The sequence below is a fragment of the Glandiceps talaboti genome, chromosome 8, assembly GCF_964340395.1.
Source record: "Glandiceps talaboti chromosome 8, keGlaTala1.1, whole genome shotgun sequence".
In the NCBI taxonomy this organism is placed as follows: domain Eukaryota; kingdom Metazoa; phylum Hemichordata; class Enteropneusta; family Spengelidae; genus Glandiceps; species Glandiceps talaboti.
Window position 1 is genome coordinate 14,235,851 of NC_135556.1, and position 216,601 is coordinate 14,452,451.

Consider the following 216,601-nt stretch of genomic DNA (forward strand, 5'->3'; position numbering starts at 1 on the left):
TAAAAGTTTGCCCTAACGGAAGGCATTCAGTTTACATTTGGTATGTTTTGCTTTAAATAAGGTAGAATGCACCTTAGGACCACTTTCCTTGAAAATCAAAGTTCTTGAAAAAAAAAATTAAAACTTTGCTGTATGAAAGCTTGTTCCTCGTCCTTTTGAAATGATACAATAAACAAATAGGCCATTGCAGACTGCAAACAGGAAGTTGAGAATACAGCGCCCTCGCTCAGATTGGGGGTATGATCACCTCATAGTACCATTTGTCCCTTGGTATTCTGTAGAAGTGTAAATCAGGGATGTTTTTTTGTATTGTTCAGACATCTAGGAAAGCAGCAGTGCTCTATGATTAATGAAGTAACCTATACCATGTATACCCCCAAGGTACACACAGACAGGAAGTAGAGTGCCACCATGGCAAATTTTGGAAAGGCCTATTGGCGTTCACTATCTTGTGTTCAATAGAAGTGTCAATCCTTTACTTTGCCAGAGTTGACACAGTATTCAATGGTCACATAGGACTCTAAAATGACTAAATTTTGATATCACTTTCACCTCTAAAGTTTGCATGGTGTCATTGATTTGAACTGAGAATGAGTTTGAGTTGTTTTCAACAAAGTACCAGAAACAGTTTCAAGTTTATTTCCAGGACATATTCATCGTTATCTGAACACTGGCAATCTCCTAAAGACAGTCACACTCTGTAGAGTATTATATATAAACAGCCGACAATGTCATTCAAATCTTGTGTAGCATGTATTAAAAACAATAAATATGTACACATCAAACCACACTGACTAATTTCACTACATTACTTTCAATATCAATCTTTATTTCAATAAAATGATAATAGAAACATAAATTTGAATACTCTGTGTTTTTTGATACACAAATAAATGGCATGTCGAGATGAACATGTTTTCTGCCTAATAATTATATCATATCACTAAATGAAACGGAAAGAAAAGTGGAATAACTTGCATGTAATACTAGTGGCCTAACTGAGCAGCAAAAATGTTAAACTCTTCTCAGTAAAATTTGTGATATATGGTGGTGACAAACCTAGAACATGTAGAACACACTGTTTTCATTACACTTCTGACATAGTTACAAAGTGGGAAGTTTGAAATATTATCATCTGAAGGCAGCTACATCGCACCTTACTTCACACACTCACTCGCTAACAGCATGTTTGCAAAAATATAGAACTTTGCCAGACGTATTTACATGAATCTAATACAAATAAATTGCCAAAAACAGGAATAAGTTTGTTTAATTTCATCTTTATGTAGTTTCAATACTAGTAAGATACCTATGTCATACAAAGACAGTGTCATAATTCAATGGTTAGTTTATAAGATAACAGAATCAAATCAAGTTTAGAACAGACATGACTTCCTCAAACACACATGACGCCCCTCCCCCCCCCCCCCACCCCCATCACTCACACACTGACCACACCAATATATTTTCTTATGATGAGAGTGCTTTCAATCACAGAATGAAAGATGAGGTGTACATCAAAACATCCAACTCATAAACACACCATACGGTAATGTTCTTTACAGTGCTGTTCCATACTGTAATGTACTGCACTGCACTGCACTGCACTGTACTGTACCATAATGTACTGCACTGAACTGCACAGCACACCACTGTACTGTACTGAACTGCACAGCACTGAACTCACATCACAGCACTGTACCGTATTGTATTGTACTGTACTCACATCACAGCACTGTACTGTACTGTACTGCACTGAACTCACATCACAGCACTGTACTGTACTGTATTGTACTGTACTCACATCACAGCACTGTACTGTACTGTATTGTATTGTACTGTACTCACATCACAGCACTGTACTCTACTGTACTGTACTGCACTGAACTCACATCACAGCACTGTACTGTACTGTATTGTACTGTACTCACATCACAGCACTGTACTGTACTGTACTGTATTGTACTGTACTGTAACAACAGGAAGGGTCATACTTGTAAATTATCCTTCCAAATCATTGTAACTTATTACTGACAAAATAACTGAATAATACCATACATGTATAAGTTTACTTTAGATACAAAAATATGTGATAAAGTCAAATTAAAGTTTTCTTTTCTTAAAATTCAATTAATACAGAGTCATTTTAATATGTATCTGTTTCACCTCAGTTACAAGGACTCGTCTCTAGTCATTTCAAAGTGCTTCCATATTTCAAGAAATTAGATTTTGAGTACTTCCACCTGGCATAACTCAGCCCATAATAATGACTGTCAATTTTTGCACTCTAGGGTTGAACAATAGTTACAGAAATGGTATCACAACCTGCGATATTGTTATTATTTTTACAATGCAAGTTCACCATGGCAGTGAAAGTTCAAGACCATAGATTGTAATCATTCAAATTCTAATGTACAAATTTGTTACAGCTGAGTATAAAATGAAAACATTTGTACTTCACATGATGGGTTCTCTGAATGTGCTCCAGGTAGCAAAAATCAACTCTTAATGTTAATCATCTCAAATTGCCAATTTGTTTCATGACAATGCCATTATGTAGCTACAAAAACCACATCTTGGATATTCTGAACACGCTGCTAGTGCACCTAAATGTACTCCAAGCAGCAAGATTGAAACTCAACAACTTCAAACACAATCCTTTGATTGTTTGTTTGTTTGTGTGATGACATCATTATCAAAGTGACAAATCAACCATGCAATGAGTGTCATTCAAATTAATCTTCTTACATCATGTCCTTCTTCAGCTACAAAGTCATGTGACTTAAATATTCATCATGTCATGTGACTGGTGTGCATCATGCCATCATTTCAACCATATAGCTTAAAGTAATGTGTCTGTGGTGCGCATCATGCCACCATTTCACCTATAAAGTCATGTGTCTGTGGTGTGCATCATGCCGTCATTTAACCATGTGCTAAGGTACAAAGTCATGTGTCTGTGGTTTGCATCATGCCACCATTTCACCTACAAAGTCTTGAGTCTGTGGTTTTCACCATGCCATCATTTCCACCATGTAGCTATTAAGTCCTTTGCCTGTGGTGTACAGCACACCATTACGTCACCTAGGACAAAGTCATGTGTCTGTGGTGTTCCCTCATGCTGTCATTTCTACCATATAGCTACGTGTCAGCTGTCTAAGTTCCTGCAGGGCATAGTCTTCCGGCATGGGTAGTGAACTGATGTGTGGTGCCAACAGACGAGATGGGATGACAGACTCCATTCCAGGGTGTAATGACTGGTACTACAAGGGAAATGAAAATAAAATGACCTTTATGAATAGAACTATACAGCTGTCTATTTTTATTGATGCTGACTGTAACATCCTTTGATATATGATCTATAGTACAGTAACACACAATGAGTCTGTGTATCTCTAACTCTGAAATGATAAACTTTATGACAAGGTTTATATTACAGTAAAAAGTCATGCCAAAATTACAATCTGTGCATAATGAATCAATGTTATTATACAAATGTAAGACTTTACATTCTCACTCAAGTAACAAACAGTATGCCAGAATTAATACTCATAGACTCTGGATTCATTATTACAAATGAAAATTTCAACTCCAAGTCAAAAATTCTTGGAATTGATTCCAAATTTTCACCTGACATCTTATCAGTCCATTGTAGTACACCCCTGATGATGCTGACAAGACATCAGCAAAACTTTGCAATTCGTTAATACTAAATAAATACATATATCAGTCATCTAATGCATATGCATGTATACAAACTCCCATGAGGCAACACTAGACAACTGCTAGGACAAAGAATACGAAGCAAGTTTCAATTTGACATTTCTTGGCAATCACATGAAATGACTCCAGAACCCACAGTTTACTAAAAATGAGCTCCACTTCCCGAAGTGGTGTTCCCCCTTAACTTAACTACAACTGACCTGTAGACTTAACACAGCTTTCATAAGATTAGCCGTCTTCTTTGCCATCTCTGACTGACAAAGTCTATCTTTGGCAGTCCTACCCTCTAGATAACCAATCCTACTACACAGTGATGTTATCTCTGGATGTAATCTCTCCACATCATACATGCTAGGGTTGCTGTCTTTCTGTAAATCCATCAGTCGTTGGGATACAAGGATGTAATCTAGGAAAACTTTGCCACCAGTGTTCCAATCCTGTATGCTTGAACTGCGATCACCTGGGGCCAACTCATTCAGGAATTCCTCCAAGTAGGCGTAATTTTCTGCATTCAAAGTGAGACGAACAGACATCATTATTATTTGGAATGGCTGTCACCATTTGAGCTGTATCACAATTTGAGAACACGACTATTCCCTGTATAATTATCCATAATTTAATAATAAGTACATACTCCTTGCACAAAATTCTGAACACAGAATTCTGATCATCACACACATAAATTAAGTTTTACACAATCATACAAACACAAGTCTGCATAGTTTTGCATTAAGACCTCAGACCTGCATTTTGGGAGGTTGCCAAACAAAGCTGAAAGGTGACCTCTGATGACTTTTATAATGGAAAGTAAACAGCTGGATTATTCTGACTTACATTGTAAGGGTGTGTACCTACCATTAATAATAGCATCTGATGCTAGATGTTTGATAATTATACAATGGCTGTCATTCCAATGTCCTGCTTTCAGTAAATGTACAGCTTGGTCATGGTAGTTACCTTCATACTTGGCTCTCAATGCCTACAGATATGAACACAAGTACATGGTTAGCTTGTAATATGATGGTGGTGTTATAGTGCTGTTCTTCAAAACAATAGGGTGAAACCAATATGGTGTTATGGGGGGGGGGGGGGGGTGTCATTAAAACAGGGTCAAACCAATATGATGGTGGTCTTATAGGGCTGTTCTTCAAAACAATACAGTGAAACCAATATGGTGTTATAGGGATGTTCTTCAAAACAATAGGGTGAAACCAATATGATAGTGTTATAGGGATGTCCTCAAAACAATAGGGTGAAACCAACATGATGATGTTATAGGGGTGTTCTTACCTTAGCTTCATGAATCCATTCTATTGGTATTGATAGTCTACCAACTAACAAGGCTTCTTTCTTCTGGTTCTCTTCACTCTCTGACAGTGTACAGTAACGACATAGTAAACTCCGTATGGAATGTTCTCTCCTACAAAAAATTAGAGGACCACAAAATATTTTCATTCAATCATTTTGAGAGATTACAAAATTACAAAATTCAGGGCTAGATTACAGTCATTTGCCATGCTGCATAAGAGTAATATTCAGCCAAGTAGAATCAATCAAAATTGTGACAAGTACCTATGACCTGTGTTCACACTGACAACTGTGAGAATACATTTTATGTGTCTTTGGATTTTACGCTCACTGTTGTCAGTGTTAACCAGGGGGTGCCAACCTTTCAAGCTTCAGATGTGTACTTTACTATGAACATTTAGATATTATTCCCCAATACTTTTCTTCATTCAGCCAAAGAAAATACGAGTGACCTAAGGGGCCTTGTCACTACGAGTTGCTAGACGAGTAGTGACAAATGCATAAGTCACGAGTATTTTCTGGCTGAATGAAGACAAATATTGGGGAATATTATAATTATACCTCCTCAAGCATAATTTATGAAAAATTGGGAAAAATAATGGTGATTTGGACCGTTTTGACTCATATTTCAAGTACTACATAACTAGTGACATACACACGGGTTGTTGTGACATAGCACAACCAGGGTATATAATCCATATTTTCTGTTCAAAGACAATATCTTGGCTTGTGAATGGTATAAGTTACCTTATCACATACGTGTTGATGATATGGCCACGGTAGACACTATAACTATCAAACAGTAACATCTTTCTAACAGCTATATCATGTATTTTTGTTTTCAGTTCTAGGCAACGATATTAAGGACTGGGTAAATTTTTCCTAAAATATATCATTTTGCCCTGGTAAAAATACACCCTTCAGCTTCAATTCTAGCATCACACTTGAAAACTTTCTTTGAAAGGGAACTTAAAATTCCTCTCTGATCTCATGCACCAATTTGAAATGTACACTGGAGTCAACTTGGCAACACACAAAGTTGTTTGACAGTATAAAAAGTCAACAGTCTCACCTCTTATTGTCCTGTATGTGTAGAAGTACAAAGACTGACCATTCCCATAGACCAATGGACTCTAAATGAGATGCAAAGTTACAGTGTATCATGGCTGCTTGCTGTTCTGAGATGTGTAGGTAATCTAATGCTTGTAATACTTGGAATACATGCCAACTGAAATACAATGATAAACAGACAATATGAGACTCACAACAAAGTGTACATAATAAGAAAGAACATACAAACATATATTTTCCTGCCTTTTTATGCAGACACGCGCACACACACACACACACACACACACGCACATGCACACAATTCTACAGAGTTCCATTCAGGTTTGGGACTACACGAAAGGACTGCAATACATGCTCTATATCATGTTACTCGGAACTGTCAAGGCTTTCCCAGTCAGTCCACAGTCTATCCCGGAGTCACCCAGGCCCAGCAAACATAACACCTATGAGTTTTGTTCCAGCTTTAATACCTCGACTTTATGAAATGTGGTGATAGTGTTGATTTGATCACATTTTAAGATATTCGGGAATAAACTGTCAAAAAATTTAATTGATTTTAATATATGAGTGGTAGTCTATAAGGTACGCCATGATGGGGCGCCCTCACACATCAAAGGCCGGCGAGGGTGGAACAAAACAACGTATATTAGACTATATGTATGTGTGCCTACAACAAAAATTTGTTTCTGGACAAACAAAGCTACTATGTTACATTACTTATGCAAGAATGGATGTCCATACACTCTGTGTTTATACTTAGTTCTGAAAATTTCTCCTCAGAGTCAATTTCTTGAAGGAAGCCATATGTATTCACCAAAAGAAGCCCACTTTAAACCAGGAAGCAGGCATGGAGATCCTAGATGTTTCGATCAACCTCATTTCACATGTCTTTTCTGAGACACATGACAAAAGCCCACTGTAGTACACCCCTGACGATACCGACGAGACATCAACAAAAATTTGGAATTCGTTTCCAAGAAATTTTTGACTCTGTGAGTAGAAATTTTGTGTTATATTATGAGCATAGTACTATCACCTTCAGTCTGAAAACCAGTGTCCACCAAATATGACATTCCCTTACCTCAATCTGTAATCCAGTTGAAAACATGTCGATGTAGTGGGTGCTAGAATCCTTTCCATCCTGTGTGCATGTTGACTGTATAGTTTAAGTAAATGATAACACATATCTCTTATCACATACTGTTTATCCCCATCTTCATCATCCTCTGTGTATAGAGCTGGATGATTCTCAAGGTACGGTGGCAGTGGTGAACGGGCATACTTATCAAAGTTCCCTCTTCCCTGTATGCAAAAGATATGAGAATGTTATGTGCTATACTGTCACTGTGTGCTATGTCTATTTTCAAAGAATTTCATTTTTGCTGCAGACAGGAATCAGCTTGGGTTATATTTTCATTGAAGGAACTATAAAAATCATGACACATAGAAGGAACTTTGAGAGATAGTGTTTTCCAGGGTGAAAAGGGGAAACACATGCAAATGACTTGTTGCAAGAACTACATACACATAGAGAGATATGTTCAAATACAAATCTCACCTTGAATGCATTTTCATATTCTTTCAGAGCATCAGCCACTGAAGCCGTCTTACTACACATGTACCTATGTACACAAAAAATAAAATAATAGTTTATACTACCCTGGTATTTGAGCCTTCAGTTTTCTAAGATATACACAAACTAAAACTATTGTCACAACAGGTTGACACAACAGTGATAAGCTATGGAATGGATGTTGGTTTAATTATAGTCTTAGTAGGGAGGCGTCTCAGAAAACTAGTTTATTTAGAGTTCCATGAACTTGCAGTGCTGTTTTGGGACTTCCATTGTTTACACTATGTTGATCACAGGGTGATTACAATCACACAACAGAGTAATCGCTATCACCCACTTGTGCAATCTACCACATTGAAGCTTTAGTTTGTGTCTATCTTAGTAAACCAAAGGCTGGATTACTTATGTCTTTACTGTAAAAGGATAGAGTTCAGCCAAAACACACATGTTATCTTTGACAATATGTGATTTTACAAAACACAATAAACAAGAAGTACATGGCATTGTATATAACACTGAAATCATGTATGACAAGGGAAATTTTTACAACTTATTTCATAGACTTCTGCTATTGAAAAAGAAGTGTCAGCATGGTGAGGTCTCTTTCTTCCTAATACATGGCAGATGGCAGCTTTAAGAAATCTATATCTGATTTATGCAATTTATCCTGACAAAATGTCAGAAATTTCTTTACACCAATAACAGCATTACTATTCTGATTTAAAACAGTGTCAATAACACACACTTATGTACACTACTACAGTCACCATAAATACCATTTACATGTCTATGTCTCTTATTTGTAAATTCATCAATAGCCGACAACTATCCTTACCAAAGATGAACTGCGAGGGCTCTCTTCCAGTCTAGAGTTTCACATGTGTTTATAAAGCCTTGAGACGATATCCAGACAGGACAGCCTGCCAGTAACGCACTCACACGGATCCTTGAGTTCTCGAGGAATGTGATAGCCTATAAAGAAATAACAACCAACATTACAGTCTTTATATAAACAGAATGACAATTTAGAAAATGAGATTTGAAAATTATTATATGAATAACTTTGAAAGAAAGTCATTATTTTTATCTGTGCTTCTGAAGCTGTCTCTTTTTCTCTTCTTTTTCTTGAATAAACTACACGTGAGTATCAATCTTATTGTAAATGAAATTGAATTCAAAGGTTATTTCACACTAGAGGTTATTTATAGGTATCATAATAATAAACACTTGGACCGTAGATCTTTTCATGACACTTCAGTAAAACATAAAATTACATGCCAGTCTAATTTCTATGAAACCAAAATCAATTGCAATGTTTTTCTAAGTTTTCCTATTAAATAAAACATGTACAATGTTGAAGTGTACACTTACTTTATTTTCTTCCCAATCACTGAGTTGTTTTTGTAGACTATACCTAACATCATGACAACCTTCACACTGTGATAACAACATGGCTAGTCGATGATCTTTGGCTTTCTGGGCTACTTGGCAGGCTGTACTTATCTGATTACCACTCAGTAAACTAAATATGGCATTCACATGGCAATCCTGGATGGTGAAGAAAATAAATCAGTAAGAGTGTTGGAAGTTATATCAATGTTGAAAATGATCAATTACAACTACTTGTATGCACAATTCAGTACATGCACACACACACACACACACACACACACACACACACACACACACACACACACACACACACACACACACACACACACACACACACACACACACACACACACACACACACACACACACAACACAACACAACACAACACAACACAACACAACACAACACATGAAGAAAACTGGGCTAACCTATCTAGGTGATAATAATTTTTGTTTTTGTGAACATATCTCAAGTGATCAAGACTGTCCACTGTCATAGCTATTTCATGCTCACCTTGGCATTGGCTTCCTGTACCTCTGATTGGATACTTTCTCTGGCAGCTTTTTCCAACCACTTGGAGAAGGCATCTCTTCTGGCTTTCTGGTACAAGTAAGTACCTCTTTCTACAGGTTGTTCAAATTTGACAATTCAACAATAACTAAAGTTTGTAATTTACAAAATGACTACAGCCTCAAAGTGTTCTGGTTCACTGTCAGTTTATACCATCCATCTCATTTCTTTGTTAAAACTTCATCCATCTACATTTACACCTCTATCATTCTATACACTCACAATCACTCAGACAGAGTTATTGATTAATTAATGTATCTACTTAAAATATTTCGCATTCTACTATGAAACTACTGAAATCATAAATAGCTGGTCACACGTTAGTCCTGTAACCAAACAGCACCATGATTGGTTCATTATTTTCAGCCTCTATGTACATATGTACATTACATTACCACTAACCTGCAATACTCATCATTTCGTAACACCCCCACCCCCCCACCCCCCCACCCCCCCACCCCAGGTATATTCCCTACAATACTAAAATGTTAATGTAAATCTATTACTCACCTGCTTCTTCATTATCTGGTAATTTACCCCACAAAGCTTCACACAGACTAAACACCAGACTGGTATGTTGTAAACTTTCTCTATCGCAACTATCTGTATTGTCTTCTTTGTCCTTCTCAGCTGTTCTGGCGTACTCATGTAGTGCCTCTACACCAGGTCTAGGTACAAACACAGGACATCCATCCTGAACTGAACTTATACTGTGATTTAGCTGTACTTGTAGTGATCTCTCATGCTGAATCTGTAATACAACACATTATTTAGAGTTAGTGCAATGGAAACAGAAAACACCCTTCACTTTTGATATCTGTTCATCTCGAGTCAGGCTTACTTCTGCCCAATCTGACAAAAATCCGATGTAGTGTACATGTGCACGGAGCGATTTCATTTTGGCTGTTATGTTTACTGTCATTCATTCTTTTGTGAGTGCCCGTTACATACATCTGACACAATACCACAGGTTATCCCAAGCCACACGAGAGCACCGAGTGAATTCACTCAATGAATGAGAATGTGTAAGGTGCCAAAATATACGGGTAGAGTTTATTGTATATGTTCATATGACTGAAGTTTGGAATAAAGTTATTATTTTATCTAGTCATGCTTTCCCGAGATCCATGTAAAGATTACAATATTAAAGGTATGTTCCATCCACTTACCTGTATTTTCTCATCTTTTGAAGTAACATGTGGAGCAACATGAATTCTTTCTATTGTAACATGGAATGGTGTATTTTCAAGTGGAAATTTCTGACTGGATTTAGGAGGGAATATTGAAAATGGAATGGTATCTGTCTGCTCTGAACCTGAAGGAAAATTACAAATTTTTATGTTAATTTTTATTCATACGCATTTTTTGTTTTTTTTTGCTTCATCTACAGAATAGATTGAATATTCACAGGTATCTTGTCGTTTATTAAAATTGACAGACCACCTCACTTTGTCAACAACACTGAATATGCAAATTTTGACACTTGAAACACTTCAGTTGATTGGTCAAAAGTCAACCAATTCTGTAGTTAGATATAATTTGAATCTGTAAGATGATATTTCGTGATCTCTACTGTGAATATCGAACCTCCTAATACTTTCTGTAGAAACAAGTGAGAAAATTGGGAAAGGTGTCCACAAATGATTTGTGACAAAATTGCATTTGAGTTATTATTTATCTGATCTTGATGGCTTTAATGATAAGACTTTGCTAATGCAAACATGTAGGATTGAACCTATGTACTTTAATGAAACAATAAATTCTAATAATGACATACCTTTATCTTCTGTCTGTTTACAAATAGCTTTACCAAAATGAGCCAGTGTAAAGTTTGGCCCCCAACCTACACGGCTGGATCGACCCATCATTAACCCAGCATCAGCGATTCTATTGTGTTTATCTTTAATTACAGATTCTTCTAGTGGTAAGAGTACACATTGCCGTCTAGAACCAACTAACTTAGGTCCCTTTTCTGTATATGTGATGCCACTAGGTAGCAACATTGGCTTTGGTGCTGTGATAGGTACACTAGTACGCTTCGGTGGTCTGGCACTTGCAAAGAGTCCTAATAAAATGAAAATCTGATTTGTACTTCACATAACATAACAATTTTGCCTTGTTCAAATGATGACAGTGTATATCAGATGACTAATAGACAACTGTTCCTATGGAAACAAGGTTGAACTCTGCATCATCACAATATGAAATAGGCAACAGGATATTGGACAATGATCACCATCAGTTCTAGAAATCATTATGACTTAGAAATTTGGATATGTGATTTTGATGCTGTTACAATACTAAAAATCAATATGTATCAAGTTGCAACACAGGCAGAAATAAAAAACAAACATACTTTTTATGTCAGACAGACAGACAGACAGACAGACAGACAGACAGACAGACAGACAGACAGACAGACATACAGACAGACAGACAGACAGACAGACAGACAGACAGGTGAACAGATGGATGGACAGACAGATGGACAGATGGATGGATGGATGGATGTAAATATGGCTAGACAGACATGAATCAAGTTTCAACACAGGCAGAGATAAAGAAATACAGATAATTATACAGTGTAATTCTCTATACAACCTACCAGTAGCGAAATGTTCAGGTTTAGGTAGGAGATCTCCACTTGGTAGTTTAGCCCTAACACTAGGTTCTCTAGCTGGTGACAAACCTAAGAATTTCATAGGACTTCCTAGTGGTCTTGGCTGCAGGGCTGGTCCTAACCCACTCCTGTCAAGTCCTGTTAGCAAGGAATTAGATCAATATTAGATTACCATAGCAACAATTCCTTCAAAGTGAAACAGATGAAAGTGTCGTACACAGACATTGTACCCAATCAAATCAGTGTGAAATTCAAGTTTATTATCAAACTAACAGTAACAGTGAAACACACTCCTATGGTACCACTGTTAAAAATTACACTACATTTGGAGAGAAATATAAACATGATAGCCTGGTTTTAACAGGTATAACTTTAAAGAGTAAATTACTCTTCAAAAATAATTCTTATGCAGTCTAAGTGATCATCATTTCAAAACAGATTCGATTTCATTTCATCAAACAAGTGTGCATATTGGTACTGATAGAGGGCGTTCTAACTCAATATGAGTGAGGATCAGAGGTGTTACAATTTCCCTCTCCTATTCTCTCCCTTACTAGGAAATGTCCTGAGAATTTCCACCTTTTGAATTCACTTTCCCAAATAACATCGACCAGTACACATAGTACTGCTTGTTTACCTCATTTTTGTCTGACAATGACAACTGTATCTTTACTAAAACATTTGCTATGGAGACTTTAGTCAAAGGGAGTTACGTAGAATGTGCCATATGCAGTAGTACATAACATGGGCCAAGAGCATCCATAACTTACCATTACTTTGCACTTGTTCCATGCCTTCTTCTTCATCCCCAAAGAATGATGCTTTCATAACCTGCATACGTTGTGAACTCATACCAAGTGATGTAGCAAATCTATGTGAGTGTGCCACTGGTTCCTCCACCCCAGTGGCTTCATCCATATCAACTTCTGTATACAGTGCAGAATTCCATAAAGTTACACAAAAAGTCATTCAAACACACACACAAAAAAAACCATTATGATTCTCTCTAATGTATCTTCTAAGCAGACTTAACACTCTGTATCTCTTTCTAAGTGGTGTATTGCCACTGGATTGTGTCATTCAATTAGGGGTGGGGTACAGCACTACATTCTGGCTTACATGACTGTTGACAATATACATGTATCATACTAAAGGGAACTTATGCTGTTAAAAACACTGGAGAAGAGAAGATTTTCTATCTATATGCCAGTTCTCATGACTTCTGGCCCTCACTTCAAACCAAAACTCTGCTTTCAAGCAGTGCCCTTGTGGCAAAATGAGACAAATACAAAGAGTAACACTTAAGTACAGCACTTTCTCTATGTGCTACACTCATTTATAGCATTCACATCAAGTGTAAAAAAAGTATACTGTTTCAATCGGTTTATCTACAAGCCCAGCATGTGGCCTTTCTAATGTGGTCGATTAGCAAATGAAACAGTATACTTTTACACATGATATGGATGCTAGAAACAATTGTGGTACATACAGAAAATGCTTTACTTTGATGTTATGGGTTGTACATTAATGAATGCCTCTTATACAAACTTGACATTCAACTGTGGTGACATTGGTGTTGACAAGCAGACATTACCGTAACAATAACATGTTAACCCTTTCAGGACTAGAAACTTTCCCGCCAAAATTTTTTAAACAAAAATTCTTGTTTCTCTGTAATTTTTGGAAAAAGATCAACTTTATTTTAGATCAGAATTCAAGAAATATTACTTCCCAATGAAGTAATATTCTTAAATTTTAGAAAATGTTCTTACAATCAAGTTTCTATTTATTCCAATGTCGTCTCTAGGAATGAAAGGGTTAAACAACATATTCCATCACTGGATGATACCCCTCACAGTAGTTACACTCTCTGATAGCTCATCAGATTTAAACCTGCACAATTTCTAGATTTACAAACCAAGAAAAAATGGTTCAGTCTACGGGCCACAGAGTCTTTTATTTGTGTAGACTTCCAGTGCTGCTATCGCAACTCTCAGTGCATGTAATAGCATTTCACCTCATGCTAGAGGATCAAAATAAAACAAGAAAGTCAACTTATTCTCACATTTGCCTATAATAACACACATGCAGTCATCATGTTGACCATGAAATTGACTTACTGTTATTTTTATGACACACCTGAATAGTAAAATTTTATTTCAGGTAACAAGAATTGGTGTGATTACATTCACATCATCACTATCCACCACCACCACCCCCTACCCCCACCCCGACACTGAGAAAGAGGATTTTAATCTACTTCATGCCACAATGATAGTGTTAGTTTTCCTCTATATTAGCTTGTCAACACTATCGTCACCAATGTTGCACTTATTCTTCAAAGTGTTCAAGCTCTAACCTGACAACGGTTCCCGGGTCATATCAGCCATGTCACTATCAGTGTCTCTGTCATCTCTCATTGGTTCCTCTTGAGGAAGGCTGTCCCCCTATACAAAAAACAGAGCAGTGCAGAAAAAAACAACTCATTTCTCCTGTCTCCAGATAGCAATCAAATATGTACATGTACATTTACTGTTGTATGGATTTCTAACCTTTTCATTTTTTTTCGCATTTTGTGCTCATCTGGATCTGAATATGGTATTTCCTTTGAAATCCTAACTTGGTTCACCCACAGTATAATGGCAATTTGTGTCATAATTTCTTTACTTTGATAATAAGTACATCATGATTTTGTTACTACCCGTCTCACACACTGACATGATGTCTTGCAACTAAACATACACATTACACATACATTTACAATATTGCCATACATATACAAATCTAGCTCCACTGTGTCTATCATCTCCTGTTCAACATCATTTATTGTTTATTACATTTCTTATAAAATTCATAATTTGACATAGCAGTTAGATGAAAAAAGGCAAAACTTTGTCAAAATTTTGTTCTATTAAAAAATACAGAATAAAAACACTGAAGATTACCACTGAAACTGTGATATATACTATAGACATATATACATAATAGCAGTGATCTATCTTTAAAATTCATGGTCTCACAGAAAGCCTATTGTAATGTTATATGCATGATCTATCACTACATTTATAATACATGAAATTTGAAAAGCCAAGAAGTCTGTCTTCATAAACCAAAAATTCACTAGTAAATAATAATGATCAAGTAAAGGAAAAAGATAACAACATTACGCCATAATTAAATTTATGAGTTCTTGTGTTCACAAGTTCTTATGTCAAAAAGTATAACCCCCCCCCCCCCATCAAGTAACAGAATACAGGTCAATATTTAGTAAGTCATCAAAATGTTTGGAAGATAAGACAAGACAAGACAAGACAAAACAAAACAAAACAAAACAAAACAAAACAAATACAAAAATAATGGTTACTGTAATACTTCTCAACTATACTGTAAATTGAAATACTGCATATATTATTTGATGGCTCATGTTTCCTTCTCTTTCCAAATTACTGAGTTGCACTAACTAGGTTTTTACATAACAATTTTTTTAACACATGATTTGCCGGTATACACATGAACAGTAAACCATCACCGCGAATTTTGTAAATAAAACAATCTTCTCATATACTCAGAAAAAACATAATTTGAAAAAATACAAGACATCCTTCCTTCAAATGCAAACTGCATGATTCCATTTCAAAGTCAGTTGTCAAAGTCAGCCATTTCATTTTGAAGTCAGTTTCTAGCGAAGTCTTCATATGGCAAGAAACATTACGGAGACTAAGAGATGGTGGCAACCCTAGTGATTTTTGCGTCCACTATTTTAATTTTACTAAATGTTCATTACATACTCCAGTATATGTTTAAAATGGTAAATTTGTGATTTTTATTTAAAAAATCAGCTGCAAAGATATTTCAAACTTAAATTTCAAAAAACAGCTTTGTCGTATCTATTTCATCACAGTGCAACTTGAAAATTTTCAAGATTTTGAGAAAAAGAGGATTGTCACTTCACACCCCATTTATTTCCATGGGGGGTTGTTGCCAGTGTCACTCAAATTCAGTAACAGTAAATAACCTACTTGGAAGGTCTCGCAATTCATTGTTAGCAATTTGTCATCATTATCGTCACGAGTATGGCAATACAAAATACAATGGTGCCACTACATGGCTAGATGGCACTTTTTTCGCAGAACCACTACAAATGTCATTGTACGAATACAAATAACAATAAAGTATTATTATTATTATTATTTTTTTCAAAACTAAATGTAGTTTATATGCTATCCCATATATTGCACTTTAACTCTCTGTAGACACAACATACTTTCCATATACACAACAGAATGACAGATGAGTAGCACGCAACATATTCTGCTACTTTCAGCTCAGTACATAGAATAACCCCACTGTTATCTGGGACTTCTACTTCTGTACAAAGAGCTTGTAAGTGTCACAGTCACAGCCACAACCATTTCACAATACCTTCAACTGTTGTTGCTGCTGCTGCTGTAACCTCTGTTGTTGCAACTGCTGCTGTTGCTGCAGACTGCTTCCTTTCTGCTGCTGTTTTTGCAGCATTGCAGCCTCTTCCTCTTCATCGCTGTCTTCGAGAGCATATTTTGAAAAATGTGGAACCTACAGAATAAAGAGTAGATTACAATGATTGAGAAAAGAGAAATCTAAAAGAACACAAATTCTAAGAAGAGTAACCCTAAATGAGTGTTTGCATACTTTAGAGTGTTGTTTCCTGATAGATGCCATGGTTTATGTTGGGACATCTATCATTTACTCGACGAGACATGAATAGTCTTTTGTACAATCGACGGTGAGGGCGCTGTTCTTCCTGTCTGTGTGTCCCTGGGGGTATTACCTTTGCTATGTTACTACTAGTGCATGAAGCACTGCTGTGTCCTACACTGGAAATGATGGGTATAGCAGGTCCACACATACATATTACTATATATTGCATAGGCCTGCTTTGCGTTATAATGTGTGTGTTACTGTATATGTATACATTATCACCAGCTTCAAGAACTTTTACTAAACACAAATCAAGTCCGCCAGTGTATACCATGAGGTCATATACAGAATTCAGCTGTGATCAGCTCAAAACGTCAATGCAGCCTTTGACAGAATAGTATGGCATTTTCAAAATTTGTGGAGATGCAGCCATGGGCATATTTCTCTAAAATCTGACTCAGCTTTTATTGGGGTATCAACTTCTCCAGGAAATTTACTGCACTATGGGTAAAATATTTTCACCTTGATCATTCTTCTCTGCATTACTACAGTATGGTGTAATTTTGCTACTCAATAAAGTTATAAACTCTCGTTTACCCCTTCTATATATTCAACAGGCATAATTATTTGTATCAAGAAATTTGCATTTCATGCATATGCTTTGTTTGTGGTTGTTTTTTGTTGGTTTTTTTAGTTTTTTTTGTTTTTGTTTTTTTTGCTTTTTTTTTCGCCTTTGTTTAGTTGTTATACAGTAGACCCTCGCTAACTCGCGGGTGTCCGGGTCCATCAAGAAACCCGCGACTTAGCGAGGGCCGCGACTTAGCGAGGTGCTCATTATATATTCATAACCACACATTAACACACGTCACACCTCAGCTTTTCTTCATTCTTCAGTAATGTGCAGATGAAACTAGTACTGTACATGTTTTTATTAGTGCAAGTTCATGGGCGATATTCATAAAAAACCAATAAGATACGCATGAAATCAAAGTTTCAATATTCAGTAAATCCAGGGTAAATCTTTTCAGTTCACGAACATGACGGTATGTATTCGAAATTTATTGTGATGGACGCATGGACGTTATATTGTAACAGTCCCGGGTTAACTAAATCTTCGAGGAAGATTATTGTGTGACTCTCAAAGCATCAATCGCGGCTAGACTTTCTTTTTTGTTTTGTGCACGGTCGACAAACTAACAGTACAACTTACAAGCTCACGCCTGGTGGCCATGGTAGGGCCAAGAAATGCTGTTGAATTTCCGGGTTGCGGAAGTGCAGTTGTGACTTTTATATCATCGAATAACGGGATTTGTTTTATATATTCTAAAACAACAACTAATTTTTTATGTTTCTCAGTACAGTAACATTCCTAAATGATGGGGTTGAGTTGAGAAATCGCAAGGTTCGGCAACACGTGGCGAGATGTATGATGTCGGTAGATATATAAACATAGAGACGCAAGTGATGAACGTATTCAGTTATTCGTAGACCGAAATTTCGTTATATAAATGACGTTTTCCTCAAAATTTTGAAGAAACAAAACGTTTTTAGGTGACTTCTAAATCAATCAAATCAAACGATATATTAATGCGAGACAATCTTTAGTTTTTAATTTGTTTTTTTTTGACAATGTTCGAATTCGACTGACGTATCCTGCAACTCGAATCTAACACGATCAATGCACCGTTCACCAGCCAGACGAAAATGGTCGACGTGCTTGTTGACTAGCCGAGAAGTGCATAAGGAACTTGTGAATGTGAGGCAGTCCGAATAAATAGAAGGCGATTGCTAACATCAAAGTCGAACCGCGACACCTCTTCATCGAAACACCAACGAGTTTGAAATTGGCAGGCGTGCCATTTGTTTAAAAAAATACACAGAGAGGAGTTCCGAAAACAATAGGAAAACTAAAGAAAAAATGGGATCCAAGGTGACATCCGCGACTTAGCCGAATCCGCGACTTACCGAGGCGCGAGTTAGCGAGGGCCCACTGTATGTATATATTACTGTTTATATTTTCCTTGGGCCACAAACCTGACTAGTTTGAACAAACTGTTTTTGTGGTCTAGCCAGAAGTTTAAATTTATTATTTATTTACTTTTCATGTGTTTACTTAACTAATTCCTTTTCCTCACTTGATATGTACGTTTTGTTTTCTTTTCGGTCTCTGGCAAAGGGAAGTAAATATCTAATAACGTGTGTCTACCAGTTTCTTACCTGGAACACCCAAGATCCTGTGTCTGGTCTGTATTCTTTAAACTTGGCGCCAAGTTTAATTGTGGCTAACTCTAACTTATCAGCATATCCAATTGTTTGTAACCTGTCTGGACTCCTGATTGGTCGACGTGTTGATTTATCGTTGGGCCAGGTACAATCCAACGTAACCTCAGCTCTCTTGTTCAGTCCTTCTCCAACAACTGGCTTGGCTGTTTCGTCCGGGTAGAGTGTGATCTCCTTACGACGAATATGAACTGTAAAAGTGAAATGCGAGTATGTAAATCTACTTTGTGTTTGAATACACGTTTGAAAATCAATAGAAAAGAAGAAACTTACCAAAATATAAATCCCTGGCATATATTCTGACACATTTTGAATCAGTTTCTTTTCTCTGAGTTTGTCAATATTTACAAAATAAATTACTTGTCTAATTTTCAGAATGACAAGTTGGGGGACGGAAAAGTCTCCACTATACACTGGGGAACTACTTTTTACAATGTAATGATCTGAAAAATCTCTCAAAATGTGTCCTATAGCTGCACGATACATGATGTAGCAATGGATGTTAGTATAAATTGACAAACATACAGACTGAAATAATGTGCCGAACTACATAAATATTATGTACAGCCATAACTATGAAAATTAAGATCTATACTTTAAAATACCAAAGATTACATTATGTCAAACTCTTCTCAAATCATTCATTGATGTTTAAATAAAATATATTCACTTACCTATTTCATCCAGATTTAAATTCGCTACATTCGTTACTCCTGGGAAGAAAACACTTCCATATTTTTCTCTCCCGATGGCAAAGTCTTCCACAAAACAATCTCCATTTTCATCTATCATATCTGCGAGTTCATCCATGGATGGAATGGTGAAATACCCGGATCTTCGAAGTACAATACCAGCTGGATGAGGTTCTGTGTCAAGATCATCGTCATCATCATCATTGTCTTCAGTAGGTTGTGATTCTATCGTCTCATCAAGGCTTGAATCAATGTCAGTTTGCTTTGGTTGTGGCTTTTGACTATTTTTAGCATTTAGTTCTCCGATGGTACAATCAAGATCGGTCTGCCCTCCAGTCCTAAGACAAAGGGGAGAATTGAATATATATATTGGTAAGTTTTGATCTCTAGTTCTAAGAAAAAGTCGATGAATATTGGTGAGTACGATAGCAGTGTGATAGTAATCTATATTTATACTGGATAGTTCTTTAAGTATATAAACACCTGTCTCGCAAGAAGTCAAGTTACAAAATGTAGGGCCATCCCTCGTGGGTTCAGAGTTTGTGGCCATAGGACCCTACTCACTTGTACTGGGTCCTATCGCACAGTCTCTTGTAAGACTCACCTTAGGAAAGACTGCATATGTACAAAAGATTACACAAGCAACACATGTTCATACAACAAACAAGTTCTGGAAGATTTTACTACTATTTAGGGACTATATTATCAACAACTTTCACACACCAAGTTCTGAATACTCTTTTGCTAAGATGTTCAAAGTGGAAACAATTTCAATATTGACTCAGGATGTGTAAGATTTCATAATTACCATTTATGGAATTCACATTGTACAGTGGGAGTCATTTGCTTTTAAAATACACACCATTAGTCTTCAATTTCAGTATCAGTTATATTACTCTATGTCATACTAAACATGTACAAAGTGTATACAGTACTTCCAAATTACATGTAACATTATTAAACTCTTCAGTTTGTATTAACAGTTACAAGTAGACTTTTTACTCTTTTTTTTCGTTATTCCACACACACACATGCATGGATGTAATCAATTACCGGTATATGTCAGTTTTGTTACCGTAAATAGTACGTAAAAAATGATCTTACTTGGATGGAATTTCAACTGGTTTGGATCCTTTGAGGAAATCTCCCGGCGTCTCACCTCTATCACTGTCTTCAGAAACTGGTATTCTGTCAACGAAAATATCATCAATGAAAAGCTGGAATTTCTAAGTTTAATTTTTTGTGTACTAATATACAGATGTATACTTCTAATGGCATGTTTGATTAATACTGTGGAAAACTTAGTGTGTACGCACAAACTTTCATCATCGAGTGATGGCGTCTGTTCTGTGGAAAACTTAGTGTGTACGCACAAACTTTCATCATTGAGTGATGGCGTCTGTTCTGTGGAAAACTTAGTGTGTACGCACAAACTTTCATCATTGAGTGATGGCGTCTGTTCTGTGGAAAAATTAGTGTGTACGCACAAACTTTCATCATCGAGTGATGGCGTCTGTACTGTGGAAAACTTAGTGTGTACGCACAAACTTTGATCACTATAAAGTGATGGCGTCCATTCACAATAGAACTAAATGTATACATACCCAATTTTATCACTAAGGGATGATGTAGGTTCAGGATAGATGGATGGAGGAGCGTTTAAATCTTCGTCATTTTGACTGGGAGACCGTAGTGGTGAATCTCTTTGTGGTGATCTATTCTTGATGATAAGTTTCTTGATGTTTTTCCTTGGGATAAATGTGTCGGCATTGAGGGCGGTGTCTTCATCGTCTATTCCATCAAATAACTGTTGCTGCAGAGACAAAATTTCAGATAAAGTTTTTCGTTCTAGTTGAAGTCAGGAAGACTGGTGAATTTTGCTTTAACCAGGCTTGTTTCTATTATATTCAAAAACAATATCAACTTAAAGCCCATAATTGGATCGTGAAATTTGAAAATATTTGTAGAAATTTGTAGTCATAGAAACCACATGGGAGGTGACAGGGTGTGTGTGGTCAATGGATATCTGGGTAATCATAACATCTGTTTATTTCAATGCTGAAAAATTCTAGGTTAATTCTTCAAATAACTTGAGCTAATTACACAGGAAAATCTAGTCGCTGAGAGAGAGAGTTCAGAACCGGGACAATATTTACCTTTCCAGCTAGAGAGTAGAGTGGTTTTGGTTTGATTTTGGCACTGGGTCTGACAGACACTTTGTAATGTGATGGTGTTAACATGGCTTTCTGTGCTGCTGTACTGGTAGGCTTCAATAACTCATCTTTCTTGGCAGAGTCCTATAAGCAGAGAAAAGATAAGACAATCAATGAAATTTTAGTAGTGTGGTAAAAATTCTAATAGTTCAAAATGTAATACATAAACTCATATATCTTAGCATGTACCTCTAGGATCCCAAAGCTGATACTAAATGTGTATGTACATATGTATTCGTTGGGCACATGGCCAACTATTTTTTTGCCTATGTCAGAGATCTGGTGGGGCATGGACAGACAGACAGACAGACAGACAGACAGACAGACAGACAGAGACAGACAGACAGACAGATAGACAGACACAGAAACAGACACAGAAACAGACAGACAGACAGACAGACAGACAGACAGACAGACAGACAGACAGACAGACAGACAGACAGACAGACAGACAGACAGACAATTTTACTATATATTTCTTACCTGTGTTGTGTTTCTAAACAGAGGAGAATCTCCAAATGGTGAACTTGCTAATGCTAAAAGCTGTTGTTGTAGCTGGGCTTGCTGGGCCACTGCAGTACCGGGGTCTCTGGAAAATACAATATACACTAGGGAATGAGTATAGGACACTAAATCATAACATGCCATTAGGTGGGGAATAATACACAGGTCTATATTCAGAAGATTGAATACGCCAAAGCTAAATACACAGTTATTGAACTGAACTGAATTGACATTCATTTCCACAAAAGAGATAAACATACAGATAACAAGTTAACATTAACATCCAAAAAAGAAAAATGATTTAAGTTGTAGTTGTGGGTGAAATACTAGAAAATAGTTTTGAGTAAACTGATCGACCCTAGCCACTCAATTTTAAGAGCGCGAATTGCATATCAAACTGCAGTTGTTCAAAATTAAATAACCCTACTTACAAAATCAGAAATCAGTAACATAAGATTACTACAAAATTCAAGGAGAAACCATCTTGTTTGACAAATGGGAAAATCTCTCATTGATGAAAAATGAAAAGGATAATTTCATATTAAACAAGTCCATTGTATACTTACGTTCCTAGACTGCTAGCAGGTGTGGCACTAACACCAAGTCCTGTTCCAGCACCAAGACCAAGTCCAGCTAGTAGAAAGACATAAGCAATGTTTATTGGTAACAACAAACACATTTATACATATTCTGTAAACTTAGATATTTTCGCCACCAAAAGATTTGACAATTTTACACTTTTAAGCTAGTTTTCAAAGACCAATTTTTAAATATTTATCAGACTGGTACATTGTGTTCATGTACAAGAAAGCTTTTTACTCGCGTTTTTGTTTTCCAGCGACATAAGCAAAATTAAGTCTTCAGCAAAATAGCCTAGTATCAGAATTTACCTACATACCTATATTTAAAATACTACAACGCTGTATTCACCTCTTTTCTTTACGATGCATTAATGGAATCACCTACAGTTACTACATGCATACAACCTCTAGCAGGACATACTGTCACAGTTGTCAGTCCATATCTATATATGTAAGCATTAAAAATGTACTGGACATGTTCATTATGAATGAGTTACTGGCTTGTATGGTTTGATGAAAACACTACTTACTGGTTCCACCAAATGTTCCTAGTCCTGTATTCAGCTTGCCAGTATTACCAAATAAGGATCCAGTTGTTCCAGTAGACAGTCCGGTACCAAGGCCTGTACTCAGACCACTCGTTGCTAGTCCTGTTGTCGTACCAAAACCAGTGGCAGGTTTGTTACCAAACAGACTAGTAGCCTGAGTTCCTGTACCAAAACCTGACGCTGTTCAAATAAAGAGATAGTATTTCAATCAATCAATAGTAACCAAGGTAAACGAACCCCTAGTTTGGTCAGATCTTGAATATTAACTGAAAACATACATATCACTATGGCAATCGTCAAGATAGGAGAAGCCCTACCGATAGTCTGATCTGAACATCTACTGAAAATATACATATCACTATGGCAACTGTAAAGGTAGAGATAAAAGACACCCTACCGACAGTCTGATTTGAACGTCAACTGAAAACATACATATCACTATGGAACCTGTCAAGGTAGAAGACGCCCTAGCCTACTCTTGAACATTTACTGAAAACATACATGTCACTATGGCAACTGTCTAGGTAAAAGACCTATTTCTACAACAAGACTTTTGCTTGATTCTGTTTTTTACTCATGTTTCTGTGCTTTGGAAAGCGCATTGTGATAGCTTTATGGAATAGCTATATAAGAAAATTAGATTAGACTAGATTAGATTAGATTAGATTAGATTAAAAGACACCTTACTTGAACATCTACATTACTGAAAGCATGCCTATCATTATGGCAACTGTCAAAACACGACATTCTACAACATTCATATCATTTGGTGCATTCTAAGACAACAGCAATTTGATAAACTTGACACACATACACAACAGATCTGAATTTCTTTATATTTACTAAGGCCAGTAGCATCCTCAAGACTTCTAAACGTATCTGTACTTACTAAGACCAGTTGTACCACCAAGACTGAGTCCAACACCTGGTTTGCTTGTACCACCAAACAGTCCACCTGTTGTACTACCAAACGTCAGCCCACTTGATGTGGTGGTTGTACCAAAACCACCAGTTTTATTGCCAAATAGACCACCCTAGAAGACAAAAGCGATAAACATTGTTTTTATTATCACGTTCTACCACTATACTATAAATTTACTGAGACATACTGAATTATACTTTAGATGCTTCTTGGTAAACTAAGTAAATGGGACAGATTGACCATTTTTTTTTGGTTACTTTACATAATAACTTTGTCAAACAAGATGAGTGGATGTTGACGAGAACCAAGTTTGTTTACAAATGACACTGAATTTTCTCTTGCTTGATGTTTTGACATGGAAACAATCACAAACTCAAAGAGAATGGACAAATTAACCACAAACACAATAAATATCATACATAGTTAAAATCAAAGGTATATTCTGATCAATTCCATACCAAATTTTTCTGATGACTTCCACACTAAGATTTTTTTTTTTTTTTTTTTTTTTTTGGGGGGGGATAAACTTGAAAGTAAGTTGTTCACCACATGGCTAACATGCACATGTACACACTTTGATTGCTAACATGCACATGTACACACTTTGATTGCTAACATGTACATGTACACACTTTGATTGCTAACATGTACATGTACACACTTTGATTGCTAACATGTACATGTACACACTTTGATTGCTAACATGTACATGTACACACTTTGATTGCTAACATGTACATGTACACACTTTGATTGCTAACATGTACATGTACACACTTTGATTGTTATTCTGGAACAAGATACAAATCACACAATTCCGAATAATGAAAGTTTAAATTATGTTCAACACTTGCTGGAATATAATAATGAAACAACTCGACTTACTGTAGCTGTTGGTTGTCCAAACCCTGGTGTTGCACCAAAAGGTGCTGGTGTGTTGGTACCGAAGCCAGTGGTTGCAGTGGGTTGTGCTGTTCCAAATATACCACCAGTTTGGGTTGGATTTGTAGGCTGCCCAAATAAACTCTGTCAGGGGAAAAAAATGTACCAAAATTTGTGAAAGTCATTCAGCACTGCTAAGTCATGTACAATTGAAGTGTTTTGAATGAAGTCCTGGTGAAAGTAATGAGGACAACATTGGAATCACTCGCTGTATGGTGAACAATCAGCTCTTGTTTTGTTTTGTTTTTGTTGGGTTGGGTTGGGTTGGGTTGGGTTGGGTTGGGTTGGGTTGAGTTGGGTTGGGGTGGGGTGGGGTGGGGTGGGTTGTGTTGGTTTGGTTGGGTTGGGTTGGGTTGAGTTGGGTTGGGGTTGGGTTGGGTTGGAGGACTAACATTGTTCTTTGAGAAACACAATGTGTTTCACTGTAAACTTCTACTTCTACTTCAGATCTACACTAATTCTTGTCAAAGCCTATTCAGCAACTGGATGAGTGTCTAGAGCTCTAGCAGCATGATTGTTGAAAAGATGGTTAAAAATATGAATCTCATTTGATGTACTCAACCACAATTTTCGACAGTAATCTATAACAAAATCCTGTGGAAATCAAATAGATCTAATTTAACATCCCCCAAAGATCCGGAGATGAAAAACTGGCACATACCTTCTGTTGTGTTTGACCTCCAAACCCTGTGGTACTTGTGCCACCAAACAATGAGGTACCAGTACCTGTACCAAAACCAGTTGGCTTAGCACCAAATAATCCCCCAGCTGTTTGTTGTTGTTGTTGTTGCTGCTGCTGTTGTTGTTGTTGTTGTTGCTGCTGTTGGTTGGCTGCTCCAAATAAACTGGTTGTAGCTGGGTTTTGTCCAAATGATGTTGTACCTCCTACCATAAACAATGGAATGAACCATGCTTATTATTTATCAACCGGTGTAAAAAATCTATATTCTAAGATATGGACAGAATGTAGAAGAGTGGACCAACTATACAATACACATTTTTGTTCTAGCTAGGGAGTTCAGGTTATGAATAGGAATATGGTTAGACTCCCTAGCATACATTCGATGTGTATCATTTACAAGTGAGTGGACTCTTCTACATGAGGTCCCAAGATGTAAAGCAGAATGATTTTGAACTCATGAAATTACATATTACATACATGGCACCATGTTATAGACCTTATGAAACTCAACCCATCCCAATGATGTCTCAACCAAAATACTGGCCCTATCTATGCAGCAGTTTTCAAGTTTCAGTCTTGTGACCAAAACTACATACCTACAGACCTGATTTACATATCGTCTACTCAATCATATTGCATTGAACAACTTTTATGCCAAAGAACGACACAAAATATCATACCAACATGACCAGTAAAGTAACTGAAGCACTTTGGCAAAAAAAGTAATAACATTTTTCAAACCAAATAAGTATATCTATGATTTGTTTATTGAGTTTTAATTTTTATTCCTTAGTTTTAGTGCCTTTCTTTACTGCTGTTTTAGTCTACATATTCAAGATTAGGCTCCAAGGATTAAATAGTTTGTTTGCCGTCCTTGAATTTCCCCAAAACCTACCAGGCAGACAGACAGGCAAATAAACAAACACAGAAAAAAAATAATGCTAGCAAGTCATGTAAAATTCACTTTTCTGTTGACTAATTTTCTGTTTGTAAATTGTACCTAAATTAACTACACTGGTGAAATGCAAATGTCAAAGTTTGATTGTCTTAAACAACTATTTAGAAATATGTGTAGTTATTCTGAAAACAGTCTTTCCATTTACAATTGTATGAAATACGGCCTTGTGCAGAAATTTTGAGCAAAATGAAATCTGTTTGTTTTTTCTAAATCTACCGACAAACCTACCTGCACACCGACGACAAACAAAGAATTTAACTGATAGTGCCTTATTATATTAATTCAGCCAAGAGAGTTTCAAGATGTGAAAGTTAGAAATACAAAAGAATATTATTAGACAGAAGTTAATAGAGGTTTTAGTTGATGTCAGTGAGGGTCTGTATCTGATGTAAACATCTGTTGTCATGGAGACAATGTGATTATAACAATCAAGATTGTTGCCTCTTGGTATCACAATGAGGTGTGCTCTTAATTTATGCACGAAAGGAAACTATTTGCTAGTTTACTTCACAGTGAAAGAATCAACATTTAACAGAACTAAATGCCTTTTTTGTTTATGGTGGAAATTTCAGGCAATATTTCCTTTGCAATTGTGATGATGCTCTCTCCTAGTAACACCAAATTATGGCTACAAAGCAATATTTTGGTCAAACAGAATTCATAGACTTTCTGAGACCCTATGAAAGCTGTCAACATTTGCCATAGCATCTCCCCGGTTCACTCATTAACTTTATACCCTTTGATCAACCAGGATTCATAGACTTACCTAGAGTCTATGAAACCAGACAACATTTCCTACAGCATTTTCAACTTCACTCATTTATCACACATCTGACACTGGTGGCGCTATTCATGTATGTTTGTTTGTTTGTTTGGAGAATGCTGGTGTATGCTTTGCAAGTAAATATGAGTATGCATCTATTTAGAATTTTAAACTTTGTGTAACAATCACATAAAAGATAACAGAAAGGAAAGGAAAGGATAGAAATAATCCAGTGCTAGAGTACGAAACAAATAGTCACAAAATATTCTATCCCTTGCCTGTTCCAAATGGCTTATTTTGTCCAAATAGACTACTAGATGCAGTACTTTGGCCAAACAAACCACCAGCTTTACTACTATCTGTCTGTGTCAAACCCCCTGCACCAAGGAGACCAGTTCCTGTACCTGGACCTTTACGATTGGCTCCATAGTCTTCTAATCTCAGTTCCTACAAGTAGAAGGAAAAACACAAAAAACTGATTACGTAATACTCTTTTAAAAGTCATCATGAAGTGTTACTTTCCGCAAAATGGTTGGCAATGAGACACAAAAATGATTTGAGTGAACAAGAATTATCTTTGAAAAGTTTATATTGTGAAATTAATTTTACATTCACAAAGTCACAAGTTAAGTTGTGAGATGGTGGTGATTGATTGATTGCTATACAGCATTGAATTCAACACTAATGGATTTCGATCTTACCTCCAAGCTCTGGCTTTCATATTCTTTCATAGCAGTGATACACTGGTGTTTAGTACTAATACTCTGTGACACGCCATTTTTCATCATTGTATCATTCCCTTGAGGAGCCTGTAGGTGAAAGAAATCAAACATTACCACTGCGTACTTTTAGGTACATATGATTTGACTTAATGGAACAATCTTCCTTCAATCTCCAGCCAGTCTAAGTCTTTTACATCCTTCTGCCATTCTCTCAAGACCTATCTCTTCAGGTATCACCAGAGTCGTATCATACCACTGAACTATATATTACTTACATTGAATTTAATTGTAGTTCCATTTGGGGCATTAGTACCAAATGCACTGCCAGTACCAGCACCAAATAAGCCCCCAGTGGTAGCACCAGCGGTAGCACCAAACGGTGTAGCAGCTCCTGTAGGCTGACTGAATAATGATGTAGTACCTATAAATTGACAAGAACAGTGAAAGTATAAGTATCAAGAAAACTAGTGACTTAAATTAAAGTGGCCATATGGATGAGGATTGGGTATTTATTTTGGAATTTTCATTGATAAAACACTTTCATCATGGCGTCCTACTTGAAAAATCAATGTGAATCAACATAGACCAAGCCTGTGCTTGTAACTCAATACATTGCAAATAGCTAAAAAATGTGTGATTCTGTTTACACATTTATCAATGTTGTGCAATTTATTGTTACACACAATGACTTGGCATATGTTGTTTCACATTAATTTTTCAAGGAGCTTCCTCCTGATAAAATTGTTTTATAAATTAAAAATCCACATGGCCATTTTAATATGCTTTTCAGATGTTAGTACAAATTACAACTTGTCTCTAGATGTATGGTTTTTTTTATTATAGCACATTGCAATATATTAGAGGCAAGAACATTAAATAATAATTAATATGGCTTATACATGGAAAAACTAGCTCATACACACACTGTCAATCAATCAATCAATCAATCAATCAATCAATCAATCAGTGAATTTACAAAGTGCCATGTTCTACTACGATGTAGAGTTCAGAGGCGCTGTACAGTTAGAATGCTCTGGAGAACAGATATGTCTTTAAGTTCTTTTTGAAGGTGTTAGCTGTTGGTTTTGTAACTTGTATGTATTCATGCATACATATATGTGTATGGTCGTTTTGTTCCATTACATTCAGATATGTTCAGGTTTTAACCTAACATTTCTGTATCTCGCCAAGTTTTCCTTTGAAAAAGAATATTTATTCGAAACGACAGATTTTACATCTATCTAGACGGACTGATTTATAAATTCCATAAGCATTTTTTTGTGTGTACACACATACACACACATACACACACACACATGCACATGCACGCACGCGCGTGTGCACACACACACACACACACACACACACACACACACACACACACACACACACACACACACTCTCTCACACACACACACACACACACACACATACATACACAAAGCCTGATATAACCAATACAAAGTTAACCAACCTGTTGCAGCCCCACCAAAGGCAGATCCAAATCCAGCTGAAGAGGTTGGTGTTGCAAAGAGACCACTTGGTGCACCTGTGCTTGCACTGCCACCAAACAGACCTCCAGCAGTACTAGGTTGCCCAAAGTTAAAACCTCCACCTGAAAAATGAAATAAACAATGTGAGTTTTCGAGACACTGAACCTTCCATTTTAGAATAGACAGTTTCCCCTACACTGTCTATGATTTTAGTAACCCTGTTAGGTATGCTTTCACCTCTACTGAATAGACCTATCTCAGTGACAGGGCCCTCTGGTGTCTTGGCTGGCAGGTCTCCAGCCCCGCTGAATAGACCTTGTATGTGACAGTCTCCTCTTATGTTTTATGTCACTAGTTACAAAATCATCAACAGAAGACGACAAATATGTTTTGTTATGAGCTGTAACTATTGACAGTCATCACACTGATGAGGATTGTCAACCAGGACAGATCGAAGGCTCAATGCTATGTACGTGAGAGACGCATTATATAAGCGGAAGGAACACCTGGATCTTTCAGACTATGTACTAATCTGATGAACATTTCACTGACTACCACTAGAGGGCTCCCTTCACTTTACAGGTCTACTGCAATTCATTACTAGCAATTGGTATTATCAAAGCAAAGCATTGGTTTGAGACATGGTTTAAATGCATACAAATCAAGAATGCTAACACAAAACAGCTTCCCCAATGTTATAAATGATCATTAGATTCCTCTATCCTGTAATATGTAGCAAAACAGAAAAGATTACATTCAAATTATGAAGCATTTATTATGTCATGCAAATTTTTTTCTGGGGAACACTGAGAAAGCAGTTAAGTTTGTTGACCTGATAATGTTTACTGCGAGTGGTAAATAAACAAAGTCATGAAATGGTGTGTGGCTGACATACACTGCAGGCTGCTTGCTTGCTTGCTTTCTTAGCAATGCAAAGTTATACCTTAATTCACCACTTTACACAGAACGTTTAGGGACTAAACATAAATCTAGGTCTCTGACAGGGTATTATTTGGGTGCTTGTTTGTATAGAGTTGAAAACCAATAGTTTGTACTGCTTTCTCCTGGTTTCAGAGTGACTTTACATTGCACCCTTTTGGGGGTCACTGACTTCTTTCTTACTTGGTTGGGTGGGTTTGCCTCCTAAGGCACTACCTGGATTGCTAAACAGGCCTCCTGACCCTGCTGAGGTAGTAGTTGTAGAGGTACCAAACAGACTGCCGGCTGGGGTTTGAGTACCACCAAATGCATTCGGTGTTCCAAAGCTGTTGGTTGCGGCGGGTGTCTTGCTTCCAAAGAGGCTTGTACCGGTAGCTATGTTCAAATAAAAGAAAATAACAATAATAATATTAGTTTACTTGTTCCAAGCAACGATCATGTCATCTCCTTCTAGCCCATGGTATGACTGGTTAGTGGTATTCTGTACACAGTACTACGGGATATCTCAAGTTATTGCAGCACTATAATAAGATACGATGAGATATAACTTTATTAAAACCTACAGAAAATTGACAATTCTATTTGGGTACATAAGTGTAATAAATATATTAAAGAACATTTAATGAAATAAGCTAATATTATAAGTATATAGGTAAAGCAATTTTCTTGATTAAACATTTCTGACTTTTTGTTTTTGTAAATTGCATAGGCATATCCTCGATTTAGGGAGATCACTGAAAACATATAAGAAGTGACACAGCATAGGTTTCATTACTAAACGCACAAAACTATCCTTACTTTGTCCAAAGGGAGTTGTAGCCCCAGCACCAAATCCACCTGTTAATTTTAAAAGGAGAGAAATATATTTGTAAATATTGTGGTGAATAAGTGATGGGCAAAGGAAGAATAACAAACATGTCTGCTCAAAGGTTATATTTAGTTCTATAACTGTACAGAGGGTATATGAATAGATAAGATATGATACTAATCTATAAAACATTATATAGTCATACGTCTACATGTAGTAGATGTCTACATTTGGTCAAACCTGTTTGCTCAACTTGAGGTATTTTGAGTACAAACTAAATTTGCCTGATATTCTCCCCTCTGTTAAAGGGGTTCCCAAATCTTAGCAAAAACACTGTTTCACATGTACTATTACATATGTGTGCAGTGATTTTTTTTTTTGCTAAGGTTTGAGAATCCCTATAACAGATGAGGAGGCAGGGGGGGGGGGGGGGTGTTAAAACTTGTTGCATAGATTTCATGATCATAAAAGATATTTAAAATTTAAAATGTTACGATTGGGAGAGATTTGAACTTCTCATAAATAAATCAATGAATTATAATATTCCTAGACATTGTTTTGGTTTTATTGGCATTGCTATCAAAGTTTAGTACACTTCATAATGACTCTGAAGACACATGCAAAGACAGTATACATCTTCACCACTTACCTCCTCCAAAGGAACTTCCAAACGGTGTCTTCGTTTGTTGCGTTCCAAACATTTTTATTATTCTCACAAACTATCACGTACAGTTGCAGTTTCTGTTCAAAGGGAAAGAAACGACCAATTATAAAACTGTAGATAGTACAGTCCAACTCCATGACCATGAGTAGTAAAATCATCAATATTTTGAGTTAATCATCTTTGTAATACATGTATGTGGAGATAAACAGCCATATACCATTAGACTGTAAGATACGTCATGTCACTGTGCCCTCACTCAAGTCACTGGCCTCCTATCTGAGAGGGGTTGACTCATGAGTGAGGGCGCCAGTGTGCCCTCTAACAATAGCCAAATTTTGTTGCGAGTCAAAATGAGAAAAACTGGGATTTCTTGTGAGTCACCACATAGTAAGAGATGGGGGAACACCAAATTTTGGTGCGTCACTAGAAATTGTGTGGGTCAGTGGCGCGTCATATCGGCTTAGAGGGCACACTGGAGGGCGCCTACAGATTAATAATAGAGAAATGCCTCCATACTAAATTTCCCAAATTCATCACTTGAAAATATCAAAGTCACATGTCTTGGAAGTGTTGCCTAATCTATTTTGCCAAGAACTAGATGCTGATGAACTATTTCTCATTTGTCATCTCGTCCTCATAAGCTCTACTTAATTTCTCTATTACATCAATGACGTGATCATCATAATATTTCTTTCCTTGTACGATTCATGAACTGCACACCTTCACACTGTCAAACCTACATTCGAGACATACAATGTACTGAATTTTTATCATAAAAACTATACTAACACGAAGTGAAAGTAAACTATGAAATGATCTATACTAATACGAAGTGAAAGTAAACTATGAAATGATCTATACTAACACGAAGTGAAAATAAACTATGAAATGAACTATACTAATACGAAGTGAAAGTAAACTATGAAATGATCTATACTAATACAAAGTGAAAGTAAACTATGAAATGAACTATACTAATACGAAGTGAAAGTAAACTATGAAATGATCTATACTAATACGAAGAGAAAGTAAACTATGAAATGATCTATACTAACACGAAGTGAAAGTAAACTATGAAATGATCTATACTAATACGAAGAGAAAAGTAAACTATGAAATGATCTATACTAATATGAAGTGAAAGTAAACTATGAAATATAAATGAACTATACTAACACAAAGTGAAAGTAAACTGAAATGAACTATACTATACTAACATGAAGTGAAAATAACCTATAGTGAAAATAAACTATGAAATGAACAATACCAACTCAAAGTCTACACTATCTATAGTCTAGCTGCTAGACCTCGGATGTTCTTCTGATACAATACGACACATGACCGAACATCACTGTCGTTCGGGCAAGCCCTCACTGCTAACTTCATTCGTTTTCGTAACGGAAAAAAGCCTGAACTAGCAGCAAGACTACATTATCTACTGCAAAAACTAACTATAATGACCTTCTACACTATCTACGTGAAGTAGCAAAGGCACTGTATACAAGTACACAATAATCTTGAATCTTGGCAGAAAATCTTAAGTGTTTACTTCAGGTAGCAAAGACGACTGGTTTTTTACAACCTCCTGCAGTCTCCTTGGGCAGAAAATATTAGACAGCAATTTCTAGTAACCCATGGATGTAATCACAGGCACTCAAATCAATGTGTATGATGTTTAAAAAATATACATATGTGATTATGTATGTAAATAAGACTTATTTACATACATATTTTTTTTTTATCATACACATTGATTTGAGTGCCTGTGGATGTAATGTGTATGTGCAAATCCTAGGAAACGCTCAGTACCCTTGCCGAGTTGATAATCAGTGTTTCACTGATTAAAATAGAAGTTATACTGACAATATTTTAAATGACATTCTTGATATCCGTTTGTCTGTTTTAGCGTTACTCTGATACTACATAAGTACTAGTCCTGCTTGTTGACGCGTGCGCCGTCTGCAACCAGGACTACATACACATTTGTAACCGTCATCATAAATACATACACTGGCCCTGAAAACAACGTGCACTTGTTAACTCGCTGTCAATACGTTCCGATGAAAAATGTTTGTGCTGGCAATTTAAAGATATTAATGATAATTTATAAAAACATAATATGGTAAAGTTATGTTTCTATTCTACTAGATAGGGCTTGTTAATATAACAAATGTAAAAACACCAAAGCCTGGCAAAGGTCGATAGCATATCGTACGTACACTTCCGACATTGACATGCTATTGCTAGTTTGACAAAGATCATGGCCGACCAGGTGGACTAACACATACCTCGTAGTTCGTATAGAAATTGGTGACGGCTGTGGCTTATATGAGATCAGAGTTTGTTGGTACTGAATGTATATTACATGAAAAGTGACGTATTTATACATCAACTCACCGAGTTTTCATCGGGTTTTATCCGGTTGCAACCACCATTGATGATCTAACTCGCTGCGTTTATATTTAGCCCAAATGAAAACCCCTTAGTATAATGGTAATTCTTTAATCCTGAAATAATGGATGACATAGAAATGTACACATGCAATGTTCAATAAAATATCAAATGAGCGTGGATGATTTCGATTCTATCAAAATGCAAAAGATTCTACTGCGTCCTGAAATTACGAGTTCTAAAGTGAACATTGTTGGCGTGAATACTGGGGCAAAGTACTTTTTAAAACAAAGTTAGAGAGTTAGAGTGCTTATTTGACGCCTGCGTACAACCGTTCCCGCGTTTCGCAAACTCTTTCCTGGGGGCGCCCTTCTTGAATCTCTTCCGATCTATATCTCTGATCAGGCCATCCATAGCCGGATCGATCGATCGCTCAGGCTTTGCCGCTGGCTTAGTCGCAGGGAACCCAGGGACCGTGTGACAAACAAAACAAAACAAATAAATAAATAAATAAATAAACTATCAAATAAATGACAAATGAACAAGCAAACGAACGACAAGTATAGGGACAAATAAAATAATTAAATAAACCAGTAAATAAACAGATACTCATGGGGGTATACTAAATATGTTTTTTTTTTCTATACCCATCACTATGGGTATATATATATATATATATATATATATATATATATATATATATATATATATATATATATATATATATATATATATATATATATATATATATATATATATATATATAAAACATATTTAGTATAATGATCAAGACATTTTTTTGGAATGGTATGGCATGCAATATTATACTTTGAGGAAATTTTTCTCGGTGTTATTAGTTTTCTGAATTCAAATTTAAGTTGTGATCTGGAGAGGACATTGTTATCACCTTGACTAACACTGGGTAGCACGATCAATTGAAATACGTTGAAATTTCATCGCGGACTTGGTTATATGGTTGTACTTGGGAAGGAAAAAAACGTCTGTTTGGAAATTTACCTTCACCTTTACCGCTATATTACTCTTCGGTGGTCATTTCGGAACTAAGATTATTTTATCACAAAATTACCTAAACAAGCAACTAGAGGTAAAGACGGTTTGGAGTTTTCCTTTTTTATTAAAATAATACAAAATTACGGATAGTTTATGCGAAATACTGCTGGTTTGGAGTTCGCTTACTATGGCGACAGTCAGTGACCGTTTTGTGTTTGCAAAAGGATTCAAAGTATCATGTTCTTTCCATAGAGACACCAAGAAACGAACGAATATAATCATCCATTCATTATTCAAGATGGGCAAAGAGAAAAAAATATAGATATCAAAAGTAATAAATTAGTTTTGGAGTTAAATTTTTTTTAACCCAAATCACATACCTGTGAAGCGATCATTTTCATTTGAACCATTTCCCAACCAGACACCAAAAGTAATCTCCCCACCAAATACCAAGGCAATCGGTCTGGAGGTTTTTGAGTTAAGGTCGTCCACGCACGCACGCACACACACACACACACACACACACACACACACACACACACACACACACACACACACAGACAGACGGACAGACACCGCACCATGCCAATAGCACTACTGAACCTTATCAGTTCAATTGTGCTAAAAGATTATTGTGGCAAAGCCACAAGAAATGTTGCACAATTGTATTTGGTAAATGACCGCTCCTGAGGCATAATTGTGGCGCAAATCATGAGCACCATTTTCGTGCCCCCCCCCCCTTCAGCCCACTGGAATTTACATAGCCACCTTCGCATCCTTATTTTTTGTGATCCCCATTTTCTCCTCAGCCCCCCCCCCACCCCCACCCCCACCCGTATATTCTGCTCGTTCCCTAAATGTTTTATTCCCGGTGCTTGTTTTCAAAGAGTGCACAAAGTTGTAATATGATAGCCTCACCCCACACGCCATCTTCTACAAACATTCACCTTGTCTAGCTTTATCATGATTATCGAATATTTACAGAGGTAGAAGTTGTGAACACCTCTTTGTGTACTCATACTTAATTTGCTGTTAAAACGAAAGACATCTTAATTGAACATAACAGGAGTCAAAGATGTGTGTAAATCTTCGTGTATATACGTTTCTTGTCCCCTGTGGTAAGGCCATAGAAATAAACAACCCTGTGATGTATATTGCCAATAGTCTAGAGTTCGAAACTGGTACAGTATTACGTGTTAAAAACTTCACTAATACCATATTAGTAATGGCATTAGTAATGAAGTTTAGAACTCTAGACTAATTGCCAATGGTATTACTAGTAAAGTCTTCCTCCACGGAGTGAATACATTGCAGACGTCACTTTTATTTACATTCTAAACAGGTATGTACCTGTGTTGTTCACAGTGACGATGATTCATATTCTATTTTTAGACACAGTACGTACACCTCCACTTTTAACATGGAGGACTTTAGCCATTTGCCTGACATCGTCTTGGTCAAGATACTCAGATATTTGAACCTGAGCGAGAGAGCAAATGCCGCAGTCGTTTGCAGATCCTGGGCAGACGCCTTTGATCACCCATCTCTGTGGTCGTCAGCACAGATCGTCGTAAAAACGCTCCTACCTCCACCACAACCCAGGCCACCACCACCCAGGCCACCACTCATGGATGGCCCACCACGCACGCTGTCACCGCCATCGCCCTGTCCACCGCCGCCGCCGCCACCACCACCACCACCACCACCACCACCACCACAAGATCAGCGAAAGTCCTTGCTTATTCACAAAGGTCGATTTTTCCGTGATTTGTGTTTAACAGTTCTGTATACACAAACTGATCGATTCCCAGGGTCAGAGGCGGAAGTCATCGACGCCGTGACCGAAAACTGCAGCGAACTCGATTCCCTGTCACTGGGAGTGGAAAGGGTCAAACAGTCCTTTAAATTTGCATGGTATCAACCTTTTGAACCACAGTTCGATGCCACTAGCCTGTTGCCCGTTGAGAAATACGTCCGTTCTTTACGCCGACTGAAGAAGTTAACGGTACTGATGTGGCCACGTATTGGAGATGACAATGCAAATGAAACCACTATGACATTGTTGCATGCACTTGTGGAAAACAGAAACATTCACAACCTGAAAGAACTCAACTTGCTGTGGGTGGTAGCGAACCATGCATGGGCCGCATCGCGTAGTGCAATTCCAAACGAGGATGAGTTGGTGACCTTATTGAGAAAGCTTGTATCTTTAACATCATTGTCTCTGCTGATGACCCAACTCACCGAAAACGTACTGGAGACGTTTGCCCACCCAAGAACGTCTCAACTCCGGGAACTAAAACTTCTAGTTGCCTACCAGAATCGTCAACAGAGGCACTGGCCATATGACAACGAACGAATACCATTTAGGGAAACAGAAATTTCATTCACTGTTTGGAAAGCCGTGAGAGAAAAGAACCCTAATTTGGCCGTTTCTATGACCATCACTTCTCTAATACAACCTGTTGACTTCTCAGCTATTCTGAAGCCTTGCTTACCACTTGTTTCGATCGAGTTTATGAAATATTCGAAGTCTACCCCACAGTGTGTCACATTGCTTGCTGAGCGGTATCAAGGCAGCCTTGAAGTTTACAAAAACTTCTCTGATAATAGTAATGACGTTGACAACGAACTGATTGAACTTGCGCTAACGTGTAAACGCCTTTCATGTTTGGTTCACCATGGGAGTATTTGCTATGACACGGTTTTGTACATAGCTGAAGCTAGGAAACAAACCTTGGAGTGTTTCGATGTAATAGAAAGTAAGATATGCTTAGAGGAAGATAATGTTGACCAAAACGATGATGATGATACCAGGAATGAAGACGGAGAATATGTGTTTCTATGGCAACAGAGAGCCAAGAAAGAACGCGAAGCTAAAGAGAAGAGGGAAACGATGTTGCCAATACTCTATGAAAAAGTTTCAGCTCACCTGGGTCGGACTTGGAAGGCTTCGTCAAGTCAAGAGGAGTGAATCACCATAAATCATAATAATGGCAAGAAGTGATGTAGCTAATCAATGTCTTAAAAACGACAACAACAATAACAATCAAATCACATATTAGACTAGAAAAAGTAACAAGTCAGGTCGAGTCGGGTCTTATACGTACACAGACATCTTTATCTAGCCCGGATTACATTAATGATAAATGTATTCCTTTTTGCTCAAATTATTATTTGAAAATTTACCAAGTTATTTTACAAGGCCAGGACTCTGTTATTTTGGTGGGGTTGTTACTTACACGATGTCTTACTTATACGATGTCTAGTTTAGAGAAGATTATACCAAAGATGTGTGCTTTACAGAATGTTGACCTGTTCAGCGATGTACATGTAATGTTTTTTTAAGAACGTTTTATAGAATTTTTTATTTGCAGATTGTGTTTTTATTTAAATAGTTAAATTAATATTACAGATTAATTATTATGAAACTGTAGTGGGCAACCTGTTGATTAATGAATAAAATAAATAAATACATATTTAATAATTCTTGTGATATTAAACTCAACCACCACTGAATGATATGATTAATAAATGAATCTGAATACATAATATATATGTCTATTATCACATTTTATTATGAAGTTTGTGTTCAACCTTTAAGATATATACAACCCATAACGTTAAAGCAAAGCGTTTTTTGTGTGTATCACAATAATTTATAGTATCGATCCATATCAACAAGTTTTCTGTTTCATTTGTAATTTGACCACATTAGAAAGGCCACATGCAAGGCTACTAAATGAAACAATTTAAACAGTATATATACTTTTACACTTGATATGAATGCTATAAATGGTCATGAGTGTAGCACATAGAGAAAGTGCTTTACTTCAGTGTTACCCGTTGTATCTCTGCCTGGGGAACTCGGCCTGTAAGAGAACTCGGCCAGCAGAGCTTGACCTGTAAGAGAACCCGGCATGACTGAGAACTCGGCCTATAAGAGAACTCGCGATCAGAAGTGTATACATGGTAATAAGCATTACTTTAATAATGTAACTAGTCCTGCTTGAAAATGATGTACAGAACTCGATTCTGACGTTGTCCTTAAGAGGGACATTTTCAGCATCGAGTCCCGACTTACTCTTGCTAGGACTATTCAATAACCAGCTACAAACTAAATGCTCGATCGTATGGGTGCATAATAGTTCAATAATTCATAAGCAAACGTTATTTAAGTTACCTGTAACCACAATTATATATGACTGCATGCACCAAGTATGACCTTGGAGATAACAGTTAACGTCGATTCTAAAATGAAAGTTCTACTTTGATGTTGTGGATGTGTATATTTTGTAAACTTTAAGAATTGTAAATTCTCTGACAAATATACACGGCTGTCGTTCTGCTGTTTTTGAGAAAATGATACCGTATCTGAGGTAAGTTGAAATGAGCTATGATCGCCTAAGGATAGTGTGAATGTAAAATTAAGTTTGGCTAATATCTATTATAATGCCCTGAGTTCAAAATCGAAGTGAAGGTAAAGGTGAAGGTATTTATTAGATAGTTGTAAATATTTTGTGAGCTACGTCTTCTAGTTCAATATGTCCTCTTCTTTCGAGTGAGGTAGTATGGTGTATTGATTGGTGTTTTGTATCTTACAGGGGTTAGCCACTTCTATGAATTGTAACGTACTAATATAATATTACCAATATGTAAAGTACAACCTGCCAACTGAATTATTAATGATTTGAAGCGCCGAACATCTTTCCCAAGACTGTCTTGTTCACGTTTATCAAACCAAACCAAACCAAACCAAACCAAACCAGTGCTATTTGTCCATTTATGAGATAAAGTTATTAGCAGGACGTCAATTTTAACCAATGCATGCGATGTCGGTTGTTGTGTTGCAATGATACATTTTATACACACCTTTGACTCACTAGCCCCGTCTACACGGCACTAAAAATCCTACCTCAGGTAGGACGACCTACGTGTAGATGGGGCTACTGTTCATACATACAATTTTCCAGCTTCGACAAAGGGAGGGGGTTTAAAAATCTATATATCTTTATTACATGCATTATTTCTTACAAACTACGCCATGGAGCAATTAATCGGTACCGTTTGATACACGAGTTTTGATATTCGGTATTGTATTAGCAATACGTACAAGGAGAAATACTTTGATGGTGAACAATTAAAACAACCGAGCTCGTCTAATGTCTTACATGTACATAACTTATTTTCAGTGTGTCTCATTGTCAAGTTTAGTGATGCAACAAAATATGCTATCCGGGGATACTATTTGGGCTCAGACCTTGTTTGGTGGGCTAGATTTGGGGAAACATGGTTGGTCGTCTTGCTGATATTTTTGTAACCATCAATATATCAACATAAGAATTTACATGACATGATTTATTAATTCATCTCATTTGAAAAATAGATATAGATTATTTATTTGTGGTGAAGCACAGGTCTTCTAGCTGGAGACAGGGTATGTTGCAAGGCATGTGGCAATTTTTTAAATACAGTGCACCACTAGAGGGCGCTATTACTAAAGTACTGTTGTAACGCATGTTGTAACGCTTGTTGTCACTTCGTAATGCTACAAGGTACACATGTTGGCGATTTTTAAAAAATAGATCTTGCTTGTTTTAAAGAATGATTTTTGAATACTTTGGCTATGTTACTGTCACAAGTATACTTCTCTAAACTCACAACTGTTGTACATTATGATGTGTACATACTAGTACTTGGATTCAGTCACTTTGGGCATGGTACATGCATTCCTTGAAGGAAAATAAATTGTTTTACAAACAATAACAAGTAACCATGACAACCTTGGGTTGTATGAATATTTATTGTCAAGCATTAACACCATTCTTATATGTGAAAATGATCACAATTTACATCTGAAAAAATGTTTTCAGGGTGAAAATAGTATAAGGGTGAAATGAAAAAGGTAACAGAACTAGTGTACACAAATATATTAACTTCACGTTGTTCATTGTTCTTACAAATGCTTGATAATTTCACCCAACTTTTTCCCCCGGTTCTTTTCATTGAACCAAATCTACACTTCTTGATCCATACTGTATACCATGGGAAGTTTTTTGTTGTCTAGATGACCTTAGGAACATTAAAGGGGTAAAAGCTGGTTTTTGTTTGTTTGTTTGTTTGTTTGTTGTTGTTGTTGTGGGGGGGGGGGGCACAATTGTTGATGCACATTGATATGGTACCTGCAGTAAGCATTCTACATACTGAAGCATAGTTAACCATCACATTCAATTGACGGAACTGAAACCTGTTATGATATAAATTATAAATGATCCAAGGATGTAATTCACTATACCCATACAAATATGTTGATGAAACTCCGCCTATGCAACCACCTGTTCCCACAATGCCAGAAGGCAATTGTAATGCTATAGACGACGTGTACTGACATTGACAATATACAGTACTACAGTGGTTTAGGTATTATGAAGTCACATTGATTTTCACTCATATAAAACACTTGCACAGTCAGCTTGTACCATTTTCACCATAGGACCAATCTCACTTTGTGTTATTGGCCAACGACTTGATATATTTTATCACATATGTGTCAGTAATTACCAAACTGTAAGATATATCTTGTCCTCCTGCTCTCACTGACCTCCTCTCACCGACTGTATTAATCTGAAGTACCGTGATGCCAACTTCAAAAGATTTAGGCCCCACCCTGAACTAGTGATTAGAAGGGCATACAGAGGTCCTCATGTAGATTAGAAGTCAAATATGTATAACAGCTACTACATCTGAAGACTGTAAGATATGTCACGTTGTTCTGACCTCACTGGCCTCCTCTCAAGGGGTTGACCGTTGTGTGAGGGCGCCCCCAGCATGACTGAAAACAAACCTGTACATAATTAAGCATGCACAATACATGAAATCACACGAATGCGGTTGTACTTTTTATGAAATGTGCTGTTTGAATAAATATATGTAATAATACCAAAAAAACCATGACTTGTGAGTGCCAGTGTAGGTAGTCTGGGTATTATCTCTCATGTTTGCGAAGTTTTTTGCTGCAATTTCACTTGTTATGCTTGTGAAAGTATGACAAAAGACAACACCACAAACACTAGAGCAAATACCCTTAATACACCAAAATGGCACTAGCATGTTATGGGCTTTATGTTGATTCATAGTACATTCACAAATATTATGCTATAGTTTTAGTGGTATCATTGGTCAGAAAGTAGGCTGTTTGTTGTCATACTTCCTGTCAAACTAAAGCTATAGCTTCAATGGTATCGTTGGCCAAAGTTTAGGTTGTTTCTTGTCGTAGTTCCTGTCAAACTGAAGCTGTATCGCAGTCTCCATACCATGAATCATTGCTGCATCATTACCATACAATATCTGAATACAGAGACACAAGATGGGGTACAAGTAATTATACATATGCAAATTAAAGCTTCAGATTTTTGCAAACAATGAATACTGGTACAAAAGTGGCTTGAATTTCAGATTTTTGAAAATCAAATCCTCAGATTTTGATCTCTTACTGTGGGAGAATAAAACTCAGTACCAAACACAATGAATTCACATATAACATTCTCGCAAACCAGAGCTGTTGTTTCTTACACCTCGAAAGAAACCAGTGGGATGGCTTGTTGAGAACGGTGCCGTAAAACAGGCCATGGTTTGCGACGTTGACAAATAAGTACAGTCCTACCTTCATTTCTTGGCGACGACGTTCACCTGGTTTTTCTGACGGTGCAAGGTGTGACGTTGAAGCAGATGCCTTGTAAACTGAAATACAAATTACAATTATTTCTGGTGGAATTGGAAGAACACTAATTCTCTATTGTGATTTTACAAAATATACTTTATTTACAACAACAACAACAACACAGAAAATATGACAAATAAAAGTCCATTTTTTTGTTGTGGGTCAAAATGATAAAGATTGTTTTCTGTAACATTACCACACCGTGAGGGATAGCAGAACATCAAATGTTGGTGTGCTACAAGGTGATCTACAAGGTGATGTTTGTCACTGCCACATAACATTTCTTCAAAGGGCACATTGAGTATGACATAGCAGAGTGTGAATGAATAAACTATACAGTAAGTCTTCAAGACATATTTCCCAGATATTTTAATACTACGATGCCTACATCCTGGATAACAGAATGATCACCCCCCACCCCTGTACCTGACATTCAACAACAATAACAAGAGTGCCATATGAGGAATAAGTGATAACACCATAATTTAATGTTCAAATTCAGTTTCAAATTCAAGATTTTGCAAGAGAACTTTTTGTGGGATGTTAGAGAAAGGAACCATTGAGAATTGAGCCTCATTTTATTTAGAACAGAACAGCATGAATTTGGCCTCAAGGCTGAGATGAACTATGTTAACCTCGTTCCCTCCCCCTCCCCCAGTAAATGCCCAGGACTAATATCTAGATGTGAAAAACAGTCGTCTAGCTGATCTCTATGGAAACTGGTCTACAACAACACAATAATCTTGAATAATGCCTATGGCTTCACTGATAAGATAACACTAATTTGAGAACCTGGCATTGAAACCTTGGCCTTTAAAAGGTCAATTCAGAAGTTGTAGGATGATGTTACTCTTAAACTCAGACCACTATAGAGATACTTTACAGTGATCTGAGCTCTAAAGGAGAAGTGTGGGTTATACAGGAGATTATTCTATCATTTTATGCATGTTAATTGAATATCTCTACCAGCCATCACATCTATCACATCTCAAACTAATCCCTAGTCTGACTTGCCCCTTTAAGAAATCATAACTTACTGTCTTCAGCATTGATGTAATCTTGCTCTGTGCCTGCAAATATCTTTTGTTTCAAGACTTCAATCTCTTTTCCTGGTTAGTATAAATATGAAAAAAAAACATTGGTTATCTTATACGTATGTTATATGACCTGTGACCTGTGTATCTCGAATATATATTTGCAATGATCACAGATAAGTGATGGTATGTTTCTGTAAATAGAAGTGTGTTCAAACACAAAAAAGATGTCGACAATAACTCCCTCTTTTTTTTTCCTTTTTTTTTTTTGGGGGGGGGGGTTAATTATTAATATTATAACAATCACTAGATGAGGGCCCATAGGCTAGTCGCCATGGTCACACACCATAATTTTTCATGGTTAACCATGTTTGGCAATGAAAAACCATGATGGCATGGTTCTCCTGATGACAAGGTAGAAAGTCTTCAACATTTCCAGTGGATAGTACTGTAGACTAGTAATCTAATACAGATGTTGTCTTTTCCGTGCTCAAAAGATAAAAAGTCAGAAGATGGTGTTTAGAATCTGTATATGGATATCAGTGAAGTAACATTCTCCCTGTAACATAGACTGTAAGATACATCATGTTGATTAGCCCTCGGCAGCATGGTCCTATGTGACAGGTGTTTCACAGCCTGCCATGGTTTACCTTACAGACTGTGTGCAAGAGATGATTGCACTTAGTCCTGCTTGCAGACAGTGCATGGGTCAAGATTACTGACATGACCCTCAACAACTGTCAGAATTGAGTCCTGAATGACTCTGGACTAGATTGCACAATATCATACAATCTCAATAAACGAACTTTGTTCATTTCCACTCCCCCCTCCCCCTAAACTAGCCTTCACAAATGTGACATTTTCAAACCATACACATTATTAAAAGCCATGATATAATACTTGGAAGATTGTCTTCAATACCCTTCGGCATACACAAACACATTATCTGGCAGTCATCAACCTCATGATCATTCAATATACGCTGAAGAACTTATTGCAGTGAATCCACAAGAATTTTGCAAATGCACTTGGGAATTTTGCAAATAACACCAAAGTAAAGCGTTTTCTGTATGTGTTACAATCGCTTATACCATCCATATCAAGTGTAAAAGTATACTGTTTCATTTGCTAATTGACCACATTAGAAAGGCCACATGCTAGGCTTGTAAATAAACCAATTGAAACAGTATACTTTTACACTTGCTATGAATGTTAAACAAGTGTAGCACATAGAGAAAAAGTGCTTTACTTCAGTGTTACTCATTGTAGATGACTGCTCCTGGGGTTAAAGTTGGTTCAAATCATGAGGAAACCATTTCATGATCCCTCTCTTCTCGTGGCTGTGCTGCTCGGCATACAGCTTAGGGACGATAGTCACGAGTCTGGCAGTGAGACTACCACCCCCCTGTGAACCCCAATTTGTTTTGTGAATCCCTCCCCCATTTTCTCCTCAGGCCCCTGCTGTAAATTCTGCTCGTTCTTTAAAAGCAGGTTGAACTTATTACATGGTTAATTTGCATGATGTGGTAGTTGTCTTTGTGCAAAGTATCGTAATTTGGGCTAAAAAGGGAATTTAATATGAGACTAGTGGGGTCTCATAATTGTGCTTTATTTTGCACTCACTTCGTTCTTCTCTATGTTTTTCTGACAGTGCAAAGAATGCTTTCATCTGTTGACTGACTTCCATTACTTGTCCATCTTCGTTGTCACCTGAATCACTAACTTCTTGGTTGTCATGACAATCCATCTCTTCCTCCTCCTCCTCCTCCTCCTCCTCATCATCATCATAGTTTCTATGTTCCTCCTTTTGGAAATTGTGCACACGCCTATCATCGGATTGTCTTTCATCATAATTCTGATAATGATAAAAAGATTCAGCATCGAAGTTTGCTCCCCAGGCCATCGCGTTGTCATGGTAACAGTTGAATGGATGATGCTGGAGAGGAATGTGGGAAGGATAGACTGGTTGTTGCATCATGCTGACACTTGGAAACCAGTGATTGTAATACCAAGCACGTACATCGGAATAATGTTTCCAGTATCTACGGAAACAGGAATCCTGATGCCATGGTTGCCCAGGTGAGGAGGCTAATTGGTGATGATGATCAAATGTAGCTTCGTTTGTAGATGTGCTCCTCGAGGGTGTCGGTTCTTCGTTCCCCGTTATGACGTTCATCTTGTACAACGTATTATTTTTGTAAGTTACAACTCCCGGTAGCTGCGGTGTCTATGAGAGCGAATAGTAATTGGGGTTATTCAGATGGAGTTTATTTTACAGTGTAGACGAGTGGCGTTAGTTCTTACTCCAGGCAAATCATACCCCAAGATGATACCGTTGTGAAACAAAACGTAACGTACACGATCTGATCCGATGAGAGAGTTACAGCACCGCACCGGTGTCATTCAGCTGATAAAAATGAAGTACGCCACCAACGTCGAGTTTGGTAATCAGTACTTTTATTTGGTTCTGTCCATTAGTTTACGGGTGGGTACTACTACGATTTGTAGCTGATTTTTAGCGATTGTTGTAAATTATTCAACAATTTCACCTTCAATTGCTAAATGCTGTTTTTGAAATTTCACTTGGAAGTCACATTTTTCTAGTAGTATAGTTTGTCATCTCCAGACGCGTTTCTTGCATGGAGCTGACTGTGTGTTTACAACAGCGATAATCTTATCTGCCTGTCTCAATCTACTCACAAATTCAAATTGCAAGATGGCAGCCAAGTGGATTTGACTTACTCTGGGAATGATACACAGGTAAGACTCCAGTTAGCTTTCTCGATAAATTCGATTTGGTATAGTAGCTCTTGTATGGCATTGATCTGACATTATATCTAGGAAGTCATTCTCTCTGAGATGCACCCGCGGCATCGCATTTGAACATCGCATAGCAGCGTACATAGTTCGCTGATACTGTGATAGTAACACAACAGGCATACAGCGCTTCCAGACTCATATATTTAGAACCTTACGTACATTCGCCTATCCATGATTTACAAAAAAAAAAAAAAAAAAATTCCCGCCAAAGTGACTCTATGTCATTTTCACTGACAGAATGGACACTGACTGCTAAAACATAGCTATTTCATGATTGAGCAATTTTACAACAAACCGCTACACTTTCTTTGCAGTTTGCAGTTCACAGCTCAAGTCTTGACAGTTGACTGCGACTTTGAATTTTACATGTATTAATTAATAATAGTCTGTGACCTGAAGAAAGGTGTAAACAGAAGAAAAAAACATCATCAAATATAACTCGAGAAAAAAAGAAGTGAATGAAAATGTATGACGACAAGAATTTGTTGTTGTTGAGGTTTTGTCAATATATATGCAAAAGTAGGTGATTGTTATTAGTAATGCTACATGTTACTAAAATGCTATGATTTATTATACTAATTTGCATATGATACGGTTTGGTGATCATGAATAGAACCTGTAGCGCTAGCCATGTATAATCATCCCTCATAATATCAAAATGGACTTAAATATTTTTATTTTTTGTGTGTGTATTTTCTGTTTGGCTGCGATGCCTAAATTCAAATATGGACTCTAGACAAATTAATGGTTTTCTGTAGCACTAAACCTAGCCATAGCTGCAATAATTGTAGCTTTGTTTTCATTTACATACCTTTTAAATTTTATTTGTATATTTTATTTTGTGTGACTCAACATTGTTTGTTTTACTGTTTGTTTTCTTACCGGATTTGCAAAGAAAAACAAAGCTACAATAATTAATTAAGGAACTTGGCCAATCTAAAATCTCTCGGCAATTATTCTTGTGGTTTTATCATAAAATTTATCCAAAAATTCACTACGTAAGTACTTGAATCAGTTCATTTTCTGTTCAAAACGGCAATAAATACTCTGAACCGCTACATTGGAGTCCTACTCGTCAGCCATTACGATGTCGTAAAAAAGTTATTGAGAATATAGTACGATTTCTTCGTTGAGGAAGCATTACAATCCGATTGAGAGCAACACATTTAATAGACAATGACATAGAATATGCTCAATTTTCAAAGAGGTGAGGGATATTTTATACAAAAACACAGTGTGAATATGTGTTCAGGATCCTGAACACATTTTTGGTAGTCCTGAGCCTACACACGATAGATCTGTAGTGGTTCTAGCGGAGGACCGAGAGTGACGTAGTGAAATCGCTACAGTGCTGCATCTAACCTAGGCTTTACAAATGTAATGTCATCAATGTTGCACCCACCATATTAATTTTAAAGGAAGTGATTTACACACAATGACATTTTATTTATTACGAAGAAAAAAAGTGCAGTGTGTAAACTATAAAGTAATTATTTTTGAAGTAGCATGAATTGTTATGTATGATCTCTGTTTAGTAGTAATCAATCATATAAAAGTAAAGGAGTCAAATTTATTGGATGATTTTTCACGAAAGTATTAAAGGGGTACATTCTGTAATCATAAATTTACGGGGTAGGGGTCCATTTGTTTCAAATTAATTAATTTTATGTTATACTAATTACCGAACAATGTTGAATTATGTTTCGCAACTGATATAGCGCTCACCAGGAAATCAGATATAATAATGGCCTAATTTATTAGTTACCAGAAACTAAAAAATTGTTAGTCTCAGTTACCCTTTCACTGTGATGTAGCTAATTTAAAAAGTAGCTGGCAAAATTGTAAAAGTACAGGTAGGTGTAGGTAAGATACATCGTGTTGTTCAGCCCTATCAGGCTTCTTAACAACGACGATGAGTGCTGGCTGTGCATGGCACATATGTCTGTATCTTACAGAGTAAGGTAGGTGGTAATATGTATTAGGAAGACCCATGAATGTGTCCAACATTGAATACATATCATAGTTGAAACAAGAATTTCTAAACACAAATTCTTGAAAAAGTAGCTGGCTAAAAATTGTTGGGTAGCCAGTTGATTTTGCCGGCTACCGCCCCTTGTTTACTTTGGTTTCAGCTGGAAATGGGGCCTCAGTTACAGACAGTGCTACTTTAATTTAGACGAGCTACAGCTAACTACCTTTGATCATGTATGTAGAATGGTCCTTCCACTGCAGGCATGTGTTCTCATGAATTTGTCTTCACCTGCTGAGAACTTTGGATGTGTCAGTGGGCCGGGGTGGTGAGGTACTACCCCCTAATTGACTATACAAATATTACATTTATTCTTTATATCTCCTATAAACTGTCCAAGACATAGGACAGTACAATATACAATATATTCTCCATTGTCCAAGATACATGTATATTATATTCTTAGCTCCATAAACTGTCCAAGATATGTTATAAATATTCTGAGCTCCTATAAACTGTCCAAGATATCTTATATTCATAGCTCCATAAACTGTCCAAGATATCTTATATTCGTAGCTCCTATAAACTGTCCAAGATATGTTATATTCATAGCTCATTAAACTGTCCAAGATATGTTATATTCATCGCTCCATAAACTGTCCAAGATATCTTATATTCGTAGTTCCACAAACTGTCCAAGATATCTTATATTCTTAGCTCCGTAAACTGTCCAAGGCATGATATATTCATAGCTCCTGTAATTTGTCCAAGATATGTTATATTCTTAGCTCCTGTAATTTGGCCAAGATATGTTATATTCTTAGCTCCGTAAACTGTCCAAGATATGTTATATTCTTAGCTCTGGTAATATGGCCAAGATATGTTATATATTCTTCATTGCTATTATATATATACTTTCAAAAATAAATGACAGTAGTTACTAGTTCATACCAAGTTGTATAATTTCAAATGGAAATGTTTGGCAATACTAGTAAATACACAGTGACAACTACCGATATAATAGTTGACATATCATGTTATAGCAAAGACTTAGATAATGATATTTCCCCATAATTGTGTGTAGAATACAGGCAACTGTGCAGTCTGGTTAATATCTGATGTCAAGTAATACTAATAGAAATGCCTTATGACCTTCAGTTTATCAAAGGAGGATTGCCATTCTGTAATTTCTCCTAATACTATAGTTCAATTTGACATTGATTTTTATAGAGCTCTACTGAGTGTAACAAACTATCCTAGTGAGACCTAAGTACTGCTGAGAATTTTGTAAGCCTTTTAAAGTCAGTTAATAAATCAACGTCTCTCATTTATAAAAAAACAACAAAAAAACCAAGAAGACTCCAAGTCTTTCAATTTAATTAACAACGTTCAGGATATCTTGACACTATCAAGATAATAGCTACCATCACATTAGTTGATTACCAAGTGAAAAGCATTCTATGATATTGTAAGTCATTGTACATAGTAAATGCAGCTCAACACTATAACGTAGCAATGGACACACAGATGATTACAGTGCATGCAGTCATGGTAACTGCCGTTTATGCTCACTCTGTATTCTCTTCCTTGTATGGCTTCAATTGATGACAAATGACATATTTCCACATCTATGTTTCCATGCAATTGTTGCTAACATTATTAGCATATATCTTTGTTATAAAGATGTTGAATAGATCCTTTATTTTAAGATAATTAGATAAATACTAAACCATAATTATCGGTTTAGTACATTGTGTTTCTGAACTCTAAAGATATGAATTAAGAAACTGCAGAAAATACATTGGTAAGTCATATTTTCTGGTACCTATTAATTCTGATTGTAATTATCATCTTGATTACAGGGTATTGATATCAGACGGATACTTCTAGATTTAATACTATAGGTGTTTTCTATCAAGGGCTAGTCATGTAGCTACATCAGCAGCTGGATGGTTTACTTTCAAGTTGGCAAGTTTCTCTCCATACAGCCCCCCCCCCCCCTCCACTCCTGCAGAGCCTACCATTCTTAAGATGATTATTAAAATCCTATCAAAACCATGTCAGAAATATCAACGTTACATTTATAGTTCCCAATAGGGAACTTGCAAACCTGCCATGTTGAATGTTGCATCATGGGAAATGTGATAATAAATGCTAATCAATTTGTATTGTAAACAAGAATGTTACATTGTTTTTAACCACAAATAATCAATTCATAGTTACCCTGACCATTGTGGGAGGTTTTTTTTTTATCGATAGCTTCAGATTAGGTATTATGATAACCACAGATAATCCTATAGTCCTTTGCGTCTGAGCATGCTCAGTTTGGATTGCAAGTTCCCTATTCCCATAGCCCGAAGACTCGTGATTGGCTTTCTAATCTAGGGGTCCTTTGTTGGTTCTTTGTTGATGTAGGATTGGTAGATTAAAATGCCAACGACAAGTCTCTGGACTACCATTCCCACAACTTGCTAATAAAAGTACTATAGTTGAACCTTGCTTGTACAAACTCGCTTATAACACAAACCTGGTTGTACAACAAACACTAGGTGAAGGTACCGATCTCATACCATTGTTTGCTGTGTCAATCACAATGTTTAGAACGAACTAAATATAGTGAAAATCTGTTTACAATGAACTGATTTTCTGTCAGAGAACCCTGTACCCTGTTTACTATCCTGAGGAAGAAAGCCAACGTTCTGAAGAACACAACAAAATCGAGCCGAGTCATAATCGTTTCCATTTCTCTGCCACGTTGAATAGCGCCCTATGTATGTCATGTTGAATAGCGCTCCCAGTGTCAGTATGGTTGTAACGAAATACAGATATAATGGACTGAATTCCCTAGTCCCAAGTTATTCGTACCAATGAGGTTAGACTGTATATTATGTCCAAATCCAATTAAAAGTCAGTCAGAAATATCTCAATGGTACATGCACAGTTCCAGTTCATAGTTCTATCTTGCTTTAAAAAATCACTGTTATTTAGTAAGTCTGTTAGAAGTATGATGTTGGTTGGGTAAGATATATCTCATGAATTATCACAGTTCTGTCACCTTGCTAATGCATGTAATGCAAAGAAAACAAAGAAAATAAAGAAACAACAACAAATGTCAATATAGTATGGTATGTGAAATTCAATGAAAACAAATTCAGAAATTTCAAAACAAAAATTAATTTTATCAACCAGCTATTACGGTAGGCAGATAACAAAATTAAATCTGGTAAAAACATCCTGAGATACAATACATCAACCTATCAGAATGGAAGTAGAAATAAATCAATTTATTGCAATATAGTAAAATGTTATCAGAAATACCAAGTTTTATTCAGCTGCACTTTCATCAATATTTCCACCAGCCTTCTAACAAAACAAGTATGAAACAGTGTTTGCATACAAAACAAGAATGTTATTATGCTATCAGGATTTAGACAGAAATCTGAAATCTGAAAAATAATGCGTATCGTGAATTGCATAGAAATGAGATGTATTACACTATAGGCTCCTCAGTAGATTATCGAGAGAAAGGTGTACACAAAGGAATATAAACCTGTGCAGCATATTAAACTTGGCACATGCAGAGTTTATAAGCTCAAGTGAAAATACTTACATAAACCCTTGATTAAATTGTATCTAGTATACAGTTAATGTCAATGCATACCCTTATAAGTTGTCTTCTGGAATTTATAGAACAGTTAATTGTATAGTACAGTACTATTAATCGCGATTTCATCAACATTTTTAATATGTATGATAAATTACGTCATCGGATAGTGTATTAGTTAGTTATATCTGAATACCGGGATTGAGTTCACTCATTTGTAATGATGGTTAAGTTATTATTATTATTATTATTATAATTGTTAGGTGTAAAAAAAATAATTGCTTGGTTCCAGTTACCCGACCCTAAGCTTTTTTTTACATATTCAAGAAAAAAAAAATCGCAAAATTTGGGAAGTCTCACGGGAAATAGTGGATGCGGAAACTGACATCAACTTAAAAGAGAATATAAAACTGTTCTTCAAATCTGTAATGGCTGTACATCTGATAGGATGAAATAAATAACACAGAGACCATTTGGAAAACAATGGAAAACCTGAACTAGACATTCACACATGAAAAATATCTATAATGAAATAGAATAAAAAATCTACCTACCCCACCTATTCTAAAATTGAGTGTAACCAGAACCACACAATTTTTTTTAGTAGGCCTTATTAGACTTTTAAATTTGATACACTGTTAAGCCAAAGGCCCTTCTCACACAATGTCGAGATAAAAATATACAAATATATTCATTAAAAATACTAAGAAGTAAAAATACAAACCAATACACGAACACAAAGTAGTATAAGTAGAATACTACTGTATGAGTAGCTTGTAAACGTGCAGCAAAAATTACGCTCTGAAAAATGTTTTTTTGAGCTCAGCTTATGTCACTTTAATTAAAGCTGATATATATAAGCTAAATTTGTAAGCTCCCTGGTAGACTATCTATAGAAGTTATGATGAAGATTCATCTGTATTTATAGAAGGTATACAAAAGAAATTTATGAACCTGTGCATTGAATGAGTAGTAGTTGGATTACACAGGGATGTTATTTAATAGACTAGATTTGATGTATATGTCCCAGATAATACAATTGGCTGGTGTTTAAATGGAGTTTATAGAAAGCCTAGCTTGAATTACCCTTCTAGTAGCAATTTAATGAACTTTCCAATTTTGAGAGGCAATATTCTTAATCACTAGTGGTACGATAATAAGTACATGTAGTTGTAGGCCAAGATGTAATAAATGTTAAAATGTAATAAAAAGTTGGATAATGGTTTCACTAAACCTATGTGTAATGATTAATACTTGCATAGAATCCATGCTACTGTTAGTAACATTGAAAGATGTGAAGGTGTCTTGGTTATGTTGGTTTATTGCTGAGTTAAATTCTAAAGGGGAACGCCACTCCAGGATAACGGTATTTTCATAAACTTTCAGTTTTGGTGAGTCATTTCATGATTTAACATCACATAAATTTTGTGCGATTGCCAATCAACTTCAAATTGAAACTCTGATTCAACTTAATCCACTTATACCTCATGGCTAATTGTCTGAAGATAATAAGCAGTTAGGATTCATGAATATTCAGTGTTCATCTAATGCGTATACAATTGTATATGTCTGCTAAGTCCCATATGTTGAGGCAACAGTGAATCACTGCTAGTCCACTGCTAGCACAAGGAAGGTGAAATAGATAGAGTTTCAATTTGGTGTTTCTTGGAAATCACATGGTGTGAAATCCTGATATGACTCCAAAGTTTGTGAAAACACCTTTATTTCCTGGAGTGCTAGTGGCATTCCTCTCTAGAATGAACTTTTTTTTCAGAACTATTGTTATGTCATAAGAAGAATTACTTTAGGGCATTCTATTACTGAAACATAATTATAACTAGTAATCAGGAGATCACCACATGCATAAAATACGTCAACATTAAAGGATTTATTTTACCATCACTTCAAGGCACAAACATGAGTTTGATAATGGATGAGCCTTCGAGATGAGAAAATAGTGTCTGAAGTAAGACTCTATCACTACAATGCTGTGATGATTTGTATCCAAACTGTATGAATAGCAGTCTGTAGACATAATCGCCAACTCCAATATTGAACTAGAGCTCTTTAAGTTAAAAATAGACTTACAGTGGTCAATATGAAAGTGCTAACAGCTACAGTGTATGTAGAGCAGTGTGTACTAACCGTAGTACTATTGATTGATTCATCACCCTCCATCGGCATCAATGATTGGTTTGTGTAACATTATTTATTCATGTATACTCTGTGGATTTACTAGTAACTACATTTATTCACAAAATCACCAAATTTGTCAAGACCTGCAACCACTCTGCCCTCTAATAAAAGACGGAATATTTTGAGTCAAAAATGCTAAAAACTGGAGTTTCCTATGAGTGTGAGTTACCACATAGTAAGGGATAGGGAACACCAAATTGCATGTGTCAGAAGATATTGTTGTACATTTAGTGATGCATGAAATTGGCTTAGAGCATGGCTGACAGACAATGCTAGTGATGAAGAATATGTAATTACTTATTAGTATTTTCATAACATATTTATTATCTATAAAATAAAAGATGTCAACTTTTTCATATTGGTCATTGCTTGAAGATTAATTATTTAGGGTATTCTATTTAGGTTAATTTGTCACATGTTATTGGTGTACAGATAAGTGATGCATGAAATTGGTATAGAGTATGTCTGTAGACAGTGCTAGTGATTCTGTGTAAATTGAACACCATCTAGCGCCTTTGAACAATTTGACTTTTTGGAATTTGGCGCTATATAAATTTTTATGATGATGATGAAAAATTTTTTTTTTTATGATGATGAACAATATAATCACTTAAAAGTATTTGTACAATATATTTAGTAACGATAAAAATAAAATGTATACTTTTTATATCGGTTGTTGTTTGAAGAATAACTTTGCAAGCCATGTGCTGTAATGCCATTGGCATTTATGCATCGATGTTGCCAACCATCCTTGTTGAACATGATGCAGAAAACAAACAATTAAGATATTATTACCCAATATTTTTCTTCATTCAGCCAAGGAAAATATGAGTGACCTAAGGGGCCCTTGTCACTATGAGTTGCTGGACGTGTTGTGACAACCCTTAGGTCATGAGTATTTTCCTACTGAATTAAGAAAAATATTGGGGAATAATATAATTATACCATTGCCAGTAATATAAAAAAAATTTGGCAATTTTGAATGTTTTGACTCAAACACAGCAGAACCAATGACATAGAGACGCATTATTGTGACATAGACACAAGTTGTCATGATGTAGAACGACCAGTATTCTATATTTTTGGCTTTAATGCATTGTGTAATATATTCTATAACAATCATGTTTGTTTATTGTCTATTTTGCTAACATGGGAGACAGTTTAGATATTGATCATATGCTTTGCCTGTTTGTTACTATCCTGAGTGTATGAGTGATGGCAATGTATTCTGTACACATTAGTCCAAAGAACGCATAGTAACAAAATGACTGTCAACTAAATTAGTTCAAAATGCGTTTTAGTGTATGTTGGAACAGTACAAGTTCAACCGACTTCAAACCAATTTTGAACTGCTGATTTCTAAATCTTTCATTGTGTGAGCACACATTTCTAATATACTATGGGCTGGATGTGGCAACTACTTAATTTATATGCAGTGTTTTATTTAAGGGCGGTAAGTAGGTAAAATCTACCGGAGTTCCCACATCATTTTACCGGGGTTCCCCACCTAAACTGTGATACATTGCATGGGAAGCACTACCAGTTTTACCGCTTTCCCCCTTTCTGTTACCGGGGTTCCCAAACCTTAGCAAAAACACTGATATGGTACACATATTTGTATGGAACGAAATGTTCATTTGGTAAGCCCACATAGGACACATAAATAAAACAAACAAACAAACAAACAAACAAACAAACTAATGTTCCTAACCTCTGTCTACATGTTCTGTACTTTTAAGTGTGAACAGAGCTGAATATACTTGATGGTTATAAACTTACAGTTTATACTTGGCTGCATCAATGTAGTACTAGTAGTGATCAATTGATTCTACGGCTGTAACTAGGATTATAAGCAAACATTTTGTATTAATAATATATCTCTAGCCTTTTGGCATTATAAGACCCCAGGCATAAGACCTCCTAAATCTATACCAGGTAAATTATTTATGGTTATGAGTTTAGTTTGCAATCCTAGCATCATGCTGGGGTTTATGATAGAGTGAAATGTTTAGTTCTACCCCCAGTATTAGTTTGGAAGGTGAGGTGTTGGATTGAGAGTTTAGTGCTGTGTAGCATTTAGTTTACAATAAGGACAGTCCTAGTACATGTAGTATTGTACTCTAAATCATGGAGGTACCAAACTCCAGTATATGCAACTATAGAACAACATTTTCAGCATTTGTTCTAGACTTCTTATTTTAACATTGTATTTAATGAAAAATGTATGATCCCCAAGTGATCACGTCATTTCAACATCTCACAAGTTAAAAAGTTGTTGACAAATAGTGAGTCTGTGTGTGATTCATGATTATTTACATACATACATCAAGCCAGTTTATACAGAATCATCAAGAAAGAGGCAGCTTGGTGACTAACCTCTTCAAGGACTGAACATTTCTACAATGGGTAACACTGAAGCAAAGCACTTTCTCTATGTGCTACACCCATTCATAGCATTCGTATCAAGTGTAAAAATATACTGTTTCAATTGGTTTATTTAATACAAGTGTAGCATGTAGCCTTTCTAATGTGGTAAATTAGCAAATGAAACAGTGTACTTTAACACTTGATATGGATGCTATAAACGACTGTGTCACATACATATAATGCTTTACTTTGGTGTTATGGGTTGTAGTAAGGGTTTGGAGCATATTTAAAACGAGCAGAAATTAACAATTAGAATGAGAAGTTATCAGTAATCACTGAGTAATGGGACTTTATATGTAACTACATGTTCATTAGTGTATATGTAGTCTCTATTACTGTTTCAGCTGTTCTAACTGCCATTTAGATTTTTTTGAATTTCGTTCATCTCCAGCAGTCTGGATAAGCAAAATACAAAAAATCAAAATGGCAGGCTGGATTGCTGAAATATAGTCAAAGTAGCATCAGTCTTTCCAATCTGATTAAAATCTGATGTGGTAAAAGCAGCTAGATGTCATTATTTACCTCTGTTTCCATCGTGTTGTGACATTTGTTTTGTTCGGATGATCACCGCCTTCCCACATCTGACCCTGTGTATTATAGAAAATCTTGTTTAAATCTCAAGGATCTTGAAAGGTTTCTTCAACCAATCAGCCACCAACAGGTCATGTCATCAACACAATCCTCTGTGTGTACATTTGCTTGTTTGTTTTTTCAATTTCTCCAGTGTGTGCAGCTGCCAATGCAATGCTCATCCTGATTGGCTACTCAAAGGTGTGAGATTCAAATGAGATTTTCTATTACACAGGGTGAGATGTAGGAAGGCAGGAACAAAACATAGATACAAAATGATGGAAATAGAGGTACTAAAGATATATAGGGGCTTTCACCACATCAGATTTTAATCAAATTACAGTCCTTCAAGACTACTCTGGATGAACAAAATTTAGAAAATTGAAATCATGCAGTTAGGAAAGTAGAAATAGTAGTAGTAGTGTCAGTCCTTCAAGACTACAGGTACACATCAGTGTAGGCTAGTGTTTGATGACTGTAATACACAGTATACATGTATTCGTGCGTAGTAATAGTATTGAGTGTTTTCCAGTCTATATTGGTATATTCTGAAATACATAATGCAAACTATGTACAACTGCTTACATCAGACCGTTCATCCCGAACCTGTTACAAACAGGAAAGTAAACAAATGAATTGGATTAATAACACTTGGCTGAGCATGTTGGAACAGTAGAGACTTGTATTACATTCCATGGGTTGATAACAACAGTTTTATGGCCTCTTTATGTGTACATGAAATGCCAGGGGAACTGAAAATTTATGTAAAGTGACCATAAAACTGTTCTAATCAAATGATGGAATGTATTAATACAAGTCTCTGTTCTTCCAACATGCCAAGTGTTATTAATCCAGTGTTTACTTTCATGGTTTGTAACAGGTTCCGTTCGTCCATGGTCTAATGTTTGAAGTTGTATACCTAGTCTGCACCTAAGATTCTTTATTCCTGGCACCAGGGATGGGGATAGACTGTAAGATACATTGTGTCATTCTGCCCTCACCCGCTTCCCCTCACCAGGTGTGGGAGGGGTTGACTGATGTGTGAGGGTGCCCCATCATGACATACCTTACAGACAACGGGGACAACATTTTCCATATTACGTTACTATGATTTTAATATGTAACCTCCATAAAATAATAATTTTGCCAACTTACATCATCTGAACAACCCTATTTATTGTGACTGCATGGATGTATTAATATTTAATTCTCTAAGGATAGTATCTTTCCGAAGTAGGGCAATTTGTGATGTCTATATAACATGTAATATGTACAGTATCTCAACAGTATCGTATTTACTCTGTAACATAATTGAAAAATAAAAAATGTCAAAAAGAATTTCAGTGTTTGTACTTTCTATATGTGCATATTTGTTGTTACTACTACATGTATGTATATTTCATGTTTTCATAATATCCAAAGTTGACACATGGGCAGTAATGTGTATTTCACTTTGTATGACCTGTGAATACGTAGGTTGAATATTCTGAAGTGAACTACTTGTTTATTGTGTGTGTTGCACTGTTTTGATACGCTGAACAAGGATTCTTGGGATATCGGAATACCCTCAAACCACTTCGTTTTATGCAAACATGATATCAAAGCAGTCGCTATGGCCCCCAGAAGCTCATTACTTGATCTCTAACTGACAACTACAGAAGCTCAACAACATTAGAAGAGATGCAAAGCTGAAGATAGAGTTGAAGCCATGGATTATTAGATAGCGTGGTTGTTACCGATCACCGATCATATCTTGTTAAAATGCGTTAAGGAGACTAATTGCGTATAGCCAATGCAAGTGAAATATATACATTTTTTTTACAATGCACTCTTGATCAGTAAGCTAGGGTGTATGGTTTAACGATGCATTGATTCCCTCAGTAAAAGGAATTTCTTCTTCTACTTGTAATATCATATGTAATACTTCGGTTATCTTAGGAAATAGGGTAGAAAGTTCTGACAACTAGGGAACCTGTGTAGTTAACAATTAAGCTATGTCTCTATTGAATGCATTTCTGTACAAGTACATGCATATTAACAACTTTCTCTATCGTTTGTCTGTAGGTTCTTTTTGGAGAAGGAAGAAGTCAAGAAACTAAATTCCTGTTTTTCTTCCTCTACCATCGGTTAACCTACGTGTTCCTAGCAAAGACACAGTAACTTCTACAGTATCTACAGCAACTCGTAATTCAGTACATTGTAGTCATGACGACTGGAGGGATGAAGCAAGTAGGATTGTTAGCTGCAGGTTGCCAGCCATGGAACAGTGATGTATGTGCAGCTAGTGGGGACAGATTTGCCTACTGTGCTACCCTGGCCATATATATCTATCAGGTAAGAATATTGTACAGTTTATGAGTGAGTACTTTGGAACACATGCAGCTTTATATAGTAGGTCACCAGAGTATAAGACAAGCCCTTCCAAATTGCAAGATGTGTTTTATTGTAGATTGGAACATATGTAGCTTGATACGGTAGGTCACCAGTAAAAAGGAGGATAAGACCAGCCCTTCTATGGAAAGATCTGTGTAGCGTGATGGTGTAGCACTCTCATAAACAGACCCTCTTTATTGGTAGTCCTGTGGAAAGACTTTGCAATGAATAGGGGTCTGGGATAATAACACCTGTAGATGGTACAGTCCAAAACAGGGACATCACTTGTATTCCACAATCATGTTGTGTTAAATGTGGGATTACAGCAAATTATTATGCCCCACCTATATAAATAGTTGAATCTTTTAGTAGCTGTATATTACTGCCCCAGTAGGATATGGGTGTTTATGTCTCTGAGGATAAGATGGTTAACTGTCTAACAGGAGGAGGATTGATATAAATCTCCTGATCTGAAGGCTCAAATGCTTGTAAACTTCCTACTCTATCTTGTTCTGATTGTGTGGCTGCCTAGAAAGTTAATTTTTTGAGCAAGATTTCTGAGGATCAATTTGCTCCTAAATTTGAAATGTTGGGAACAAAATGCTCCTAAAATTTAAAACTTAGGAGGGAAGTAAAATAATATCATATGTTAAACTCTAATTCTTATCAACATTCGTTGTGACAAATGACATATTTATCTGTTGAATGCAAATAACCATCAATGTTGTTGAATCATGAAGGACAGTGTTCATATTACAGGCTGTAATGCAAATAAAATGATTCCTCATTATATGAAAATAGACAATTTGCAAGTGGGCTTCAAAATTTGTCTGTGGAATGCAGCTTAAAGTTGAAATTTTACCTTTCAAATGCTAGTAAATTTAAACTGTAACCTGCTTAATGCAGGTATTTACTGAAATTCACCTGCATTGGACCATTTATCACCTGCAAATGCCAGTAATTACCGGTAACTTCCAAGGCATGAGGATGTAAAGTTAAGGCATCAGTACCACTACTTGAAAGTTAATTTGTACTGTCACAGTTTAATTCGTGAAACTTTTTTTCAATAACTAATATCAATTGTTTCTAGCAAAAGTATCCATCATATAGTGCTGTTAATTGTCCTTTGCACAATTGACTGTGTGTCCCATGGGGGTATAACCTTTAAGTTTGCAATGTTACTACTACTGCATGAAGCACTGCTGTGTCCTACATTGGAGATTAATATATAGTGGCTATACAACACCTTTCCACCATCAATCATGGTTATACGAAAGTACCTTCAGAGTAACAGCTTTATAAAGGTACAGCAAGTGACAAATGATATGTGAAGTTAAAAGTGAAGTGTGTGGAGTGAAAAGACTGAATGCCTTCAAGCTGTGATACTAGTACTTCGTTCAAGCCCATCTATTATTTAATACCTGGATTGCATGTCTCACGGTCATGATACAGGGACTTGATTCACCTACCTGAAGTGTAATATAGCATAAGGTTGAACTCAGTTGGTATACAAAATCAGATTACATTTGATGATATTATAATAGTTTGAATTATGAATTTTATGAAAAGTTAGTGTTAACTTGTTCATTGCATTCATAGATTCTGCTGGTGTCTGTTACTTCTGCATAAAAATGAGATTTTTTTGTGCAATATTTGATTTATTATATAAAAGATAGACCTCACATGGCATTATAGAAAAGAGATATCGTAATCTCTAAAAACATGACAAAGGCGTCATGAATACTAAAAGCACAAAACAACACTGTTTAGTATTTTTGACTCATGCATAAGATAGCATTGGCATTTTAACTAAATGCAGAAAGTGCAAAATGAAATGGTGTATATATTATTGTCTTTGTGTACAAAATTATATTGACATTTAGTGCATTGCATTGTATTGCATTGTATTGTATTGTATTGTATTGTATTGCATTGCATTGTATTGCATTGCTTCATTTTCACTAATGTATGAATAATAAATGTACACTTACAGACACTAAAGTTACAATAGTGAAGGACGTGATAAATAGGTCTAACAGAGCTAATGAGACGTTATGTCCCGCCACTTGATTAAACATTGCCTCAATAAAGTATTAAGTGAATACTGCTATTACACTCAGCAAGAATGTATTGTGTAATAATGTTCAAATTGAGGACTTTCCCACACTATACTTAAAAGTGTTATTTTTATTACTTCAGACACCCATCTTTTTTATGTCCTAAACTCCAGGATACAATCCCTGTATTTTTCTAAAAAACACACCATAGGATTACATCCTTGACATAGTAACCTCTATCCTACCAGGTCCCTAATTATACAGCTTGGTAGACTGAGTCGGTCACATTCATGGCTTGAATCATGGCCAAGAAACCATTCAGAAACAATAACAGTGCCAAGGCTCAAAAACTGACAACTTGGACGTTCTTAGCCATCCACTCTGAGTGCAACCATTCAACCATCATGTACTCCATGATGTATTTCAACCATTCAACCATAAATGACTCCATAATTTATTTTATTGGACAGGTTATTGTATAATATGTGGGTTTTTATGTGATAATAAATCAAAATATTTTGTAGCCAAAGCTTAGAGAAATTTATCATCTAATCCTGGGTTGTATAAAGTTGGTAAGACTAACATATGATGTATACTTTTATACAATATGTATATAATATAATTCATTTAATTGTACTAGATTGTGGAGTGGAAATTATTTCCTGACATTGTATTCAATTTATTATAGAAAGAAAATTGGACTTGGGACTTTTGTTAAATGTTAATTATGTTATATTGATATATTTATTGAAATTGAAACGGAGTGGTGAAATTAGGTTCTTTATGTTGATCTAATAGATGAAAAGAACAATTTGTATGTAAATTGTACACATAATATGAATGTATTTGTAACCTTAGAATCTGGGTCGTCATAATTATGGTAAATATTTGTATGAAGATTTGTAACATAGCAAAGCAATGTATTGGTGTAATCAGAGAGAATGTGGCTGAGATGTGTGAAGTTGTAGGACAGTTTGGTACAGTTTATTCATACATGTTTTTGTTATGTCTGTGTATAGATTCAGGTAAACTTCACTGTCATAATGGAAAGAATCCAATTCAAGATGTCGGTTTCCCTCCGGGTCTCTGCAGATACATTCGGGTGTCTGAAAACACCCGTGATTACCCTCATTCGGGTGATAATCAGTCTGTAATGAGCACACCTCGTCAGCCCAACCACAGGTTTTCGTGCCTAGTGTTTAATGTTCTATTGCTATGCAAATAAGTAATTGCTACACCAGACTGGCCAGCATGTTCTTTGTCAGATATATAAACATATTATTGAAACAGGAAAGAAGTGTGCAAAACATAGTACCATATTTGCTATCCCCAACTAGTACATGTCACTTAGAAAATGTAACTACATGTATTACTATACTATCATTCACGACACTGCGTACGGCATTGCGTAAAGTCATCGTCAGCCCGATCATGTGCACAGTTCATGTACTCATTTATGTACAATGACCCCACTTGATTCTTTCTCGAACATTTTCCTAACTTTTTGCCGGCATAAGTTCTATCATATCTCACAGACTTCTCCATAATGAAAGTGCCTAAGTGATTGTTACAGTACAAAAAGTAAGGCCTTTATATATTAATGCATTGATAACAAGTCATTACAAAATGAATTTGAATACCTGATCAATGTATAAATGAATATTAAATATTATTGCATATGTTACATTATTATACATTACTTACTTGCACAGGTGCATGTGCATACAAGTATGGTATTTTCACTGCATGCAAATGAGTGTACATTCATTCTTTGTACATGAAATTTTATTTGTTATTTTATTTATTTATTTACTTCGAGTACATGCTCATAAAAATAAGATATAAAACACATACAAAAAACAAAGTGAAATATGACAAAAAACGCAAGAGACAGTCAAGGTAACATGAACAAATGAAAGGAAAGGTTTATATACTGAAAGAAGCCTAAAATTCCAAACACTGTCAATTACAAGTCAAAAACAATCTCTAAGGACAACAGCCATATATTTGCTATCCCTGCTGATTACAGTCGGTGATAAACTGGCTTCAATTAAAGTATTCTGACTGTTCAATAATCTCAAATAGAACTTCGATTGATCTGCTGCTTACATGAAAACGTCAGTATGTTATTACTCACAAAGGTTTCAGAAATACTGAAATTGTGTGATTGAATGATTTTTATGGAAATTTGATATTTTCAATGGATAAACATAGAAATTATGTAATAATTACAAAAAATCTCATTACAAAAAATCTCATGCCTCATGAGTATCAGTTTGGGTATTATACTCAGGGGTCTCAAGCTGCACTCATGCTTGTGGTGTTTTATGCTGCACTTTTACCAGCCAGTGCACACATGAAAGTACTGCCAGAGAGAGCACTGCAAGTAATAGCCATGCAAATGGATTGATGGTGGAAGTACATATAGTCATACAGTTGATGACCACATTGTCTCAAAGCATTGTCACAACTGAGAAATGTACTCTCCCAGGAAACGAAAGTAGAAAAAATGACACTATAGTTTTGCAAAATGTGAGAACCAAGCCTTGTAGACGAGCAATTGTACTGTAACATGAAACAGTGCGGATTATCTTAGAAAAATGTGAGATTTATTTCACAAAATTGTTTGACAGTGAGTTGAAAGTTTTAGTCATTTAGCTGTAGGAACCCAGATTTCATGAAGATTCACTCTGGCAACATGTACAACACTACTGGAATGTTGATAAATATTTAATTCAATTTGATCAAAAATTACATTACCTGACGATTTAACCTGTGTAACATAAGTAAATAATCTGTTAGCTCACGTTTATAAATGAGATTGAAATGTTCATTTTTAGTCTGACAGCTGTGTAATTGGGAAACAGGCCGCCTTAAGGTAAAATTGAAAAAATGTAATGATGTATTTCATGAGATGAACTCCAGGGGATGAGATCTTTTTTTACGACTTCTCTGTTTATGACATGATAAAGGGGGATTTGGATATATCTCATGAATAATTTGTGTGTTTTTGTATTCTGGACAGTTACCATGGTGATGCACAGTTTGTACACTTATACTGACAACATATGTTGGTTGCCCCCTAGTTGAACTGGTGACTATTTTAACAAATGTTGTCAGGCAAATTTGGAGCGAGAAATCTCTGTGTTTAGTATGAATGTGTATTATTGTGATGGAATGTTTTTGTCACATGTTGTTCCACTCATTGTAGTCTACATCATTGAAGTGACTATTAAAAGTAGCTGCCTCTAGTTATTATAAGGATTTACAACTTGTTATCAAAGATTTGGGGTCTGCCAGTAGCAAGTGATCGTTAAGTATGTTTCAATAAATACACTTCAAGTACTTACAGTGTATTAATATTTTTATACCATGCACCAGCCAAGTTGAAGAAAAATATGGCATATATATATTCTTATTGTTCTATGTCAGGACAACACACGTCTGTGTGTCTATGTCACTGGTTCTGCTGTGTTCGAAATATGAGTTAAAATTTCCCAAATTGCCATTACTTTCCCCAATTTTTCTTTGATATCACTGGCGTTGGTATAATTATGTTATTCTCCAATATCTTTCTTCATTCAACTGGAAAATATTCATGACCTAAGGGTTGTCACTACGAGTCGCTAGATGAGTAGTGACAAACGCCCCTTAGGTCACTCGTATTTTCCTTCGCTGAACGAAGAAAAATATTGGGGAATAACATCTCTAAGTATGCAGCAAAACATTACTCCCAAAAGATATAAACACAGCTTATTGTACCATAGAATAATGTTTTAATTTTGAAGTTATGCATTCATAATATCGTGCTTTTACAGTGTGCATGTATGAAGAAGACCTGTGGATTTATTCAACCATTTGGCATGGTGCTCTTCGTTTATATGAGCGTAATTGATAAATGGTGTTAGTCTAATTACTGTCATAGATTCCTTCAACTCTGAAACTTTGAATTTTCAGCTCCGACATCAAAATGAAAAATATATTTTATTTTCGCCCACCCTTAATATTTCGTGAAACAACGCCCTCTGTAGCAAGAATAAGCAAGTGTCTGGACTGTTGATGTCATGGACATTCTTGGTGGTGACAATGACACTTGTTCACGAATAGAGCATTTCTTTCATGACAGAAGTTATTCAAGTAGGTGGCGGAGAACATGCCAATTGTGTAGAGAAGCTGGGAAAGGGTTTGTTACCAGGAATCCAATAAAAAGAAGATAGAGAGGAAGAAACAGAGGAACATGAACATACATGTATTTTCTATTTTTTCACTTTTTTTTTTAAATTGACCGATCGACCAAAATAAGGTCACCCTTATCACTAATTCAAAAGATTACTAGCATTCCAATATGAAAACATGTGTTGTCATGGCAACACACATGAATCATTGAAAACAATAACATGCTTGCATGTTTGTGTTCCTGACCATGTGTGTCTGTGAGATGCATCAGCAGAATTAAAGTTAACATTTAATGCTATTAATAATGCTATCAATAACATTGATGTTTATTTTAGCCTAAGAACAAAGGTAAAGTAGTTTTATGATTATAAAAAAAAAACCTGACATGCGAAATTTAGCGAAAAAAAGTGATTTGTATTAGGTCAATAAAATAATGTGTGTTTCCAATAACCTGACCGACCCAAGTTTAAGCCTCCAACCTAAACATTTTTAAAAACATTTCAAACAAAAAGATAAGAAATTCGTTGTCTTCATGCACGTCTGTTTTCTTTCTCCAGCGATGTTTATACATATTTCATTAAACTGTCATGGAAGGGGTATTCCAACTGACAATTTGTTTGTTTTTAGGTTGAAGCAATATTTTTCAAAAATAAAACCCTATTTTCTTAAGCCATGATAATCGGAAACACAATTTTTTTTTCCTTACTACCATGTATAAAAGTTATGTCTCATGCAATGAGACTGAAATGACACTCATGTCAGAACAAGGATGATTGAAAATTATAGAAAACTTGACAGGTTTCATGATGACCTAAACGCTGATAATGACTTGGCTATGATTGATAGTTGGTATTCTTTGCACAGTCCATACAGCCTTACATTGTCATAAACCTGTTATCTAATTCATAGATACTAGCTTAGGGTTAATTTGATTTCAGGCGCGAGGACATCTCCATCAGTATTTTCAAAAAGGAGCTTTAATGAATGTGCATCTGATGAAAGACTGATGTTACCATAGAAACAGCAGCCATTAAAGGATACTGTGAGCATTGACACTTTTAAACACTGCAGCTGTATACTAACCTTATACTCAAGGTGTTCTAAGGAAGACATGTTATGGAGATAAGCTAGTTGCGTTCTTTGCTGCAAGATAGTATGAAACATTCAGAATATTAGGATGTGAGTCACGTAGTATTACTACTATTGTAGGTATTCAATACTTTTGTTGATTAAGAAATGCAGTATACACATTAGAAAAGAAACATCAAATGATTAACATTTACAGCCAGGTCTTCATAATTATCTCTGACCACAGAATCTATTAAATGTTTTGGTCACTGATGTATAAACTCAAACACATACTCTAAACCTAGTTATTTTTTTCACAAGAGATTTTGCGATTTTACATTCTTCAGCTAATTCTCAAAAAATCTAATTTTCACTAATTACCAGATTGGTACATTGCCTTTATGTACAAGAAGGCATTTCAGTCACTACTTATTTTTGCATTTTTGTTTTCCAGCGAAATAAGCAAAACATAAATCTTACGTGAAAATTTCCAGGTTTACAGTATACAGCAAGAAATGTTTTGTAACTGTATATATACCACTACTGTAACAATGTATAATGCAACAGATCCACAAATATTTGGATTCTTGCTCACTCCTGCGTTTCCTCCTCCCACTAGAAACCTTCCTTTGACTTGCTGTACTTAAATAAACTTATGTATGTGTACATGGTATCTGGCATTAAAAATACAAAATAGTTAAGGGCCAGATTGTGTTTAGAATCTTTCAAAATTCCAGATTAGCTGATGAAAGACGTACTTGTGTTATAGTGTAGTGTAGTGGTAGTGTAGTGTAGTGTAGTGTAGTGTAGTGTAGTGTAGTGTAGTGTAGTGTAGTGTAGTGTAGTGCACTACAGTACAGTGCAGTACAGTACAGTACAGTGCAGTGCAGTGCAGTGCAGTGCAGTACAGTACAGTGCAGTGCAGTGCAGTGCAGTATAGTACAGTACATTACAGTACAGTATAGTATAGTACAGTACATTACAGTACAGCATAGTACAGTGCTGTACATTACAGTACAGTACATTACAGTACATTGCAGTACATTACAGTACAGTGCAGTACAGTACATTACAGTACAGTACAGTACAGTACAGTACAGTACAGTACAGTACAGTACAGTACAGTACAGTGCAGTACAGTACAGTACATTACAGTACAGTATATTTTATTTGACTCAAAATTACATTTTACAGAACATAATTTATGGTCAAGGATATACTAAAATATATCTAACTATAAAACAAGCAAACAATAGTAAACTAACGAGGAATACAACTGATTAAATATAACTTTTTTATATTTTGAATTTGTGGAAGTATTTTGCTAACAAACTTCCCTAGGCTGTTGGCAATAAACCCATCTTTACTCCTCAACTATATATATTGAATATCTCAATATTTGTTAATCTAGTAATGGTTTCATTGTATATGGATATTTCATCAAAAAATAGAATTTGCATCATTTATTAATTTACTTTTGCATCCAAGCAAATCATGGATTTCACTGGCGACAAACTGATTTATGTGCACATATTGCAAAATCTTTGCTCCAGGGTATTCCAGTATATCTTAATTTTTCAACAGGTAGGTTGTGTGCTGATATTGTGAATTTGGTAATGCCAATTCTATGACTAATATTATGTACTAATTCTAGATATGGTTCAAAACCATAGGTTAGTTTAAATTTGTTGTATGTACGTAGTTTATTATTATCCAACTTTTGAAGAATGGGCAGTCAAATTTTATTCAGGTAGATTTGTAGTTTCTGCAGCTTTTATATCCAGACGTTTACCACTCATAATTTGAATGCACATTGAGAAATAAATAAATACCAACATTAAATATGCAGTGTTATACATTATGTTTATTTGTGTCAGTTCCCCTACATTGTTGTAGACCACAAATAATGTAATCCAAGAGGTATTTAACAATGTCGCAGAAGAAATATCAGCTCTAGTTCATGAGAATGGTTCGCGGCTTTGAAAACAACATGATTGATCAACTATTGTTATATTAAATTTAGTACGATGTGTAATAAACTTATTTCTAATATCAAAAATGAAGCAACAATAAAAATACTGGCACATGTATATTTCAATCTTCCATCATATTTACATATTGGTTGTTGGTGGCCGAGTGGTTAAAATCACTTGCCTCTTACCACTGCAGTCGGGGTTCAAACCCATTTAGGGTTTAATTAAATTTACCACGCTGTAAGTAAGCTGTTTGACTCTACCAAACAACACAGGTTTTCCCCGGGTACTCAGGTTTCCTCCTGCATTAACACTGAACCCATGAGGGATGGCTCTCACTGGACTTTTTGGGAGATAAGTTTTTATATACTAAAGATATTTATAAAGTGGTCTTTATTTCATATAATTCAAGGCCATCAGCCCATAATACAATATACAGAAGATTTACACACATGACAGGAAAAAAAGAAGAAAAATACGTACAAGCCTTCAAGAATAAATATACTGGTACATGTATATCTCAATCTTCCATCATATTCAAACTGTACATGTCAACATAAAATGTAAAATCATATAGACTAGTGATATTTCAGCTCTCTACTGTTACATGTGTATGACTTTCAAAATGATACCGTGATCCTTTGGTATAGCACTTGATAAATGTTGTTGTTGTTGTTTTGTTGTTTTTTTATTATTTTTTTTAATTTTTTTTTTTAATTTCATAACCAAAAAGAAAGAACAATTACATTGATAAATGTTGTTTACTATAAGTAAATCTTCTATCATAATAGGAATTTCAATATATATTGATATGGAATGTGAAACCAATCAATATAACCACAGAGTTTGGGTTTATTACTTCGTTATTATATATATATAAATAAATGTTACCATCCATTGTGGTGTATTTGATGAATATTGCCAAATATAAGTTAATCAGAGCTGTAAGCATACACGTATATATGTTATAAAAAATTACAATGCATTTATGACATCATAAAATATAGTCAAACCCTGTTAGATTGATTTTCTATAATACAAATTCCAAAAATGATATTACAATCTATTTTTGTGATGTTTTTGATGAATACCATTCAGTATAACCAAATCATGATAAAAATGATTAATCCCCAAGATAGCCTGGTACTGATTAGTCTGAAGTCAAACTCCATATCAAGACTCTGACTCTTAGATATTCTTTCCCAATATTTTTCTTCATTCAGCCTAGGATATATGAGTGACCTGAGGGGCCTTGTCACTTTGAGTTGAGGACGATTGAAATCATGCCTGCTCCAGCGTAATTTATGCAATATTGAGGAGAGTAATGGCAACTTTGAACGTTCTGACTCATATTTCAAGCCCCCCAAAATGAATAATGAAAACGCATGCTGTCCAAACATAGAATGACAGGGTATAAATTCCACATTTCTGTTTTGAATGTGTACAACTTGGCTTGCACATATAGGACCCATTTACAAGAGTGTTTTTTTCCAAAAAGTTAGTTAATGTTTTGTCAAATTGATCAGTATAACATAGGCACACAGTAGTATTAGGGATAATCGCACAATATCGCACAAGTTCAGTTTGTTCATTTAGGCCGACCCCCCCCCCAAAAAAAAACGAACGTTCACAAGTGCGACATTGACACTTTATATATGATGTAAATCCATGATTAAAATAGTAACTCACACCATTACAATCAATGCAATGTAAAGACACAGTAAACACATTTAATTTATTATATTAATGGAACTCCAGTACTGTATATATTACATTAGAAGTAAATTTTAATAAACTTTATCTACATCTCAATAGTAAATACAGAAACTGTTATCAATGAAGACGTGAAGTTTTCTAAATTTAGTCAAAAGTGAGAAAATGAAGTTCAACAATTGCACTGATGCCAAACCCACTCTCTCCCTAAATGAACAAAGTTTGTTTATTGTGCTCAGTGTCAGATTGTGCGATCGTCCCTAATGTGAGCCAAGGATTAAAGTGTCAGTGAAACACTGTTGGCACTTTAATAAGATTTCAGTGAAATGCTGTTGGCACTTTATAGACAGATAATGAGAAAGGCACTGAGTGCTCAGATTAGCAGTGACTGAAAAACAAATCTGTGGGTTTTTTTGTGAAATCACCTCTAGGCCCGGTAATGGACAAATTCTACAGATTTCTACCCTTTTTGTATAATAGTCAATGGTTATGAACAAACAATACTTTTTGAGTTTCTAAAGATGTAAAATCTCTTGAGGTTTGGTATTTCCTGTGTTTCTGTATCCCTGGAGAACATAACTTGGAATTAACACTCAGCTAATATAAAGACTGAAATGTAAATGAAGACATGGTGTATGCAATAAAGTGATATTGGATTTGGGAGAATTGGGTGTTTCATTTTACTAGGTTATTGCCTGCTTCAAAAGCTTTGGTCATGTATGTGATGACATACCAGCTAATTCTACCCATAGAAACTTTGCAAAGGAATACAGATGCATTTAAATACCAACTGAATGACTGTTCAGTAGAGTTATCATAGCTGCAAATTAATAGTTGCAGACCATCTTAGCTACAAACAGGTTACAATTAATAGTTGCAGTCCATCTTAGCTACAAACTGGTTATTATTAATAGTTGCAGACCATCTTAGCTACAAACTGGTTATTATTAATAGTTGCAGACCATCTTAGCTACAAACTGGTTATTATTAATAGTTGCAGACCATCTTAGCTACAAACAGGTAATAGTTGCATGCATCTTAGTTACAAACTGGTTATTATTAATAGTTGCAGACCATCTTAGCTACAAACTGGTTATTATTAATAGTTGCAGACCATCTTAGCTACAAACAGGTTATTATTAATAGTTGCAGTCCATCTTAGCTACAAACTGGTTATTATTAATAGTTGCAGACCATCTTAGCTACAAACAGGTTACAATTAATAGTTGCAGACCATCTTAGCTACAAACAGGTTATTAAATTGGCTGACCATCTTAGCTACAAATGGGTTATTATTACATTTAGAGACCATTTTAGCTACAAACAGGTTATTATTAAATTGGCAGACCATCTTAGCTACAAACTGGTCATTATTAATAGTTGCAGACCATTTTAGCTACAAATGGGTTACCATTACCTTTGCAGACTATCTTAGCTTCAAACAGGTCATGATTAGATACAGTATTGAAAGACAAGGACAGCTATAATAAATCCATATCTTTCCTCCATCAGTACACGTCAATCTTAACACATTTTACCAGTTTCCTGTCAATTTATGTTTTCTACTGAAAGCAATTTCCCATTACTTTGATACAACAGCTGTACGCAAGTCAGCTCAACGTATTACAGAAGGTGTGTAAGAGCATTTGAAGTAGTCTGACCTTATTACCAATAATATTGCCACGTCATAGCACTGCCACGGGCAATTAGTTCAATCTATGGAGTGTAGAAATACTGGTGAAATCTACATTGAAATCACGTCAGCTTGTCTTTAGTAATATTTGGAACATGTTGTAGGCATCAAAGTAAGCCAACAAACCCCTTCTGTTGTCAACTGTGTGTAATGTTCACTATTGTAAAAAAAAAATAGTATACTGATCTCGATCGTTGCAGTGACGTGGGAAGTCATTAAATCAAACTGAGTTTATCTTTATTGTGGGATATTTGTCTGTACTGTATATGAAAATGTACTTGCAGTATTCCACTCACTGATGCATATCATTAACCATCAGTTACTTGTGGCAGAACTCAAACCTGTTATTTAGGCATAAACGATTTGATAACATAACTTAGATTATTACAATTTACATACAATTACATATAGTAATACAAGTATAATATTAGTATTACTTAATATATACAATTACATATATCCGGTATATTAATTATATTAGTATTACTTAATACATACAATTACATATATCCATAATATATTAATACAAGCACAATATTAGTATTACTTAATACATACAATTACATATATCCAGTATATTAATTATATTAGTATTACTTAATACATACAATTACATATATCCATAATATATTAATACAAGCACAATATTAGTATTACTTAATACATACAATTACATATATCCATAATATATTAATTATATTAGTATTACTTAATATATACAATTACATATATCCAGTATATTAATTATATTAGTATTACTCAAAACATACAATTACATATATCCATAATATATTAATACTTAATACAATTACATATACTCAATTATTGTTTTTAATCTTAAGGACTTCTTTAAAGGCGACTGGCTTTAACAGACAGACTGCTTTGTTTTGTGCTAGGCTGAATGCATAGCAGTGATATGATTAGATGTGGTTTAGTTGATACTCCAGCCTTGCTGCCAAACAGTACACAGCAAGAAAATAGATAGTTTCGCAAAGTCCGTTGAACTGAGAAATCCTAGTAGGATACAATGTAGTAGACATATGGGATGTCTCAGCAGATTCAGTGACTTTTGCTTGTAACATATTTTATATCTTGTTCTCGATTGCGTCTGTCTATCAAATGATAGGGACAGACAATCTTGGTGATTGTATCTGTCTATCAGATGGCAGGGCACAGACCTTTAGACCTGATGGTCAGTAAGCTGTGCTGTACATGATGTGAGCAATTATCTGTAACATGCACAGGGGAGTCGTTACACTTTCAATCAGTTGTGTAATTACTGATACTATCTGCCTCATTGGTATGCAGTCATCATTCAAAGTGATAAGCGAAGAATATCGCTAGAAACGAGAAGTGGAGATTGTATATTATGTTGAAAGCATGAAAGGTTTGGCTGAGAGACAAAGTGATAAAGCCTCAAAACGTGACAAACATTTATATTTTAAATGGACATTTTTTCTAACATGGACAGAAGAATCGACAAAACCTACAAAATTGTAGCTAGATATGTGTGACTGAGACAGTCACGAATTTGATTTCTGGCTCACGTCACATGTGAAAAACCAATTTGAAATACACATACAAGGGGTTTAAATATTAAACTTTACATGTCACAGTCATTTTAAATTCAGTTAAATATATTGCAATTATGAAACACCTGCTTGCCCAACCATATTATTCAAACTCAAAATTGTTTTTGCAAATTATCGGCTTAAGTTATAGTGATGGTTGCCATGGCAAGTACAGCAACCATATAAATCTTTGATTGAAATACCAAATATATCATAGTTTTCATTATTTTGCTAAGCTTGAGTTGTATCTCGATTAAAAAAAAAGTGTCAAGGGTTAGTAAGGATTTTAAAAAAAAATGCTTTCATTTACCTAAATTGAAATCTGAATTTTGTCAAGAAAGACAACGAATATCAAGAACAATGTGAGGTATTTGAATATCATGAACATTAATTTGTAAAACAAACAGAAACTTGAAAAAAGCACATGAGTGGTAAAAAAGAGATAGGTAGAAAGTCTTTGCCACAAGAATGATTGGAATGACAAAGAGGTGCCAGTGAAAAGACCAAAACTAACTATAGAGTGAAAATATAGGATTCTACTTCAAATAGTAAGAAAACTTTAATATTATTTGCTGAAATATTTGCATGGATGGAAACTGAATTGGAAATAGTGAGAGTGATAACATACAGTAGTTCAATTGATGGTGAGAATTAACCTTGGGTTATTCCAGATGTAATTACATTGTACTAGTGTTAAACAACTCTTCTAACCACATACAGTAGTTCAACTGATGGTGAGAAACCTGCTGTTTTCAAAGTGTAATATATTAAATTGTACTAGACTAAGTGTTAAATACCTCTATTGACCACATCCAAACAGTAGTTGAAATTATGGTGAGAAACTAGACTGTCAACAGTCTTCGTGCCTATTTTGCTACGTTTCATCTAAAAGAAAATTGCTGCCTCGCTCTGTAGCACTGAATACTAACGCATACTGATAGGAAACCGTGAGTGCCTCTGGCACTCGCTGTGATCTTGCTAAATAATCAGTACGTTAGTACGCGGTTATAATATTGCTCTGGATCGGAGTGAGGCAATGACTTTAGTTTTAGATAAAACGTAGCAAAAAAGGTACGAACGACTGTCGATAGTCTAGTGAGAAACCTGCCATGTATGACATATTACATTGTACTAGTATTAAATGCTCCTCCTGCCTGAGAGCATTGACAACGATCAACGGTGGAAGTGTCCATATGTTTATACTATGTTTGTCTAGATCTACCCGTGGTGGCAAATCATCTCTTCATACTAGCTGAGATCTTGAGATTCAATGCCACAGATAGCAGCACTATTACTATTACTACACAGACTGGACCATTTATAACATTTTATCACAGAGAATATCTGATGTATTTGTAAATCATGCTGTCTGACTATTGTTATCAACTTACCCTCTATTATAGATTATTGATGTACCAGATGTAGATAAGAACCAGTCAATAGCAAGTGTAATAGCTATAGACTAGCTTCCATATTGTCTGTATTTCACCATGTTTCAAGGCTACTTTCAACCTTTTCCTATTGATTTGTATTTTGCACCTTATTATATTAGTTCTCAACAGGAAAAGCCTGAGGAGTTATAGGAATTATATCCATGTTTACATCATCTGTACATGTATATGTATGTGTGAGTGTGTGTGTGTGTGTGTGTGTGTGTGCGTGCATGTATGTGTGTCTATATATGTGTGTGTCTATGTATGTGTGTGTGTGTGTGTGTGTGTGTGTGCGTGCGTGCATGTATGTGTGTCTATATATGTGTGTGTCTATGTATGTGTGTGTGTGTGTGTGTCTGCATGTCTGTGTGTGTCTTGGTGACTGTGTCTATGTCTGTACATGTATATCTGTGTGTCACTGTCCACATCTGTCTATATATGTATGTATGTATGTATGTATGTATGTATGTATGTACATGTATGTATGTACGTATATGTGTGTCGGGGGGAGGGGGGCATCTGTCGGTTGACAGCCATAACAGACACCTATGTTTAGCCATTTATAATATGCTGTTTGTTGTTGTCACCTTGGTTCTAGGCCCATTGTCCCCAACTTTTGCCCCCTCCCCCAGCCTGTTGCCCCTAAATTCCTGGAAAAGGAGCTAGAATAAACATTACTGAGTAGCCGCTTGCTTGTTTGTTACCGACTATACTGGTCCTACATCTCTTGGATATGATAACTATATAAGCAGCTATGGCATATTTCTATGTTGGCAGAAAATAAGAACAAAGCTATTGAAAATAAGTTGAAATTACATTTCCTTGGGTGTAAATTCTAATTTTTTGACATTTTGTACGTGTAGAATGTTATAATGACTCACATCAGGGCATGTTATGATCTTTACAATCCTCATCTCTGTTTTAGATCACGCCTAGACTGGTAATTTTTCTTAAGGGGGAAAACTCTTAGTCTTACACTTCCAACATAAGCACTCAATGTGTCTGAGTATAGAACTACATTGTAATGTGAGTGGTTTACATTATGGCAAGATTTGGATTATAAGTCCTATGGTTTTATTTTGACTTGGTTACTTGTTTTAAGCTGTGTTGGTTCAGATAATGGTACTGTTGCCTATGGCTATGGTTCTGAGCAATGCAAGTGAGGAGTTGATAACCATCGTCGTAAACCACAGCCTCTTTTACGGTGCTGTCCAAGACGTCGTTATAGGTCATTATTTCACAGTGTCGTGGAAGAAATAACAGCTCTGGTTTGCGAGAATGTTGATAACAAACATTACCTCTATGGAGGTGGGTTTTTGATCCATTTCAGAAGAGCTTTCACAGTGTAGTTGTGTTAAAATTTATTTTTAAAGAGTTTTTCGGGATAGAAAAAACATGAAATAGTATGTCACCTTTGAACCTCAAAGATGCATACTGTCCTTGTATGTTTTTAATTAACCCTTTCATTCCTAGAGACGACATTGGAATAAATAGAAACTTGATTGTAAGAACATTTTCCAAAATTTAAGAATATTACTTCATTGGGAAGTAATATTTCTTGAATTCTGATCTAAAATAAAGTTGATCTTTTTCCAAAAATTACAGAGAAACAAGAATTTTTGTTCAAAAATTTTGGAGGGAAAGTTTCTAGTCCTGAAAGGGTTAAGCTCTGGATTTATACTAGCTGAATATACCCATAAATTTCCTCTTTATTCTAATAAAAAACTCTTTATTACACCAAATAAAACATGCATTCCATACTGATTATACCTAATTGAAAAAAGGGCATAGTGTCTTTAATCTTGAAGAAAAGGATACATCAAATGAAAAACTTATTAAAACTCAAATCAAATCAAATGAAATCAAATCATCACTAACATGATCACTGTGCCATGTGTACTAAAAATAGAAAAAGTACATTAAATGCATATATTAAGAACAGGGGACAGTTTGTGAAATTGGTAACGTAAGAACAGTTTCCGAATACAAAATATAAAAATGTCCAAGAAAAGTTTCTGAATACAAAATTTAAAATTATCCATATTAAGACATGGGGACAGTTTTCATTCATGAAACAAGCTGTGTCTTTTTAATAAGCTCAATAAAAATGTTAGTAAATATGAAAACAAAACAAAAACCTTATGTGGTTAGACCATATGATATATGAAAATTCATGTCAGTTTTCATTGTCTTGCTTTTTGTGTAAAGGTATTGAAGTAGAGTTGTGGTACAGTGCAAGCACCTAAAGTTACACAAAATAGTAATGTCACATGTCTTTTCACATCATTAGATAAGTTTCTTTTGATGAGCCACTACAAAGCCTAGTTGCCTATTAGGCATGAATCATCATACAGGTTATAAAATTTGGCAAGTACAATTTTCAAAGCAATAAATTGAGTGAAATAGTCTGATTTCCCAGTTGAGTGATTACTTAGTTTAACTGTGATATGGAATAACACCATTATAGAGATGTTACATATGGTGATGCATGATGAGCTGTGAAACATTTCCAATGTTCATCTAAGTTTTAGCCCAGAGACTTGGTTATCTGGCTTGAAAATGTTGTTAGATAGCCACATCTCTGGGCTATACTGTCAGGCCAGTATGTCAAGTCAGATAGCCAAGTCTCTGGGCTATACTGTCAAGTATGTCAAGTCAGATAGCCAAGTCTCTGGGCTATACTGTCAAGCCAGTATGCCAAGTCAGATAGCTAAGTCTCTGGGCTATACTGTCAAGCCAGTATATCAAGTCAGATAGCTAAGTCTCTGGGCTATACTGTCAAGCCAGTATGTCAAGTCAGATATCCAAGTCTCTGGGCTATACTGTCAAGCCAGTATGTCAAGTCAGATAGCCAAGTCTCTGGGCTATACTGTCACGCCAGTATGTCAAGTCAGATAGCCAAGTCTCCGGGTTATACTGTCAAGTCAGATAGCCAAGTCTGTGGGCTATACTGTCAAACCAGTATGTCAAGTCAGATAGCCAAGTCTCTGGGCTATACTGTCAAGCCAGTATGTCAAGTCAGATAGCCAAGTCTCTGGGCTATACTGTCAAGCCAGTATGTCAAGTCAGATAGCCAAGTCTCCGGGTTATACTGTCAAGTCAGATAGCCAAGTCTGTGGGCTATACTGTCAAGCCAGTATGTCAAGTCAGATAGCCAAGTCTCTGGGCTATACTGTCATGCCAGAATGTCAAGTCAGATAGCCAAGTCTCTGGGTTATACTGTCAAGTCAGTATGTCAAGTCAGATAGCCAAGTCTGTGGACTATACTGTCAAGCCAGTATGTCAAGTCAGATAGCCAAGTCTGTGGGCTATACTGTCAAGCTAGTATGTCAAGTCAGATAGCCAAGTCTCTGGGCTATACTGTCAAGCCAGTATGTCAAATCAGATAGCTAAGTCTCTGGGCTATACTGTCAAGCCAGTAATAGTATGTCAAGTCAGATAGCCAAGTCTCTGGGTTATACTGTCAAGCCAGTATTGTCAAGTCAGATAGCCAAGTCTGTGGGCTATACTGTCAAGCCAGTATGTCAAGTCAGATAGCCAAGTCTCTGGGCTATACTGTCATGCCAGAATGTCAAGTCAGATAGCCAAGTCTCTGGGCTATACTGTGTGTATAAAATAAGTTATAAAACGGTTGTTTGCCAGAGCTATAGAAAAAGCTAGTAAAGAACAAAGAATAATCCTATGTAATCCTTATGGCTTCACAGAATGCAAGAAACTGGAATTGAATCCCTGGCCTCAACATTTTCTCTAAAAATTGTAAACTGTTGATGCCCATCATTAGTTTTTCACAGATTTCTGCAAGTCCATTACTGTCCTGTGTCTCATGTGAATACTCGTAATAGCTGAGTAACTTGGAGTCTGAGACAGTAATGTGATAAATCCAGGGTTTCAAAATGATTCCCTAGCCAGGCTATGCCTTTAAGGATTTATGATATCATTTGATACATCAGCATCTGAATTCAAGAGTAAATCTTCTATAACCTGGGAATGAAGCATAAAGTCGAACACAACATACGTGAATACTTGACTTTTATGCTGTTTTCAAATTCATACCCAGTTAATGTCAAAAAACTCAAGTGAATGGAAAGAGCTTAAGATTCTCAAGTGTTGGATGACAATGCTGAAATGGATATGACTGTATTTGTTGCCTAGCAACCAGCATCTTGTTGGCATAGCAACATTCATTACATTGGAAAGTTGCTTCCTGCAAGAAATACAGACATTACTTATCATGTCAGTTGACTTTATAATAATGAATTCTTTATTTTGGAACAGTGATTACAAATTATGTTTCAAATTTTATTTAAATATAACAGGAATAAAATAATTTTCTGGCAAGATTTTTTATATCAAAGTGAAAGACGTGTGCTGTGTTGTACATTCTGGATATATGGCATTATTCATTACTATGCCCTCCGTCCAATTTTTAACTCTTTAAAAAAGTGATATTTCTCCCACTGAATTTTTGTCTTTGTAAGCTTGGTTGTACTTACCCGTTTGTTGCCAATTAATCTTCAAGAATTGAGAATAGTATACATGATTGTATGTTTATCTACAAAGTCCTTAGCATGGAGGTTGGGTGCAAGTGGGTGTGCAAATGTTATATGAAATAAGAATAGACAAACAATTGTCATGGTATTTTTGTATCAGGTGACTTTTATTTTTATTGCATGAATTGGAAGTAAAAAGAAGAAGACTTCTTCAGTGTAATGGAATTAAAAACTTAAAAAAGTAAAAGTAAAAAAGTAAAAAAATAAATACTACCTGTATCAATTCAATACTAATATGGGTGTATCTCATATGGTATTATAATATTAAATGAGAAAAGACTTGAATGTGGTACTGCTACCTGTTGAGAATATTTTTTATCAATTGTTATCTACTGGTCTTGCGTCATCAGAGAAACAGTATTGAAAAGTTATTTTGTTTTCTTGTGGTGTGAGCTGTGTTTTATTTGTGCATATTTTGGTATGTAATACATGTATAATGAATCTAGCTCTCAAAAGTGAGATGATTATTTAATGACAGTATCTATCGCATAGGTTGTTATCTATATGTGACAGATGACTGATTTGTCGCGCTAAGCGGCTTCTTCCTCTTGTTCGCCCTCATCCTCATCTAATCCATCATCGTCTTCAACAGTGGCATCCTGGTACTGTTGGTATTCAGACACCAAATCATTCATGTTGGACTCGGCTTCAGTGAATTCCATTTCATCCATGCCTTCACCAGTGTACCAATGCAAGAAAGCCTTACGACGGAACATAGCTGTGAACTGCTCAGACACACGCCTGAAGAGCTCTTGGATGGATGTGCTGTTACCAATGAATGTAACAGACATCTTCAGACCACGTGGTGGGATGTCACAGACAGCGGTCTTGACATTGTTTGGGATCCACTCGACAAAGTAGTTGCTGTTCTTGTTCTGGACATTCAGCATTTGCTCATCGACTTCCTTCATGGACATACGACCACGGAACATAGCAGCAACGGTAAGGTAACGACCATGGCGGGGATCACAGGCAGCCATCATGTTCTTGGCATCGAACATTTGTTGGGTCAGCTCTGGTACACTCAGGGCTCGGTATTGCTGGCAACCACGACTGGTCAGAGGAGCAAAACCAGGCATGAAGAAGTGGAGACGTGGGAAGGGTACCATGTTGACAGCAAGTTTACGCAGATCAGCATTGAGTTGACCTGGGTAACGCAGGCAGGTTGTGATACCACTCATGGTAGCAGACACCAGGTGGTTCAAGTCACCGTAGGTTGGTGTGGTCAATTTCAGTGTACGGAAGCAGATATCATATAAGGCTTCGTTGTCGATACAGAATGTCTCATCTGTATTTTCCACCAGTTGATGTACTGACAAAGTGGCATTGTAGGGTTCAACCACAGTATCAGACACTTTGGGGGATGGTACAACACTGAATGTAGTCATAATTCTGTCTGGGTATTCTTCACGGATTTTACTGATCAACAGTGTACCCATACCAGATCCAGTACCACCACCGAGGGAGTGGGTCAGTTGGAAGCCCTACCAAAAAAAATTATTAATATTAGAAAGTGAGAACAATTATTAGTAATCCATTCTTTGAAATGATAATTTGGAGGGGGGGGGGGGGGGGGGGAGGCATTGAAGATATCTGATTTATCCTGCGGATGGATTTTGTTTGGTCACAGACAGTTCATAAAGAAAGATTAAAAGGGGGTTGAGAATGTACGTTTGATAATTTGGAGGGGGAGGAGAAGTGGGAAGGGAAGGGATGCATTTTGCACATTAACAATTCACACATCATGGGTAATGCAGGTATTTAAAGACTCATAAAGATATTAAAAGGAATAAACAATCTATGTTTCAATATTTCTGAGGATGTGCATTTTGTGTAGTACATTGCGTCAGTTGCAACTCATAGATTCTGGTGAAATACAGCCATTCAAGAATCAGAAAAGGTTACAAAGGTGTTCGGTTGAAAATGATGTGCTTGTAAATTGGATTAATTCTGATTAGCGTGCATTAGTAAATATGAAGGGTACATGTACCTGGAGACAGTCACAAGTCTCGGATTCTTTCCTCACGACATCTAAGACTGTGTCAACCAGCTCAGCTCCTTCCGTGTAGTGACCTTTAGCCCAGTTGTTGCCAGCACCACTCTGACCTAAAATAAAATGGGAAAGGATAAACATGAGATTTAGTGGTATTGTTTCTGTGTATTAGGGAAGGGAAGGGAAGGTGTAGTCTGTGTTGGGTATTAACACATGGTTGCAGTGTGACCAAACTTGTCAGTGGTTTATATTTTGTGAAGCCCATGAGTGTAAACAGAATGTGGTCCATGCTTTGGTCTAGAATGAAATTGTTGGTAAGAGCATTGTATAAATATCAAAAAAAAAATAATGATAATATCCACGAGTTGTGACATATTGTGGTTGTCCTAGTTGAAATGATGACGACGAGAGTTACCATGGTAACATAACCTTTCACAATTCTGGGGTAATAATTGTGACTTGATGATTGATGTCTGATAGTATATCTACAGAGCAGGCAGTTTGTCATTCATACTATAATTGTTTTTTTTACCCAGATATGTTCTGTGAAGTAATAGTATACCATTTAGAGAAACCAGATAAGGGCTACATACACGTAGATCAAAATATCAATTTCCTACCATTTACAAAATGCAATTTACAATGGGTATGATATCTCTGATATTATCGAATAAGCCATAGAAAAACTACAACTGCCGACATTAGACTGTGGATGAAAGGAGCCTGTTACAAACAGGGGAAAGTAAACAACTGAATTGAAGTAATAACACTTGGCACAGCATGTTGGAAGTACAGAGACTTGTATTGCATTCCATCATTTGATAAGAACAGTTTTATGGCCACTTTACATAACAGTTCATGTTCACAAACACATTTCTAGTTCTCCTGGCATTTGGTGTAGACATAAAGAGGCCAGAAAGCTGTTTCTTATCAAAACATGGTGTGTAATACAAGTCTCTGCAGTTCCAACATGTTGATGCAAGTGTTATTAATTCATTTGTTTACTTTCCCTGCTTAATTGTGACAGGTTCTGTTCGTCCACGGTCTGATGTCGGCAGTTGTAGTACAATTTGACAGTCAAGCATTGATAAGCAGAACTTGTTACAAACATAGAAAGTAAACAACTGAATTGGATTAGGCAATAACACGACGTAGACCTTGCTCAAGTACATAGCATGCAAATAAGTCTTAGCGGGAACACTGGAAGGAAATTTTGATTTTCATGTTTGATTTAACCAGATAGAGTTGAATAGAAGAAAAAACTCACCAAAAATAAAATTGTCTGGTCTGAAGAGCTGGCCAAATGGTCCAGAACGCACAGAGTCCATGGTTCCCGGCTCCAAATCTATCAAGACAGCACGGGGTACATATTTTCCACCGACGGCTTCATTGTAGTACACGTTGATTCTTTCTAACTGTTGATCAGAATCACCATTGTAGGTACCGGTTGGGTCAATACCATGTTCATCAGAGATGACTTCCCAGAACTAGTCAAGAAAAATTCAAAAACTGTATGCAGTATATTACCCTGGTAGTTGAGCCTTTGGTTTTCTAAGATAGACACAAACTAAAACTATTGTCACAACAGGTTGATACAACAGTGATAAGCTATCGGATGGATGTTGGTTTAATTATAGTCTACATAGGGACTGAAAACTAGTTTATTTAGAGTTCCATGAACTTGCAGTGCTGTTTTGGGACTTCCAATATTTACACAATATTGATCACAGGGTGATTAGAATCGTACAACAGAGGAGCTGCTGCTATCACCCACTTGTGTAATCAACCACATTGGAGAACAATAGATTTAGTTTGCGTCTATATTAGTAAACCAAAGTCTGAATTACCAGTGTTGTACCTTTGCATCAAAAATGTACATCATGATGTACCTGTTTACAGTCTTCCTGTGGTAGCCCCTTTGGCATATTGCCTCGGGTCTGTGCACCAGAGATACTATCATCCTCAGCTTTTATTTTGCAACCTCCTGAGTGCAGACCGCAGTCTTTTCACAAGGCTAACCTGATTTGGATATATGCAGGTGTGATAAGAAACTGTCAGGCATCTGAAGGTTATGTATAGGTTTTTCTCCCTAAACTTGGATTGTAGTACGGTATATGCTAATTGTGATGGAATGTGGTAGTCAGTTGTGGTGACAGAAACAATACCATTGAACATGTCAGTGTTGTACTATACAAGAAAGGATTGGATAAACAATTCTCTTAGTTCAGTATAACTAAATTGTAATATGCAAAAATAACACATTAGATTTTCGTTTGAAAATAATGATAAATTTATTAATATACATAAAATGATTATCAAGTTTTTATATAGTGCTTTCTCACACTGTACTCAAAGTGCTGTACTACAATTACTACCCTTGGTCCGGAGCTATAATGGCACAGACCTATAGTGGCACAGCAACCATTTAAACTTCACTTAAGGCCTAAAAAAATTGTTTGGTTCCAGTTACCTGACCCCCACCTAGTTTTTCATTGACAACCCTAAACTTTCGTTTACATATTCGAGAAAAAAATAATGAAATTGCGAAAATTGTGAAGTCTTGTGAGAAATAGTGGATGTGGAAAATGATATCAATTTAAAAAGACAATATAAAACTGTTCTTCCAATCTGTAATGGCTGTACATCTGATTAGAAGAAACCAATAACACAGAGACCATATGGAAAACAACGGAAAACATAACTACCTGAACTACACTAGACACTCACATATGTAAAAAAAAATATAATAAAATAAGATACAAATGTAAATAATCTTCCTACCCCACCAGTTCTAAAATTGAGCATAATCTGAACTGCACAATATTTTTTTTGAGGCCTAAGTACCTGAGGAGTAGTTACTGTACTTGGTCTTTGTCATAACCTGCTGTAAGATGTTATCATATGTAAAATGGAATGTGGGACTATTTATAAATAGTTAGTAAAAGATATACGAGGTGCCTAAGTACTGAGTTGTATATCCTACTAATACCACTGCTCCTTTTGTGGTGATATTCATTATATAACTGCATTTCTAACTCTTATTTTTACATATACACCCCTATTCACACTCAAACCAGGTTACATTCATTGGTTATCCAGGGCAACGTGGTATTATATATACGTACTCTCAAGTGATTGAAAAGGTAATGCTTCTACAAAGGTGTTGGTAACCAAGACTAGATTATTTGTGGTTACCACAATGTGGTAGATTGTTTACAACATTGACTGATTCATTATGTCAATTGAATGATACCACATTTCCCACAATACACCTTTCATGATCTTCAAGATGGCGCACTTGCAATTTGGTCCGGTATTGTGTCCAAATATTGCCTTAGCGATGAATTTTTTCACCAGTTTGTTGTGCATTACAGTGAATTGTAAAATGGTTATGTTTTCAAGTGCTGGGTTTGATTTGAATACCTGCATTCTGTAGATTTTAGATGTAGAAGTACCTGCAGAATATATATAGTTCACTTGTTATATCTGAATACCGACTGAGATGAATGCCATAAATGCACACAAAGGTCATTTTGTATGACGTAATGGAGTTCTGATTATTTTAGAAATGTTGTTTGGAAAGATGGTTCCTTGGTCCTAATGATTCAGAATGTTGTTATTAAGACGAAATGCTTTCAGAATTCTACTAACAGTGAATTTGAATATTAGCTAACTGGTACTGAATGTGAATCTGAATATGAGCTAACTAAAACTGAATCTGAATCTGAATATTCTCCAACTAGAATTGAATGTGAATCTGATAAAAGCTAACCGGCACTGAACGTGAATCTTAATAAAAGCTAACTGGCACTGAATGTGAATCTGAATAAACGCTAACTGGCACTGAATGTGAATCTGAATAAACGCTAACTGGCACTGAATGTGAATCTGAATAAACGCTAACTGGCACTGAATGTGAATCTGAATAAACGCTCACTGGCACTGAATGTGAATCTGAATAAATGCTCACTGGCACTGAATGTGAATCTGAATAAATGCTCACTGGCACCGAATGTGAATCTGAATAAACGCTAACTGGCACTGAATGTGAATCTGAATAAACGCTAACTGGCACTGAATGTGAATCTGAATAAATGCTCACTGGCACTGAATGTGAATCTGAATAAATGCTCACTGGCACTGAATGTGAATCTGAATAAACGCTAACTGGCACTGAATGTGAATCTGAATAAACGCTAACTGGCACTGAATGTGAATCTGAATAAACGCTAACTGGCACTGAATGTGAATCTGAATAAACGCTAACTGGCACTGAATGTGAATCTGAATAAATGCTCACTGGCACTGAATGTGAATCTGAATAAATGCTCACTGGCACTGAATGTGAATCTGAATAAATGCTCACTGGCACTGAATGTGAATCTGAATAAATGCTCACTGGCACTGAATGTGAATCTGAATAAATGCTCACTGGCACTGAATGTGAATCTGAATAAATGCTCACTGGCACTGAATGTGAATCTGAAAAAATGATCAGGATGGATTCTAAAGGTACAAGGTAGTCCATAATGGCTTACACTTACAGGTTTACATATTGTACATGTGTATCGGAATGAATGAAATGCACAGTTTAGGATGAGCAAATGTACCTATGTTTGTTTGCGGTTACATTTTGTTCTGTGTATAGTTCCTTTATCAGCTTTTGAATTTTAGTTTGAAGGATTCAATGAAATTAGGAAAAATACATCTCTATGTTTTGTATTTGACGTAGACTAGACACATCTTTAATACCTTATTAGTAAAATAAATTTAAGTTTGCTCAAACTTTCAGGAGTCTCATTCCTATGCAATGCATTACGATTACTACAATCATCTCCACTCACATATTGGGAAAGTCATTATTCTAGCACAGAAAACTGTGCTACTCTCACTGGACGAAGGGTAAATGATGCATGTCAGTTGTAATCCATCGCAAATTGACAGGCAGTTGCAATTGGTTAGTTTCTTTAGACAATTGCTCATTAAGTGAACACAATTCTGAATCTGAAATCACGTGGGGACGCGTTAATGTCATCATGTTTATATGAACGCAGTCAGGGGTAGCACAGATTTCTGTGCTAGAATAACGACTTTCTGTATAAGTGAGTGGAGATGATCGTAGTAATCGTAGTAATCGTAACCTGTCCTATAGGAACTTAGATGCATTCTTTATAGTAGTACAGTAACTAGATTATACAGACTCTCAATGTAATATGTATTATGTGTTCCTGGTAGATACACACTCCCGATTTAATATATATTGTGCTCCTGGTAGATGTTCACTCTTGATTTATTTTGTTCCTGGCAGAGAGAATTGTTTATTTTGACGGATTGCTACACGTGTCATGCTTCATCTGTATTTTATATCCTCAAGGCTATCACAGTTGTGATATTTCAGTGGTAGTTCACCATGGCAACGTCATGCATCGTTTCCTTATTGCCAGTTTGATTTCCTGTGAAAACTTTTACTTTCAACATAATATATCTCAGCACAGCCTTGCCAGTCATTGACCCGTATAGCTAACAGTCAGCAGTAATGCTGTGAGTAGTCCTACCCTATGTATGCTACCGGTAGTATGTATCTGTAAAGTGTGAAATCATCACACCTCAGAGTCTGTATTAGAGTATTTTGACCTTGCACAAGAACAAACATATATTGCTGCAGTAGACAGTCTCCATAAAACATGTACATGTAAAGTGCAATACAAAATACATGTTTAGCCAGGTCATCAAACAACATGTCACCAAAGGCATTAATAATCAGAAAATTCACTATTAAAAACTGTATCATGAAGAACCAGACAATGTACTGCTCATCTTTTAGGCCTAAAAAAATTGTTTGGTTCCGGCTACCCGACCCCACCTAGTTTTTCACACCAACCCTAAACTTTTTTATTACGTATTCAAGAAAAAAATAATAAAATCACGAAAATTGCAAAGTCTTGTAAGAAATAGTGGATACAGATTAAAAAAGACAATACAAAACTATTCTTCCAATCTGTAATACATCTGATGAGAAAAAACCAGTAACACAGAGACTATATGGAAAACAGCGTAAAACATAACTACCTGAACTAGACACTCACATATGAAAAAAATATATTTTTTTTTTAAATTAGAGAAAATCTACCTACCCCACCTATTCTAAAATTGAGTGTAATTGTAACCACACAATTTTTTTTGTTAGGCCTTATTAAACCATAACAAAACTTTCTTGTTTTTAAAAATTCATGCTGCAATATATTAATGATCATCTTATCTTTTTAACCTTTTTTTTGTGTGTACCATTCTTACCTTTGCACCTATCTGGTTGCCACATTGGCCAGCCTGCAGATGAACAATTTCACGCATTTTTGTCACTGACCAGCTTTTGAATGATACATGCGGTGTATTTGACTCCAAATGAAGAGGTTATCAGAAAAACTGGTGAATTTAAATGACCATACTATCAACCCCCAAACATGTTATGAATACATCCACTCAAAGTAATATAGTGCAGTTATGAATATGAACTATAAAAGTCAATTTACAAAATTTCCAGTTTATTTATAATGTTTTTGGAATTTTTTTTTGAAATCTGTCTCTGTTTTGATAAATTTCTTTCACAGGGTAATTTGTAAAGGATTGCATATATGGAGTGATCAGTAATTAGTAACACTTCATCAGTGAAAGGGTAAATAGTAATTAGGGTGCCTGGAAAATATACACAGTCACTGTGAATTGATTCATGCGCTAGACAAATATTCAAATGAACTATCTGTCATGTATACAGGTATAAACAGAAAAAGGAGGAATGGATGAATACTGACCAATGTCTTGTCCTGTAAGATCTACGCAAACCTTGGACACTGCTAAGGTGTATGTAAATATATTGTTTACAAAACAAAACAAAACAAAACAAAACAGATAAAAATCAATAGGACAAAGAGACTGCACAGTTGTATATACACATGATGTCATGTTTGGTTAGTGCAGACGTGCGTACATGTATATTGTGAAATGCAAATCATCTCATAGTCTGGCAGTCAGTTAAAAGTATATTGAAAGTCAGGGTTAGTTTTGAGGACTTTTGTAAATTATTGTATTCAAACTAGTAGAAAGGTGATAGAAAGAAGGTGGAGGATTTTTATAATAGTTTATATTCCGATTCTTGGTAGGTTTTTAGGATAGACGAGGCAGTGGAAGTTGATGGCAGTGGGAAGCGGGGGGGAGGGGGTGCTTGACTTTTTTATATTTCAACACTAATTCACTGATTAGGAGCTGGGGCCATGGTGGTCGCATATTATGTGTATTTAAGAAGGGTGAGTTGTAGTATTTGGGGTAGAGGGATGGGGCAGGCGATAGAATGGGAGCTTTGGGATGGAGGGATGGGGCCAGAAATTGGGAAGTGAGTGTGTGTGTGTGTGTGTGGGAGGGGGGGAATCATGATGGGAGTTAGTTTTGGAATAGAGGGTGATGCAGGAGATCGACTATTATGGGATTGTTGTACTTCGTTATATTGAAATATTTTAGAGAAGTGAGGAAATCTGGTAAAAATTCATTGCATAATGATAGATTCTCATATCTTATACATAACATTTTAGGGGAACCCTTTAATAAAAACATTGGGATGACATAAATTTTACCAACACCCCTGACACTGATACAATAACATAGGAAAACACAACATAGCGATATCTGACATACATATACATGTAGTAGTTGCCATGTCTACATAAAAATAGACCATCACCTCTATTGACCTTTGTACATACTTGAATACAGTGGTATGATATTACTTATACTTATCCTGTTATATTGTGCTGGTCTGTAGTATGTACACCAAATATAAAATATTTCCAACGATGGAAAAGAGTTGTTTATGGTCTAACATCATGTAATACAGAGATAACCTTTGATCCTACCTGAAAATATGTAAATCTAACCATAGGACCATAATTTGGAATTATTGGTAGACATTTTTCTTTTTTCTCCATTTTTTTTTACTTTTTTTTTTTTTTAGAGAAATAGTAATATGTTTCAAGGTATTATTAACAGTCATTGCAACATGAATTGGGATATTTCAAAATCATCGTTAGCGATACACAGGTGGGGAAGTACAATTAAATCCACCTGTTGCAAAAATCCAAAAATCCAATCTGTTCACACATGCCTGGTTTGTAAACTGAAAGTGTGTTACTGCACTTGACCATATACCTGGGGCACGTTCAGTAGAGGACACATTCCCACTGCTTTGAATGGTATTGAGCTATATGTATTCAACAACAACAAATAGGTGACATTACAAAACGTTCTTTCACCTGTCCAGCAGATAGAAGAAAGACCAGAAGTACAAATATTAGTATTAATATATTATATTGATGAGAGCTACTTTTACAGTGATATTATTCTTCAAATCCGGCTTTCTGTTTGGAAAAATCCAAGTGACATAGGGGGCCTTGTCACTATGAGTCAAAGATGGGTATTGAGAATACCTTCATGTCAGCAGTATTTTCAGGCAAAACGAAGAAAAATATTGGAGAATGTTATAATAGTTATTCTTACACACATTCAATTTTAGAAAAAGTGGCGATTTTAAATGTTTGACTCCTATTTTGAGTATCAGAGAATCATTACATACTTTAGATGTTTGTTGTCGTCATGTAGAATGACCATGGCATAAATCATGCATTTTCTTTTTGAACATATACTACTACTTGTTTTGATCATGGTATAATAAAATGTGTGAAATTTTTGTCAAAATATGGTTGTGTGCAAGTCTGAGCAACAGCCAACTGGTTTTTCCAGAGCCCTGGATAATGACTGTAATATTAACATTTAATAGTCCGTTTACTAGTTAGATTATCCCAGTATGTATTATAATATAATGATGTATAGCCCAAGGACTTAAATTTGTCATTCTCATCAAATTATATTTGTGCTATATGATATATATATATTTATAATATACCTAGTGTTAATGCTGTGCCATGATTCGCTAGAATCAGTCATGTGATAGGAAAATAGAATGACTAGGGAAATTGTTCCATCAACTTTTACATGGTCACGTGACCATCGTGCGTTCACAGCAGGTCAAAATGGCGGCTTCTGACGATGTCGTCTGCCACCGCGAGTTCACAGCATGAGGTATATTATAAAACACATATTGCCTGGCCTATATTCAGGCTATAGCACCCGTTCATTACCCCCTCGTGACTGTGAGTTACCACAATCACATGCTATTTCCCTCGGCCTTTGGCCTCGGGAAATAGCATGTGAATCTGGTAACTCACAGTCCCTCGGGTGTAATAAACGGGTGCTATAGCCCTCATGGCCAGGCAATATGTGTTCAATATGATATATATATAAACACACACATACATTGTTGTATACTGACCTTTAGTGACCTAATGATGCTCTGTTAATAGGGTGAAAGCTAGTCAGAACATTTGGAAACTCTTTGAGTTTAGTTTTGTTGATATCATCCAGTTTTCTTTTGTGAATTATATACATTTGTAATGTATAATGATATGTATATTATATATATAATATATATATAATATATATTATATATATGTATATCGGCGTGCAAAGGTAACAAGTATATTATATATAATATATAATATACATGTTACCTTTGCACGCCTATATACATACATATATATATATATATATATATATATATATATATATATATATATATATATATATATATATATATATATATATATATATATATATATATATATATATATAAACTCAGTTTTTGTAAAATGTCTATGCTGGAGTAAACAATGCTCAGTGCATATGTATGTAAAGCGGTGTAAATAACACAATAGCAAGCAAGATACACAGGAACCGTTACACAGTGTTTCATTTTTACTACATCATATGACTTGAATTCTTACATTTATACCAGGGAGCAGAATCCTTGTTATGTTAGCATTTACACATTTTTATTACTAATGGAACTCTGAAGTAGTGAATGTAAAATGCCTAAGGTGTTTTACATGTTCTTTGAAAAGGAAGACTCCTAAAATAGATGTCTGTAGAAGTCTAATTCATTCAGTAATGTCAAATTTTATTTCTCCCAGAAAAATAAAACAAACTCCTGTGTTTGGTATAAAAGAACAAGATCTTTGTTCCTGATGTGATTGAATTAAATTCTTTTATTCAATGGTCTGGCCCTACATATGTACACAGCTAATGTTTCAGCTTAGTTAAAGTGGCCATATGGGTTATATATTGGATTTTTTAGTTTATAAAACAACTTTAACATGTTTTCCTATTTGACAAAAAATGGGAAACAACATCAACAAAGTCTGTGTTTATAATTCAGGAAGTTGAAAAAAGCTAAAAAAAAAAAAAAAAAGTGAGGAAATTTTTGTTTTGTTTGAGCTTGGTATATATTGTTTTTCGTAATTTTTTTCATAGAAAAATATCGTAAATAAAAGCCAAAAGCTACAATAGACAAACCAAGGAAAATGGTTGAGATGTAGGTACATTTCACCTGTCTTGCTCCTGTGACAAATAAAACCCTGATATAAACAACATTCATTGTAAAGGAAAGCACAACATAGACTTGCTGAAGTCATCACAATTTATCTAAATTTGTTTCCAGTTCAGAATAATGTGTGTTCATTTGTCTTTTGAAAGATAGCAATGACTATGGTGGTGAATGCTAGTACATGGGGTGAATGTAAAATCCATCCTTGATGTTTACAGAAATTTAAACAAAAGACAACCTGCAATGAAGAATGCATAATTTATGTTCCAATCTCATCCAAATCCCCTAAACCCCCCCCCCCTCCCCCCAAGAAAAAATTGGTTCAGGGACTGGTGCAGCCTGAAAGAAGCAGGTATTCTTTCCACTTACCGTTATATACTAAGCAGACCTACTGTTGGACATTTCAGGCTAGGACTGGTACGAAATTCAGTTTGTCACATTTCTGAAAATTAATCCAACTCTTTCGTTTCTATTTCAGCTTGACAGAAGGTTCAATGAATTCAAACTACACTCCATTATGTCAGAACATAAGAAGACAATCACAGCCATTGCATGGAATCCACGGAGTCTGGACATCTTTGCCAGCGCTAGTGCTGATAATCGCGTTATCATCTGGAATGTTGCTGAACAAAAAGTGCTTGCCAATCTAGAGAACACAAAACAGACACCTAGTTGTCTTGGTTGGTGTCTACATGAAAGAGATGCAATTGCATTTATTTATGCACGAGGACCTTTGTGCATATGGAACTTTAGTCAAAGTGGGGGACTGACCACACATAAGGAGGCCTGTAGTTTCATGTCAGATGTGTGCCAATTTAGATGGCATCATAGAAAGATAGGTAAAATGGCCTTTGGACATGTGGATGGAACGCTATCAATATTTACTCCGGGTAAGTATGCAGTACTATGTCAACACAACACAACACAACACAACACAACACAACACAACACAATACATTTTATTACTCTCACAGGGAGAAACTGACATGTCTGCTTTGAAACATACAAACTACAAACATTATGTAAAAAACAACTAAACAAAGCAATACTATGGAACAAATTAAAATAATACATAATATAGAATTTGACCAAAAGAATAAAACATTGCAGATAAAAAACTGGACATTTGGTCTGCCTATTAAAACATCCATTAAAATTGGTTACAGCTCTTCAGATAAAAGAATGTTTCAAACATTGCGTATGACACATTGGAATATGAAACCTTTCACTTCTCACCATACGTTGTCTGTTGTCAGTCAGATATCAGTGTGTGCTCCAGGATTTACCAGGATTCACCATTACATTATGTTCTTGTCATTACTTGCTTCAGTATGTGTGCACACAATTCTATTTTTATTCTGTTGGCTTCATTGGCCAGATTCACGGGTATTCCCCCCCCCCCCCCCCCCCTTGAGAAAACAAAGAAAAAGCGTTGTACATAATTATGCAGACATTAAAAAAATTATAAACAGACTAAATTGAGCCTCCTTCATCAGATGTCAATCTGACCATATTACATGTAATAGTATCATTATATTTATGTTTTGACAGGCCAAAAAGGTTACAAACATATTTTGAGACCGGAACACCTGGAAGGCTCTGATGAGGAGGACCCAGTAGCAGATTTACAGTGGGATCCATTATCTAATGACTACCTACTAGTAGCTAATCAACACTTTGGTGTAAGACTTATAGATACAGACTCCTTGACTGTTATTATAACATTTATGTTACCCAGTGCTGCAGCATCGGTACACACAGTGTCATGGATTCCTACAGCACCTGGAATGTTTGTTACTGGAGGTGAGTCAACTCAACATGTGTCTTTGCGAAGTAAACACTTTGATGAACTCAGTTTTATTTTACTGTGGAGTCATGATGATCAATTGGTTAGAGTGACTGGCTTGGAATCTACAGGCTGCAGGTTCAAGCCTCACCTTGCCCATTTCTTTCTGAATGGCTTAAGTCCTTGGGCAAGATTCAAACCACAACTGTACCTCATTCAACCCAACTGTATAATTGGGGACCTGGTAGGATAGAGGTTGCAATGTGAATGCTTTAATCTTATGTGCTTATAAAGGCTGCAATGGATTGTATAGCCCAGGGTTGAGGATGTATAAAGAGCTGTTGTGTCATCATAAATCCATGCCAGGGTAATAATTTTAAAGCACTTTGAGCACCGTTTGGAAAGCGCTTCATAACATTTTTATTATTGTTATTTTGATTGAGTTCAGTTAAGTAGGTCAAACTTTGTATTTTGAATGCAGACACTTTTCTTTTTGTCCATCACCTGTCACATTTGTCATTCATAACGTAAACACTTGATGAATCAGAATCGGAATCGGAATCAGAATCAGAATCAGAATTAGAATCAGAACCGGAATCGGAATCAGAACCAGAATCGGAACCGGAACCGGAATCAGAATCAGAATCAGAATCAGAATCGGAATCAGAATCAGAATCGGAATCGGAATCGGAATCGGAATCGGAATCGGAATCAGAATCAGAATCAATATGTTGAAGGAACCAATAATGCTAAATAATCAACAGAAGAGGAGGTCAAAACACTTCGTGGCACTGCATGGATGCCTTGAAGACATCCACCGATCCAGATGTGACCAAATGATTGTCTAGTTTGTTCCAGTCTGTGATTGTTCCTGGAAAAAACGAGTTCCTCTAAATTTCTGTATTTGAGTGCGGTATTTGAAAACAAAGACGTATTTGATTTAATTTTTGTTAAATCACTTTGATGTACTTAATTTTATTTTGTTAAATTCAGAGATAAGTAGTATCCTAGGATGTTTAAAGACAGCTACAATATACTATGGTCCTAATGACAGTTAAAAAATTATTTTTTGCTCAATCAACCAAATCTGAATTCCCAAATTATCAATGCACATAATAGAGTAATCATATACCACATGCAACCACCAAACATGTGCCTGTGATCGTGAGTGGCTGTGTGCAAGATAAACTAGGTGGGGAATGATGTAAACTTTTTCTTGATTCCAAATGGTTCCGTCAAAGGTGGAAAAGTGAAAATTTATTTCCTCCTTTCTCCTCTGTCTTTATTCAGTCATGGGTTGAGAGGTGAAGATATATTTCCTCCTTTCTCCTCTGTCTTTATTTAGTCAAGGGTGGAGAGGTGAAGACTTATTTCCTCCTCTCCTCTGTCTTTATTCAGTCATGGATGGAGAGGTGAAAATATATTTCCTCCTTTCTCCTCTGTCTTTATTTCCACTTATCCAAACTTATCCACACCTACTGACAGTCGTAAATCTCATTTTAATACTAAGCATTCTTTTCTTTATTTCAGACACTCATGTTGGAGTGATGAGAGTGTGGAACGTTTCAAAGAATACGCCTATTGAAAACATCAAACTAAAAAGAACTGGTTTCCATGCACTCCATGTCATTAACACATCATTAGCAAACAACTGTAGTAACACAGATACACCATCCCCTCCATCACCAGCACATACATCGTCAACCAGCATGGCACCTGTATCATCATCCAATAATGCTATTACAGTGTCTGGCTACTCTCTACCACCAGGCCATGCTGTCTGTACATTCCTTGATGGAGGTGTTGGCCTCTATGATCTTGGCAAAAGGAAGTGGAATTTCCTCCGTGATCTAGTAAGTATCATTTAGTCTCATTAGCTGTGTATATTTGATATGTTTTGTTAATTTTTGCCAGATGGAGATATACCAGAAGATTACATGATATAGTTAAATCAGTCTGGTTAGCTGTATTACTTCAGAAAGGCATTCAAAAAATGTATGCAAATATCCCTAGCAACCATGACCATGCCCATAGCAACAGCCAAAAGATGGTGTATTCACAAAGATAACAGGGGTTCTTAGACAAGTGAACAAGACATACAAAAAGTGTATGCAAATATGCCTAGCAACAAGACCATGCCCATAGCAACATCCAGATGATCGCATATATTGCAAAGATAACAAGGGGATTAATAGACAAGTGAATTAACATTCAAAAAATGTATGTAAATGTGCCTAGCAACAAGACCACACCCATAGCAACAGCTAAATGACCATGTATATTGCAAAGATAACAGGGATTAATATAGAAATGAATAAACATTCAAAAATGTATGTAAATATACCTAGCAACAAGACCACATCCATAGCAACAGCAATATGATGATGGTATATCGCAAAGATAACATCAGAGATTCATAGACAAGTGAAGGAACATTCAAAAAATGTATGCAAATATGTTTAGCAACATGACCACACCCATAGCAACAGCCAAATGAGCGTGTATATTGCAAAGATTGTCGGTGGTCAAGTGGTTAAACCACTTGCCTCTTACCACTGCGGTCGGGGTTCGAACCCCATTCAGGGTTCGATTAAATTTACCACGATGTAAGTAAGAAGAGTGTCGTTCAGTTTGACTCTACCGAACAACGCAGGTTTTCCCCCGGGTACTCCGGTTTCCTCCTGCATTAACACTGAACCCGTGAGGGATGGCCCTCACTGGACTTCTTGGGTGACAAGTATTTAAAGGTGCCTGTAAATGGGCTTTATGCCCGTTGGTTTACCTGAATAAATAAATAAATAAATAAAAGATAACAACAGGGCTGGATAGGCAGCTGGATGCAAATGAACACATTCCTAGCATGGATCAGCATGTGGATAACATTTTTAAAAACTGTACAGTTGTGCTACAACGCCATTGGTGCTACAAAAATGTATTTTATACCATTTGTATAGAGTTTGTGCATTAATGTTTTTGATTTTGTACACAGGTACAAGTAATCAAGTAATTGCTTGTAATGTAATAGCGTATGGTATGATCTATTTCAAAATGTAATCAGTACATCACATTATATTCAATTGTTGCAAAAAATATGTAATTGTCAGGAGGGCATGTTTGTTTGAATTTCATCTTTTGAAAGATGATTAATGGTGATGAAAGTGATGATAAAATCTGAAATGCTGAAATGATCTTTGGAAAGTCTGATTAGATTTCCGTTCCGTCAGTGCCTGATTATACTTTGTATTACTAATGTAACAACTAATTAGTAAGAGACAACGGCGGCCTGATGTAAAGTTACAGATTAAAGTCTCCTGTTTTTAAAGACCAATCGTATAAAGTTTCAGATAATTTTCAATGTAAGAAATTTGTCATGCTTAAATTGTCATATAATGATCATTGTTAGAACTGGGTCTCATGTCGTGGTCTATTTCCCTTCCTGTTCTGTAGGGCCATGTGGAGACAATCTTTGACTGTAAATTGAAACCAGATAACCCAGACTTACTAGCGACAGCATCGTTTGATGGTACCATTAAAGTGTGGGATGTGAACACTTTAACGGCTGTGTATACCTCCCCTGGCAATGAAGGTGTCATCTATGCACTCTCATGGGCACCAGGTAGGAACCTTTTTTGTTAAATACTGTAAAATTGCAAATTTTCACTAAAAACTTATTTTCGTGTATTTTACTGGAAAACAAAAATGCAAAAATAAGTAGAATGCCTTCTTTTTACATGAACACTAAAAATTTGTCTTAGAGAAACAGCTGCAGACTGTAAAAGTGCAAAATTTTCTAGTTGCAAAATATTTATGTTTACAGTATATGAATGACATTTTGTGTTGCATAGATAAAAAATTAATATTTTGTCAGTATCCTGCAATGCTATGACAGAACCCTATGACATGTGAGTACAATTGTGGCATACTTGGGGTATTTGCATGAATGCTTGCAGTGTTCTCTGCGCCCGTAATTCATGAGCGTAGTGAGTGACAATGCAGCAGAAAACACTGCAGGCATGAGTGCAAATACCCCTGAGTACCCACGCCTGAACTCATGTGGCATGGGGTTCTGTTATTATTATATATTTTTATCTGAAACGGCAAATTTCCATAAAAATCATACAGTGTGATCACACAATTTGGTGTGTAGCGAAAGATCACATCCTCATTTGCATATCATTTGCATGCAGGTATGTAGTAATGTTTTCAGTATTGCACTGCAGTGAAAATACCACTAGTATGCGTGCGCACCAGTGCAAGTAATCTCTGGTACATACATAATAATGTGATAATACTAGTACATCAGAAAGATTTTTACCAAAAATGCAATGATAGTCCCTGTTTTCTCAGCATTTGATCTTTGACAGACTGAAGCAAATGTTTTTGAGAGGTCCCATTCATACTCGTGTATTTGATTGACACCTTTAGTTGCAAAGAAAACCAACACAGGCATGGAAAGTTAACCTTTTTAATTGTAATTGGTTGCCAAGGAAATGCAGTGCTAGGCATTTGTAAAGGAAATGTCAAAATTAGAGAAAAATTTATCTTTTGAAGATGTATGCATGGACCGACGACATCACTGCAGTTCCTTGAGATTTCTATAACGATGACATCATGTAAAATTGATCATTAATTCCGTGTCTTTCAATAGATAAATTCCATTGTTATATATAAAGGTATTTGATAAAAGCGACCAGCTGAAAGCATATGTCATTTACAGACTATCTAAGGGATCAAAGAAATTCTACCACATTCATACTGTTGTAATATTTGTAGTTTGCTGCTGGCATTTCTTCTGATGCATAGACAGACATGTTTATGCATACATTTGTCTGGATTGTTTATCATGCTGTCATCTTCAGGGTACAAGGCCCTTTGAAAGTTTTCCTTTATGATTTTTTTGTTCTGTTTTTCCAACCTAAGTATACCATATCATTCCTCCTTATCAAACCCAGTACATGTAATATTGTACATAGTGTGTTCGTTCTAATGAGCATCTCTCCATCACCCAAGGGTGATAATCAAAAGTGACATATTTGAGTTGAAAAATCACTTTTCTTTGTAACAGTTCCTCTGAGCTTTCAAAATGTGTACCTCAAAATGATTAAAAAATGGATTTTTATGCAAGTCACCACATAGTAAAGGGTTGGGGAACATCAAATTTTTGGGCCCCACAACAGTTGTAATGTGTCAGTAGTGAGTCAAATCTCAGACCACTATTCTTCTAGTTTCAAAGCCCTATTTATCTACCCAATTAACTCAGTCATACAAGTGACTAAGTATTGCTCTCACAAAAAGTTGCTAGATTTTTATCAAAAGTGACATCCCAGCAACAAGTATAGCTTCAGTTTCTAGACTGACTGCATTGATTTTACATTGGCTACCACCCACCACATTTGCAGCTTTTAAAAAATTAAGGCAGGAAAACGCTTATGCCCTACCATGACAAAGTCCTTTATTCTTGATTTCAGCTGATTTGAACTGTATAGCAGCAGCAACATCCCGACATGGTGCCTTCTTATGGGATGTCAGTAAAGGCAAAATTATCAAGAGATTTACAGAAGTGAGTTTCTTAAATCAGGATGGGATAAAGGGTTGGGAAATTTTTTGACATGTAATAAATAAGTTTTGGTTTATGCAACAGACAAGTCTAGTTTATAATGTATTAAAGGGTTACAAGCTGAATATATACAGTTTGTAGTGTAATCTTTGCAGTACATTGAAAAGGTACTTGTAGTATTCTATTTAGTTTATTGATATATATATATATATATATATACATATATACATATATATATATATATATATTTCGTATTTTGTTTTTAAGACATAAGTCATAAACCGGGTGTATATTTTTATATCTTCATCAATATTTCAGTATCATGTGTTTTAATGTATGGAACCACGTCACCCAAATTTCTCTTACTTGAGATAATAAGGTTTTCTTGTATCTTGCAACTTGAAAGGATACTTAACTGCCATTTGCTGTAGACTGAACTGAAACCTGGTATTAAGATAAAACGTATAGACCATCTGATGACATTTATTACATATATTAAATAAATGTCAAGGAAATCCCCTCAATGCAATCCACACATCTAACAGTGTCAGAAGACATTTGTAATGTCATAGAAGGCATACACTAACACTAGAATTCTTCACTACAGTAAATGTGAAAAATTGCCAAGATTCTATTTCATAAATATTCTTAAAAATGACTACTTTTAATTAATATCAAGATTTATGCAACATGACTAATATTAATGATTATTTCTGTTACTGTAGTCATAAATAGAGTTAAGCTGTCTCAAAAAGTTACAGAAAAAAATAATTTTTGTATATGAATTTTTGTTGGAAAAAAATCTTCATAGAATATTTTTGAAAAAAATTTAGTGTGGAAAAAAATTGTTCAGATTGAATTATAAAAATAGTCTATGTTTTGAATCAGTTAGTTAAACAAAATTTAGTCTTGATAAAATTGGCAAGAGAAAACAAGAGTCTGTTCAACTATTAGAATTTGGCAGAAAAATACTATGTTGAAATGAGTCTCTTATAATCATTTCACTGTCACATCTTGATTCTAAAGCAATTTTTTCCCCATAGCATGGAAAGTTCAGTATATACTCAATATCCTGGAACCATAAGGATTCCAGAAGAATAGCAACCTGTGGATCTGACGGGCATTGGTGAGTTACCATAGCAACCATTTAGTTGATTCACTGATCAAATGTCAAATGGTGGTGGTGGTGCTTTATTTACCTGCACATTTGATAGGGTTTCACTTTATCACAGTTTAGTGATACAAATTACTGTCTGCTACTTTTCTGAAGATCTCAAAGAATCTATTCTTGTGATGTTCAAATAGGGAGCCAAAATTGAAGGACACATTGTCGTCGGTGCACAATTTGACAGAAGCCATTAGTTCAATAACACATGGTCATCAGTCTGTACATTAACAGTTTAAGACTGTCGATGAATATTACTAATAAAGTTCACTTGACAGAACCCTATGACGTCGACGCACAAGTGCAAGTGTGGTGTACTCGGGGTATTTACATGAGTGCTTGCAGTGTTCTCTGGGGCAGTTCTTTCATGAGCATAGCGAGTGAAATTACAGCAGAAACACTGCAAGCATGAGTGCAAATACCCCAAGTACGCAACACTGGAACCAACACGACATAGGGTTCTGTTATTATTACACATGTATAAAGGAAACAACAAATTTCTATGAAAAAAAACTGTGCGATTGTGTGCTTTTGTTTACAACAATCGATTGGTTCTTATTTGCATATCATTTGCATGCAGGTATGCAATAATATTTTTGGTATTGTATTGCAGTGCAAATACCACCAATATGCAAATGTGCATACAATCTCTATTTAATATGCAATAATTAAGAGAAGTGCAAGAAAAAAAAACACAATGTCAGTCAGAGGAATTTACCCAGATTTTCCCGTCTGAAATCAATATTGACACTGAGGTCTAAATCTTTTGATAAGGTGATTATAGAAGTGTATGGTTCATTATAGATACATGATTTAGAGTTTTCTTTTCTCGCAGCATTATTAGAAATGTGGATGGTAAGGTAATACAGAAATACAAGCATCCTGCTGCAGTGTTTGGATGTGACTGGAGTACAAATAACAAGTAAGTAGTACATTGATTTGATGAAATATTGTGTTTGTCTACTGTCACCATTGAAAGCTTTGCATGTACGGTATTGTGTTACTCAACACTTGCGAAAACTTGTATATATGTATATAAAAAATGTGAAATTGAGAATGGGGTTGGGGTGAATGTGTATGATTAAACTGTTTTGTATGATGATGTGTTGTGTTGTGTTGTGTTGTGTTGTGTCGTGTCGTGTCGTGTCATGTCATGTCATGATGTGAACAGTTGTGATGTGTTGTGCTATACCATACTGTTCTGTGTTATATTGTGTCATGTCATGCTGTGCTGCTATACATTAATTGTATAACAGTTATATCTTTCCTATGAAATGATTTTACATACATGAAAGTGAATGATACTGAACACATTAAAGTAATCTCTTTCATCTTTAGACTATAATGATTTATAGGTTTCATAATATAAACAGACCAGATTTAATATTACAAATTGGGAATAGTGACAAATTTTGACATTTCCATGACATAAATATAAATGAATTGGGGTGTCTGTGTCACATAGTACATGTAATTTAGGTATAATTACTTAGTCCTACATTAGTTGCACAGAATGTCGGCATATGGATTATTGTATTCAATACATTTATTTTATACTCTCTCATGATGGATTTTCTAGAGCCATAATTAATAGCACAATTAGTCTTTCATTTGAAATAGTACTTGTATTTTACATGCAGCAAACCTATTAGCATTCTGAATAGAAAACATATTTCCTAATCAACAATGACCTTGAACAAATTCATTTTGAAATGAAATGTAGAATTGAGAATTGTTCATGATTGAAGGCTGATTTGATATGTTTGTCTGTTATGTGTTCAGGGATATGATAGCTACTGGCTGTGAAGATGGCAATGTACGGGTGTACTACATAGCAACCACATCTGATCAACCACTGAAAGTGTTCACTGGTCATACAGCCAAAGTCTTTCATGTCAAATGGTCACCACTTAGGGAAGGTATTCTATGTAGTGGTAGTGATGACGGGTAAGTCAATTATGTCAGCCTAAAGGCTGCATGTATAATTAGTGTGTTTTACCATAAACTTTAATACTCTGGGGTGTCATAAAGTTGAAGGGATACAGTATTGGTGAATTGAATTGAGTTAGGGTAATTCTGATGTGAAATGGAGTTAGGAGTACAGTAATTCTGATGTGAAATTGTCAAGTTAGCTAGGGGGAGCAGTAATTCTGATTTGAAATGGAGTTAGGAATACAGTAATTCTGATGTGAAATTGTCAAGTTAGCTAGGGGGTACAGTAATTCTGATGTGAAATGGTCGAGTTAGAATTGGGGTGCAGTAATTCTAATGTGAAATGGAGTTAGGGGGTGCAGTAATTCTGATGTGAAATGGTCTGGAGTTTAATAGAGGGTGCAGTAATTCTGATGTGAAATGGAGTTAGGGGGTATTGTAATTGTAATTCTGATGTGAAATGGTCTGGAGTTAGGGGGTACAGTAGTCTTGCTGTCAAAATAAATGTATCAAGTAATTTGATGTATTAAAGAAAGGATAAATGGTATGATAACTGATGTGAAATAAAGTTTAGAGCCCAAGGGGCGCAGTCAGTCAATTTGAAGTACAAGTTAGTTTGAAATAGAGTTGATCATTTTAGGTAAAAATATTTTAATTTCAAAGTTGTAGCTAAGAGTATTTGCATGCAAGATTGGAACGATTACAAGTCATAATATACTGTCAGCTACTAAGAATTACCAGTGAACAGATTTCCACAATGTTGTCATTAATACCAATATTGGTTATTTCAACTTTGAGTATGTTACTTACATTGTCTTTCAGCACAATAAGAATATGGGACTACACACAAGATGCCTGTATCAATGTCCTTGCTGGACATGCAGGACCTGTCAGAGGTCTGTTATGGAATCCTGAAATTCCATTCCTGCTTATATCAGGTAGCTGGGATTATACAATAAGAGTATGGGACATCAGGTGGGTAGTATTAAATATGTAATGCCTGATAATGATTTCTACACGGGGTTTTCACCCTCATGAATGGTCACTTCATAACAGCACTTTGGTTAATAAATGTTTTCTAGAAAACATTTATTAACCAAAGTGCTGTTATGAAGTGACCATTCATGAGGGTGAAAACCCCAGTGTAGAAATCATTGATGACAAATCTGTGTCAAATTTCTACTGGATGTCTCTCTGTTCCTTTAAGTCTTCAGTGACTTGGTTTCTGTAACTCTCTGTAATTACACCCTATATATAGGCTTAGTTTAAGCCCAGTTACTTGCTTTGTTTTCTCTGCATACTTGTTGTCATTGTCAACAAGGTTTTGAAGTTCATCCTCTGTCTGATGTTCAACACAAAATGTTATCATTTTATGTGGAATTCGATTAAATCACACAAGGCTCAAGGGACTATCATGGTAATATTAACCACTGGATTTCCTGAAGATGCAGGGGAAAATTGATTTGAAACAGGAAATTTGATTTGTGTACATATATTCCTATGATTGACAATGTCCCTCCTGCTGTGTAGGCCTTGTACACAGAGTTTACTCACAGAGTAAAGACCATTTTTGGGGATGCGAATCTCACATTTTCACTGATGAGGCATCACTATTAAACAACAGGTATGGGTAATACAATGGGGTGTTGTCCTTTGTTGATATGATGGCGTATACCGTTGAGATATATTATGGGCTGTGAATAATACACAACCAACTAAAGACACTTACTCTTGGTTACCCAGACTCTCGTCATTGAGGGCATATCATCCCCAGTGAGAGTCTAGGAAAATGCAATGTCAGCAATTGTTACAAGATGGCTGCATGGAGAGGATGACCCACTACATAACCTCTGTTGTAAGATCACATGGTAGCAACTCTTGCTAAGAGAGCATTTTGGTTAATCTCCAAACAAAGACTGTTTTCAAAATGTTTATACCATGAGTTCTGTTTAATATATACAGAGTTGATGAAAATAAAAATGAAAATTCAGAATCACTTTTGTCCAAACAGTGACAGTCCCAAATCTCGACAGCGGCCATGCTGCCCTTACAATAGGTGACGTTGTACTAGTATTTGCCCAGACTCTCGCAGGAGGTGATGCCGTCAACGGCAATAGTCTGGTTAACAGAGACTGAAAGGCACTATGTACATTCAAATATTATGCTATCAGACTATATCACTGTATCTGTAACATGAAACGTAATGGTTAACTGTTTGTATTCAGGGATGGTGCCTGTGTGGACACTGTTTTAGACCATGGTGCTGATGTATATGGTCTTACAACTCATCCTGCCCGACCTTTAACAGTGGCGTCATGTTCAAGGGACTCTACAGTTAGGATTTGGACATTAGCTCCTTTAGTTACAACACTACAGATGAAACTTATAGCTAAGAGATCGCTTACCGAAATAGTCAGCACACCAGGTGGGTTATAGATTTATATGCAAATAAAATTTATAGCTAAGAGAGCACTTACAGAAATAGTCAGCACACCAGGTGGGTGATAGATTTATATGCAAATAAAATTTATAGCTAAGAGAGCACTTACAGAGATAGTCAGCTCATCAGGTGGGCCAGAGATTTACATGCAAAATAAAATGTATAGCTGAGAGAGAGCACTCACAGAGAAGGATAGCACACCAGGTGGGTGATAGATTTATATGCAAATAAAATTTATAGCTATTTACACTCACAGAACTAATTAACACACCAGGTGGCCAGAGATTTATATGCAAAATAATATGAGAGAGCACTCACAGAGATAGATAACACACCAGGTGCATGATAGATTTATATGCAAATAAAATTTATAGCTATTTACACTCACAGAAATAACTAACACACCAGGTGGGCCAGAGATTTATATGCAAATGAATTTATAGCTAGGAGAGCATTTTGCAGAAGTAGTCAACACACAAATAGAACTATATTCAAGTAAAATTGATAGCTAAAGGCCCATGTACAGCGACAACATATTAGGAAATTTGTTACTTGTGACACTACCGGTGATTCCTTGATATGTCTGTTGCTGTAACTATCACTTATGGTATGTTTAGATCATCTATCCTAGTAACTATGTTATAAAATCTAGCAATCCAATGCTACAACAAACATCATGGTTTTTTCAATACTGGACAAAAAAGACTAGTCTTGAAGAGCTCTTTTTTAGTCCTGGGTCATTCTGTTGGTGGTATCTTAATAAGGATTACATGCATGGGTCATACTTTTGTCCTGGACCAACTTTTTCTATAAATAGCTCCACCAATATTTGAAGTGCATAGAGAACTAGCTAAGTTATTATAAATGAGTATACATGTTTAAAATATTTTACTTTGCCAGTGTTGCTGCGAAACTGCATTTAAATAGCATCATTTGACACTCATTTTCTGTATGTGATCCATATTTTTGAAAGTGACAGGTCCTAAATGAAGATTGCATGACTTATAATTTTGGCAGTTGTTAATGTACTTAGTCTATTATTAATAAAGATATTACTTGGATTGAGTAATGTACAATGAGTAACACTGAAGTAAAGCACTTTCTCTATGTGCTACACTTGTTTACAACATTCATAGCAAGTGTAAAAGTATACTGTTTCAATTGGTTTATTTACAAGCCTAGCATGTGGCCTTTCTAATGTGGTCAATTAGCAAATGAAACAGTATACTTTTACACTTGATATGGATGATATAAGCGATTGTAATGCATACAGAAAACGCTTTACTTTGGTGTTATGGGTTGTACAATGTAATGGAAATCATTTTGAATTTCTTTATTCTTGTTGTTTTTTTCAGAGCATGCATCTGCTGTTGGTATAACACCTTTATTGGCAGGCAAGAAATCCAGAGACTTGAAACAAACACTAGAGAAACTATCTTCAGATGATTTCCATTCAGCCAAACTCAAAGCTTTCTCAGAATTTTTCTCAGTAAGTATATGCTGTCTTGATAATTGTGTAATTCTGAAACTCTCCACTCATCCAGCCAGCCAGTCAAGCCTATCCTTGAAGATTTACTTATTATATTAATTTTATGCACTCATTTTCAAACTGATATTAGGGATAACCCCTCTCCCCACCCATCCAGTCAAAACTTTACCTTAAGGGTTACTTATCCTCTATACTTCTCTCTATATAAAGTTATAACCCCTCTCCACCCTTCCAGTCAAAATTCTGCAAAGGGTGGCTAGATAACCCCTCTCCCCATCCTTCCAGTCAAAACTCTGCAAAGGGTGGCCAGATAACCCCTCTCTCCACCCTTCCAGTAGAAACTCTACAAAGGGTGGACTGATAACCCCTCTCCCCACCCTTCCAGTCGAAACTCTACAAAGGGTGGACTGATAACCCCTCTCCCCACCCTTCCAGTAGAAACTCTACAAAGGGTGGCTAGATAACCCCTCTCCCCACCCTTCCAGTCGAAACTCTACAAAGGGTGGACTGATAACCCCTCTCCCCACCCTTCCAGTCGAAACTCTACAAAGGGTGGCCAGATAACCCCTCTCCCCACCCTTCCAGTTGAAACTCTGCAAAGGGTGGCCAGATAACCCCTCTCCCCACCCTTCCAGTTGAAACTCTGCAAAGGGTGGCCAGATAACCCCTCTCCCCACCCTTCCAGTTGAAACTCTGCAAAAGGTGGCCAGATAACCCCTCTCCCCACCCTTCCAGTTGAAACTCTGCAAAGGGTGGCCTGATAACCCCTCTCCCCATCCTTCCAGTCAATACTCTGCAAAGGGTAGACTGATAACCCCTCTCCCTACCCTTCCAGTTGAAACTCTGCAAAGGGTGGCTAGATAACCCCTCTCCCCACCCTTCCAGTTGAAACCCTGCAAAGGATGGACTGATAACCCCTCTCCCCACCCTTCCAGTCAAAACTCTGCAAAGGGTGGCCAGATAACCCCTCTCCCACCCTTCCAGTCAAAACTCTATAAGGGTGGACTGATAACCCCTCTCTCCATCCTTCCAGTACAAACTCTGCAAATATATAGATATCAATCTTTAAACTGATAAAGTGAATTCTAAAAGTCTTCAATTTTATTTGTACATCAGCCACCAGGAGGAGCCAAGAATTTATGGGAACTAGTAGATATTATGAATGGACAAGACAGTAATATACCACCTGATTATAAGAAGGGCATCCTTCACATGAAACATCTCACCAAGTACAAAGCTGTAAGTTATCGTGTATATACATTTTTCTGTTAACCAGCATCTTTGATTTTGTTTTTCATAGGGAGTGTCTCAAATTGTCACTTAAAGTCAGAAAGGAAACTAACAATATTTGTCAAATGTACCATTAGGAGAACTTCAATAACAGAGAAGGAGAAATAGGGTAAAACTGGCATAGTCTTCCATACAGAGTACTGCAGTTTTAATTGAGAACCCTGATAATGTGATTTGCAGAACATGTGTATGGTTTTATCTACTTTATGCCACCCTTTACAAAAACAATGTATTTCTTCATAAAAACATTAATTCAGTGATATCTGTACATCTGATGTATATATCGCTGTAACTCATCAATGTACGAATTCTAATTACATTTGCAGTCAGAAGCACAAGAACTTGAGATCATAAAGATGTCTAGATTTGGTGCTGGTATCGGTGTACAGAGTAAAGAGGAAAGACTACGAGAGGCAGCTCAGATTCACATATGTCTTGGAAATGCACAGAGATATTGTGAACTGATGGTCGAGTTAGGAGAGGTAAGGCAGTTTATTTAGATAAGCTCAGAAATGTTTTGATGTACTGTGAACCTTGCGTACTACAGTAAAAACTAAGAACCAATATATCATACCAAAAATATGATATAAATTTAGTATTTTTCATCTTTCAGTGGGAAAAGGCCTTGTCTGTTGCAGCTGGAGTCTCGCTGAAATACTGGAAGAAATTAACCGAAAGGTAATAACTACTTCCCTGTTAGTGAATAACTTGACTTCTGTGGTTAATTCTCAGCTGCATTCATCATAAATCAAAAAAGGACATTGAACCCTAGATTATTCCACCCTTTGTTTAAAACTTGTGCAAACAGAGTCTGTGACTTTTTGGGTATGGTTGTAGGGGTACAGGGATTGGTTAACAGACACCACACCACACCAATGCATTTTATATGTTGTGTACATGAGCCAATTCTCGGTACCTGCAGTAGCATTTAATACCAAGAGGGTCAAAGTAGAACAAGAAGGTTGACTTATTCTCATGCATGTCTAACAGTGCATGGAGCAGAAGTTATGGTGTCGACCAGGAAATTGAATGTTCGTTATTTTTATGATACGCCTAGGCAGTAATATTCTATTTTCAGGTACTGAGAATTGGGTACTTATATACTCTGAGCAAAATGAAAGAGATGACAGTGAGGTTAGCAATATTAGAATAAAATATATGTACATGCTGCTAGAAGAATCTCAGCGTGAAATAGAGTTAGAAGTATGATAATGTACACTGTCTATAAACAGAATTGTACATACCAGAAATGAGAATTGAGACTGTGAATATTCTATTCTATCCTGTTTCTCTAGTGTAGGGATATATAAGTTTATTGAATGATTCTTTCCAATTTTATAGAAATAAAATTATGTTAGTAAAATGCTTTCTTCGTGAAAGGAAGTTCAGGGTTAAGTAAAACCACCAATATGTACTGTATTGGTTAAAGTACAAGTTGCAATATTTGCTGATGATTTATACAAAAGTGGTATTTGTTATTTTAAAATAATACTGACTTGTTTTTTTGACAGACATGCTGAATACCTTATGAAGGATGACAACGATGCCTGCATACCATATTTAGTTGCCTTGGGGCAGGCTGAGAAACTAGTAACCTACCATTCCGGTCATGGCCAACTCAGAGAAGCCATGGTGATTTCCCAAGTGGCCTGTGAGGGCAGTCTAACACCACCTCATGTTGGTCCCAGTCAATCAGAGAAATGTAACGGTTTAGAGGAACCTGGTCCAGAATATACAAAGTAAGTTTGAAGTGCAAATAGCTAAATTTGTATAAAAAGAGATATTGTTATTGAAAGAAAGTAGTATTTGTGTATTAATTCAACATATTACCAATGTGTTTGCTAAGGTTTGGGAACATAGGTATTAAGAGAGAGGTGGAAATGTTGTGAAAGTGTTTCGTACATTGTGCCATAATTTTGATGGGAATCCTAGTAAAATGAGTGGGAAACTCATATAGAGTTACCTATTGTCCTTCACAAAATAACTGATTATTAATGACAGTGGGGGTTACAGTTTTTCATCTTCTATTTTTACAAATTTCTGAAGCTGTGGATTGATTACTGCCAGTGAGTGAGTGAGATTTGGAATGTTGTTCAGATCAAATTACACTAACACCTGACAGATACACAGAAAAAGAACACAGAGGCCAAACGTTCTAGAGTTATTCAGATATCATCAGATTGGACTTGAATACTGCCATTCATTCATTCATTCATTCATTCATTTTTTTAATTTTTTTTATAAGTTCTCAAAGGATACATAGTTTACAGGACTAATAACAAAAATGTAAATACTGGAGTCATTGATTTGAAATGTTAATCATATATCTATTAACTTGTATATTTTTCAGAATGCTTCATAAATGCAGTGAAGATTTAGCAGAATGGTATTTTCAAGATGGTTCTCCAGTCCTTTCAGCCTGCTGTCATCTCTCTGTTGAAAACACTAAGGTAAAACTTTTGTATTTTGTGTTTTCAGTCCGTAAGTATGACTAGTTTGAACACTGTGTGCAGATGAAAATTTTTGTGATTTACTAAGATTACTGCCATCACATTGCTACATACAAGAATCATACTTACAAGTAGTCTATTATATGACAGAACCTCATGATATGTGATAGCCTACCTGTAGATGTGAAGGACTAACACTACTACACTATTTCAGCTATCCTAACTGTAGCCTACCTGTAGACTTGAAGGACTAACACTACTACACTATTTCAGCTATCCTAACTGTAGCCTACCTGTAGACTTGAAGGACTAACACTACTACACTATTTCAGCTATCCTAACTGTAGCCTACCTGTAGATGTGAAGAACTAACACTAGGTACTACACTTTTCAGTATCCTAACTGACATTTTGATTTTTTCAATTTTTGAAAGTGGAATTTCAAAAACTCAAAATGTCAGTCAGGATAGCAGAATAGTGTAGTATTGTTAGTCCTTCATTTGTACAAATAGGCTAAATGCGTGAAAGTCAGCATCAGTACTTCGGTATTTGCATGACAGCTTGCTGTGTACGTTCTCATCAGCATTGCAAGTGAAAGTACTACAGAAAACACCTCAAGCATGAATGCAAATTCTCATAGTATCCACACTGGCTTTTAAGTAAGGGATCCTATGTTCTATAGTATGTTTATCCAAAACAGCAAATCTCACAAAAATTCTGCAAGATGATGTTGTTTCTAATACATGTGCATGGCCATGATTACAAGCTCATTTGCATGTAGGTATCACATTTTCAATACTGCACTGCAGTGGCAAATGTCACTAGTATAGTATGCATAGTGTATAGTCCTTGGTATTCATTCAGTTGTTGTATGGAAACTCTACAGCAAAGCCGATTGGTTAAATCACACACACTCTATCATTTAAATGTAGATAGTTTCCAATCAGTCCCACTATTGTTTACAATCTCTCATTTATAATAAACATAAACTGCTCTACAAGGATGCAGCTTTTTATCTCAAAATACTACACGACAAAAGAAATGATTAACAGTGCTCGGAAGCCACCAACAATTGTGTTTATTTTTCTTTCAATTTCAGTCAGCCATGTCTAAGTTGATTCGAGGCAATGAACTTGAACTTGCAATCAGTGCAGGGTCATCACTACATACAACCGAACACAGCAGTCTGACATACCTAGCTACAGAACTTCTTGCCAAAAGATGTGAGAGGATCAGCAAGTGGTAAGTTGAAAATGTATCATGCCCATATATGGTAAAAACCCTTGCCCATTTATGGCAAAAACTTAATTGTCCATATATGGCAAAAGTGTAATCAAGCATGATTATTATGCCATATATGGGAAAATGATAATAGAATGTCCATATATAGAAAAACTAAAGAAGAGAAACATTCACACAAGATAAACATCAGTAATATGTTTGCCTTATGTAGCTGACATTTTTGTGAGCAGAGATATTTCAATATCTTGCTTCCATTAGATATTTTCAAGAGCAGAGATATTTCCTCATCACTGGCCTGGTTTTTTTTTCTTCGATTTTTTGGTAGTAATGATATGCAACTTGCCTGATTGATATGTTTACATTGTAATAACAAAGGCTATTTCTGTATACTTTAGCCTCCATGTAAAATAAGTCAGTGGATATTTCCATGCACTTTTAGCATTCCTTATGTTTGTTTGACAGTAGAGACGCTTACATATATAGAGGCCTATATTCATGTAGTTACTGTTTATAGTAAAAATATTTCCAAATATGTAACTTGTTCTAATGTGTAATAAGACCAACATATATTATGTTTGCTGTATACTACAGTGTTTGGAGTGTGTGTAATGCATGTACAACTGTGTATGACCAAATATAGCGTGGCTTCAATACCTGGTTGCCATAGTAACAGTGACAGGGTTAATGACTTGCATGTTACATTGCAGTTATGAAATCTTTTACCATGATGTATCCCCAGTCAGTGATGTATATATGTAGTGATATTAGTATCCATGGTAACCAATTTTCTAAAATGAGAATAGGTTTAATGACCTGAAATTGCCCAATTTTATGAAAGATGTCGTGATGATGAAATATAGAGGAGAAGTCAATCCTGTCTGGGAGAGATTGGATTTATTTTGAATGAGATAATGTTAATGATAAAAACTGTTTCAAATTGCCAAAGTCATTAAATAGTTATTAGTTTAGAAAAAAACAGTATCATCTTTACTATTGCTTCCATGCTATTACTTACGATAGGAAAGTTATATGTATGCCATAGGCAATAATACAGTAACTGTTGTATACAACTTGGGGCTGTAATTCAAAGTCTGGACAGTCATGACTTTATTTTAGCTGTAGTTCAAAGTCTGGAATGTCATGACTTTATCTGAGCTGTAGTTCAAAGTCTGGAATGTCATGACTTTATCTGAGCTGTAATTCAAAGTCTGAACAGTCATGACTTTATCTGAGCTGTAATTCAAAGTCTGGACAGTCATGACTTTATCTGAGCTGTAATTCAAAGTCTGAACAGTCATGACTTTATCTGAGCTGTTATCAAAGTCTGGAATGTCATGACTTTATCTGAGCTGTAATTCAAAGTCTGGACAGTCATGACTTTATCTGAGCTGTAATTCAAAGTCTGAACAGTCATGACTTTATCTGAGCTGTTATTAAAGTCTGGAATGTCATGACTTTATCTTAGCTGTAATTCAAAGTCTGGAATGTCATGACTTTATCTTAGCTGTAATTCAAAATCTGGACAGTCATGACTTTATCTTAGCTGTAATGCAAAGTCTGGAATGTCATGACTTTATCTGAGCTGTAATTCAAAGTCTGGGCAGTCATGACTTTATCTGAGCTGTAATTCAAAGTCTGGACAGTCATGACTTTATCTAAGCTGTTATCAAAGTCTGGAATGTCATGACTTTATCTGAGCTGTAATTCAAAGTCTGAACAGTCATGACTTTAAGCTGTAATTCAAAGTCTGGACAGTCATGGCAGTTACCCGTACTTAGCATGTCTGAAATTTTAAGGTTCTTTCTTTCTATTGTCTATGCATTGTGGTGGTTACCACTGTTTGACAATTCTAGATGTATTAATATTCTAATCAAATCTCCTTCTCTCCTGCCTCCAGACTTTAAAATACAGTGGTGTGTGGTGCTCTGATACTCTTTGCTGTACACACATGTATATCAGAGTGCCACCAGTGGCTGTACATGTGTGGTGCTCTGATACTCTTTGCTGTACACACATGTATATCAGAGCACCACCAGTGGCTATATAATACAGTCATGTGTGGTGTTTAGAAACTCTTTGCTGTATAGACAAATGTATGAGAGCGCCACCAGTGACTGTAAAATAGTTATGTGTGATGCTTAGATACTCTTTGCTACTATGACAGTGCCACCAGTAGCTGTAATTTACAATCTACCCTGCCTGCTGAATGGACCTTTTTTGTCTTCACTATCCTCTCTAACCTCACTAATCTGTATGTATCTATCTCCTTTGCTCCACTGCATAGCCTCCCATCATCTGAATACAGGTACTTGGATTTCACTCTGTCTAACTCTTAACCGCATGTACACTTTCAGTGTTTCACTTCAATTTTCAACATTTATTAGGCAATCTGTGTGTGTGTGTATGTATGTGCGTGCGTGCGTGTGTGTATATGTATGTATGTATGTATGTATGTATGTATGTATGCCACCAGTGACTGTAAAATAGTTATGTGTGATGCTTAGATACGTACGTATGTACATACGTACGTATGTATGTAAGTACGTACGTACGTATGTATCTATGTATGTATGTACGTACGTACGTACGTACGTACGTATGTACGTACGTACGTACGTATGTATCTATGTGTGTATGTATGTATGTATGTATGTACGGATGTATGTACGTACGTACATATGTATGTATGTATGTATTAATGTGTATATTGTAGCAATGAGTTAAGGTGAATTTGTTGCTATACAATAAGTTAAAATAAAGTGGGGGCAATGCAAAAAGCTGCAATAATGTGGTAGCTATGCAAAGAGTTTAAATAAATTCATTTGGTTTCCATCCAAAGCGTTGATCATGTTAATGTTTTGATTATAGCACTATCATCCAATAATCTAATATTCAGATGGTACTAATTGTATTCACAGGGACTTGGCCATTGATCTTCTAAAGACCATACCAAACTGTGATCTTCCACTTGTCAGAATGTGTGCAAGATGTAGTGGCAGTGCTGTAGAGATCAATGATCTACATCAAAGAGTGGGTATAATTGTTACTATGGCAACATCCAAATTTCAAAATTATATTAATACAGCATACTTATAACGTGCTTGTTTTCCTCCTCTTCCCCTTCCTACCAGGTCCCCAATTGTACATCTGGGTCGACTGCGGCACAATCTTGTTAAAATCTTGCCCAAGGACTTTAACCACTCAGAAATAAATGGTAGTGACGAGACTAAAACCTGTAACCTGTAGATTCCAAACCGGCCACTCTTACCATTATGACATCACATGACTCCAAATTCACATAATGGTAAAACCATATATACTATATATACTAGTAAGATAGATATAGTATGTATGGTCAGGGGAAGGGGGCTTGTCATTTGGGAGTTGCAAATATATTAACAGTTTTATGTAAAAAATCTCACTCAATTGAAATTCCCATCCCTGACTCCATAAAAGAGTTTATATTTCCATACAAAAGGTAAAAAAATGATCATTTCATTTACCATATAGGCTGGGCTACCCAACCTGGAAGAATGTCTAAAGAAAGCTGAGGCAGCCCAACAGGCGGGCGATGTATTCAATGCTGTCAAGTACTTTCTTCTATCACCAACTCCAGACCTAGCACTAGAAATAGGGTTAACAGAGGTCAAAGGTCAGTTATTAAGGATAAAGGTCAACAACAAATGCAGCTTGTACTGTGCCTGATGTCATGTGATGGCTTTTTAGTCTCCTCAATGAGATGATTGAAAACCATGATCAAAAATATTTTTATTTGATCAGCTGACATCAAATTGATATACTATTAAAATTGCTATAACGAAGAGAAAGAAAAAACGAGTAATTTTGAAACGACAAGTGAAAGAATAACATTTTATAGACAAAATGTTTAGTGAAGAAAGCAGGATAGTTTCCATGGAAACTACCCTTCGCTATGGCAACTCCTCGTGAGATAAGATTATATTTTCTTCAACTTCAATTTATAAAACAGTTATACTAACATGAGATGTAAATAAATCGACAACCATTGGACACTGTCATCCTGTAAAATTCCATAAACAAAATGACTGTTATTGCTAATGTCAGTATAATATGTTGAAATTTCCATGAATTGTCTTTACAAAAAAATTGGATTCTGTTTATGTTGACAGTCAAAATGAATAAAAGTGAGTGGTGTGTGGATGATGTGAAGACACTGGTAGAATTGTTATCTAGTATCCGAACTGAGAAATTACAACAACAGAAATGTGCAAAGTAAGTTGATTGGCTGTGAAGACATTGGTAGACTTGTTAGCTTGTTTCAACCTACTTGAATAGTGCATTGTGGGAAGTATGACATCATTCCATCGATAAACATAAATCAGCCAATGTTGTATGTAAGCAGTCTTTTTATCATTGTTGGTAATCACAAATAATTTATAGTCTTGGTTACTGAGAATCTTGCCGTAGGGTTATCATGCTGGTCACCCCAGATTAGGTATTACATTGAAATATTATCTAGTCTTGGTTACACAGACCCTTGTGTTCTTGTAACCACTCCAGCTTAGGTGTTATGATACCACAGCTATAAATAAGCCCATAATCCTTTGCATCTGAACATCCTCAGTTACATTGCAATTTACAATATTTAATACTTCTTACTTTTAATTGTAAAGTTGTCATACAGTCACAAATAAATGTACAACTGTTCATGTACGTACTTCCATTTGATTCAGTTGATAATTCCCCTTACATGCTACCACCATGCTCACCTATACAGGTTCAGTTTACTTTGAATTGAATCAAATCTATTGAATCATTAATTGGTTTCATGCCAGTTTAATTGTAAATTGGGACAAAGTGAATGCAAGATTATAGTGTTGATTAAACAATGAATAGGAGGACTTGTTGATACACTGTTATTTGTTTGTTTGTTTGTTTTGCAGACATCGTAATGAATTACTGGCAATCAGTGGTTATATTGGTGCTCTATTGGCCATCAGAAGAGAATACAATACCATAGTGCCTGCACTCTTTGAACATAGCAAGTAAGTTTGCATATAACAAGGGCTGTCTATTTCTATCATATATGGAGATGTGACTTCATTCCACCAGGGTTCTCCCCATAGGTGCTGGTCAGTCATTGATGAGCATGTATATGAATATTCATGAGGTTGTGTTATATTTAATGTTGTCAATTAATATATGCCACCAGGAGGTGTGTGATACCTGCAGACTATAAAACTTCAGTTGAGCTGTGTGTTTTGAGTCCTGAGGTATGTAATAAAGGGACCCAAAGTGCTCAATCCTCACTTTGTCCAAAATGGCAAAGTGAACGTCAAACTGTGCATGTAAGTGCTCATTGTACCCCATTGGCTATCTCTTCAGGGGTAGCTAATAAGGTAGCGTCTTACACAATATAGTGACCCATGCCAAGAATAGAGAGAACCAATTCTTGAACAAATATATGATATTGATAACAATACTTTCAAACCTTTAGATGCATATAGCATTTGGCAATATAACTGTTTTGTTCTGAACTTGTGTTTCTTCAAAAATGTACATTGAACTGATTCTTAATCCTGTTTTACAGATTATTATGCATACGGGATACAGTAGTTATACCATTGTCAGAGAAACAAATTAGTTCCGAACTAGATGCTTGGAGAGTTCATAAAATGCCAGACAGGTGAGAAATAGTGAATTTCTTAAGTTGGAGATACCAGTAATGTTGAAAAATATACTAATACACAATAAAATACAACTAGTAAAAGTCAACTAAAGTTTTTTCAGTGCTTGTCACAATCATTTATAGCATCCATATCAAGTGTAAAATTGTTCTGTTACATTTGCTTATGTGGTGTCTCTTAAATGTAATCAATCTGTAAACAATGTTACCAGTACAAAGCACAAGTTAGTCATAAAATGACTAGAGAGTAATTTAACATAAATGTCACAAGATGTCTACGCCTCACTTAATTATACTGGTAGTATAGAAGTAGGTCGACAGTAGTCTGAGTCTAGCCGTAACGCTTACATGCATGACCAGATTTCATACAGATAATATATCAGCCATATATCTGTTACATGATGCACCAGCTGATTTCATACAAATTTGGTACAAAGATGACACAATAACACTACAGAAGCTATATGATAGAAGTACATTTATGGTCGTAAACTAGTGATTCTATTTTGTGTGATAGTTGTAACAAATGTATTCAAGTTGCAACAAATGTATTCAAGTTGTAACAAAGGAAGATTGTTAATGATAAGGAGTTTTAATATTGACAAAAATTTGACATTTATTCTTCCAGGTCATCCAGAGATAATTGTAGTCCAACTGACGAACAGAAAAGAATCTATGAATCACTTCTACGAAAGGCAGGACCAGAGAGTAATCATGTCGGTCTTGGTATGGATCTGGTGTCTGGGTCTCATCTACCAAGTCATTCCGATGTCCATATATCCTACCTCACAGGAAATAGAATACAGGTAGGTATGATGGATGGATGGACGGATGGACAGACGGATGGATGGATGGATGGATGGATGGATGAATGGATGGATGGATGAATACAGATGGATGGAGGGATGGATACGGAGGGTTGGGTGTTACAGTCACACATCCCATGTCACTTGGCATCCAGTATCTAATTAAAAAAATGTATACATAGGTTACTTCTGACAAAATAGATTTTATGCTGTTGAAAATATGTCTTTGTCACTTGAGAATTTCATAAAAAGCCAGTCATGGAGTGGTTGAAGAATACACAGAGTTTTAATTTACAATAATTCCTCACTTAGTGAATGTGTTTGAATCTTTCAGGGACCTGCATTTTTCCTTGAAGATGGCAGACAGGCAATATCACTCAATGATGCTCTGATGTGGGCAAAAGTCAACCCATTCTCTCCTCTTGGAACTGGAGCTCAAATCAATCCATTCTAGAAAGATGTTCGGTGATGAAAAAGACATACACACACAGGAGTGGTCTCTAAACAACTCAAATCAAAGTTGATTGTGTTATTAGTCAACCCGTTCTCATCTTTATTCATTCCAGACTACTTTCTGTAATGACATAGTCAAAGAATTGGTTTCAATACAATACAAGTCAACATTTTCAAATTGTGTATCAAAAGTAAATTTTTGTTCAAAACACAAGCTTTTAAATTGTTACCTGAAATTTTGGTCTGCACACTTCAAGTCTTTGTCACATTAACCACTGTAAACAGAGATGGAGCTGATGGAAATATAAACTTTCGGGTGCCTATGACCCCACTTATTAGGCTTAGATCTGTATGGTCATGTGATCTGAGTAGTGGGTCAATCTGTTGACAAAGACTGGAGTGTGTAGTTGAAAGTGTACTGTCGAAAATTTCAAGTAGCAATATTCAAGTTTGTTTTTGGAAGAATGGTGTACTTCGATGCCAGTCAAAATTGATCTGGCCAAAATCAACTAATATGTGACAAATCAACTCCTTTCAAGTTGAGTGTAAAACTATTTCGTCAACTTCCTGAAATATGCTGACATAACCCCAAAATGATATCAAATATGTGTTCCTACTGTTCAGAGTTTTGCTCAATGTCCCCAAAAGAGACAAAAAATGGATGACAATTTACTAAAAGTATGTACTGTAGTATGGTTTCTTGGCTGAAATAAAACATTCTGTAGGAAGGACATCTGTATAGCTCATAGAAGTTAACATGGACTTGTTTGAAGCCTGTGTAAAATTTACTGGTTGTTTTGTGAAGTGAGTAAACTTCCTTAGTTAGCAAATTATGGTGATCTACACCTTGCTTTACAAGTACCCGGTACTATAATTTGAAACAACTCAATAGACAAGATTGTCAGCCGTAGTCAACTCATTCCTTATTTTTCAAACACATTTGCAAGTCCAATGGAAACCATTTTAGAAAATAGCACATGAAGTATACAGTTGTGTTACGACTCCATTGGCGCTATTTTTATTGTAACCTAACGAAAACATTCCACAAAGTTAAGCATATAGTGGGTGAAAATGATCACTTTATTTCAACCAGGGTTCTTGGGTCTAACTCAACGTATTATAAAACATCTATTTTGTTATAATAGTCACCACTTTTCATGACCTCTCGTTGCCCTTACAACTTATTTATTTCAATCTTAACTTTCACTCATTTACTCTTTTCTCTGTATATCCTTCCATATTTTCAAATTGTGTTTCCGTATCCTGTCATATTGTTAGTAGCACTGTGTCTGCACCTGGAGCTCTTCGGAGAACAGGCTCATTATAAATTTGTTTTTTATTATTATTATTATAGTCGTAATACCTTGATTATTCAAGATGGTTGTCGACTTATTTGTTTAAATTGTTATTACAACAGATGACGCTCTATTAGCCAACTCCAGAAATGTCACTGTGAAATGGCCTTCGTAAACCATTTTTAATTAGCCACTATATGATTAGCTATCATTGATAGCAATTATCATATTTTCGGTTTCATTTCAAAACAAACATTATGTAAATATCTTTTATTATTTTCATTGTCTTCTGTTTTGCAGTAGTAGAGCAGTAATATCTTGTCTTGAAAACCAAAATATTAGGTTAATGTTGAAATGTGGAGAAGTTATATATTTAATAGGGTGACATGTAATGACATAATATAATTGTAACAGAAACAAGTCAAAGCAAGGAATTACCCAAGTCACTACAGTCAGTGCACTGACAATATAACAGGAACAGTTCAATTAATTAGCATAAAATTAGCATACAGTGACCTGTGAACCCAAATACTCATAGACTACAGTACTTCCATAGTCACAGAAGTCAACTTAAAGTACTTAAAGTATATGACGGAACCCCATGATGCGAGAGGGTAACTACTTCATACTTTGGATATTTGCACGAGTGCTTGCGATGTTCTCTGTGGTCGTACTTTCATGAGTGTAGAGAGTGAAAGTGCAGCAGAAAACACTGTAAGAACAAATGAGTACATGAGTTTGCAGCATTGGGTTCTGTTATTATTATATCTGTTTCTTCAAAACATACAATTTCTGTGAAACTTGTACTGTGTGATTTTGTGTGCAAGGAATGATTGAGTCCTTGTATAACTCTTGCTGCTAAAATGTTTACCAAAGTCACATTAATTACCGATTGCCAAAACAGTAAATCTGAAGACGGATTTCAATATTTACATTCTGTAGACTTATAAAGTGTGTGATGAGGAGGAGAGTACAATGTGATGACTTGCGGTGTTTTCTCATATATTGTACCATGAAGATGACAATCATTGCCATAAAGACAACTCAAGTAAACCAACTGAAATCCTAGGACTCAGTGACTTATTATCTGAAATACTACCTTCTGTATTTTAGAAAGTTAATTTGTAATTTTTTTATTTAGCTAGCCATCATTATTTATGAGTGGGGGAGCAGTAGATGAGGGTTAGAGGGTTAGTAAAATTTTGTGAGTCATGGCTTGGGTTGCTCAAATTTTCAATAGGTCCTCGGCAATGCCTCTGGCACCGTGACCCCCCTGGCTATAAATAATGAGAGATCCCTTAACTTTGTGCACTGCCTGTGTGTAGGAGGTCATGTTGCATCTACAGGTGCAATTAATGGGGGTATGATTAACACTCCAAACTACTTTTCTAGAATGGCACCAATGTAACGATGTAGTTGGGTCACAATCACGACACCTGTCCAGTAGACCATCTACATGCATGATGCTGCAAGGCTGTCGTACCTAACTGTTAGATTGCATACTTTGAAGATGCGATTACATGTAAAACCAACGATACATGCAGTCTCTTACATTGATTGGAAATTAACCAGAGATATAATCATAGAATGACAACATTCCAGACTACTAGTCGTATTCAAATATTTGTAGAATCTGTTGTGAACCTTCTTGGGGGGAAAAAGTGCCAATTTACTGTGTTGTCTGTAAAGGGTTTAAACAATGTAGTTTCGACTGAGAGAACATAGTATTTTAAAAGCATTGCGTAGTTGTCTCACTTTTTTCCAAACAGCTCTATTTGTGATATATAAATGAAGTATATACATGTACTTATCAAACTACACATAAGCAGGTCAAATAAATACTTAAAACCTATGAAACCAGCCGACATCCTAATTGACTAGTGTCTGCACTCTACCAGTATACATGTAGTTACGTGCCTTCCTGACTGGCTGTACTGGTAATGTTTTCTATGTCAGTTTGTGGTGACAAAAAAATCAGTCTGTGTAACCATTTGAAGCTTTGTAACGCTTGTTTACTTACGTAGTATCAAAGTCGATATAAGGTTATAAGGACATGCACTGTAAACCTGATGACTTGCCCTTTGGAAGTATCATTGTTGTTTTTTTTACCATGTAGCTGTGTAGTGTGTGTGTGTGTGTGTGACTTAATCATGGGTATGACAGTACTTTTGTTTTCAAGTACTACATATTATCCTTATATACATGTATATGAGTTAAGTGTATCTGTCCAAACATTCAATATTATATATACCAAACTTCTCAAGTTCACCGTCCAAACATTTGTTACAATTTTCATCAGATCAGGAGGCTGTCATTGCTTCATATTCACTGTAAATAAATTGTACAGGATATTTGTAGATATTTAGTTGTTCAGTGCATTAGTTCAGTGCCTTTTTTCATCAGAATGTTACCTTTGCAAACAATTGTTTATCTTCTTATATGTGATTGCAAAGCAAGCAAATAGCGCCACCAATGGTCCTTTATGAAGGCACCCTTCGTTTTTATTAGACTTACCACTTCGAATAGAAAGGCATAATGTTACATGTTTATTGAAATGCATTAAAAATGTGAGAAAAATTATATATTGTGTAAAAAATATTATCCATGATTAAAAATAAAGTATATATGTGAAATTTATCAGGTAATTATTAATAATATGTATGTATGATGTCTTATTACTGAACGTTTTGTTAAACATATGCGTAGTTTTACGAGTCTCTTCAGTGAGTGACAATGAACATTTACCCAACTTTTACCCAAATTCAACAAGACCAAATATTTTTTGTTTATAAAACGAACGTACTCATTAATTTTCTCAGAGACCCGTAGTAGAGGGTCTATGATTTTCTGAGGATATTTTTAAATGATTGGAAATCAAATTTGTTAAGGTTATCTTTGGGCAAAGTTTTAACACTATAATGTCACTTTTTAGCGAATTTACCAACTAACGTGAACTTCCTTATTACTGTAAGAAAGGTTTGTCGGTTCTGTATTTGATCATTATCAACAAGACTGTAGAAATCAATCATCAGTAAAATTCTACTGGTTGCCATGGTTACTAATATAAATCTTATTTGCATATGTTTACCAACATTATTGATAAATAATAATTATCATGACATCACTGTTCTAATTTTCTTTTAGAGGATTTAAGTTATGGATATGAAAAAGAGTTTTTCCATAACTTGTTTTTGAAGCTTTTAGTTCGTGTCAAATCAACTCAGTCTATGAATGTTTCCATGAAGGAGAAAAAAATAAATAAATCTCACCTTATAAAAAAGTTTGAATGTTTTCTGTGTCAGGTTGTTGCAATGTGTCAGGTAAGTGACATCAGCTGTTCATGTGGACATTTGTACCAGTGTGTGTCTTCTTATGATGTCACTACATACTGCAGACAGAAGTTGACAAAAATAACAACGCAACATTGCTAGCTTTGTGTAGAAATGCAAGAATTTCTGCAGAAAGCAATTCTACATTGTAATTAGGAAGTACTGGCAGTGCACCAAACTAAGAAGGAAACAAAACAGTACAACTGCCGACATCAGACTATGGATGAACAGAACCTCAATGTTACAAACAGGGAAAGTAAACGACTGAATTGGATTAATAACACTTGGCACAGCATGTTGAAAGTACAGAGACTTATATTACATTTCATCATTTGATAACAGTTGTATGGCCGCTTTACATAATAGTTCATGTTCACAAACAAATCAGAAGTTCCCCTGGCATTTCATACACATAAAGAGGCCATAAAGCTTCATATCAAATGATGAAATGTGATACAAGCCTCTGCTGTTCCAAGCTGTTATGTCAAGTGTTATTAATCCAATTGATTTGTTTACTTTTCCTGTTTGTAACAGGTTCCATTTGTCCATGGTCTGATGTCAGCAGTTGTATTTTGTTGAATGAGCTTGTCATGAGAATTGCAGTCAGTCCAACTACAATGACGAACCAGTTGGGAGACTTGGACTTGACATTAGTAGAATTGGGTTTGATAAAAAAAAGTTGACAAGTCCTTTACTCTACATTTTGTTACATACTGGAAACAGAAACAACTCATTGTTTATAAAACAATTTTATTTCCAACTTATATCAGTACAATAAGTAAAACAGAAAATCTAAATATATTTACTGATTTGCTGTGGTAATATAACACAGACGTAACAGTATCAAGAAAATGTAAATTGTCAGGTGTCTGTTGATTGCTCTTGTTTCTCCACAGCATGAAAGTTAGAACTCACACATTTCTGAGAGGGGCAAGGTTTCAATCCAAGATTTCTCTCTTTAGCACCATGGCAATGATTTTCACCACATTCATCTCTCGGAGGCTATAACACCACTATATAGTCCATTTATCATTATCAAACCTCCCCCCCCCCCCCCCCCCCCTCTTTTATAGTCTGGGATCCTGTTCTATATCATTGCTAGCTGAGCTGTCACTCAAACATTTGCAGCCAATGGTGAGATAGGACACGGGGGGTCCCAGTCCAGCCCATTTTGTTTATTGAAAGATAGATCTTGGAGGGGACGCCTCTAAATTGCAAATATAATTGATGTCCAGTCCTCAGATAACAAAAACACTTGGATTTTTTAAACATGCTTATTTCAGACAACACAGAGGCAAAAGAAACTGTTAGCTGTACAACAGATGTAGATTTCACACTTTTACATAGCCTGGAATTTGTCAAAAGATTTGCATACTTAAGAATTTACTAAGGATGTCTATTTCTCAGAGAACATGGACACTGTTTAATTTCAACCTGTCATGATTCCTGCTATTATTAGAACAAGTACAAATAACTGAAGATTTTGTTTTTATAACATAAATATTGGATGCAGACAGCAAAATGGTTTATTATCTAAGTAATACTAGGTAACAGGTCTAAAATTTTCATTCAAAAACCGATATATTTTATGTGTATTTTTAAAACATATTTATTTACAAATGTGGACTTCCTCAAATTCTGCACTTCTGCAATATTGTAATCCACTGGGATATATGACTGTAGCTTTCTGCAAACTGTTTCAGGTTTAAATAGTTTGTGTAAACGATTCAATTCTGCTTGTAGGAATGTACACCTTTTTTGGGGTTTGTTTAGTTCAGTGTTCTTTTTTTTCCACAGCAATTTGATTAGTATCCTTCAATAGCAGGTCTAGATCCACGAGAACTATTGGCAGAAAGTCTCATAGAATGTTGTGAGTTTTGATCTAACTGTTTGACTTGAACTTCTTTGAATTGTACAATACTTGGTTCTCGACTTGGTGGTTGACTAGTTCTGGCTTCTGTGTAGGGGAAAAAAAGTAAGACAAGATTTAGTGGTTGTTGGATGATTAGCTGGTAGACTCTACATGACGTCGTTTTGGGGTCTATAATTAGATGTATCAGGATGTACACCTGATGTAAAGTCCAGGGTCTTGTTAAGGTAACTATGGTCAACAAATTTATGTCAATAAGTTACAGAATTTATGTTTGTAGTATGTCTTTTGTATCTAAATGACCTATCTGAGATTTGGAACATACCATTTATACTGTGAATCGTCACTGAGGATCGTATTACTGGTATTAGCAAGATCAAATTGCTAAGAGAATGAAACCGACAAGCTACATTAGCCATGTCCATAGCTTGGACAGTGAAATGGACACAATTTATATTGGCACGTTCTGTTAGCAGAGTGAAGGGACATTGATCTATATGAACTGAAGTTTCCATAAATGAAATCATGATTCTGAATCATGAAAGGCACAAACTCTCACACGAACTCTCCAAATCAAATCTTCTCAGACCCCATAGGTAAGCTAACAATTGAAATCCAACTCACTCATTGGTGGGGTGGGTTTCTTAACTGGTCTACTGCTTAGTTTTCTAGCCTGTGTTTCTGGTGTTTGGTTGTCCTCTTCATACGTAGGTTGTGGTGGTTTCCTTGGACTTAGCTGACCTAGTGTTGGCATCATGTCAAAACGCTCCGGGTTCTCGTATCTTTCCTCTCGCCTATACTCAATATGTCTATCAACAATATTCTGGGCCTGGTGAAAGATAAAAAACAAGAAATAGTTCAAAACTAATAACATCAATATTTTATATATTATTAAACTCACAATATACACTAAAAGCAGTTTGAAAGCCTGTATGTATATGCTGTGAATTTTAATAATTTATGAATGAAATGTTATCACCTGTTCCAGGTATAGCTTTAGGAGCCAATTTAGCTAATGGAGTTTACTGTAGTGATACATCAATAAGCCAATGTTAGGACATGCTGTAAATATATAAATATCCTTACTATGTCTCTAAGGGTGTTTATGTCTAGACTGTAAGATATATCATGTCAGTCTGCCCATGAGAGGGGTTGACTGATGTGTGAGGGTGCCCCGTCACAGCAAACCTTACAGACTATTATGTAGGAAGACGTCAAAAAACACTTGACAATTCAAAATGTTGTGATACAGTTAATTGTACTTAGATATGGCATACATAGGATAAAATGAACAGAGATTATTTTGTCCCACTTGACGGTAGCAGTATGGAACTAAGGGTCTCAATTTTAGCTGAGCTCACACACATGAACACTAGCAACTCAGAGTCAACAGTGCTGAAGATAAAGAGGTGTAAAAAGATATTTCAACTTTATACCTGAGACAACATTTAAAAAACCCACACTTTTATTGATAACCAAATATTGTCATTTTAAAGTGGCTATATGGATAAGGATTAGGTATGTATTTTGGATTTCTAATTAATTTTATCATGGCTTCCTACTTGAAAAATCACTGTGAAACAACATATGTTAAGTCCTTGTTTGTAACTTAATAAATTGCAAAAAGATTAATAAATGTATAAAATGTGTGTTATTGTATGTACAATAACAAACTCTTTACACACTTTCTGGCTTTTTGCAATGTAGTGAGTTACAAACACAGACTTGGTCACTCACTGTTGTTTCACATTAATTTTTCAAGTAGGAAGCCATGATAAAATTGTTTTATAAATTAGAAAACAAAATTACAATGTAAATACCCAAACCTTATCCATATGGCCACTTCTTGATAAGTTGCTCAACACTCTTCAATGAGTTTTGGTAAGTGGATATGAAATAATTTCAATATGAAACCAAAGTAACCCATGACAATCATAAAGTTACAGACTATACCCTTTCAACCAAGTTTGCTTCATCAGACTGATTTACTATATACTCAAACTATAAATCTATAAATCTAATAATTACTAAATTCTTACCTTTTGTTGACATGTGATTAAATTAGGTTCTGTAATAAATTCTGTAATTTTAAGGTTATTTTTCACAGCCATGGAAGCAGTACTTCTGGCATGCATAGGTAGTTTGTCTTGATAAGCTCTGTCAGTGAAGTCGATTTCATGATCTAACTGTACTCTCTTTATTCTGTGAAAGAAAAACAATGTAATTGTAGAAATATAGATCTAAAGATAATGGGTGTTGCAACTTCCCCCAAAAAAATTAAATCTGTTATTGATATAATTTGTGAATGTGTGATACATAGTGCGACAACATAATTGTCAAACTTGAACCTTTTTTTTCAAAATTTAGCTTAACTACTTCTGACACCTCTTATTTTTGCAAAGTTTGGTAAATGACAAAAATAAACTATGATTGTTAGCATTTTGACTAAAGGTATTCAATAGAACCTTGGTAACATGTGAAACCAAGTAAAACTGACAATAGTTTTAGAAGTGTAGAATCACAGCTTTTCGTGTGGAATCTAGGTAGAATGACAGGGGTTTCAGCTTAATTTCACCTTCTGTACATTATTAATAAAAATCACAAACTGGTAGGTAACCCTGGAAGAATGGCATTGGTACTTGGTTCAGTTTCACCTACATATCAACATGGCAGACATTGTCCAATTTTTAAAAATTTCAAAGTCACATAACTTTTATCATGTTATATTTGATTTCCATATTCACACACATATTGATTAAATACACCAATCTAAAGGTACACGTTTTCATTTGATTGGGACCTTCCATCACACGAAGATATTCCACTTGTATGTTTTCACAAAGACAGTGAATTATATTGATCAGGAGTTGCAATACTAGTATTAAGATACTTACGTTCTGTTTGTTAGTTTGGTATAAATGAGTTGAACAAGTAATTCAGCAGCATCAGGTTTGCAATGGATTGTACCATCTACCAATTCATGGGGAATCTCCAAACTTTTCCTTTTGAAAAACTGTAATACAAGACAAAATAATGAGTAAAATAATACTGCATACTTTGTAGAAACAAAATGTAAACTGTATAAGATGTCTAGAATTTATGCTACAGAAATGTCATTTTTTGAAGTTATAAAGATAAACAGGACACTATGACTCTGATGAGATTCCAGGATTCCATACTATCCTTCCTAATATGGTAACAAAACAGTGTGAAGTTTTCACAGCCAGTATATGTTTTAACAAGACAATATCTATTTTTCAGTCAAGATTTGACTAAGATTGTCGAGGAATATATGGGTGTGGGATGGGGGTGGGGGTGTGGTTGGCATTGCAAATTCATGCAAGGTACAAAATTACATATATTATAACTTACTCTTTCTAATTGGGACCAATTTCCCAGTTTGGTTGGGAGTGACCTTCCATTGTCATAAGAATGCATCTGGATTTCCTGGGGAAAATACCAGGAAAAGATTTCTGCGACTAGGAAGCCATTGGAAAAATCCCTAGAATGGAGAAAGATACACATGAGTTAATTTGAAAGAACGACATACCATAAATACATGCGTGAACAACTGTTTATTTACATCATGTTTACATCGACATTGGGTGTTTAAAATTCATAAGCAAAACTATTCTAAATAATTATGAACATGAAAAAGTTGAGAACATTTTTCTCGACTATTAAATTTATATAGACCCGTCGTTATGCTTATTTGAAAATTGGACACCTGTTTAGACAGGCGAGGTGTCGACTTTGATATGACAATCTAGCCACGACGCGGTGAACATGTAGCATGCAAAGGGCTAGGCACAACCACTGCACAGTGTACTCTGACGGCGGCGCGCCAGATTTCCATCCTTACCTTCTCGAATTCCTGACTGGAAAACTGAGGTCTAAACTTTGAAGCCACTTCAGGACTTCTCTCGGTAACCCAGACATACTTCCTATCTCCTTACTTAACCTAAAACTTGAGATTTTCAAGTCGTTTCAAGCGACACTCTTGTGAACTCTACGTTCGATTTGGAGCTCGTTGCTATGTTTGCTAGCAACGAATGGGTTGGTATTCCTTTCCTCCAATCGGTAGACCACAGCACACTTCCGCATTGTGAGGGCGCTCCAACTATCCTTTGAAAAGGCATGTTGAAAAGGTAGTCTGATCTCGTATTACACTTTTATAATGTAATATCTATCGGTATCGATACGATATTCGAAAAAATAGTCTATTAGAGCCATTGTTTTACCGAGAATGTTTATGCACATTAGGGCCAGAGATCACCAGAAGGTATAGGACATGGCTGGAGGGATGGAAACATCAGCAATCAGTATTCTGAAAAGTGCAGTAGAGCTTGATGGCAGTAGTAGATTTACCGAGGCTCTAGCTTGCTATAGGGAAGGTATACAACTGTTGATGGAAGTCATGAAAGGTTAGTGTTGTATTAAAGGTTATTAGGATGTGTGCTCTTTAATGGGACATAGCAGTATCAGTCGTTAAATATGTAATGACGGGGGGGGGGGGAGTAAGTATATCCTCCTCCTCCTCCTCCTCCTCCTCCTCCTCATCATCATCATCATCATCATCACCACCACCACCACCGCCGCCGCCGCCACGGCCACCACCACCATCATCATGTTTTTTCTCCACAGTATCACCATAGTCATCATTAAATTCTGACCATCTCTAATAGTATTGTATCTATATTGATATCACCATGGATACTTAGACTGAAAGATTTTTTCAACAATAACAAAATATATACAAGTAACATTGCTTTAATCTGTCATTTCATTTTTATGGAGAATATGGTATTGTATATACATATACTTGTTATGGTATATTGTATATACATGTACTTGTTATGGTATATTGTATATACATATACTTGTTATGGTATATTGTGTATACATATACTTGTTATGGTATATTGTATATACATGTACTTGTTATGGTATATTGTATATACGTATACTTGTTATGGTATATTGTATAACATATACTTGTTATGGTATATTGTATATACATGTACTTGTTATGGTATATTGTATATACATGTATTTGTTATGGTATATTGTATATACATGTACTTGTTATGGTATATTGTATATACATATACTTGTTATGGTATATTGTATATACGTATACTTGTTATGGTATATTGTATATACATATACTTGTTATGGTATATTGTATATACATATACTTGTTATGGTATATTGTATATACGTATACTTGTTATGGTATATTGTATATACATGTATTTGTTATGGTATATTGTATATACATGTACTTGTTATGGTATATTGTATATACATATACTTGTTATGGTATATTGTATATACATATACTTGTTATGGTATATTGTATATACATGTACTTGTTATGGTATATTGTATATACATATACTTGTTATGGTATATTGTATATACATGTATTTGTTATGGTATATTGTATATACATGTACTTGTTATGGTATATTGTATATACATATACTTGTTATGGTATATTGTATATACATGTATTTGTTATGGTATATTGTATATACATGTACTTGTTATGGTATATTGTATATACGTATACTTGTTATGGTATATTGTATATACATGTACTTGTTATGGTATATTGTATATACATGTACTTGTTATGGTATATTGTATATACGTATACTTGTTATGGTATATTGTATATACATGTACTTGTTATGGTATATTGTGTATACATGTACTTGTTATGGTATATTGCTTATACATGTACTTGTTATGATATATTATATATACATATACTTCTGGCAAATTGAAATTTTATTCAGAGTATTGTAAAGTAATCTAGCATACCACTGTAATCAGCTGCCACTCAATGAAATAATTTGAAAAAATTACCATAAAAAAAAAATAATGCATAGTGGTTTATGTTAATAAAAATTATTCATGTGTTCATTTCAGTGACAAAAAATGAATCCAAAGTGAAAGCTATGAGAGATAGGATATCAGAATATATGACAAGAGCTGAAAAATTGAAAGATCACATTGAAGAAGAAAAAAGTGGTAAGGAAGTGTCTCAGACTGATGCATAAATAAACTTGGGGTGTTTTTGTTCAAGAACTGATGGGCCAGTGACATGATTTATTACTAGTGTAAACACTGGGAGCTGGAGACATGCAAAGATTTGCACAGTTGTTTTTTGTACAATTGTGTTAATTATGAATATTTACTGCAGATGTCGATGTATGGCAGAGCAATTAATTCCTGATGTGTGTGTACTCTAAGAATAAATTGATAACAGCTAAACACAAATGTTGAGAAGAAAGTGCACTAATAATTTGTATGATCTTTTTTTTTTATCGAACATAATAAAAGTAGTCAAAAAATTTTATGCAAGGTTTTGCATACATGCCTCCTGCTCCCTGTGGTTTAGGCCAGGAAGGGAGCATTATCTTCTGAAATGTCCAAAAGGCAAATTGATGCTGTTTTAACCTAAATTGAAATAATTTTTTGTGAATTTTTTCAAGATTTTCTTTCAAGCAGGGTCAGTACCCGTGTTACCATATTGAGAACATTGTCATCAGTTGTTGTCACCATAGTAACAAAAGTTATAACCTTGGTATTGTCATTTTCAATAAATTCAACATCATTTAATTTCCTTTTTCGTGAATAAAAATAAATATTTTTGTTTTGTTATTTCTCCAGCTGGTCGATATCATGAGCAATACCATATTGCAAAGGATTCAACTGGACACAGTTATAAAACAGTTTTTGGTAAATTCATAGATGAATACTTGACAAATGTTGAAGTAGAGGATCCCTATGTAAGAAGTACTCACCAGATTTACAATTTCTTACGGTTCTGTGAACTACTAATGAAGCCCCCTAGTAGAGTGAAAAAAATAGTGTTGACAACAGGATCAGATGAGGTGGGTATAGAAAGGACCAGATCCTCTTGTCTTGCAAAGATTTGAATTCTTTATATAAAGTACAAATTTAGATTGAGTCAGACTTGAAGATTTGTTGTTGTGGATACTGTGTATACAGTCTAAGGGTTGGTGTGTTTGTTTGTTGGTAATTGTTGTGGATACTGTTTATACAATGAGTATAAAGTTGGCATCAGATTCAGATTCAGATAGCGTCATATTGAGCGTCAGATAGCCTCAGAGAGCCTCAGATCCAAAGACGCCCGACGACCCGGCCGGAAGGACTCAATCAAACCAGAAATAATACCGTTGAGACTACAGGGAAAGATTCTGCTTCACAACCTTTTGATGGCAGTAGGAATGATGGGTTTGGGTAGACATTGCTGTGATGGATGACTAACATCGTTTTGTTAGAAAGGACTGTTGAGATTTATTGCTAAATACAAATTTGTTGTTATGCAAATAGTGATCCACCATTTTTTGTTCAATTTTTGTTTTATAAACTTTCATTAACAATAGCTATCACTTGTATTTTTGTGAAATTTCAGGCAAACTTTCACCAACAGAAAAGCAGACTTGATGAACTAAAAGAGAGTTTATCAAAACATGGCGTTCAACTCATTGTTAACGTTTCTTCTTCATTGCATGATAGGGAAATCAGGTAAGTCTGTTGATAATAGGGAAGAAAGATTAGAAGGTAGGAAATGGTGATAAAACTATGTGTGATTGGTGAATATTCTTTGGTAACTTTGGGGTTATTGTTGCATGATTTTCTTCAACTACTACACCCCTTTCTCCTTCTTTTTGATTCAATTAACTAGTCATGTCAGAAGCCAAAAAACCTTCAACGTACGATGAAAGTTTACAAGAATTTGTACGGTTTATGTTTTGATAATGAAGTTAATCTTTTTTACCTATCCTATCCTCTCCTACCCTAATTCCTATCTTTTTCTATCTTATCCTATCTTGTGTTGTCTTGTCCTCTCCTCTTATCTCATCTTGTCTTGTCCCATCTCATCTCATCTTGTCTTGGGCTCATCACATACATGTGCCTTGTCTTGTCTCATCTCATCTTATCACATCAAAGTGTCTCACCTCACCTCACCTCACCTCACCCCATCAAACTACACCTGACCTGACCTCTCACCTCATCTCATCTTATCACATCAAAGTGTCTCACCTCACCTCACCTCACCACCTAACCTCACCTCACCTCACCCCATCACACCTGACCTGACCTCTCACCTCACCTCATCTCACCTCACATTTCTTCATCTTCCTCTTGGCTCATCTTGGTGTAATTTTGTCTCACCACAGTGTCACCTTACTGCACCTAGGGGACAATGTTATCTGATGCACCTAACCTTTTGAACACTGATGGAATGCATGCATGGTTTGTCAGCCATTTGGGATTTACTCCATGTCAACAGATTTCTCGAAAATTTTCATTTACCAGAAATGTAGCATTATCTACACATGTGTTGTGTGAGGTTTGCTAGGATAAATGTGATTTATTTGAGTACTATTATGGATGAACTATTTATGATGGTCTTCTTCTCATAAACATCTACACAGAGGTATACTTCAACGTTTGCAAACAAGATTTTAGTTAAAGACCTTTTGTTATTGATTTTCATAAAACTCATAATTATCATCAACACATGAACCTGATAGAATTGGAATGTTGCTTGTATAACGTGGGTACTGCTGATAAGACTATATTTGTAAGGTTAGGCAAAATAAAAAAAAAGAATTGTGTGTTTCCAATAACCCGACCAACCTAAGTTTAAGCCACCGACCCTAAACATTTTATAAACATTTCAAACAAAAAGATAAGAAATTCTTTGCCTTCTTGACCTTCATGCGTGTCTGTTTTCTTTCCCCAGTCATGTCTGTATATATTTCATCAAAGTATCACAGAAGGGGTATTCTAACCAGCATTTTGTTTGGTTTTGGGTTGAAGCAATATTATTTCAAAAATAAAAACAATTAAAAAGAAAAAAATATAAAATCCTGACCTACCTACCCTATAGTACTCTGAGGCCATGTGTCATCAGAAACACACAATTATTATTATATTGTGAAATGGTGTGGCTGGCCACATGCGTCTATCCTCTGACCCTTGCAATACTGCTTGTATTTTTGTGTGATGTTGTATAATCTAATATCATTCCGTTGATTTTATTCACAGATTTAATAATGGTTGGATTATCAAGATTGGAAGAGGATTAGATTATTTTAAGGCTACAGGAAAATTTGCAATTGGATTTTGTGATTTTGATTTTAGACACTGCCATGAAACAACTGTAGATATATTTCATAGTAAACACACTAAATCTACAGATAGATAGTATCGGTTTGTGTCAGTATTTTAGTTGTAAATTTGGTGATTACTTTATTAAAAAATAAACTTTATACTGTTTTATAAGATATTGGACTCAGAATCAATCTTAATCTTTGTGTGTGTGTGTGTGTGTGTGTGTGTGTGTGTGTGTGTGTGTGTGTGTGTGTGTGTGTATTTCCCATTTTTTAAAATTTTGTTGTTTCTTTGCATTGACATGTATCACTTGGACAGTGACTGCCACTACATAAAATCCCTGTCTTCACTCCACTGAGTATGTTTTAATCTTTGATATACGCAAACACCTTTACCTATTTCAGAAGACAATAAAGATTGGTTTCAAACTTCTAACTCCTCGACATACTGTTTCCAAAATTATTATCTCATGCCATTTTCATCAACAAAGACATTCTACTGGTACCAGTAACAGAATTATTAAACCAAGTAGAACTAATAATGCAACATTTTACTTTGTGCTACCCCAAGTACACAAAAAAGAAACTAAAGGCAAAAAGAGTAAATGTATGGAAACATGACTCTGTGTAAAGATGAATGAATTGCATGATAAATACAGTATGCATACAAATGACATGGACTACAATTTACATAAGATGTGGTTCAAGTCGACTGGCTGTATTTCAGGTGTTGGAAATTGCGCCCTCTACTACTAGCTTTTAAGTTGTGACAGTGAAAACGTTACATGTAAAGGTTTGATGTGTAAATGTCTAATGAAGAGAAACTTTCCTACAGAAGGATTTCACAGTAAAAAAGGTTATCTTAAACTTTGTGTACACCCTCAATAAAAAAATATCAATACAAAACTTACCTGGTTTTGTTCAAAATATCAAATGATAACCTTTTATAGCCAAAAAGATGTGATTGCATGTTTATGTAATGTAAATTGTAATCGTGTTGAAAGATAACCCACTTTGAAATGTAATACATGGAAAGTGCATATGGCCTAAAGCAACGCGGAACGTTGAAATTGGATGCGAAAGTAAACAAATCCAAATGGAAACTTTTTACAAAGTAAAATAAAAGGAAAGGTGAAAGAGAAAAAAAACATGAATGGTGCTATGTATATATACATGTAAAAAAAGCGTTTAGCATGCATTGTGAAAAAAACCCTTCGGTTTCGATGGTTTGATGTTGAGTGCAGTCGTTTCTTCCTGTTTATGGTATGAAATAAAAATTCGTCTGCTGATTTACATCGTAATCTATTGTTCCCATTGTCGCGATGTCTCAGTGCGGAAGTATAATTGGGATGATCTATTCATTTGTGGGTGTTGTGGTAGCAACTTCGGTGACGAGCTGGGTAATACTCACCACTACCTTTATATAATTCTATAATTTTATCGCCGAAATTGTGAGTTATAGTAGCTTTAGATTTTTAAGCGTGATGAAAGTATTCTTGATGCAAATTTTCTCTACAACACCCTTATGAAAAAGCGACAACGTTAATGAACGACCCCTATAAAGACACTTGGCATGCGCCATGCTTCGCAGAAAAGGTCACTGCAGTTGCGCACGAATTCAAAATTCAGATTGCCAAGATCGTGTACCATCTCACATTCACAACAATCGGACGTAGATTTTGGAGAAAGGCCTTTTTTTGCCAAGTTTGAAATATTTGCGAATTCACAGACATATATGAAGGTAAGTCCTGCATGGTGTTCATTATCTGTTCGGTCATCGTGAACATTTCGATTCGAACGACGCTCTATTTAGAACAGACGTGGTCCATCTCTGTAACTTCTTGACATGTCTGGGATGGTCGTCTGACATGTACTTGCATGCCCACCGAACTGTTTGATTCACTCTTTTTATATCCAGAAAGGAACGTTTTCTCTTGCATTCTCACGGATCCATCGTCTAAACTCTAAGGTAAAACTGCAGGCTTTTATCTATGATTTGTAATATTTTTTATCTGTCATTCATACAAAGTTCAATGATTGCATCAAACTTCAGAAAATATCGAAGGTGAAATTTACTGAAAAGTAGTCAGTACATGCAGTAACACAGGAAATGGAAACATAACTGTTTCAAGCATGCGGTTCTGATTCAACCCATTCTAAACATTCATCAGATCAGTTTTATTCTTTGTTCGCTATTAGGTGAAAGGCGAATATTTCCAGAAGCCAAGTACTAACAGTGTAACAGAAATATGATTTACTGAACACACATGTCGTCCAATGTTGACACTTTTTTGAACACGCAATAGTAAACACAATTGAAGAAGTCGCTGATGTCATGTGTAACTTTATACGCAGGGTATGAATTTCATGTTATAGTATTATCTATTAGTACTACTTAGATCAAATTTTCTTGAAGTTTAAAAGTCTGTTTTTACCCTCCTTGCAGGATTTCCACACAGACATGAACCACCTCTGCTAAAATGAGTACTACCGCAGAAAGGAAGTTTGTGAACCTTCGCAAACGGTTGGACCAACTCGGTTACCGTCAACCACTTGGAATAGAGTCTCTACCACTCGTTGAAAGACTTTTTACTGATTTGGTACACACAACAGAAAGTTTAAAAAATGCAAAGTTACAGGTATGTAAAAAAAAAATTGCAACTTTATAAAATTGAACTACTCTGTACTGTATGAAGTTTTATTAGAGCGTTGATACTAGAATTTCTTAGAACTGTGATGGAAGATGTGATTTTAGTTTGGACTGTAAGATCAGGTAACTTCGAATTTTTTTGACACCCAAATAAAAGCATAGTCAAAACTGACAGTACTTATACATATAAAAGAATCAACAACACTCCCACTGGGACCTTGTCACATCACATGGTGGTTAACTGCCAGGCCTGCAGGGTAACCATCAGGTCATGGGTGTGGTGATCATAACAGGTGTGACAGTATGCTGTTCAATCTTGATCAGGATTACAAAAAAAATCATAGTAGGCTGTAATGTTGAAAATTGCCTTTGTAAATGCAAACTCAAATATAATTTGAAATTATCTTGATCTGATATATTTACCTAGAATTATAAAGTACGATGCACAAATAATGTACCAATCAACTACAGAATTATGAAATTTTACATTTTACATATTAGAAATGTATTGTGACTTGTAATGCTAGTCAAATTTTGTTGTTGTTAGTCAAAATGATGAAAACTGGGATTTTTTGTGAGTCACCACATAGTAAGAGATGGGGGTACATCAAATTTTGGTGCGTCACTTGAAATTGTGTGGGTCAAATTGGCTTAGAGGGTACATTGACTTTGACACTTTTATAGATTTCTCCATATATTTTTAAATGCTTCAAAATTTGAGTCGCAATTTTCTTTGTTTCCTTTCAACATTATAAATGAATAATATGTTATTGAAAACTGTTTAGAGTTCTCAAGATTTCCCTCTCAATGTGATTGGTTTTAAAAAGGGTTCTTTTATGTGGTTAAGACTCCAGTTAAAGAATGCTTTATGCTGTGACCATAGTGACTGACTAGAGTTTTACAGATTTGTTCCAATCAAATTTGATTTTTGACAGTTTAAACCCTCGGGGGAAAGATGCCTTAGTTGTTTTGGGAGTTAAGCTCCTGTACAAAGGACTCTTATACTGTGATTTGCTCCATTTCAAGAGTTAATCGTTTGAAATGACCACCTTTATTATACCATCATCAAAAGAACAAGCATTGAGATAGGTGTTTCTCATGTTTTTTTTTGTTCTGTCCTATGTCCACAATAGGCAGGTAAATCAATTGAAGAGAAAGGTAACTGGGAGGCTGCTGTAGAACCCTATCGCAGTGACAATGCCAAACTTGTCAAGGAGAACAATGAAATACACCTTCAGCTCATTAAAACTAAGGAAGAAGCTGATTCTGCCATCAAAGAGCTGAAAGCAAGTATTCGCAGATTAGAACATGAAAATGCTGATTTGAGATTCTTAAATACTCAGTATATTCATAAAGTGAGGGGTGTGGAAAAGGAGTCCAAACTAAAAACGGACCGCATCAATGAACTGCAGGAGAAAAATTTCCATGCTGTTGTTCAGACTCCAGGTGAGTACTCTATTATAATGAGAAGTATTCCATGGTTGCAAATGAAAATTTATACTCGCAATCAAGAAATTTGGGGAAGCAAATCTCAAATTTTCATCTCAACAGTATTGTCAGGGGTGTATTAGACCGGGACAGAGATTAGCATTCACACTTTTTTTTACTCTAGTAACTATGAACCTAGAGATTCCATGACCATCATTCTCACATCCCTTGGTTGCTATCGTTTGATAGTGGATGTTTTCCCAACCACGTCATTTGGACTTTTGTATTGCATAGAGTCATTGCTCCATTTTGAAGGATAAGGTACATGTTCACCTTATACATATGAGGTGCAATTGCTGTATGAATGCCGAGCTAATGACTTATATGTTTTGCAGCAGGTGATGGCTGTGGCAAAGTGCATATAGTGTGTAGTTTGTTACAGGTGTTAATACAATCAGTACTTTCTATGTAGACACTGTCAAGATAAAAGCCTTGTTTTGAAATGGTGACACCATTTAATTGTGCATCTTTTTGTGGATAGGATGGGATTAGAATGTCAATATAAACCCCCCTCCCAAAAAAAAAAAAAAAAAATACTTTATGATATTGAATAAAATATAACTAGCCCAGTGCATTTAATGCCTTTATGCATAAACCTTCCACCGTTGGTGGAGGGTCAATGCTTCATGTAATGAAGAACAGGTATGAAAAATAGTAGTTGCCCTTATAGCTATATACATAGTGTGCCATACCACTGGCAACCTAGAGTTCAAAAGTCAAGATGGTGACACTGTGATTGCAACTTGAAATGTAAACATCATTGAGACTAAATAAGACCATATATCAGGTCAAGTTTGCAACATACAGGAATAAAAAATGTGGGCACTGGGCAGTCATATGATTATAACTTGCATAACTAAGTTGTTCAGACTAAATGAAGGTCTATTTCGAGACTATCAGAACAGAGCTTAGGGACTATCGCACAATGTCACACATGCTCAATAAGCAAACTTTGTTGATTTAGGGGGGAGGACGTCTGGCATCAATGCGATTTTTGAACTTCATTTTCATACTTTTAACCAAATTTGAAAAAATTCATGCCTTCAATGATAACAGCTTCTATGTTTACTACTGACATGTTGATAAGTTGATAAAAATTGACTTCTAATATGACATACAATGCTGGGTTTCTGGTAGTATTTTGATGTGTTTACCATGTTTTTGCATTGCACCATATCATAGTAGTGTGACCACTACATTTTGCATCATGGTTTACAACATATATAAATGTGTGATGTCACACTTGTGAACGCTTGTTTATGGGGAGGGGGGAGGGGGTTTTGTCACTCCTAAATGAACAATGTTCACTAATTGAGCTTGTGTGGCATTGTGCAATCTTTCCTTAGTTGACAACTGCTATAAGTAGCAAATTGATATTTTGAGTACTTTAAACAATTCAAAAGTTCAGTTTAATGTATCTTTGTAATATTACTAATGTTCAAAGCTAATTACAAAGTAAATTAGTAATGTTAATTACCAGATTGTCTTTGACCTTCTATTACTACAAGTCAGACATCTCTCTCCCTCCCCATATCATTTATCATCTACTTATCAAAGATAAGTTAGCTTATTTTCTTATTAGGTATAATTTGTCTATGTAATAGAATAGCACAGCAAGTATTTGTGGAATCTGAAGTTTGTAGACTAATAATATATATTCAGGTGTACTACTAGTATATTGTAGTGATATTGGTATTTATACATATAGCAAATCTCCTTCAATTAATGTATCATGACATAGCAAATGTCATTTGTGATGCTCTGAATAAATTCTGGGTAATATTGCTCATCAAAGCTCTTAATTCTAACCCTGTAAAATTCATTGATATCTTATAGTTGCTTTGTGAAAATTTTGATATTTTTGACAATGCATATATGTATCATGGCAGTTATGCATTGCTCTGTCACACTAACTTTGTCCCAAGTGTCAGACCTAAATAGTGTATAGCCACAATTTCCAGGCAGCTTGACTCTCCTGATTAGATAAGCCTTTTTGAAAGATGTCTTATCAGAAGTTTATCTTGAATATTTCCAATATTTTTTTTCTCATGTGACATCTGAACTTGCAAACATACTGTTCATGAGTACTGGTGTAGTGTACTAGTAGTAGTAGCCAGGCCCCAAAAGATTCCAAAATCCAAACTGAGAGGGCGCCATATTAAGGAAGTCAGATTTTTACCTGTGAGCCAGAAGTTTTAATAATGAAAACTCTTTATGGCAGTTTTCAAGATTTAATGAAAGTTTTTAAAGAGAAAACTATTTAATGACATTTTTTTGGAAAAGTAAATTTGTGATGTTTCACATTGTGTTCTTGACCCTGCTATTATTTAAACACTTCCATGTCTTCATGATCTTGAAAATCTAAAAAAAAAAAAAGGTTGACTATCATGTGACTGTATCTTACCCAAGGGCAAAGAACATGAATTCTTGATGGTCACATCAATTTTGTGACTAGCCTTGTCGTTTATTAGTTTATCAGTAATAAAGAACTCAAAGCTTTAACAAGGCGAGTATAGTTTGCAAGCTTTTCTTCTCTGATATGTTAACTGCTAACAATTAAGGGTGTCCTAGAGACCAATTGTAAACTGGTTGGTATGTAAGCCCTGTCTGCAGTCTTGTTGCTTGGAGTTGATAGTGGCTGGTTGATAGACACAAAAACCTTACTACTAAAACAGCAGAATGTGTGCTGATAAATTCTGTTGACGTGTAAACTAATTTTGGGTGGGTTTTATCATTAAATTTGTATGAACGAAAGCCCCTCCACCCCCACCCCCCACCCCCCACCCCCACTCCCCAACAGAAATAAATTGTATTCATATGCATCATTCATGAAATGTGCAGTGAACATGCTTTTGTGACTCAATTTGTACAGGTTTATGAAGCATAATGAAATTAAATGCCCAAGACGTAATCAATTTAAAACTAATTTTGATTTCTGTTCCCTGTGTTCTGTGAAGTGAAAAACTATTGTTGTTACAACATATATACTTCAAGTTAATACTACACCAGTATGTGGCATGTTATTGTCCTGTTTACACCTCCCTGTACAGTCAACAAGCTTACCACTCTTATCATATTCTTGTGAATATCAATGAACAAGTTTGTCATTTAATAATAAAGATAAATTAAAAACAAACATACATCATAGTGGTAGTAACATTTGCAGTTAGTTGATAAGGGAAATGAAATATATTTATGATGAAATGAAATTGATATCTAACATTATGAGTAACTTGAGCTGTCAAGTACATTTGAGTCATATTTTTGTATAAGTATAGATGTATAATGGAAAGTATGATGTCTGCTGTGTATGTGCTAACATACTTTACAGTAAAGTGGCCATATGGATGAGGATTGGGTATTTATTTTGGATTTTTAATTTATGAAACAATTTTACCATGGCTTCCTACTTGAAAAATAAATGTAGCACAACATATGTCAAGTCTGTGTTTGTAACTCATTAAATTGCAAAAGATTAATAAAATGTGTAAAACGTTTGTTGTTTTATGTGCAATAACAAACATTTTTTACACAGTTTTGTCATTTTGCAATGTATTGAGTTACAAACACAGGTTTAAACAATGTTGTTTCACATTAATTTTTCAAGTAGAAAGCCATGATATAATCGTTTTATAAATTCAAAATCCAAAATAAATACCCAATCCTCATCCATATGGCTACTTTAAGTGCAGGTGTACCAGTTAGTATGTCTATATATATAAGGGTAATCAGCTGGCTTATTATGATTGATTGAAATAGACACTTCCTATGATTCACACTGTAATATAATGCTCTCTGTTGTACAGGAGGTCGGAAACGCAATGTTCCATTCCGTCGACAACGGATGGAACTGGATTCCACTGTTCCCGCTTCGGATAGTACACTTTCATCCGTTCAGAGTCAGGCTGACGATCCTTACGTTGCTGACTTGATCCGTGTAGCCGATACTAGAATTGAGGCCTTACAAGCTGAAGTTGACAAACTGAAGATAGATGACGAGAGATCTCATCGTACAGTCAGGAGTCTCAAGAAGCAGGTATGGATTTATAATATAACCCTCGTTTTATTTGTAAACCTCACACAAGCCAAGTTCTACACATCCAAATGAAAAATGTTGGATTTATACCCTGGTTGTTCTAGATCACAACAATGCATCAATGGTTATGTGGTGCTTGAAATATGAGTCCAAGCATTCAAAAAACGCCATTTTCTTCCTCAAATTTTTATAGTGAGCTTGCATACGCATAGTTATATAATTGCTCAGCTGAAAAACGCTTGTGATATAAGGGGTTTGTTACTACTTGTTGACTGTAAATGACAAGACTCCTTGTGTAACTTGTATTTCTTTGAACAAAGGGAAGTATTCAGTGAGGTAATGTGTACTGGGCAACAGTTGTACATTCATGGAACAATATACGATAATTAATTACGACACTGCTCAAATTACATACCTGAATGCAACTTTAGGAAAGAACCACCTCTTTGTTAAAGTATTTGTGAACAGAAAAAGATAAACCTTTGAAAGTTAGACCCTTTGATGTAAAAAACACAGTGTAGATATTCAAATAACATGTTTTATCTGAATTAACTCTTGGCCAATGTATACTGACTTTTGTTGTCTGTTCACTTACGTTAATTAAAACATGAAGCTGTGTAAAAGAAATGCTCATGACGTGTACCTTGAATTGCAAAATTAGCTGATTACCATTATCCAATGTTTCAGTTCTTTGAGTTTGACTAAAATAAGTTTCTTTTTCCTCAATTATATTTTTACTAAATATTAATTTTAAGAATAAAAATATTAAGTGTCATCAAAAAGATATGTGTGCTAACTTTTTGAATCGCAAATATATTTTGTGTTAGGACATATTATATTTTGTGAGGTGTGGAGGTTATGATTTACAACTATGATTGCCCTCTTTATTGCTTGGTGTACACTGTTACTATGAGAGTGGTATCCACAAGGTTGTATACTAGAAACCGTAGACAAACAACCAGTGACAATGATAAGCCTGAATGCACTTGGCGTCCCCGTCTTTTTATAATAATGCCATTCCTTGAATACTTTTTGTATCATAGGCTACATGTAGATGTATCTAGGCTTGATAGCATGTTTGACATTACACATACCAGAAACAATGTATGGGACGCTATAGTGGGATTAAAATTGAACATGTTTTATTAACATCAGGTGTGATTCGTAATTGAGTGGCGTTTAAATTTGAACCACTAGGATTATTAGTACAGAGCAAATCATAGAGTTGCTAACCTTATGGTCGTGTTTATTTATTGCATACATTATGATTTTAATTCAGTGAGTATGGTGTTATCCTATATATAGTCTTCACATCACATACTTTATTGCGATGTTTGATTGTCAGGAAGGTGGAAAAAAACCTCTCCTCAAAAATGAGAAGAAATTAATTATTTATTTATTTATTTTCTTTTCATTCTTGTTTCAAATATGACATTTTGTTGAGTTTCAGTAGCAGCAACTTTTTGAGTATGCACAATATCAATATAGAGAAACTCAAACTCAAAATTTTGAGAAGAATTCAAAAAACTCCAGCAAATACTTCTTTTTATAACTACTAACTACATAACTATAAAGAACAAAACCAAAAATGTTGTTTTCTTACTCTGTAATTATGTCTGTAGTAGTTCTGGATTTGAAGCATAAATAAATTATCTAGTATTAAAAGTAGTATATTTGGCGCTATCACTCTGAAGAAGGCTGAGTGCTTCAGCTGATATATACGTAGATAAATTATTGATGCTGTGAGTTCAGAACTGCTAGAAGATGCATAAAGAACAGATTCAGTGACCGATTATATAGGTATACATACGATTTTTGTACAGCGACCTTTGATTGCTGTAATTCATTCATTTTCTGATTTATTTAAGATTCAAACTAAACATATTCATGTCTTGTTCTGTAGTAACCAAGGTAGAGTTTACTATCTTGGTGTTCAATCAGATATATTGTAGTATTATGTTGTGTTGCCTAGTAACCGATCTTATCATGTTTGTTTCAATCAATTACATCATACACTAAGAACTCCTAGTTGTTAGATATATGGGGACGTCTGTTACTACACGCAACGAAGATTGCATCAAAATGCTTTAATTCAGTCATTTTCAAGTACTGTGCTTGAAGTATGGTAATAAGCGCTTGACCCTAACCAGTATGGTAACAAATTTATTTTCTTCTTGACCATTGTAAATATTCAAAATCCCCTCCCCGCCAAGGTTTTTGGTGACAAGTAAATATTTTGTAATGTGAAGAATCATAAATCTGAATAAATTATCTTGGTTTGATATGCATATGAAAATTAGAAACCCTGTCAGGGATTTCAGTCATTGAATATTAAAAATCAAATTGTATCTGTTTAGATTTAATAGGTGTAACTTTGTGAAACGGAGATAAGCAGTTGTTATCTTGTAATTGGGACTGGTGCCAAATCAGTATTTGTATAGGTCACTTATACAGGGTCTGGTAGAACAACATGTTTTTTTTGTGTGTCAAAACAATTATTTCCCTTGAAAAATGAGATCAAGCCGTTGACAGAAATTTGGCAGCCTAAAGCAGTTAAGTCCATTGACGGTTTGTGTATACATGACTGTTTCACTTTAAAACTAAATCATTGAGTCACATTAATGAAGCATGAAATTGATACAGTGAACCAAATAAACGATGTTGATAGAAGAAAAAAAATTCACCAGTAAGATAGGGTGAATATACAAAGGCCAAACATCTACTTGAAGTATGGTGTTATCCCGTGCTATCAATTGGATTATATCTCCTCAGTTGAGAAAAAAGGTCTACCAGTCTTGTCCGAACATGTTCTAAATTTTACCAGTAAGTCATATTGATTGCATGCCAGCACAGGTATTATAGAGTGGCCCAGGGTTTTTTACACATGTCAAGCCTTGAATGGAATAGTCTGGTGTAAACAAAACTTATTGTAACTGGGGTCATTGTTGAACATGTCAACAATATCTTTTATCATGCAAATGGTCGATTGTCATTTATTATGCTAATGCTGGGATCCTGACAGTTGATTGGACAATAGATTATTATTGGGTGGTTTTGTTGGATAATTCTCCCCATTCACAAGAGGCACTCACTGTTATTAATTAAACACACAGGTAGATTATATTTAGCGGCAGGGTGCAGCAGCGTCTTGCTTCTCATATGCAAATTTCAGTCTTGGCGTCAGTTGGAGTTTGAATTTGTAACTGGGGTCTCCACCGTGAATACCTAGTGAATGTGTGTAGTGGTTGTATAGGAAGGACTTGTGTGTCGTTTTCACTGTCAAACTAAGGGTGTTTGTGTAAGACAACAAAATGTCTGCACGTTATTCACACCGACCTCGATCAAGGCCAAGGGTAAGTATTTGTACTTGTAACTGTATCCAAAATTATTTTGGTAGATTTTTCTGACAATTACATGTCAGTATACAGGTTCCTCCCTCATAGCCGAAAGCCCTTTAACTGCCTGAATACAATAGCATGAATGTCACATAGTTCATGTTACTAGGAAATATGTGGAACTCAAAATAACCGTTACTGAGCTGAAGTGCTGTGCAGATGAAATCGTCTGATAAAAAAACCTTCTGTACTTTGGCAGTTTTGATGTCAAAATTTTATTTTCTTGTACCAGTAGGAGAGGTCATTTAGACTGCTTTTATAGGGCTATTGTCATCACTGATAAAGAGTACCTCTGTGGATTTGTATTGTTATCGGCTAGCTGTATAATGCACAGTTATATGTGGTACTGTGCGGTGGTAGGATTTGTTCAAATTGACAAATGGAAATTGATGCAGTTTCATATATGTTACTATCAGAAGGTATTCCATAGGTGTAACTTTGCGTGGTGTTTGCCGAGCATACAACCGATCTAGCTACAAATCCCACAGTTAGCACCCACCTGCTACTGTTGGCACCCTGCCATACTATTACAACCCCTAGTATCATGATTATAAAATATCACTGTAAAGCCAGCTATACACATGTTGTGGTGACAGCAACCAATCTTAAGCTGTTCTTATAGTAGAATTGATTACAGTACTATTTTTACACTGCTAATATTAGGAATGTCAGCATATAAAATTGACTCCCATCTGTTTGACATACCTTGTACACTAGGAGTATTTGTGAATTAAATATACAGAACAATTTATCCCCTAAAAAAATCCTGTAATACAACACAGTCATATACTTACATGTACTAGAGTGTAATACTCACTTTTGAACTTTGCATGATTATGGAAATTATTTTGTGTTGATAAATTATGAAGTTCTGGCATTGTTATGAAGTCAATAGAAGTAATAACTATAATGAATATATGAGAAGTTGATTCAAAGTGTTGACTGTACGGATCATTAAATGTCTTCAGTCTGCAGCTGGTACCTTTATTCATGGTGGCATAATGTTAGGATGATACATGTATCATCTATTATTTTGCATTTATCACTCCTCATACGACCTTCAGGGTGATTGGGTTCACTTGGTGGAAGGGGAAAAAAAATAAAGGATCCAGTGTATAGGTTTGTTATTAAGTCAAATAGTACTCTTTTTTTTTCATCTTTTTTTTTTTCATTTTTTTTTGTGGGGGGTGGGGGGTGGGGGTTGAGAAACATTGTCCATGTAAAACCAATATTTTCTTGTTATTTTTATGCTGGAACAATAATATTGGTTTGGACAGACATGAGAAATGTTCATACATAAAGTAATTTTGCACAAAAGTTGGGTATCATGTTATGAATGAATCACTTGGATGTAATACTATTGTACTAGTAGAGATATGATCAATACAGCAACAAACTGTTGTTTTTATCAATGCTATCCCCATTTGATCTACAACTGTACAGTATATTAATATAAACTGAAAGTCTGCTGTCTGCTGTAATTTCTTTCTACCATTAGAGAATTATTTACAAGGGCTGTATTTAATCCCGGGTCAGCATATAAGTGTTAAGATTAGGCCAAAAAAAAAAGAACTGTTTGTAGACAGCACATGTATCATTTAAATCCCCCTGTGTCGTCTTTTTCCATGTTTGTCCAGTCCATGCAGTCTGCAGATCTGAGGGAAACACAAAAATAACCCCCCCCCCCCCACTTCAGTGAAGACAACTGCAGAGCCAAACATGAACAAGCAAATGACATCTGCCCTACATACACACTTGCTCTAAAGTACTAAATAAAAAGAACAGTAACTGCCATAAATAGTAGACTGAGTGATAGGTTTGTTGAGAATTTAAAAAAAAATTGTGTCATCCAACTGTCCTGACCAGAAATTTTTTTTTTGTCCTTACGTGGGGTCATTCTTTTGTTCTGTCCCAATTTTCTCTATAGATGGCTCTCCCAAACAACCATAGTTCACACCTAGATATTACTACTATTTCAAAATGGGCCTTAACTAATGAAATATGATATCAGAATATCATTCTTTAGTGAACATGTTAATTATTACTTTGATGTCACTGTGTGCAATCCTGGTGTTAAAAATAATGTGTGTCTGAAACCTCTGACAGACTCCACTACATACAATTTTATACAGCAATAAATCATCCCTGGACCGTTTTCAGATTAATTTGTAATGAACTGACAGTATCAATATTAAATGATGTTGATGGTGTATATAATGATGAATTCATACTTAACCTGAAGTCATCATTTCATATTTTATGTTTAATATTACTTAGTATTCTACAAAAATATATCAAATATTATATTAAATAAGATATTTACATATTGAGAATTTGAGCTGTAAATATGTATATATTGAGAATTTGGGCTGTAAAGGTTTGAAGTGAAAACTGAATATTACATGGTAAAGTTAGGTATTTGAAAATTTATAATTGTACTGTATGGTACGCACAGCGTTGCTAAGCTAGGAACAGCTTAGTGATGGCTAGCGATACAGCACTGTGTTCAGAAATACTAACTGAATGTTGGCGTCAATAAAATGTCATTGTTGGTGTGCCATGGTAGTAATGTGTACATAATGAATAACAGTACTAATAACATTGTATCTATTTCAAGTACCTGGTAGTTAATTATTTCAATATTTGGTTTAGGGATAGACACATAATTTCAGAGTTGGTTGATAGAAAGAAAGTAATCCCCATGAAGGTTGACAGTAAGTCTACATATATAGCCATCGGTTTGTAGATATAGTGCTGATATTGATGAAATTACACAAGTGATTCAATTTAAGTGAAGGAGGCTATCTGTGTCTGTGTGAATAAAATGTAGCTTGTTAATTTTCCCTTTGATACTATACTGTGTGTCTTTTTCATCAAATTTGATTTTTTAATAAATAAATAAATAAAATGTATTGTTCTTAAAAAGGCCACTGGCCCAATGCACACATTTAGAAATGTGAGCAAAGTCTAAAATGTTGCACCAGAACACACAGAAAGAAAAGACAAAACAATAGAAAAATCAATCAATCCATCAATCATTAAAATATATTTTCTTAACTTGAATGATTTGTACACAAAAATTGCCAAGTTAATAATTACATACCATGACATGAGAGAATGAAATTTTTCATAGAAAAGAAGGACGTGAGAAATGCCCAGAATGTCATTTAAAATTTTTTAAAGGATATTCCCTAGGCAATTGTGCTATATAGGAATACTTCCCTATACATATTGACTACATGTGTATTCTGTTCATAAAAGTCAATGTGATAGACAAGGTTGTTCAAATTTGACCTGTTACACAATGCATTGCCATGTTATTATAATGTCTTGTAGAATTACTCTTTCTACTCTTCATTGATTTTAACATTGCATTCATGAATATATACCTTTGTCAATACATTAAGTGACTGGAAATCATTAACGGAGACGCAGAATTAGCCAGTCTTGGATTTCAATGTACTCAATGACTGTCATTTCAGCTCGCTTTTCTATCATTTCACTGTAAATAGTTATGTCGGCCAGCCTGTCATTTCTAATTGAAATTCTACTAATGCAGCTCAAATCAAGAAATCAGTTGACTTCAAATTTACTATTACTGTAAAATGAAATTTATTAATGAAATAACATTAAAGTGGCCATATGGATGAGGATTGGGTATTTATTTTGGATTTTTAATTTATAAAACAATTTTATCGTGGCTTCCTACTTTACAATAATAAACATTTTACACATTAAATAATCTTTTGCAATGTATTGAGTTACAAACAAGGACTTAGCATTATGTTGTTTCACATGAGTAGGAAGCCATGATAAAATTGTTTTATAAATTAGAAATCCAAAATAAATACCCAATCCTCATCCATATGGCCATATTAAAGAGCTAGTTATGTGTTCATTTAACATCAGCGTTATAACAGACAAATGCAAATTGTATTCAATGTAGTGTTATTGAATTTATTTCTACTTAGATTTTATGTTACACTTTGCTTTTAATAATATATTTGCTATTTTATTTAAGTTTAATTCATATTTCATATTTTTCAAAGCTTCTATCAAATATATCATTCAATATTATTACAATGACATCTGTTTGTGAAATCTATTTAGTTTCATTTGTTCTTGGCTAATAATCTTTATCCATTAGCTGTACCACTCTCTATCCGACTATTAAATATTATACTTTAATTGCCAATTTACCTGTCATTAGGTTGCTATGGTGTTCATAATTATCAACCACACTTGTCCAAATTAGCAGTCTAGTAAAAATCAATTATCTCATTCACTATGTAGTTATTAGTGCTTATTGTGACTGTAAGTATGTACTTAGTACTTGAGTAACAGTATTTTATTACACTCAAGATGGGGTGGGGGTGGGGGTGGGGGGTTCATTCACAGTGTAATTATTGGTGAGTATTATGACTGTAAGTATGTACTTAGTAGTAAAAGTATTTTATTACACTCAAGATGGGGGGGGGGGTTCTAACTTGTGGCAAACAGGATTGGTGGTTTTATGACGATTTCAGTTTGCCAATCTTAGGTTTTTACATGTAAACACATGTTAACAGGATAATTTATATCTTGTAAAATTTGATCGCTAGCTTCCCAAGCATACAGTATTTTTTCAAAGGTTCTCTCATAAATTTGTCCTACTATTTCATCACTGACAATAAAATATTTACATCTTTTAAAAAAAAAACGTTGAAAAAATCACCATAACTGTGGGTTGTAAATGGCATATAATTCCCTTCATTTCAACACTTGTCCTTACAGCAACTTCCCAAGGGTAGATGTTTCAACTTTAATAGGTATATTTGCATATATTGAATAATATGATTTAGAGGTCTTCTGATGCATGTGATGGGGGTAAAAAAGTGTACTCAATAGTTAAAGTTACTCTCTTGAAAGTCTGAAGACTTGCTTTTAATATAGTGCAAATTACTCAACTGAGCTATTCATACCTTTGTAAGTGTTTGAGAGAACAGTGTGGATGAGAGTGTGGATTGCATGTAAACCTAATGAAGTGTTCACAGTTTGTGATAGTTCCAGGACCGTGGTGGTGGTGATGGTGGTGGGGTTGGGTTGGGGTTCTTGGAGGAAGTGAGCTAGGTTGGAATCTAGTAAAATTTACTTTTAATTTTGTTTATTTTTTTCATACTTTTAGAAGAGAATTATTAACTTTGTTTAGATTTAGATTTTAATTTTGATGTTGTGGATGGGGTTGAGGGCAGAAGTTCAAGTGAGTTATCTAGTAAAATATTCAGTTTATCAACTTTAAGATTTCATAAACCTGCTCACAGGTGGTGGTACGGCTAGAACAGGGTAGTAGTGAGATTAAAACCGAGTATAAAAGTTTGACATGGTAGTTGTTTTCTTTATGTTTATTCATACTTTAGAAGGATAAACTTGGTACACCGCCAAGAGAACTCAAGTAGATTTTACCTACTTACCACCACTCTTTACATAAACACAAAACTCACTGAAATAGAACTCAAAGAAGGTGTAGTATGTGATCCATAGTAAAAGTATTCAACATTGCTATGCAGTTACAATGGTATAGTAATATTAGTATCTGAAATATTGAAATGCAACCAGAGTATCCCAATCAACCATTACACTGTATTGAACTGCCAGTGGTTGTATTACCAGCTGACGGTATAGTCAAGAATGCATATAAAGTGCAGTTTATGATGAGTACATATTGCACAGTTTGCCCCTGTGGTCATGTTACGTTGACTCTCTAGTGATGTTACGTTGACTCTCTAGTGGGGAATGCATACAGACTGTAGGTTGTATTCAGTCTTTGCATACTGTGCTTCAGTGGTTTTGTTAAGAGTGCATTTAATAATATCGCATACCATGCCTCTGTGGTCATGTTACTCAGATGCTGTAGTACTGGATACACAGGTCTTTACATTTTGCAATTTGCATATTTTGCTGAGCACTGTAGGTATGACAATATGCTGTTGCGTAGAGTGTATTCTTACAGCAGATCATGTCAAGTTCTTACATACTAATTACTTCTGTGGTTCTGTTACTTTGACAGTATGCAGAGTACATGCATGTTTTTGTCTCTGTTGTCATGTCACGTCAATCAGATTCTATAGCCAAGGATACATATAAACTGCATGTTCCTTCAAGAATTGCATACAAATGTATTTTGCTTCTGTATACTAGGAGTCGCGTATATTGCCTTGAGTGTATTTTACATGTAACAACAATGACTACTATATGCTTTGACTCAGTATTCATTTTACTTTTTAATAGCATGCTTACTAAAATGTCAAAAGTACATCGTGAACTACATGTCGTGTTGAGTATTACAGATGTTTCCCCTGTGGTTATACTGATAATGTTCCTGTGATTGCATATATAGTGGCGAGTGTAGGCAATGTGGAATACTCATTGCATACTCTGCCTAGGGCATGATAGTATTTGTTATTACATATACTCCTTCTTATCTTATCTTGGTTGGCAAGTATAATACAGCATACATCAAGAGTACTTCAGCTCATGAAATATAACATCTCTAAAAATAAAAAAATTCCCCAATTCTTTAGCAACAACTCATTATCGTTTTCCAAATGAATTTCATGAATTTCCTCTGTGCTATTATTGCTGGAGTCAGTGAATGTAATGATCAAATACAAAAACCATTTTCATGTTTAGGATGGCATTGTTGTATTTGATAATGGTATTGATCTAGTCGTGACCATTAATGAGGAACCTTGGTGGAAGTAATGACGTTAATGTCTTGCTTTTATAAGAATTTTCACTTAATATTGCTAATGCACGACTGATATGTGCCAACTATTCCGTGTATGAATAAGTACTTTGATATAATTTCTTGGGGTTTTTATTTTTTCAACAAGATGAAATACTATAAGGTTGTCAGTGGCCGAGTGGTTAAACCACTTGCCTCGTTCCACTGTGGTCAGGGTTCGAACCCATTCGGGGTTTGATTAAATTTACCATGCTGTAAGTAAGAAGAGTGTTGTTCAGTTTGACTCAACCAAACAATGCAGGATTTTCCTGGGTACTCCGGTTTCCTTCTGCATTAACACTGAACTTTCCTCCTGTTATTGGGTAATACCTGTTGGATGGTTTATAAATAAATAAATAAAATAATAAATAAATAAAATAATAAATAAACAAATAAACAAAAAAGGTAAAATAAAGAATGGTGATGATTTTCATAAATGACAAATTGGTTGCTTTGTATAATCTCCATTCTATACTGAAATGTGAATATTGCCAGATATTCTTGTAATAAGTATTAAATGAGATTCCAATGAGTTGAGGCATGGGTGTTATAGTTATAATACAGTCACTGTATTACAGCAATTATAGTAGATGACATATTACATGTACAAGCATTTAGTGTAAATTTCAAGTTTTGCAGCTTGCTAACTGTCCATGATTTAAGCATATATACTTATTCACTATATCATGATTTCATATTTCATCGTGGGAGTCATAGTTCATTCAGTATTCATTGCATATGGATAAGGAGAAGTATTCCATTTATCATTTGAAATGGACATGTTATATCACAAAGTATATATGTATATGTGTGGTATTACATGTAAAAGCTGAGTGGCAGCATGACCAACCAATGTAAATAGCTTGTTGGTGTAAGATTTGTGTGTGACGCCATGAGTGCAATCAGAACTGGACATGTTTCACTACAAAGTGTGTACGAATGAAGCCAAGTAAGTCTCATACACATACTGTGTGACATGTTATCAAATGATATGAAATCAGCGTCTAATGGTTCATACGTTCGTTCTGTCTAATAAAAGTAAAATTACTTTCCCTGTTAACCTACACAGTGGTTCTCTCTGCTAAAGTACATTTCTCATTACAGTTGTGGAATTGAAAGGTATAATATCAATGTTCATTCATCTTTCCCAGTGTGCCAATTTATCACAGTAAAATTCTTTGCAGTTCATGATTTGTCAGATATCAGTGATAACTTACGTATGGGTGTATTTTAATTTGATAGATTTGTTTGCATTTATGAAAATTTGGTAGCATAGCATAGGTTTGGATGCATTTATGGAAATACGAATGAAAGTATGACCCAAACATGTATTTAAGTTTGATAAAAAGAATGAGTGTGTGGTTTAGATTTTACAATTGTTATTTTATACCAACTCTTTTGACTTACTTCACACCATGTATCATTAAATAGCAACCCATTGCAATGTATTAATCAGTGTAGTTTGGACTGATCAAAGACTTTGTATGTCTGCTTCAAGATCTACAGACTGATCTGTGCACTTAACAATATATTCATCAACCCATTCCTAGGGACATATCTACGGGGGTGTGTGGGGGTGGGGGGTGGGGGGGGGGGGGGTAATTACATTCCTAGGAATTAACATACCTGATACCATACCTAGGAACATATTTGATACCATTCCTAGGAACATACCTGATACCATATCTAGGAACATACCTGATACCATTCCTAGGAACATACCTGATACCATATCTAGGAACATATTTGATACCATTCCTAGGAACATACCTGATACCATATCTAGGAACATATTTGATACCATTCCTGAATCCTAGGAACATAGCTGACATTGAATAGGTCAGGCATGTAGTTTGTGTAATTGAACATTTATTTAGTATCTTTGCATGGAGACTGTAAAATTTTTCAAATCAGGTGTTTTATATTAAGTATTACAATTTGCATGACACAGACATAATAGATAAAATACATACATACAGTTATGACATCAGAGATTTCATCTCACATATACATGCCATAAATGGTCACAGGTGTGCCAATTTACATGTAATATGGAGATGGTACGATGGTAGTTCAATGACCACATTTATAATCTTTCAGTTACAACAAGTCTGTCATAGTTGTCCGTACCTTATCATTATTTACTAAACTGGTAATTCTCATTTTGATGTGTATGATTCCTAAAATAAAGATTTTGATATATTTTTGATATTTAGATGTTATTTCCCAATGTTTTCCTTTGTTCAGCTAAGGAAATACGAGTGACCTAAGGGGCCTTTGTTAATAAGAGTCACTAGACAAGTAGTGACAACCCTTTAAGTCATGAGTATTTTCCAGCTGAATGAAGAAAAATATTGGAGAATAACATAATTATACCAGTGCCAGTAATATCAAAGACAAATCAAGGAAAGGAATGACAATTTGGAATGTTTTGACTGATATTTCGAACACAGAAACACTAGTGACGTAGACACGCGTTGTCATATGACATAGACACGCAGTGTTGTGACGCAGAACGACTGGAGTATATATTCCATATTTTTTGTTCAACTTGACATGTGCATAGTATAATTAAGCTTATTTAGACATTTCAGTTGTGAAATTTCACCTCACTATTCTACTTATATTTCTAGAAGAAAAGGTACTTTTACATTTAGTGACATGAAATAGATTTGTTAAACAAAGATTATCATTATTGATTATTTTAAATCAATATTTCATTATTTGTCTTTTTTTTGATAGGTGGATGCACGTGATCAGGAAATTGACAGGTTAAACAGACAACTAGAAGGAGGTCGACCTTACGATGTCGTATCAGCAGAGGCTAAGAACAAAAGTAATGAACGCCTTATAGCACATCTTAATACTCAGGTATGAATTGAAACATATGATTTACACATAGTTGTTTATTTTTGAAAACCTCTACTTCAGTTGGGATTGTGTGGCAAAGTAAGCTAGGCAAGAGGTAGTAGTATTCTGTCCTCACCACGTGTGCACATGTGCATGTACACACACTTACATACAGATATGTGTACACACACACACAAACGGACACAAATATACACATCATGTCCCACACACACCACCACCACACCCCACCCCCACACACACATACAGTCATGTACTCATACACATCCACACAAATACATACACAGAGCACCGTCATATAAAAGAAACCAATTAAAATTCTCTAACATATTAAAAAGAATGGATCCTATGCCCACACTGAAGGAATATCCTGGATTATCCTATTTCAGTGAAGGTACAGTACTATACAACATAGTCAAATAGGTCTGTAACTTCCCCACTGGTGATACCCTTTGTACCCAAACTTGTAGATAATGTTATAATTACATCATCCATTACCTTTAATGACTAAGTACTTGTGTTCTTTTCATGTAGGTTGACTACTTACAGCAGGCTAATTTTGACTTAGAAAGAAGATTAAAAGAATCTATTCAAGACAGACACGAAGCCACTATCAGATCTAAAGACCTCCAAATCAAGAATGAAGAATTGCTTACTGAAATCAAAGACATAGACAGACTAGCCAAACAGCTACAAACTGACAAAGATGTGGCTATTACAGCTGCTGATAGGGATGTTGTTGAAGCTCAAAAAGAACTCAGATCTTCCACTCGTGAAATTGATGGCATGCAGCTTGATCTGGACCAGCTGAGAGTAGTAAGTAGAAACCAGCTACTTGTCTGTATACAGGCAAATTTGTTTGTAGTGTTGTTGTTGTTGTTGTTGTTGTTGTTGTTGTTGTTGTTGTTGTTGTTGTTGTTGTAGATGAATGGTAGAATGCATTATGGGCAGTGCTTCATAATTGTCACACCAGGTTTATTTACTATTTACCATGTGGTTGTTATGTTCAGTTTGGGACCCTTAAAATTTTGGAGTGATTTATGTAGGAAAACTATTGGCGATACGGTCCCAGATTGATAGTAGTTGATTAGGCATTTTGAAACCAGCTTTAGGGTCTCTTCCTCAGTCACAGTTGTTAAATAAATTACCATTCCCATAGTTGTTTGCCCAAGTTAAATTGTATTGTTCATCAGACAGAGATGCCAGTATTTCCACATTCCTATTATCTAGATTTTTTTTTCAACTTGATATGTAGATTCAGAATGCTTTAGTTTAGTACAACTGACTAATTTGTCTTTTAGGTTCTTGTTTCATTTTTGTGCTATGATTGCAACTATACATGTAAGTAGGTAATATAACAGAACCACATGAGTTCAAGTATGGCATACTCTGGATATTTTTACAAGTGCTTGCAGTGTTTTTTGTGGCCGTACTTTCACGAGTGTAGTAAGTGAAAGTGTAGCAGAAAACACCACAAGGTTGAGTGTATAAATACCCAGAGCACACCATCTAGCAGAAAAATGGACAACTATCTTAAAGTTCAAAAACCTAAATGTTCTGTAAGTGTGCACTACCTGCAGCTGGTTCACAAATAAATACAGATATGCAGGTATCTCTAACACCTACAGGTCCTACATGGCAATTTGTGCAGTAAGTGATAAAAATCAATATCACACCAGTTTTTACTACGCAGAGAGGTGTATAAATTTTGAAATGGGGTCAAACTGATTTGTGCTAGTGTTGCATACCGCTGGTAATTTGTAGTGGTCGTCCCCGCTACAACTTAGTTGAATCATACCTTCTAAATTTGGTGAATGGGGGATTGCCAAATAGCCGTGTGTACATGTATACACCCATTATAAAACCTCTCCCCGTCAAGGAATGAGAGTATACCTGCTATGAATGAATTACAAACTGAATAGGTCTTGGCATTGCATACTGCCAAACAATAGCAGGGGTGATACTGGAAAGTTGCCAACAGCCACAACAATGACATGTGGCCAGCTTTGTCTTCTGATCCGGTGACTGTGGTAACACAATCTATCTAAGATATTTAAATCTTACCCTGCAATTCAACCGCATTGTGTCAGATGCAATTTTAAAGTGATTTGTGGAAACACAAACATGTATCAATCGGGGGACATAACAGAGGACTATTGGCATTGTCCTGACAATTCACTGACAGATAGTTTTATTACACCTCGTATATGTTGGAAGATTAGAATTAAAAGTGGGCAAATCTTTAAATGAAGGGTTACAATCGTTTTCTGTTTGGTTGGAAACCAAGAAATGAGCACACATACCGAAGTGCCTCACATCACATACGCCCTACATTCTTTATCTGTTTGTTTTTGGAGACACAAGTTGTCTACTATATTGTTCAATTTATACATGTATGTATCTGTGGTCTGTTACAGCTGTTCATTGTTACTCTTTACATCTGAAACTTGTCTGCAAATAGAGTGCATTCTGCATATCTACCGACTTATAAGTTACTCAGGGAGACTATAGACTAATGATTGTCATTTGTGCCAACAATACCGTAGATTAAAAACTGTTTCCTTTATCATATCGGATATTTGACTACTCAAATATTCAGGCCCCGGCCTGCAGAATTTAACAACTGGTAGTAGGGTGTTTTTCAGCAGCCTCACATTCAAAAAAGATAGACTTGTTCATATATTGTCTCTTTCTGCATGCAAATTGAATACCTGCCATATTAAATGTTATGGTTTCAGGTGCCAGGTTATCATCAAAAAGTTGAAAATACCTTTGTCTTTTTTCTGATTCTTCATCAGTCTGTCTAGACAGACAGACTGACAGACAGACAGACAGACAGACAGACACACACACACACACATACATACACACACATACATACATACAGACACAGACAGACAGACACATAGACACAGACACACACACACACACACACACACACACACACACACACACACACACACACACACACACACACACACACATTACACACCACCTGACGTGTGTGCTCTAGCTCACACATATATATAGCATATGATAATTCAATATTTGAGATATATTTTGATGGATAACGTTTTTGTCATTGTATGCAACTTACAGGAACATAAGAACACACTTCTTGACAAGGATACTTTAGCATCACAACTATCAATCAAAGAACAAGAATTGTATCAACTTAGAGATCTCTTAGACAGAGTCCAAGATGACAAGAAAAGGCTGGGTGAAAAAGTCAGCAAACTTACTACCAATGGTAAGTATGGTTGAAATATTTTAAGAAACTGTTGTGACTTTTAATATTATTTAACAAAGACTATAGTGAACAACAGACACCCATACTGTCCAAGTAGTAGTGGGTGTACCTGGCAGTTACAAATGTCTGTATACTTTTAGCTAGAAAAATTCAGTCCTCATTTCGATGAATTTGCACCAGTTATTCTGAACAATAATTTATACAGTATTTGTCTCTTACCTTACCTTTGACCTTTTTTCTCAATTTACTTAAAGCAGTGACTGCTAAACCCTCAAATGTCAGACCATTCCCATTGACCTGATTCATCTAATAAATGACAGTAGAAGTAGTAGAGGAGGCCACTTAAAGTCATACATATACATTGATTGATATACAGTATATATATTATATGTCAACAAATTACAGTTTTTATTTCCTCTATCATTGTATTATATATCACTTCCCCACCAAAGTTATAGACTATTACTATGATATCATTCATACTGTCACAGTCTGTGTGAAATTTACAAGGATTTCTTTAGTTTCATCAAATAGCTGGCTAGTTGTGAAATAAGTTCAAAATTCCAGCCATTCTTGTACTCTTACTTTTTCAATGCAAGGTTTTACATTCTTGGTTACCATGGTTATACAAATTTTACCCAGAATACAATGCATGTCAAATGATTATCTTTGACACATGGATAGGTCAATGGCTTCTCTAAGTTGACCTCATTAAGTTGACCTCATTATTAAAGTTGACCTCATATTGAAATACCTGACATATGGTCAGATTGATATTGAATAAAGCCGGTCAAACCCTTTTTATGAACTTGATCCTGTATTCTGTCAAACCCTAATGCCTTTGATTTTATCTGAGTTCTAAAATGAATTATACTACCGGTACACATAATTGGGTCCTGAGTGTTTCTTCAATCTCGCCAAAAGAAATATGAATGTTCATCCAAGAAATGGAGTCCAGCATCTTTCAGAATTGTGTATATATCTGGTGTAACAGTAACCCATAGATTTGTTATGATCCCAATATCTCAAGTTATCCAAACCTCACAACATTTGCCTTTGTTTTGGATAGTTTTAGATAGTAATACCACAGCAAGTCTCTCGGTCACTGTAACAGTAGCCTGGAACCCATGCGGATGGGGATGGAAAACAAAAATTTTAAATCCCTATCCGTACGGATTCCAGGCTACTATAACAGTGATGCAGTAAAAGACAATGATATTTGAAAACCTGCATAGTTAGTAGTAAATCAAATGCTAGTCAGAATTGCATGACTTTAGACAACAATATTTGAACTGAGTAAAGGAAATGAAAATAGTCATGATAGATGTGTATTCATGTCTGTAATGAAAGTGAAGTAGTACTAACTGACACTAAATATCAGGAAGGTGACATTACTTTACACAGGAAATATGACACCCTCATTTGAGGAATAAACAGTTGAAATTGTCAATTTCCCCTTGCAGAACGTCAATTGGTACTAGAACTGGAAAGACTTCGGTTGTCTCCTATCAAGCGTAGCAAGTCACCATCAAGAGTGGAGGCTGTGATGCGAAAACTGGAAGAAGAGAGAGATTATTTCAAAGGAGAGGTTGAAGTGTTACAGAAGATCTTAAAAGATAGAACTCTGTCTTCCCCATCAAGAGCCTCATCTAGAGGCAGAAGTCCCAAGAAAAGTACTCCTACCAAACGATCTACCTCAGCCAGTCCTTGCAGAGCCAAGTCACCTTGTAGGGTTAGCAGGGTAAGTCACAAACTCTCAACTATAACCATTTAGTATTTTGATGTTTATTCCAGCTATGTGGTAACTCATTCAGTCGTTGTTCTTCATGTGCCCAGGCACTGAAATTTTAAATCTGCTGCAGACATCCTGCAACTACACCAGGGATTGTGCTGGTGTTTGATGGAGAAGAGGATGGATTTTAGTGTGAATAGCAGTGTAGAGGGATTGGTGTGTATGTGTGTTGGAAGAACAACTTTGAATACCAAATTTAATATCAAAGTTATACTCTGACTAAAATACCGTTCTGCATATGTGTGATCACTGTGTTATGTAAAACAATTTGTACAGTATAGTCTTGCTTTATCACAGTTACACACCAGCAACATCTTTACAACAAAAACACTCTTTATGGAGTCCTGATTTTTGTCTTATATGACACTTGTCCGTTTTCCTGTCTACAGACTTCGGCTCACTATGAAACCATCATCCGAGTTCTGGAAGATGAAAGAGACTTTTACAAAAGAGAATATGAAATGTTGCGAGCTCTGAGAATAAGACCTAGCAGTCCTTCAAGAATTGGATCTCCACCTACAAGAGACAGAGTAAGCTAACTTACAACATTTTCCGTACAAATTGAAATACTTACTATGTATCCATCTTTCACATACATATACTAACTTTGTAGAACTAGGTGAATATGATGATAGGGGACATGTGTAGAAGATTGTCCACCATACCCATTGCAGACAATCCAAATCAAGTTTGTGCTAGGTAATTTAGCACTATTCTCATTCCTAACCCTAACTCTGTAGTTTTAATACAAATATGCATCCAGTTTGTAGTCAGTTCATTGTTCAACAGTCTTGCGGATGATACACAGGGCTCAAAATTTGCATTCATCCAAAGCACATGGACTCATATGGACACCAAATTTATAAGGTGATAGATATTGTGATAGCGCAATGGAAATCAATAGAAAGTTGTAGCTGAAACAGTTCACTTCGCTTACTGTAATCTGACTACCCAGCATCAGATAGAATGTTTAAGAAGCTGGTAATGATATAAAGTGTTATTTTGAGATTTTTCAAATTTCCTTGGGCATAATGATAAGTCTTTGTCCATGTTTATTTCTAGGATATTGATGAAGAAACAGAGATGCTTCGTTTGAAACGTGAACGAGATGAACTTCAGGCTTTACTGGATAAATTTGAAAGACACATGGCAGAGGTAAACCCTCAACTTTATATAAGAAACTATCAAGAACATAACGTTAGCTTTCCTTGTGACTGATAGACGTTCAAGTTCACAGTCTACGTAGAGGTTATGTTGCAGTCTCTACAGCAGTTGAAGAAATAGAATTCTGTATAACTTGTAATTTACCCTTTCCCTTTCCCAGTGATTAGCACCTTAATAACCATAAAACTCAGTTCTAACCATGTGAGATATGTAGATATGCATTTTCACCATGCACGTTGCTGCTTCTCCTTACCTTATCTGATTGATAGGCTAGATGTATGGCAAACAAAAAGCAAACTAACCACAAACCAAAAACAAGACATAAGTGCATTGTTTGTCATTCTATCAATTATGTACTTATCTTGGACTGTAAGACACGAAAACCGTCATACTGCTCTATCGGCTAAGTACAGAGATTAGACTGGTTAAAGGTGAATGATGCAACTTTTTGACTATATTTATCTATTCATTTATTTATATACCTAATATGTAATCTTATTGATGTAATATATGTCAGAATGTTTACTGGATTGATTGTATTAGTTAACAATATGAACTGTGTGTATATGTAGTGTCAAGTAGGTACAAAGTTTGACTTGAATGACCACCACCCTTGCCTGTTATTCCTCCCAGATTGTATATGTATGCATGGCAATTGACTTTAGTAGAATTTATATGTTGTTGTCAGTGTTGTCGTTGTCGTTGTTGTTGTCATCGTCGTCGTCGTCATCGTCGTCATTGTTGTTGTTGTTGTTGTTGTTGTTGTTGTTGTTGTTGTTGTGACATTCATGCATGGTATGTGCCATCCTTTCCTCTAGATCCAGAGCAATGTTAAGGTGTTGACAGCTGAGAGAGATAAGACAAATATGCTGTATGAACAGGTAAATGGATGAATGAATAAAATCATCATCATTTTCACTCAAGAGTTGGGAGTAAGCCTCTAGTGTGACCATAGAGAGAGAGAGTGGAGTTTCCTATTTCTTGAATTCTGCTTGCAGATTTGATACAAGATGTAATCTGGTCTTTGAGGCCAAGTATCCTATCTCTGAGGCCTTTTTTAAAAAAAGCCAAAACTAAGAAATGAACAAATATTTGGTTTTGAATTTTAAAGAATGACTCACTAAACAGATTTTAAGGAGAATAATCTTCATTATTCAATTGACATGACATGTTTATTTACTCTGATCTCATCTTAAAGGGACACAGGCCAAGTTTAGACGGTTTTTGGATTTGGTGGTTGAAATGAAATACTTACGTAAAACCATCACGAAACTAATAAAGTATAGTGTTTACAACGATTCATGACTTCGATGTAGTTAAATATCATCTTCTGACGCTGCTAGCACAGCTAAAAGATTTGCGACAAATCGCCGGCGGCAAAACCTTGCAGCCATCTTACCATTGTACATTCAGAGAATTTGAATGTTATCACGTGATAACGACAACAAACTTCCGTGACGTCAAGATGGTAATTTATGCTGTGACCCATGACCCTCTTGAAAAACAATGGAAGCTGCTGACCTTGCCGACGCAATGTAAGTGTGGTGAATTTTCTCTCTACGGATCTAGGTTTCTGTCCATTCTTATATTTTATCTTGTATGACTCAGTATTGTTCGTTTTATTCTTTATTTTCTCATGGGGTTTGCAAAGAAAAACAACGAGCGTAGGATCGAGAGCGACGTAGCGAAAGCGCTACGTGTGTGTTGTTCGCGCTAGCTGTCAGTGTCAGCTGGTCGATTACTTCATAGACACAATTTGTTTATCTTTAGTTACAACTTACATGTAATTGTGGCGTCCACCTCGACGGCCGCATTCGCGCAGATGTAAATCTATTTTGGCATAGCTAGCATTGGGGAAATTTACATGTGATTGACTGATAAGTACAAAGCTAGAAGCTGTTCACAGCCTGTTATTTGGGCATAGGCACCAGACGTGTTGTGAAACCTCATTACCCATAGTTATTTTCTTCAAGTGTACAATGAATATGTTCATAATGTCTGGACTTTGATTTCTTCACTTCTGAGAGTAGTTCAAATTGGTCCAAATAAAATGGGATTTGTAGGTATATAAGCAGAATTCAATAATTTATTTATGTAGGTAGTTTTTTTTTTATGGGGGTGAGGCTGTTGGAGAGTCAGTTATGGGGGCAAATATATCAGATGGGGGTGGGGGAACAACAGATTTTGGAGACTGCACACCTGGCAGAAATAATTACAACACAGATAAGTTGATAAATATTTATTATATTATCTGTACAATGTCTTGCATATTTACTGTGTAAAAATAGAAAATAACAATAGTGTACAACATTTTTACATTTGAACCCTTTTTACCATTCTTTTATCTAGGCAACCTGGCACCATGGGCAGCAGTATAAAAGGCAAAGTCACGGATGGAAATAATCAATGCAAATCAACGGTCTGTGTTTGAGCCACATGTTCAATGACAAAACAGACTTAACAAACTGCTCACTCAGTAAACTCTCACTAAGTATGGTGAGCAACAATGACCAAAGGTTTGCATAATTATTTGTCAGCATATGCCAACCAACTGAAAGTGAAATGTGCTACTGTAGTATGCAGCTAGGATTCTACATATCAAACATGCTGCTATGAATTCATTACATTTTTAAAGTGAAATATTTTCATAGGTCTACACAGACCAATGGTATATAATATTGTCTGATTCTTGAAGTGAACACAATCAATGTTTATGCAGTGCATATATATTTTAGTTTTATATGGTAAACCACATAGCATCATAAGACTTAAAATAAAGAGAAATACACTTTCACTGCTAATGTACAATGATTGCTATCAATGACTGTTAGTTTTGATGATGTCTCCTTTAAAATCATTGATGGACAGCCTATGAAACCCCATACATACATACATACATACATACATGCACACAAACATTACCCTTACCTGTCATGTAGGTTGTATGAATAAATTTATTGTGATTACTATTAAATCTTACTTTTCGTGTCTCTAGTGTGTGTGTATGTACGTACGTACGTACATGTATGTATGTATGTATGTATGTATGCATGTATGTATGTATGTATGTGTGTATGTGTGTATGTATGTTTGCACATGTAATCAGTTGTACTATTTGTATGACTGACAGTAATTACTAAAGAAGATATGTCAATATAGTGCGAAAAGGTATCATTCTTTGGCAATTGCAAGGGGTGGGCCAGAGGAATTGGTCATGTTTTTGAAGCCTGTCCAAAGGGGATGTTCACATCTTAGAAACCCATGCCCATCCGTTGACTCATTATTTATTGTAAAATGCACTCTGCACTATTTCAAACAAAGTCTACAATTCTGAGAGAAACAACACATATCCCTTCAAATGAAGAGTAGTATATAAACGATGGAATCACACACACTTCCCTATATACAATGCACTCGAGACATAACTTTTTGAAAGTCTGAAAGTCAAGACTTTTTGAGGTCTGAAAGTCCCCATGTATTGTCTATGGAAATAGTGCCAAAGCCATAAGTTTAAATATTACATATTACAAGTAAACTGATGGAACTGAGCTTTTTTGCATAAACAATACATGGGGACTTTCAGACCTCAACAAGTCTTGACTTTCAAAACGTTATGTCTTGAGTGTATTGTATACAGGCTGAATACAAGCTTTTTTAGAAAGGCTAAGTAGAACTTGTAGAGGGTCACGTTGGGAAAAGTCCCGGCCAGCAGATATTAGAGTGATATGAAATGGACATGGAAACAAATGAAGGCCAAGGGGAAGAATAAACAAACAGTAGTGTTTACAGCTCCACTGACTCGAGAGGATGATTATGATGATGATGATGATCATCATCATCATCATCATCATGTTGTTGATGGTGATGGTGATGATGATAATGATGTTGTTGTTGTTGTTGTCCTCAATGTATTGAATGACAGTAATAGTGACACTAAGGAAAGTAACACTGAGAGTAGTGAAGAAAGCAACCCACAAAGTGGTACTGAGATTTCAGCGTTATTACAGGTTACTCTTTCGAGAAGAGTGTGTACCACATGGAAATCACGATATACATTATAACCAAAGAATATTGTACCAGTAAGTTTGGTAATACCTGTGCATGGCAGAAATATGTCACATTCATTAAAGGGATAGTATCTGTAACTTGATGATCTTGTTTCAATATTTTCGTTCTGTGTGTCAATTGCAGTTTCTTGTTCTACTCTTTAAAACATGCTGAAATACCCTGTATTTGGCTTGTCAACACAGCCTGTATATGTGTAAAGTGCACTGTTATTGTTGATAGTTTCAGTCCAGACTAAAATTCACCTTGTAAAATATAACAGTTTGTACATATACAGGTTGTGTTTACAAGTGCTTGCCAAAGACAGGAGTGTTTCAATGTGTGTTATGGAGTAGAACAAGAAACTAAAAACTGTAGTTGATACACAGAACAAAACATACTGAAAAAAATCATTAAATGTTACAGCTACTACATCCACATAATTTCCATCCATCTATCAGTGAATTTGTCATTTTGAGATGGGGAGGTCAGATTTTAGTACTTTGGCTTGACAGGGGGTCACATTTTACAGCTCAGACATACCCTAAACCCCCCCCCCCCCCCCGGGAATTACTGAAGGCTCCCTTACATTTGTTTTGTAGCAAATGGTTCCCTTGGTACTATTCACTAGGTTATCCAATCAAATCAAACTGCTGTGCCTGAGCATTGCACTACAGCTTTCCAGGAACTCTTGAAACAACTTTTTTTGAAGGTTTTGGATATTGCAGATACTTCATGTTCATGAAAGTCATATAAGTTTAGTGGTATCTAGACACATGTTGCTCCACCAGAAGAGATGTGGGAGGTGGAGTTACTGGTGCTAGATGTGTTGATATTCTCCTTGGATCAGTTGGCTCAAGTTCTCTCTTGTGTTGCATTCCCCTTTTTTCTTCCAACCGTGTTTGTAGAATGGATTTTTTCAAGGCTGTATAATGTGGATACGTTTTCTGTTCTTTCACTGTTTTCGTAGACCATGTGCTGCTCTTTTTATTGTAGCCTCTATGATACCTTCAAGATAGAATTAAGAAAGATATATTTTGTAAAACAGAGATTTTGCAAAACGATTCACAAAATGAGTTCTCTGCTAGAGGATTGTTCATCTGTTGTTGCATAATGACACATGGTATGTTCTTCTGATTTACCCTGCAATTTGAATTAACAGTCTACATATATAACAGTCTATATATCCATTCATCATAGGTTGTTGCCTTTTGGCAACAGTACCAGAAATGATTCACAATAGAGTTTGCCCACTTTAGCAGTACTTTACAATTCTTTTTTTGCCCAGCCTGATTGAAAAAAAGAGAGTATATGCCTTATTGTCTCAAAGAATATAGACCACCTGTTAGTCTTATTTATATTTACATTTACATATAAACAAAAAAATATCCTAGTGTAGGTGTCATGATGATAATAATGTTCGACTGCTTGTTGTTCCTACTTGATGGGTTTTTTTTTCAAATTGTTACCACACAGTTAGATTTTGATTAATACAGAGAAAACATCTCCTTACCTTTACAATTTTCTTGGTCATATTCTTTGCAGCATGCCAAATATCATGTGAATGTTTGACATCAGGGTAGTCATTTTCTGCAGTTAGAAATGTAGATACAAATGGATAAGTTTCATCCTGATGCCAAATATGATTTACAGACCATTATGGCCACAAGGGTTTCACTGTCACTTTAATTGTGAGTGATTTTATAGAACAAAGACTATAAATCATTAATACAGAGGAATATTTCAGTAGTAAACAAGTCATTGAGAATGACACAGTCTCTGTTATGATTGGGTTTTAAGGAACTGTCAGTTTATGTTGTCATTTTCTTGTATCACTACTCTGATCACGCAACAATACTTGTGAACCTAAATCAAACAGACTTAGATATGTTGTGTCTGCTCTTTGGACATGGAACATGCTTACTCATGTTGTGTCTCCTCGGACATGGGACAGGCCTAGTCTTCAAGATGACGTGATGGAATAAACCATTCAACAATAAAGGATGGGTCAGATAAAGGGGGGGGGGGGGACCTGTTCAAGCATGTCTGAGTTATGGCTTTGGACATGAAAAATTTGCAAACAAAATGGCTGCTAGGTGGCCATATTGGATTGTATCATGACAACAATGAATATGCACATGTATGTCATAGAACACTGTCCTAATACCAACTTTGAATGAGATCTGTTCAAACATGTCTGAGTTATGGCTTTAGACAGGGAAAATTTGCAAACAAAATGGCTGCTATATGCAGCAATATTGGATCGTATCATGAAACAAATTGACGTGCATATGTATGCCATTGTATGTTGTCCTGCACCAAGTTTGAAAAAAAATCGGCCCAGGCATCTCAAGGAAACGGTTCTGGATGGACGCACGCACCCCCCACGTCCCGGACTTCGTCCGTTGCGGACTAACAAGGGTACGTTCAAGTGACAACCATCCCCCTGAGTAGCACATTAACTCTTGACCATCTGTCATCATATAAGTCATATAGAAATCTATCAATCACAGCATAGAAGTGAGAAAACTACATGTGTGAAAACTAGATGTATATACAGGAGTACTCTTTGTAGATCAACATATGTACTGTATTAACCTTTTGGGAAGTCCTGATAGTTGAATATTCAGAATGACCATTACAGATTCTGCTCCACCTGTGGATATTTGTTTGTTTCAAACTTTAATGGCAAAAGTCCTTTGGCAAGGTTTGAACCATGACTCTGTCCCATCAATCCACCTGGAAGTGAGTGAGGACCTGATTGGGTGGAGGTTGTCATAGGGACAATGACATGTATTGTATGTTTCTGTGACTGGGGAAATAATTACTAATTTAAGAAAATAGAATACTACTTACTCATTACTGATGCTATCTGAATATGGGCATCTGTGACCACTTCATTTCAACTCTCTTTTCTTCTAACTGGTCAATACTTTCTTGAAAACAAGCTTTCTCCAAAACAGTAGATTTCCTATCAGTGGCCCTTTTGTCTTTAGTTAGAATGGATAATATCTTCTTTGTTACATTTTCCATAAATGTATAAGTACAATATTGGGCACAATATCCCGGTGAGTCCATCCTTCCATCACCTATTATCAAGATTAAATGGTTGATAATAAACAAGAACTGCGCAGATTTTTCATGAAGAGAGTGGGTTTGAAAGGGGACGCTAAACACAAATTATGTTCAAGTCATACATCAACTCAATAGCAAACTATAATGAGTTCAACAAAACAACTAACATATATTAGGTTTAGAGTATTGTACATAGATGATTCACTACACCTACAGACAGCACTATTGAACCTCGGTTCAGTTGTGCTAACAAGTGATGCAAGCACCAGAATTTGTGATTGTGTGCATTCCATTTATTGTGCATGAAATGTACGTGCACACAAGAGCAAGCTTGGGTCATAAAAAGAAAGCTTGTATCTCAAAATAATTGAGTATTATGCATAATGATACATGTGAATTTCATATGACAAATATAGCTACTCTACTGAACAAACTTGATACTTGCATCTTCAGGAACTGATGTACATCTTAAAATTCCTATAAATATCAAAAACGAATGAGTGCACTTACCAAGTAGAACCAGTCTTTCACCCTCAAATGATGCACATAGCTCTAACTGGTGTTCCTTCCAAAACTTGTCTATGCATGGTACAAGGCAGGTTCTTTGTATTCTGTTGAATGTGGTCTGACACAATAACTTCAGAGAGAGCACCTTGGCAAACCTATCAATTTTTGCATAGTTGTTGCCTGACAACAATATTGCTGCTGCTGTCATTAGATCTCCACTATGTAACCTGCTATTCAGAACTGGTTGCGAGCACCATTTGTATTCGAGGTGTCCGGCTGGACATGTCTGAATATAAATAACAAATTGCAATATGTATTACAACTAGGTACATTTAAAAAGTCAGGATGGTGTAACCATTGGCAAATATACAACCTAAAACTTAAAACTGATCAACGGATCTAATCACATTCTTCATCCAAGGAGCTAAATTTTCTGTAATGTGATAGCATATCTTCTATTGCAAATATTATCTTGTGGTAAGGTAAGAATCACAATAGAACTTTTTTTTGGCACATGGTAACAGAATACAGAACACATAGTACATATCTTCATCCTTTTGGTACCAAGCATTCATAATATCAGTAAAATGAGAAGCAGTATAGTGTACAATTTTAGATGAAGTTCAAGATCTTAGATTGTAATTTCATAAAACAAGCAGCTCTCATCATACATGATACATATTTAATAACTTGAGTAGAGTAGAGTACTAATAAGCTATACTTACCCATTTAAGGTACAAGGCTGAACCAACAAATTGAGATGAAACTGAAAGCTTCCCATTACATTCCTTGGAAGTACAAATAGTACTTATTTTACAATTGGCCAAAACAAGTAGTTGTTGCAGATACACAAGACAGGCTGTGTCATTTTAAGGAGATGTTCTTGATCTTCTTCGCTACGTATTCTCTGAAAACCGGGCACTTGGCACTCTTCTGGGTCATCCATTTCAGGGCACTCTTCACTTTCATCATCATTGTCACTATTATCATTGTCACTATCATCCCCATCATCAAGAGTGGGGTGGATCTGTAGTTCATCACCGCTGTAAAGTATTATTATGACTATTATTCATTCATAACACACCTTAAACAATATTTTAATGACTTTCGAATTTGTTGAGACAAAATGGCTAATGAGTGAATTCATTTCAGTAATTCATGCTATTATAAATATTCATAACAGACACGCCATTTGTTATGCACTGACACACCAGAAAATACTAGAAACCCCAGATTTTTTGTTGAATAACAACAATACCTTACCGATCTGATTCACTTGCTGCAGAAATTTCAGAAACGTCAGGACCACTTAATTCCTTCATTGCACCCATGTAATAGCTGTGAATTGGGGTTGAAGTGGTGGTGGTAATTATTTGTTCAGTAACTTTACACCGCTGTCCAAGAGACCTGAAAAGCATGTGAAACAATACAACTTTAAACTTTTATACAATATATATGTATATGTTATTTTTAATATTACTGAACCTTTTGCGTGTATTTAAATTCAACAAATTCAGGGTGAGTTGCAGCACTGGTACATACATACAATTAGTTTCTAGCCAATGGAATGCCAAGAGTTCAAATCAAGTTCACAGTGAAAGCTAAAAGTTAAAATATTTACATCAGCTGTGGACCCGCTTCATCATCTTGTTGCCTTGCGGTAAATGCTGGGTCTTCCATCATTGTAGCATGATGTGATGTACTTGGCAGTGGCTCACCACTTCTACACTCCTGATGATCATGATACCTACCGGATAATGTAAAAACACTTGATTACAATACTGCAGTACATGAAATTGCATTACTATTAGACTTACTTAAGTCTTCTGGCTTTGCTAAATTCTCATTATTTTGCAGTGCTAACTTGATTAGTCAAAGCAGTACTGGTAAAAAACAGGAGTCACAGACAGTGAGTAGGTTTTAGGTATTGTGTAATCATCAAGAAGGGGTTATAAATTGGAATTTAAGGCATTGATTGCTGATGTCATAGCTACACAAACTAATTTATCCATTCTAATATAAAATAATGGCAGTCAAAGAAGCTGTGACTAATAAGTATGTACAAGTACACTATCTGTACATTTAATTCATGTGAAGAACATACCACTTGACAGATGCTTTCCAAATAAAACTGAAACATGCAGTCACAATATTGACATTGAATTCATAAATCCTCACACACACACACACACACACACACACACACACACACACACACACACAATACACAAACAACTAATGTATCCGTCATAAATCACTGGAAATAACTTTGAACATGGAAACAAACTTCAAACAATCTCCAAGAACAACAACGACCAACAATATTCAATGTAATTGTAACACACTTTTGTGGTTTCATGTACCCAAAACAGCTTGCATATCGCTTGACCATGGAGATATACCTCCGTACGCTCACTAAGTCTAACTATAAACATGTGCATAAAATAAGAAATAGAAATAGTAATTTTTTAGTTATTACACATCTCATCTGCATTGAGATAATCTTATAGTATAGCTATGTATCGACCCGGTCAATGCAAGTCGAAGCGATTACTCGATTTTGGCTTGCTATTGTACAGTCATGCAAGTAGCACTACGAAGTTTGTCTTGGACAGTTCCCGCGTGAGTATTGGCAAAAAGAAAAACTCGCTGCAAAATTGTGTAATGGAGAGCGGTAATTGGTAAGGCTGGGTCGATCACGCTGAAAACGTGAGCGAGTAGGCTTAGTAAATGTTGAGCCGATCCGTGAGTTCTCACATATATCTAATACCAATATGCAATAGTAACACTACGCACAACTTCAACAGGAAGTGAGGGTACCGTGTACGGTGTATACTATAGATAGCGTACAGCTAGCTACTACGTATGACAGAACGTTATTCACCCTTTCAATATTGTCACCACCTTCGAATACAATAGAAATGACCTTAATTTGTGCATGATTCCCGAAATAGTTTTCACTGTACCTCACAGTTGCAGTGCACAGTAGAAAGTGCAAGCATGTAGGTTGTAAACATCATTGCACTACGACACTCAGCAAAAAAAATCATGGCTTTCTACGTGTGTATACTTACCAGTTTATCAAGAATTCCGCAACTTCTCGATTACTCTTCAACGTCAGTTCGTCCTTTATTTCTTTCCAGCGGTCGATCTACCCAAAAATATTTATTTTCCCTGAGGTAAACACTGCGCGTGATCTTTTTTTAGCCGAAGTGCTTACCATCGGTCGACCGGGGCCACGTTTACGTGCCTCCATTATTCTGAGATATTCGATGACGTAGTGTAGGTGACGTCACTGTGACGATTCACTTTTTATCAGCGATAGAACGCATGCGTTATTCGTGTAACGGCAGATTTCCTCAGCATTTGTTGATACGTACCAACAATTATGTCATCGCATCTTTTCTATATTATACCTAAATACCAAGATTAAGTTCTGCCAGTATCAAGTAATGGATGAATGTGTTTTAGTAAGTAGAATACAATATGTAACATTTCGTAGGCAACAAAAATCACGTCCAAAAACCGTCTAAACTTGGCCTGTGTCCCTTTAACAAAGAAGGTGGTATTAAACAGACCATTATGCATTTCATTTCAAAATTCTAATATGAGTTATAGAAATTTAAAGTTAAGATTTTAGTATTTTTCATTGCAAATTATCAGAATTTTGAATATAAAATTTATAAGATATGCATAGAAAATCCTTCACTGCGAAGTAAACATTGATATATATACAATAGTATAATTATTCTTTCTGTCCACCAGGCAAATGATGAGTTGCAACGACTTCGTCGTGAAGTCATGAAGTCTCCTAGGACCCCACGTGCTACCCTAGCAGCTCAGTCTATTCTTAGAAGAGTAGAACATGAACGTGATGATGCTATAGCTGATCTAAGACGTATGACAACAGAGAGAGACAGTCTAAGAGAAAGACTCAAGGTAGGGGAGAAAGGAGATAACAGCTCTGTTTATTTTCAGTATACAATTCTGAAACATAAGACTAGAAAAAAAGTGACTGTGAGAACAGGTCTTGAAAGAAAAGAAATGTCTTATCAGGGAGATTGTCTTGATATTCATGCAGAAAACTAGACTAGAATTATTAAATTATCTATAAACAATTTATGCTTGCATTCTTTAATCATGCAGGTATGAATATTCAAGTGGGAAATATAAGAACAAATGAAATATTTTTCGGGAAAATTACCAAGTCGAGTGAAATGCAGCAAGTGTACATTGTTATTGCATCTTTATTTAACAGATTGTAAATACTTGTATTTTGATTGTCTTGTGTCCACTTCTATCTTTGGTATATACAGATTGTAACAGAGACTCAGTTGAGTGACAGAGCACGAATGGAGCAGAGAATTGAAGATTTGGACAATGCTCTTCGCAATGTGAGTTTGAAACTGATAATTTCATAGCACAGGATGTCCTGTTATAGTAGTGATATACTAAGTATGTTTGTGTGTGGAGTTCAGCTGTATTCTTTGTTATAGTTTATTATTTCCTGAGTATTAAAACACCACAATAATATAGTTTGTACAACTAAAACTATATGTGTGTATGTATGTATGTATGTGTGTGTGTGTGTGTGTGTATGTGTGTGTGTGTGAGTGTGTGTGTGTGTGTGTGTGTGTGTGTGTGTGTGTGTGTGTGTGTGTGTGTGTGTGAGAGAGAGAGAGAGAGAGAGAAAGAATAAAAATATTTCATTGCCTGCCATGGAGGCATTTTCAAATGATCAAAATTGAGAGTTTTTTTAAAAGTGTCATTTTCTTTAGATACAGTTGTTTGTACGCAATTACTACTAGTAGTCATTATGTATTGCAAGAAAAGTATTACCACTTCTTGTAGGTCTTTCTGTATTTTGACTGTTTTCTAAAATTCCCACAGAGTGATGGAGAAAGGAGTGACCTTCTTACAAGAGTGACCAGTCTAAGAGAAATGATAGTCACTTTAGAAGACCAGGTTAAAATTCAACAGTTAAGGATCTCTGAAGCCAACGAGGATGCTGCCCAGCAGAAAGCTACAGCTACACAGATGAGACTGTTAGCAGAACAAGCAGAACGATCACTGGAAGATCACCAGAGACGATTGACCAAGAAATCTGGAGACTTACAGGCTTCTCAGGAACTGTCTAGCAGATTGGAAGAGAAATTAGGTGCGTTATAATATACTGTACCAAAAGATACATTTTTTCATATCATATGTTTATTCTGTAATTTTAATATTATGCCGAGTGAGTATTTATTTGATAGGAAATATTATTAACTTTTGAAATTAGGATATTCCTTTAGTTAGACTTCTCAAATTTAAGAGCGTTTTCTAAAAATAGCAATTTAGATGATGTCATACTATTTTTTATGTATTACCCATAGGAAAAATAAGCCTTACTATAAGGGACAATTGCACAAAGTCACACAAGCTCAATAAACAAACTTCGTTCATTTAGCCCAAACCCCCTTCCCCTAAATGAATTTCACAAATGCGACATTGACATGTTATGATATAAACCATGATGAAAATTATGGGAAGTATGTTTATTGAGCTTGTGTGATATTGAACAATCATCCCTATCATATCTGAAACACTGGCAAGGAACTGCCAATATTACATTTGATATATTGATAAATGTAATAACAAGAAGTATTCTTAGTCTAATGATGTCTCACTAATAACGTGTGTCTGAAACATTACACCAAAACTTCAACTTCATGACAAGCTTTTTAGGTGTATTATTTCAATGAAATTGTAGCAGGGGTTGTTCACTAGATAGTAACAGTGAACTTGACACAGAGGAAGACTTTACTGAATGAGTGTAACAATGAAATGATGTGTAACATTATATTTTGCATACAGCTGAGGTAAGTGATGCCAATACAGCCAACAGACAAGAGATAGCTGGTCTTAGAGGAACCATTGCAGCCTTGGATAGGGAGAAGGACTCTCTACAAATGACAGTTGATGAGAAAACTGAAAAGATAGTAGCTGCAGAAAATTCACTCCTTGACAAGGAAAGACTTATCACTGAAATGAGACTCACAGCAGCAGATCTTGGAGCAAAATTAGAGTAAGTTAAATCTGGAAGGTGTTTGTTTTTGTAGACATTGAAACAAATATCTTAGCTTCTTTTCTTTATAGTATGAAGTTGACATAACCTTATAGCAACTTACAGCTAAAATGATGTAGGTTTGGTGTTTCACTTTATATGACATGACATTTAATACACACCCTGGCCTCAGACAACTTCAAATGCAAAAGAAACAGTTACATAGGTGCAGTGCACAATGGGGATGTAGAAGTAGTCAAGTTGAAATGTTAATTATCAGTTATAAAATAAACAATTGTAGCCATTAAAATCATCAAGTCCATGGGTAATGTTTTCATTAGAAGCCTGTTTTTACTGCACTGTGAAAGAGTAGCAATACTTATCAGTGTTCAATGTGATTGGGTAAAGGATCCCGCTGTGTTTATTGTTTCTGTTATTGTTGTCTAGAGTTGAAATGTCCTTGAAGCACATTTCTTTTCTATCAGTTCATAAATATGTTATCTGTATGTTTTATTTATAGTCAAATGAATGAAGAAGCTACTCAGAGAAACCGAGAAATCAAAAGTCTAAGGAGACAGACAGATAACATCCATGAAGAACTGACTGAAACAGGTAGAGGTAGAGAGGTCGCACTGAGGGAGAATCGAAGGCTGCAAGATGATCTGTCTACTATGACTAGGGAAAACCAGGTGAGTACAGGAACACATAGACATCACTAGTTTGAGTTAATGGATTTAACTTCGTATTGCACCAAAATGTGCAATGATAGCTCACCAAAGCTTTCGCCAGGTATCCACCATGGCTTCAGAAACACTGACAAAGCCATGGTGGATACCTGGCGAAAGCTTTGGTAAGCTAAGTGTAAATTTTGGTGCAATACGAAGGTAAGTCAATTAACTTAGACTTAGCTTTGCATAGATAAGCTTTCATCATCACTAGTTTGGTTTATTACAAGACATGCAAGACTTAAAATTGTACAAATCAAGATGTAAAGGTACAGAGTATAATTGATGGGTAGTGGGAGTCAGAAAAATGGCTATAAAACTGAGTTCCTGTTTCAGTTGAAAGGAAGGATGAAGTGATGTTTCTGTTCGGTGGGGAGGGGGTTCCAAGTGAATCGTACAAAAAAGGAAAAGTTTCATTCTTAGTATTGCATGAAAAGATGTATACAAGTCACCAATAGGTATGATTTTGGGTGATAAAATACCACCTTGGCAATTTACTCAACTTTGAAATATTGTAAAGAAACTCTACTGCACTTGAAATGTGTTCAACCATTCTAAGGATTTCCTGCAAGGTTGGGAAATCCTCTGGTGATGACATCACAAATACCTGTATCTCTATTTTGATTTGTCGTAACTTACATGTCGTTTTGTTTTGAATTGAAGGCTTTGAATCTTGATCTTGATGATGCTATACGTGAAAGAGAGAATCTGAAGATACAGGTACAAGATTACGTTGGTGAAGTGTCAAGAATTGAAGAACTGCTAGCTTCAAAGGTAATCTCACATACTAAATGTTATTCTGTAACCATCTACAATGAATCTGTGATTGAGGAGATGCAACAACATTTCAGAGAAATTTAAAAAGTTATTTGGTGACATTTTTGTTGTTAATTTTTTTTAAAAAAAGTTGTGCTGTAAAGTGCTTTCATCAATTTTCTTTTAAATTTTATGCACACAAATGCAAACATAAACACAGTCACACATTTCTACAGAAATCCGTTCAGGTTTGGGACTACATGTCAGGGCTATGTTGCACACTCCATATCACATCGCTGTGGAACTGTCGAGGCTTTCCCAGTCAGTCCACAGCTATCCCAGAATCATCCAGGCCTGGCAACAGATTACCTGTGGGTTCCATATGAATTTTGTAGTGACTTTTCCATGTGAATTTTGTCATCAACTAACTACAGATTCTGATTGCTCAAGACTATTTAAATTGAAACGTTGTATCTCATTGTGAATGTAATGCAATATTTCAAACTTTGTCTTATCCTATGTTCATAAATAGTAGTGTCTTCATCATGTGATATAAAATATTATTTTAGATTTGTTTGTAAAATAAGTATGTGTTTCTTACCGTGAATCTTGGTTTGTGGATTTGTGTAGGAGCAAGAAAACAGAGATCTACTTGAAAACTATCGACTAGCTACATCTGAAGCTGAGAGGTGGGAGTCAGAGGCTACCCAGAGAGAAGGGGAGACATCTACTGTCAAACTTGAATTGATGACAAGAGACTCAGAACTAAGACGATACAGAGACAAAATTAACCAACAGGATGCTGAAATACAACAGGTTTGTACTTATATGGAAGGCACTTTTCTAGAGTTTTCAATAGTGGTTAAACTCTACTTTGAATTTTAAAATGTCATGGATGAATTCACTTCTTGAAAATTCCACTGAGATGCAAAACTCGTAGAAGATTGAAGTTGTTTTTGTCCTTCTTTACTGCAGACAGAAAAATTGACTAATACTGTTACGGTAGTGTTTTTGTTTATTAAGTAGCTAAAATCTACCTGAGTTCCCTAGTCATTTTACCAAGGTTACCCAACAACATTATAGTAAAATGTACAGGAAACCATGCCAGGTTTACCCAGTTTCCCCTTTCTTTCTGTTACCAGGCTTGCCCTTTCTGTTACCATAGTTCCCAGCCCTTTATAGCAAAAACACTGTACTCATTGTAATTATGTTCTATTTAACAGCATCTGGCAGCACAACAAGCCTATGAAATGCAGGTGTCTTCCCTTACTCAGTCCCTGTCTACCATGGAGGAAAATCTCCGCCAATCCCAGGAAGAGAAAGAAGCTATCTTACAGGACATGGCTTCTGTGAGAGAACTGTGTGTTAAGTTAGAGTCTACCAAAGATTCACTATCCAGGCAACTCACAGCCAGAAACATAGACTCTGACCAGGTATATTTGAACTTTTTATTTAGTGTTTACCATCATGTGTTTACATTGCATCAATTGTAGTGATGTGACAGTAGTGGTGTTATATCATAATTCATATATAAATATGTTGATGTCACACTTGTGAATGTTTGTTTAGGGGGAGAGGGTTTTGTCGTAAATGTATGAAGTTCATTTATTGAGCTTGTGTGACATTGTGCAATGGTCCCTAAGTATGGGAATGAGATAATTCATTCTGAAGCTGTCCTTGATCACGTTCTTGACACTTTTTCGTGTTGATATACTGTATGTTGAAAACTGTTGATGAATTCCTTTGCAGTTACAAAACACTTCAGAGAATTTGAGGCGAGAACTTGACACACTACGCAGCCAAGTGGACAGTGAGAAGATGTCAGTTCGAAATCTGGAAGGACTACTGTCCAATAACCGTGAGAAGGAATTCCAGACTCAGTTATCAAACCAGGAGCAAAGATCTGAAATACAACTACTCAGAGATAAATTAGCTTTGGCTGATAGTAAAGTGTAAGTACCAGTCTCCATTCACTTCATGTATGCATACAAGTATGAACGTATACGTGTGCCCATGATGTGCGAATATGCATTTGAAGTTTGCAGTTGAGTGATAGACAAAGTGTGGTCTGATTTAGACTACTAACCCACAAGGTTGGCCAAGTGTATGACAAGGCAAGGGCTCTATTATACGGTCTACATGTTATTACGATTTTACCTAATTCTTTTTAGTAATTGACATGGATATTACTTTTTATACACAGACAAAGTCAGGGCCGTGAAGTTTCAAGTTTAAGAACACATGCTGCTCAGTTGGAAACTGAGTTAGAAAGAATCAGACGACAGCTAACCAGTGAGAGATTTGAAAAGTGAGTATCCTGTCTTTATCAAAGAATAACACAGTTGCTGATTGGTTTAGAATGTGTCATGTAGATGTGACTGTCAATCAAAAGCCAATCACCAGGATTATCAGGAAGAAATTTCTCGATCACCAAAAGTCAATCATCAATAGCCAATCATTAGGTTTACAATGAAGAATTTTCTTGATCATGCTAATCAGAGTGTTTTGGACCCTGTAGAGTTGAGTTTTATTGAAAACATCTTTGTATCTTTTCTGTTTTCTACAGGGAGAGAATCTCTCAAGAACTACGTAGAGCTGGCTTGGGAACTCCACCACTAGCATCTGATCTGTCTGGCCGCTTGTCACGTTCCTCCTTGCGCTCTAGCAGCCCGGATAGATCGTACCGGTCTCCAGATACATCACTGTATAGATCACCTGACAGACTGAGAGCCAGATCACCAAGGTCACGGTCACCAAGATCAAGATCACCAGAGAGGAGTACGCCTATTTCTCCACTCTTGAAGCAAACTAATTTATCTTTGGATGGACAGCTAGATCTTGATGATGTTATTTCTTCATCATACCACAATTTATCATTTAGTGGGGTGAGTCAGCAGGGACTGGAAATCGTTGGCCCTTTATAAACATTCAACCGGTTTTAGCGTCTTTACATACATCTTATTTCCATTCTTTTTTACTACTCACATCATTGTCTGCATTCAGATGTAACACACAAACTTTGTGAAACAGACAGACAGACCAACAGACCATAGACGTTGGACAAAGACAACATCTATGGACAGACATACACACATCCATCCATCATTAGGTACTTGATACACTACACAAACACCACAAAGTTGTCCTGATTTCAAAAACTAAAATCTTTGTTATTGAAGTTACAGTATTTACTCATTCCTCTCATTCTGATAACTTGTCATGCTTCTATGTTCCTTTACAGCATTAATCAAACCATTCTGTTTCCTCCTTGTGTTTCTACCACAAGCTACCAAGCACAACACTATCTGTTGTGAACATTGAACATTTAGAATACCGCTAATATTTTCTGAAAATTTCAATAACCAGTTATTTACAAAATTTCAACAAAATAACACAGTTCTTCCTCAAAACAAAAACAACTGAAAATAGAAAAGCCAGTATTACGAAAACATGGAATGATAAATTTGACTGTGCAAATAGTGACAGTACAGTCTGTGGAACACGTGTACTTCTCATTTAGTTTTGCATTCATATCAAGTTCTTTTGTACAGTCATAACAACTGATCAAAGTTTAACTCTTTAACAGAAAAAGGTAAAGTTTGGAAGTCGGTGTAGCCATGTTAATGCAGCCAATCATCGAAGAGTTCACTTCCATACATATAGTCATTGCTTCTAACATGCACAGTTGTAAACAGCATTGTGGTTTTACTAACATTCTCACTGCTACTAGGTGAGCATACTTGCCATCATTTTAATACAACTATACACTTCACCATCATTTCCTCCACCATGTGTGTACCATCGACTTGTAGCACAGTCTGCTTGCTTATGCGTACACCATTCCATATGATATCTCACATGGAGTGGTATCGTATACTCTAAAACAATTGCCATGGCTTGGATTGTCAGGATCATGCCTCGACACTCAAATTCTGTTCAAGCAGAACACAAAATATAGCTGGCTTTGTCATGAATACTTTTAGCATATTTTAAAACCAAGAGTGAATGTTGATTTGCATCAAATGTTGGCCTATCAAGACAACTTTATCACTCCATAACTGAAAAAGATGCGTGAATCACAGATACAGAACAGCTATTTTCTCAATTTTCTCAAACAAGCTAAATGCAAGTACAGCCAGCATTTATTCTCCTTAAGCTGTGCCTAGATCATGTCACCATGGTGGAAAGGAAAAAAAGAAGTCATCAGCATTCATTTTGTCAGTAATTTGTCAAACTTTCACTTAACGTACACTATATTGTCTCTGTACATAAAAGCATCCTTCTGCTTGCTTGCTGAACCATTGCATCACATTGTATCACATCCCCATTTGCATATGCCCCTATCTGTCAATTAGCTAGCACATTCCAAGTTACATATATCCAGTGTCTGCCAGTTAGCCAGCACATCCCCACTTGCATACCCCCCCCCCCCAGTGTCTGTCAGTTACCTAGCACATATCCCCAGTTGCACACCCCCAATGTTTATCAGTTAGCTAGCACAGATGGAACTCATGTTCCATTGTAGTTGTGGTGGAAAAGACATCAGAAGGGACACCTGTCAATCCAAAGGAATTCTTAAGTATTTTATTTTTATTTTGCTTTTATGAGTAATTATTGCCGTTGTTATTACTAACCCATTGCTTAATGTACTGCTTATGATTTGCTGTGTGTGCCTGCTTCTATTAACACCCTCAGTGTTGCATGGCTGAATGAAACACATTGAGTCAAATATTATGTTGAACTTTGACATCCGAATGTAGTTGTATTTATAACTGCATGTTTTAAGAATAGTGTATATTCATTTTCAATTCTGTCAAATATGTTGAAATGTTCTTGTCATGCATGCTTACTTGTATAATGTGTGAACTAATGTGGACGTTAAAGTCTTTACATCTGTTGCGTAAAAAGTGAGACACCAAGTTAGCAATATTGTGCACACTAATGTGAGAAAACACAAGTTGAAATAAACCTTTCAAATCTTAGTTCAAAACCAGTGTTTTTGTCACAACACTGTCTGCAATGCAGCTAACATGGTGTCTTGCTGTTTATGACCATATCTGTAAGATACCAAAGATGATATCATGTTTTGTACTTTTTTCTGTAATATATAAACAGATACTCTATAGATTTATTAAATGTAAAATATTTCATCATTATAAATATGGTGTAATGACAATAACTTCATTTTCATCATTACATGTAATGATACTCTGTAACAACTCTTAATGTGGGACATAGTCTGCAACTTATAAGTATTTTTTGTCATTTTTGTTTCCAGATAAAAGGTTACTTATATTTTACCCTTCACTGTCACTTGTTTAGTGACTAGAAGTCACTGGCAAAACTCTCACTGTAGTAACTGCTGTGATACTACATTCTCATGCTATATGAACAAAATAACATCATTTTTATTAGACTACAGTATCACAGCAGTTAATATGGTAGGAATTTTGCCAGTGAGTGAGTTAGACAAGTGATAGTGAATAGTAAAATATAAAGAAACTTTTTATTTGTAAAAAAAAATGAAGACAAGTACTTACAAGTTACAGACCATGTCCCTTCAATCATGTTCATAGATAAATTGCCACTACTGTCAGGAGTGCCGTCAGTTACACAAAATGTTTTAATTATAAGCAATGATTTTATTAAACCTAGGTCAGTTTCTCAGGTATATCATATTTATATTTTTGCACCAACCTTAGTACAGCATAATTCATAGCAGAAACTATATTTGTGTGAAAATAAATTGGCAGCCAGTTCACTATTTTCACTACTACATACTGAACTACTGCACCGTAACAATAGGGAACTTGCAAACCCACCATGTTGAATGTTGCATCATGGGAAATGTGATATTAAATACTAATGAATTACATTGTTTGCAACTACAAATTATCGATTCATAGTCACCCTGACCATTGTGGGAGGTTTATTCTATCTATAGCTCCAGATTAGGTATTACGATAACCACAGATAATCCCATAGTCCTTTGCATCTGAGCATGCTCAGTCTGGATTGCAAGTTCCCTATTTAGAACATCAGTACTGTTAAATGTAAAATGGGTATCAAAGATGACTCGGTAGTTGTCTCTAGTGTCTATGATGAATCCTTCTTTGATGTCAAAAATCGGTGCCTAAGTTCTAAAAATTGTGTTACTGCTAAAATGTTGTATGTTGTAGCTGTAATATTGTCTATTAGTACAATTGTTCAGCAAAGCCTCATAACTCATCTGTGCACTCTTGACAACTGTGGTACTTTGAAATGTGAGTGTGGATTGAAAAAAAAAAAAATGAAAAGTAAGTCATTTAGCTAAGTTCAGTATTTTTCTTATCCTTTGACCAGGCTGACAGACTTCCTATAGACGATAACAAGAAGAGAGAAATGGAAATACACAGTAAGTGTTTTTTCTTTTGTCATAAACATGACACAAGGCACGTTTTTATACACGTGTGTCAGATAAACATATGTTTCCTTTGTACTACAACATGAAAGCATACCGTACTTACAATTTGAATTCTATAGATGTTTCATTCACACTTACACACTGTCTAGTGGGATGGAATGTAAACTGGTAAAACTATTGTCCAGATAGAAGTAAATACTCACATACGATTCTAAGGGTGGCATCAGTTGACAGCACAGGGAGCCCAGGAACCATGTTACAAACAAGCAAATAAACAAACAAAACAAACAACTATGCATTGGGGTAATAATATACTCTATGTTTCTATACAGGACTGTGTAATCAGTGAAACTTTGAATAAAATTTGGTTTCATTTCGTTATTTCATTGATAGTCCAGATAAAAGCAAATACCAGTACTAGCTAAATTCTGTAAGGTTGTCATCAGATGATAGGACTAAGTGTCATCAGTGAAACTGGATTTTTTTTTTTGTTTCATTTCGTTATTTCATTTATTTTCCAGATAAAAGCAATTACTTATACAAGATAAATTCTGTAAGGTTGTCATCAGACGATAGGACTAAGTGTCATCAGTGAAACTGGATTTTTTTTTGTTTCATTTCGTTATTTCATTTATTTTCCAGATAAAAGCAATTACTTATACAAGATAAATTCTGTAAGGTTGTCATCAGACGATAGGATTCAATGCAATCAGTGAAACTCTGAAAAAATTTTGTTATTTCATTTTGTTATATCATTAAATCCAGTTACAAAGTACAGTAATAGCAAACATGATAATAGTAACAATAAAGTAATAACAGTTTACATAACACAAAACAAAATTGGCAATTTTAAGAGTCCAAAAAAATTTGCAAGTAGAGTGTGGCTCCACCTTAAAATACATATAATATATGCAGAGTTGACTGAAAGGGTTAAAAATGAAATAAAGGTACACTGAACATAGATAAATTTAGTAAATAGAAACTTTTGAAAAACAGAAAAAATAAAAAATAGAATTTTATTGTTTCCCATTGGGGTACAAAACAATAGACCACTGATTGGTTTGGGGGTTTTTTGCCAGTGGCTGGAAGTCAAAGTTACTCAAGTATTAATCAAATTTATATTTCAATATTATTTTATTTCTTCTAGATTCCTCCTATGCATCCATTTAAAGAGACCAGGCCCAGTCTTGAAGACTATTTTTTTATAAAGAAAACAGTGAGACAGCAGAAGAGAATTAAAGATGGTTGAGAAATAAAGAGAAGAACATATCCAACTGAAATCAACCAAACCATTTATATCAAATTTTTTTCAGTTCTTCTTTGAAATTTCCCCAACCATCCAATATGGTGCTCAAATATCCATAAACTGAAATATCAAAATGTATACCATTTCTGTAGAATCCTATTATTTGCAATTTGTTTTTACAGGAATCTTCTACCCTGGGAGTATTTGCACAGTGCCAATGAAATAAATAATTAGTATTAAACAAGTGGGTTTTGTATATTTTGTAAAGTGCAAACACATTCCTATGATATAGCTACTTATGTAAGTTTTTTTTCTGTATGTTATTGTTTTTTGTGTGTGTAAGTTTGAATTTAATGAGGACACCATTGTTCATATATCAGCCCTTCAGAATCCTTGCCACGATGTTTACATGTATATATATCTACGTAATGTGTACCTTAAATGTAGATTAGTTCAAATGTATTGTGGGGTTAAATATATTGCAGGAATGATATACATATTATATACATTGTAAAACTTAGTTCAGACTCAGCAGTAGTTTGTAAGGTATGCCATGACAGGGCGCCCTCAAACATCGGTCAAGCAGAGACAGGTGAGGGGGATCGGGATTGACACAACGTATCTTACAGTCTAATGAATTAAGCCTTGCAGATTAAAAGATCACATGTCATAGGAATTCATTGATAGTCATTCTAGGTAACCATTTCACCTCATCAGTTGTAAAATAGAATGACCCATCCAATCTGTTTGTTCATGGATGAAACCAAACTACTGAGACTGAAGGTATTAAGGTCTGTACTTGTTGGGTATGATGTCAATCACTTAGATTATCAGGTCATCTAAATTTGCAATCTTTCACTTTTTTGATCCATATCTTTGAAGAGAGTATTACATCATCGTCTATCACTTACTGGTACTGTTGTGTGATTGCAATTACCATTCTTCCGGTTTCTCCCAGTTTCCTGTCTATCCCTCCAAGGAAGTAAAAATTACCATGACAACATCTTCCATTTGGTAACTTATTTGTACTGCATATCTGCACATCGCTTCATTATTGTCAATATATCCCTAATTGTAATTTTAATCTATAGACCTAGAGGAGAGTGATAACGTTTAGTGGCCCATTCCTACTTAAAGTATACAAGTTAAAAATTGTACTTTACCGTCAATTTCATGTCAGAATTTGTCAGATGTAAGCTTGAAATCTACCACTTTCATGGTAACATGTGCTTCCGATGTATCTGAACTGTAACCTTTATATCTGAACTTTGACCTTTGGAATCTAAACAGTGCCAAACTGATAACTTTTACTGACCATCATTTTAGCATTGACTCAACATATATATATATATTAATATCAACCCACAGAGTGCAGGTGAAACTTGACATAACTACCATCATTAACTTTCAACAACGTCTACTGGTATATAGAAATTCAAGTTTTATATTGTATGTGTGTGGCAGTACTTACACTAGGCTTACATGTACTTAGTAAAATAGTAACGTAACATAGATTAACTGACTTTTGGTTCAAATACATTGTACAGCTGTTATTTGTGTTATCTATGTAATGTCTTATTCAACCACAGATGTTTATTTAACCAGATGCAAGCAGTATTAATTAAATTAATTTTTTGGTTTGGTACAATCATTCCAATCGTTTATATATATATGCTTCAAGTTTTAATATTTGTATTGCTAATTATGATTTTTTTTTTTTGTATGTTTTTTTATGTTGATTACATGTGATAGAATATTGATTGAAATTTGTACTAGGTGCACAAGAGAAATATTGTATCTAAAAAGTCCTGATTAATTTGTATTTTTTGAAAGTGATAATTTTGTAATCTTAAAATGAATAAAGAACTAATTAATGATTGAGTTGTTGTATTTTTCACTGGTGATATTTTGATGTTTGTTGTTTTTAAACTTTATGTTTATGACCTTATAATTGACAGGTGTACTCTTGTAGCAGGTTTAAGCAAAATCATGGCAGCTAGAATATGTCACTTTGGCAATAAGTGTACTTGTGCGAATTCTGTGTTTTTGTCAAAGTGTCAAACATATGCAAACTTTTTTAAACTTGAAAATATTTCTTGCTAAGGCCAAGAAAAAAAAGAATTGTTACTGGTCAGGAGTTTGTCTAAAATGGTGCAACAACGTGTTTTTTTTTTCTACATGTAAATTCTCAACAAACCTGTCACTCAGTCTACTATTGATGACAGTTACTGTTCTTTTTGTTTAGTACTTAGAGCAAGTGTGTACGTGTATGTAGGGCAGATGTCATCTGTTTTTCCATGATTGGCTCTGCTGTTGTCCTTACTGAAGTAGGGAGGGTTATTTTTGTGTTTGCCCACAGATCTGCAGACTGCATGGGCTGGACTAACACACAGACACAAAAGACCGATGCAGGGGTATTTAAGTGATGCGTGAGCTGACCAGAAACAATTCTTCTTTTTTGCCTAACAGCAACAAACATATTTACATGTGTCTTATGTCCGATACAGTATTTTAAAATGTCATACTTAAGTGAGTACTTTGTTGAAAACGATTGTTAAAAAGTACAACAGAAACTGACGTCGACAAGCTATTATCACATCACATCAAATGGCTTGTATTTGTATTTGATAATAGGTTAGTTACAGTAATTCGACCTGAAATGCACCCAATAATTTTCTTTTTAAAATTCATCGTACGAGGGCGCTCTTCACCCCCAATATCTACATCTATTGGACATCGCATGTCTGTTACTTTGATGCCTGGCGAGTTTCCTATATAAACCATTTTATATCATCAGCCATGTGAATGTATTTGTGTATGCCTTCCTTTGTCTGTCTGACTATCTCTTTCTCTAGTCTGTCTGTCTCTTTCTCTACGGTCTGTCTCTCCCTCCCCCCCCCTCTCTCTCTCTCTCTCTCTCTCTCTCTCTCTCTCTGGAGACTTTTTTGCACATTCAAACCTCAGGAGCAGTCGTTTACCTTGTAGTACTTTGCAAAACTGTACACTTCATTTACCTACCATACATTTTATTATGAGTCAGTCAGTAGCCAAGCAAATGTGTGTGTCTGTCAAAATATCTCTGAATAGATTAGTTAACATAAGTAAGGTGTAGGTAATATAGCTATCCAGTTGTATAATAATGTATTGACGCGAGTAAAATTGGGGTATTGAAGAGAATTTTCAAGGTACTCTATTGCTTTCGATAATGTGTATGGTTTGAAATGTTATGACCTCCTACGTGTCCTTATCTTATTCTTACTGTGGGACCCTCCCCACACGGCCCACTAGCTATCATGGGGGATGCTGTTTCTGCCCAGAATCAATATTGAAAGATAAAACCCTGCTGACCAAGTATCTCAACTTGAAGTACAGCCAAATGTGAGACCTGTTTCGCAAAGCCCACATATATTTGTAAAGAAATCTCTCATTGTTATGTATGGACGCTGAAGTCACTGGTGTTTTGCACTTTAATAATGATATTAAAGTGCAAACACCAGTGACTGGTGTAACTCACAAGTGACTGTAACTATAGTAGCTCCATGCTGTAAACTAGACCCTTCGTTTGGTTACTATAGTATGAGAGAACAGTTCTGGAAATATCCGCTCCGAGGACTCCGACAGGTTTTCGTCGTCGTCCCTCCCCACCCCTCCCAAAGGCCCACACTGCACTGTCATGCACAGGCACTCGAATCAATCTGTATCGTATGTATGATTTTTTAAAATAGTAAATAAAATTTATTTACTGTACATAAAAAAATCATACAGATTGATGCGAGTACCTGTGCTGTCATGCATGGTCTTGTGCACAGGTACTCGAATCAATCTGTATGTTTTTGGGGTTTTTTAAATATGTATAGTAAATAAGTCTTATTTACTATACATATTTTTTTAAATAAAAAACAACATACAGATTGATTCGAGTACATGTGGTCTTGTGTAGCTCAAGAAACAGATACCAGCATGATACATCCATGATGATACCAGTAAGGGGAGAACCAGTTGATTTCTGGGGGGTATGGAGGAAGTAGGTATGGGAGCAAATTTTTTTTCCAGTCAGAGTGACAGCAATTTTTTTTTCTACTGTCAGTCCTGCATCAATTCTTTTTTTCAAATGGAGTAGCAGTGCAATTTTTTTTAATTAGTCATTAAGTTTGTAATGCGTTGTTCATACCTATGGGCCACGTCACAATGTTCACAACTGTACCTCTAAATAACTTGATCTGTGCAAGTAGAAGAATTAGCAGTTAGTATGACAGACGTCTGTCTACCAACCATACTTCTGCTACTTAAATTTGTATGTACAAAAGATTACTGGTAAAATATCCCTGGGGAGCTGACTGATCTGGGGAGTGCTTTACTCCTGACCCCTGTGAATTGCTTTCCTTTAAGTCATCATAGTAGTACCAGAAACCAGAAGAAAATATCTTTATAAGAGATTTATATTGAAAGAAAAATATATTGATTTTAACACTAGTTTATTGACTCCTGTCTTGTTTTTTAAATTGTCTTAATTTACAGAAGCCAAATAGTCCCCTTCAGATATTGACTGTGTCATTGAGATATTGCAACAAAAATCCTGAAATGTGTGTTCTTGGGTCAGAAAAGGAAAGGAAAAATTTGTGTGCACTTGGGTTTAAAGCAGAGCTATATAGTGCATGCTGGAAAAAACAGGAATTTATACTTGTATTAAAAACATTTGCGACGCCAAAGAATACATGAGAATAAGGTTACCAAATTTGCTCATTTCTGGTGATTTGTGACAATTTTTTTTTTCCCCTTCTGTCTGTTATGACAATTTTTTTCTCAAGCCATTACAGGATCACATTTTTTTCTGGTTCACCTGGAAACAATTTTTCTCTCTCAAAATCCTTCATAACCCCCCCCCCCCCCCCCCAAATCAAATGTTTCTCCCCTAAGCGCAAGTGCCCGGGAACTCCGACCCCGCACTGCACTATGACACGTCTTCAACGGCGAGTCTTCGTCATGCTTCGTACACATGTATTTCAAGAGGTAGGGCGCATAAAATTTGCATGATAATGTTTATCAACCTGTTACGTATCACCGTTATTCATATTGTGATTTGTTAAATCTAAACATGTGACGAAACATTAGGTAATCAATAGTGTAATGCGCCAAATAGCCGTTATTAACATACAGACAAATGAGCCCACGCTGTGGTACGACATACTGCAGCTAGCAACCAGCCACTTTCAAACACGTGGCTTTCAGCTGATCGAGGTCATACAGTGTTCACAGCTAGGGCCGGGGTCAAACTCCACGTTCGATCTCGCGAGACTATTCAGCGTCTGGCCTCATATCCAGGTTCATATAATTAATACATAATTAATATTATTTCAAATCTTCTATAGGCCTTTTTGTAAATGTTTTTGAAAATTTATTTTCCCGTATGTCAAATAAAATTTATTAATCGATTGGATTCCATACTATCATAATTTTGCTTCAATATCACGAATTAAATATAGTAGCTACGTTTAGTCCGTAGCGGTATTAATCCCCCTGACTTTGTTTAGGTTTATCGAAAATGGCGGCACAAGAGGAAGCCACTCAACACAGCTCAGAGGACACAGAAAACATAGAAACTCCGGGATTTCTCACAGAATTGGTCTCCAGTCCACTAAATCTCATTTTACTTGCAGTATGTATTTATCTGCTGTATAAAATTCTTGCCCGTGAAAAAAGGGAAGAAACGCCACCAAGGCCTCCCCCACTTCCAAAGATGAAGAAGAGAGATTTCACGTTGGAAGAAATCAAGGAATACTCAGGTGAAGAAGATAAACAAGGGGGTAGAATACTGGTCGCCGTCAATGGCAGAGTTTTTGATGTAACGAGGGGAAAGAAATTCTACGGTAAAGGTGGGTGTCAATGGTTATATTTTATAGAACAACATATTTATATTATTTTATGTGCGATTATGAAACATGCGATATATAATAAGTTGCACTGAACTTGTACTCAAGTCTCCGTATACAGATCGCACGGTCAACCGGTTATGCACAGTAGCATTGCCGTTGCAAAATTAGGTAGCATTTTCTGCATATTTATGTTTCGTGTTGGGCTTCCATAATATTAATAATAACCCAGTGCAAGGGTTACCTCCATATCATAGGTTTTAATAGTGTTGTATATACATTCCAGCCCGCATGCGTCTTGTGACATTCTAAAATTAACTTTGCGCATGTATGTATTGTCACGCTACATGTACAGTAGTGCTAACATGCAAAATATGTTTGCATTTAACAATTAGGTATTTCAATATGTGCCTAGTACTGTACTAAGAATACATGTTACATCTATACATATAACAGAAACTAGTTCGGGTATTTCAAATAGAAAATTGAAAGTACTTGTTCTCAAGTACTAATTCATTTGTAGTGAAAAATCATGCATTTGATGTATTTTCAAATATATGCTTTAAATTATGCATCGCAACATTGATTTTATTTTTCAAAATATCTGTATTTTTTCAACATAATTTAGTATGAAATAATAAATTGGTAAAATATACTTGAAGTTGTACAGTATACATTATTAATATTCAAGTGCAATCATTTTGCCAGACTTTTTATAATGGTTTTATGTGCAGGTATGTAGATAAGTCAGTAGCCTGTACTAATAACCACCCAGTAATTCTTCATTTTTCAACATTTTACTGACTACTTTGCAAATTGTCCATTGACATGTAAAGAATATTTTTGCCTATTTCTGCCTATTTTTCCATCTTTCACATGCAAAAAAAAAAATAAGCTACATCATTTCAGATCTTGAAAACTTGTTGCACACTACAACTTATTCCTCCTTTGTTCAACTAGTAATTACTTGTGTACAAACAAATACCCCCCTTGGGAGAACAATGACTGAATTGTAATACACTTTGGGGAGATGACCATGGTACATATATTCTGTTGAATGGAACCCCCACCTCCCACCCCAACCCCAAAATATGTGGAGTGCTTTAATAGCCAAAATGTATTTATCATTTTGTCACGGTGTAATATTGACTATGAATAAACTGAGACAGATATGGTACTTTCATTCTGAAAGCTGATAACGGTTTTGCTGTCTGTCAGACAATAAATTGATATGCAAAGAATGTCACATCATAAAACACCTGTCTAATTATAAACAAACTTCTGTCCTTGGTTAGAAAAAGTGCCTGGTAAACTGTCATTGTGTCATGCAGTCATTGAAAAAAATATACATGTTAGCTTTCAGAATATATTCAGCAGTATATAAATCAACTACTTATTTAAAACAAGAAAAGATATTGAGTACACTTTTTGAGAACTGTAAAGTTGAAAATGTAACAGATTTCATCGTCGGCTAGTGTATCACTATACATACAGTGAGGGTTGCAGTTTTCAAAACAAGATACAACCAGTAACACTGAAGTAAAGCACTTTCTGTGTGTGCTACACTCGTTTATAGCATTCATATTACAATGAGTAACACCAAAGTAAAGCACTTTCTCTATGTGCTACACGCGTTTATAGCATTCATATTACAATGAGTAACACCAAAGTAAAGCACTTTCTCTATGTGCTACACTTGTTTATAGCATTCATATTACAACGAGTAACACCAAAGTAAAGCACTTTCTCTATGTGCTACACGCGTTTATAGCATTCACATCAAGTGTAAAAGTACATTGTTTCAATTAGCCTAGCATATGGCCTTTCTAATGTGGTCAATTAGTAAATGAAGCAGTATACTTATACACTTGATGTGGATGCTTTAAGTGATTGTAGTACTTATAGAAAATGCTTTACTTTGGTGTTATGGGTTGTATGTAAATATGATTACTTTCAATCTTATTTTTACCAAAGGGATATTTGTTTATACATCAACTACACGTTGGGAAAACACAATTAATCTGATTAGTGTTAATATTTCAAAGGCTTTGTGAATTATTCTTAACTTATATTAAATTTTTATTTCTAAGGTAGGAACTTATAGGCAAATGCTTTAAATGTTTGCAGAATAGTATGTAGAATAGTTCAACATTTAGAATTAATTCCCTGAATATTCTAAGATTTAGTACTTTGGTTTGATTAAAACCACAGCAATAGCAGTATTTTTAGATCCATATGGTTGTAGAGTACATTTTATCAACATAATGTCAGTCTTGATGGATTTCTGAAACTATTGACCTATACGCTTGTGTGCTATTTCTTTACTCCATGAATTACTGAGTTTTCTGAACAAACCAGTGTTTAGAATTCATGTGATGTAATGCTGTCCCTCACAGCTAAAAAGTAATTACTGATAACAAGGATTTATGTAAATTTAGAATATTATAGAATTTAGATTGACAGCGTAGTGCTGGTGACATAATGAAATATTTCAGAAATGATAATGATTCCATTAATGTCACACTATTTGAACATTAAAGCCAACATAGCCATATCTTAAAGCTTTTCGTGTACATTGAAAAAAGAACCAAAGTTCAGACAATTTAATTCTTGAAAAGTGATTTTTTGAATATTTTACTGGGGTTTGTAAGTAAACAACATGATCAGCAAGCTGGTTACTGGACAAAGGGACTGTTTGCCCTTGATTACAGTCATATAGGGATTTTGTTCCCATAGAAAAGTGAGGGCAAGACCCCCACAATAACTGGATTATAGACTAAGGGACTGGATATTTTACTTTGAATAATCTTCTAAAGATCATTTTAATGTGGTCATTTTTAATAGAGAACCCAGCCACCTGACTCATATAACTTACCCTTATAAATAATTGTGTAACAAGTATTAAAACAACTGTATCTGAAATCATAGTATGTATTATTGGATATCTCTGTATTTGGTTGGTAGACTGTATTAAAACCGTTACGACATTATTGGATATCTCTGTATTTGGTTGGTAGTGTTAAAACCGTTACGACATTATTGGATATCTCTGTATTTGTTTGGTAGTGTTAAAACCATTACGACATTATTGGATATCTCTGTATTTGTTTGGTAGTGTTAAAACCGTTACGACATTATTGGATATCTCTGTATTTGGTTGGTAGTGTTAAAACCGTTACGACATTATTGGATATCTCTGTATTTGGTTGGTAGTGTTAAAACCGTTACGACATTATTGGATATCTCTGTATTTGGTTGGTAGTGTTAAAACCGTTACGACATTATTGGATATCTCTGTATTTGGTTGGTAGTGTTAAAACCGTTACGACATTATTGGATATCTCTGTATTTGGTTGGTAGTGTTAAAACCGTTACGACATTATTGGATATCTCTGTATTTGGTTGGTAGTGTTAAAACCGTTATGACATTATTGGATATCTCTGTATTTGGTTGGTAGTGTTAAAACCATTACGACATTATTGGATATCTCTGTATTTGGTTGGTAGTGTTAAAACCATTACGACATTATTGGATATCTCTGTATTTGGTTGGTAGTGTTAAAACCGTTACGACATTATTGGATATCTCTGTATTTGGTTGGTAGTGTTAAAACCATTACGACATTATTGGATATCTCTGTATTTGGTTGGTAGTGTTAAAACCGTTACGACATTATTGGATATCTCTGTATTTGGTTGGTAGTGTTAAAACCATTACGACATTATTGGATATCTCTGTATTTGGTTGGTAGTGTTAAAACCATTACGACATTATTGGATATCTCTGTATTTGGTTGATAGTGTTAAAACCGTTACGACATTATTGGATATCTCTGTATTTGGATGGTAGTGTTAAAACCATTACGACATTATTGGATATCTCTGTATTTGGTTGACTGTGTTAAAACCGTTACGACATTATTGGATATCTCTGTATTTGGTAGACTGTGTTAAAACCGTTACGACATTATTGGATATCTCTGTATTTGGATGGTAGTGTTAAAACCGTTACGACATTATTGGATATCTCTGTATTTGGTTGGTAGTGTTAAAACCGTTACGACATTATTGGATATCTCTGTATTTGGTTGGTAGTGTTAAAACCGTTACGACATTATTGGATATCTCTGTATTTGGATGGTAGTGTTAAAACCGTTACGACATTATTGGATATCTCTGTATTTGGATGGTAGTGTTAAAACCGTTACGACATTATTGGATATCTCTGTATTTGGATGGTAGTGTTAAAACCGTTACGACATTATTGGATATCTCTGTATTTGGATGGTAGTGTTAAAACCGTTACGACATTATTGGATATCTCTGTATTTGGATGGTAGTGTTAAAACCGTTACGACAGGTGGTTGTTGTATGTTGGCATTTCTTTATTTATTTTGTTAGAGTAACAGTAAACTTAATATTTGCATAACCTTTGTCAGACTGTTTTTTGAGTGTTGGATTTGTAAACTATACTGAACAGACAATGACAACTGTTGAAGTATTGATAACCTGTAAGACACTTTAAAAAATAAACTCAGATAATTAAATTAGGGTTAAAGGTTTACTGTGAAAAACACTTGACTGGAAGAGCTATTAAAAAAGTTAGTCATAAACAAAAGAATCATCCTCTCAGGCTCTGTAATCATTATGGCTTCACTGATTACTACAGTGGCAGTTGAGGACTCGGCTTTAAGATGAGGATTGACTATTTATTTTGGATTTTTAAATTATAAAACAATTTTATCGTGGCATCCTACTTGAAACATCAATGTGAAACAACAAAGACCAATTTTGTGTTTGGAACTCAAAACATTCCAAAAAGCTCAAAATGTGTGAAAAGTTTGTTATTATAGTATGTACAATAAGAAACCTTTTTTTTTTTTTTTTTTTTTTTTACACTTTTATCAATCTTTTTGCCATGTATTGAGTTACAAACACAGACTTGGTGTATGTCATTTCAAGTAGGACACCATGATAAAACTATTTTATAAATTGAAAACTAAAATAAATACCCAATCCTCATCCATATCATGAAATGGCCCTTTAAAGAGTAAATATTGCATTTGTTGGATGTGGTAGATTACACAAGTCTGATGATAAGTGGGGATCCTGTTGTACTGATATAAATACCATGTAATGAAGATACTGTAAACATTGGAAGCTTCCAAAAATATACACTGCTCAGTGCTAGATGATGGAAGTTATCAGAAACGCCGTCCTACCATGAATCAAAGACCATCCAATAGCTTATATCAACATATCGTGCAAGAGTTTTAGTTTGTGTCTGTCTTGGTAAACTGAGACCTTGCTTGCTGTTGTAGTAAGATACAGCACTATAAATGCAAGAATCTTGATGGAATCGTAGGTCGGCCACAGAGAAGCAAAATGAAATATTTGTTCATGTAGTTTCTACCACATTTGTAATTCAGGGTGTTTCAGTTACATCAGATTCAGAAAAACAAGGCCATATACAGAATTATCAGTACCAGAGTAATGTCAAAAATGATTTTGAAAAGAAAAAATTCACCACTCGCATTAGCCTGAAAACTGTGTTGATATTTGCATTATATGTGACTGTCGTTTACACAAGTTACAGCAATGGGGAAGGTAAACAGTGATGAAGTCATTAGTCTACACTTGAATGTGAAATGAGCCAAAGGACCCCCCCCCCCCCCCTTCTATATCCCAATATACAAGTGACATTTGCTTACGAAACTTCTCAGCAGTGTGAAATAATCTCGTGTAATTCTAAAAGTCGTAATTCACACTTGCTTCAGACATGTTGGTAGTAGGAAGGACATTTGGTTAATCAGTATTGTACACATTCATGAATTTTCTATTCCTGTACATTTTACATCCAAGGACACCAGTCCCACTAGCTCCATATGTGTTATTTATGTAGAAAGGACCTGTACTGTTGATAATGATGTTACACTTGATGGGTTTGTCAAATATTTCTTCAACAGTGCAAATTTGGACTTTCCATAAATTATGTGTGGACTTTGTGTTTTGCTATGAATATCTTCCTTCATATACCCCCCTCCCCCTCCCCCTCCCCCCTCGCCATCTGTTGCTTCTCATGGTAATTGCAAGGTAGTGTCCTTCACTTTCTTAGCTAGGGTATTTTGTTTGGCATACAAACCTGGCTAGGGTACACAAGTTCTAACATACGTTTTGGCGTAGTACAAGTTGTATATTTTAATCGCTCTCTTGCCAGTATATATGTGTAGAGTGATTCTTGCTTACTAAAATGAATATCAATAAGATGCCATGCTTTATAGACAGATACCATAAATAGCAATCCTGTGAAAGCATAGACAGTGTCCATGGTGAAACCAATAAACAGGATACCTGCATAAAACACAACTCTCAAGTAAACATGGTGTAAATAATCATCTGGCCATAGCCAGGTAACAGATATTTAATGGTCGGTTAGTGAGTACATGTGTAGGCATATGTAGAAACCATTTTTCACTGTCAAAGTATTGCATTGGCTGTTAACAGTGCTTACATATTGTAAGGGACACCAAACACATCAAAAGTCAACTTCAAGTGCAATGTTAATTGAACTTCCATTTCATTTTTCATGCAACTAGAGATCTTTGTCGGCAAACACAGTGTAAAAATGTTCACACCAGTAAGTGGTTGTTTTCTGTAATAGTTAGTCCAGTGTCCTCATCACTTTCATTCTATCAGCTTTTTAGAAGTTAGCACACTCTTTTCTATTCGTATTTAAAACTGAAAGTAAGCTTAAAGATGTAGGTAGAGACTTACAAGTATACTTGAGTGCTGACAAACAGAATTGATCATTTTGTGTACATATTCCTACTCTCAATTGCACAATTGTGGGCGATTGAAGTAACTGTACTTAATAGTAACCTAGGGATATATCAAAATATCAAAGGCACACAATCAGGAGAGATATCAATCTCAGTTATGAGGATAGAGTAGATTTCCTATTTTGAATTAGAATATCACAGCCTGCCCACCCACAGTAATACAACCGCCAACATGTTACTTTCATCATGTACATGTAATCCATCCATCAAAACTATCTTGGCGTTCATGTCTTCCTACATAGCAGGGTGGTAAGCCCTCCTACAGAGCAGCTTCACTTGGAAAGCTCTGTCTCCATGCCTTGTTACAGAGCATCTTTGACAGTTTTAGTTGATGTACATGCCTTGTTGCGGAGCAGCTTTTGAAAATCTACATCGCTTCCGGAAAGTAGAGCTTAGAAAAGTGGAGATAATTTAACTAAATTCACACTTTCTATTTTTTTTGGCCCAACCCTTTCCACCCACACATTATTAAATACATATAAAAATGTGATGTGATGATGGAGGCAAACGTAAACTTTACAGTTTTGAAACTGATTTGCCATTTCACATGTTTACTGTCAGGGCTAGAAATTGGTAGTCCTTGTGTGCTATCAATTTCAGAAAGTGGTAACCCAAGGAAGGTGACCAATAGTCCCATATTTCTGAACTGAAAACAGAATTCTATTGGAAATAGGTGTTATAAAAATACTTTATGTCTGTAAATCTTCCATCATCAACGGTAGCCTGAGTGGGCTACCAGCTGCAAATTATGGTAGTCCCATGACAAGAATTGGTAGTCTGTGGACATGGGACTACTGTTAATTTAGAGCCCTGACTGGTTTAACTTCATAGGTATAATACTGCGCAAGAGTGTTTAATATTTGAACAGTGTTACTAATTTTACAGCAAACTCTGCTTGCAATTAAGCCAGTGCCATGTAGCTTGATTGGTTGCCAACCCAACCTCTCCTTGTGAACGAGTCTATTGTGCCTTGACATGAAATATAATCTCAAACCTATATGTAACATTGGTACAAATTGCCAGAACTTGAAAAAAAAACTAGTGTTATGAAATGGTCATGGTCCCAGCAACATCAATATTTGCAAAATCTACATAAATAAAACACTACATGTTATTGACTGAATTCACAATTGCAACTTAGTGCCCCTTCATCTCGCTTTTGAAATACATGTATATAAAATTTCAATGTAACATACATTTTTTTTGTTTTCTTGATCAACAGACGGTCCATATGGAGCATTTGGGGGTCGAGATGCTTCGAGAGCTCTCGCCACATTTTCATTAGATGGGGACGCTTTACGAGACGAGTATGACGATCTTTCAGACCTTAACGCAATGCAAATGGAAAGCATACGTGAATGGGAAATGCAGTTTGAAGGTCGGTATATATATAATCATAATCTTTATTTCTTATTTATAAAGCGCATTACATTAAAAATTATCACAATGCGCTGTTTAAACCTTGTACTTTGATATCTCTAACCCTAAGTCAGTGACTGCAATATAAAAATCTCTTAAAGTGACTGCAATATAAAAATCTCTTACTTAAAGTGACTGCAATATAAAAATCTCTTAAAGTGACTGCAAAAAAAAAATCTCTTAAAAAACGACATCTTAAGTCAGTAAATGTAATTATATCAATAAACTTCAGTCATTTATACAAACAGGGGTTCCAAATCACTGAGGTAAGAGTAGAAAAAAAATGTAAACTAATACTGCCTATTCTGCCCTATAGCCTGGTAATTTGTTACCATTTAATTATTTAATGTGTCTTGTTCCTTTGCTTTGGTTGGCTTTTATATATATACAGAGTAAACAATATATGTGCAGGACTCTATCTTTTTCTTTTTAATAACCCAGAACATCTGAATGATGAGATAAACTTGCAATGGTTAATACCAGGTACTGATGGAGAATGTTTGAACCTTAATTAACATTACTGAAGGATGCCACAAAACAATACAGGCAAATGACAAAGGAAGAAACTTGATAGAATTAGCACAAAGTACCCTCATAAATAAGACAGTACCATACAAGTCAATAAGCCTAGTCAAATACCCTTTGCCTCTACTACTGAGTAGGTGGTGAAAACATAAAGGGATTTTGTTATTTTTATTAGAAAACAAACACCTGTTGCCAAGACTTGTTATGTATGAAAATGAAACGTAAGTGTAAGGATTCCTAGAAATATTTCTGTATTAAAAGACTATAAGCATGGCTAGTTAATACCATCATTACTAAAGTATGGTAATGGTTTATTCATGAGTAATGTTTAGAAACCAGCTTTCATTTCAATGGTCACAGGTTGGGGCCCACAAAGGGAATATCCCTCTCCTAGAGATGGAATTCTTGAAAAGTAATGATAATTTCTGAAGTCTAGTGACTCTAGATAAAATTTTGATATTAAACGAGGTAATATGATTCCCAGTTCATTGAGATGATCCTCGGGGGGGTAGCACTTCCATTACCATATTTGTCCAGCAAAAAGTACAGTCCCGAGAGAGGCATTTATTTCTAGAAGAGTTGATGATCTCTAGGTGTCTCCAGAGATAACATATTTATATTAAAGTTTAAATGAAGCAAATGTGATTTGCAATTCATTGAGAAGATCCTCAGATATCTGTGAAGGGGCATGACACTTCCATTACCATAGTTGTTCAGGAAAAAGTGCCGTCCCATGAGAGGAGTTCAGTAAAGAAGAAGAGTTGATGATCTCTTAAGTGTAGGTATCTCCAGAGATAGCATTTTTATATTAAAGTTTATACAAAGTAAATGCGATTTGCAATTCAATGAGAAGATCCTCAGATATCTGTGAAGGGGTGTGGCACTTCCATTACCATAGTTGTTCAGCAAAAGGTCCCCAGGGATGAGTTGTAGAAGATGATTTGATGAGCTCTAAAATGTTGGGATCTAGAGTAGAGATCACCAAATCTAGAGTAGAGATCACCACATCTAGAGTAGAGATCACCACATCTAGAGTAAAGATCGCTGTACATCTGTCCCCATGTAATAATTTACAAAGGTTGCAGACACGTGAAGTCATCGACTCATGTGATGTCACCTGACTTTGTAGTACATGTCAGATAGTAATCAATAGGAGGTAATCCTTCACAACACCCCACAAGATAGTTACTTATTGAATGAACACTGTACTATAGTCTAGTTCCTAAACAGTATCGTTACTATTTACACCTTCACTGGCAGTCTAGTTCCTATACAATATCGTTACCATTTACACCTCCACTGGCAGTTCCAATACAGTATTGTTACCATTTACACCTCCACTGGCAGTCTAGTTCCTATACAGTATCTGTACCATTTACAGCTCCACTCACAGTCTAGTTCCTATACAGTATCGTTACCATTTACACCTCCACTCACAGCTAGTCTAGTTCCTATACAGTATCATTACCATTTACACCTCCACTCACAGTCTAGTTCCTATACAGTATCATTACCATTTACACCTCCACTCACAGTCTAGTTCCTATACAGTATCGTTACCATTTACACCTCCACTCACAGTCTAGTTCCTATACAGTATCGTTACCATTTACACCTCCACTCACAGTCTAGTTCCTATACAGTATCGTTACCATTTACACCTCCACTCACAGTCTAGTTCCTATACAGTGTCGTTACCATTTACACCTCCACTCACAGTCTAGTTCCTATACAGTGTCGTTACTATTTATACCATCATTTTCACCTCCACTCACAGTAGAAACCATGTTGCCTTCCAGACTAGTCTAGGTCCTATACAGTATCGTTACCATTGGCATCCAAACTTACTGTACTACCGGTACTACAAAGGTCACTTTTAGCTGACTCAGCAAAATGATAGCCTGACAGATCCTTCCTAGTAACAGCCAGTGGTTCCATTTATAAGTGAACCAACAACTGGATATGTCAGCATAGCAAAGTCATGGTTACCAGTATGTTTTAAATTAGAGAGAATACACCAGTCTACATCAGACTTTAATAAATACTTTTCTCAAACAGTTACCAGCTGTTTTCAATTTTGATCAAACAAACCTACCATATACTAATACTATAGGTCTTTGCCACTAAACAACAATATTGAATTTGAAGAAAAGGAAAGTATATCACACAAAAAGATTACTGTATTTTAGAAACAAAACTGGTGCTCATTTTTGCAATGACTGACTTCATGATTTATTATTAGAACTAGTATGACAGGAAATTATTGTATGGCGGAGAGACCATGCAGACGGAGCTAGGAATCTTAAATTTTGGAAATGGGGATGTGTGGAAAAAATGTCAGGAAGTAGGAAAACATCTTGGGATTTTGAAAATATCAATGGAGTAGTGGATATAAAAGGAAATGATTGATTAGATTGTAAAAAGATAGGATGTGACCTTTACCAGCCATTCTGGTCTTACCTATCCCATTCTTGTGAATTAACTATGCCAGAGTATCAGAGATTAGAGAATATATAGAACACCTAGTAAACCGGATGTCATGTTTCTACCATCTGTATCATTAGTAATAGACTGAGGCTGACTTCACATCAAGTTCGTACATTTTTTGTAATGTGGTTGCCGTATTGGGAAAAAAATGCCTGTTCCTTCCTCTTATATAAATGGCATTTCCATCTAACATTATACTTGAACTTGTATGGAACTAAGTTGTACCTCATTGTTGTAGGGTTTCTAGACAATAAATTTACTGAAAAATGTAAGTGATTCAACTATTTATTTGAAATAAACAGTGCTTCTATGTTATATATGACCTTTGAACTCGGTGACCTGCAGTGACCTTCTTATCATTGCATGACATGTCATGCTACACTTCCACACAAAGCGACATGATTACTCCACTGTTCACCACCCATATAGCTCTCACACACAGCTGTATGATTTATGGAGCTAAGCACTATATTTGTCGTTGATGTCATCAAAATTGCTAGACATCCATCACTCTCTAGTCTCTGATTTCTAACATTGCTTCACTTTGTGCCACCCATCTTGTTCACACACAGACATACACACACACATACATACATACATACATACATACATACATACATACATACATACATACATACATACATACATACATACATACATACATACATACATACATACATACATACATACATACATACATACATACATACATACATACATACATACATACATACATACATACATACATACATACATACATACATACATACATACATACATACATACATACATACATACATACATACATACATACATACATACATAGTCATTGTAATTGAAATTGCCAGACATCCATTACTCTTTGTAGTTTCTGATTTCTAAAATGACTACTTCCCGAGGGAAGTGCTTCCTTCTGAATCACATTGATAACTAGGCTTGTCTAGGACAGTGGCCATCTGTGTTTGACAGTACTACAAATCAGTTTGATACAAGTGGAGTGAATGTTCCTGATCTTGACCCAAACTTTGTAGATTGACTACATCCCATGTGTGCCTATTTTACAACTGGTCCACTGTCCTACTGTGCAACCTCAGTCACCGTGAGACAACTAAATGCAAACTGTTTCCTCTCAGATAACAGCTGGTATCATGCCAGCATATTCAAAAGTATGAATAGTGCATCTAGGATATGTACACAGTGGTATGTTGAAGCCAGCATGCATTAATTTTTTTTAAAAATCAAAAAATAATCAGTTTGAACTAGATCATGTAACATGTGATTTATTAATTTTGTGCAAATTTGATGACATGTGAATCAGATAATGTTTTGTGGTATAGGTAATATTTCATATTTATATACTGATGTCTGGCCTTTTCAATTCTCACCACATTTTGCATATCTATATGAACTGCACATGTGGTTTGCTTTTACAATATGCAATTTTTGTAGCATAACTGGGTTCATTCACCTACCTGTCACTTTACATAATGGTATACAGACACACCAGAAAGTAAATTTATAGTGTTATATTTGGCAGGAAAGTTATTTTAACTTAATATTTTGCAAAATAAGTAGGATTTCATAAAATATTTAATTACACTTTTCGCAATAAATTCCAAAGGGAATTTGATAATAATGTCATTACATTTGCAATTATGTCGGCTATACTTAGATTGATAAATATGTACTTGTGCAAGAATTATTTTGAACATCCATATTTTTAGCCAAAAATAACAGTATGAATTTTACCAATAGGGTTTAGCAATACAAAAAAGTATTACTTTATAAATAGTTCTGTTTGTTTATTCTTGTTCAGTAGACAGTACAAAACATGACGGGGGTAACAGCTGGTTGAAACTTTCCATGATTAGGACTAAAAGAAATGTGAAAAATGAATTGGTATAGTTCACATCAGAATGTTGTATTTTCTGCGTATATGTCGTGTATGAAGAATCACTTTTGTTTATAATCTAGTTACTGATAGTTACAACTACTAGTAATTGACACTGAGCAGTGAGATAGAATATATCTCACACAAGATGGGGAATTTTGTCTCAGCTTGCCTAAATGCAGTGCTACAAATCTCATAGTTCTGCTTACAGACAGAGTAAAGTTGGGACTTGATTCTGGCATTGCCCCTGGTATAAATGAGAAAATGTCAGAATTGTGTCCTGACTTCCACCATCTGCAAGCAAGACTACAATCTCATTATTCTCACATCCTGGCAGGCTTAGAGAGAGTGTGGAACAAGTGGGGGATTGATTTGAGACAAAATACCCCCAATTCATGTGAGATATTCCATCTTAGACCATTAGGGGTGTGTTGGATTATTTTCTCCCAAGATGTAACTCACTCTTTGGTGCATCATCACTCTTTGGTACAGAGTGTGGGGATTGATTTTATCCCACACTTTCCCACTACCAGAACATGAGAATATGGTATCTGTAGTCCTGCTTGCAGACGGAATACTAGTCAGGACTTTCTTCCGTTATTGTCCCATTTATACCGGAGACAATGTCAGAATTGAGTGCTGACTATTCCTGCTTGCAGACGGTGCACGGGTCTAGATTACTGACATGACCTTCAACACCATCCTGACTTCACACCAATTACCAGAGAATTACAATGTTACATACCCACTGATCAAATATTAGCAAACGATCGAATATGTACTTATTTTACATCTCTTTGACGATAGTAGTTACTGGTAAGATCCAAAAAAGTGTCAAAATCGGAACTTTTCCAGTTCCAGTTGTAATTTCAAACATCCCACGTTACAAACGCTGCCATATTTGATTGGGATGACCACGAGGTCATCGTACATAAGGCGGAACTCTGTTAAATTACTGTTGAACTTCTGATTTTGTGATTTTTGGTCCTCCGAACTGGGGCTTTTGTAGCGACAACAAGGTAAAATGACTAATATAAAATAGTCAATGTATTGATAATATTTAACCACAGGGTGCGTTAATTCTTTAATTACCAACATTTCTGGAAAGCCCAGGTTTCACGGCTGGCTATTCGCAGGACGGAGAAGGATAGGACGACTTACTCCATATGCAAGCGGACTATGAGATACATAGCTCTACATTTAGAAAACTATAAATGAACATTTCATTTATACATATACAGTCTTTGGCTCTCCCCATGGGTAGTTTATATATTTCTTCCGAATTTCTCATTGACATCAGGATTGTATGTAGACAAACAAACTTAATTACTTTATAGACTGGTTGTACATAAGATGTTTTATAATGTTATAGGGTGATTTTTTATCCTCACTTCAGTTCACAAATTAATAACTTGATACCATATTAATTTTATGAGTACTTATTTTCATGACATATGAGGATATTAAAATTTACTACTTGAAAGTAGGTCGACGTAACCTAAATACTGTAACTGGTATGGACTATAATATAGACCTGTATTAAATGACTAATGAATGTATCGTATTCAAAATTATACTTGGATACTATTATGGTTGGATTCTGTCTCTTCCTTGTGATCAACTGTATATTGGTAATTTAATCGTGTGTATCGTGTGTACATTATGTTGTATTTTGATTCATGTTAGTATCTTGCTGTGAATTTCTGTATGTTAATCTGTGAGGGGACACGCCTAGACTAGCTCAGCTGAAGCTATTTCCTGATTCCCCATTTACCCACTGTTTTAGTTTATATTTATTTGGGTAAATAAACAGATTATTGAACCTGATTCTGATAACTTTTCCAAACATATTTGTGTGAGAATCCCAGACATAAGGTACGTCGAAGGGTGATTGAATAATCCTGTCACTTTTTGTCAAGCAACTGGAACACACTAAAAACAATGTATTCAAATTCAAGTTCAGGGTTGTTGGTGGCCAAGCGGTTAGCTCCTATGCCTCTTACCTCTGCAGCCTGGGTTCAAACCCACCAACTATCGACTGTGTTTGATTAAAATTTAACTAGGTATGTGTGTAAGAAAGGTGATGCTCAGTTTGACCCTACCGAACAATGCAGGTTTTCCCAGGGTGCTCCTGTCTCCTACTGCTTCTCTACAACAACAACACTAGGGTGCTGCTCGTGTGGCGACCATTCAACAAATTTCCAAATTTATTTGGCCGAATAAAGATTATTATTATTATTATTGTAAATGGCAGTATAACTTATGAGCAAGATTTGTATTTGATAGATTATTATCCATATTTGCTCTGCTCAGTTATTATTATGATTCATTACCTAAATAGAAATATCTCAATTAAAATAAATTGGATACGTATATTAATGGGTTATACTAATTGCCAAGTAATGTTTGTATTACCAGAAGAGGAATTACTGCAACACTTTTTAAAAATTACTAGAAATGAATAATTTCATTCTTAAGATCTATCATGAATTGATAAAATGATTACGTTTGTCCCAAAAACAATGAATATTTCTTTTTTTTAGAATCTCATATATACTGCAACGGTATATTTATTGGTGAAATATTGTGTGCATTCAAATCATTTTGCTTTGCTGCACACCAATTTCTGTATTTTGATCAGAAAGGCGATACAGTTGATATGACTTTATGAGTGAACATAGCTGTCAATTATAGACTGACCTTGAGAACTGAGATCAGACAAGTGTCATATTGTGATAAAATTAATAATTAGCTATTGATAGTAATGTATGGCATGTCTAGGATGAAGACTGCCCTCTATCAGACATAATGGGAAATGTTTCTTAAATCTGCTGCCATGTTACATGGTATGAAATAGTACATTTGAAAGGATAAATTGAATTCAATATAATCTGCAATAAATGAGTACAAGAAACAACTGAACATTTGACTAGGTGTTGGCACCAAAGGATAATTCATCAATATGTCATAACTATAATGATAATTAATCAAGATAATGATAATAATACCACTAATTATCATATGTGCAGAACATATGTTAACAGTCATTTCTGATGTGATTATATTCAAAGGTGATGTGATCATCTACGATGATATGTTCATCTGCCATGGTAATATACCATAATGATATAGTTCTGTACCATGGTGGTTATAATGTGGTCACCTACAAGATGATATGGTTGTCTACCATAATGACATAGTCATGTTCCTCAGTGATCATGATATGGTCATATCACATGGTGATACAGTCATAATGATCATGATATGGTCATGTAACATGGTGATACAGTCATAATGATCGTGATATGGTCATGTAACATGGTGATACAATCATAATGATCATGATATGGTTATGTAACTTGGCGATACAATCATAATGATCATGATATGGTTGTCACATGGTGATACAGTCATAATTATCATATGCTAATTCTTTCTTTGTCGTTTACCTTTGCAGAGAAATATGATTATGTGGGTAAACTTTTGAGACCTGGAGAAGAACCGTCAGAATATTCCGATGAGGAACAAAGTGAACAAAGTGAAACAGAGAAGAAAGACATTTGACCAATTTCAGAAATTCCTCACCAGTATGATGAACACTAATTCCATATCTATAAATACAGACAGCATGTTACCAATGGGGATGGGGAGGGGAGTGTCATTTTAATTTTTGAAGTACAGTATAGAATTATAATGCTAAATAGAAACCTAGTTCTATTCAAGTATCAAGGAGTCGGACCACAATCAATCTAATTAAAATCCAATGTAGTGTACTTGGCACGATTTCTTTTTAGCTCCTACGCTTATTCTCATTTTTTCTTTTGTGAGCACCCAATACCTACATCTGACACAATTCCATGACCAATCTCGTATGGACAAGTAGCCAACCAGAATCCGTCTTACAATATTACACTCAATGTTCGAAATTGAAAGAAAGAGAACCACCAAATAATAATGTGAATGCATTATGCGAGCTCACCCGTTGAGTAAAAAAGAAATCGTGCCGAGTACACTACATCTGATTTTAATCAGATTGGACCACTATGTAAGATTGCAGGACATTGCTATCGTCATTTTTTGTGTACATGTTGTTCATTTCATTCATTATTATTACTGTGTGCGATTACTCCTCAGAAACTTCTGAAATTTTATCAAAGGAAAAGAAATGTACATTTTGTATGGAGTGTTTAACAGTGCAACGTTTTGCAGTCTTACAACTAGTAGAGTAGTTTTGATAATGTTTAAATCATGAACTGAAAACCGTGTTTAATGGAAACCTCAATGTCAAATGATGTCTAGAGGTTTTAGGTTTACGCAGTGAGTTCAACAAATTTGCTTGCCATTTTATTCTCGTTATGTAGGATGCTTGTCGAGCTCCAGCATAATTTAGAGAAAAGTTACAGGTCGTGAATGACCCCTGAAGTGAAATAGGCTCAGTCTGGGCAGACTGCAATAGGTTTTATATTTGTATGATAAATGAAAAAAAAGTTGAAGTAGACCTTGTGAACTGCCCCCTAGTGATATGGTAGAGAAATGATATATTTGTGATGAATTTATGACTACACCATGTGTAGTATGGCAACAAAAGGAAATATTACAAATCCAGAGTTGTTTTTCAGTGATACCGGACCAAATAAAAGAGAGAAAGCCTCACTTTACTACAAAAATGATTGTTAAAGTCTGTGTTTATATAGGTGATAAAATTTACAAAAGTTACTAAGGGGTGTTGTCAAAAGTTCGATGTAGGATAAAGTTTAAATTGCTTTAGTGTTGTGATGGGGGGGGGGGGGGGATTCAAGTAAGATTTTTATGTGACAAAATGAAATTTGGGACAAACCTATTACATGTAGTTAATGTTCTGACTTAATCATTTTTTACCTGGAAGTTTTCAGTAGAAGTTTTGGAGGGTTTTTTTTCTAAATCGTGGCCTTCTATTTTTATTAGAGGTAGTATAACATAACATTGAATTATAAAGTACTGTAGTCTAGCTCCAAACAGAGACAGTATTACGTATTAACCCTTTCATGACTGGAGACGAGTTTTAAATAATTTTGGGACCCAATTTATATGAACATTTTCATAGTTATAATAATATTACTTCATTACAAAGTAACGTTTCTTTAATTCCAGTCTAAAATGAAGCTGATATATGCCAAAAACTTACATAAAAACAAGAATTTTGTTCAAATAATTTTGGCGGCAAAGTTTTCAGTACTGAATGGGTTAAAAGCGTTGAAGTTTTTAATACGTAATACTGTCCCTGTTTGCAACTAGACTAAAAAGTACTTCAAATAGAATTGGGCAAAAATACTAAACTTAGCTGCCAGTTTAGTTCATAGGGGTCCAGGCAAACAAAAGCTAAGAAAGCAATCTAGTTTTTACTCTGATATCGATCTTTTGATGTCCCACATGTGGGTGCTCCAGCAGATTTATTGTACAATGTGTTGGAAACTATGGAAATATTCCAAAAAAAAATTATTTTTCAAATGAGGTTCAAAACCACAGATTTGATTGTTTACAAGGCAATCACTTTTAGTTCCAATGAAATAAGGTCTTTACTTTTACTTGTTGAAGTAGAAACTAGCGGTACTCCATCCTTTTTTACATTTCATCTCTCTATGAAATCACTAGAGGGCAGGCTTTATTTGAAAGGTCTGTTCTATCGCAATGGAGTATAATATGTAAACATGCAGTCTATTGAGACATAGGTATTATAACACAACACAAATCTGGTATTCTTCCCTTGACAATCTGGCATTTTAGAATCTGTACTTTTTTTGTAACATTATTTCATTGTAATAAACACATGGTGATATATATATATTATTTCAGAAGATATGTGAATTAAAACAGGAATGGGTTTTCTCATATACCGAGTCAAAACATGACAGTTTGTGTGTTCCATAGTTACTGCATACAATGTCAATCACCGGCTACTTTTCCTCTCCCAGGCTGTAACATATTGATAAGGAGTCATTCAAAAACAGATGACATCTGCATCATATGTTATGATAACATCATCGTCACACCTGTCTGTCCATTCACTCTACTACCACTAAGTGGCAACTTCACTAATTATGTGACAATGTCATTATCACATTGCCGTCACAACTGTCTGTTCACTTTAATCTATTAAGAGTCAGCAAAATATCATGTCTATGATAACGTTATTGTCACACTACTCTACTACCTAGTTGTAGAACAAGCAAACCAACAATTTGACAAAAAGCCAGCTGATCACAACAGTTTAAATGTTACTTGGGAGATATATGCTTTGGGTCATGAACTATACAGTTAAAATTTATCTTTGTTAGTAGATGTTGAAGACATTACTTGTATTACCCTTCGATTTACTAAGATATACACAAACTAAAAATATTGTTGCAAAATGTTGATACAACAGTGATAAGCTAGTGAATGGACGTTGGTTTAATTACAGTATCAGTAGGGAGGTTTCTTGGAAAACTAGTTTATTTTGAGTTCCATGAACTTGCAGTGCTGTTTTTGGACTTCCATTGTTTACACTATGTTGATCACAGGGTGATTAGAGTCACACAACAGAGGAACCGCTATCGCCCCACTTGTGTAATATACCACATTGAAGGACGATAGATTTAGTTTGCTTCTATCTTAGAAAACTGAAGGCTGGATTACCGGTTCTGGATATGAAATGTTTCTAGACATGTTTTATTTGCAAGGTTTTGGCACTATGAATAGTCTTCCAAAAAGTAGGAAGTAGCCAGACACGTCAATGTAGTATTCAGTAGAGTGGTCCACCCGTGAATCAAAAAGTCTCACTATATAGTTCAATCCACATGCAGATATTTGCTGAAATGATTGCTAATTGTACCTGCATATTTCCCAAGTGGGTTTAGCTCTGTAGCACACTGATATTTCTATAGTCACATTGCTTGCATATTTTATGCTCTGTGAAACACGACATTGACTTGTAGACCAAACTATAAACTCAGATTTCTTGTGTCTGATTGTCAGTCATAATTTGTTCTTGAAAAAGCTTGCCAGTTTAAGAATGGGTACAAGAAAAAAAGTTGTGCATTATTGTATCGGAACTTCTGTGAAAAAATAAAACCTGACTGGAACCATGGTGTTAAAATGAAAACTAATGTAAAATTACATTCCAACATTATTGTTGAATTCTGGTATGTATTAGGAATATTTCAAGCTATTGTAAAGTTTATAAAGTAAACAGAAAACACTGACACTATATTCATAATTCGAAAATGGTCAGATTTTCACCAACCCTCTATGCTACTCAGTAGTCACGAAGTATCCATAGAGGGCGCTGTTTACCATTGACATCAAGTGGCATACACAGTTCTACTTTCTACAGCATGTTATGAAATTGTCAATCCACATCATTATCTGAAAATGGAAAATGGGATTGAAATCAATTTGTACAAGTCATTTCCTGTTTTTCATCTTGTGGGCAATGGAAGAATCACCATAAAATTTGATGTCTGTATTTTGTGATACCCTATTAAGTGGCTCGGAGCCAACACCTGAATTAGAAAAAAAAGTAATGTTATGAGTACTATGTATTGTTATAGAAACAGGGTGACATTGTATCCTATCTTTGACGTGGACCGTTTTGTTTGCTTTTAGGGTTTTTACAGGGTAGTTCATACATTTGAGTCAGAAACGACAAACAAACACGGGGTGCATACACTTTCACCCACTCGTCTCGCAACATAGGCCTTTGCATCGTCACATATGATAGGTGTGTGAGTTGAAGGTGTAACAGAAAAATGTGCCGGATATTATTTTTTTTTGTAATTCTCTCTTTCAAATACATTCTTACAAGTGAGAAGTGACCAGACACACTATATGTTTTGTTATCAGTTGAGGCTGTACTACTATGATGTCAATATAGGTTTTGGTTGTACAAAGCCTGACTAGTATGGCCACAGGGGGCTCAGGCTGTTAGTTTTGTTTTACGGGGGGGGGGGGGGGGGGGGGGGGGCATAAATAAATAAATAAATACTGACAAACATCAACAATAGAGTATCAGTATCAACAATAATGTTTCACTGTATCAAGAATTTGTATATGTTTTCCTGTATGTGAAGTAGTCACAATTGCACATACCCCACATTGTGACTTTCGCATATAGGAAAACACATACTAATTCTTGATACTGCCAAACATTCATTATTGTAGAAACTGATTTGTGATTACTCTAACATTGATGTTTGTCAGTATATATTTATTTGTTTGTTTTTGTAAAAAAAAAAACTAACAGTCTGAGCCCCCTGTGGTATATCCAATAGATATGTGTAACAAGGCCTGTATGAAGCCAAATATATCCTTGTAAATTGTATATATAAATAATGATGTACAAAGCCCTGATCTGAGATACAAAGTGTGGTATTTTGTAGACATGTACACTATAGAAGTTGGTGATATTTCTTGCTGTCTCTTTACTTTGACTAGGAGATCACCAGTGACTAGTACAGCCAAGTATATTGAGTTGCGATGGCATATGTTTTAACATACTGTGAAATACTAAATTTTTACTTGGAATTTTTTTCACTGGTGTGGTTTTCCACTTTAAAACAAAATCCCCTGAAAATACCATTCATTCATAGCACCATACTTAAATCAGTGAAAATAAGGTTCAGGAAATGCAGCCAATTTTTCTTTTCAGTGAAAATTAAAATCCTTGAAAATACAATATTTGACAGTACTTCATTTGTTAAACAGTATGTACTATAAGAAAAATGTCATGGCTCTGTAAGATTTCACTTGAGTAATACCAGCAATGCTAGTTGTTTCAAAAAACCAGTAAAGTAAATCAGATTTGAGAGAAAACTTACTTTGTTCATGTATCACACACACCAGAAGTCAATTGGTTAATTAGATGTTATTCTCCAATATTTTTCTTCGTTCAGCCAAGGAAACTATGAGTGACCTAAGGGGTCTTTGTCTAGAATCGTAGTGACAACCCTTAGGTTACAAGTATTTTCCTGCTGAATGAAGAAAAATGTTGGAGAATAACATAATTATACCAGTGCCAGTAATATCAAAGAAAAATTAGGGAAAGTAATGGCAATTTTGAAAATTTTAACTCATATTTCGAACACAGCAGAACCAGTGATGTAGACATGCATTGTCATGACTGGAACGACCAGAGTATATATTCCATATTTTTTGTTCAGCTTGGATCATGCATGGTATAATGTTTGTTATACTCCTGTTAACTCAGAGACTTTGATGTCTGGCTTAACAAAGTTGTTCACCAGAACCAGTATGTCAAGTCAGATATCCAAATCTCCAGATAATATAACTCACCTAACCCTTACCACCATATTTGTAAGTCCTTTGCCATTGTTTTTATGTAGATATCAATATTCATATTACACACAGGGACAAAATAATGGATGTAACATTTGGTGTTGTGAAGGTGTACCATTATCAGAGAAAGAGAGATTTAGATAATATAATGTGCATAAACTTAGAAAGACTACCAATACTGTAGATTTTAGAATGACACTCCATGAAATGGACTGGGGAAGCATGACAATTAATTCATTGATGGTAAATTTTTGTAAATGTAATTTCTTTGTTATGAGAAGTGAAATGTACAAAGTTCTGAATCTAATAGAATTTTGTGGGGAAAAAAAGTTACTCTATTAGACATGGAGGACACATGGTATAGAACAGCCAAATTTGATTTGACGTCATCACATCTGAGCTTTTTTTGGCTATATTGGATTTTACATGTAGTTTTATATATACATCAGTTTCTCTCACTATCAATAAAATGCCAACATATTCAATAATACCAAATGAACTGGGTGTATGTGTGTATTTATTGAAATGCAGATAACAATAAGTAATCAACGATATGTCTTGTCATGTTGCACATATGGTGATGCATCCACTTTTGAGTAACAGTTGTGGCTCAAAGCATCTGTGAGTTTACAACTTATTTTGGACTATCAATCTCAGCACAACAACACCAAAGGAAAGTATATGAGGAAAATAACGGAAATCTCATCATATTTCTACATCACATATTTTCAGATTGTAGGTAGAAGCAGTCACACTCGGAAGGACAAAATAAAAACCATAAAACGATAATGTATGAAGGAAATAAAGATATATAGAATTTTTACAAAACAAACCATAATCCTACATTTTTTATGAGATTGGAACTATTTAATATGAATTTTTTTGTAGCTTTACTCATAATTTGTATTATACACTTTGTAAACTGTCATATAAGTTAATCACACAATATCACCTAATTGATAAAACTGTTATGTATAAGGTCAACTTGTTGTTTAATGCCATCTAACTACATGTACCTGTATCTTTGCCAAGTACTTATTTAAACCCTTTATAATTAATGACTTGGTTTCTGTAGTGTCAGGTTTTAAAGTGACCATATGGATGAGGATTTGGATATTTATTTTTAATTTTATAAAACAATTTTATCATGGCTCCCTATTTCAAAATTCAATGTCATACAACATATGTCAAGTCATTATGAATTAATAAATGATTAAAATGTTTGTTATTGTACATACAATAACAAACTTTTTACACCTTTTTCAGACTGTTTGTTGTGCATTAAGTTACAAACACATACTTGGTCAATGTTGTTTCACATTGATTCTTCAAGTAGGAAGCCATGATAAAATTGTTTTTTGAATTAAAAATAAGAAATAAATACCAAATTCACATCCATACGGTCACATTAAAGAACTAATCATAGATAATGTCTAGGTCAAAAACTAAAAAATTAACAGTGCCTTATACGGTGCTGTAGTACAACTGACTACCAAAATCCATGCTATTGTATTGCTTAATAAACTTTGAAAACTTGACACCGAAAGTAACATCCTATCAAATAGCATAGGAATTAGCCCAGTAGTATTTGACCAGAAATTATTATAATTATTAACTTTATAAAATCTCAATAAATTGTTGATTCATAGACTCTTTATGCACAATGTCAAGAAAGGAAAAATATACAATATTTACATTAAAAATACACATTTGTGAAAATCAGAAACAGACTGAACAAAAACACAAAAAATGAGTTACAAAAATAAAAATACTAAAACTGAAAAAGAGAAGTTCATAGAATATTTACAGAAATTATACTCTCACTGATCAGTGTATTAATTTGAACTAAAATGAATCACATTACTAGTTAGTGATAAATTGTCACTGCAGTAATAATTTGTAATAAACCATAGATGCAATTTGAATATTCTGGTAAGTCAATGCTATTGTTCTATGAACAGGTCTTCGACCTACAACATGATTACGATTTTACATATTCATAATTTCTGATAAATTATGAATAAATGTACTTTGAGTGGCACAAGCTGAGTTTATAAGCTTTTTACTCAAGTGAAAATACTTCAAATAAAACCACTTTCCAGTATATTGTCATTGTCGATGCATGCCTTCTATGATGTTAAAATTGCTATAGCACTGTTAGAACAGTTAATTGCATAGTAGGGATTCCCTGAACATTTTTTGATACATATGATAAATTATGTCATGGATCGTTTATGAGTCATATGTTCATTTCTTCTAGTTTAGTCAATTGCAAGTGGAGATTAAGTGTGCTTCAGTGAGTAAAATATTACGAGTACCTTTTAAAAATGCAGCAAAAACTACCCCAAAATACGTATGAACTCAGCTTGTGCCTAATTTAGATGCTGTATTAATATTTGTAAAAAACACTGCAATTGATGTCCAGATGTGTATGGGGAGCAATTAAAAAGAGCGCCCTCGGCAACGATTAGTTCAATCTTGGTGAATTTCAGTTTTAATAGTGAACGAAATAGGACAAGGTTTGAAATGTTCTTACAGTGTAACGCAAAGTACCCTTGATGAGTACTAACAAGATTCAATTTATTGTAAACCAAATGAGACCGGATCACTGTATGAAAAGTCTATTTGATCTACCTTTTACAAGATG

The 216,601-nt window shown here is 35.4% G+C and overlaps 8 protein-coding genes across 10 annotated transcripts; 4 read left to right on the forward strand and 4 right to left on the reverse strand.

The window, feature by feature from the left end:
• Positions 1-1,447: 1,447 nt before the first annotated feature.
• LOC144438469 (nuclear pore complex protein Nup98-Nup96-like) lies at positions 1,448-37,452 on the reverse strand. Of its 2 annotated transcripts, none has more exons than XM_078127499.1 (37): positions 37,402-37,452; positions 35,047-35,156; positions 32,635-32,726; positions 31,976-32,014; positions 31,361-31,552; positions 30,220-30,360; positions 29,021-29,166; positions 28,725-28,832; positions 28,302-28,470; positions 26,282-26,505; positions 25,564-25,704; positions 24,646-24,790; positions 23,739-23,936; positions 23,194-23,260; positions 22,607-22,712; positions 22,067-22,207; positions 21,515-21,723; positions 21,015-21,098; positions 19,893-20,248; positions 19,156-19,409; positions 16,681-16,833; positions 14,618-14,705; positions 13,029-13,184; positions 12,244-12,396; positions 11,416-11,703; positions 10,808-10,953; positions 10,149-10,389; positions 9,582-9,691; positions 9,047-9,223; positions 8,511-8,647; positions 7,661-7,724; positions 7,184-7,404; positions 6,104-6,259; positions 5,014-5,143; positions 4,579-4,702; positions 3,924-4,228; positions 1,448-3,263 (listed from the first exon to the last, which is right to left on the reverse strand). In XM_078127499.1, exons 3-37 carry the CDS (start codon positions 32,684-32,686, stop codon positions 3,117-3,119), a joined length of 5,568 nt encoding a protein of 1,855 aa, XP_077983625.1. In that variant the 5' UTR covers positions 32,687-32,726; positions 35,047-35,156; positions 37,402-37,452; the 3' UTR covers positions 1,448-3,116. The 2 variants fall into 2 exon arrangements, with proteins under 2 accessions (XP_077983625.1, XP_077983627.1); XM_078127501.1 differs by having other exon boundaries at positions 31,394-31,552; positions 31,976-32,016; positions 32,634-32,726.
• Positions 37,453-43,131: 5,679 nt separating this feature from the next.
• Positions 43,132-47,168, reverse strand: LOC144439109 (gem-associated protein 8-like). 2 transcript variants are annotated; one of them, XM_078128372.1, is made up of 4 exons: positions 46,429-47,168; positions 44,809-44,880; positions 43,715-43,791; positions 43,132-43,398 (listed from the first exon to the last, which is right to left on the reverse strand). In XM_078128372.1, exons 1-4 carry the CDS (start codon positions 46,979-46,981, stop codon positions 43,276-43,278), a joined length of 825 nt encoding a protein of 274 aa, XP_077984498.1. In that variant the 5' UTR covers positions 46,982-47,168; the 3' UTR covers positions 43,132-43,275. The 2 variants fall into 2 exon arrangements, with proteins under 2 accessions (XP_077984498.1, XP_077984499.1); XM_078128373.1 differs by lacking the exon at positions 44,809-44,880.
• A 354-nt stretch (positions 47,169-47,522) lies between these two features.
• Positions 47,523-119,916, forward strand: LOC144438552 (WD repeat-containing protein 17-like). Its single transcript, XM_078127631.1, has 27 exons — positions 47,523-47,565; positions 60,456-60,725; positions 93,956-94,367; positions 95,029-95,280; positions 96,794-97,116; positions 98,711-98,879; positions 100,732-100,823; positions 101,864-101,946; positions 102,821-102,907; positions 103,768-103,932; positions 104,740-104,892; positions 106,143-106,342; positions 107,713-107,846; positions 108,963-109,085; positions 109,463-109,618; positions 109,750-109,814; positions 110,648-110,875; positions 111,487-111,586; positions 112,685-112,827; positions 115,112-115,132; positions 115,746-115,857; positions 116,338-116,479; positions 116,976-117,078; positions 117,750-117,851; positions 118,397-118,492; positions 119,121-119,298; positions 119,633-119,916. Exons 2-27 carry the CDS (start codon positions 60,597-60,599, stop codon positions 119,750-119,752), a joined length of 3,888 nt encoding a protein of 1,295 aa, XP_077983757.1. The 5' UTR covers positions 47,523-47,565; positions 60,456-60,596; the 3' UTR covers positions 119,753-119,916.
• Positions 81,089-89,396, reverse strand: LOC144439114 (tubulin beta-4B chain-like). Its single transcript, XM_078128380.1, has 4 exons — positions 89,286-89,396; positions 84,259-84,478; positions 82,989-83,104; positions 81,089-82,482 (listed from the first exon to the last, which is right to left on the reverse strand). The coding sequence occupies exons 1-4, from the start codon at positions 89,340-89,342 to the stop codon at positions 81,529-81,531; spliced, it is 1,347 nt and encodes a 448-aa protein (XP_077984506.1). The 5' UTR covers positions 89,343-89,396; the 3' UTR covers positions 81,089-81,528.
• Positions 119,917-125,108: 5,192 nt separating the features above from the next.
• Positions 125,109-130,275, reverse strand: LOC144438836 (spermatogenesis-associated protein 4-like). The gene is made up of 6 exons (XM_078128021.1): positions 130,108-130,275; positions 129,618-129,747; positions 129,140-129,258; positions 128,285-128,447; positions 126,870-127,074; positions 125,109-126,332 (listed from the first exon to the last, which is right to left on the reverse strand). The coding sequence occupies exons 1-6, from the start codon at positions 130,182-130,184 to the stop codon at positions 126,181-126,183; spliced, it is 846 nt and encodes a 281-aa protein (XP_077984147.1). The 5' UTR covers positions 130,185-130,275; the 3' UTR covers positions 125,109-126,180.
• Positions 130,276-130,366: 91 nt separating this feature from the next.
• LOC144439024 (MIT domain-containing protein 1-like) lies at positions 130,367-135,534 on the forward strand. Its single transcript, XM_078128266.1, has 5 exons — positions 130,367-130,669; positions 132,183-132,284; positions 132,927-133,150; positions 133,696-133,808; positions 135,339-135,534. Exons 1-5 carry the CDS (start codon positions 130,537-130,539, stop codon positions 135,496-135,498), a joined length of 732 nt encoding a protein of 243 aa, XP_077984392.1. The 5' UTR covers positions 130,367-130,536; the 3' UTR covers positions 135,499-135,534.
• A 1,508-nt stretch (positions 135,535-137,042) lies between these two features.
• Positions 137,043-187,250, forward strand: LOC144438576 (centrosomal protein of 135 kDa-like). Its single transcript, XM_078127661.1, has 24 exons — positions 137,043-137,144; positions 137,850-138,042; positions 139,187-139,499; positions 143,348-143,577; positions 156,478-156,606; positions 157,138-157,419; positions 159,703-159,853; positions 161,317-161,594; positions 162,035-162,175; positions 162,708-162,800; positions 163,628-163,690; positions 174,201-174,374; positions 174,752-174,829; positions 175,326-175,593; positions 176,292-176,502; positions 177,002-177,170; positions 177,870-177,980; positions 178,593-178,778; positions 179,186-179,395; positions 179,712-179,914; positions 180,166-180,270; positions 180,529-180,847; positions 184,305-184,356; positions 185,513-187,250. Exons 2-24 carry the CDS (start codon positions 137,884-137,886, stop codon positions 185,533-185,535), a joined length of 3,948 nt encoding a protein of 1,315 aa, XP_077983787.1. The 5' UTR covers positions 137,043-137,144; positions 137,850-137,883; the 3' UTR covers positions 185,536-187,250.
• A 3,903-nt stretch (positions 187,251-191,153) lies between these two features.
• On the forward strand, positions 191,154-211,576 carry LOC144439233 (membrane-associated progesterone receptor component 1-like). Its single transcript, XM_078128507.1, has 3 exons — positions 191,154-191,484; positions 199,543-199,698; positions 208,100-211,576. Exons 1-3 carry the CDS (start codon positions 191,154-191,156, stop codon positions 208,204-208,206), a joined length of 594 nt encoding a protein of 197 aa, XP_077984633.1. The 3' UTR covers positions 208,207-211,576.
• Positions 211,577-216,601: the final 5,025 nt, after the last annotated feature.

Excerpts from the sequence above, each read along its gene's own strand:
- LOC144438576 (XM_078127661.1), top strand. The coding sequence starts at position 137,884 with ATGAGTACTACCGCAGAAAGGAAGTTTGTGAACCTTCGCAAACGGTTG. Across the intron at positions 139,500-143,347 it reads TGCTGTTGTTCAGACTCCAG|GAGGTCGGAAACGCAATGTT; the intron begins GTGAGTACTCTA and ends TCTGTTGTACAG. Across the intron at positions 178,779-179,185 it reads AGGATGCTGAAATACAACAG|CATCTGGCAGCACAACAAGC; the intron begins GTTTGTACTTAT and ends TCTATTTAACAG.
- LOC144439024 (XM_078128266.1), top strand. The coding sequence starts at position 130,537 with ATGGCTGGAGGGATGGAAACATCAGCAATCAGTATTCTGAAAAGTGCA. Across the intron at positions 130,670-132,182 it reads GTTGATGGAAGTCATGAAAG|TGACAAAAAATGAATCCAAA; the intron begins GTTAGTGTTGTA and ends TGTTCATTTCAG. Across the intron at positions 132,285-132,926 it reads CATTGAAGAAGAAAAAAGTG|CTGGTCGATATCATGAGCAA; the intron begins GTAAGGAAGTGT and ends TTATTTCTCCAG.
- LOC144439114 (XM_078128380.1), bottom strand. The coding sequence starts at position 89,342 with ATGCGTGAAATTGTTCATCTGCAGGCTGGCCAATGTGGCAACCAGATA. Across the intron at positions 83,105-84,258 it reads ACCAGACAATTTTATTTTTG|GTCAGAGTGGTGCTGGCAAC; the intron begins GTGAGTTTTTTC and ends ATTTTATTTTAG. Across the intron at positions 82,483-82,988 it reads AGACTTGTGACTGTCTCCAG|GGCTTCCAACTGACCCACTC; the intron begins GTACATGTACCC and ends TTTTTTTGGTAG.
- LOC144439233 (XM_078128507.1), top strand. The coding sequence starts at position 191,154 with ATGGCGGCACAAGAGGAAGCCACTCAACACAGCTCAGAGGACACAGAA. Across the intron at positions 191,485-199,542 it reads AAAGAAATTCTACGGTAAAG|ACGGTCCATATGGAGCATTT; the intron begins GTGGGTGTCAAT and ends CTTGATCAACAG. Across the intron at positions 199,699-208,099 it reads ATGGGAAATGCAGTTTGAAG|AGAAATATGATTATGTGGGT; the intron begins GTCGGTATATAT and ends TTACCTTTGCAG.
- LOC144438836 (XM_078128021.1), bottom strand. The coding sequence starts at position 130,184 with ATGTCTGGGTTACCGAGAGAAGTCCTGAAGTGGCTTCAAAGTTTAGAC. Across the intron at positions 129,259-129,617 it reads ATTGGTCCCAATTAGAAAGA|TTTTTCAAAAGGAAAAGTTT; the intron begins GTAAGTTATAAT and ends CTTGTATTACAG. Across the intron at positions 128,448-129,139 it reads ACCAAACTAACAAACAGAAC|AATAAAGAGAGTACAGTTAG; the intron begins GTAAGTATCTTA and ends TTTCTTTCACAG.
- LOC144438552 (XM_078127631.1), top strand. The coding sequence starts at position 60,597 with ATGACGACTGGAGGGATGAAGCAAGTAGGATTGTTAGCTGCAGGTTGC. Across the intron at positions 109,086-109,462 it reads ATCTCACCAAGTACAAAGCT|TCAGAAGCACAAGAACTTGA; the intron begins GTAAGTTATCGT and ends TTACATTTGCAG. Across the intron at positions 109,619-109,749 it reads TGATGGTCGAGTTAGGAGAG|TGGGAAAAGGCCTTGTCTGT; the intron begins GTAAGGCAGTTT and ends TTCATCTTTCAG.
- LOC144438469 (XM_078127499.1), bottom strand. The coding sequence starts at position 32,686 with ATGTTTGGAACGCAACAAACGAAGACACCGTTTGGAAGTTCCTTTGGA. Across the intron at positions 7,405-7,660 it reads AATATGAAAATGCATTCAAG|GGAAGAGGGAACTTTGATAA; the intron begins GTGAGATTTGTA and ends TTTTGCATACAG. Across the intron at positions 3,264-3,923 it reads AAGCTGTGTTAAGTCTACAG|TACCAGTCATTACACCCTGG; the intron begins GTCAGTTGTAGT and ends TTTCCCTTGTAG.
- LOC144439109 (XM_078128372.1), bottom strand. The coding sequence starts at position 46,981 with ATGAACGTCATAACGGGGAACGAAGAACCGACACCCTCGAGGAGCACA. Across the intron at positions 44,881-46,428 it reads AAAACATAGAGAAGAACGAA|GAAAAGAGATTGAAGTCTTG; the intron begins GTGAGTGCAAAA and ends TATACTAACCAG. Across the intron at positions 43,399-43,714 it reads GTCGTCGCCAAGAAATGAAG|ATATTGTATGGTAATGATGC; the intron begins GTAGGACTGTAC and ends CTCTGTATTCAG.